At 33.7% G+C, this 273,523-nt stretch overlaps 14 protein-coding genes, 1 long non-coding RNA gene and 1 other non-coding gene across 33 annotated transcripts; 5 read left to right on the top strand and 11 right to left on the bottom strand.

Annotated features, from left to right (window-relative positions):
* Positions 1 to 1,515: 1,515 nt before the first annotated feature.
* Positions 1,516 to 20,319, bottom strand: LOC106667064 (titin homolog). The gene is made up of 7 exons (XM_014394725.2): positions 19,879 to 20,319; positions 18,655 to 18,841; positions 18,459 to 18,602; positions 16,692 to 16,883; positions 2,101 to 2,243; positions 1,820 to 1,984; positions 1,516 to 1,761 (listed from the first exon to the last, which is right to left on the bottom strand). Exons 1-7 carry the CDS (start codon positions 20,160 to 20,162, stop codon positions 1,620 to 1,622), a joined length of 1,257 nt encoding a protein of 418 aa, XP_014250211.1. The 5' UTR covers positions 20,163 to 20,319; the 3' UTR covers positions 1,516 to 1,619.
* Positions 20,320 to 23,697: 3,378 nt separating this feature from the next.
* Positions 23,698 to 35,140, top strand: LOC106667063 (embryonic polarity protein dorsal-like). 7 transcript variants are annotated; one of them, XM_014394717.2, is made up of 11 exons: positions 23,699 to 23,973; positions 26,465 to 26,542; positions 27,241 to 27,318; positions 28,472 to 28,927; positions 29,624 to 29,767; positions 29,828 to 29,926; positions 30,087 to 30,220; positions 30,281 to 30,377; positions 31,392 to 31,445; positions 33,488 to 33,556; positions 34,070 to 35,140. In XM_014394717.2, the coding sequence occupies exons 2-11, from the start codon at positions 26,512 to 26,514 to the stop codon at positions 34,561 to 34,563; spliced, it is 1,656 nt and encodes a 551-aa protein (XP_014250203.1). In that variant the 5' UTR covers positions 23,699 to 23,973; positions 26,465 to 26,511; the 3' UTR covers positions 34,564 to 35,140. The 7 variants fall into 7 exon arrangements, with proteins under 7 accessions (XP_014250205.1, XP_014250203.1, XP_024081108.1 ...); XM_014394719.2 differs by lacking the exon at positions 33,488 to 33,556 and having other exon boundaries at positions 23,698 to 23,973; XM_024225340.1 differs by lacking the exon at positions 27,241 to 27,318.
* Positions 35,141 to 36,168: 1,028 nt separating this feature from the next.
* Positions 36,169 to 62,683, bottom strand: LOC106667126 (protein borderless). The gene is made up of 11 exons (XM_014394846.2): positions 62,584 to 62,683; positions 62,381 to 62,517; positions 50,387 to 50,603; positions 43,195 to 43,476; positions 40,593 to 40,783; positions 40,321 to 40,533; positions 39,996 to 40,246; positions 39,779 to 39,942; positions 39,662 to 39,715; positions 36,876 to 37,061; positions 36,169 to 36,823 (listed from the first exon to the last, which is right to left on the bottom strand). The coding sequence occupies exons 1-11, from the start codon at positions 62,681 to 62,683 to the stop codon at positions 36,576 to 36,578; spliced, it is 2,043 nt and encodes a 680-aa protein (XP_014250332.2). The 3' UTR covers positions 36,169 to 36,575.
* Positions 62,684 to 66,967: 4,284 nt separating this feature from the next.
* On the bottom strand, positions 66,968 to 84,040 carry LOC106667073 (exportin-1). 3 transcript variants are annotated; one of them, XM_014394745.2, is made up of 21 exons: positions 83,933 to 84,040; positions 78,956 to 79,052; positions 76,905 to 77,031; positions 76,669 to 76,843; positions 76,488 to 76,594; positions 76,189 to 76,419; positions 76,009 to 76,128; positions 75,723 to 75,860; positions 75,425 to 75,580; positions 74,920 to 75,363; positions 74,482 to 74,716; positions 74,243 to 74,406; positions 73,598 to 73,732; positions 73,435 to 73,539; positions 73,181 to 73,366; positions 72,875 to 73,123; positions 72,642 to 72,767; positions 72,214 to 72,340; positions 71,895 to 72,148; positions 71,668 to 71,829; positions 66,968 to 68,211 (listed from the first exon to the last, which is right to left on the bottom strand). In XM_014394745.2, the coding sequence occupies exons 3-20, from the start codon at positions 77,013 to 77,015 to the stop codon at positions 71,680 to 71,682; spliced, it is 3,213 nt and encodes a 1,070-aa protein (XP_014250231.1). In that variant the 5' UTR covers positions 77,016 to 77,031; positions 78,956 to 79,052; positions 83,933 to 84,040; the 3' UTR covers positions 66,968 to 68,211; positions 71,668 to 71,679. The 3 variants fall into 3 exon arrangements, with proteins under 3 accessions (XP_014250231.1, XP_014250232.1, XP_014250233.1); XM_014394746.2 differs by lacking the exon at positions 83,933 to 84,040 and adding an exon at positions 83,358 to 83,757; XM_014394747.2 differs by lacking the exon at positions 78,956 to 79,052 and having other exon boundaries at positions 83,933 to 84,039.
* Positions 84,041 to 89,438: 5,398 nt separating this feature from the next.
* Positions 89,439 to 97,385, bottom strand: LOC106667116 (stress-induced-phosphoprotein 1). 2 transcript variants are annotated; one of them, XM_014394827.1, is made up of 12 exons: positions 97,153 to 97,385; positions 93,615 to 93,824; positions 93,250 to 93,400; positions 93,048 to 93,192; positions 92,808 to 92,982; positions 92,625 to 92,751; positions 92,420 to 92,562; positions 90,887 to 91,064; positions 90,646 to 90,807; positions 90,445 to 90,548; positions 90,204 to 90,367; positions 89,439 to 90,131 (listed from the first exon to the last, which is right to left on the bottom strand). In XM_014394827.1, exons 1-12 carry the CDS (start codon positions 97,159 to 97,161, stop codon positions 90,059 to 90,061), a joined length of 1,641 nt encoding a protein of 546 aa, XP_014250313.1. In that variant the 5' UTR covers positions 97,162 to 97,385; the 3' UTR covers positions 89,439 to 90,058. The 2 variants fall into 2 exon arrangements, with proteins under 2 accessions (XP_014250313.1, XP_024081105.1); XM_024225337.1 differs by having other exon boundaries at positions 93,048 to 93,400.
* Positions 97,386 to 102,586: 5,201 nt separating this feature from the next.
* On the bottom strand, positions 102,587 to 147,872 carry LOC106667081 (NF-kappa-B inhibitor cactus). Of its 3 annotated transcripts, none has more exons than XM_014394773.2 (7): positions 147,854 to 147,872; positions 109,481 to 109,829; positions 109,307 to 109,412; positions 106,414 to 106,669; positions 103,466 to 103,554; positions 103,158 to 103,400; positions 102,587 to 103,077 (listed from the first exon to the last, which is right to left on the bottom strand). In XM_014394773.2, the coding sequence occupies exons 2-7, from the start codon at positions 109,639 to 109,641 to the stop codon at positions 103,024 to 103,026; spliced, it is 909 nt and encodes a 302-aa protein (XP_014250259.1). In that variant the 5' UTR covers positions 109,642 to 109,829; positions 147,854 to 147,872; the 3' UTR covers positions 102,587 to 103,023. The 3 variants fall into 3 exon arrangements, with proteins under 3 accessions (XP_014250259.1, XP_014250258.1, XP_014250256.1); XM_014394772.2 differs by lacking the exon at positions 147,854 to 147,872 and adding an exon at positions 118,636 to 118,786; XM_014394770.2 differs by lacking the exon at positions 147,854 to 147,872 and adding an exon at positions 118,173 to 118,317.
* On the top strand, positions 124,044 to 127,631 carry LOC106667083. The gene is made up of 3 exons (XR_001340515.2): positions 124,044 to 124,365; positions 124,474 to 124,578; positions 126,956 to 127,631. It is a non-coding gene; the product is annotated as an uncharacterized LOC106667083 (long non-coding RNA).
* Positions 147,873 to 152,764: 4,892 nt separating the features above from the next.
* Positions 152,765 to 153,877, bottom strand: LOC106667026. Its single transcript, XM_024225336.1, has 5 exons — positions 153,821 to 153,877; positions 153,256 to 153,545; positions 153,111 to 153,179; positions 152,967 to 153,056; positions 152,765 to 152,895 (listed from the first exon to the last, which is right to left on the bottom strand). Exons 2-5 carry the CDS (start codon positions 153,469 to 153,471, stop codon positions 152,836 to 152,838), a joined length of 435 nt encoding a protein of 144 aa, XP_024081104.1. The 5' UTR covers positions 153,472 to 153,545; positions 153,821 to 153,877; the 3' UTR covers positions 152,765 to 152,835.
* A 4,921-nt stretch (positions 153,878 to 158,798) lies between these two features.
* On the bottom strand, positions 158,799 to 164,540 carry LOC106667118 (39S ribosomal protein L4, mitochondrial). The gene is made up of 6 exons (XM_014394829.1): positions 164,326 to 164,540; positions 159,743 to 159,960; positions 159,465 to 159,689; positions 159,217 to 159,326; positions 159,071 to 159,144; positions 158,799 to 159,014 (listed from the first exon to the last, which is right to left on the bottom strand). Exons 1-6 carry the CDS (start codon positions 164,408 to 164,410, stop codon positions 158,872 to 158,874), a joined length of 855 nt encoding a protein of 284 aa, XP_014250315.1. The 5' UTR covers positions 164,411 to 164,540; the 3' UTR covers positions 158,799 to 158,871.
* Positions 164,502 to 166,431, top strand: LOC106667117. Of its 2 annotated transcripts, XM_024225335.1 has the most exons (3): positions 164,502 to 164,802; positions 164,973 to 165,621; positions 165,754 to 166,431. In XM_024225335.1, the coding sequence occupies exons 2-3, from the start codon at positions 164,991 to 164,993 to the stop codon at positions 166,383 to 166,385; spliced, it is 1,263 nt and encodes a 420-aa protein (XP_024081103.1). In that variant the 5' UTR covers positions 164,502 to 164,802; positions 164,973 to 164,990; the 3' UTR covers positions 166,386 to 166,431. The 2 variants fall into 2 exon arrangements, with proteins under 2 accessions (XP_024081103.1, XP_014250314.1); XM_014394828.2 differs by having other exon boundaries at positions 164,973 to 166,431.
* Positions 166,432 to 167,301: 870 nt separating this feature from the next.
* Positions 167,302 to 183,126, bottom strand: LOC106667089 (serine/threonine-protein phosphatase 4 regulatory subunit 4-like). Of its 2 annotated transcripts, XM_014394786.2 has the most exons (20): positions 183,005 to 183,126; positions 182,773 to 182,852; positions 174,457 to 174,562; positions 174,245 to 174,389; positions 174,098 to 174,171; positions 173,919 to 174,025; positions 173,634 to 173,863; positions 173,435 to 173,557; positions 173,260 to 173,372; positions 172,994 to 173,191; positions 172,756 to 172,920; positions 169,923 to 170,102; positions 169,749 to 169,854; positions 169,560 to 169,685; positions 169,295 to 169,491; positions 169,110 to 169,197; positions 168,924 to 169,037; positions 168,761 to 168,854; positions 167,910 to 168,296; positions 167,302 to 167,759 (listed from the first exon to the last, which is right to left on the bottom strand). In XM_014394786.2, the coding sequence occupies exons 1-20, from the start codon at positions 183,053 to 183,055 to the stop codon at positions 167,732 to 167,734; spliced, it is 2,712 nt and encodes a 903-aa protein (XP_014250272.1). In that variant the 5' UTR covers positions 183,056 to 183,126; the 3' UTR covers positions 167,302 to 167,731. The 2 variants fall into 2 exon arrangements, with proteins under 2 accessions (XP_014250272.1, XP_014250273.1); XM_014394787.2 differs by lacking the exons at positions 182,773 to 182,852; positions 183,005 to 183,126 and adding an exon at positions 180,205 to 180,408.
* Positions 183,127 to 183,177: 51 nt separating this feature from the next.
* LOC106667090 (ribosomal RNA processing protein 1 homolog) lies at positions 183,178 to 187,431 on the bottom strand. The gene is made up of 10 exons (XM_014394788.2): positions 187,191 to 187,431; positions 185,498 to 185,577; positions 185,294 to 185,437; positions 185,064 to 185,228; positions 184,731 to 184,913; positions 184,419 to 184,660; positions 183,868 to 184,357; positions 183,702 to 183,806; positions 183,582 to 183,642; positions 183,178 to 183,399 (listed from the first exon to the last, which is right to left on the bottom strand). The coding sequence occupies exons 1-10, from the start codon at positions 187,336 to 187,338 to the stop codon at positions 183,248 to 183,250; spliced, it is 1,770 nt and encodes a 589-aa protein (XP_014250274.1). The 5' UTR covers positions 187,339 to 187,431; the 3' UTR covers positions 183,178 to 183,247.
* Positions 187,432 to 190,063: 2,632 nt separating this feature from the next.
* LOC106667125 lies at positions 190,064 to 194,259 on the top strand. 4 transcript variants are annotated; one of them, XM_014394845.2, is made up of 9 exons: positions 190,064 to 190,198; positions 192,192 to 192,284; positions 192,351 to 192,511; positions 192,570 to 192,660; positions 192,763 to 192,829; positions 192,902 to 193,072; positions 193,639 to 193,757; positions 193,832 to 194,067; positions 194,147 to 194,240. In XM_014394845.2, the coding sequence occupies exons 2-9, from the start codon at positions 192,194 to 192,196 to the stop codon at positions 194,171 to 194,173; spliced, it is 963 nt and encodes a 320-aa protein (XP_014250331.1). In that variant the 5' UTR covers positions 190,064 to 190,198; positions 192,192 to 192,193; the 3' UTR covers positions 194,174 to 194,240. The 4 variants fall into 4 exon arrangements, with proteins under 4 accessions (XP_014250331.1, XP_014250327.1, XP_014250326.1 ...); XM_014394841.2 differs by adding an exon at positions 191,981 to 192,104 and having other exon boundaries at positions 190,065 to 190,198; positions 192,570 to 192,829; positions 194,147 to 194,259; XM_014394840.2 differs by having other exon boundaries at positions 190,065 to 190,198; positions 192,570 to 192,829; positions 194,147 to 194,259.
* LOC106667124 (kinectin-like) lies at positions 194,178 to 196,110 on the top strand. Of its 2 annotated transcripts, none has more exons than XM_014394838.2 (8): positions 194,178 to 194,343; positions 194,403 to 194,525; positions 194,583 to 194,721; positions 194,797 to 195,027; positions 195,105 to 195,322; positions 195,374 to 195,504; positions 195,568 to 195,660; positions 195,718 to 196,110. In XM_014394838.2, exons 1-8 carry the CDS (start codon positions 194,193 to 194,195, stop codon positions 195,877 to 195,879), a joined length of 1,248 nt encoding a protein of 415 aa, XP_014250324.1. In that variant the 5' UTR covers positions 194,178 to 194,192; the 3' UTR covers positions 195,880 to 196,110. The 2 variants fall into 2 exon arrangements, with proteins under 2 accessions (XP_014250324.1, XP_014250325.1); XM_014394839.2 differs by having other exon boundaries at positions 194,800 to 195,027.
* Positions 196,111 to 200,728: 4,618 nt separating this feature from the next.
* Trnar-ccu lies at positions 200,729 to 200,801 on the bottom strand. Its single transcript has one exon. It is a non-coding gene; the product is annotated as a tRNA-Arg (tRNA).
* Positions 200,802 to 212,675: 11,874 nt separating this feature from the next.
* On the bottom strand, positions 212,676 to 215,758 carry LOC106667033. Its single transcript, XM_014394631.1, has 6 exons — positions 215,644 to 215,758; positions 215,077 to 215,193; positions 214,900 to 215,016; positions 214,759 to 214,836; positions 214,587 to 214,700; positions 212,676 to 212,976 (listed from the first exon to the last, which is right to left on the bottom strand). Exons 1-6 carry the CDS (start codon positions 215,737 to 215,739, stop codon positions 212,737 to 212,739), a joined length of 762 nt encoding a protein of 253 aa, XP_014250117.1. The 5' UTR covers positions 215,740 to 215,758; the 3' UTR covers positions 212,676 to 212,736.
* Positions 215,759 to 273,523: the final 57,765 nt, after the last annotated feature.

The raw sequence follows: 273,523 nt of genomic DNA on the forward strand, positions 1-273,523 counted from the left end.
CAGAAACTTTTTTAAATGTTTTATACAGTTTGTAAAATCAATATAAATTGTAATATATTGAAAATTGTTATACAAAGTTTTGAATCACACACTATCGCTTTCTGTATTAACATTTGATTTTGATTTATACAAGCTCAAATCTGCAGATGTTGTTCAAATACAGGGTGTCCTAGTTCCTTCTGACGAAACTTAGAGAATCGATTCTCCTCCTCGTTTGGAGCAAATATGCTTAGGAGAAAATTTTCGGAAAGTTCTCTATTTTGAAGATATTCGTCAATTTAGGTTTTTTCAACTTTTCACTACTTTACCACATAAAAACGCTTACAAATTCCAAAATGTTGAGACTACAATAAATCCAATTACACCATTTGAAGAAGACGAAGAAGTTTCGTCGGAAGGAACTGGGACACCCTGTATACTGTATACACACGTACAGAGTGAGCCTATCATTTCTCGCAGTCCACCGGCAATCCCAGATTTTGTAATTTACAATAAATTACCGGCAGGTCTCAAGTATCACCCCTTTGAGTATTGGGAGTCCGAGGTCAGATATCGGTCTTATAATTCAGCCACTGAGGTTGGGCTTTGGGTGCTGTCAACAGCTAGGTCAATTCAGCACCCAACGCATTACCCCAGTCCCTAAATCCAAATCCGTTCACATTCTCACTCACCCTTAAATGCATTCTTTCCTATTTACAAACAACTTACAAGCACTTAATTAGGGTGGTGGAGTACTTGATATTCCTACATATAACTAACCTAATTGAAGGTCGATGGGGTGCTCAATATTACGCCATCGTCCCTCTCACAATCACGCTAATAAACACATTCACTCTCAATACACACTAAGCTAATACTACACGAATAAATCTATAAGCACTTTATACAATAAAACAACCCTGTTTCCTCCAAGAATCGGAACAGCGGACCCAAATACTTGCTACTAAGCACAAACAAAATTCTCATAACGGCCGCCATTCCTACACGCTCTCTATACGGAGAAAAGGAATCGCACCCTTCAATTAGGTGGGGCACATCGAGCAACCTTTCTCTGCATAAACATACGATGGCTTTGGCAGAAAAGTAAGTGTCTGTGTGTCATTCTCGTGCAGCCGCCTAGCCTTAATTGTGTGAGGAGCTTTCTTCTACGCGTCAGATCCTACGATGGGCATCAATCGGCTCGGCAGGTCGATTTACATCGAAAAAGACAATAAATTTTTTTCGATTTTTTTTGGTTTTTTCCGTTTTAGTTAGTACGTCGGTGCTGACCAGGTAAGCAGAACCACCATCGTCTAGAATCACCATCAGCATGTGCTGAATCGCATTCATACGGACGTGGAAACGCTACAGTGCGACAAGTTGGTGATCTTGTCCGATGCCCCTCTAAGCAATCTAAGTGGACGCACCTTAGCAATATTTGATATATTATTATTTAATATTAATAATATTGAAGAGGGAAACTTTTCAACTCTTTTCATATTATCTGACATGAAATTATTATAAGTGATATTAAAATTGAAATGAAAAATAATAATTTTATTCTTGTGCCTGCTATGCTGTTAACAAATGGTATGTACAAAAAATGTATAAAAATGGCTGGCCAAGATCCACTCCTAAACTTAGAACACGTGGGGGGAGCCGCCCATGGTCAGGGCCCATATGGGCACTTGTAGCATGGTGTTTATCGCCGAGTAAAACTTGGACTTCCACGATAATGCCGTGACTGCTTCCAAGGCGGTGTTCATCTCTATGATTGTGACACTGTGGACAGAAATAAAATAAATGGCAGTTTTTTTATAGCTAAGGAGATTCTACTTACTAGTTTTGCTGTATGGTGCTCTCGAGAATCTCGCAGGTCTGGCTCCTCTCGCTAGAAGTCTTTTCCAGTTCGCTAATCTCTTTGGAAAGCGATTCGTTTCTGAGGATCAAAGAGAGGACTTCGTTTTCCAAGTTGGTGATCTTGTCCGATGCCCCTCTAAACTTTCTGTGAACACATCAATAAAATATTAAACACATGAACAAACTCAATTATAAACGAATTCAAACAAAAATTAGAGCATTTTTTGTTTATTAAACAATATTGTCAAATCTGTAACATACTCGAGATTTTCCGCTGCGTTTTCTTCCGCCTTTGATATTAATTTATTCTTTTCTGTTAATTCAATTTCCTTTCTTTTAACCATGTTAGCCATTTTAATTAATTCTAGCTCTTTCGCGTAACTTTCTTTCTTCGTTTCGACAATCTGTAACGTCCTTTTTATAAATGATCCATTTTTTTGTTGACATTATTGTATTTTACATGTTGTTTACGATAATTATGAGTTATGATAAGTTTATAATTTAACCATTAAGTACAAGAAACGGTTTCGTGTTTTACTTCAGTCCTAATCTTCCGTGGTATGACAATAGTTTGGCGCCGCCATATCGATCAAGCAGTTTTGTCGAAAATGAGAATGAAACATTTCTCTTTTTAACATTAACAAAATATTACCATCGAAAAAGTTGGCGAAATTAATTTCCGGTGACAATAACACTTAAAACATTACTTTTGATGTATGCGTAATATTAAAAAGATAGCTCAATAATTGATTCTTTTGTAATATTTTCAGATCGTTTAATTTAATAAAGTTCTGAAAATCTCCAGTGAGAGAGGGTGCTCGTTTTATGACTCAGCCTCCTGGAGATCAATCCGGAGTGAGTCATACGAAATGGGAAGTTCAGTGGCGACCAGTTTAACTGTACACTAACTTGCGTAAATGACGTCAAAAAGTTTCGTTATTATCTCATGACAATCCAGTCCGATTTATTTTTAATTGTGATTGCGACAAAACAATGTGAAATGAGAAATAAATAAATGCATACCCGTAAAAATATTGTTGAGTCTGTATAGACGATTCGGCAGGATTTATGCTAAACCCTCAACGCACGAATGTACTGCGTTTAAGTATTTTAAGAGCCGCGTTCAGCTGTGCCACTTCCCGCAAAATTTTTGATTCTCATTATAAAAGTTATAAGTAGAGCCCGAATTTATAAGCAATAAAAATTTACAAATATGCCCTGAAAAACCCTTAAATATGCAATTATTATATGGACTAAAAAACCCAAAAATATTAAAATCGCAACATTATATCAGAAACACAGTTTGAACTTTTTTTTAACCTAGACATAGTAATATTTTCTTCTAGTACATATTCATTTTGAAAGAGAACAGGACAGCAAAATATGTCAGTTATACAAAAATCATCTTGTAAACTATATGAAATAAATAATCAAGTGTGTGGTGATTAGTGATCGTTAATTGATAATTATTTAGAAATAGTAAGATGCGGACTGGACCGCAAATCGCGATTTCTAAATAATTAAATAATCAAGTTTAGTTAAGTTCACGATCTGAATTAAAAGTGACAATGACATAAATTTCCAAGTTAATTTCTGTAAAACTACATTTATCGTTCTACTCTACTATTTGTACTTCGAAAACCCCTTTTCAACGTCCATACGTTTTGGAACATACTTAAAGGAACTTAAAATAACAGCTGGATCGTCGATTCATGTATAACAATTTTAGCTTCCGTTTAAGATTTCATTTATTTTCTTCAGTTTTTAAATTTTATTTATTCTATAACATCGCTAGAGATTTTACTAATTGCCGAATTTTCCTAGGTTTTGCGTTGAAAGAATAAAATTAACCTGATATTTTAGAAGAAGTTAATTTCTTATGTCTGTCAGTTTTTTATCTTTACAAGATTAAGAATGTGAACGAGGACTGAGAATGACTATTTTGCTGCTTCAAATGAGTTGTTTTCCATAACCCGATTTCTTGAGAAAAAGAAATTTTTCAGGAAAGACAAAAACTGTACCTAAAATGATACCAATGGTTGAAGAAAATTCTATGATTTATTTCTTTGTTACTGTCAACTGAAATTCGAATAAAATTTTAGTATTTTTTTTTTCCTCTTGTGTTCTTAGTTACCTAATTTATTTTTATTGTTTCCAGTAATCAAAAATGTTTCGAACAAGCAGGCTGGTATTAATTATATTGGAGATAAAAATATTTAACTTACAAATATTATTACATAAGTAGTTTAGAAATTATAAATGAAACTAAATGAAGTTAGTTCCGCACAGTTCTTGCGACAAACAATTTTTTTGTGCGAAACAGACTCACGATTTTACACTTGTTGTATTAATAAAACGTCATTAATACACATTTAATGTGATTTTTTAAATTTATTTTTTAATCGAACTTTATTTTTTAATCGACCTAAGCAGAACAGCATCCCTGGCACTGGAGCAATGACCTCTTTTTTATTTTTACCTCTCAGCCCCCCCTCAAGCTTTTTTTACAGTATTAATAGTTTTACAATATTTACCTAATCAAGTACCAATAATCGAATTATTTTGTATATGCTTATTTTTAAGATGAATCGTCGGAATTTTTTTTAACAACGTGTTAAACAGCACTTTAACTTTGGTTTTAGTATTAAATGCACCACACAACCATGTGTATTATGAAAACAATAAACAGAAATTGAAAAGATTTTTCCTTTTGTTGTTTTACAGTTAATCAATTAAAAATAATTAAATAAAGACGAATTTAAGAGGATTAAGACGTGTTTTTTTTCAATAATTTTCTTCGTTTCGTTTTGCCTACTTATATGTTTCTACTACAAGTAAGATTTACATAAAATAGTAAAGCAAATCGAGACTAAAAAAATTGTGGATATAGATATATTATTACTTAATTACTTATAGTATATATTATCTTTAAAATTTAAAGTCGTTTTTTAATTTGTCATTTTTAAGCTAAATTTTTTTTACATATACACCGAAGGACAAATTTAACGCACCACTCAATTTATCTAGTTTAAAATTAAATGGATTATCCTTCTACATTCTTTGCAGGTAATTAGGAGCTATCATAGTACAGTAAATAATGTTTTGTAAACTTCCATTATTTACTTTTCTTACGATCAATCCTATTTGCACAAAACGTAGCATAAAGTAGCCCTTCGATTTTGCTAAGCCTATAGATCGCTTTCATTTAATTTTTCTCTTCCGTTGATTTTATATGATATTATTCCGTTTTTTTTAAAGGTACAAAAGAGTTTTTTTACATATTTATTTGCTTTTGAATTTTCTGTTTTATTTATTCATTATTTTTGTCCTTTACTCAATAACTGTTTTTGTTTTTTTTAGAATTAGGTAATAAAAATTTTCTTATTAAATGTTTTATCAAACCCATTTTTGATTTGCAAAATATGAATAAACCTAAATGTATTAAAATTTAAGGTTAGTGTGTTAATTTTGTCCATCAATGTAGTATATGTTTTCCTTAAAATTTATAGTTTTTGTCATTTTTAGGCTAAATTGTTAAATTTTGAACAAGATATATTTTTTAGATATAGTAGTAAGAATAAAAGTAATGCAGAAAATATGTTTTTATGGCCTTTACAGATTCCATGTGTCATGTATATGTAACATATTTTTGAGGGAATGGTGATTGACGAAATTGATTTCGCAGTGAAACTAGTAAATGCGTATGGAAGTCTCGTATTTCTGAAGAGAAAAATCACGATTTGGTTATCAAGTAACAAAATACAGATGACAGATTTTCGTAGGATGACGCTTAACACCCAAATAAAACCCTCATTTGGGCTATTCTCCACATTAGTTTGGACGTTGTCCAACTTTGCTACTTTCAGGAGGCAAACACCGCCTGGAAGCAAATCGTATCATTCGAGGGGCGGTAGATTCTGTCTACACCACGACCAATTTCTAAGCTAAAGGCGATTTTCGTTTTTCAGATAAGTGAATGGGGTCGGGACAAAGCAGAATACTTTCACTTCCAGGTGGAACAGTGGATTAATTTTAGTTATATTTAACGCACCTCGGTGCGACTCATGGGTTTTTCCGAAATTTAAATTTCTACTCTTAATTAAGACTGATAAAAGTTGACAGATTAATTTACGAAAGCTGTTACCAGTGAAATTTAAAAAAAAGGTATAAAAATCAGTCTTTAATTTATCTATAGATAACGACAAAGAAAATAAGCGCTAAAGACATAATTTTTTAAAAATATATTTAAAAAAGTTTTATGTGATAATTATCGTGTCCTAAGGTAGGATAGATTTAAAAACAATATACAACATAATTCCATTATATACGCAAAACTTATCAGCTTTGCTATTGCTGTTTGATAGTATCAATGGTTTGATCAACGAATGGATTTAATGGCCCTGACCAAATCAAAGTAATAAAAAAGTAATGTATTAAAAGTGAAACGATGTACTTATCGAAAAATGTATATCTTGATAATATGGTGTGTACTTAATAAATTATCTACTATCAATGATCATATTTGACACAGATGTATGAACTTGTACGCCCTACTTTTAATTATGTTCTCAAACGAATTCAGCAAGTCCGGAGTTTTCAGGCTTTTTCAACTTTCATTATGCAGCACGCTTTCAACACGTCTTTGCATTGAATCTAATTTTAAATGAAATATCCGGAGCTCAAGGCCAGGGAGATGTACTTCCACTAGAAACTTTCTGGCTCCCCTCCAATGCAGGGAGACGTTTTTCCTCGAAATGCCAAGCCCTAGTAATTCAAAGTATGATGTGCACTATGGGAAGTAGTCTGTACGCAGAACTGTTTGCTAAGCCGGTGAAATCGATAAAATAACAAAAGTGGAAAAATTACATTTTTACTAAATTGAGAAGAAAATTAAGAAAATAGAAGACTAAATGGGAGAAGTATAGTTCGAACAATATAAATAAAAGTATAGTAAATTTTTAATTAAGCCAAAATGAAAAAAAAGTAGTGCCAGTTTCAACTCTTACACTAACCTGGCTCCTTTACAATTGGAAAAACTTACAAAGAAGTATTTCTTTAAAACATGGACGACTAGGGATAATGATTAACTATATTTGTTGTAAGATTATCTTTATTGCTTTTTATTAAGCAAAGATCACGAGGAAAAATAAATAACCGTTCATAAACCAAAAATATACAACGACTTATTTTCCGTGTTTTCCTTTCTTTGGAATAATTATTCAGAAATCGTGAAATGCGGTCTGGTGTGATGTAGGTTTCAGAAAAACATTTTCTTTCTCTCAACACGACACGAAAGAATGGCACGATTATACTGAAGACAAACACTTTGAGCCCTGAAGAAGATCTCAATAAAGAGCGAAACGTAAACACCAGACCGCATCTCACGATTTCTGAATAATTATTGACTAACGGTCACTAATCACCACACATTTCTTTAGAATATTTGATAAGAACTATATGAAAATGAAACGGTAATTAAATAATGCCAAATCGAGTTAATTAATTTTTAAAATGAAATAATTGAAATCGACCAGATTTCAAGGGAAATGGTTTCCATTAATAAATAGTAAATAGAGCCGTTTAATCCTCCATGACAAAAGAATGATTTATATTTCTTTGTTTCATAAACCAGTTGAAAGATCATAAATATATTTTAGAAAGATATAAGAACCGTTTCCGTATTATTGTGAATCGGATTTAAAGACAAATCTCAAGAGACAAGAACATTTTTGAAGGTAAGCAGCAGGGATAGAAACTACCTGTAGTCCAATCCTGCCTTTCACTACAATTCGAATTAGACACCTGAGTTTTTTTTATAAAAGAAGAGAAGTTGGGCTAGTTCGTACAATATAAATAAAACTATAGTAAATTTTTAATTGTACCAAAACGAAAAAATTTAGCGCTAGTTTGCAGCTCGTACACTAACCTGGCTCAATTAGCGTATATTGTCAATAGGAAAACTTCTTGAACTGTTAAGTGTGAATTACATATTAACTAATGAATCGAGCACACGAGGTGTTATTATTAGACAGTGTTATCCTTCAATGTTTGCCAGAAAGGATAATTCTGAGAAAATTGTTAATAAAATTTGTCAAAACAATATCAAATTCTTTGTTTTGCCACAACGTCGGTGGCTAATTTTTTAATACCCTGTTTGTTTAACTTTTAATTAACGTATTACCATTTTTCGCATTGATTGAAACGCACTATCTACATGCTAGACAATTTCATCCTTTACAATTGGAAAAACCTACAAAGATGTATTTCTTTAATTAATATGGATTATAAGGACTAGGGATAATGATTAACTATATCTGTTGTAAGATTATCTTTATTGCTGTTTATTAAGCAGAGATCACGAGGAAAAATAAATGAACCTTCATAAACCAACAATCTACAACGACATATCAAGTTTTCCTTTCTTTAGAATCTTTGATTAGAGAACTATAAGAAAAAGAAACGGTAAGTAAATAATGCCAAATCGAGATAACTAATTTTTAAAATGAAATAATTGAAATCGACCGGATTTCAAGGGAAATGGTTTCTATTAATAAATAGTCAATAGAGCCGTTCAATCCTCCATGACAAAGTAATAATTCATATTTCTTTGTCTCCAGACAAAAGATCATAAATTTATTTTAGAAAGGTATAAGACCATTTCCGTATTATTTTGAATCGGATTTAAAGTCAAATCTCAAGACAAGAACATTTTTGAAGGTAAGCAGCAGGGATAGAAACTACCTGTAGTCCAATCCTGCCTTTCACTCCAATTCGAATTAGAGTCCTGATTTTTTTTAAATAAAGGTAGATTCCGTGAAATTTTGAAAAATTCATTTTTTTTATTATTTTTAAATTCCAATTTAGAAAGAAAAATACAAAATGGATCAAATGCCATGAGGTAGATGGCAATTAGAAAATATTAATAGTAATAGCAGTAAATAGTAAAGGCATAATTATCGGACTCATAATAGGCCATACACGATTGACACAAGGACACCTTTTAGTTCTAGTCAGTATGCATTGTGTCAAGCACTCCTTAGGTCCTTACTGAGAGCGAGTATTCATTCCGCCAGTAATAAAAATCGTTTTCACAGCAATGTGTTTTTGGATTTTTGGAGAATGTTAAGTCTTCTAATGTATTTTTAGTAAATAAATTTAATGTATGGACGTGTGAGGGCGTTGTTTGCATACTGACTAACCACTAACCCTTAGGTTTGACTACGTACTTTGTATGAAGTGATGGAAGTCGCCCAAACTTAGTGATTGTAAATAATTCACTTTTTTTGGTTATGAATCGCTGTATTTGCTGATAAACTATGTTATAGGCAGAATAATAACAATAACCTCGGACTTCGGTGGACAGGTCGAACGACCTCTAACTGCCAACCAGTACAGGTGATTCTCGCTGGCTGATTGCAATATAATAAACAATAAATATTGTATTTTATAAATTAAAGTAAACTGATAAATGGTTTCGCCTGAATATGGGTTAACATCAAGAAAACAATCTTTAACTTGCATTATTAGTCCTGTAAATCATGCATTTAGTTTAAATAGAGTCCGGATTTGTATGCAATTGCATATTCTTTTTGTTAACACGACCATGGTGATTAATCTGAATCCTTTCAGGATCTGGTGATTCAAATTTTCAAATCAAATTCTGCACTTTTTTGCATATTTAAATAATATTACAAATTTGAAATATTTTTGATTACGTAAAGAAATAAAAATAAACTAGGTAACTAAGAATATGAAAGGAAAAAGACAAAACCAAATCGTCACAATAGAATTCTTTTAAAATAATCATTATTTGTGGCCCCAATTTCCAAATTTCTGGGTGTAATTTTAGTCTTTCCTAAAAATTTCTTTTTCTGAAAAAATCGGGTTGTGGAAAAGGAGGGCCTCATTTGGAACACAAAAATTATGAGTGTCAGTCCTCTTTCATATTTTCAACCTAATAAACCTAAAAAATGCGAAAAGCCGGAACTTCTAAAATATCAGATCGAATGTTTCCTTTCAACGCACAAGAGAAACTAATTAAATCCATGGTAATGAAGGAATTAATTGTTTAAAAATTTATTTGTACCATATACAGATTAGTATATACTACAAATGTGGTCACTGTTTTTCTTTTCATACGGCCACACTACTAACACTAGTGCCACTGTTGCCCACGGATGAGACATGTTATGAGAAGCCAATCATTGCTGGCACTCAAAGTGCGGGATGAAGAGGCGAGGTCTCGAGCCCATCGTCGATTAATGCGACGTGGCGGGTTCTCGGTATGGAAATGTGTCTCTTTACTAGATAAAACTATTTCCACTTAAAAAAGAGATTTTTCGTCCATTACGCCAATCAAAAATGGCCTTCTACAAGGAAGTATTCTAGGCACAATCTTCTACACCATCTACATTGCTGATATACCCACACATCTAAACACACAACTCACAACCTACGTGGACGACACCGCAATCTTATCAACACACTCCAATCCTCCCAGCAACAGAAGCAATCCAACAATATAACATCATTACTGACTGGTGCAATCACTGGCGTATCAGGTTGAACGAGCAAAAAATCCTACAAGCTCCGTTTACGTTTAAACCAAAACGAGGGAAAATTCAAAAGGTGGGGTTGAGATGGGAATTTAGTGTCTGAGTGGATCGAAGTCACGATAGCTCAAGAGGAAGAGCAGCGGGTATTTAGTCGAAGGTCGTCAGTTCGAATCCCGCTTATGACACTGACTTTTTTATTTCAACCAAAACCTTAATTAAAGATTAATTAATTTAAACCAAAGGTTGAATTAACAAGATAATACCACCATCGAACCAAGTCAAAACCTTGGGCTTTACTTGGATAGCAGACTTAATGGAACTCAAACGCAAGTTTAAAACGACAAGAACTTAACAAAAGTTAACAAAAGATACGGACCATTCATACACCTACTGGGACCAAAATCAACACCAAGCATACATGACAAACTAACCGCTTACAAAACCCTCATCGGACCTATTTTGACTTAAGGAATCGAACAGCCACAGAACAGGGTTCAGCCAAATTATCCAACATCCATCGAATTCAATCTTTTAATCTAAAGTCCTCCGCCGTATATCAATGCTCTCTTCTACGTCACCAATCAAACGATCCATAAAGAGTTGATGATGGGTTTTGGTCTGCGAGTCGGCGAACTAATGTTGAACCGACACTCGCGAGTGGAGACCGACCCAATAAGTCCGGTTCAACATGGATCCACAAAGATCTTAAAATCCCTTTCGTGAAAGATACTCAATTTCCAAACTATACTTCCACCCTAACCCACTAGCCCTAACTCTTTCCTCAACCTCTCACCCTTACACTCCTCCACGCGTTTAAAACGACGATGGCCTCGTGACCATCTACCTTAACCTACCCGTTAAAATAAAAGCGAGTTCCAGCACTCTCTTTACATATATGTATTCTCTCCCCACTTCCTACTGGTCTACTATCGTATATACCTATACAATTTGCTCAATGAATATTTTGTACAGATAGTAATAAATAAAATAAATAAAAAAATAAAAAATCGTTAAATTGCGTTAGTGCATAGTTTTAGGTTTTGTAGAATATTACATATTTGAGGGGTTTTCAGTGCACATTTTATGGCATATTTGAGGATTTTTATTGCATGTAAATCCGGGCTCTAGTTATAAGTTATAGTGTTTGTTTGTTGGGCTTTTTTTGTAAACATATTATCTTTCAGGTGGATTGGTGAGGAGGATTTCTTGTACTTTTTGATTTATTTTGGGTTCAACTCTTCTTGTTTAGCAAACTGACTATTGTTGTTTAAAATGTTGACGTATATCACAAGCATTTCTCAGATGTCTCGTTTACCGGTTGTTTTGTTAATGCTCTATGGTAGTAAGAGCATATTTAATGACTTTTTCACCGGGTCGATTCCATACTGCTTATTATCTTGCGACGACCCCAAGTCTGGTCTGATGGTCTCAGATGCGAACGTTTCGTGCGGGTCGGCGTGGTCTCCGTGGTGTCTGGGTCGCCGTGGTGGCCGTCAGTCTGTCCGCGGTCCGGAATAAACAACAACCCTTCCGTGACTCAACCCGCAACTGAGTCACGCACCACGGAGGCGCCAGGGGTGGCAGCTCTCCACCCGCCGCCTCCGCGCAATGACTCATTCCGCCGAATCAACCCTTGCTATTTTTACATCGAATACGACAGGGATAAAAACGGATCCTACTCGACCAACCTGTTGACTACGGTTTAACCGTTTCCATAGAATGGTATGAATGGTCATTTATTTGTGAGACAGCTGTAATCAAAATCCACGCTTTTCTGTAAGCTTTCGATTATTCGGAACGATATTTGTCCATACAAAAACAAAATCCTATAAACGTCTATTTGGTAATAACTTATTTTTAACATCTAGTTTTAAAATGTTTAGATTTGTTTTCATTTCATAGGCACTGACATAATGGCGGATATCTCTGGACGGGATATACGCCCTTGACAGTTATAATATTAAACAGACCTCCATGTTCAACCAGGTCTCGCGACTACCGACAGTTAAGACGTTTGGTCGTTAACCCACCCCCTCGGAAGGAGCAAGCGGGAGAAGTGACATGTCGGCAGTTTGCTGCAGGGTGATGTCGGCTTCTTCACCGAACCTCACAGAAGAAGCAGATTTTCCGTGCGCGGAGGTAAGTCGCTCTTAACTTGAGTATCTAAAAGTGTGATAAGGCCTAATCGGCTAAGTGCGCACGCTAACCTCAATGTTACATGACATTGCGACCCCAGTGGGAACGTAGTTCAGACGTTTGGTGGTGTTGAGAGGATGTGCAAAAGAATTGTTGATTTATAGTAGGGATTAAAGTAATATTTAGTATTTGGATTTAACAGTTTATATTGGACCGCGACAGCCGATTGGTCAGCGTGATATACATACTCGGCTCGCTGACCCCACGGTCCCGTGTTCGATTCCAACTATCTCCTCTGGCCCTTTTTTTCAAGCAACCCTTCTCCCTGTTACATACATGATTAAACATATATTGGGTTGTTTCAATGAAATATCGTATTTTATAGTTTCAGAAATTCAGAGAGGATATCGCTGTTTTCTGTGGTTTACTTCCAATTGTTTACATATTATAATTAAACAGGTATTAATCCTCTTCTTTTGTTTATAATGATGAGCTCCCCATCCATTACACACTTTTTAGTATACTTCCAAATATGACCATGGAAACACGCGGTTTTCATGTAATATTCCTTTAACCTCGGTCATTCGGCAGCTGAGGCTCAGTAAGGCGTTTGGGGAAGGAAGTGTAAATGGACCATTCACCGTTGGTTTGCTACGTTTTCGGAAGGGAATACCGAATTGGTAAACGAGCGCCGCGGAAGACCCAACTTTAGTTGACAACGATGTCCTTAACCTTCAGGTAGAAGAAAACCACTATCAAACTGTTAGAGGACTCGCGGCACAACTAAATGCAAGTACAGCTACCGTGACCAGGCTCTTAAGGAACATAGGAAAAGCCAAAAAGCTTGATCTATGGGTCCTCATGATCTCACTGAGCGACAGCAGTTAAAGCGCCTTGTTGGCGTTTCGTTGCTTGTCAAGCTAAAATCCGAGCCTTTTCAGGAAAGAATAATCACTTGTGATGAAAAATGGATTGCATATGACAATCAGCATCGGTCAGGGCAGTGGTTAAACATCAACGAAAGACCAGGACACATGCCAAACTAAATTTACACCCCAAAAAATTGATGGTAACCGTATGGTGGTAAATGGCTGGAATTATTCAGTACTCCTTTTTGCCTAGAGATGAGACGGTGGGACCATTACATCGTACTGCAAGGAAATTGACAAAATGCATAAAAAATTACTCAGAAAACAACCTACATTGGTAAATAATACTATACTCCTCCACGAGAACGCCAGGCCTCATGTTTCAAAACATACTGTAAACAAATTGAAAGAGCTTAGCTACGAAGTTCTTCAACATCTACCTTATTCTCCAGACTTGTTTGTAACAGATTTTCACCTGTTTAGGAATTTAGACAAATTCGTCAAAGAAAAGAATGTTTAAAAACGATGTTCAATTCCAAAAAGCGTTTTCTGATTTTGTTTCATTGCAAAGCCCAGAATTCTTCAGTTCCGGCATAAAAAGGTTGGTCACGCGTTGGGAAAAATGTGTAGAAAATGAAGGTAAACACTTCGAATAAAATGATTTTCTTTTTATGTAGTAATTTTATTTTAAAAAACCTTTACCTTGGAAACGGGCATTTCATGTGAAACAACCCAATACATAATATGCTAATATGGGAGTTCATAAGGCCATTATAATATTTTAAACAAATGGGATGGGCAACGCTTTGTTCGAGGTGTGGGTGACTTTCTCGGAACAGTTAGATTGGCCGGGTCTCAGAATTGTAGATCCACATTTCATTAGAGAAGAAAAGAAATGTAATGACTAATGAGCAATGTGTGCAAAAGTAGGTCTTCGAAATAAAGTGGCATGAGCGTCGGTAGCCGCAACAGATTAGGCGTGGTCATGGTGCTTATAACTGTAAGGTCAGGGTTCGAATCCAGCGGCCCTGTATTCAAACCCGTCATACTTACAAATAGGCTTTTTTTTTCAAAAACACCTGCACCCCGAGCATTGATATGACCTCGAAGTTGGAATACGCTCGTAAAAAATATAAAATAATGTAGTCTTCAGATACTGTCTTGAGAGACTCTAGAAATGTAATAGAATGTGACAGTAAGCTGAGTTGTGTGGTCTGAAATAAGAACAAAAACTACAACAATATAATTAACAGGCTAAAAAATGTTATTAGTCCTCTTGTCTGCCTAAACCTGGTCCTCGGCCGACAATAAACAACGGAGTCTGTGCCAACATTTCGCTGAAGCTTGTAGACCGTTGAGGTTTAATTTTGAGCGAAGTCAAATAAATCGAATCCCACACAATAAAAAGTATTTTAAATAAATTTTCTATGTTGGTTAAAATGATAAAAAACACAAGCGTGTCTCGTCAAACTTGATTGGTAAGTTCTTGTTTTGTCTATTGCGAGTTGCTGACATTGGTCATAATTTTAATGAGTGGAGTGGGCGATATGCCCAAATGCATTGGACCGAAACAGCGAAATTAGGCGAGCTTGGATGACTGGCGACGAAAAACTAAACTCGACTGAATGTTTTTTAATTAATTTCTTTTTACTTCATTATATGTGATTCTTGTAAACCTCCTTACGTAAACAATAGCACACTTCACAGAGATCTTCACATACCAACTTTTTTTTCATCCATCCAACAAATTTTTATTTGTTTATTAGTGTGGTCTTACTGTGAAAACATTACTGAAAAAACAGTACAATTTACTGTGAAAACCTTTTTATCATGTTTTGATGGATGAAAAAACAGTGACATGTGAAGATCTCTGTGAAGTGTGCTATTGTTTACGTAAGAAGGTTTACAAGAATCGAACTGTAATCTTTGAGTATTGGAATATTTATCGATAGACTATGTATGTCGAAAGTTTTGATTTTGATTGTAAATTTGGTCGTCGGGTATGTAAAACATTTTCTATTTTTTAAATCGTGCGTGCGGTTTCCATGTTAGTCTTTTATAAAAACAAAATCCTAAATAGTTAACTGTCGGATTGATAACAGGTTCATTGTATAAGCATACTTGGGCAAGTAACACGGCGAAGTGTATAGGTGATGGGTCGAGACGGTTAAGCGTTAAATTTTATTTTTGCTGCTCCATTTTTGAATAGTGAATGAATGTGGTTTTAAATCATAATGGAATGTTGTGTAGAAGAGGGGTGTTAATAGGGCGCGCATCTGAGTATGTGGAGGTAAAAATTATGCACAAGAGCGGAGCAAGTATTGACCCCTGCACGCCTGTAAGCACTTCTTTCACATAGGAGTCTCTGATCTATGTTTAACCGCGAAAAATCTCTCCCTAAGGTTTGATTGTTCATATTATTAGGCGAGAGGTTAAAAACCGTTTCAATTTGTATAACAGCCCGTCATGACATATTAGTCGAAGGCCTGAAAAACATCAAAAAACACTCCACTTGAAGTTGATGATTATTGGAATGATAAGTTAAGAAAACAGAAGACACAATATGATATTGTCAATGACAAAGGTGCTCGAAGAAAGAACGAACAATTGTCCATTTAAACAGGAGAGGATTTGATCTTGTCACCCAATAACTAATACATACCACTCTCGTAAAGATGCAATATGTTCTCAATTTTTTAAAATTTTACTCTTGGTGTTTTTATACATTACATACATTATACTATTTTATATAAATGTTTTTTCAATCTATTTCTGAAGAAACTGGAGCAACCTTTCACTTTAAGGAGGATTTTGCTTCAGCTTAAAGAAAGTTTGCTTCCCTCTTCAATCCGCGTCAAAACATACAATTAAAACTTTTATGGCCGGCCTGAAGTTATTCGAAACTGGAAGGGTACTTGAATTCGACCAACATTGACTATAGGTGAATGATTTACAAGGTCTGAGAAGTAATTGAAATATAATCCGAGGGATAAAAGGCTTTTGAGCCTTAGACCTTTCTATTTTTTATGTACATTTTTTAAAATTTTTATTCTTGTGAAGATTTTGATTCCGCTTAAAGAAAGTTTGCTACCCTGTTCAATCCACATCAAAACATACATAACATATGGCCAGGGTGAACTAATTACAAACTGCAAGGGTACTTAAATTCGTCCATCCAACCAAGATTAGAACCACGGGTTACAAGGATCGTTTTAACGCATAAAATCATTTTTTTACCTTTTCTTAACAATTAAAAAACTTTGTCAGATTATATTAAAATGTATAAACTCACTTTTCCTGATAGCTGAATCGCTTCCAACCGGAGCTCAGCAATTTTCTCCCTTTCCTTCTTTAGCTGCTGTTCGTATGCTTGAGCCTCGGATTGTGCCGTTTGACATACATTTCTCAGGTTCATTATTTCCAATTCGTTGGATGCCGTTTTCTCCGTCATTTTATCAACAGAGGCTTGAAGCAAATTCTTTTCCTGAGAATAAGAAAGACATCATAATCACGAATAATTTTTTATTCTAACTAGTAACAAATTGTCCAGTAGAGTCATCGTATATCGATCATACTTTCTCGCTCGATCCTAGCTGTTTTGGTCTGTTAGGAATGTTTCGGCACTTCAGTCGTGCTTGTTATTTTTCATCTGTCGTGTACCTTGCTAAAGTTGTAAACCCACCCCTAATAAAGTGGTAAACAACCACAGCTAGGAGAGGCGGACCAGGATTATCGTAAACGACCAAACTACAGTTTCATCACAATAAAAGCAATATTTAGACAAAATAAATAAACATATCTCACAATATTAATTTACTTAATACAAGAAACTAAGTTTATTATTATTATTATTATTATTATTATTATTATTATTGATTCAAAATACCTAAGTTAACTAATTAAATTCACTAGTTTCGTGGCCGCTTGACCAGTCAATATCTTACAATCAATTAAGGTTTTCAGTTGAGATAAAAAAGTCAATGCTCGTGCCATTGACTTTTTTATCCCAACTGAAAACCTTAATTGATTGTAAGTTAACTAAATTTGAAATATATCACCTACTTGGAAGTACATAGTTTGATAAATTAGATCAAATAGTTTAAATTAAATTAATGTTTACCATTGTTCATCTGTCTTTACATTACTTTTTTACATAATATGTTATGTCATGGAAAGATTTAATTAAAAGTAAAAATCATACATTCAAATTAAATTAATTTTTAGATGTTTCATCAATTTTTACATTATTTTTTTATATTAATATATTATTAGTCATGGTAAAAAATTATTTAAAAAAATCAAACGTTATTTATTAGAAAAATACCCTTATTTTTTTTAATATATATATTTTATAAATAAAAATATTTAATAATTTGTTGGAGTCGTGAGGAGCGGTCAAGAAAAATTGTTTAATTAATCCATTTATGTTTAGCGGCATAGTTGACTTATTTAATTATTTCATTTAATTATACTTTTTATATAAAGTCTTGGTTGTGATGAAAAAGTTAGTGTCACGTGGGGGATACCCACGACCTTACAAAATATAAGTGGTTACAGGGGAGTAATGAGCAGAAGGTCGTGGGTTCGAATCCCGCTCGTGACACTAACTTTTTCATCTCAACCAACACTTTATATAAAAAACAACTAACTTGCCAACCTCATTTGAAATGTTCACGATATAGCCTGACAAATTTCATATCAACTTCCTCGTTTCAAAAGCTTTCTAGCGGTTTATACTTTTATTTAATCATGTCAAAACAAAAAGCAGAAATTTTATGCTAAATAGGGAAAAGTGGTGATGGAGTGAAAAGAGGGACTGGAGTTATTCTAGTAATTCACCTTTTTGTCCTGGGCAAAATTTATTTCCCGATTTTAACTTAATAAAAAAGGACAGAAAGAAAGGAAAATGAAACAAAACACATAAAAAATAGACAATTAACACAGGGAACTACCTATAACAAATTATGTAAACATGGGCAACATTTAATTTTTATTTATACCTTCTGAATTACTTCAGAATTAATGGAGTGACATTTTAACAACCTTTTGAAATACTCACAGCTTGCAATTTTGAATTGTCCGCCTTCGAGTCGTTTAAGAACTGTTTGATCTGTACCAGTTGGTTAGTCAAGTTTGTAATGATCTCTCGGTCCCCTGTCAAGAAATTTTTGAGGGCACTTATCTGAACATCCATGTTTTCAATCTGAAAAAAAAATCCAGTAATTTTTAACATTTTTTGAAGAAAAAAGATATACCTTTGCTTCAGCTGCGACCAGTTTGTCGTGTTCATCTTTCTGGCGGTCTTTTGCCTTTCTCCACGAGTTCTTCAAGAATCTTGAATAGGATTTTAGCAGCAGGATAGTAGTGCGGTCGTCTTGTGCGTTCATCTTCTGACAGGGATTGCTTATAATCTCAGTCGCCGTGTCTTTACTCCAGTTTTTTCTACATTTTTGATGATGGATGAGTAGTCATTAACGTTTACACTACTATGATGAAAATAATTGAACAAATTCTAACTCTAGAAACGAAATTATTCCAGCATTTTATAAACAAATGATTTTCAATTTTTATTTTTAGATAAATTAGGCCTATAGTTTTTCTTTCTTTTTTAAACAAAATTCATTGTGCAGAAGTAATCAATTTCTTCCCTTCCAACCCCAAATCCCCTCCATGTAGTTACAATTTCGTAGGGGGTGGGAATAGTGAGGTCATGGCAAGGGTGGTCGACATTCACCCCTTCAGTTTACGATCGGACTGGTTCGTGGCAGTACTCTCCTATCTCTTCTAACTACTCTGTCCAAACCGGTAACTGTATCATAGTTTTGTTGACGTCGGACACTAGTTTAGATCTACGGATCGGCGGTTCAATTTTTGGTAAGTATTTTCTACTATTATTGGGTGGTGAAATTTCGGTAAAGTTATTTTTTATGATAGTGGTTTGTGTGAATACTAACTGGCAGGCAACTAATATTTTCGTACGCGTACCTTTAAAACTCTCAATAATAATTATTATTTTAAAAAATGCTTGGTAGTAATATATAAGGTTGAATATTTGAAATTTTGGAATTTTATTTTTGTCCCATGTTTTTTGAAAGTTGGTCTTTATCATTTCAATAAAATGAAATTGCTAGAATTGTTATCTAGTTCACCTGAAACACGGTCGGATTTTATAGTATTCTGGAAAACCGTTTTTTGAAATTTTGTTTAAAAAATACGTACAAGGTTCCCTAGACCTGTTTAGATAAGATCAAAAAAAGTTGAAAGATTCTGTTTTTAAATTTGTACGTGGTTTTCGTCCTCCATTTCGATATTTTGATGGGATGTTAAAGAATCGGCACCAAACGGTTTAAAAGACGATTGAAATTAAAAAGTTCCATTAATCAGAAATGTTAAATTATAAATTGTACTGCATTTCTATGTTAAATTAAAATTATCATAACCATAAAAAAATAAAAGTAAGTGATTCATTAAAAGCAAACCTCCTAAGCGTCAACTTCTTCTGGAAGTCCTGCGAAAGGTTCTGGAGGGAGATGGAACGCTTACATTTGACCTTTTCCTGCCTCCTAGCAATTCTTGGCGAATCGACGAGGGACTTGGCACTGGGAGGTCTTGACGTGATTGAGGGTCTTTGCAAAGCCCTCCTCGCCGTTTGGAACATAGTTTTAGTCTTGGCACCGCCGATGTTATCTCTACGCAGCTCATTCATCTGCCTATGCGACAAAGGCGTGCTTACTTGCCTCCTCATCGGTGTTCTCGTCGACATTTTATTCTCCTTTAATTATTTTCGCTTTTTCAAATGCAAATATTTCAATAACGTAATAAAAGACAAACAATTATAACAGTGTGGCCAGATTGTCTTTTGTTTTTATTTTGTTTTGAGATTTAACGTACCTTCCGGCTTGTTATTTAGTCACATGCACTTTTAATATTTATAAAATCATTATTTTAATTAGTTTTTATTTAGTCTTATAAGAACATACATGTTCTATTGAAGAATTTTTTTTTTAGAATTTTAAAAAAATCGTCAGATTAGACATTATTATCCATTTTAATTATCTTGAAAAAGAAAAGCAAAAATTATACATATATAAGTAGAAAACAATAAATCTATTTTGTTTCTGATAATGGATAAAAATTGACTAAAAAGAAAATTTAACAAAATTACTTTGATTAAAATGTTTGCATAGATTCATAAACATGAGGACTTTACGTCTGATTTTCAGATTGTATGACCGGTTTCCAAAAACTCTCAATGAAATTTTGTAAAAACATATATTTTTATTTTCATAATTCAGTTTTTTTATTATGTAAAAATGTAATATCACAGACTGATAGAAATCGTCTGGCTTGACAAGGCTCTGATGGTGAGGTTGAGAAATCGGGCATCGACGGCGTTTTTTGACAAAAAAATTAATATCATAATCTGTCATTTAGAATTTTTCAGCCTGAAATCACCTACTACGAAGTTTTTCTAAGGAAACAATTTCGTTAAGACGAGATGCGATAAAAAAAAACCCATCAATTTTCTATTTGCATTCATCATTCAATTTCTGTTGCATAATCTGCAATTCAGCACATTACATTTCAATTGATGGAAATCATGCGCAGGCTTAAAATTGGAGTCTTTTTTAGTTGGACCTGAGAGGCAAAGTGGTGTTTTAGTAGAAATTTTATAAAGGGAATTTTTTCAAATAGAATTTAATATCATTATCATTACCGTCGATTAAGCATATCATTGACAGATGATCATGCGCCGGCTTGAAATGGTCTTCATTCGGTGAGGCTGTGACCGAAAACTGGTGTTTTGTTAAGCGAGATTTGATATGAAAAAAAGAAAAATATATTGAAAAACACAAAATCGGATTACCTAGCCCTTCTGTGGTATAGGAATCCACCCTATCAATTCACACTCCAGACAAAAGGATAAAAGGAAATGAGGGAACAATGGAACTCACTCATCGAACACAAAAAAACCTTCTAACAAACTTTGCAAGGAAAGGGGTAACATAATGCAATAAAGGAACAGGAAAAACTGCGAATCCTGATAGGATTCTTAACAGGACACTGCAAACTAAATGGACATCTGAAACTAACTAACCCAACAACACAAGTGCAAATTCTGCTAAGCAGAGGAAAACACCAACACAACAACTAACATTATGGCACTACACTTGCGCGCAGGAGGACGTGTTTTGGGACGTACAATGTGACTATAGAAGAAATTCAACCACTGAAACCGGGCATACCAATCAAGTTCCTTGATGACCTAGGACTCACCGGTGTGCTATAAGTACAGAAGTTGGATACAACATCTCTTAAAGCCTATTAAAGGGCGCAATCTACAAACCCCGACTAATACGTCATCTACATCATAATCATATATTAAGCATATCATAATCTAATTGATAGATCATTCGTAGGCTTGAAATAGGAGTCTTTTTTTTCGGTGACTCTGGATCTGAGAGGCACTGTGGTGTTTTTTAGGAGAAATTTGATAATTTTAAATGGAATTTAGTATCATTATCATTATCGGCTATTAAGCATATCATATCCCAGTTGATGGATGATGATGCGCTGCCTTGAAAAATGCTGAGCCGAATTTTGCCAAAAAATGATCTGTCATTTTTTCTCTCTTCTTTATTTATTTACCCTACGTTAATTGTTGCGCTTATGTAAATTTGATAGCATTTTACAGCGTAATACAAAACAAAGTACACACAAGTATAAATAAAACAGAAAAAAGTGGAATTACTCTTTACTAGATGACTATATAGGAGTGATCACAAATATCAACAGTAATCACATTCAGGAGGATGAAAGGTTTCTGACATGAGGGTTTGTGTAACTGGACAATTGTTGGTGAAATTTCTTGTAGCGGGCTCTCACTTCTTCATTACAAATTGGATGTTAAGGTCATTGTAATTGGTAAGATTGGATATATTGAAAGGAGCATTGACGATGGTTCGAAGGATCTGTGATTGTAGGGATTAGATACGTTGGGGGTTGTAACGTTTTGTTACCCTAATTTCGATGCCGTATGTCCAAATGGGTCCCAAAATAGTTATATAAATGAGACGTTTATTTTGTAAAGTCAGTTTTGACCGTTTATCCAGCAATCTTTCGAGAAGTCTGAATCGTCTGTTTAGCTCTAGTCTTTTGAGTCGTTTGTCGATGTATAGCCCAAGTGTGTGGTGTTTAGTTCAGCCCAAGGTAGCGGACTGCATTAACTGTTGGGAAAGGGATACTATTGTAATAGATGGGAGCAATTGGAGAGCGGTAGAATCAGAGGTGTGACAGGACTATTAACCGGTCACTAGCATCTGAGGAAACATCTACACAACATGGGCATATATAACGATGATCCCATCTGCCGATTTTGTAATGAGGAGGAAGAAACAGCTACTCGTATCATTTTTGAATGGGAAGCAACGGCTCAATTGAGACAACCTAGCATATAGAAAACAACCTAGGGAATGAAATTGTAGCAGTGATCTGGTACTTCTAAGAAGGAATGATTCTATTGCCCTGAACTAGGGATATAGGAAGCAATAAGACAGAAGGCTGCAGAGCCTGGGGAGCACAAACCCCGCTTCCTAGTAGCATCTTTACCATTACCATATTACCAATAGATGGAAACGGTGATTCTCCGAAGAGTGAAAGTGACATGCTCACATTATTGTATGTTTATTGTCATCTGTGAACCACTGCTCAAGGGATGTGGCAAGGCTTTGTAGGTTTCTGGATGAAATGACAATGTCTTTAAGGGACTTTCTTTAAGGTTGGTGGTATCATCCGCATAGGTAATACGGATCGTTTCTAGAAGAGTAGTAGTAGTAGTCTGCGGAATATACGATTATGTCGGTATATACAAAATCTCTTGTAGATGGGTTATAAGAAACTTGTGGTACCCCTGAGTTTTAGGATCAGATAGGAGGTAAAATTGAGAACTTTGTGCGTCCAGAGAAGCCGCGAGTGCCCGACTGAAGGCTCTGTCATTCAAAATTGTAGTTTGCAACCGCAGTCTCGTAGAAACTCTGAAGTTTTGCAAAGTTTTTTTTTGCGATAATATTTTATAGACATCTTTTTTTGTTTCTTGTTCACATTGTTTCTTTTTAACTTGTCGGTACTTAAAGATTTCACAGTCCATTTACTCGACTGGAGAATGTGTTGTTCCTTGAATGCTGAAGTGGCCGAACACGCGAGCGGCTCGTGGGCGAAATTCGAAAAAATGGCGGAACTGCGCAGTGCATGTCGGTCGGCCAATCAACGGCCGGTTTATTTCAGTGGTCTTTTGCAGACCACTTTCCAGAAATAATCTGCCTTTTTCAGTCGTTTAACGGGAGACTGGAGAGTAGGAGTGTGTTGCTTCAGGGATCCGCCTCGGACTCGAAACCGGGCAGAAACTGATTTAAAAAAAAACTTCTACTACATATTTACAAAAAATATTTTTATCGTATTTACGTACAACTGTGTTCTCGAGTGTGATTTTCGAAAGTCCTTGAACATCCAAACGGGACTGGGTTAAAAAAAAAAAAAAAAATTATCCTGTCGTGGTGATCATGGAAAACATAAAGGTGAGTCTGGACAATTTATCCGAGTGTCATCCGCGCTTCTTCGGAAGCGGTGTCGTGTGTGTCTACTTGTTGCTTCTCGTTCCACCGACCGCTCTCGGAAGGGCGAGTCGATCCGACGACTTTCTTTCTGTACCCAAACGGCATTCATTCTACGTTTCGACTTTTTTCACCTTTCGACACGGTCAAATACTTACCCGACCACTTTTTATCGGAAGTCGAAAATTATTCGAAGAGCCCTGGAATTTCAGACTATTTATAGTACATCTGAGGTTTCAGCTACCTCGGTGACATCCCTTTCTATTTATAAGAGATTGTTTCATTACGGCATTTCTAGATTTAAACAAAAACTAGTACTCAAAAAAATAAACATTATAAGACGACGCTTTTTACATACAAACCTAACAGTTTTAATCCATTTTTTATACAATAGAGTTAAGTTTTTGTTGCTGCCAAATTGTTTACTGAAGTCTGAGCTTATATCCCGACAAGGCAAGACAAGAATTTAGCCACATGCGATCGTCTGGTAATCTTGTGTTGCTAATGAATCGAGGCTGAAAACCAACCTAAAATCAAAAATAATAAACCCTCATAAAAAAAGGGCCCATTTGCTGTTTTTTCATGAAAAATTAGCTTTCAGTTGTACCATTTTTTTCTTTAATAGAAAATCGATCAACCTCAACGGTTTACATTGTTCCTTAACACTCATAAATCACCAAATTTTAGTGGCCAGTCGTGGAATCAACTAGGAGGTAAGCCCAGAGTCCCAACACACCCCCGGGCACTCCTCTTTACTCCAAAATTTATCATCTTTGTATTTACTTGCTGTTACACAGATCATCTTAGGGATGTGCTTGCTACTGCCAACATCCTTACTCCTCCAGATCTGGGTGTGTGACCCAAGGCTCCCAGGGAGGTGTGCACCCGCACCCCAAGAAGCTCAATCCACACCATACCCCGCTGGCTAGAGTAATCTAGATGTTGAGCAATAATCCTTACAAGGTTTTTTTTCCCAACCTGGAAGGACCGAGTAAAATAAGGTTTTTGTTAAGTTCATGTATAGGAAATTAATACCTAAAACGGTTAAAAATTAGACAATTAGGGCATTTTTGATGTCGGAATGAAAATATTGGCTTATAAGAAGGGAAACAGATTGTCTATATTGGAGGGTTTGTCCCCAAGAATCTCGTTGTTTTCTGGCCTGGTTGAATTTAACACGATACCTGATTACATGCCTTATTGTCGCCACCAACTTCCCACACGTTTCGCAAAGAGAAAGCGATTCTCCAACCATAAGATACCCATGGGTGAGCCTGCAGTGCCCTATTAGCTGAGTGAATATTGTTTCTTCCTGTTTTGTTGAAACAAACAAAATAGTAAAAACTATAAAGTTGCAAAACTAAAAGTAAAGGTACTCCTAATTATACAAATTAGAGCATATTCCCAGATTGTTTGATTTCTTAAAATTTATTATTATAATAATAAGATGCTTTATTTAAGAAGGATTTTGAATAAAAGAACTTACGGCTTGGATATCCGTCAGCCGGAGAGTGATACATAGTTGTGCTACAATAATAATAATAAATAAAAAGAATACAGAAGAAAACGAACATAAAGATAGCAACCAATTACATTATAATTTTACTTTTAATTAACAATTAAGTTGTGTTGCATTCAAATATTGAAAAAATAGTTAAACCAAAAACATATAGCATAAAATAATGTTTAATATGATCAACAATAATATAACATAAGATAAAAATTAATACTTAAATTCATTAACTAAATAATATCTGTAACGCCAAGCAGAGCAAGCATAATTTAAACTGTCTGCAGTGTTTAGCATTTCTTTTAATTTTGTTTCTGTAAAAGAATGGACACCAAGTTGTCGCATTTTGAATTCTAACATCGGTCATACAGCTAAAAAATGAACCCTACTTTTCAACTCATAGGGTGAAATTTAGGTAAAGTAATTCACCCCTCTTTTTATTTAAATAGCCGACACTGATCCCTCAAGTTAATCGGCAGTTCAGTTCATGAAGCAGTTGTGGCCGAGTGGTTAAACTTATTATACATAAGCAGGAAAGCAGGGATTATTTAGAACAAAGACGATGCAGGGAAGCTTCCATATTTGATCACCTGTTTTCAATGTAGGAATATCGACCAGTTATTAACTCACAAACCCTCTGGATCAAGGTATGGTCTTGAAGAAGAAAGCAGATTTATTTGTTACTGCCAAGCTTTCGACCTATTTTAAGGTCATCATCAGGGCAAAACAACCTTAAATATGTCCACAGGTTGACATATTTAAATTTGTTCTAATGCAGTCTCAAATTTCCTTGAAGACCAACTCATTCCCAACATTACCATGACAAAAAGAAAGCACCGATAGCAAGATATTGAAAAATCATTATTACTAATATAAGATATGTGTATATAAATTTAAATTATTGTTTTATTTGCTTTGTTTGAGAAACTGTTTTTTGTTTCTAAGGACGGGGTAAATAATTAAAAAAAGAAATAAGGCCGAAGATTAAAATCATGTATGGAAGTTATCTAGGAAACAATTTAGGTTTGTATAAGAGGGTTTCGTTTGAGTTTCTTTTGCTTTACATTTAACCCAAAGAGAATATGACCAAATGATCATTGCCTTAGAAGGATTTTTATTAACTTGTTTCTACATAAAATTAAATTAGACTTCTTATTGTTTGCTTTGTGTAATTTGAAAAAAAAATTAATAATTACGGTATTAATGGAAAACAAGCTACTTAGCTCATTTCATATCTGATAATCATAAGAGGGCTAGATTAATACAAGGCCGCAAAAATTTTGTGTTGTGGAATTTCCATCTGATTAATGTTATTAAAATGCTTAACAGCATGTTTGCTTCCTTTGAATTAAGGCTGTGAGTAGAAAAACACAACAGGTGGAAAGAAAATGTTTTTTTCTTACAGTGAGATTATTTTTACAGTGTAAAGTGGTTGATATTGATCAAAATGTCCAATTAATATTTTAACCTAATACTATATGTAATACTACATGTTTATTATAGGAAATTTTATTTGGTTTTTGTTGGGTTTTTTTCAACTTAATGTTTGCACCAATTGTACATGAATAATATGCACAAATAGTTTTGTGTTCTAACATCATCTAGCTTGGGCGTTTCAACTAATAAAAATATCTGTTAGACGTGTTTATTACATATTTCATATATTGCTTTTCTATTATTGTGGCTGTTGGGATTGTGATGTGTTGTATTGGGGTTTACAGAATCGTATGACTATAATCTAAGCAGTATGGAGGGACATTTCGAAGAGAACAACTCTGCAATAAATATTAGTGATGTCAGTAAGTATGAACTGAAATCCTCCATCACAACAGAGCTAGTAAAAAGAATATCTGTTTTTTGGCTTTGCATGCATTTATACATATAAATATATTTTTCATTTGAAAGTTGTTCGGATAAAAACTGTTCCTGAATATTTAGTAACCAACAAACTTTATTCTGTCATTATCTTTTATTTTGTAAACTTCTCACTTCCCATTCACTTTTTTGTTTGGTATTTTATAGATAACCTTTGTAAACTACTGTTTTTGTAACAGAACATACATTGGTATTAATTATTTAGAGATTGTGAGATGCAGTCTAGTGTGATGTAGGTTTAGAAAAACATTTTCTTTATCATGCCAACGTTTCGATCTTCATTGGGATCATCCTCAGGGCATGGGATTTATAAACATTGTTTAAATTATACAGTATAATTTAAAATCCCAGGCCCTGAAGATGATCTCAATAAAGATCGAAATTTTGGCAAGATAAAAAAAATGTTTTTCTTACCGCATCTCACAATCATTATAATAGTAAGTAATTAAGTAATAATAAGTAAGTAATCATAATTAAGTAATCATTACATAATGGTCACTAAATATTAGACAGGTATTGTTTACATTTCACATTTGTTTATAATGCATGTTCCAACATATACTGTTTGGTACACTTCGACCTATCAATACAAAATAGAATGTTACTATGCATTATAAATGAAACATAAATAAATTGCTGATTGCGCTGGCTTTGTAGGCAAGGTCAGAGCTTTGGTAATTGTAGGAGTAGTTAGAAGTATAATGGAATGTCGAATATTTGCATGTGTTATTCAGTATATGCTTATAGTGAGATTAATTATATATACAAAACAGTTGCACTGGTATAGGATCACATAACTCAGCTAACATTGCTATTTTGTCTATAATGTGTATAGTTTAGATAGTTTATTTTCATTACCATTCAGTTTCTACATGCACTGTAATGAAATTTAAAAACATAACTGATTATTTTGCCTATGTATGCCTGCTTCTTTAATGGGGAGATTGAATTTTATATTTATTTTTATCAAATCATAAAAATGTTTATGATGTAAAAATCCATGATTATGGTTGTTATTGCTTTAATTTCATACAATTTTTTCTGTTTCGTTGACTGATTGATTTTATTTATTCACAGTTGAAGTGATTGAAACAGACCCAGCATTTGGGTCAATGGACGGAACAAGAAGAGGTCCAACGGAGGGAGCCACTAGCTTGGCATACATTAACATCATCGAACAGCCTGCTTCCAAGGCCCTCAGATTTCGCTATGAGTGCGAAGGCCGCTCTGCTGGGAGCATCCCTGGTGTCAACTCGACAACGGAGAACAAGACATTCCCCACAGTACAGATTGTCGGTTACAAGGGACGGGCTGTTGTTGTAGTGTCGTGTGTAACAAAGGACCAACCATACAAGCCTCATCCACATAACCTCGTAGGCAAAGAGAGCTGTAAAAAAGGCGTCTGTACTGTCGAAGTTAACAATGACAACATGATCGTTTCTTTTGCAAATCTTGGTATACAGTGTGTAAAGAAGAAGGACATCGAGGAAGCGCTTAAGATCCGAGAGGAAATCAGGGTCGATCCATTTAGAAGTAAGTTTATCAACTTAATTTCTTAAAATTTGAGTTTTTGTTATTTTTTATGAGCGTGTTTTCTAATCTTTTTATATAATGCGTTATGAATATTAAGTATGACCTAAGTTTTTTAGAGTAGCTTTCTTGGTATCCAAAATTCAATTTAATTTAAAATAAAAAACGAGACTATTCAGATAATCTGTACTAGCAGTATAAAGAAGGAAAGTTTATTTGTATGTAACAAGTAATCTCAAAACCTACTGGTCCAATTTTGATGTAATTTTTTTAGACGTGTTCCTTATGAACATAGGAAGGACATAGATGCAGTTTTGCCATGTTATATTTTCATAAATTTTCTTCAAGTTAATAAAAAAATTAACTTAATACTTTTAAGGAGCTAAATATTGATCAAAATATAGGTTGCTGTTTCTATTTATATATTCTCTTAATGTATGATATAAATCCATATACGTTTGGTGGTCATAATTGCTCATATTAATTATTTCAATTAATTTCTGTACAAATAACAGTTTTGGAAATTAATTATTCAAATTTTCATATTACCTGAGCGAAGCTAGTAATAATATGCTTGTTGTTCTTAGAAGGTTTAATTAAATTATTATTTAATTAAATTTAACTTTCAAAAACATGTCTATCAGCCGTGTTCTAGAAATTTTTTGAAATTGCAGTAATGATTTTTATTGTTTTTTATAGCTGGTTTTGGCCACAAAACACAGGCCAGCAGTATCGACTTGAATGCTGTCAGACTGTGTTTCCAAGCATTTATCGAAGGTCCCCAACGAGGAAGATTCACTGTCCCATTAAAACCTGTTGTTTCTGAGCCAATTTATGACAAAAGTGAGTTTTCTGTTTTTTGGTTAATAGAACCGACCACACTAATACAAATCCCTTTTGTAGAAGCCATGGCAGATCTCATCATTTGTAAATTAAGCCATTGTTCTGCTTCAGTAGCTGGAGGAAAAGAAATAATCCTGCTCTGTGAAAAAGTAGCAAAAGGTAATAAATATTCTATCTGTAAGATAATTAGTTTTGATAATAGTATTAATGTTCTTAGCTACTTCATTATTTTAAACATCAATTTAATTTCTAATTTTCTGTCTTTCTAGACTTTACAAAACAAAAATTATTTATGTGAATTGTAAATATTTTGTTTTAGAGGACATAAGTGTGAGGTTTTATGAAGAAAATGATGGGGTGGTTGTGTGGGAAGGGCTAGGTGATTTTACTCCTACTCAAGTTCATAAACAAGTAGCTATAGCTTTTAGAACCCCACGGTACAGAACATTAGAGGTAAGTTATCCTTTAAAACCATTACCGATTTAAATTTAAAAAACAACATTTTGTTCCCAGATTGACCAGCCGGTACAAGCTCTAATTCAACTGAGGAGGCCATCGGATAATGCACTCAGCGACCCTCTTCCATTTTTAATAACACCACTAGACTCAGGTAGGCCTTTCCTATGGTCCTTAAGACGCAGTATCGGCCAAAAAGCTGACTACAATACTTTTTCAAACATTCTCCAAACAAGCTCAAAGTTAAAAAGAGACCAGTTGAAAGAAGATTCAAATAACAATAGACAATCTGATATAGTATCTGAGCCAGTTACAGTGGCTAATGTCCCCCAGCCTAAAGTTGTGCTTGTTAATGAAATTGAAAAAGATGACAATTTAGAAATGGATCAAGATCTAGAACAGTTATTAGTAAAAGATTTGATATGTGATAACAACAATGAAAATGAATTGGGCGTTTACACAAGTATGCAGATGGCGATGAAAAATCCTTGTGATATCATGGAAACAAATCAACGATATGAAGATATCGTCCCTCCAAGGCCGACTGCCGCCAAACCAGTATTGACAAGAAAAGAGAACACAGTCAATCAGTATAATGAGGATACCGTTCCTCCTCTTCCCCCAAAACGTGTCAAAAAGAATGATTCCAAAACTGTAACGCCAGCACCAAAAAAACAGAGCCTCTTTAAAAAATTGTTCTCTACGAACAAGAGGAAAAAAAAATCTGAGGTGAATCTCTCTTCAAGAGGGAGTATCCGATCCCTTCCCGCTAATTTTGTCGAAAAAGAGCCAGAGATTGATGTTACTGAGGCAGAACACTATGCTCTTTATACTTCCGTTGCTCCCCATGCAACTGCATCAGAATTCGATGAAATGTCATTTTATTACAGCTCAGTTGATGCACAAAAAGTTTCAACTTAAACTTATTTATAAATGATTGGATGCATTTCTTGAAATTAACATTATGTAAATAGTTTTAAAAGGAGAGTTAATGTTTGTTTTCATCGGTTGAGTTTTCAAAGGTTTAATGTAAATGTTAAGACTGCAGTTGGTTTTAATTTTGTTTTTTTATTCAGAGTGATTTTTGATTACCTGTTGAAGTTACCATTTCTCTTTTTATTTATTCAATATTTTCATATTTTATTTATACAATTTATTATCATTTTAGACCCAGCAATGTTAAAAAGGAAAAGGCAAAAGTTTAACACCGAATCAGATATGAGTGAGTTATTCTTTTATATTAAAATGTTAACTTGGAAATATTAAGGTGATGGGTCATTGGCATTTATATATACATATTCAAATTGTATAATACAAATTAATTTGTGTTTTGATAAGCATGACAAATGGGCAGCAATTGCATGCTGGTGAAGGAATTATAATGGGTAATTTTTGTAAATGTGCTTTATCAGGCAAATATTTTGTTCTTTCATACTATTTGTATATTTCCAAATGACACTCATCTCTGGTAATTTTTATATGTCGCGTGTGTACATGGAAGTACAAAGCAAATGTGTTTCTATGTCTCATTGTACCGCTTCTGTTTTAGAAACTACTGTATTTTGTGATAAATTTTGTATAAATTTGAACATATTTTATGCAAAGGCATTTTTAGAAATACAACTATTTAACAAAAAAAATTAAAAATATTTGTCTTCTTTATGGTATTCACAAACAAGAATAGCTTCTTGAAAAATACAGACCTCGTATATGTATTGTCTCATAATGCTATCATAAATCTGGGAAAAATTAATATGCCAAATTTTTTATTGGTCTAATGCCAGGTAAACAAAAAAGTTAGTACAGTTGTTCAATTGTTATTGTTTTAATACAGTTAATTAATTTCTATATCATAGTAGGATAGGTGTTTACATCATGTAGTGCAAAGAGGGTATTGCATCAGTTGATTAAGAAAAAGTTCCAGAACAGTTCACTGTAAATTGTGAAATGGCTTCAAAACCATAATTCATGAATGTTCAAAATAATAATAATAATAAAATGCAAAAAATTAAATGTAAGCACATTGCCCAAAAGTGATTCTAAAAGTTTGTTGGATCAATGGATTCAAGGCGAATCAAGGCCTGGTAGACTTTCTATCTTGAATTATGACCAATTGAGAGAAGCTTTCAAATTTTATGTGAGTCAAACAGTCAGGAGCTCAACAGAGTGTCAGTATAAGCGATGAAACCATTCGCTCTACCTTACATTGACTTGGGAAGACATCGAAGCTGAGCAAATGGATTCCTCATAAATTCACACTTGCAAAGCATTGGCTTTTTTGACCGGATTGTCACTTGAAACGAAAAATGGATCCTGTACAGGTAACAGCAGGTCATAATGGCCCTGTCCAATTGAATCAAAAACAGTTGGTGGAGCACATTTCGAAAAACTACTTTTGGGCAGTGTGCTAACTTGTTTGTTCATCGCTGAACTCAGTGCAAAATTTTATGAGCTGCCTCAGCCTTCCTAATGCCTAACAAAAATTAATACAATAAGCATGCATGAATTACGGGTTTTGAAGCCTGGAGAAAGAAAATAGTTTATAATTTACAGTGAACTGTTCAACTTTTTCTTCATGAACTGACACATTTTCTCTCACCTCTTGGTATTATATGATGTAAACTTGGATTACCACCTATATAAATAGCAATATTAATTATCGGTATTAAAATAAAAACAAATAAACAACTGCACTAACTTTTCTGGTTACGTGATAACTTGAAATAAGAAAGTCAAGAAGCTGCTCTTTTCCCTTTTCCTTCCTTTTTTTCTTGAATAGGGATTTCTTAGAGATAGATTAATAATGTAAAGCTAGAAAAAAAGTTTAATTTGGAATTTGAGAAGAAAAATATGATTCAGGTGTTCTCTGAGTGATTCAGAGCAACTGCCCAAAGCTAACTAGTGTATATGTGTAGGTAAGTCATATTAATTGGCACAGAATTGTTTTGCAGTTTTTTTATAGTTGCATTAAAAGAAAGTCAACTAATTAACTTTTTGTTACTCCTTTGTTTCTATTTGTTCAGTTCATTGTTTTACAGTTGTAGTTATATTTTATTTTTGTTATATTATGGTAATGTAAAAAAAATGCATGACAAGTAAAAGGAAAATACTTTTTTATTTCACTTTATGATGATGCTTTATTTCTAAATGTGATATTTTTACTTTTTATCAACATATAATTATTGCATGTGTGTTATTTTTTGCATGTTGTGCACTTGACATGCAGTACAAACGTTTGCAACTTATTTTTTTATTTTATTTTAGCAATTCATGTTCCTGACAACATACCACCGGTCTCTGTGCAAACACTCCCTGTCAAGTGTGAACCCGTCGGTTTGTATTCAATGTTTTTCTTAAATAAATATTGTTTGTCCCTTCTTGAATAAAATCCGATCCATACCATTTTTTTTTTTTTTTTTTAATCACATTATTTATGTGTAAAGATATAAATGTTGTTTATTGTATTTTTATGTGTATGTCCAAGTAAATAAAACCTTATTAATATATCTCATTGGTCTCTCGCAAGTTAATATATGGAGCTTGATGAAATAATCAAACAAGTTTTCAAGATCCATCTCCTCTCATCCTCAGCAATCTATTCAGTGAGAGTTTGGAATGGCGTTCTCAAAAATATAACAATAATAAATATTTTTTGTTCATCAAGCTCCACATTTTTAATAAATAAATAACCAAAAAGAAACAGTAAATAAAATTTTTTCATCGATGTTCGCAATATCTTTTGCTATAAATAACTATTAATCTTAGGTCCTTATTAAAGTTGAAAATAAGCAATTAAATTGACATATGTACTTGGCAAATTTAAAAACAATATTACATTTTGTTTAGATACAAGTCCCAACCCCTACATGAGGTATAGTGCAGTGAACAATTCGCTTTCTCCACTGTACACATCTAGCACACCATCCCCCCTCGAGTACAGCGGAACTGTAAATAGCTCACCTGCCCGACCTACGTCAGTGCCTACCAGGGTCGTGTACCAGCAGAACGTTTTTGTTTCCCCTGCGGGAGGAGTCGGGGGAAGCACATACCAACAATATATGCCAGGGACGTCATCAAATGTGATGCAGGCACCGAATACAACCGAAATACTCGATATGGACACTCAGCAGTACAATGTCGAGTTAAACTTTGAAAGGCTTAACTCTAAGGATCTTGCAGAGTTAAACGTTCTTGATGCTGGAAACCTCTCAGCCAACCTTTCTGCAAACCTGTCTCTTAACGATGCCAATGCTCAATCCGATATGAATATGTCTGATAGCATCACAACAATTGCGAACCAGGCATACAAAGAATTTTTTAGTTCAACTGACAACCCATAATGCTCATTTTTGGTTACCATGCTTATACCATACTTTTTTATGTGCAATTTATTTCTTAGTACAAATGTGCTGTGTGCCAACGACAATAATATGCGTATGAATTATCATAATTGTAGTATATGAATCTCTTGTGTCATTTCAAATATACATCACACAAATTTGCTTAAATATCAGCCCATGTAGTCTAGTTTTTCTAAATTTTATATTTCTTGTTAAATTAAAGGTAAATGTATAAGGTTATGTAATGGTTTGGTTAAATTTTAAGAATTAAAGTGTATATATAACAATATAAACAAAAACGGTATTTGTAAACAGAAATATTGTTTTGTAAATAAGAGTTTATAGCCTTTCCAGTATTTATTCGCTATAGATCTGACAAGATATTCTTGCAAACATTTTTCTTACCAAAAAATACATTGTATATAAATTTCTTTTGAGCATATAATCACATCAATGTTTAAACAATAGCAGTTCATGAAAATTAAGCCACAAACCTATATTAAAATTTCTCTGAAAGAAAGGTAATTGTTATTTTTAATGTAAGAAGAATAAAATCTTGATGAAAATGTTTAATTTATTTCTTGTTTTGGTTTTCAATGCAAATAAACAAACCATTCTGGACAATCAACAACACTGTGCTGCTATCATCATACAATATGGATTAAGAGTAGAAAGTCTTTTCTTTTAAGAAACTTCATTTATTAACCCAAACTTTATTTGTATACAAGAAAATTTTTAAAAGGATTTATTTTATAGTTTTTAACAAAATCTGCAATAATTATGCACATAATACTAATGGTAGTAGCTTGGTCATCTGTGATCATCTTGTCCGTCTCTTTTTCTCTGATTTTGTCTGTCAATTAAAATGTCTAATTGCATCAGCCCAAACAAGTTAGTGATAGACATACAGTACAGGTGATCAAACATAATCAGCACAACGTTTATTTCTATGATCCTCAATTGCTCGATTAAAAATGTGCTTCCTGTTTGCTTTAATCTATGTATCTCTTTGTTTAAACCAAAACAGTAATATTTTTCAGGTCATAACAACTTGTCTTTAAAATTGGCGATTTGTTAGTTGCCCATTTGAAAGCGAATTTAATGAACTATTTTCATTAATAATTTATTTTGCAAATTGACGGCATTTTTCAATCTATTCCATATCATTTTATGACAGGAAATACTTCCTTTTTTAAGAAAAAGTAAAATAATTCATATCGTACACAAGGGTTTAACGTCCAACTAGCCGCTGTGTATATCGGGCAAGGGGTGAAAAGTCGAACCAAAAATACTTTTATTACTCTCAATTAAGAAGCCTTGGGCCACACTGGAATTCGAACCTAGGACTGCTAGAGTGGCAAATAAAAGTCCTAAGCTCTAACCACTTGACTACTGTGATCCACTAATATATAATTATAATAAAATTATTTTAATAAATACATACTTTTATTAAGATCTTTCTCATAATCCAAAATTATTATTATTTTTATTTTATATGATATTAAACAATCATGTGGTGAAGTTAAATTTTATTACTAAAACGTAATTTATAATATATTGAAGTAAATCATTAAAAAAAATATTTTATTAAATAACTTTTATATAGTAATGAAAGAAAATAATTTTAAGATATTTTGAAAGGTTTTGTTAATTTTCTTGATAGGCAAATTTAATGAGATTGATGTAGTTTAATATGCTTTCTTAATTATGTTACAATCAGCATATTTAGTAAGTTGTGTGTTAAGCATATCCTATGAGATCTTATCTTGAACTGTCATTCCATGTAGACAAGGAATATATAATCTCTTTAACATTATTTATATTTAAGTGGTATACAACTTGTAAACAAAACTTATCCAACTCATAATAACACTCAGTAGAAAAATAAAACTAATTTTTACTAATAAATAAATTAATTAATAGTATCTAAATTAATGTACAAATCGAGAAGAATTAAAAATGCGATAACAGTCTGCCTTAAGACAATATGGTTGTTAACGCTAAACCTGACATCAGTGCCTCGGTGAATTAAATTGTTCAATTTTGTTTCTTACATATATTCGGTTCATATATACGCATAAAAATGCAGTGGCAACTAAGAAACCAATTAAAGCGGCAATAAATAAGGAAAACAGTTCAGCTTCAGCCTTCTGAAGAGATAGGACGTGAAGAATTAATTTTTCTTCTGCTGACGTAGCACCATCAGATGAAACAGACTTCATACCAAAGTGGTATACCACGCCATCTTCAAGATATCCAACTGGGAAAAAATCTGTTATTGATTTTAACATTATTTTATAAGGTAGACATACTTAATAGACTGGTCTCTTTAGTGATATATTGGGAGTTTGGGAAAGAATCATCATTACTCATTTTCACAACTTCATAGTGATCCAAGTTCTGCAACCCGTCTAAAGGTGGTTCCCAAACCAAAGTGTAGCCATCAAGCCCCATTGTCACCATCACATTTCTTGGAGGTCCAATTATTTCATGGCCACCTATAATAATTACAAATTGAGAAAATAATAATAAATTTAATTTCAAATTTTTCATCAATCACTAATTAATCCATATAAATATACATAATGCTTTTTAATTGACAATTACATTAGAAATAATCTTGAGCAAAGAATGAGATTACTAATAATTGTATATATACAAGGAAATTATTTGAATTTTAAATTTTGTATTTCTCATTGTGAAAAATTATCTATACTTTCGATGAATCCATTTCTTGGTTGTGTTGAGGTAACCCAACCTTGATCCCATCACATCTAAAAACTTTCACCCATAATTCGTGTGTGCTTATTGCATGAACTTAAGTTTGGTACTAAGGTGGCTGAACCCATAAAATTTATACTGGATTCAATGATGACGGTCAATAATGGTGTGACGTAGGTTTTAGAAAAACATTATCTTTATCATGCCAACATTTTGATCTTTATTGAGATCATCTTCAGGGCCTGGGATTTACAAACATTTTTTAAATTTAACGAATAAGTGGAAAAAAAATGAATTTTTACAATGCAAAAAAAAGAAGATCTGAATAAAGATCGAAACGTTGACACGATAAAGAAAATGTTTTTCTAAAACCTACGTCACACCAGACCGCATCTCACGATCTCCGAATAATCATTGACTAATGGTCACTAACTACCACACATTTCTTTTTTTTAAGTTCATTTAATTAATACATTAAATTCTATCACACATTTTAATTCATATAATTGTATTTGTAGATTAATTTTTCTGTTTTAATTATAATATTACTGGATAGTAGCAATGCTAAGTAGTCAGATAATAAGTGCTACACTTGACTATACAAAGAGCACCTACCCAAGGATGCCACCAAGGATAGGTACTATCACCACTTCTTGATTGCCATTTATGCATACTGACCCCACTATAGCAATAGAAACTCCACCGCCCTTCCACCCATGCATATTTATGTATAAAAGGTGGCTTTTGAGAGTGCCAACAAATTCCTGAGATCAAAAAATATAGCCAGATCTAAGAGGAGCCACCACATAATTCTGGAGAGAATTAAAATAAATGCTTTTTAAAAAGATAGTTTCTTCTCACAGTAAGTTGTTTTGCAACTTAGTTGCAAGTTGCAAAACCACTTACTGTGAGGAGGAACTATCTTTTTAAAAAGGATTGAACACTGCACTCACTCCATCATCCATTATTTCAGTTAAAATAAATGAGTTAGCTATTACTGTATCTAACAAAATGGGAGAAAAACTCAACTTTGATAGACCCTTCCAAGGATCATATATAAAAGAGTCTTTTGGAAGAAAGGTAGCCCCAAGTTTCAGGAAGGGGCTCTAAAATGGTACACATCAAAGATGGAACAAGGAGTAGGTGTAGGGGTAAAAGGGCCTAAATATACCTTAGCAAAGCCCCTTGGACAAATCCCAACAATTTTCCAAGTTGAGGTCTATCCAATACAACTCTGTGCCCAAGAGATAAAGAAAAATATGAAACTTACTTTAAAATTTACTTACTCTCAGACAGTCAGGTACCTAAAAAGACACGCATGAAAGTGTAGAAGAAAAAGAACAGGTTGACCAACTAGCCAAAAAACAGGTAGCCCTCTCACCTAGAGACCAGAATCGCAACTAGGTGCATCAGAGTATGTGTTTAAATTGAAACTGGAAAAATGGCTTGAGAAAGAAAAACTCAAACACTGGACAAAAGCATCAGGCAAGCAATTTATAAATCCCTCAAAAAGTTAGACAAAGGAACTCCTCTCTCAGCAGGCAGGGTTTGAGGAAAATTATAGGCCCCTATACCGGCCACTGCCCTCTTAACTATCGTCTAAAGAAGGGCAGAGCAGAGACAGAAACGGGTTGACACTGTCAGGAAGAGGCTAAGATTAGCGCATATCTTTGTAAATGTGAAGCTTTAGCCTGATTACAGTACAGCCACTTCAGTAAGACAATTCTCACAACAAAAAGGTGCACGAAAAGGCACCAAGGAAATGCTTAGTCTTATAGGAAAAAATATATGTATGTATTTTGTTTATAGTGTAATAGTATTAATTGTAATTATTTAATTTTACTATCCTATTTTCCAATATTTTTGTGCAAAGACTTATAAATATAGAATCTATAATATGAATAACTATGTATTCCATTTTTATTATTCATTTTATATATCAATATTTTAATCAAGTTTTATTTGATTAACACCTAACCGATTACTTAAAATCTAATCATTCTAATAATGACAAGTACATGAGTACATGAAAAATGACATAAGTAATTTTTATTGGAATTTGGTGAACCACATTCTTTGCCCAATAGCTAAATTAGTTAGAAATCTAGGGAAATAAAACAGAATTAATAATTACATTTTTCAATTGTTTAAATGTTTAAAATCGGGTTCGTGCAGTTTTTGTATATATACATTATTATTCATTAATTGTTAGATGTATAGCGTGACACTTTAGTTAATAGATGAAAACAAAAATGCTCCTGTATGGAGAAATTTCAAGCCTAAAGTGACATGTCATACAATAAATTACATGCATTTCAATTCATTAGTAATTTTTTAAAAAGTTTGTTGCATTTCTAAATTGTTTAAAAGCATTTACTGTAAGGTTGTTGATGGCATGGTAGAAGTCTAGTTTGGGTAGATCGACGTGTGCCTGAAACAAATTCTCATTAATTAAAACATTTAATTAGATTTAAATTCAAACTAGAAGACATACCTTTTGTGGCCATTCTAAACGGTTTACTGAACATACGCTCACCATTATGATTTTGGCTAAGCACCATGAATTCATATTCCTTGCCTGGCTTGAGAGATGTGATTTCCACATTTGTCCCGTACGATTTGACAACTTTACATTCTGTGTCATTTGTCGCTTTGACCCTAATAATATTATATTTATTTTCTAATGTATCATTTATTATTAATACACTTACCAGACACTATATTCACCCAATTCGTCTGTAGTGCCTCGATCCCAAGAAAGCATAACTGATGTATTATCGGATAAACCTGTCAAATTATGAGGACCTCTATGTTCAACAAGGAGTTCTGCATATGATGTTACAGATGATGTATCGTTTGAAACAACACACTGATAAATACCGCTGTCAGAGTCTCTAATGTTCTTTATAGTCAGGTTTCCCCCTGATATCACAGCTCTTTCTAATGCTATCATCCCATCTTTCTAAATTAATTTACTTATTTTTCAATAGTTCAATTTATATTATAAACTGTTAGTTGGTTAAACGTCTCATTCACCTTAGTCCAAGCTATATTAGGTGTCAAGTCACCATCCAAAACATCACATATCATACGGACCGTGTCACCTGGATTTCTTATATACAAATTGTATGGTGTACGTGCTAATAGAGGTGGATGTTGTACAATTACAAGTATACTTTCAGATGGCCCAGTAGTCCCTAATTCATTGGATGGCGTACAGGTGTATTCCCCAGCATGGCTGTCCTCCACCTAAAATGCAAAAATTAAAAATATCACTGGTAATATTTAGTTACTTAATAATAACTTACTTTGTCAAAAAATAAAGATCCGTTCCTCCTTGAAAATACCCCTTGTACATTGAATGGATCAAATAAAAAGCCATCCTTTTCCCATCTTACTTTTGTCAGAGTTGGATTTGCTCTATAATGACAATCTAAAGAAGCAGGCTTTCCAATAGGAAATAAAACTTCTTTAGGTGTATAAATAACTCTTGCTTTATCTGAAATTTCAGTATTTTTCTCCCCATTAACTAATACAATAATCATTCTTCTTTAAACTATACAGGGTGAATTGCTACTCGTGCTACAAACTTCTCCAGTAGATTCTTCACCCTAAAATGAACAAAAAAGTTCATATTGTCCATGGTCCGATTCTCAACCATTTCAGAGTAATTTCGCTTTTTATCGATTTTGAAAGATATCACGTCCTGGCGTCGGAAAATCGTGATATCTTTTAATCTAAACATTTCTCTGAAAATCTAATAGCACCGTTGAAATTCCCGTTAATTTTTCAATAAGAAGATGACGGTGGCAAAATGTTTGGGCTAATTTTTTGTGTTTTATTTCAGCCAGAACTACAAAAAGAGTGGAAAATTGTGTAAATCGGAAAGTGTATAAAGTAATCCAGAGTTTCTAATTTTAGTCTCAGAAGGCAGCAAATTTGAGGAAAACTACCTGATTTAATAACGCTTCCAACGCACTCGTCATTTTCTTATTTAGTGGTTGTGAGACCAAGATGTTGATGACAAAAAGAGAAAAAATGGTGGTTCAAGGATTGCTAATGTTTGAGAGTGACTTGCTACTCGTGCTACAAACTTCACCAGTAGATTCTTGACCCTAAAATGAACAAAAAAGTTCATATTGACCATGGTCCGATTCTCAACCATTTCAGAGTAATTTCGCTTTTTATCGATTTTGAAAGATATCACGTCCTGGCGTCGGAAAATCGTGATATCTTTTAATCTAAACATTTCTCTTAAAATCTATAAGCACCGTTGAAATCCCCGTTAATTTTTCAATAAGAAGATGAAGGTGGCAAAACGTTTGGGTCTTTCTTCCTTGACCTTCTAGCTGTTTGTAAACTTCTTAAGCATTACATACTAAATGGGCATTAAATTAAATTAAAAAATTTCAATGGAATTATGATTTTGATTCTCTCTAAAAATTAACGGGGATTTCAACGGTGCTTATAGATTTTAAGAGAAATGTTTAGATTAAAAGATATCACGATTTTCCGACGCCAGGACGTGATATCTTTCAAAATCGATAAAAAGCGAAATTACTCTGAAATGGTTGAGAATCGGACCATGGACAATATGAACTTTTTTGTTCATTTTAGGGTGAAGAATCTACTGGAGAAGTTTGTAGCACGAGTAGCAATTCACCCTGTATATTTATTTTAAAAAAATTGTTCACTTATAGTTAAAGAATACATTTAATGAACAAAGGTCAATTCTATCAAACGTTTTATTCCTTCTGTTCTTCAGTTTTAAATTACTACACTGAAACATTTTTTAATATAAGACAAGGGAACATTACCAGATGACTTTCATCATAGTATTAAAGGTAGTCAAATATTGTTAATTTAATTTCAGTTCCATTCTGTAATTACTAATTTTTTGAACACAAGATTTGAGATCAAAAGTTCAATACCATGGATGGGATTCTGAAAACTGTGTGTTCGGATCCCATACCATTCCCTTTAATTAGTAATTATTGGTAGTACTAAAACAATGTGTATGTTACAAAATAGTTTACACCACAGTACAAGATAGATAAATTATTTCCATACTAGAATTTCATCTCATCACACTTGCTAGACACTCGTGGAATTTAAACAAATTTATAAAAATAGAATTTCTCATTATTGCATCCTTTTAAAAATAAACTTCCTATTTACGTACTAAAATGGAAAAAAATCAATTAGCATTTTTATACTTCCCACTTTTTTAGTTAGTTCAAAGGACAACCTTCATGTTAATTGCTAGTGCACTTAGTTCAATTTCCAATTCAATGAAAACTAACAGTAACAAAGGCAAAATGTTAATTGATGTAAGTTACATTGATGTGTTAATTAAAGCACAAATTAATTGTTCTATTAAAGAGAATGAATAATCTGTTTGTTAAACAAATAGAATTTTTTTTTTTGCATGAGTGCTAAATAATTACATTTCATTACCCTTAACCAAACAAAACATTTTAACTGACAAATCCAAATTAAAATATAAATACAATTATATGCTTTGGGCTTTTTGAATTAATATTCATAATTTTTAATAATGGTATAGTGATATTATCGTGTCATGACATGACAGAAATTTAACTTTTGCTGTGAATGTTGTAATAAAATTATCCATTTTTTTAAATAATTAAATAAAAAGTGAACTCCCTATAGCAAAATGATTCTTGTTTCTGACTAAAGAGTGAAAATAATAAGGACAGGCTGCCTGGAGAAGTTTAAGCTTTAAACTTTCAGGGTCAATAAAAGGAAACAAACTGAAGAAATTTTTCTATTAGAAAAACGGCAAAAATCTGTGATTGTATGATGTGATAGACACAAACAAAAAATATATAATGTATTAATTATGAACCAAGTTCATACCAACCATTTCAAAGTGTTATTTTTACTCACAAAAAACATTGAGGTAAGCTGATGCCGATTGAGTCTCGCCATTCATAGCAACCACTTCGCATTTGTAATACCCGGGGTCTGAAGGCTGCGCATTAGAAATATTCAGAGAGCCTTCAGGTCCGACCCAGGACCTACCGATCAGTTCAGGGAAGTTGGACAGCGGCACATCATCTTTGTACCAGGTGACCCTTGCTGTCGACGTCTTTGATACACATTCCAACTTCACATCTTCACCTTCTAGAACTGTCTGGTTGATCGGTGGCACAGCCAGTAAATCGCTTCCTATAAATTATGTCATTTTAATGTGCATAGTATCCCAATTCAACAATAAATTTTATAAGTTTTTAATTGACAAAATTTTGGTCCTTTCTGTTCAATTGCTCAAAGGCTGTTTTACGTAAGCCTTTTTATTATTATTATTTTAATTTCTCATAAACTTAACTGACAACCAATATCTACAGTTAAAATAATTTGTTAACAATGAAATATGATTAATTTTAGGGAAATCACTAAACCATAAAAAATATATCTAAATGTTGCTAAATGTGTCCCACATAATAAAGAATGGTCTGCTCAATAAGAATTTTTTGTTTTTGTTTTGAGCCAAACAGCAAGATCGATCCTGGGTTTTTCAAGAAATTGTCATCTTCTATTGATTTTAGTTAGTTGTTTGATGATCTTGCATGATGGTCTGGGAGACATTGAATACAAATTGACCACCAGCATTGGGTCTACCCTCACATGTTTCGCTGTCATCACAACATGTGAGCTTTGTACCACTGTTCCTCACTGAAGGTGGTGCAAAGCTGAAAGTTGTTTAAGCGACATCAAAACTCTCATGTGTAGACAGACCCAGGTTGGTTCAATCATTTGGCCAATCCACTTTAGAAAAAAAATGGAAATTTTTTAAACTATTAAACTTTACTAAAATATGAAAAACATAATAAAACTATAAAATTGAACTAGTCAAATTTTTTTGTTTTCTATTTTAGGATGGTAAACAATTGTAAATAAATTCAGTTTAAATATTTCCAATTAAAAAAAATCCTGTGCATACTGTTGGGAAAAAACATTTTATTTATAAACAAATGCAACAAAAAAAAGTTCTCGTCCGATTCTCAACCCTCTCACAGGTATTCAACATTTGTGTTTTTTCAGCTATCTACGGTTTTCATCATAAACCTACTCGCTCTTGAACTATCCACTATCCATTTTTTTTTTGGGGGGGGACATTGAAAAGAATGTTAAATTTCGTTTAAGAAGACACCCTTTTAAAACTTTCAATTTAATTTTTGGGAAATAACACTAAATCTTTTAAAAACTAATAATTTAAAACTTTTTAAAAACTAAATTTGCAACCTCGTTGGAAACACCAAAGTAGAGCTTGGCAAATTTTATAACAACTTCTTCATTTAATATGCTTTCTAACGGTACACCCTTTTCTTTAATTACATGCAGAAATGTTACGCTAAATGGGAAAAAGAGGTGATAGTGTGAAAAATGGGGAGTGGGGTTATTCCTGTAATTCAACTTTTTATCCTGGGCAAAATTTATTTTCCAATTTTATTTTAATGAAAAAGCATAAAATGTAAAAATGAAGCAAAACACGAAATAAAGAGAAAATAAACATAGCGAACAACCAAAGTAGAAAAATTGAATAAAATTTCTACACAAAATACAGACAAAACAAAGAACAATACGGAAATTATAAAACCCAACTTTAACCTAATAAAAAGCACAAAAAAAAGAAAATATCAATGTAAAAATCAGATAAAACACATACAAAGAAAGACAATAAATGTAGTGAACAACTAAAGTAGAAATATTATGTATTTCTACATACATACATCATCAAACATTTCAAAACATCAATGATTTACTTCATTTGGGATGTGATGAAAGTAAGACCCATGTGCATTTTTACTTGTTTTATTTAAGAATCTTTTCAATAATTTAAGAAGAAAATCTTAAATAAAACGTAAAAATCACGTGGGTCTGATTAGTTCCAACACCTACCAAATGAATTAAATTTAAAAAAACTTGAAAGAAGCAAACAAAATTTGATAAACCGTCGAATATCCGCGAAGGATTGAGAATCGGAATATGAACTTTTTGTTGCATTTGAGGTGTAGAAGCACCTAAAGAACTTTCTCGTACAAGTAAGTGAATCACCCTGTTATATTGATGACAAAAAATGAGTTAATTTGCGACGGGAAAAAATAACGGCGGAAACGATATGCTAAACCAACATGACTTACAGGAATTGCGTGTAAGCTTTGATTTTATTGTGATGTACCTATAGTTTAACCGTTTCCTATCATTTTGGAGATCAAAATAACGAAGATAGACAGACCAAAATAATAAGAAACGACCAAACTCCGGTAATTTTATTGTTATGATGGAAGACCCTGAAAGACGAAATACCTCCTTAAATTTTTCTTTACTCTACCTCTAATTATCTTTTGATTGGATGTGTTTATTGTGTAAATAACGCAGGGTAAGTTAGTTTCTTTCCCGTCATTAAGTTTGGACCAACGAAATTCTATTTCAGTGTCTTAATTCTGTTTTATTTCTGGAAAATACAAAATGCTGGACGTAGTTAATCAACGGGCGTGCCAGATGTCATAGGACAAAATTTATGAGAGAGATTTTGTCATTTTTTCGAAAACTGTTCTGAAGATCAATTTAAATGTTATAAACAATTAATATACCACCTCTGAATGGATAATTCATCATTTATTTTCTTAAACGGATGAGGATTATCATCAGGATTATATTTATATATTATTACCAAATAACTACGCACGAACTTATTTTCTAATCTAATTTTCCAAAAATATGTTTGTTCTGAAAATGCATAAAGAAACAATTCGAGTATATAAGGCGTGAGTTGTACAAATTCACAGCTTGTCGGACGTAAATTAATACACAAGGTGGATTAAAAAATCATTGTGCACTTACACATAAAAATATATTATATATTTAATTTCAAATATAACAATAAAATAATACATTTAATTCAGTTTCAATGACTAATGAACACTTCGTTTGGAAAGTTGTTCAAACTAAAATACTGATTTGTTCAATTTTGTACTACAGATAAAACATTATACTTAAAATAATGTTTCGATCAAGGATTGAAGTATAATAATACATTCATTGACTTTTTCGTTTTAACCGTGGAACCTTTTTCGCTTTGCTTGTCTGTTTGTTAAGAGGCTGTCTTTGAAGTCGACTTCATCGGCCCTTTTTAAGTAAATGTCTTCTTTTTGCAGCCTAATGAGTTCCAGTTGTTCCAGAAGGAGGAGCCGGTGAAGTTCGAAGTTGGACAAATTTTTCGTCTCTTCTGCCTCATCCTCGCTGGAGCGGATTTTCTTTTTAGCACGCATTTTTTGAGACTTCTCGACCGGCGGTTGCTGCGTCGAGATCTCTGTTTCAATCTGGCCCACTCCCGAAGAGCAAGGCACTGTTAACAAGCAAAATTAACCGATTACATTCAAGCTCTTGTCGTATTTTTTTTTCTTTAAACCTGACAATCAGACTTTCATCACATGCAATTTCGGATATTTTCAAATGAAATTTTGACCGTCCTATATGAAAGATTTAACCGCCTGGCGATTGCCTTACTAGTTTATCTTTGCGGTAAACGCAATAACGTCAAGTTCTCGTTTTGTACAGAGATTATTTGGCCGATATCTGTACGGCCCAAAAGGGTTTCTGAAAAATATTTGAAGTTTGAAAAATTTTGGATTTTTTTACCAGGTAGCTACTTATTGCATTTTGAAAAGTGATTTCTTCGGACTTTAATTAACTAACTACACCGAATTTACGATCTCAAATTCAGAAAGCAAGGATTCAAAGCAACTAAAGTTAACGTCAACAATGAAAATAAATGTATATTGGTGTTCCACTGATAAAAACGACCAAGAAACGGATAGATTTTGGCAAATGTCCACAGCTACTCTGACAAAAGTGAAAAGTCTGCATTCACAATAAACATTAAATAACGTTAAACCTTAAAACATCGTTAATTGATCATTTCAAATATTGTTGCACATATAACACGAATTAACCCCGGAATCGACATTTTTTAGCATTTCAATTTTTTTTTTTTTTTTTAAATGATGGTATTGTAGCCTATGAGAAAACGGTTTTTGAATGGTGAAGGCTTTCAAAGAACTGTTCAAACGAAATGGGGACAACAACCGGAAATTGAGCCCTGTTTGTTTACATTTTGAACGTTTAGCATCATGTCTTCAACGTACTTTTGTAATGTTAACGTGAAATTAATACGTTTAAATCATTAAAGTTTATCAAGGGAATTCGTTAATGATGATTATAACGTGTTAAGAAAACTATTTATTCTATATTCTATCACTTTCTTTCTTCTACAACTATCTACGTGAAGTAATAGGCGTTTCAACATCGACTGAGATCAAAACTGTTAGGGAGAAATGTTATGACTCTATTCACTCAAATTATACGACATAAAAATCAATTATTATTACTATTGTGTTACTATTAAAATTATAATTATAATTATTTGAGTTAAGAAAAAATTTTTTCCAAAAAATCTCCACAAGTTTTATGCTACCCTTGGGTTAGAACATTAAATTTTATTATTTATTTCGGGCCTCTGCTCCCTAATAGTAAAGAATAGTAATTATCGTTTATATTATAATCACTGCATAAACAATGTTGAACAGCAATAAACACATCAAAGTTTAATAAAGCTCCTCATAAGACATGGCATTAATTGGAAACATCATTCATTTTAGTTATCAGCAGTTGACTTAAACTAACTAAATATTTTACATCTATGTTATTTGTAATTAATAATCAAACTCAACTTACCTGATCCATTGATATAACATTTATATCTATCAAACCTCTTCTCATTTCACGAAAGACAACAACGCGAGTATTTTTGCAACAAAAACAAATGTGTATAAATATGCAAGTGCGTGGTTATATTTACAAAATTAAATTTCAGACATATACATACAAAACCTACATGTGTGAATGTGTAAAACAATTATGTACAAAACCAACTGAATCATAGTTTGTGTAAGATTGGCTTGTTTTATTTAAACCTAAACTACCGTAAAACCTTTTTTCACATATTTACTTTTCAAAAATTATTTAATCCATGATGATGTAATTTTAAAAAAAAACTTTATTCAAAAAAGATTCAGCATTCTACTGGATTACAACACAGGTTTCAACATAAAAAAAAATTCGTGTTCAAGAACTTAATCCTTATATTTAAATCGAACCTGATAGTCCGGGCATGTATCTATCGTGGAAACATCCTTGCAAATCCTTTTTACAACACTGATATCATCATTAATGATGATCTAGCGAAACTCGACGAAAATAAACTCGGTCACTTCCTTTGGACTCTGATGGAATTCCAATACCTATGTCCTTTTATTTTTCTAACCTGAACTTCTTCTGGGCAAGAAACGTGGGAAAATAACAAAAAAACTTCAATATAAGAAACAAACCAAAATATGAATAATAATAAAAATGTAATGCAAACTTGATTGCAATTAAATTCACTAATTTCGTGGTCCGCTTGACCAATAAATGTAGTACAATTAATTAAGGTTTTTAGTCGAGATAAAAAAGTCAATGGCACGAGCGGGATTTGAACCCACGATCTTCGGTTAGATACGCCGCTGCTCTACCACTTGAGCTATCGTGACCTCGATCCGCTCGGACAACTTCCTATCTCAACCGCACCTTTTGAATTTTCCCTCCTTTTTGCCGTTTTTCATTTAATTTATTTTAATGAATTAAATGAAGTATACTTCATTAAAGCTCTCCGTGGCCATTTCATTTGTCGCCGAGAATCCAATCCGATTACACGACATTTGAAAAATGGCAAAAAGGAGGGAAAATTCAAAAGGTGCGGTTGCGATAGGAAGTTAATGTCCGAGCGGATCGAGGTCACGATAGGTCAAGTGGTAGAGCAGCGGCGTATCTAGCCGAAGATCGTGTGTTCGAATCCCGCTCGTGCCATTGAGTTTTTTATCTCAACTAAAAACCTTATTTACTTGATTGCAATGTTTGGGGATCGATCGAACATTCCAACTTCCGATGCTTTCAATCCACCCCTCAAAAAAAATTCTAATGATCCTAATGCACAAAGACCCTCCATACCATTTGTCCTTGGCATAATCCTCTAAAGTCTATACCAATGTAATTCACCCAACGCGATAATCCTGTAAAGATGAAAGTGGCCTTGAGCTTTTTCTAAAATAGTGAATAGGTACAACCTGAAGTACTGTTTCGCTGGACATCTCCCGTAAGTGATTCTATGATTAATTAACTACTTTAAAGAGATTTTCTAGTACACTTGAATTAACTATTAACATAACTCTGTATTAAACCCCTCTATGGCATAAGAACCCACTCTTTTAATAAGTACCTCAGACAGAAGGATAAAAAGAAAATGAGGGAGCAATGTAATTCCCTCATTGGACACAAACAATCCAAGAATCTCCTAAAGTTTGGAAGAAAAGAAGTAACAGAATGTATCAAGGGAAGCAGGAAAAACACTGCGCATCTTAACAGGACACTGCAAACTAAATGGACATTTAAAGAAGGTTGGTATAACCCAAGATGGAACAAGCAGAATCTGCAAAGAAGCAGAGGAGACATCAACACACCTATTAACAAACCATGGTGCTACACTTGCCCGCAGGAGGAAGTGTTTTGGGACATACAATGTGACTATAGAAGAAATAAAACCACTGAAACCGGGCCTACTAATCAAGTTCCTTGGTGACTCACCGGTGTGCTATAGGCACAGAGCGGGGGATACAATTAAAGGGTGCAGTATATTACACCCGACTAATACTACATACATGTTCTAACTCTATTTTAATTAATTATTTAGGGTCGGCCTATAACGTTGTTTGAAAAGATCGAAAAGAGGTCCACAAATCATTATAGTTTCGTCAAGCTTCCAACGTACATTACGCCATTATCAGGGCTGAGTAAGTTACAAATTGTTCCTTGTATTTGTAGTGTACTCTTATTATTTTACGGAAAAAGAACAATAAATAAATGAGTCTTTACAATTTTACTTTGTCGAAACATTGGCAGTTTCAACGTAAAAGAGTTTTGTACTTTTTTTCACTGTCGCGTAAGTTGATCGCAGTTGTATAAAGTATGAAAGACTTACCGTGGACGGCGAGGTGAAACCAAGTGCCGTTGTCTCTGGTGGAAGGTGTCCTGTTGGGAAAGCTGATCCTGCACTCGTACCAGCCGTGGTCGGTTTTTCGGATTGCAGTCAGATTCACCTTGGCTTTTCCATCTGCGATCGTGACAACGATCCGGCCTTTGTAGCCCTCTTTCTCTGAGGTCATGACACCGTCTTGGATCGTAAATACTCGTTCTCCCTATCAAATCGTTTTAACAGTTAAAACCATAAATTTATTTTAAACGGTGAATAGAGAGTCTAATATCTAAAATGTTAGTTTCCTTATATGCAACTTTGTATTTACAATAAATATAAATAATTTATCACAGGCGAAACGCCGGACCGAGTTAGACATACATCAAACGACAATATTCGGACCAGAATAAATAATAAACCATCAAAATGCAGGCAAATATTGTACACAGACATCGCAGAAGCATCTTTTATGTTTTATTTGTCATAAACAACAAAGTATCCTTAAGAAGAAGGTTTAACAATGTTTGTGTTGTTGTCAAAGTTTTTAGAGTTCAAATTTGTAACTCTTTACGTTTTAAAACTGTTTCCTGAGCTTTCCTCCAGTTTGATTTTTATGGTGTGAACTACTTATGATATCAGATTTCAAAAGTACATTCCATCAGGTTTGACATTATAACAGGGTAGTTACTAAATTAGTTAATAATAAATTGTATAAGTATAAATTCAATAGAACACTAAATATAGTGAGTGATGTTTAGTGACCATTACTTGATGATTATTTGGAGGTCGTGAGATGCGGTCTGGTGGGACGTAGGTTTTAGAAAAATATTTTTTTTATCGTGCCAACTTTTCGATCTTTATTGAGATCATCTTCAGGGACTAGAATTTATATACATTGTTTAAACTTTACAAATACATGTAGGATGTGAAAAAAATTAATTTATACAATGCTAGAAGATTTTAGATTAAAAAAATGAATTTATACAATGCCAGAAAATTTTAGAATCAAGCGAAGTATTTGTACTCAATCAAAGTGTTTGTTTTTCGTGTAGATGTGTCATTCTTGTCTGTCGTGTTGAGAGTTGAGAGTTGAAACAACTACTTTGATTGAATCTAAACTTTTCAAGCATTATATAAATACTTTTTATAATCTAAAATTTTATAGCATTGTATAAATTCATTTTTTCTTTTTTTTCCATCTAAAATTTTCAAGCATTGTATAAAAACTTTTTTTAATCTAAAATTTTGTAGCATTGTATAAATTCATTTTTTTCTTCTTTTTTTCATCTAAAATTTTCAAGCATTGTATAAATACTTTTTTTAATCTAAAATTTTATAGCATTGTATAAATTCATTTTTTCTTCTTTTTTTCATCTAAAATTTTCAAGCATTGTATAAAAACTTTTTTTAATCTAAAATTTTGTAGCATTGTATAAATTCATTTTTTTCTTCTTTTTTTCATCTAAAATTTTCAAGCATTGTATAAATACTTTTTTTAATCTAAAATTTTATAGCATTGTATAAATTCATTTTTTCTTCTTTTTTTCATCTAAAATTTTCAAGCATTGTATNAATACCTTCAAATGTCATAAGCTCCCAAACGACCATGAAGTCATTTTTACCACAGATTTCCGTCCAACAATAACCGTATCATTGCTTTCTAATTAAATTATAGATGTACCACTAGTTTTACACTGGTTCCACAAAAAATATTTTAAAAAATCACAGATTACATACTTTAGTGGAATGGTGTACCTAAACAATTCAAATCCTAACGATGTATTTATCGACAAGGTTTTCTCATCGTTACTGGATCGATTCGTCTACATACTGTTTTTAACAATTGTAGAAAAGCGTATGAACCAAAAAGCATAAACATTATAAAATACTGGATTCCACAAATGCTCCCTGATTTTTAAAATATAAATATTTTATTTCCTATAAATTGAAAATGCAAAAAATAAATATCAAAACCACTCATTTGTGTTGTTGATGATGATGATGGTGAAAGGAGATTAGGAAGTGGGAGTTTATGTTCCCCAAATAATGCAACGTTTAGGCTCATTGTACTTTCCTAGTTCTTTAGTTCAGTCCGTAAATTTTATATTTCTTTAGTACAAGCATTATCACCGCATTATCGATAAATGGAATCATCATTATGCCAATGTTGTGTAGATATTTGTTTTTCAAATACCAGTGAACGGTATTCACTCTGTATATACTCTGGGTTTAACCCTCTACTGTTATAGTGGTTTGCCAGCCTTGGTGAGGGTTGTTTTGGCAAAATTTTACTGAGTATATCGCCCCTACAGTTTCCACTTCTCACTTTCGTCTTATTTGGGTACTTTCTGTGATGGAGGATTCTATGTTTGTTTTTGTTATCCCAATGATAGGTTCAGAGCCAATAAACACTGATAGGCAAAAAATTGTACCCATTTTCAATATAACTTGATTTGTATATATTTTATATATTAATCAAAGTTTCAAGTTTTTTAACGGTTAGCCCATTCTTCACGAAGAGTCCTTTCAAGATCGTGGAGTGTGTGAGGAAGTGATGGATGTGCTCTTATTCGTCTTTTGAGGTTATCCCATAAATGTTGGACGGGTTCAAATCTGGAGAACGGGCTGGCCAGGCTATGACCCTGATGTTATGCTGTTGAAGGTTCATCCATTAGAACAGGATTGTCGCTGATTTTATCGAGGATAGGCAATAACGCACATAGCGAGTGGCTGTCAAATACTCTCCACGAACAACAACCAATTCTGTGCGTCTCTCCATTGAAATTCCCGCCCAAAACATCAGTGAGCTAAGTTGAAAAGGTAGACTCAGGGAAAAATTACACGCTTCATCCCTTTTCGCCTTCTTCACACTCATCACATCTACTCTCATCTGTAAAATGCACAGCAGACCAATCGTCTAAAGACCAATGGCTGTGCTCTCGAGCAAATGGGTGTCGTCCAGCTCTGTGTGTTCTGGTCAATTCTGATCCTCTTATGGAGTGAAAAACCATCAGTTAATACTGATTTAATCTTCTTCGAGCGGTGCGTTCAGAAATTTGGACACCTCTAACTTCCTGAAGTTGATGAATCGCTTGAACAACAGTAAGGTGCCGGTTTCGCAAAATTCTCAAAGTAAAAATCCTTCATCCTGTGGTTCTGTAACCCTAGGACGATCAGAACCGGACATTCTTTGGTAGGACCCAGTTTCTCGAAATGGAATGTCCGTCGTCGATAAGTGCCACATCTCGCGCAACATCCTCAGCACTAAGTGGCATTTTGAAGTTTAAAAATTTAAATTAAGAAAACAAAGATGACAACTAATCAGTTTATTGCTTCAGAATTCAAATGAGACTGAATAATCATTTTAAATTCCGTAAAAAGAAAACAGTGAAAAATCCTTTATCCTAGTTTTGGATTAAGGATTAAGTGTGATTACCTCTAATTGATATTCCGAATTTAAAATATAGCATAAACAAATATTTTTGGTAAAAACAATGAGACAAATTAAGGGCAGAATTTTCTTTTATCGAGAAAATGGAAAAGAATCAATTGGGTGGATCTTTTGCCTGTCAGTGTATATTCTTGCAGATCCTCCTCTGACCAGTGTGTCTGCTCTTTCTTTATCCAAAACACTTTGGGTCCTGGAACCAAATATATTATTAGGTTGTTGTGTTTCCCCAGGTTTTGGAAATTTTGGATACATTCACTGACACGAATCAATTGTGCGTGACAATGGAGTATTGTCAAATTGACATTAAATTTATTATAAACGAACATAAAAACTTTGATTATACACGTGGAAAACGATATGAGTTAACTGTTTTGAAATAAATAAACTTTTAACAATTTCTATAAATTGTATATTAAAAATCAGCAACATATAATGTGATTTTTACTGACTTGTTCTTAACTAGTCCGTGGAGCTTGTCTGTAAGCGATTAAACGACTTTCAAGATTGTTTATCTGACGGAAGCGAGTCAATTACCCTTTTCCTAGGCAATTACTTCCTAATGTTTCTCAAATAATAAATCTGGATTGTCGTTTGTCCTTTCTCAAAGTTTCCGGTCGAACGGATTGAACTTTTCGATTTAGGTGGTTGACAGGTCAATTTAAGTGTTGGAGTACAGAAGAAGATATACGGTTGGAGCGTCCAACGTCCCAATTTAAGTTCTACGTAAAATTCTAAAGTTTTAAGACTAAAAGAACAACATTCACAAAAAAGCTTGCTATAAAACTAATATGATTTCAATGGTTTTAACATAAACGAGTTTCTGCACACTGTTGAATCTTACTTCTCGTTTAAAACTGTTCGCCCCTTGACAAGAGTAAAGAATAAAACAATTGGGGCAGTCGGGCGAAGGTCGTTGGGGGACGCACGATCCTAATGATCAGCATAAAAGTTCCCCTTACTCAGCTGATGGTCCTGAATGACCCATTGCTCTTATTTTGGATCGTCGATACCTCTTTGAATTGCACGGTTCTTCATAACGAATAAATATTGAATTTTGTGACTTTCATCTCGACAAAAAAATTGTCCCACGGCTAGTTTTAAATTGGTGAAATATGTGTGGTAATTAGTGACCTTTAGTGTATGATTATTCGGAAATCGTGAGATGGGGTCTGGTGTGACGTAGGTTTCAGAAAAACATTTTCTTTATCGTGCAACGTTTCGATCTTTATTGAAATCATCTTCAGGGCTCAAAGTGTTTGTTTTCTGCGTAATTGTGCCGTTCTTGCGTGTCATGTTGAGAGTGCCCCATTTATATACAAATTTAAACATTACAAATACATGTAGGATGTGAAAAAAATGAATTTATACAATGCCAGAAAATTTTAGATCAAGCAAAGTATTTGTACTCAAAGTGTTTGTTTTCCGTGTACATGTGTCATTCTTGTCTCAACTCTCAACACGACAGGCAAGAATGACACATCTACACAAAAAAAAACACTTTTAATGAGTACAACTACTTTGATTGAATCTAAAATTTTCAAGCATTGTATAAATACTTTTTTAATCTAAAATTTTGTAGCATTGTATAAATTCATTTTTTTCATATCCTACATGTATTTGTAAAATTTAAACAATGTTTATAAATCCCAGGCCCTGAAGATGATCTCAATAAAGATCGAAACGTTGGTACGATAAAGAAAATGTTTTTCTGAAAACTACGTCACACCAGACCGCATCTCACGATTTCCGAATAATCATTGGGGAAATATTTTAAATTATTATGTAAAGTACGGTTGAGTTGAAAAATTTAATGTCACGAGAGGGACTGGAACCCACGACCTCCGGATCGCTACCAGGGAGACTCAACCATACTTTGCAAATAATTTTAAATATTTCCAATTTAAAACAAGTCTTTTACTTTGATTAATAGGACCAACTATTGAAATTGTGAAATATTTTGAGAATCCTTTTTTTATCGAAATTTCGATCAATAATTCTATAACCCTAATTTTGTTCTTCGCACAAAGATAACGAGGCCCTTATTTACTATTTTATACATGAACATTCTATAAAATAATTACATTTTTCCAAATACTTTTAATATTAAATTCAAGTACTAATTTTGTTGTGATTCCTTTTCAGTCTTAAAAGGAGTACAGGAAAAATCGGTATGGTCTGGTTGAAATAACAAATTCAGTTGGTGTCTGCCAAGCTTTCGACCTTTTAAGGTCATCATCAGGCCAAAACAATCCGTCTACAAAGTACAATACAATTTACAATTATTATATACAATAAATACAATTTACACGGTGTCACTTAGATGGCCCGGCTGAATTTCTCTAGAATAGATAAGACTGGGAAGGTGTTGGGTTTTTCAAAGAAGAAGACTAAAGATGTCCTCAGAAAATACAATTTTAAACCATCTTATCTTGTCCAGGGACTCCGGGAGAGTGATGTTGATCCCTTTCAGAGATGTCGATTGGGGATACAGAAAAAATATCCTCCCGTACATCCTGTAGATTGATGAATCCAAAAATGGTGTTCTCAATCGGTGGAATTTTCGAAAAATGGGCATAAGAAAACCACGAATCCATTTCTTCCAGTTGTTCTCCTTCTATGCAGTAATTAATTATATTATTCACTGATCAATTTAAAATCTGATTGCGCCATCGTTTTCAATGTAAAATAGCCTTTAAAACAGTGGGTAAAAAGTATAAGTTTTCATTTAAAATTTCAAAGTTATATTGTAATATTTACTAAAAGGGATAAACATTTAAAACTAGACTAAAATATATTAAATATATATTTCTGGTTGTTCGATATCGTTATCTGTTCGAGTGAAATTCAGCCTAGTCGTCTAAAAACAGCACCCTGAATGCTACAAATTATGTCAATTTGTAGACATCTTTGTTTTGTCTTGATGATAAGTCGCAAGCTTGGAAGATAACAATTGAATTTGTTATTTCATCCAGACCATAACGAGATCCGGTTTATTCGTGAATAAAACATTGATCGATACACCTAGCACTTTAAACAAAAAATCTTGAGAGGAATTGTTAGGCAGTTTTAGTGTCTAATATTAAAATTTTATCTTTTTCTTACGAGATCTCGTACTTTTATGACATACATATGCAAAATTCATATATTGTATATATTAAAGTAAAATTACATTGAAATCATTATTACCACTAATAGTAGTGAAATAATGTAGTTTTGAACATGTAAATATTTTAGATTTTTGGTGTTTAAAACATTGTTTATTTGATAGGGTCTAATAATAAATAATTATTATTAAAAAAAGGCCAATGTCATCAATTTAAACTAAGTACATAAACACAAATCAAACAGTTTTCAAATCAGATCAACGAGGATAGGTGGACCAAATGATTCTGAAACGACCCCCCTGACCTCTTCAGAAATCAAAACAACCCAGTCAGTAGTATTGCAACTTTACTCCAAATGTTAAATTAATTGGATAAAACATGTATGCATACGATCATTATTAGAATGTCGTCAAAAATATCTTTTCAATTAAAATTTTGCTAAATTGCATTAGATAATTTTTTTCCTCACAATTAGTTTATAGATAAATATAGATAGATTTGTAATCTTGGTTTAAATTGTTTTTTGTAAAACACAATTAACTGTACAGTTTAACGAGAAAAAAACAGTTTTAGTCTTGGGTTTTTGAACGGATTTCTTTCATTTTAAACTATTGTTTTTTGTTCAATACTGAACCTAAATTTGTTGAAGTCAGGAGCGGTCAAGAATGAGGTATTTTAGAAAAACACCTTTTTCATTTTTTTGCCGACGTTTCGACCTTTATTCCCGTCATCTGCAGGGCATAAAGTGTGGTGCTTCTCTTGTGGAGTTATATTGGTTTTGTGTGAAAGTATTGTCGCACAACAATTGCACCTAAAATTGTTGGGAACCGTTGTGGTCGAGTAGTTAGGGTGTCCGACTCGTATTTGCCACGTTAGCAGACCTGGGTTCGAATCTCGGCATAACCTATGGATTTTTAAGTGCAAACAATAGAGAAAGTATTGTTAAGTGATTTGTCACATGGTTCGCGACACCCACGGCGTGATGTCAAGCCCTCCTGTAAGACAGGAATTACTTTACTTCACCTATTGTTCTTTAGACTTTACTTTTCCCTTATGAGCTAGCATAATATTTGATTATAAGAAAATATGTACGACCGAATTCATTTTGCGCGATCCAGCGCTCTTCTGATAACTGTCTTTTACTTTCTTTTCCCAAGATTCTTAAAGAGACAAATACAAACGGACGTTGTATACTAGTTTCCTCAATTGAGGCATGTGGTTTTTTGTATCTTCCTGTCTGGAATTACCATCATCCATGGGCCGACAAGAACAATTAACTCCAATTCCCAGAGTTTGAAAAATCTCCTTTGATGAGACACCGGTACCGGCTTTTTAACCCCAATTCTCAGCTGAGGGTTATAAGTGTAGAAATTTAAACGAGATGTAATGGCCAATTTCAAAAATATTTGTCATGTGTTTTCAAAAAACTAAATGTTTCATCAAAGAATAAAAATTAAACAACGGATTTCACATTATTTGAATACAATATCAATATTTCTTGTAAAAAAATTTATTATTTATATTTACTATTTATCTTTTATTAATTTATTTATTGTTCGTCACAGACTAGATCATTATTTAAAGACAATTGTGTTTTAGAATAAATCTCATAAATGAAGAACAGTTAGTCATGGAAGTAAATCAATTTTAACCAAAACTATGGAACTTTCTTGACGAGAAATTAGCATATATTGCTAACGTGCAAGCGTGAATGTGTCTTAAGACATGTGCTACGACAAAGTAAGAATAAAACAACGGTCCAGCACATATTCAATTGTATAAGGCAATATTTTGAAATAGTGTCCTGTGCGTAATTTTGGGACCCGGAGGAGGGCACAAATCGCACAGATGTTCGGGTACCTCTGGTCTATAGGGATTTTGTGTTTGTTTCGTATTTATCTTAATTTACTGGAATGAATATAGTTCATTAACGTGAAAGTAAAAAAATACGAGATCTGGGGTGAGTGTAAGACGTCTATTGAGTACAAGTTAGTAGAGAGAAGGAGTTGAACCCCGCTTAGAGGAATCTCAAGTACTCAGTGTACAAATAACACCGGAGTCGATACCAATAGGGGGACTCAATATTACAATCAAAACGCAGCACAAGTTTTTAGGTTTGCTCATAGACAGTAAACTTCTATGGACACCTCATATTAATCACATAGTCGGAAAATGCGAGGAAGCGCTCAACTTCTTAAGATGCATAGCCAAAATTAATTATGGGGCCACCCTAAAACATGTTTAACATTATACAAGGCACTAGTCCAATCCAACCTCCACTACGGTAGTATATTTTTCTCTAATTCCGCCAAAACACACATGAAAAAACTAGATAGAGTACAATACAGAGCGATCCGTATCACATTGGGCGCAATGAACTCAACACATACATCAGTTTTCCTGGTGGAAGCCGGTACACCTCCCCTCGATATTCGAAGAGACTAACTTACCTGCAACTTCATGCTAACACGAATGTCAAGCTCCAGTGATATTACAAGCCAGTCATTGGAACCTGCCCTAGAACACATTTTACCAATCTCGACTCAACGAACAAGACTGATTCCAAAATATATAGAGTGGTTCTTCAAAGTAAAACAATTGACCTTGGGCCGAGGCTTTCAGGTCCCAAGGAAAATAGGTAAGCTTGAGAATGAAACAAAGGTCCTAAATGTTAGCATATTTGCGGAGGACTCTTTAGATTACCCAGAAAGTAAAACACGTGGTAATGGGCGGTCTTAATTCGTACGTCACAGCGATTTCTAGATGTAATAAGTTGTTAGTAATTCATTTTACATTAATACAAAATTTGTTACCCTTTTTTTAACAAAAGTTGTACTTTTGCTAATTATTGGGCAAGCTAATCTTCTAGACGAATTTTTGTGATGCTTACAAAAGTAAAAGCATTGTTTGAAAAATTTCTGAACAGGGAAACTATTCCATTTTCTTAATTTGAAAAGCAATTTTACAAATAGATTTCAATGACAAATGCCTTTTTTTTAACAATAAACACATTACAAAAAAAATGGTCTGGCTATAATTTATGTATTTAAGATATATACATTATTAAAATTAAGGAATTGAAAAAAAAATGTTCAATCAATCTACACAACCTAATTTTTTTTATGCTTGTTTAAAATAAAAACAAGTGGTTTGAACATTTAAAGGTAAATTTTCAAAGGTTACAGAAACCTTTTTAGCATTTCTAGATGTCAGAAATAATACCTCTAAACTTCTGAAGCTCACTAGGCTATGCTCAATATTTACTGCTCAAAGTAGAGCATTCCGTGAAGCTTTGATGTAAAATTATTGTAATTTTATCTGATAGTCAAAGTGTACTCAGCTCCCTAAAATCAAATAAGCACCCTCGAAACCCTTTAATACAAGATATCCGCCAAGGCGCCTTATTGGCTTAGGAAAGAGGTATATTTTGCAAGGGTGAAGGGACATACAACCAGTTTAATATTAAAGTAGACGAGTTGGCAAATAGGACAAGAACTAGTGGGGAATTATTAAATACCACGACAAACGTAGATTTCATTGCCCATGTTAACAACGGTTAAAAAACCGCTGGCAACGGGAATACGACACGGCAAAAATCGCTAAGGGACGCTACTACACAGGGATCCAACCCAAAATACCTTCCAAATCGTGGTTCGCCCGGATTAACCGTCCCCTGGTTTTCTTTACCGCTATCTGCAGACTATGCTTTAGTCATAACAGGCTCCCATACCACCTATACAAAATTGGGTTGACAGATACATGTCCATGCGACAACAGGTCAGTAGCCGATGCTGACCACATATTATCGTGTCCTGTAACCTCACGATGAAGAGAGGACACGATACAAACTAGAGACCACACAGAAAGAGCCATTACCTACGAAAATCTGGACAGTGGGGATTGCTGAATGTAGAGTAAGTTAGCGTGGCATAGCATCGGGCAGATGTGCACGAGGGTAAAGTAACCTTACGGAAAATCGGAGTTTGGATTTGCGTCGGGTAGCAACGGGTAGCGTCGCACGGCGTAGCATCGGGTAAGTGTGTTCCCACTTCCCGGCTTTATACTCGTCAAAACGACCAACCTACATCTATTGGACGGGATCGTGAAGATGGCTTCTCTAAATGACATCCTGATATAACATAAATAATAAATGAGCAAACAAACTTAAAAATGAACAAAAAAAGATAAAATTAAATTTAAAAAATAAAAATCATGAAAAAATATAAGGAAAATAAGTATAACCTAACTGGAATGGCGGATGCCTACACGGCAAAGCAAAAAAAAAGTACTCTGGGGTGAGTGAATGTGGCCAGACTTCTTGTGGTGGTGCATACATGTTTATTGTATGTTTTATGTTCTGTAGTTAACAACCTGAGGTACAACGGAGGATAATTTTTTAGTTTTTATATGAAAGCAGAGAGTCAGTAGTAAATCGAGACGCTCAAATAGCTCCAGATTGAAAAATACTCGTGAAAGACCAGGAAAAGAGGTACAAACACGTAGAGGGCCGGCGATGTCTTGTTACGTATTGGGTTGTCCGGAAAATAATGCAGGATTTTAAGTTTTCATTAAAAAAAATCTATATAAAATATTCTGTTTACGTTTACAGGATTACTCATTTGTNGAAATTATTTTGATTAAAGAACATTGCTTTAAAGTAACTAGTTTCTTTTTTTTTGTTTAATACCAAAATCCTGCATTATTTTCCGGACAACCCAATATAAATACATAGCTCCGTTCTATGTGAACATGCTGAATGTCGTGTACTGTTTATGATCATTAACTTTCAATGAATGACATCAAACACAGCAAAAATGTTTGACGCACAACTACAAAGCTTTATTTGTGTTTGTGAATTTTGCACGTTGAAATATAATATTGTTCTTCTCTATGTTCCTCGGTTCGGTTACGGAAGTGTGCTTTCTTCCGTGTCCCGTTCGGCGACCGGATTCTATTCCCTGTGTTTTTATTATGCAAAGAGAAAGAACAAAGCTCGGCAGTGCATAGGGCACACCCCTCGTCCCACAACGCAATAAGGGCTTGTGAAATTCTTGCAAAGGAATCGATATTAAAAAAAACCGGCAGATTTGTACGACCGAGACCGATTGGCGATTTCTTCTTAAGCTACGCACTCGTAGCCAGGAAGACGGAGATGACACAGTGATTTATTTAATAGCGAGTATTAGGTGCTGAAAAGTGACAGATTAAAGTGGTTAGGATTGAGGCTGAATTGTTATGCAGTGGAAGAGAATAGAGTGAAGACTGTCCACCCACTCACAATTCAGAGCAATTTGTTACAACTCCGTCCTTCCTGCACAAAAAGTCGTTTTTCCCCTCAAAAAAGGCAAAAAGTGCACGCATAATGTTACATACTCTTAAGGCTCTTTAAAATCCTCCTTTCTAACAACAAACTTATTTACATCGAAAATATTTTTAAGTAAAAACCTCTTTGATCCAACTGAGGGTGTAAGGTACTACGATATCACGAGGGAAGTTCATCGAACAGGAAAACATCACTGATTTTCCGACGGGTGCGGTCAGGAAAGTAGGCTTTTTTTCTTCTTCGTGCATCCAGGAACATCCTAGAAAGAAATTTTTAAAACTTATTATCGCCACTCCCTCATCCGATTCGGAGCGAGTTCACTTACTCGCATAGACGACGATGTTCAGAAGGGCGAAGAGGACGCAGCGCATGATGATGATGACCGTACTAGATGCTGCTGTAAACTGTCTCACAGCACTCTTCATTAGTAAATTGTCGGGGGGCCGCGCAAGGACAGCGACTCCCTGGAGGGGGCTCCGATACTCTAAAGATACTTCTGAGTGCATACCTTTGCAGAATCTTCAGATTGTAGATGCAAAATCGGTTCTTCTTCGTTACCGAGGATATTAAATTGACGACTATTATATCGTACAAACCTCGTTTCATAAAAATATAAAGCGTTCTACAGTGGTTTAATCATAAATCTAATTTACTCTATTTTTAACTTAAATTTTAAGTTTGAAGAGTTTCCAACCAACTTTAATTAACTTACGCCAATTATACAAAGTTTATATTTGTTTGTTTTTTAATATAAACAGAAGGCTTCTGTCTGTTGAAGAAGATAATAATGAAGGATATTAGAAAATGTTTTTTTTTGTTCCCCATGCAGCCTTCTGGCTTACCTAGTTACTTTCCTAGTTCCTTAGTTCAGTGCAATCGACTCGATTCTTCTTCTAAAGAGTACTAGGTCATTGACTAGTATTTACAATTTCATTCTCATTTCTATGTATCCTAGATTATGCTTTCAAAGAGACGTTACTTCATATTTGAAGGTTATATGGGTGGCTGTTTCTTCATTGAATGACATACAAATGAGGTCATTATTGAATGAGTAGATGTTTTCTCAGATGCCAATGGCAGGTTAATAGTCCTCTGAGACTGGCCCTATCCAATTGCAGTAGTGAGTTTGCCAGTATTGGTTGTTTTCGCATAAGTTTACTATGTCTAGTGCCCCTAGAGTTTATCAACTCCTCTTTTTTTTCATTCTGTGATCCATTCTGTTATGGAGGATTCTGTATCTGTTTTTGTTATCTCAAGTATAATTTCAGGGCCTGTATATGGTCTTTCAGATAGATCTTCCTCTGGCCAGTGTGTCTGCTTTTTCGTTACCCAAATTCCTTTGTGTCCTGGTATCCAAGATATCATCATGTTGTGTTTCCCCAGGTTTTAGAGTTTCTGGATGCATTTATCAACTTTGATATGATTTTTTACATGCTAATGCTTTAATAGCTGCTTGGCTATCCGATCTTATGACGATTTTTTTGCCAGGGTAACCTCTTTTAAGATTTTCTATGGTACAACTTCATTTGATTTGGAACCAGATTTATCATTGTATCTGATGCTCTCCTGAGTTCTCCATCTCCTTTATAGTCTGTTGTTACTTTATAGTATGTTGTAAGAATGTTGCCGTGAGTCAGTCCCCGTTTCTAGGAGTAAGTGTCTGATTTTATCAATTATGGTTATGTGCCTCGATCCAATTTGATTGATTTTGGAGCCTAAATGAGATTTTCTTAGCTTCTCCTTGCATGAATGTTTCCACTGAGGTAGGTTTAGCAGAGTTTCCAGTGCACTTGTAGGGTTGTTCTCATTGCCCCTGTGATACACAGGTTTGCTAATCTTTGCATCCCGCTTTGTGTTTGAGTAGCTAGTTTTTGTTGAGCTTTGGTCCACCAGATTAGTGATCCATAGGTTATTTTGGGTCTTTTTACTGCCATATATATACTAGTGGGCCATTTTCGGTTTTAGTCTTTAAGATTTGCCTTTAGTTCTTTTTGTGGTCATATTTTGCTTTCTGTCATGATGTGCTGCTCCAGGTAAATTAAGGTAAGATTAGCCCTAGGTATTTGACCTCGTTTTTTAACTGCAGCAGTACAGAAGCATAGGTCTTGCACAGTTAAATCTTGATATAGGTTCAAGGGGACGAAGAATAAGTACGATATATCGACATGGAGATTATGGTATATCGAAGGTAAAAAATGAAAAATACATTACATCAAAAGTTTTAATTTTGTTAGTGTATTGTACATATGTATGTATTTAAATAAAATTGTTACTTTTTTTTGTATGTACATATATGTTATTTTTACAAACATTATATGTAAATTTGAAAATAATTTGTTGAAGTCGTGAGGAGCGGTCAAAAATGGGGTAGTAATATGACAAAAAAAATGAGAAAGGTGTTTTTCTAAACTACATCATTCTTGACCTCACGACTTCAACAAATTATGAACCAACAGGTCACTAAGAAACACACATTTTTAAAAATATTGACCAATTTTTGTTTGTGTTAAAAAATTATTTAACCGTGTGCTATTTTTTCAGGTTCTTCATCTTCTTCAGCATCCCCATCGTTCAGTGAAAAGTTCGTCGTTAATCATACCAGTAACTGCAGCGTCATCGTCAAAATTAATGAAATACTGAAAAATGATGAGAATTTTTTCATTCTGTGAAAAGAGATGCCATCCGACGGAGGCTTGGATTTCATTTTCCGGTTCCGTATCGATATCTTCCGTTAGGAAATCACAAGTTCTAAAGAAATTTTGTATTGAAGTTGCCGCCTATTTCCATGTTTTGTCAGCAATATTCATTGCTCTAAGCGATGTGGTTTATCTTGAGTTAGCGGCATCGGGTGCTACATACAAAATCCACGAAACACCCACCACTGATCACAATAGACCCTACCACTCTAATCGCGCGTTTAATTGGAATTTCAATGCTAAAATACGAATTATAAGACTTTTGTAGACCTGGAAGGGGAAAAAATACGTTACACAGAGGGGACTGAAATGCAGGGTTTTATACAATTTAACGAGATTTTTTCGAAATATCGCACACGAAATATCGGGATTTAACTGTATATCTATGTTTCTTTTCTTGGTAAATGCAATGAGCGTAGTGTTTGAGGGGTTTGCTTTAAGTCCCGGTGTGAGTTCCATGTTGAGTGCTCTTTGGGTGAGGTCTTTTAATGTTGTGGCGAATTTTCTTCTGACTTGTATAAAATGCCACCTGCATAGCTTTGGGTATAGATTCACTTCCATTTAATTTGTTTATGAGGTCATCTACAACCACATTTCACAGGAGAAGTGAGAATATTCCTCCTTCACATCCTTTCACCACCACTGATTCTACTTTTTTGGAACATGGAAGAGCATTTTTCTGCTTTTTAGCATTGTTTCTATCTATCTTGTGATCATTGCTTCCATAGGAGTATTATCAAATGGCTGTCTCCCTGCTGTCAAAAGTCTGTTCACTCTTCTTTAAAGTATTTGATGATACTTATAAAGTATAGTCAAATATTTCTTTTTTGGTGTGAAAACACGACAAACAAATCCAAAAAGGAACTGTCTGTTCACACGTCTAATATTTAATGAAAACATTAATTAAATTGTTATAATTTAATTTTTGTACATTTTACAAAATGTTTATTTTTATTGCTTTTTGTAATCTTTAGTTATTATGCAATATTTATTGCATTCCCTCTCAACTTGTTAAAAGTTTCATTCGCTGCTACTAATTCACATTCACTAGTTTTTTGTAAACATTGTGCACTAGATTATTAAAGTGCATATGTCTGTATATCTCATGGCAGCTAACACCTTTATTAACCTAAGTGCCATGATTAATACTTAAATATTAATAATATTGATTCTTGAAATACTGTACTCAGAACTACTCTCACATTTTTGTTTACACATACATTATTTTGCCAAATTTCTCCCTTGCAAACTAGTCTCACTCTCTTCATAATAGAATATTGGATATGGTCAATATGCTGCCCATTGGTATGCTTATGTGCCTAAAGACAATTTGAAAAAGAATTTAAGAATTAATCTTTCAGTTGCATTCAATTAAATGGTTCGCATTGTTTTTATTTAAGTCATTATACATACTTATTCTGTTATGAACTACTATAATTGATAAACTGAACGAGCTTTAGCTTCCCACAGTACTTTTCTACTTACTTTTCTGATGAGTATATAGCATCCTGATCCCATCACCACCAATTTATATTTGGTCAGAGGGTTTGTGATTTTAGTCAATGCCAACAATTGTGTACTAGTGTATTGTAATCCCACAAATTGTAAAATTAGTGGATGGGCCATACAGATGGGGCTCCCTTGGTACATCATCTATTTTAACGTAACATTCTTTAGCCTGAAAATATCACAAAAACCACTCACCTATGTTGTCATGAAGTAGCGCACCTAATAATTGGTTTTTCGATTTTGTCCAATTCATTGAGCTCTAAATCATGTCTACCATTATCAATGGTTAAACTTTATTTAACCAAACAATGATTTCATTACTTTTCTAGGAGGAGAAAGGCAAATATTCAATTAATTTTGCACATACCAAAACGATAGATGTCATTTTTCAAATTACAGTCAAAAATCGTTAATTTAAACAGTTTAAAAGTATGCATATAATAACATTTAGGGCCCAAGGTGGCAAGGGAAAAGAGGAGGTTGGATAAGGTAAATAAATAGAACTTATATTTCCTGAAATGGTCATGGCCATTTCTGACATTTATTTTATTGAATGCCATTAATTTTGTTAAAAAGTTACAATAAAACAAATAAAATGAATCATAGGAGGTTAAGCACTCATTCAGTCTATTGACACCATTAGCAACAACATGTCATAAATACACAGAAATTTTTGAATATTTTAATACGATTTCCCGTTCTCACATTATGAAATTTCTCAGCAATTTCCAGTGATTCAAAAGTCTAAACAGAAACTCAATATGCTCAAGAAAATCAAAATTCAATTAAGCAATAGAGGAAGGAAGTAGGATGTAAGCCAAACTAGTCTTCCAAAGTATGGTAGTGTATAACAATAAACGGTACACATTAGAAATCGGGACTACAATTTTAACAACAATAACACTGTTTCCCCAAGATCTAGAGATTATTCTAAAAAGAAACATTTGTTCATTTAACAACAGTTGTTACACTACTCACTCTCACAAATAACCTAACAGCTACATACTAAATTATAAACTGCTTACAGTTTCTGAATAGATTTTACATTATATAAAATTTTCATAAAGACACTAAAGAAAATGTTTATTGCACCTCATGGAGGGCGAATTTAAGGCGACATTGGGCCAAATGAGATAACACTACCACCACTTCAAATCCAACATCTTCTGTTTTAAAGTACTGCTTATCGGAAAATACTACACAAAAAACTTACGCCAGAAAAATAATTATCAGACTGGAAACGAGCAACACTTTTTATTTAAAAATATCGAAAGATTGGCTACACCTTTGATTAGAACAGTAATGCTAAAGTTTGTTGTCAATGTTCAAATATTTCTATACAACTAGACTGAAAAATGGATCAATGTGATTTTGGCTTTTAATCACGAGGGCTTACAATTTCTATTTTTGAAAAAATATTCTATACCATGTAATTTTTAATGTTCTTTCCAAAAAAGATAAGAGGATTTTTGAAAAGACTGTACATTCTTGACTTTTTTTATTACTACTTCTCTTTTATATATAATATCTCTATCCGAATAACTTATAAAATAATAACTGATATTAACAAATAAGTAGGCGAATTCACAGTAACGGTATTGATCTCTTATCCCATTCACTCATTTAAAAAAACAAAAAACATGTCGCTTTGTTTCCCTTTTAACCTTTCATTAAAGCACACTCATACAATGTCGTTCATGCATTTATAGCTTTCAACAATTTCAGTTATGATTCAGCATGTTCACCACCTGCAACAGACAGAACAACCACTTATAGTAAATGTAGTAACATTCCATGAATTTTTTTTCTGTTTAAATTTGAAGCTTTGTGTTATATACTCGTGTTTCTGTAAAAATAATTGTAAGCTTTTAGTTTTGAAAAAATTAAATTGAAAAAAAGCCCTAAATTACAGAAACCATAATTTACAATTGTAAATAGCACTGAAGAAACAAAATGTTAATTATTTATAATAAAAACTGTTGTTTAGAATCTTAAAATATATTAAAATAATGCTTTTGCTTGGTTCACTTCACTTTATTATTCTACTAAAAAAATGAAAGTATACATCAATTTTTATTGTTAAATTCAGTAGTTAGAAATTATGAACTAATCTAATATGTAATAGTAATCTGAATATGTGACTAAAATTGTTTCATTTACAGGAAGATAATCTTAATGATTTATTACGATCATCATAAATATCTTAATGATTTATAAAAGTTGTTTAGTAAGCATTGGGTAAACTAAAATGAAAACTTATTAAATGTTGAAGATAAGTTTTAATTCTTAACATCCTTCAACAAGTAAATCTTTTTTAACCATTGAGCCCACACCATTGAGCAAAAATTGCTTATGGTGAATGGTAGGAGCTATTTGGAGGGTCCAAGTATCCTTTCATACGCTATTTGGATTGTTGTGAACAAGTCACAAATTAATAAAATATTTAGATAATAATAATAAATAAATATTTAATATATATAAAAGGAAATCTTACATTTAGACAAAGAATTAAAATTGTCAAAAGTAATAAATATATAAATGAGAGTTTTTGTGAAAAAAAGATGAACAATCAACGCCAGCACAGCCATAATCAACACGAAGCGCAGGTTAAAGAGTCAAGGATTAAAAACTTACCCTAGTCAATTTAACTGAAAAGTTAATTTAAACAAAACTAACATTTAATCAAACAATATTGTATATTACTTTATTGCTGAGGTTTATCTCATTAGATCATAACAATATATTTTTGTACAAGCCAGCTGCTTATGATCATTCAGACCTAAATATATCATATCATTTTTTAATTAAAAACATTATAAGATAGACGTGAGGTGTCTTGATTGAATGTGAACATTTCATCTTCCTGTTCTCATAGTTTTTGTGAGAGTTGCCAAAAATCAAGAATACATAAACCAATAGACCAGGAACTAATCAAGAATATTTTTCCTGCAAACAAGTCCAGCGATCGCTAAGGTCTTATAAGACTAAAACATCAAATTGCCTGGTCATCGTTATTTTCAGATTGTAGTACATCTCAATGTTGTCTCTTTATAATAAAATGCCCACAATTAAAAAGTTGCGAGATTTCCTCCTGTCTGCAGGATTAATAAATCTATAGTTTGATAGTCACCTATGATCTTGGTCTGCCTATTCTCACTGATTTTTGTCTATCAGGCACGTTTTGGCATTTCACCATCTTGTTTGGGTGATTTCTGTGGAGTGAAGATTTAGTTTCAAGTCGAGGAAGGTCAGGGGTTGTATCGGAATTAGTATTTTGTCAGTGTGTTAAGACCAAAAATCAAGAAGTCTGACTAGAACAATAAAAAAATTTAATTAAAAACCGACTTAATTCATCAAACACACTGACAAACAATACTAATACTGACCGACAGAACTCATCACCACCATCCATGGCTTCACTCCACAGAAATCAGCGAAAGGCTGAAGATGGTGAAATACCAAAACTCAGCTGACTGTCAAAAATCAGTGATGAAAGGCAGGCCAAGATAATAAGTAACTATCAGATTGTAAATTAAATACTTGTTACAACAAACCACCCACAGAGATTCAACACATTAAGAAAAAAGTGTCAACAATCAAAGAACAAAAAACATATTAAATTGTTTAGTAGCTTTTATGTAAATATAAAACAAAACCATCTGCCAGAATTGTCCTGATTGTCAAAAAAAATATTCAAATAAATCTAGGTACAAAATAGGAAAAAGGGTTAATCTCAGTTTTTAGTTTTTTAATAAATGAACAATCCAATTAATCTCTACTTAAAATACTACAAGAGGATAATGTTAAATAATAACCTCTAAATAAAGATCGTGTGAAAAAGGTTTATTTCAGTTATTAAAAAATATTCGGCTCAATAGAAAAAAATAAATAAATTACAATTTTTCCAATTATTTTTCTTTCATACCAGCGTATACTTTAACACGAACCCGTTTTTCAATAAATGAAGGGAATTTTTGTGGATGGTAGAAAATGCAAAAGAACTATTAATTGATTTTTCTTGAGAATTGTACTTTCTTTTTACATTCATAAATTAAACAAAGGTAACAATTCCTTGGACCACTTAAAATGTAACTATTATACGTTTAATTACAAGTAGTCGCTTAATACCACATACTGATATAACAGAAGACAAGCAGTAATAGTAAAAAATAATGTAAAACTATAAAATCAATGTGTAATCAATTTGCAAACGATTCACAATGGAAAAATATCCTGTATAAAGTTCTAAGTCTAAAGCCGTTTATCCTTAGTGATAAAAAAAAACTTAAATTAAATCAAATAATTCAATAAAAAATAATTTCAAGTGTATAATACACTTAAACACAATTATTTTTAAGGTTTGGATATTTTTGTAACTTTTAGATTATTCTTTCAAATTTGGTACGACAAGATTTACAAATCATATCAGCATATTTTCTCATGAAGTTGTAACTTCATCTAATAAATAAATTATTCAATTAAGAATTTTTATATATTTTTCATGAACGTTAAGGTTTATACAACCAACATACTGTTCCAAAGGTTAACAATAGTTAATAAATCAAGAATGCAATTAATTTGTCTGACTACCATCAACAGGTTGTAACATGCTTGTCAGACAAGAAGAGGAACATGTACCTGAATTTTTGTGATGCATTATATATGTATATCAATTCTAACATTCTTGGATTTTTTCCATACAAAAAGTTTAACTTTAAGACTACAAATACCATTAAAATTCCAAGCTAGATAGTCATTTGCTATGATAACAATTAGGATATATTGCCAGCAAAATAAATTGGATGATTAAAAAAATTAATTTGTTTATATAGAACGTTATGGGTAACTGTTTCAAACTAAAACTTTTTTAAATTTAACACTATGTTATTAATAAAATAGTTCAAACAATTAGAAACGCCATTAAAAAAAAGAAAGAAAAAAAATACAAAAACAAAAAGCTGTCAGTCACCTAGACTTTTTTTTTTAAAAGAATAAATACGGCCAACTGTAATCTAAAAACATCAAAAACTAAATTCAAATTTTGTAAAACATATATTCAGACAATGAAAATCCAACATTGTTTTTAACTTCTGAAAACCAAGAAGAACTGGCATCAGAAATGTTCCTTTCTGATAGATTTCTATCAAATTTATTTACATTATTTACAGTGTTATTGTGAAAATGCTTGGAAAAATGAAAATTACTTGAGTCTCAATTTAGCAATCCTGCATTTCTTCCGGCATATCGTGAGGATTGATTATCCCCGGCACTAACAACTGTATGCGCCTCTTGTTCTCTTCTATTTGCCTTAACTCCTGTTCTCTTTCATCCAAAAACAAGTCAGAATCATCTTCACCAGTGTACTCCTATAAACAAAGAAAATAAATTATTTAATTGAATAACAAAAAAAACAAGGTAATTTTATCAATACCCTAATTTGGACAAGGAAGTCTCTTAGATGTTCTTTAAATGCCTTGGTATCGTGGTCTAAATTAAACATTCCCTGGACTGTGATTTTGATTTGATTGTCTGTTAGATGTGAAAAAGCAGTTTTCAAGGTTGATGCGACATATTCCTGAACATAGGTGACATTCCGGGGGCCTGGCGTGCCGAGTGGGACACCCAGTGGGCTTGTCTTGACCAATTTGAACATATGTGCCAAAATTGTGGCATGCATTGATAGACCTACAAAATTACATTATAATTAGTTTTCAAAATAAAATTTCCCTCGTAATTTTTTTTTATCTTACATGCTGTGTGTGATGTATCAGTTACAACGGAAAGTATGTGCTGTAAAATGTCAGTGAAATAAGTAGTGTAGAAACTTTGAGCGACTTCTTTATGTTCATCGATGTTTACTAATAATAAACGAAGAATCTAAAACAAGCAAATAAATTAGTTAATTATGAAAAAATTTAAACTAAATATTAATTAATTATTAAATAATGAGATGTTTTCAAATAAATTAAACACAGCCATACTGGTTTGCTATTAATCAGTTTTGAATAAATGCTCAGACATGTAAATGCAATCTCAATGGACTTTATGTTTAAGTATTAGTTCCAAACATTTTGAGGGCAGGAGTATTTTCAACATTTATTACTACATAAAACTGGATGTGCCTTTTAAATCTAATGGTTTATGTAGAATTTCATGGATCAGTCCTTCTTATATTTACCTGAAGTCCAGTATCTGCTACATTTCTCATAGTGTGTTTGAAAGCCCAAATAATCGAGTCTAGCACAAGTTTAAATTGGGCTGGAGGTATATTTAAAAATGCAGGGAAGCAATATGTATTGACTGCCTACAATTGAAAAATAATATTAATAAAAAAATATGTATATATTATATATATATAAAATGTATATTATATATACACATAATTTAACCAACTTATATGTTAAAACATACATGTAAAAGTAAATAAAAGTTTGTCCTATGTTCAGGATAATCTTCAAAATTTTTGTTTATCATTTCAAGCGTACACTCAAATACTGCATCAAAGATTTTCGGGATTTCCGGAGTTATGTCAATTTGAAGCTGGTTGACTATGGTGGCCATGGCTGAGAGTACTTCGGGCTCCCTGGCTGCAGGTATACTGCAGTGGTTGTAATCAAGAAGCACGGCGTCCAACAAGTGCGGAATAAAATTATCTAATACCTTCAACAAACAATAACCATCAGGTAATATTCACAAGATTTATAACACAACCCATACCATTGTCCGCTCATTCGTTCTACTAATCCAATCTGATATCAATTTAAGAATTTCTTTCTTCACAACCCTCATACTTTTAATCAACAGCTGTTTTGTAATTCCCTCACCGTTAGCAGTTATAGCCGCAGTTATGTTACTACTCATCACTTTATATACATTTAGCATATCTAAGTATATCCTGCCCAACTAAAAAACAAAATAAAGTTTGAAAATAAAAATATTAAGTTTTATCGGTAACAGACAAATCTACTTACTTGCATGACATAAGGATGCCCTAATGATTTACAAGCCCTAACATTTGTTTTTAAAATGCTGACAAGTTGTTTAACAACATCAGGGTCCTTAAGGACATCCACATTCTAAAAATAAACACATTATGAGATAAAATCTTTTGACATATTGCAATACAACACCTACTTTGGAAGCCTTAGATATTATATCATCCCACACTTCGTTTGGAAGAGCCATATATTTTTCAATCAGTGCTTCTAAAGTAGCTTGATCTGCCTCAGAACTTATCATTAACCCAACTGCTTCATAAAATGTATGAACCTGAAAACCAAGCATAGTGATTTATACTATACACTAAAATGTAATTAACTTAAATAATTATTTTCAAATTAAAATATAATTTATAAACAAATAATCGATAATATATCAATGTATATATTATCGATTTAATTTCCTTCCAGTCTGTCCACTGTATGTATCTCTGCATTGTTAAACACTGTTATTGTCTAGCAGGTCAGTTGTGCCTGTTTCTTTTTAGTAGTTTACCTGTATTATTGTTAGTCCTTAGTGCTGTTTTTTAGTCGGAGTTTGCTGAACAATTTTTTTTTAAATACGTAGGTTTTTCCCTGTGTATGTGAATATTGTCTTTTTTTAACATTACACTCCTGACAATACTTTTTTCTGTTTTAATGTTTCATATAATAGATAGTTAACTGAGTTTTTTTTTTAAATATATCTCATATTTCTAGAGAAAAATGCCATGTTGGATATCTCTGTCATATATCCATGTTCTGTCATATATGTTTTTGTAATTTAAACCTTCTTCCTTACCTGTTGTGTTTGCAAATCACAAATAATAGCACTAATCGATGCCAGAATTTCTTCAATAAAAGGCACTGTTTCGCCAACCTGCACCATCACAAAATGTCGTCTGCACTTACTAGCAATTTTAATAAAAGTATCACATGCCATATCCTGAACTCCTTCATGGGTTTCTGAAAAATGAATAAATTTTTAAGTAAATATAATTATTAACATAATTGAGATGAAAACCCCATTTGCCCTCTTACCATGCATAAATTCAAACAGCTTGTTAACAACAGTCTTTAAAAATTTCCAATGTGCCCTTAAAAATCTTGGATACTGGCCAACGACGTACATAATATTAGAGGCAACTACTGCTTTGTTATCCTTCCCTTTCTTTTGTTCACACAGCCCTAACAACTCCTTTATCACTGTAACAAGGAATCTTTTTTCATCGTCTTCGTCCATTGCACCGGATATACTGCCTATGGCCCAACACAGCTGTAAGAGAAGAACTTTTTTACTTCAGACTGCTCTATTAAAGTTAAGAATAAAAAAATCCATAGTTATTCCTTTATCATCACAATGAAATATTTATTTGCAATTGGATGTTTGCAGAGTGATTCTTAAGAAAAAAATGTTGGACCATAAGTACTGAGTAGTCGGAAGAACTATGGACACCATTCTAAGTATTTAAAACATACAGTGTTGAGATTCCTCCAAGACCACTCCACACCAATGACTTGATTACAAAGCTTCTGTGTCATGACTTTCTCTGTATCACTGTAGTCAAGATGTGTAAGATAGACGAGGGTTTCTCTCATCGTCACATAAAGATTTATCGCATCTGTGTCTTTCATAAACTCTCTGACAATTTCACCATTTTCATTTTCCACAATCAGAACCTCTTCAGGTTTGGCCATTCTGGAAATCATGATGTATCGCACTTTGGAGAGGACAACCGAATAAAACTGCCTCCTTGATGACACATCCATGCTAACAGAAAATTTAGGAGAGTATGTTGTGCAAGGTGGGTATGTGTTGACAGATTTGTATAAATCAGCAGCCAAGAAGTTCCAATACTCTAAACAGATCTTGAATATTTCAACATCCTCCACTTCTGAGATCAATACAAGATAGTGAAGAGCCTAGAAAATGTCCCGTCCATATTAGAATGATGTAAAACAAAATAATCAAGATGATATTTACTCCTTGTAAGTGGGCGCTATATTCCTTTTTCTCCACGTAAGACCCCTTCTCTTTAAGAAAAGTGCACAGAAACATTGCTAAGTTTTGAATAAAATTTTGCTCCTGATCTTGACCAACCGCATAAGATTGTCTTATATCGGTGTTCAGAGGCAACATCTTAAAAAAATAAATAAATAAAATAAATATATGTATTATTAAACATTTTAAAATAATTGGTCAAGTGGAACATGAAAACTAGTGATTTTAAAATAATATTATTGTGGATAGTAATATATACAGGAATATAATTAAAACCTACCTGATCAAGTTGTAACAATGTTTGTACAAAAAGATTTGTTACTACTTCTTCATGATTAGGTACACCTTCAACATTGACTCCTGCAATTTCCGTCAGGCAATTCAGTGTTACATTTCTAAACATAGGCACGTTCAGGAACTGCAAAAAAGTTATTAAATCTCTTTATGTGATCATTTTTTAAATTACATTAAGCATAAATAAAATTAAAAAGCAAATGTCTGAAATTGATTGACCGGATTTAAATGTCAAGATATTTAAACCATACATTTAAAAAATGTTACCTTACCTTAAAAATAAGAGTGTTTATTAGCTCCGTTTCAAAAATATACCCAAGTGGAATCCAATTAAGAAATCTTAGTAGAGTTTCCAAAGTAGCACCGACTAAAGGCGCATTTTGAGAATTGTCCTTAAATATAAATTATTAATATCACCTGAAGTATACTGCTTTAAACAGATTTAAACTTACAAGAACAAACTGACAGAGCTGGAAAATTTGAAAAAACTCTTGGCACATTGTGTCCTTCAAGTGTTTTGCCTTTGTTTGGGTAAGTTGACCGCTTGAAAAGTCAAAAACCTCTTCACTCAAAAGCTTCAATATAACCATGTTGTTCTGGCATAAACTTTCATTTGTTTTACTCGCACCGACTATATCAGGGATAAACGATTCCCAATTTTTGGGCCATTCACGTTTAAGCACCTAATAAATTTTTTTCAGTAATTTTTGCATCAATGTAACAGTTTTGATACATTTAGTAATCGACTCACCTGTACGAGGATCATGTTTAATTTATTAAGATACGTTTTTTCTCTTTCCATAACCTCTGGATCTGAAGATGTTTTAATAATTAACCCTACTATGTACTTCTTAATGCCTAAAATGTATAAAGCAATTTAGATGAAAAAATTTAATTGATTTTAATGATTGTAAAATAATCATTAAGTTTACCTTCACATTGGTTTCTTGGAAGAATTTTCCACCTCGTTTTAATCACCTGTTCCAAAATTTGTAGAGCATAATATTTAGTTTGTTGATTCGTAGAGAATTCAAGGATTGCATCTACTCTGGTCCATGCATCAGGGTGTTCCTTGAGACTAGTTAGTACTTCTTGTGCCACTTTTTGCTGAAATTCAAAATGAAAATTAACAAAATAGTCCGATATTAAATAGCGACAAGAAACCAACCTGTTCCCCAATTCCAGTGTACATCCATGATACAATACTGTCCAGAAGATTTATGTCTAACTTCTGGTCGAAATCAAGAAGCTTTGAAGCTTGCTCAGGTAATGTAGCCATTCTTTCACTCAATCACCTGAAAGCAAATAATGACAATAAATAAATTCAACGAAGGAAACTAATGTTCACTATACCCACGTTGGGCACAATAAACTAACTGTTAAAACATAGACTGGACCAAAGGAACCTAACTGAATGAACACATATACATTTGCTCCTTACATAAAAAGAATAATTAATTTAAATAAGAAATTTGGTCAATTGACCACTAAACATAACTGGATTAATATTTAATAAGTAAAGAAAGTATCATTTCACTAACAGCTCCTGTGGCCACTTCATAAGTCGCTGAAAATCGAATCCGGATTATACGAATTTGAAAAATGGCAAAAAGAGGGGAAAATTCGAAATTTTGTAGGTTGAGATGAGGAGTTGGTGTCCCAGTGGATCGAAGTCACAATAGCTCAAGTGGTTAGAGCAGTGGCGTATTGAGCCAAAAGTCTTGGGTTCGAATCCCGCTCATGACACTAGCTTTATCATCTCAACCAAGACCTTACATAAAAAGAATAATTAATTGAAATAAGTAATTTGGTCAATTAGACCAATAATCATAAATGGATTTAAAATTAAATTATAAAACTTATTCTACCTGCAGACGGCTTTTGTCCTAGCATATATAATTAAAGGGGTACATCAGCAACAAAATGACAAAAATTAATATGAAATTTGATCATTACGATTAGTGGAAATGTAGATAACATACGTCTTACAGAACAACCCACCAAGGATAGGCAGGACAAAATAAATGTTATGACCAATTTCAGATTCATTGCCCGCAGACAACACAGAGAAATTTCGAGCATAAATGAGCAAAGTTTAGAGGCAAAGGTAACACGCTTTTTATTAAATTCACTATATATCTATATATCGAGGTCACAATAGCTCAAGTGGTAGAGCAGCGGCGTATCTAGCCGAAGATCGTGGGTTCGAATCCCGTTCGTGCCATTGACTTTTTTATCTCAACTAAAAACCTTAATTAATTTTAACTCTTATTAAAAACTATAATTGTATGAAGAAAAAAATTTTTTATGAAATAATCTTAGTATTCTGTATTAAAAAGTTAATTTTAGTTTAAGTTTAGTAAATAGTTAATATACATTCTATACATAAATATACTTAAAGGCGACTAAAAGCAATCAGTATTTTGCAGATCTGTATAAAACTAGTAACTAACATGATTCGCATTCTTCTTATAACCAAAACCAAAATCAATTTGGTAGTGAATTTGTTAAAAAATGTACTTTTACTAATCTATTTTAAATGTTACTTTCTTTCTGGCTCCTCGCCTACAACCAGTGCACTCAGCTTTTATTGTTAAGAAAAATTAAGACCAATTACTTAATAAGTTGTTATTCATGAAGTTTGTGAATAAGAAACTCTTTATTTACCTACATATAATTCAGAGATTTCATTAGTGTATTATTAGCAACATCACTAAATCAACAAAAGGATAAAATTAATTAAATTATTTATAGTAATTTAATTTGTAGTATGACAAGTAAATTTTATTTTTATATTTTTTTGGCTTATTTTATGTACTGTAATTTGTTGAATTTATTTTGTGTATTGAAAAATGAAGTACAATTTTAACTACAAAACTACACTCACCAGTTAAACATTTATTTATTTTTTTATAGAGTGCATTTAAACTAATAGTCTGATTGTTCAGTGTTTATCAAAACAACATTAATTGTTTTAAATTCCTTATTTTACCAGTAAAATAATTCTAATGTTAATTAATTAATCACAGGTCAATTATAAATACTTTTTTAATAAAGGGAAATATTAACTTTTACTTAATTTATTAACTTAAATAATATACTCTGTAAGCTTTGACATAATATTTTGTATTTTGAATATATTTGTCAAAAGTCACAGCTAATTTATTAATGAGCATTTTTAACTTACAAACAATTGTTTTTACATACTAGAACACTTACTCTTTACAGACACGCAGCACTCACAAAATTCTTTCAGAACGAGCTTGTTCACATATCTCACATTCACACACAGACTAGAAGACGCCTCATGTGTCACCTAAAAAGAAAATCTGAATTAAATTATGAAACCACTTCTTTAAAATTGTTGTAAAAGATCTTTTTGAAACTTGTTTTAGTATAATTATGTCAAATTAAATTATTGTAACTTAAAAATATATTAACTTAATATATTCAACCACAACACATGGTGTTGTGTTCTGTTGCAAAGAAAAAGGTATAAATTGTGAATAAACAGTGCACAAGTTCCTGAAATTACACTGTATTTTAATATGTTTTCTTACATTTGTCAACTGAAAAATAATCCTCTAAAATCCTTTTATTTAAAATCAATAATGAATTTAAAGTACATCAATAGAAATGAAAATAATTTAATTTCCTAATGCTCAATCATGTAACATTAATTTTAGAAAATTTAAAAATCATTAATAGTAAAAAATATTATTTTTCCGACTTATTGAAACTTTACTTAACCGGCTACTATAACTTTCTACAAAGGCATAATTCAATTGCACTGCAAGTAATAGATTACATTTCTTGCATTAATTTTTTTTTCTATACTTCAGTATTTTAGAATACAAATAGATAGAATTTTAGAAAAAAGAAAAAACATTTCCTTTTCCAACTTTGCAAAGTATAATTTGCTTGTAGTAATTGATATTAAATTAATAGTACTAATATCTATTTTATACCTCTTTCCGTAATCAATTTTAATTGTTAAAGCTGTGATAATTGTGAAATGTTATGTTCATTTTAAAAAGTTTTCCAACCAAGCTCAAAAATTTTTCCCACTGCATGTTTGTCAAAATTAAAAGAATAATTAGCTGAGATTGTTTGGAGGCGTTTTTTGCCAGTTAAAATGAAAAATTCTCAGCAGTTATCATATATAGAGCAAAGAACGTGGTTTGAATTAAATACCAACATACATAAATGCTTAAATTAGTATTTTTAAAATTATTTTAAAACCAAAGTTTCTATTGCAAAAATGTACTCACAAAAACCTAAAGTATTCAATTATTGAATGGTGGCCAATTGTAGAAGTGAACAACTAGGTTGAAGACCAACACTAAGAATGCACAACAGACTAAAGCAAAAAAAAATCTAACATGCATTCATTCACATTGCTTTACAAAAGCTTTAATTTTGCTAAAAACCATTAAAATCAAAATAAATGTTATATTTTAATTCACTACAATGGATATTTCTTTACAAATAAACAAAAAACAAAAATTAAAATTAATGGGTAAATGTCCCAGTACAGCCAAGATAAATGAAACATGAGAGCATGTGCTATCCAGCTTAGATTCACATAGCCAACAATATGATAATGCTAGATGTGATAACTGTCTATAAAATTTCAACAACAAATGCTTCCATATTAGTTACAAAAAGACTACACCAAAACTAAAAGGTTGGCGTTTGTTAATAGTAAGGATAGGTTAGTTAGTTTTACTTGTGGAATGTAAATGTAGTACATTATTTTAAAAGGGGAATCGAAACAAAGAGGGGAAAAATTGAAACAAAAAGCAACACTCAAATGTATGGTTTGGAGATTTATGGTTGAATCCAGTATGGGGAAAACTGAAATTAATAGAAGAATGGATTAATATAACATTTGCAACACAATGTTTAAAAACTAGGACTTTGACCAGAAAACCACCTGAATCATCATGCTTTGAAACAAAAAAAAATGACATTTGCAATTTCTTGTATTAAACCAAGAAGAACATCTGTGTCAGGAAGTCAATTAGCAATGGAAAAACCACATTGAATAAAAAAAAAAATAGTAAACTTTCTGAAGAAGCTGTACTGGAGGAATGGAATATTAAATAAAATATTATTAAATAACTATTCTCTTTAATAAAAAAATACTTTTTGAATTAGTAAACAATAAAGTAAATCAATGTCTATTATTTCCAATTTTAAAAAGTTATTACCATTCAATAAATAATAGATTTTTGTTTTTAACTAATACTGGCAGTGTATGGCCCCCTGTAGGCTTTTATAGTTGAAAATTTACCTTGTTGATTTATTGCCATGGCATAACAAACATTAACACTTGTGCAATGCAATCAAATTGTGTCTTTTTTTCTAGATGCTATTTTGTTCATATTGTTAATTATAAAACTACAAATTTTTCCCCACTAATATTAGTAATCACTGAACGATTACAATTCTAAGTTGTCGGCCATTTATACTTTTATAGAATTCAGTTATTTATCACATATAATTCATTATTTACTGTTAGTCGATTTAAAAACACAGAGAAAAAACCATATTGCTATTAAAACTGATATTATTGCCTTATTGCAAAGGTATGTCAGTTAAGAATGCGCCAAATTTTTTAAACAAATCTGTTTTTAGTTTTAAACAACACATTGCTTCTTTGAACTTCAGCCTAACAGAAAAGACTAAAGCACGGTATCACACTCACAGTATTTGAGTGGAGGCAGGGGTGAACGTGATGTCACGTCTCAATACCTCACTACACTCATCCCAATCTCCAAGCTGGTACCGAGAGCACAACATGATACTACTTTTTTCACTTTTAGACTTAACGACATAGTCGCAGTGTGCTGTTTAATTTTTATTTTTAGTGCTAGTGAGAGTGAGAGATTTAGAAATGGCATTGTTTACTGTTTTAAGCAACTCACTGCTACTTTCAACTTTAGCATAATGCCTATAACCACAATTTTTTTAAAAAGATAGTTCCTACTCACAGTTAGTTGTTTTCAACGATTCGGACTTCAAGCTTATAACTCAACAGGTTGAAAGAATTTACAACCTGATGATGAGATTATAAACTTGAAATCTGGATTGTTGAAAACAACTAACTGTGTATAGGAACTATCTTTTTAAAAAAGCTTGAAAAACATGCCCACTCTACCATTTATCATTCCTATAAATACAGTATAAACACACGGAAAAAAGTGGCATTAATGTAGACACAAATTATTGAGGAGAATGTACACTTTAAGATTAATTTGATGTATTATCAGTTGTATGAAGGTAGAACATACAAACAAAATTCAAAATTTGCCATGCTTTCGACCCGGGTCATCATCACTAGAAACCCGGGTCGAAAGCTTGGCAAATTTTGAATTTTATTTTTACAATTATTTGGAGATCGTGAGATGCGGTCTGGTGTGGTCACTAAATACCAGGCATTTTATTTTTGTTCTCCCATGACTGTACTACTGATAATACACCAAATAAGTGACAATTTTACAGGCCTTTTAAGATTAAATAGTTTTTATAAGTATATGAAGCAAAATGTTGAATTAAATGTAAACATGAATTTGACACAAATATTCCTGATGTGTCACAGTAGAGGTCTTTTAGGCTTTCAGATGAGGCAGCTAGTTGATTCAAGGAATGTAACCAGGTAGCAAAATGTTTGGGAATCGCCCCAACTCCTTCACTTGCAATCAATTCGTCCGCCCAGGCGGGTGGCCAGCAGGCACAAGCGCAGCTCACGGTCATCCCCACTGGTTGACTGAACACAAAAGATCCTGCTCGGCATTCATCCTTCACACCAGTTGCCTAGTTGATTCAACTGAGTTCACCATGGAAAGTCTTGCAATTGCATTTCAATGTGTTCATTGAAGAAATTCGTATTAGTCCCGCAATATAGGACATGAGGTGTGAGAAATATAGCGACAAAATTAAAAGCAGCGAAGCTTGGGGTACAACAGTATTTGAGAGAAAGCGCCCGTTTCCCAATTTTATAACAACGGATAAACCAGACTTTCCTTTACTGGGTTTCCTCCTTTTTTGCTTCTCTTTTTGCAGAAGAGCAAGCACAAGAAGTGCTTCCTCGGGTTCTAACGTCATACTGACTTCCCACTGGGAAGAGAAGTTGATTCCGCAAGTGATTCCTGGTGTAAAACCAGCAAATAAAGTATCTTCCCATGGCAGTAAACTAGTTGAGAGCCAACCGGGCAACTTAGTTGAATCAACCAAACCACCTCGCCTGAGAGGCCTTAAGGGTCAGAAAGAAAATAGGCCTATAACCTCAATAATAATATTCAAGTGAATAAAAATAGTGAATATTGTAATTGTTTTATTAGTTGCTGTGTTTAAATAAAAACGTGTATTCTCAAAAGGCTTTGGGAGGTATAAAAATTGTTATAAAAGTCGAGTTTCACGCATCCCAGGATAATATTGTGAGAAATCGTACAAGATCTGGCACGGTAAAAAAATAACGGTGAAAATGGGTAAAAGATCGAGACTGATTTTTCCAAGTTTCGGGGTCGGGGGGCGGGCGAAACGGTCCCGGGAGTATGAGGTTGAAATGAAAGAAAAACCCTAAAACGCGTGGAAAAACCACGGTTGAAACACTTACCAGGTGGCGAGGGTCGCATTTCCTTTTTCAATTCGCGCGGTGAGAAGTGCGAAACTCAAAAAAGAAACGAGAACGCAGAACGGGAAAATAGCGAAACGTCCTGTGTACAAACAAACGAGATGGAGAAAACTCTCCGGTGGTACGGCTCTTTTAAAAGGGGTCTTTTCTAGGCACAACCCGAATCGCCGTCCACGCCGAAAAGTCCTCTACGTTAAAAAAAAATCGTTTTTCTAACGGCGCAGAGCTGAAAAAACAAGAGCTGAAAGGTTATGAAATTTAAATTGGTCAATTAATTTATAAAAATCCGACTGAGGGACGGAAAAAGCAGAGGGCCGAAGCGAGGACGACGTCTACTCCCGGCCGAGGCGTCCGAAACGCAAACAAAAGGCAAACACGAGTAATAAAAAGATTATATAAAAAGTGAAATAGTTATCAACTTCCCGCGCGGTTTTTAACGCGAGACTCTGGGAGAGCACGATGCGAAATAATGTTTTGAGAAATGTGTCTGAGAGTGTGTGAATAAAAGACGGCACGACTGGGCGGATTGGGCTCGTCGGGCCGTCGGTCATACTTACATCAAATCTCCCTTGTAAACTGTCATCCGAACGGAAAATACGGAAAAACGTACAAAACTACCCGAACCTAATGTTTTTGAACACAATAACAAAATGGCTGAAGGTGGAGAGATGGTGGCTCTAAGCGTCCGACGGATTGGCCGAGGGCGTCGTCCCTCGCCCAATCGAAAAACGTCTTACGGTACCCGACAATGACGCACGTTGGTGTCACAGACGGCCGCCAATTACGAACACTCAACAACGCACATATACATTACGCATTCTCAAACTGCTAAGTAGTATTTAGGGTAAAGGTATATTAGGGTAAAACTAAACCACCCAATCTTCACACACACTTAGACAATTTAAATTGACTAAATAAATGTCAATAAGAACCTGGTAATTAGAGTAAAAATAAATTTCTTTACAAGATGACTCAATTAAAACAGGAATATTATCTGAAATTAATTTGTAAATATTTTTTTTAAATTAACATTAACAATGCTTTTAATGTTGAAATGATGAAGATTGGGCGATTTAGGGTAAAATCTGTGAGTAGTACCATCATTAACAAAAAATTGTAAAATGGCTTTAACAGCCTAAATAAACCAATCTTCATACACCCAATTTAAATCAATTAAATAAACTTGGTAATTAGAGAAAAAATATATTATTTCTTTACAAAATAACCCAACTAAAATATGAATACCATCTGAAATGAATTTGTAAATTTTTTTTAATTTTAATTAACGATAACAATGCTTTTAATCCCTTATATTTAATGGTCTATTGACTGAATTACTTCTTTCAATTAATTAATCTTTTTATGTAAAATTTTGGTTGAAATGAAAAAGCTAGTGCCACGTGCGGGATTCGAACCCACGAGCTTCGACTAAATACACCGCTGCTCTACCACTTGAGCTATCGTGACTTCAGCTAGCTTTTTCATTTCAATCAAAACCTTACATAAAAAGATTAATTAACTGAAATGCTTTTAATGTTGAAATGATGAAGATTGGGTGATTTAGGCTATTAAAATCTGTGAGTAGTGCCATCATTTACAAAAAAATGTAAAATGCCGTTAGCAGCCTAAATCAACCAATCTTCGTACACACAATTTAAATTAATTAAATAAACTTGATGATTAGAGAAAAAATAAATTATTTTGTTTCAAAATAACCGAACTAAAATATGAATACGTTCTGAAATGAATTTGCAAATCTTTTTTTATAATGAATGTTAACAATGTTTTTAATATTAATCCATTTATGTTTTAGTGGTCAATTGACCAAGTTACTTCTTTCAATAAATTATTCTTTTTTTATGTAAGGTTTCAGTTGAGTTAAAATAGTCAGTGTCACGAGCGGGATTCGAACCCACAATGTTCGGGTAAATACACCTCTGCTCTACCACTTGAGCTATTGTGACTGATCCTCTCGGAATCCCGTTCGAATCCCACTCGTGACACTGACTTTTTTATCTCAACCAAAATCTTACATACAAAAAAAGAATAATTAATGCTTTTGATGTTGAAATGATGAAGATTGGGTGAGTTAGGCTATTAAAATCTATGAGTAGTACCATCATTTACAAAAAAGTGTAAGAGGCCTTTAATAGCTTAAATAAATCAATGGTCATACACACAATTTTAATTAATCAAATAAATATCAAGAAGAATTTTGTACTTTTTTTTACAAAATAACCCAACTAAAATATGAATACTATCTGAAATGAATTTGTAAATCTTTTTTTTAAATTAACGTTAAGAATGCTTTTAACGTTGAAATGGTGAAGATTGTATGATTTAGGCTATTAAAATCTGTGAATACTACATTTTACATTTACAAAAAGTACAAAATGATTTTAATAGCCTAAATCAACCAATCTTCATACACACATATCTTTCAATAAGAATTCATATCATCAAATGTGAATATCATCTGAAATGATTTTTTTTTTTTTTTTTAATTAATGTTAATAAACAATGCTTTTAATTCATTTAAGTGGTCTAATTGACTACATTAATAATATCATTTAATTAATTTTTTATATGTCTTGGTAAAATTGGTATCTTCATACACACAATTTAAATTAATTAAATATTTATCTATAAGAACCTGGTAATTAGAGAAAAAATAACTTATTTATGTACAAAATAACCCAATTAAAACATGAATACCATCTCAAACGAATTTGTAAAATTTTTTTTTTAATTAGCATTAACAATGCTTTTAATTCAATTAATTATTCTTTTTATATAAAGTTCTTGGTTGAGAAGGAACAGTTAGTGTCACAAGCGGGATTCGAACCCACAACCTTTAAAAAGAATAATTAATTGAAATAAGTAATTTGGTTAATTAGACTGCTAAACATAATGGATTAATACTTTTAATGTTGAAATGATAAAGATTGAGTGATTTAGGCTATTAAAATCTTTGGATATTAAAACCATCATTTACAAAAAAGTGCAAAATGCCTTTTATAGCCTAAATCAACCAATCTTCACACACACACACACACACACACACGCACACACACACAATTTAAATCAATTAAATAAATAATAATAATATATTTTACAGAATTAATCCAATTTACAAAAAATGTTTAAATATAGAAATATACCATTTCATCATTCAATGTTAACAATGCATTTAATATTTTCAATATTGAAATGATAAAGATTGGGTGATTTAAGCTATTAAAGGCATTTTTCACATTTTTGTAAATGATAGTTCTACTCACAGAATTTAACAAATGTAAAAAACGTGTGCAAAAAATAAAAGTAAACTATAATTTAATTAGATCCCCCTTACATGTATACATATAATAAATTTAGTTTTATAAATATACTAAAATTATAATAATAATAAAAATATGCAAAACTGTAAGGACAATAATACATTCTTTACAATATCAATTATTTATAACGAAATTATCAAACAGCATTAAGAAAGAAAAGCAGAAAGAGAAAGGAGGCAAAATGAAATGAGGAAAAGTAAAGGAAATGGAAAGAAAAGGCATGATTCATGTTCTTTTTAAAAACTCAGATGGCATGGACCTGAAACAAGCCGGCAAGGAAGCAGAACTTCTCGGGAAGCAAATTTCATAGTCTTGACCATGTAATTCTGAAGGATAGGGCTAAAGGCTTTATAGAAGTGTTGAAGCTTGGGATATGATTAGTGCGTTTGGATAAGGAGTGTGGGAAAAAGATATTGAGGGCATTGATTTAATTTTAAATATGTATTTAAAACTGTAAGTTTATAAGTAAATTAACAAATACACTTATTTATTGACTCCCATGCCCTTATATCCCCTTTTCATCTGGCTTCCTAAAATTTCATAGTTGTGCGTCATAATTTTGTTATTTGGAAACATGCAACTTTTTGGTTTTTCTTCTACTGCTACTAATCTCATTTCCTCTTACCTGTCTGACAGCACTTAGAGAGTTAAAGCTTCAAATTCTATCTCCTCTTCTCTCTGAATTTCAAGGGTACCCAAGGGTCTATTCTTGGATCTTTACTCTTTTTCATGTTTCTAAATGATCTTCCATTAGTTATTAATTTCTGCCATTTCAACTTTGTACTGATGACACTCAGCTTTACATTGACTGCCTACAAGGTATCTTCCTTCTCAATGTGATCTATTCTCTCAAGCAATGGTCAAGTAATAACGGCTACGGCTGAAGATAATGACGGATACTAGGAAGTGGGGTTTTTGTTTCCCAAGCACTGCAGCTTTTGGCTTATTGAGTTTTTTTGCTTTTTGAATTCAATCTGTGACGGAGGATTCTGTGTTTGTTTTTGTTAACCCAAGTGTAGATTCAGGGCATTACATGGTCTTGCAGATACTCCTCTGGCCATTGTGTCCACTACTACAGTTAGAGAGAGCTAAACTCAAGAGGTAGGACTATATACCAGTCATTGACATCCAAGAAAACACATATACAAAATATGGGTACATCCATCAATCAATTATCTCATTTCATATTCATGCGGTTGCTTCACATTGACAACTCCAATAATTTATTTCCAATTATTAAAAAGCCCATTTTTATGTTGGATTCAAATGAAGGACTGCTGGATTTCATCCCAGAACCTTTGCCTTACAATGATGAGCGCTGTGTCAACACCTTAACTGTTGCGGCCAATGACCCTTATGTTGTTTAAGTTAAGGTTCAGTTTAATCTTAAATTCAGCAATGCATTGCTGTTTAGCAAGTATACCATATTTTGATTGTTATTAATACAAAATGACCTATATTCTTCACATATATATCATATTAAAATATTTGTACAAAATAAGACCTCAAATAGAATTAGAATGTGGTTGGATTGTCTTTCATCCTGGTTTAGCCAAACCATTAAAAAAAAGCTTTGGAGCTTAAAAATCATGTATATGCTATTGTACATCTCAGGGCTATACAGTGTAAATGGATGACTGTTATATTTCTGATTAATGTTGAAATTATTTTAGATAACTTACAATTTTGTAATTAATTAAGTTTTGTGTGCTTTGATGGGCTGTAAGATGCTATTGAGGCCGATTCTATAACAACCCCTTTTCAAAATTCAAACAAACTAGGTTTATTACATTCAAGAGTGTAAGTTATGCAAATTAACAGTAAAAAAAAAAGTTGTTTGCTCCTTTAAAATACACTATTCATTGATGAATTAGACCTTACACAATCTTACAACATTGGAAAAATATTATGCTAAATTTTCCTCTTTTCTAGAGAGCTCTTTCAATTCTGAGCTCTATAGTAATTAATGTCAGGCATTTTTTGTACATTTAATTTTACAAATGATCTTTTGCAGCAGTTACCAAACTTTTTCCGGCATCCTTAATTTATCAGAATTTTTCTGTGGCACCACAAGTCAAAATAATGGTTGATCTCAGCTTGAATTATATGATAACAGTAATAGAGTGCCCTCTCAACATGACATGCAAGAATGGCACACTTACGCAGAAAACAAACACTTTGAGCCCTGAAGATGATCTCAATAAAGATCGAAATGTTGGCACGATAACGAAAATGTTTTTCTGAAATCTACATCACACCAGACCGCATCTCACGATTTCTGAATAATTATAAAATATACAATTGCAGCTGTCTCGTTTACATCCATATATTGGTTGGATAGTCACCAAGGCTTGGTTTTTTTGGGTTTTATAAAGGGGGGGTTTAATTGTTTTTTACGTTCCACATCCAGGGATACAAAACATGTATTTTACAAAATGGGTGATATCAAATACACCCAACCCTATAAAGCTTGGACTTGATCTTACACTTAAAAAATGATTTCATGATAAAAATCTAGCTAAATAATCCAACTCTACCCATCGTTAATATTATTTGTTTGCCCAACATAATGAGAAAATACTCATCTTATTCGAGCATTTAATAATAATACTTATTTAATAAAAATACTTAACTTATGCAAGAAGAAATCATCTTTAAAAATAACAGTAACAAATAAAATTGTTAGGAGAAAACACTATGGAAAAATAACAGTAAACATACAATATTTCATAAATATAACGGTTTATTTTTCATACATCATGCATCTAACTAAATTCTAATCATTCTATATTCAACCGCTGATTAGATTTACATTAGATGGGCGCCATTTGTTTTGAAGCTAAATTGTTTTTTTCTTTTTAACTTATAGCATAAAATATAGTTAACATCTTTGTACGGTTATAAACAAGAGCAAACTTGTTAACAAACACGATTCCCAATCGCGTTGAACAAATAGAGTGCCACCGATCCAATGCAAATAAAAATTCAGTCAGAACTAATTTTCAGAACTTCTAACAAAAATGAAACATGAGTTTCTTTATATGCAAAAATATTCTTGTAATTTATATGAAAAAGAATTAATTCTTTTCTTGTAACATTTTTACATTGAAACTCATGGTTTTTTAAAAATACAAATTGGCATGTAATTTGTGGGTCGTATAATTATAGCCACAAGTATTTTATTAATTAAAGAGTTCCTTAAATTTACTGCCTAAAATATAAAACATTTTTTAGTGGTTAAAAAAAATCTTAAAATTTAACCTATATTTAATAAATTTAAATTCTTCACTTCAGTTCGTGCTCTATTAATAAGAAAATTAGGAATGGAAATGAAAAACAATTAGTTTAATGTATCGCAATAAGTCCAGATTCGAGGAGTTTCTGCATTTTTGCAGCAATATCTGGGTTCTTGAGATGGCTGTAAAATAAAATTGATAAATTAGCGCATGTTATATATGTTTAGTACTTTCTCATGTTGAAAAATACTTACTCCTTTACAGCTTGTGGGTCGTTCTGCATTTGTTCAAGGATTAGACGCATAGCAGGATCTCCCAATATCTGCTGGATTTCAGGGTCTAACATGGCTGATTTTCTAACTTCTTCTGGATTGGAACACAGTGCAATTGAACACTGTTTATACCCTTGTAAAGCTTCCTATTAAAGTGCAATACAAATATAAGAAATAATGATAACGATGAATTATTTAAGATTTAAAACTTAAGAAAACATACACTATTTACTGGATCAATATCAAGTGCCTTTTGGTAAGCAGAGATAGCCTTTGAGTGTTGCCCCATTCCTTGAAGAATTTTGCCCTTCCTGATCCAACCTTTAACTTTAAAAAAATATATATATATTAATTACATGGAAAAAAAAAAAAAAAAAAAAAAAAAAAAAAAAAAAAAAAAAAAAAGACAAAAGTCACTGCTTACTAAATTTGGGATCCAGTGTAAGACACGATTCGCAGTCTTTTAATCCTAAGTCGAAAGCTGCAAGTTTGGTGTAGCAAGCAGCTCGATTGCTGTAATACCTTGAATCATCAGGATTTCTTTTGATTGCTTCTGTATAAAACTTTATTGCCTCCGCATAATTTCCTAAGAACATTTCAACAAATCAACAAATTGATAAAGAAACTAATTCTAATGTTGTAATTAAATAGCTTGGACAGTATACCGTCTTTAAAAAGTTGATTGCCCTGTTCTTTTGCTTCTTCAGCTTTAACAGGGTCAATATATGCTCTTTTTTCAGCCTCTTTAAGTTTCTTTTCAGCATCTGATAGAAGTGCTTTCACCTCTGGTGTTCTATGCTCCGACATAGCCTTTTCGTAGTGGGTCTTTGCTTTTGCCCAGTTCTTTAAAAAAAACCAATTTCATAAAAACTAAATCTATTGGGTTGTCCGGAAAATAATGCAGGATTTTGGTATTAAACAAAAAAAAAGAAACTAGTTACTTTAAAGCAATGTTCTTTAATCAAAATAATTACTCTCAATACATTTCTCCCAACGTGTTGGTAACTTATTAATTCCGTCTGAGTAGAATTCAGAATTTTTAGAATTGATAAAGTCAATAAATGCATTTTCCAGTTCCGTTTGATTTTTGAATATTATGTGTTGTAAGTAGTGGTCCAGGTGTCTAAAAAAATGGTAGTCAGTAGGCGAGAGGTCCGGAGAGTAGGGTGGGTGAGGCAAAGTTTCATAGCCAAGCTCCAATAATTTTTGTGACGTTACACGTGACACATGTGGTCGAGCGTTGTCATGCAACAAAATGGGCCCTTTCCGATTGACCAAAGAGGGCTTCATTACTGCCAATTTCTGATGCATGGTATTAATTTGGTTACAGTATGATTCAGCATTGATGGTTTCGCCAGGATTTAAGAAGCTGTAGTGTATTAAACCAAATGAAGCCCACCATACCGTAACCATTACCTTTTTTTGATGAGTTGGGGGCTTTGGAGCTTCTCCTTTGTCGAGCCACTGTCCAGAACGTCTAGTGTTATCGTAGAGAATCCACTTTTCGTCACATGTAACAATTCTGGCCAGAAATGGGTCATTTTTGTTTCGACAAAGAAGTGATGCACAAACATCAAAGCGCTGATTTTTTTGGCGATCGTTTAATGAGTGTGGAACCCAATTTTCGAGTTTTTTCACTTTTCCAATCGCCTTGAGGTGGTCAGCGACGGTCGTTTTACTGACTTTGAGTTGCTCTGCAAGTTCTCGAACAGTTGTTTTGGGGTTTTCTTCCACCACTGATCGCAGAACATCATCATTAAGAGAGGAAGGCCTTCCACGACCTTCTTCATCTTCAAGGCTGAAATCTCCCTCCCGAAATTTTTTAAACCACCTTTGCACAGTGCACTCATTAACACAACCCTCGCCCCAGACTTGGTTAATGTTTCTAGCCGTTTGGGCTCCGCTTCGGCCGAGTTTAAACTCGTAAAAGAAAATCGTACGAAATTCTCGCTTTGACATTATAAGGATGACTGAATTATTTCCAAGTAGCGGAATGCTACAGAGGTAAACAAACAATATCATTTGGAAGAGGATTAATAAGTGTTGACATTCATACAAATGAGTAATCCTGTAAACGTAAACAGAATATTTTATATAGATTTTTTTTAATGAAAACTTAAAATCCTGCATTATTTTCCGGACAACCCGATATCAGCTATATTTGAGAGGGGAAAGAACAGAGCCAATACTGATCATACCTCCATTTTTTTATAAGCGTTTCCTATCCTGGTAAAGGCTTTGGCAATTAATTTAAAGTCAGCCCTGTTTTCTCTTCCTATTTCAATGCCTTTTTCACATTCTTTTATACATTTATCATACTCCTTCTGTTCAAAATAAACAGCTAAAAAAAGGTAAATTATTATTTTTCTGTTGAGGGGACTATACAAAAAAATACAAATTTACCGGCAATGTTGTTGTAAAATGTAATATCGGTGGGAATAATTTCTCGTGCCTTATTATAATGTTCAAGAGCTTTTTCAAATTCTTTCTTTTTATAAGCTTCATTTCCTAACTCTTTTTCTACTTTGGCCTGAAAAAGTTTAAGTTAAATTTTCTTGTTGTATTTTAGTATCAGCTCATCCTTACAGCTTTTTGTTCAGGACTCAGATCATCATCAGGGTTTGGTTCTGGTTTGGGAGGTTCAGGTTTTGGAGGTGATTGTTGAGGTGGGTTGACATCCATTGGCTCATTGCCCATGTTAAGATCAATACCGAGCAAGACACTCATCGTTGTGACCAATCGTTTGTCAGATAGAAGCAACCTAAACAAATGGCATATTTTTAAGCAACTGCGATTTAATAGCTTTAATTTAAGACTCAAACTTACGAAAAGTCCTGTGGGTTTTTTCTGACTTGCTCAAGCAACTTAAGGTATGATGGGTCATTCAGGAAATCTCTTGTCCTTGGATCAGCCCTCAATTTTGTATAGATATCCGCAGAAGAAAAGGGGTTGTTCATAGGAGGGACCCCTCCTGCAATAAGAAATTTGTCATTTTTCCAGTTCTCAAGTGTTAAAATAAAATAATTACTTTCTGGAGGGACTGCTGAATTCATGACTTCTTCTAAACCTTCCTGAAGCTGTTTGTTGTTTGGGTCACGCTTGATTCCTTCTTTATAAGCATCTATTGCTTCCTTAGACCTTCCAAGGAAAGCAAGTGCACTTCCTTTTCGGGAATAACCCTAGAATAATAAATAAGGGTAATAATAAATATAATATGCACACAGAATGCTTTCCGAAGTTACATGTAAAAAAAATATATATATAAATAAAAGCCAATATATCAAAGAAGACAATATACAAACAATATATAAACAATTCTGAATGAATTACTATTACACAAATTCACTCTTACAAACTTTTTAATGAGAAAGAATAATGAAGAATTTGTTATACTTTTCCCCAATCTGGTTTTAACTTCACAGTCTCCTCAGCATCATCCAAAGCTTTTGCATACATGCCAGCCTTGGCATAAGCGGCTGAACGGTTGCTGTATAAAACATGGTTTTTGTCATCGAGCTTGATGGCTTCGGTGTAGAAGTCAATGGCTTCCTCAAACTGCCCAGACTGAAGAGCAGCATTTCCTTTTTCCTTCAAAGTAACTGCCTACAGAAGAGAAAGAACAAGTTGGTTAAAATAGTTTGAGCTATTATTTCACTACAAAATTTATTGTTTGTAATGATGTACTGAAAAAACAGATCACCTCTTGATAATAATGAACATTAAAACTATCAACACCTATTTCAACATATTATTTTTCTTACTATGATGACCTTATCACTGTATGAGGTATATGTAGTCATTTTAATTTATACTTTTACTAATTACAGTGGAAAGATTATTGAATGAAAATCCAGTCCCTTTTCACTTTTATAGTAGTCTATATTTGCTTTTATCAAATCACACGACCTCAATGCACTCACAGCTCAAATCAGGACATGCACATACATGAGCATATCAATTCTTGCAATCCTCCAGTAATTCCAGCTCTTGTAACTTACAATAATACCAATAATAATGCCTTGAGAATCACCGACCCCGGGTATTGGCAGTCTGGGTCAGAACTTGGTCTTATCCACGTCATTTCAACCCCACACAGTAATCTCCTAAATCCATACCCCTTCACTCTCTATATTCTTACTTATTTATATACTAGTCACTCAGGGTAGGGGAGTACTCGATATACCTCCATTATCATGTTCCCTATTATATTAACTAACCTAATTGAGGGTCATTGTGGTCCTCACACAACACATTCACGCAAATAAATACACTCACTCTCAACACATGCTAAGGACATAAAAATATCATTACAATATACAATACGAAAACCATACTTTCTCCAAAAATAGAACAGGGAACCCAGATACCTACTGCTCAGGCACAATTTTCATATCGAATGCTATTCCTAAGCATTCTCTATATGGAATGCCCTTCAGTGCATGTTACAAATAATTATTTATATTTTAAATTACCAACATTTAGGATTGGTTCTTATAAACTAATTGGGCGTTCTATGTATCTCGAATCATCCTGGACTGCCTAATATTGACGGCTTCGTTCATTTAAGCTTTTTCGTATCTTCTGGTTTGTCAGTCATGGTCTGTTTTATGCTAATTAGTTCATTTACTTTCGGTGAAAACAAAGACATCTTAAGTGGACAAAACCCTGACTTGTTTGAATGAATAAATCCAAAATTGGCAAATAGATACGATCCAACTTTAGGTTCATTATATCACAGACTTCCAAAAGATATCTAGAAGAAATAGTTTTTAATTTAATATCAATACACAAGTCAGAGGGTAGAAGACCCAAATATGATGATAATGAATTTGCTAAATGTGTCTGTTGGCAGAATATAAGGCAAATATAATGGCAGAATATTGAGTACCACCCCATTGACCCTCAAGTAGCTTAGTTATATGACAGGTGTAAAGGGTGATGGAGGTATATCGAGTACCACCAACCTGTCTGAATAGTATATAAATAAGAAAGAATGTATTTAAGAGTGAGAATGGGTTTGGTTTGAACTAATTGTGATAGGAGTTGAAATGATCTAGCTGTTGGTAGCCCCCGGGCCCTGACTGAGGTCTCATCTATTTGGACGACCAACACCGAGGAGTGTGATTCTCAAAGCCTCCTAAATATGGATATTTCACATCATGTAAAATCAAATTACTATTAAAGGTTGCTAAAAAATATTTTCCTTGATAATGATAGCATATTAATTTTTCTGGGCAATAATTTCATCTTCAGTGGCTTATCTGTTTCAACAACAATTTAACAAAAAAACGGTTTTGAGTTTTTAGACATTTGTAAAGTGTTGGTATAAAAGTTTGACAGGTCAAAATAGTGAGTTAAGCATAGCAGGGTGATCAGAAGCAACAAAACTACAGGTACATTATACCACAGACTTCCAAACAATATCTACAAAAAATAATTTTTAATTTAATATTAATGACACGTCAGGCCTCGTCGTAGATGAGGTGCTCAATTGGGTGGGTTGGGATTAGAATATGACCCAAATATAATGATGTTGAATTAGTTAAATTTAGATATTACACAGTATCATGGTAAAATTAATTTTTTACCAAAGGTTGCTGGAAACTGTTTTCCTTGTTAATCAGAGCATTTTACTTTTTCTGGGTGCCAATTTCATCCCAACTGTTCCATATGATTTAAAAAAAAAAAACATTTTTGTCTTTTCAGACATTTGTCAAGTGTTGGTATTCAAGTTTACCAGGTCATCGAGACAGGCAGACCAAAGTGAACAAAACTACAAATTCACCATTTTGCATATTCAATTTCTCACACTTACTGTTCAAATAATCAATACCACTTTACTGGGTCTATCTACTATCGCTGGTTTACGTTTCATGTGCCAAATTTATTGAGCAATTGTGAATACAGTTAAAGATTAAAGACACAAGTTTTTAATGTGATCAGCGTTGAACAGTTCAAGACGTGTTCATAAGAGTTGGCAATGGCGATGAGGATACTAGAAACAGGGTTTGTGCTCCCCAGGCACTGCAGCCTTCTGGTTTATTGTACGTTCCTAGTTCCCTAGTTCAGTGCGATCTACTCAATCTCTCTGAAATATTATGTCATTGACTACTACTGCTGCCATTTCATTCCTTAGGTTTTTTTTTCTATATGCTAAGTTATGTCTCCATTGTTGCTTCACATTCCAAGATGATATGAGTGGCTGTTTCTTCCTCCTCATTACATAATCTGCAAATTTCTCAGATGACAGTGACCGTAGTCCTATCACTTCTCTGTGTCTGATGTGTTCACAGACTCGTAGATCAACAAGCACTAGTAAATTTACGCATTTGGCTTAGGAGGATTTATATAAGTGCAAATCTGCACACACTTGTACAGAATTGAGCCCATCATTTCTCGCAGTCAACTGGCATGCCACGAGAATAACCCACCCTGAGTATAGGCGATTGAGAGTTTTTAATTGTTATTTCAGGCTATGGGATTTTGATGTTTTTAAAAAAATATTTTATGGTTGGTTTTAATGAACTAATTGAGAGTACCAAGAAACTTAAAATACTATTTTAACGAGGGAAATGGACTTAAATCAAAAGCTAAGGAGGTTTTTCTTAAGAGGAAAAAACATGGTGAATTCAACGGTGATTAGGCAAAAATTTATGGACATTAATAATTCAAGGAACAACGCAATAAAACACCGTAGAACATTATTTATAGTTATAGAAATGTCAATTTGATATAAATGACCAGAGTGGGGCTCGGGCGTCGCGTCTTTTATTGCAGAAACGGTGAGAATCGCCTTCGGCCGAGGCTATCCAACATGTGATAAAACTTACAAGACGATTAGAAAGATTTGATTTAATACAATGAAATAAGCGCGGCCTTAAGGTAAAAAAATTACTCGAGGCCCTCGTGAAAATAATCAGTTTCCACTTACGTTATCCATCACGCCGGTAGAACTTTCTAGATTCGTCCGGATTCTAGAACCTTCTGAAGTTCCTGTAGAAGCTCTCGTGTAAAAATGTTATAGCACGAGCACCTAAGCCAACTCTTGAACGCCAAACCTTGTCGGCTAACTTGATAGCGCGAGTCTCGATCCGTTGAGAGCTCACGATTTTCCATATTTCTCTTAAATCTATGAAACCAATTTTAAGGATTTAAAAAAAAAAGATGCTTGTTTTTATTTAGTCCTATTTTATGTCACATTTGCCAATCTATGAAGAAAATGTCTGATCGGTTTTCGCGCTCTTTTTGTTCAAATTTCTTCCACAAATTTGTAAAACTATTATCGTACATTCCCTATGATTTAACAAAATGAAATATATCTTTCATTATCAATCCATCAAATTCAATTTATAGACAAAATAATATACGAAATTTGAAACTTAAAATAAATCCGTACTCTAAAACAATAATATATTCCTAAGTAAAATACCTATCCCTTTCTCATATCAATGGCTCCCCTATTAATTTTTGTCCTAAAGTTAACAATCTTGTTATTTTTAACTTAATCCATATTTTCTTAGAGGTCATAATTGACCATATTAGCTATTCCGAATAATTATTCTTTTTATCTAAAGTTTTTGGTTGAAATGAAAAATTAGTGGCATGAGTGGGATTTAAACCCACGACCTTCAGCTAGGGTGGAAAAGACAAGTTATTTTTAATATCAAGCTTAAATGGCATTATATGGCTTGAGCAAACCTTTTTAATAGTAGATCAACTGGCTTAAAAAAAAAAATAATAATAATAATGGTTGGTCTGACTGTTTGTTAAATAGTTATAAGATTATCTGGAGATTGTGAGATGCGGTTTGGTGTGACATAGCTTTTAGAAAAACATTTTGTTTATCGTGCCAACGTTCCATTCTTTATTGAGATCATCTTCAGGGCCTGGGATTTATAAACATTGTTTAAATTTTACAAATATATGTAGGATATTGAAAAAATGAATTTATACAATGCTAGAAATTTTAGATTCAAAGTATTTGTACTCACTCAAAGTTTTTTCCACATCCTACATGTATTTGTAAAATGTAAACAATGCTTATAAATCCCAGGCCCTAAAGATGATCTGAATAAAGATTGAAACGTTGGCACGATAAAGAAAATGTTTTTCTAAAACCTATGTCACACCAGACCGCATTTCACGATCTCCAAATAATCATTGACTAATGGTCACCACAATACCACACAATAGTTATAAGTTTAAAAGTGGATATATGGACAACTAGGGATGTGGCGTGTAGTTGGTCAACAATGGACTATGACAGGCTGCTCACCACATCCATAGTCGTCCAAATATCGACTTTTAAATTTATAACTATGTAACAAACAGTCAAACTACTTTATTTTAAAAAAGCCACTGAAGATGGTCTATATTAGACTGAAACATGTCTGACAAAATGAATGCCTAGTGTGGGAAAGACAATTTATTTCCCATCCATCAACTTATTACAGAGTTTCAGAAAATTAGGGTGGACACTATCAAAAAATTCTTGCATTAGATACTGTTAGGATCTTAAACCAAGGGATCATATTTCTTCATATTTAGCTTCTTCAGCAACTTTATTCTAAGAACTTATAAATGGGGAGTTTTAATATATATGTACGTAAAATCAGATCCAATAAATACCCTCAATATCTATCAACTGTCATATTAGTATTCTTACATCACTGTCTAAAGTGGAGCTTCCCAAACTGTGGTCCGCCGATCCCACAAATTTAGAGAAAAAGTAATAATTACAAAAATAAACAAAGAATGAATAAATAAAATTAAAAACTAATAACAATGAGTACTGAAAATGAAAGTTTTTATTTTGTAGTAGCAGTCAATGTGTTTTTCATAGACTTGCTTTAGCCATGAAACAAATGCCAACCACTTTTAAGAAAGTTTTGGATGACTCTGTTCAAATTATTAGTTATATCAAGTTGTGGCCATTGAAGTCAAGACTTTCACAATACTATGTGACATATGGGAAGTCTTGATCATTCCCACCTTCATCATACAGAAGTCAGGTGGCAGTCTTGTGCATAAGCACTTTCATGATTTCAGGAATTACATTCTGAAGTCATATCTCTGTTGATGGGCCACAATTTCAAATTGGCCAACGTGTTCAATGATGAGAAATGGCAATGTATATAAATTAGTAGATATTTAGTTTTTAATAGATATTTAGTTTTGGTGGCTTTACAGTTAGAAAATCGGGGTTGACATAGGTAAGTTAAGTCTTACCTTGTCCTTATATAAAATAAATATATACGGTACATTTCATTAAAATAAATTCCTAAATAAAAAAATCCAGTTTTGGGTTGAATCTGTTGAGCATGCAATTGAGCAAATGCACATTTATTAATGAAATATGTGATCACCTTTGAAGTTGGGAAATATCCTTACTTCTAGAACTACTCAAAAGCTTGAGATACAATGTTGCAAGACAATGAATGGGTGGTCAAACTATTTCCAAATTGACAAAGCCAACCAGCCTCCCTCAAGTGAATAAGCAAAACGTGTTCTTGGTTCGTTTGCCACAACATACCTATGTCAATCTGGATTTTCTATCCATACAGCCACCAAAACCCAACCTGTCTAGTTGCTGTACCTGACATCCGTCTCCAGTTATCAAAAATTAAACCCAAAATATCTAAATTGTGCAGGCTAAAACAACCTCACTCTTCTCATTAATTCATTAATCATTAGTGTTCAAATTATTAATTTTGAAATTGGCTAGATTTACATACCTATTGATACATACATATCAATTCTATCCAATTAGATTTTTGTGTTCCGGATTCTTTAAATGAAGTTAAGTAGGTCAATCTGTTTGTTTTCATTGTGATATTCCTCTCCATCACCTAATTAGGAATGGACTGATTTACTCTAATTTATAAAACTTTATCTAATTGTAAATACTTGAATGCGAGGGGGTCCTCCCTGGATTTTGTTCTGTGAAAGGGGACTGCTGGGTAAAGAGTTTGGGAAGTCCTTCCTTATTTACGGACTCCCATGCTCTTACATTCTCTTTTCAATCTAGCTTCCGAAAATTTCATAGTTGTGAGACAGCACTTCTCAAAATCTCAGATGATATTTGCCTAGGCACTGTTGGTAATAAGTGTACTTGTTCTACTTGATTTTTCCAAAGCATTCAGCTCCGTAAATCATAATTTGCGTATTTGGAAACTGATGCATCTTTTGGATTTTTCTTCTACTATTACTAAATTTATCTCCTCTATCTGAAAGAAGCCAACAAGTTAAAGTCATCCAAATTCTATCTCCCCTTTATAACACATGCTGGGTACACAAAATTACCAGTATTATATAGTATGTATAATAAAACAACCCTCCAAAAAATTGGAACAAGGGACGCAGAAAATCTATTATAAATGGATAAAGTTTACTCAGATTGTAATTTAATATGGATTTTATGCTGAATTGACGTAGGGTCTCCTGTTGGGTCCGTCTTCCCTTGCGGGTTCGTTGTTCCTCACTGAAGATGGTGCACTGCTGAATGCAGTTGAGTAGTTCAACAAACCCGTGACCCAATGCTGGTTCAGCTTGAATTCACCTACTCGCTGACCAACAACCAGCAATCAACACTAATATGGATTTATTCATCTGTCAGAACCAAAGCGTATTGTTTAAAATATCCTCCAAAGAACAATTTAGAGTGTAGAATTAGGAATATTTTAACCTTTTTAGATTATTGCAACTTAACTGTAAATATTACCCAATTGGGCCATCTTTATTTTAATAGAACGTACACCAAATGTATTTTATTGTTTATTTCAAACTATATGTATTTTTATCGTTATATGAATTCCAACATATTTATGTTAATGTAAGGCAAATTAAGCGAGATCAAAAATTCACGAGTTTTAATAAAAAATATTTAATTATGAAGGTTTGAAAGAAAATTCACTAAAATCCTGGACAATCATTTAGTGATAGATTAAAATTTAACATGTTTGGTGATTAGTGACCGTTAGTAGATGATTCTTTGGAAATCGTGAAATGTGATCTGGTGTGACGTAGGTTTCAAAACAGCATTTTCTTTATCATGCCAACGTTTCGATCTTTATTGAGATCATCTTCAGGGCTCAAAGTGTTTGTTTCTGCATAATTGTGCCATTCTTGCAAGTGCACACTCAACACAACACGCAAGAATGGCACAATTGTGTAGAAACAAACACTTTGAGCCCTGAAGATGATCTCAATAAAGATCGAAACGTTGGCATGATAAAGAAAATGTTTTTTTGAAACCTACGTCACACCAGATCACATCTCACGATTTCCGAATAATTAAAATTTAACTAACAATTTATTACCTCGTATTGTTTTTAATGTGTTATTTTTTCTGTTATGATACAGAATTATTTGAATAATACAACTGCTAATTTAGTACATAAACATAATTTTGAGAAACCAACGCATGTAAATGTAATAACTTCTTAACTTTATCATCTCATAGACCTCAACGCTCACCTTACAATAAATAAAATCCCTTATCACAAAACTGTCACCCTTCCAAAGCTCACAGACTGCTAGTACACAATTTACCTATAAGTATACTATAAGTATTCAACCTATCAAAATCTATGAGATTTTCTCCTGTGGTCTGGGATTGGTAATCCTTTAGTTTGATAGATACCTATCATCTTGGTCTGCCTATGCTCACTGAATTTTGTCAGTCAGATGCATCACCTTAACACTAAAGACTGACAAAAATGAGCGAGGATAGGCACACCAAGATTATAGGTAATTATCAAATTATTCAATTAAAATAAGTTTGAATTTTTGTTGATTAAAAATGAAATCCTTAGTACCAATAGTTTTCTCACAAATATTTTACTATAAAAGCATAACATCTAACTATTTTACTAAATTTAAAGTATCTAGAAAATCAATCAGCACAACCGAATAAACGAATCATGTACTTATATAACACAATGAGAAGGACTTGCTACATCATGAGATTTTGGATGTAAAGTTTATTAAAATTCAGAAATAAAATCATTTAAACTTAATGTAATTCCATCATTTTCAAGTTTTTAGAGAGTTGAATAAACTGGTACTTAATTGGCAATGAACACTATTAATTACGTAACGTGAATATACACAAAATTGACCTTTAAAAATGCCACTTCTCTAATATTAACACGAAGAGGGGATAATGGTGGCTCAAAATATATTTGGCAAGGAATCGTGGAATTTCTAATCACAAGTACGCTCCTCTTTTGGTTGCTCTTAAATATAGGCATGTGATTCATGCTTTCCTAGACCAAAATAAATTTTAAATGATGCATAAAAAAATAACTTGTTGACTTCCTAGAATCTGAAGCAAAGGGTTTTTGTGTGATAAAAATTCTTAGGGCAGAATTTCTTTTTTATTTCACGTTACATTATACTTTTCATAAAAATATGACACAATATCAAAGTTACAATTTCAATTATTTCCATTAATTAAAAATAACAAATTGGTTAATACACAATTATAGTAATTATATGAGCTGTTTCACTCCAAAAAAATATTTATCCAACTTCATTTGAACATTGACTAGACTCTCTTCTCTGAGCCCTTGACCTGATTCATGTCAAATCAAATTCAAATTTCAGTGTTCTTTCCTCCATCAAAATTGGCCAGCAGAGTGGCATCATACCGATATACATAAAAATATACATTGTATAAATAAATAAAAAGTGATCATTTGGATATAAATCACTATATACATATTATTGTCTTTTATACAATTCCCTATACTGTAATTTAATATTTATTTGTACACTTAGTTTTTTTTTGACAATTAAAAAATTAGGCAGTGGCATCCACAAAAACTCCATTACTTCTATAGCCTGCATCATAAGACTGCAAAACAAACAAAAGGAAAAAATAGAAAACAAGCTGATGAAAATCATTATACAATTATCAACGTTGAAAAAACATACCATCATGTCAGGGTCATCATCATCGCTTTCTTCCGAGGAGAAATATTCATCTTCTTCTGGCGCTCCCGCTGCGACAAGCGCTTGCAAAAATGAAGAGTTCCTTCTTGCTGACTGATACGGGGTTTCTCCGGCATAATTCGACACCTGTGGATCTGCCCGTAAGTCCTGAAGCAACACCGATGCAAGTTTCTCATCCCCGAGTTCGACTGCCAAATGGAGGCAAGTCCTTCCACTTTTATATTCCTATAAAAAGAAAAAGAAATCGAATTATGTCGAGTTCGTTGGCATATTGAATTTTGCATACTTACTCTTGCATCAATATCTGCGCCAAAACCAACAAGGTGTTTCATTATAACTAACTCCCTCGCCAGGAGTGCTATATGAATGCAGGACAGCCCTAAAACAATTGAAAAAAAAAATGAATAAATGATTATTTAAATTATTTAAAAATGTATATTGAAGGTATCTCAAGGGGAGATGAAAGTATAAGAGGAGTGGGGTAGACAATGACCTTTTATTCAAAGCCAATAGGAGGTCAAATCTCAACAAAGCTCTTTGGGTTTACCCCAGTACTATTTTGAAACAAAGACGGGATTTTCCTAATTCTATTGTACGAAAAAGGCATTGAATTTGCCTAATTGCAGGCCTCAAAAGAATTCATTTTCTGTAATAATTATTGTGAAATGGCGAGGTTGGATGATTTTTTTCCCAAGCTTAAGATTTATTTGGAATTTCAGAAATGTAGTCTGTTTTATCAGTGGTGTTTTCAGATAAATATACTTTCTTCAATAAATTTTCGTACGTCTTTCGACAGCAATATATTAGAATTTTTTTAAATATTTCAATCTCCCTTTTCAAAACACCCTATTCCGAAAATATTTTCAAACAATTAGCATTATCTTATTGACGTCTAAACTATCATAAAAAAATATTAAAGGAACTAACGGCAACAACCTTTTTATCTGAAGATAATTTTATTACAGGCGAAACGTTCGTTCGAGTTCTGAGAACAACATTTTAAGTCCGTTACGAAAGGGGACTTTTATTTCCTGTCCAAAAGGACGAGAAACCCCCCGTCGGAGAAAGGACATGCTGACAAAAATGTCCAATCCTCAAACGAACGGGCAGACGCCTAGTCTGGGATCCGTTCGCCAATTATGGTATGCTTCTGAAATAAACCTAGCTAAGAATACCAGGTCAGAAAAGAGTACTAGAATAGTGCAATCTAAAGTTGGAAAGCATTCGGGATTCCCCAGACCTACGAAAGAGAGGAGTCCACGACCCCCACTACGGTTTACAACACAAATTTCTCTCAACCGTTTCCCCTGTCCCGGGGTTCTCTGTTATGGAAAACGAAAAGAGAAAACATTTCCTACTTCCTGGATGAGGAATATCCTATTTAAAGTTTTACATACACCGGGAAAGTAACATCCTACATATCTAAAACAACAGCTATAACGTATGATTCAATGAAATAAGAAATTTTAATTAGTTCCTTGGCTCTAACTGTATGGACCATCAGAAATGATAGAATTTTTAAAGGACCTTAGGATCTACTTTAAAAATATCATACATTTCTTTCTGGTTAAGCTCTGTCAATTCTATGAAATGACCGAATTAAATATAATGAATGGAAGTTAGCAAAGGGGTACTACTACACCGGCGTGTTTAGCAAGTAAATTGCCTACTTCCTTGTATGTGATCGTTTTCTCGACCTTTCGAATATACAACGGACAGAAAAATAAGTTTCAGGGCATAAACATGGTCAAAAAGAAGTTTCCTTAAGACGTGGTTGGCGAGTGAAAAATATTTTCTTGAACGAGGTTCAACTTTTTGCTTTTTTACAAATAAAACGTACAAAAATCCTAAGAGGAAGAGGAAAACTTTCGATAATGAATGGATTTTAAATTGTGAACCGATCTTCTGGTGGCCTCGAATCAACTAGATGATTCAGTTCCTTCCCCTGTCTACTTCATCGTCTAGCGAGTAACAATTTCATTCGTGAAGAAATGCCAGCTTTATTAAAAATATTTACCAATGTAATAAAACCTTATTTAGACCTTAGGCGTACATTCCCTGTTTTATTGGTCGCATCCATCTATCTTTAGGACCAATCTAATCTACTTTTGCGCCAAATTGCGAAGCAATATGGGATTCCCCAGGTTAGAAGCTACGCGACCTTCTGTACATCTTTCAGAGTATGAACAACGTAATTTGAACGAAGGTCGTTAAATATTTTTTTTATGTTTTAGTTTCGAATATTTCTCTGCTGAGTTCTTTCAGGCAGTCTGTGTGGAACTTTTAAATTTTATGTAAAGTGTGGTTGAGATGAAAAGATTAGTTTCACGTGCGGGACACTAATCGTTTCATCTCAACCACATTTTACATAAAATTATAAATCTCTGAATAACTACTCTGGTTCAGCAATAGGATCAATTAACAAAAAAATGAATTACGTTCTACGAAGAATATTACGATATTATAAACATTAAAAATCCTTCTGAAAATTTGTGGGACACGTGTCCAATAATTTATTTGTTTTTTAAAGTTGCCTAAAAAATCACCACATAATGAGCGAGTTATGTTAAATTTCTTTTCACTGATACTTCAGTTCAACCAGCAAGTTAAGAAAACGAAAATGACAATCCATAAAAACAAGCTAATTCTCAAATAGGCTCTACTAGAGAAAGAAGAAAACAAGATATAACGTGAACGTTGAACACAACCCTATTTACACACTGTTAAGAGATTGTAAAGGATTTAAACTATTTACAATTATTTTTACATAAAAAACCCTTGATGCTCTTGTCATTGATTTTAGTGCTTTAAATTAGTTCTTAAACAGATACGGTTTCTTGAATATGATTTACAAATAAACCCTCATTAAGATTAAATTAGTCTTTCGCAAAAATTATTGTTAAGAAATTTAAAGATGTCCTATTGTTAGAAAATTCGAGAAAATAGGGATCGAGGTAAACCTTAAAATAGCTGACCTGACATTATAACCATAGTTTCTCATGGTTCAATTAGTGCTTATATCCAATCTTAAGAACGGTGCAGAGTTCAATAAAAGAAAACAAACTGGACAAGACGATCTTTATCAATCCGAACGGTCTGGTGACTTCCAGACCATTATGACACTTTTAGGGGTGTTAACATGTTTAAAAAGTTCAAATGTAGAAAAGAACAGGAAAACCAAGTGGTGGCAGGAGCTTATCTTTATAAACAAGAAGTGTATGCAGAAATTGTGTTTTACCATCGTAATTGAAGACGTCCAATTCTGGAGGATGAGGCTGCCTCGGTTCCGGGACGTATCGCAGCTGTGCAGCGGAGACCTCGGCCACTGTCACCTGCTCAGTGAGAGCTCGGACGCAGAGAAGATCTCCACATGCAGTGGCCAAGTGGAGTGGCGTGTTGCCGCTCTTATCGACGATCCTCGTGTTGGCACCAGCACAGACTAGCCTCCTCACTATCCTCGGTTGCGAAGTGAGCACTGCGAGATGGAGTGCAGTCTGAAAAAGAGATAACAATTTAACAACTTATCTTGACTACAAGCATTGGGATTTAAAATTCCGATGGTACTTGATAAGATTGTGTATTTTTGTACACGGTAATGGACTATCAAGTACCAAGCAGGGTCAAGGTAAAACATGTCCGAACTGCCTTTTTTCCAGATAGATAAGGATTGTTTGAATGATGCAGTCTATATAGTAAACGTTCGTTAGTTTTATGCATATCAAGAAATTTGCAGTAAAAAAATAAATCCTGTCATACATGAGGGCTTAACGTCTAATTGCCCATATGGACAAACCTTAGACGAGAGGGGACAAACCACAATACTTTATGCGTATTATACACGCTTAAAAATCCATGGGCTATACCGGGATTCGAACCCAGGACCGTTAACGTGGCAATTCGATGTCGAACACCCTAACCACTATGCATACATTAATGAAATTGAAAAAAAAAATCAAGAAATTAGAACGTTTCTTTATACGACTGTCGTAATACCTTCGTCCACGAAGTGGACATTTGGACTAAATGTGTTGTAGTAACCGACAGACATAAAATTTAATTATTTGATTGTGACAGATTTTTAAAAATCTGCGAGGATAGGCAGACCAAGATGATAGGTAAATACAAAACAATAGGTTTATCACCCCGCAAACCACGAGAAATTTTCACGATAAAATTTAATTTGTTGAAGTCGTGAGGAGCGGTCATGAATGAAGTTAGTTTAGAAAAACAACTTTTCATTTTTTTTTACCGACCTTTCGACTGACGATTCATATTGGTTTTGCGTGAAAGTGTTGTGACAAATACCATTATGACACCACAAGAATAGCACCACACTTTATGCCCTGAAGATGACCCGAATTAAGGTCGAAACGTCGGCAAAAAAATGAAAAAGGCGTTATTTTAAACTACCTCATTCCGCTCCTCACGACTTCAACAAATTACGAAACAACAGGTCACTAATCAACACAGAATAAAATTTAATATTTAAACCAAACATTTCGATCGATTTCACTAGGATAAAAATGTTTTTGAAGTTTAAGAGGGAATATAAATGGCATATAAAAGGAAAACTTGATATAAAATTTGGTCCCATTTCAAAACAGGTTTCACTTTTTAATATGCATGCATAAGTAGCCACACAAAAAGAAAGATGCAAAATTTTTTCTCTTTCTTTTAGCAAAAAGACTAGTATAAGAGTCTAGGAAAATTTTGTTTTTATAAACCACGTGGTAAATATTACTCCATTATTATTTATTTAAAAGAAAGTAATACATGCCATAACGACTAAGTTTTTGTTGTTCTTTTTTAATAATTACCTGTAGTACATTTTATTGAAAAAAATTGATAAACAATTTGGTTATTCAAAAATTTATAATAAGCATAAGGTCAACATTTCTATACCATACATTCAATAATTTGTTAAGTGGTGAGGAGCGGTCAGGAATGAAGTATTTAAACAAAAAACAAGTTTTTTTGTGTGGAAAAAATAGAGATATAAAGAATATAAATATTGAACCAAGTATTTGATAAGACATCACGAGAATAACACCACACTTTATGCGAGTTTGAAATATTTAGTTCAAAATTTGTATTTACATATGTACTGTATTTTTTCTAATCAACATAAGTTTTGTAATTCGCCCAGGCCCTGAAGATGACCGGAATAAAGGTCGAAACATCGGCAAATAATGAAAAAGGCGTTTTTCTAAAATACTTCATTCCTGACCGCTCCTCACCACTTCAAATTTTTTTTTCATATTGTTATAGTTTGACGTGCTGCTCAACGATTTCGTGATGTAAACCATACGAATACACATGTCTCTTTTATAAATATAAACATAAACACAAAATGAAATTCAGAGATTTCCTCCAATAGACTGAGATAAATCTATAGTTTGACCCGTCATCTAGCCTACCTTCGCTGATTTTTGTCAATCTACAAGGATAGGCAGACCAAGATGACAGGTAACTATCAAACAGGCCTATCACGTGACCACAAGACGAAATGTCACAATTTTGTATTGTGTTTATGTATATTTTTATTGAAAAATCGTTGGGCAGTTCATGTCCGGGTGGAAAATGGAATCTCAACGATATTCTTTACCACCAATCGATCCAAGGTAACGCTGTTTGAACAGTTTGGGAATCCCAACGAGTTGAGTGTTCAGAGTAGATATTAAAACTGAGTGAAGCGATAATGGGATTTCAAAATTTATAAGAAATCCACGGTTTTTCCCCCTGAAGAGGTGAACAATAGACAATTGACGATCGGTTAGTCGTCACAACCGATAACCTCTCATGCCCTGTGAATATTATTAACTATAAGTTTTAAGTAAAAAAAGAGCTTTCGTTGGAGTAATTCATGTTAACTTAGCGAGCTTTGATAAGCACAATTGCGAGGGCAGATGGGGAAACCCCAGCCAAGTGGTCTGTTTGTAATAAGCCAATAATAAAAATGATGTCAAAAGAAAATGCTAATTAAATTACATAGTTAAAACTGACATCCTGTTATAATTACTTCTACGGAAAACTCGTTGATGAATGAAACTCGTTTTAACTCAGCGACCTTGAATTTTGTAAAAAAAAATAAAAGGATGGAATGCAGAAAGAAAATTGAAAAAGAAGATTACCTGGGTAACATCATTCCTCAAGTCCAAATAGAGTGGGCTCGGTACCATCCTTATTAAGCTAAACGCAACCTCGACAGAGCCTTGAATAATCGCCACATGCAGTTGCCTAAAAGGTTATTACAGAAATTTGTTAAATTTTATGGATTTGTGTTTTTAATGGTTGTGAGTACTTACGTATCGCCTTCGTCGTCTTGCTGGAAGTAGAGCTTCCAGGGCGGAGTGTCATCTTTCCTGCCTCTCGTCGTGGTCGGTTTGTCCAGATCGTTCTGATCTTCTATGTTCAAATCGCTCAATTGGTCGGACAAACCGACGTCTACACCGCTGTCGATCCTCATGTAGGCTTCTTTCTTAAACTCGCATTCTCTATCCAGCTGGGTCTGTTCTGGATTTTGTCTTTCCGCGTTTCCGGGAGGTGTGATCTCGCCAGAAGCGAACGTCTCCGATTGAATGTTGACGCCGGAGAGAAAGCCCGAGTCGTGCAAGTCCTTCGGGTCCGCTTCGGATTTCTGCCTTCCGATCTGATCTGAAACCGTCCCCTTGTTAGAGGTGGAACTCTCTTGTTGCCACATTGTCACTTCTATCTATGCGCCGGACACTGGGAAACACTAGAACATCGTCCGGAAAGGTTCACGTTTTCGGGATCGGACGAAGAAAACTCAATGGAACGCGTCAAGGATAAACTGACCCGTGCTATGGGCTCGCACCGACAAACCCTGAGTTGTGACAGGAGGACGTGGAGTAATACTAGAGAAAGGACGAGAGAGTGGGGAACCCGCACATGCGCCTTATACACTAGGGATTCCCCGGCTCGACGACTCCGTGTACAAATCTACTTATAAATTATTTAGATTTTTCCAAATCCCCCTTCGCCTTATTTTCCTCAAAAGCGATAGTTAGTCGACGTCGAATTTTCTATTCGGAAATTCCGTGGATAATTTACAAATTTAGACCTTTTTCTTTGTGAAACCCGACCTCCCATCAAATTCTCTTTGGTCCGACCTGTCCCATTTCTTGGAAACTGTATTATTTTTCAATGAATGAAACAACATTGACTTGCTGTTGTTATCTACGCCGTACAACAGATAAACAAGACTGCGTATAAATTTCCAAATCGAACCGGTTCAAATTAAATTGTTCAACGTCAAAATCTGCAATCCCACAGGTCATCTTAGGACGTTAAAATTACGGATGATACAGTTCACTTATTTATTAAATTTTCGATCATAAATTAAAAATCTACGAGGATGGACATTTTATAACGCAATTTATCTATATCAATACGTTCTATTATTATAAAAACAATTACATAAGCTTTTTTGGATTGCTACTCTTGCTTCAACCGGTTAATTCTATACACTTCACTTAATGGTTTCAAACACTTCAAAATTGAATAATTACAGCAATTATACTTACGGGCCAATTTTGATTGATTTAAAAAATAATACACATAGATTCTTATTGTTTTAAAATTTTTGATTTTTTTTTAAATTAAAGAGCATTAATTTTAACTCTTTTCAAAGTTACACACCTTCGTTCTGACAAGATGGTACGTGTAAAGAAAAAGTATAACGTAACGATTTTATAAACAGCGAGTAATATAAAAATAGGACTTATTACAATAAATCCCTTTATTTTGGCCTGTTATACTGATATAAATCAAATTAATCCATATATGTACTTAATAGTCATAATTGACCGTATTAATTATTTCAATTAATTATACTTTCTATTTAAGAACTTAGCTGAGATGAAAAACCCGGTGTCACGGGCGGTATTCGAACCCAAGGCCTTTTGCTCAATACACCGCTGCTCTAACCACTTGAAGTCACGATAGCTCAGACAATTAATTAAGGTTTTTAGTTGAGATGAAAAAAAGTTAATGGCAGCTCAGACAGTTACTTTTGAGCCAAAGTCCGCATACCGGCATATAGAGAAAGATAGCTCGATTAATTAAATGACGCAATTCCATGGTTCTATATAGAGAGCGTGTAGGAATGCTACACGAAATGAGAATTGTGCTTGAGCACGGTAATAAGTGCTTGGGTACCCTGTCCAAATTCTTGGAGGAAATGTTTTATTCATATATGTGTTCATAGTTTATATTGTATTTTGTAGTCATAATTGACCACATTAATTATTTTAATTCATTCTTTTAATCTAAGGTTTTGGTTGAGATGAAAAAACGAATGTCACGAGCGCGATTCGAAGTCATGATAGCTCAAATCGTTAGAGCAGCGTATTGAGCCGAAGGTCGTGGGTTCAAAGGTTTACATGTATGTCCATGCAGAGTTGAACTTATCACTTCTCACAGTCAACCGGAAATCCAGTTTTTCTAATTTACAATCAATTACCGGCAGACCTCGAGAATCACCCACTCCGGGTGTTGGCAGACCAGGGTCAGACCGCCGCCGAGGTTGGGCCAGGGGCTATCAACACCTAGGTCACTTCAGCCCCCGATGCAATCAGTTCCTAGATCCAAACCCATTCAAACTCTTACTACAAATACATCCTTTCCAATGGACATACCATTCTCTAAGGATGGTGGATGTTCAATGTTCCGATATCGGCCCTCTTAACACTAAACATTTAGCTGATATATACGTTAACTTTCAACACACGCTAAAGAACACAGAACTATCAGTGCCTACTAAATTCATAAAACGACTCTGTTTCATCCAAAAATTTGAACCGGGGAACCAGTTACTTGCTGCCACGATCAAGCACGACTCATATCGGGACGCATTCCTACACGCTCTCCATAAGTTTGGCATGTTATAGTATTATACTTCGAATATTTTAATTATAGAATTATGTTATCAATAAACAAAACTCAATAGTTCTCCCTCTGTTGCAAACATGTTAACTTATTGAATTAACATTTTAAAAAAATTAATTTATTTGGAAGGAATGGCAAGACACTACTCAATCATTAGTAAATCTCTAATTGGAAAAAATTCTATTATTTCGAAATTTTCACTCTATTGGTCATTTCTTGTCTGAATATGCACATTTTAATAATTACCCTTTAGTTTTAGTGAGTTAATTGTTTTAATTTATATACTAAATTATAATTAAATTATACGAACAGTAGGAGCAGCTGGAACAAAAAAATAAATAAACAAACTATGATTCGTTTTATTGGCGCAAAAGGAAATTGACGATTGACGTGTGACACGACGACCTTGCATGCATAATGTAACGTACGTAGATTATCAATAGATCCCGCATCCTGTTTTAGGAAGTCGTCGCATATTACAATTGAGCTAAGACATCAATAAGCTAAATCAAGAGACGTCAGGGACTGGGAGAAGTGGAAGAGGGCTTTGCCCTACTGCGGGCCTAATTTCTGACGAAGAAGTTGAGGAATACTGAACAATGTCATGAACATTATCCTATTCCATAAGTAACTTGATCTGTTTTTGTCTGTAAGACAATTTTTGACTTCTTCAGTATAATCACTATGATCAGTGATATCACCACTATGATTGGTTGTGCTAGTGACTCTTTTACAGGTTTGTAAAATGTTAAGAGATTTTCTTCGTTACCCACAGATGACAAAATAACAGCCAATAGAGAAGGCAGTGGTCGAAGAGTGTTTAAATCAAGGAAGAATCTTGTGTTTTTAATATTCAAATATCAGATGGATTAACTAAATATCAACCCTTGGCGAACTATGACTGAAAAGTTGGACGGACTAACCACCGAAAGGTCTACCAGATAAAATCAAAGAGACCAGGGTGATCTGAGACAATCAAACTGAATAACTGGATTATTTATTCCAGTTCTTTTTTTAAATTTAATTTGGTGGTAAAATGTTTTACAATCCTGATTGTTAGTTTTTTTTAAACTAAAACACAAATTATTTTTTATGCCATGTAATTCAATAGCTATGCATATCGGGCCACGTCTCTGGTCCCTCTTCAAAGCTGTTATTTGGGCAAAATAGAACTCCCTTCATTCGAGTTCTATTCAGCTCAAATAACAGCTTTGAAGAGAGACCAGGGGCCTGGCCTGAAATACATGTCACATGGAAAAAAATAATTTGTGTTTTAGTTTAAAAAAATCAACAATCTGGTTTATTTATTAATATCTGGTCTATTTTAACGAACCCTATGTCAAATTAAGAAGTTCGACGAACCTGAGAGTACCGATGTTCAAAAGGGGCTTAGTACTTTCTAAACCCAGACAAAATTTAATTATCTAACGGGTTTTCAAGAAATTAACTAAACCTAGAATTCTATGCAGGTCAGACAGAATTTAAATCGTGTAGTCCATTAAAAAACTGACTTTTTCAAAAAATAATTATGAACAGTTTGTGAAGAATCGGTACTATTTGTCAAAAAAAATATTGGTAAAAAATGTTCGTGAAAGAAAAACAAATTTAAAATATGTAAGTTTAAAATTCTGCTTGTACAGAAGTGAATAGTAATTGAATTTAATTATAGTCATTATTGCATGAGTTCAGATAGTTGTTGAAAATTTCAAACCTGGTCTCTTATAGTCAAATTAGAAGATTGGATTGTACTTAATGTAAGAGTAAATTGTATATTTTCCAGCCTTTAGATGTATAATATTAAATCTTTTTAATTTGCCTAAAAGTTTTTTTTTTTTTCAACTAGGATAGAGTTGTTTGTCCATGCCTAAAGCGACAGAAGGTCGAATATACAATGTCACAATTAACTATTGCTTACATGAAATGTTAATTAACAACAAAATTTATACCAAATGTGCTTTCTTAGTACCCTATTGTAAGAATTATTAAAAAGACCTACCGAAAAGTTTTGTCCTGGGCGACGGAACTGTTGCACTACCCAGCACGGAGAGGCACTAACTGACTGACTATGGGGCGTTTCAGAATTTTCCCTTATTGGCAAATGAAAGGGACGAACTGTCGGGGAAATTTGTGGTATCATTTCACCCCTCCCCTCCATCGGCATTTCCCGGCCGTGTAATTAGGGAAAAGGTTGTCTCGAGAAAATATCTTTCTTTTTAATCTTTGGGGATAGGATTGTATACAAATAGGCGATATAAGGGTCTCAATCAAATCATAAAGGAACTAATTTTCCTCCTTGGGCGATAAATTCGTATTATCCATTCTAAATATTTTCTTTCTTCTTTAAGTTTACCCAAGTTAATATCTCATTAGCTTATTTGAATATATATTTGATTAAAAACCTTGTTGACAGACCTTAACTTATGTTTATATGGTATATTGTAATTATATTGTACTAAAAAACAGACATAACTGATTTTCACTTTATATCAACACACGTACAAGCTACACATGAATTCCCGATGAAAATTAACAATGGCTTAATTTTTTCCGTTGTCATAATCATAATGTTTCAAAAGACAAAATTTCTAACCAAACTGCCATTAAAACAAAATGTGCTTGATTGAATAGCAACATCTACAATCAGATGTGCAATTTAAATTTCATATATGTTAAAAATTAAACACAAAAAATATGTAGTTTATGAACATAAACTTGAACATAATATGGTTCAAGATGAGTTTAAAACACTCTAGGTTAATACATTTTTTTTTTAAATTACGCTAGGCCATAAATATAAATGAAATGCTTAATTAAACAACATTATTAACAATCATGGTTATCGGACTCAGGAATTTTGGGACCATTTTTGGAAAATGGGAGGGGACGACTAAAGCCTGATAGAAAAACCCAAGGAATTTCCATGCTCCTATGTTTCCCAAGTAAACACAATCGTTATTCAAATAACCCTTTTCGATAAACTAAACCTAAGTGGAACGAACAAACAAAATTTCCCCAAGAGGGCAAAAATAACGACTTATTTACTCTTCAGGGTGTTTTTGGGTTCCTTTTTTCTAAACAATGAAAATGCTATCTGGTATAATTTTATTTTTGTGATACAAATATCAATAAAATCTGACCAAGCAGTGATATTGAAGAATACCAAATACAGGAATTTGAAATAAAAAAGACATCCTTGTCTTTAAAAAACTGCGTAATAACTCATTAATGTTATAATAAAGCAATATTTTACACGGAGAAAAGGTTGCTCGATGTATCACACATAATTTCTCCTTCCCCCGTTCCGCTTTGGGAGGACGTAGGCTTTTTTTATTGTTTATAGATACATTTTTATGTGTTTTGTTTGAGTGCGTGTATTTATTAGTGCGCGTGGTGAGGGGCTGATGGTGAAATGCAGCGTCACCAATTTCCCTCCAGAAGTGTGTGTGTTTAGGGTCGATAGCGGAATATTTATGAGAGTACCCCATCGACCCTAATTTAGATTAGATTATTAATATTGTGTGTAGGTTGCTGGAATAATACGGAGTACTCCACTGATTGATATGCGAGGGTGCAATATGTAGATGTGAATGTATTTATTTGTGCGACTGTATCATAAAAGTTAGTTTTAGGTTAGATTGTATTTTGCGTGCGTTGAAGGCTGAAATAACCTAGCTGTTGAATAGACTAACCATGTTGGTTGGGAATCGCAAATCTCCTAGGCATCTGGATTAAGGGGAATACCAGCGATAACAGGCGCATAATGGTAGGTGAACTCACCGGAGTTATAGGACTCAAGGGTCAGCACAGGGAAGTAACAACCCTAAGGGTGAAAATCCAATACTATAATATTGTCTTCTATATATTAATAAAATCCTAGTATAAGGTCGTTTACAATGAGATAGTGTGAATGTAATTTATTAGGGTGAATGGAGGGGCATATCCCAAATTGCCCGGAGGAATATCGATTAGTTTTGATGAATTTTTTGATTGAATGCTAACCAGACTATCATGTTTTGATCTTGTTTCGGTGTATTTGTGTTGTTTTATCCCACAACTGATGAGGCCCTGAGATACAGAGAGGCAAGCAGTAAGAAACAGAAAAGAGAGAGTTGGTTACCGCTATCTCATAAAACACCATAACTTCACTGGAGAAACAGTAAAAGAAATTAGTAGGTTTAAAACGCGAAAAAGATAAGAAAAAATAGAACTTCAATTATTTCAATATAAATTTAAGTACAAAGACGAAGGTCGTGGGTTCGAATCTCGCTCGTGACACTAACTTTTTCATCTTAACCAAGACCTTAGATAAAAATAAAATTAATTGAAATAATTAATATGGTCAATTACACCGCTAAGCATATAGGAGTTAAGTACAAAGATTCAAATCTTTATAAAATGCGTACTAACATATTTTGTTATATGAAAAAACACGAAACTCCACAGATTAAAGGTTTAGAATTATCTAATCTATTTAGCGACTGTGCAAAAGATTAAAAAAAGTTGTCGTGAACTGGGTTGTACAACGTCTCAACAAAAGAACTAAAGTAAGAAAACTGTGAGAATTTTAAAATATTAACACAATTAGTAACATGTTAAGATAGGCTATTACCAAGGTGCTGTTAATGTCTGTCAATCGGCCACGTGCGTGGATATACAAATGTCCAATATAGAACCTTCATCTTGAAATCCAAGCGTAAATTTCGATTTTAGTTTTCTAAAGGCGGCTTTCACGTTTGCAGAATGATGCCTCTGCCCGGTCAAATAATGATGGGAGTTGCGTAACGGTGAAAGCACGGGAAAGTTGATAGTAATTTTCAAAACTGACATAGTCGTCAGTGCGTCCTTTGTATCGTCGCTAATTAGGGAAAAAATTGATACGAGATAATCGTTAGAAGGGCCCATTCAACAAGGCCGGCCACACCTTTAATCAATCAGCACGTTTTGTAATTATCCCTACCTACGTTACCTACATTTCAAATATGAACGAAAACTTGTTTGTACATCTTAACATTCAAGCGGTAGTCATTTATTTGAGATATACAAAGAAAAACAGCAATTTTTTATTGATTAGATAATTTATTTTTATTTCAATTAATTAATGTTTTTATGTAATGTCTTGGTTGAGATGAAAAGTTAATGTCACGAACGGGATTCGAACCCACGACCTTCGGCTCAATACGCCGCTGCTCTAACCACTTGAGCTATCGTGACAAATGTTTAGAGCAGCGGCGTGTCGAGCCAAAGGTCGTGGGTTCGAATCCCGCTCGTGACACTAACTTTTTCATCACAAGCAAAACCTTACATAAAAAGAATAATTAATTGAAATAAGTAATTTGGTGGACTAGACCATTAAACTTAAACGGATTTATTTTTATTGTTGCTTATTTCCATTTGTATAATTTTATTATTTACTAGTGTTGCGCACTTTTCTGAAATTTATTCCGCGAAGTATATGTATTTTTTGAACATTGAAGCAGCCAGGTCTTTGTGAGAATTATTTGTAATTTCAAGTCTTTACCTGAGCCCTTTTCACTGCAGGTACTTTATACCAGGTGGTTAACCAAATAGCCTTGCTGTTTCAATGTTCAAGAAATACCTATAGTTCCCGGTATATTTCCATCGATTCAGCATTAGTTTTTAAAAAAACTGCAAAATATGGTATGAAAAAAACGACTGAAAAAAATAATTTCAAAAAAGAATTTCAAATGTTTTCAATTTGCGATGATAGTCCAAGTCTAGTTCGTGATAATTCCTGACTTGTAAAGAAACAATCCGGAAAAAAAACTTTGGCCCTTATTTTCTTGGCTCCTCATTAAAAATATACGATCCACATTAATCAAGTAGTGAATAATAGACAGAAAACACACCAGAAAAAAAGGCCTACAAATAAAAATTGAAAAATCCATAACAATGATACACAAAACCATCATAAAATTATCAATGAAAGTTGTTAATATATTATGTATATTGTCTAATAATAGTCGGGTACTTACTTAATAATAAATTTATTAACCTTAAATTCAAGTTAAAGTCAAATAAGTTTAACCAAAAAATTAAAATAGGAAACTGGAAAAAAATTATGAAACTCACTGTAGCTTGTGGAAATGATCTCTGGGTCAGCGATAGTGTGGTTAATCGTGAACCTCCACAGCTTTCTGTACACATTGGGAACCCCAGGTTTTCGACGGGGGACAGACGATACCAACTGGGTTAAGGACATGTGCAACGTTTATGATGGTTATTTCATTCACGCGGTTTATTAACTTAACAAATCAACGATGACTCGTTAAAATTATAATTTGAATTTTTTTTTCAAAGTTGATTTAAGCGTAACCATTATATTTTGGGATGTTGATCATTCTTTAAGTAGAATTTTTTTAAAGACAGCTTAGTACAAACGTAGTTCACAATATTTTAAATTTTTGACCGAATTATAAAAAAAAAGATAATACGTTATCAATATTGTAGAAACTTTCATCATGCTGTAACATGCTTTGGTAAGAAAAAAATCTGATGGAAGTAAAAGATTAACAAGTAAATAAAGCACACTTACTTAACAGTGGAAGTTGTCAAAAAATAGTTTCAGCAATGCGGAGTTTCTATCTACTGGTCTTGGAAAAAACCGTTTCACTTATGTACAAGTCCATGTGCCTCTGAAGACGAAAACCCCCCAGTGTAATGCCCTTCTCAACCTGAAGAAAGCTGATTTTAAATCTCGCGTTGTTTACAAATATTTAACAACTCTTAAGCCTTACATCAAGAGATAACGATGTAGAATCAATTTCCGAGTAGACTATTCTTTTAAAAAAATCTATTGAAAGAAAATATAATGCACGTTTTTATTCATCCAACGTTATCTTTATTGATCTTAATTGATAGATATTAATTGGTCAAGCGGATCACGAAAACTAATGAATTGAATGGAGTTATCTTTATTTTAATCCGTGAACTTTTCTTATTTATAACTTAGTTTGATTATAACTAGTCACATTCGGCAATTTGGCAGTTTCAAGAAGCATATTTTACATGAAATGTTGCCGGGATGGCTATCAACTATGTTTCTCGTGTAATTTAAGAAAGGCAGAGGAAATGGTCCATAATATAGGGGTCTAAACCGGTTAAAATTCTTTCACCATACTCTACTTTTTGAGCAACTGACAGTGTACAGTCCTTGGCATGTTGGGACAGAGTCGGTCTTCAAAGAAATTTGTAACCATCTATTAAAAACTTAATTATGTTAATTTGTATACATAGATTATGATTGTTTTACCCTGACCTGATGATGACCTTAAAATAGGTCGAAAATTTGGCAGTAACAATTGAAATTGTTTTTCATGCAGACCATACAGAGATCCAGATTATTCGTGTTACATAAATATTAACAAGTAAATTATATAGGTTTATTTAAAGAAGTATTGAGCTACTGAGTTATTATTTATGTTTGTTTATTTTTATTTTGTACCTGCTTTTGTAAAAATAGTACCTTAACAACTTGCTTCAGTAGTTTATACATGTTGGCTTTAAAAAGTTTTTATGTTTGACTTTATGCTACACTAATTTTTTTCGAAAACACGAAATTATTTTTGTTTAAATGAATAATTTTGAATAAATATTCAGGCTAACATAACATATAGTTTTTCCAGGGAATAAAACAAATTGATCTTAATAAGTTACTCGGTTACAATTTAATTTCTTTATGAATTAATGAAGAAAGAACTTTATTATAATAAATAAAAAGTTTTTAATTTACTTGAAAACAAGGGTACATATATAAAAAAAACTCAAGATATAAATAATAATTATAAATAATACTACAATAAGATTTATTAGCGTGAAAGGAAGGGGTTGCTTATAACCCCGCCCCGAGGAATATCGAGTACTCTGGGGGAATGAATGTGACCAGACATCTATGTTTGTGGTGATGTATATATATGTATTGTATGTTTTGTTGTTATTCTGTATTTGACAACCTGAGGTACAAACGAGAGACTAGCATTCTAGAATATCAACGTAGTATATATCTGAAATCAGAGAGTCAGTAACCAGATCGAGATGCTCAAATGGCTGCAGTTTAAAACAAAATATGCGCGAAAGAAAAGAAAAAGATGGAAAACACGTAGAGGGCCGGCGATGACCTCAGCTGTTTGTTGGCCCATAAACTTCCCACTTATGTACAATAAGATTAAAAAGTAAGAAAAATGAATTGTTGGTGACTGCAGTACATGGAACGAAAAAACGATAGCAAATACTCGTAGAGCTTCTCTACTCTCTACAAAACTAAAGTTAAGTAAATTAAAAATTAAATTGTTCCACGAGCTCTCTGCGGTACCCAAGTGCACTCTTAGTAAAGACAGTCAGGTCTGTGCATTTTGGAAAGCTTGAGATGAGAAAAGCTTTCGAATCTCTGTTAGTACCAAAAAAGATAATCCGGAACGGAAGGATGGAACACAGCCAAAAAGTGGAAAATGTCTTCTCTTGCAGAGGAGTTGGACAGTGAATAGTGATCAATAGAGTCATCTCTCAATGGGAAGAAATTATGAGCTCGCACCCAAGTTTGAAGAACCACCGTAGGGACAAGGGAATATTATTTTTATATGTTCAGTATTACTAATGTTCAACAATTTAAAGACAAATTCGATTCTTGTAAAGAAATTTTCATAAAATCAACTATTTAATATCAAAATCTAGGCAAAAATGAAACTTCGTCCCATTAACTCCCTTTCTAATTAGCTGAAATACAAAAAAAAAAAAATAAAATAAAATAAATAAATAAATATAAAAATAAAGAGTGAAAATGCAAAAATATCCATTTGATATTATCTGAGAATTATTCTGACTATAAATTTGAAAATGTAATGAGTTGAAAGTTGATCTTTAGGCCGAAACAAATAGATTGTAACATGCTATCAAATGTCCAAAGTCCGATTTGTTGAGACAGCTATAGTGGCATAGCATATCACATTGAAATAAAATTATGGAAAAAACATTATTTTTGAATTTTTTACGCCTGCTTATTTTATTCTTAAGTCTGCTAAAGTACTCTAACATCAAATCAGGACTTTAAAATTTACATTTTGCCTTTAAATAGATGTGAGCGATTTAAAAGTACCATTTCAAATAATAAAGGTGCCTGAAATTTAGCCGCAACCTACTGGAAGGCCGTACTGTGGATATTAATAACGGATAACTATATATAACTTCATTCTGGGTTAAAAAAAAAAAAAAAGAAACTTCCTATTTGCTATTTTTAAGATTTACCAGCGACGAAATGTCTCTTGACAACTGGTGAGTAAGAAAGCAAGCTGTGTTGGTATTTTTCAACTGCAACGCGGATCTATTAGGAAATTCCTAATTATGGTGAGACCTGAGTCGATATTTCATCATTGGTTTAATCGGAATTATTGTAATCACTTAGATCAAAAATAATCTGACGAATTTCCCGAAAGCTCTGGCAGTTTCAAACAATTTCCTGGGGAGTTCCTTTTTTTCAGCCTCTGTAAAAATTAGAAAAGCAGCGGGATATTTGTCAGGAAGAGTAATGTTCCCTGGAATTTTAAATATACTTTCTTTCTATAAATCTGAAAGATGTAAAGTTAAACGTCTATTACTCAATATGATGGTTGGTCCTCTAAGGGGGTACTGCTAAGATTCTTATAAATTTAACAAAATTTACCAAAAAACTCCTTTAGGGTCTATGTTCGAACAGAGATCGGTTTCCTAACCATTAAAGTCACTATGTTTGACCAAATGTAAAAGTTCTTGGTAAAGCTGTTCTCCAGTCTCCTTCCCTGATGACTCTATCCAGAAACATTGTTATAACAGACTGATCCGACATGTGGAAAACAGTATTATTCCATTTAATTGGGCGCAACTACTAAAAAATCTCTCTAGTTGATTGGTGCCCAACATATCGGGGAATCACAATGTGTGGCTGCAGTACAAAAAGATTATTCAGATTTAATTATAAAATTTGATAATAACTCATTAAGTCTATAGACTAGTCATAGACATAGTGGTACATCAATTCTTTGACGAAGGAATGATAAGGTGATTGTGCATAGTGAGTTTGGGAATAGTAAGGAGTTTGAAGAATTATCCAAAAGTAAGAACTTTTGATTAGAATGCTTAGATTCGTTAGATGATAGATGGTATATACCACAGTTTCACTCTGTATGTCCAAATAGGCATAAAACAATGTTTTGTACAGAGTTAGTTTGTTCTTTACTGTCATGCCTGATTTCTGCCCTATACCTATAGGGCATACGTATTTGTCCAAATCGTGTATTCAGTTCTTGTCGCTTGAGTATTGTATGAGTGTTCCATGTTGTCTACTGTCTAAATATAGCACTTAGTATTTTACTATATATAGATGTCGGGACGTCTTAACTGTAAACGTATAGATGTCGGCAAGCTAATTATCAAACGAAGAGCAAAAAGTAACACCGATTTCATCGCCTAATGACGAACCTCCGACGCCACCTAAAGGACGTCCGATGTTACGGGTTATAAAATGAGATTTAATGATTGAGGGGAGGATTAAAATGCTGCGCGGTAGTATCATACCTTAAACTCTAAGGAAGAAAGAGGTGTGACATATAACAAACCAACCATTTAGTTTTTATGAAGCTTTGAATCAGTTAAAAAAAAATTTAACGTGAAAGTAATTTGGGTGTATTGGTCTTCGTTCTGTTTCACCTTCTACGTTTTGCACCCCTCTTCAATGAACTCAAGATGTTCCTGGATAATGTAGGTGGCTTTGTAGGTTTGAAGCAATTGAAGCTAGGAGATAAAATTGCGTTATCGTCCGCGTAAGTTGTAAGGATGTTGTTGGGATGTATCGGCAGGTCAGTAGTATAAACGTTATACAGGAAAGGACCAAAAAGCTCCCTTACGGTACGCCGACCTGGGCTTGTGTTGCCTCAGAGAACTCATTGCCCTACTCTGCAGCAATCCGTTAGATAGAATTGGTAATAAAGTAGGCACTGCTTTGGTGAAGAAAACACCCGGGTGCCAGACCCTATCAAAATGTGGAGACATTTCTACAAATAACTATCTGCTCTTTAAAGAAGAGGAACAGAGGAGGAAAAAATCCTGAAACATCGTGGAATGTCAGACAGAAACCAAATTGATATGATGAAATGATATTACTTCGTCAGGTACAAACCTTTTCAAAAATATATTATTAATGAAACTTTAATAGTCAAATTTAATGCTTTTCTCCACGAATCTTTATTAAATTTAATTCTCCCCATTTTATTATGTTTTCTGTGGACCTTTTATGACCATGTGATAGTACACTTGAGACCTTTCTACGAAGTGTTTATGGTAATTGATGTTTTGATAAAAAGTTTTGAAATATTTTTAAAGTAAAAACGGTTAGTTCTTGTTATTTTTATAAATATCTTTTAAATTAATTTTTGTCATTCGAAATAAATGCTGTTTTTTGAAAAAAAAAATCATGGCTTTTAAACTATTTTATAACAATAATGGTTGAAAAAATGGATCCAAAAATTATATATAATTATGATATTTATTTTTATTGGTTCAATTTTAAATCAAGACTCTAGACAAAATATTAGTATTTAAAACATACACAATTAACATAATTTTGTTATCTTGGAAAAAGGATCTTCGGTGAAGTCACAACAGAACGACAATTCTTTAAGTTTTTGCCGAGCTTTCGACGATTATATCTATACATCCTATTTATTAAAGGAAAATATAGCAGTTAGTACATATTGTATAATTTAAAAAAAATTAAAAACAATTATATTTTTCTTTCTTTAATTCGATGAGTGTTGAAATTTGTCTTTTGAAAAATGCAGTTTTTTCTGTTAGTTTTTGTCTTGAGAAAAAAAACTCCATTTTTCTCTTTTTTCTCAAGACATATTTCAACACTCATCGAGTTAAAGTAAGAAACATATAATTGTTTTTAAATTATGCAATATGTTCTAACTGCTATATTTTCCTACAATAAATAGGCCTGATGTTGACGATTTAATCGTCGAAAGCTCGGCAAAAACTTAAAGAATTGTCGTTCTGCTGTGACCTCACCGAAGATTCTTTTCTAAGTTGTTTAACATCAGGTCGATCCATCATCTTATCTTTAATAATTTTGTTAATTTCGTAGTGAATTTTCTCTTTAGGCATAGGAACACTCGTTAACTACTTGGGTCAGTCTACTAGCTAATAGAGTCCATCAAGGATTTGTGCTATCCTTTTTATTTTTATCATGCCAGTTGACGTAATACAAATCCTCTTTAACACGTTTAACATTGGTTAGGTAAATTTAATAATATATAAAAATATTTTCTCTAACAAATTAATTTAATTAATAAAAAAAAAAGTTGAGTTCCTCAGTGAAGATGATGCAATACCGAACGTGTTTCAGTAATTCAACCAACCCGAAGACGACCAAACCGAATAAGTGATCCTAGCCGGTTCAGCATGAGTTCACCGACTCGCAGATCAACACCCATCAACCATTATAAAAAAAGTCAGTAATACAAATAAAAGTACGCACACACACATTATGAAATCATCACTCATTTATTCCTTCATTTACTAGCTCCTCAATCACTCCATCTCCAACTCCCTAGACACTTACTCGCTCTCTAACCCAAACACACTAAGTTGTACTAAATTTTTTTTGTATACATCTCGGCTAGCATTATTTTTTGTTTGTTTTTAGAACGTTTCGACACTCTCACCAAGTGATGATATAGATAAAAGGCTGCTTTGAAACAAATCTATTGTGTCAAAGATTATAATATTCAAGTAATCTTTTTTTTTCTACTGCGGCATCTACTATTAAAAATGACAAAATGTTTTCATAAATAAACGAAAATCTATTTTACGGATAGAAATATTGATGAAAATAATATTTGTATATCAATTAATTCATTCATTTTCCAAGACAATATTATCAGAACCAGGAAATCTTAATTCCGAATCTATATTACCTTTCAATGTTTGGCATAAATGTCGTAGTATGCCAAAAAATAAAGTTGCCATTTTTTGACAATATCAAGAATTTAAATCTAATTTAAAAAAATAGATAAAATAAACCTTATTTGTGTGTAACTTTTCCAATATATGCATTAACCAGTAACTATAATTTTAAATAAATTACACTGATATTAATGCATAAGATGAATGATTCTACTGTCAGTGCTGACATAATATCGAAACGTCTCTGACAGACAAACCAGGCAGACCAAAATAATTGGTACCGACCAAAGATTTACTCATTTTTACTGTTTCAGAACCGATAGTTTAAATTCGAGTATTTTACTTGTTCCTTTTTGATTTTGATCAAGGACTTGCCAACCAGTTTGGTTTTAAAAGATTATTTCCTCAAAAGGTGTTTCCCCCTTCATTTCCTTAGCGGCTATTGCTCACAGGCTTATTAATACAAAATAGGTCAAAATACGGGAATAAATTATTTTTTAAAAATATTATAAAAAAACATTTATGCAGACAGTTAGGGACTTGTTGAGTTGTTTATATTTGTTAATAGCTCTTCAAGTTGATAATGTTTGATTATTAAAATTGTTTAATTAAAAAAGTCTGATGCCCTTTGTAGGTTCGCACTATTTATTTTGTAACAAAACACCTAATAAAACGTTTTAAAGTATTAGATTAATAAGAATGGTAAGGATGAAGTACTTCTTTGTAAATTCCAGGCCATTCCGCCGTCGACTGATCCTTCCTTAGACCTCCCGGCATTGCATACCACTGCGAGTCCATCTAACCTTCGGGCTTTCCCAGTCGGAATCCGGAACGGCTCAGCGTTGATAAGAGTTCGCGAAAAGCAATCATGAGAGGAATTTCGAAACTACCCGCATCACGGAAGCAAAAAGTGATAAATCTAAGAAAGGAATGACAGATTCCTTTCTCAGATTCTCAGACACAAGTCAAGATCCCCTCTTGTATTATGTTCCGGTCATTAAGAGTTACGACGGGGTAAATTCCATTACCAATCTAAATTTCAGTTTCAAAGGAAATGAATTTCTGGTTAACAGTGAAAAGCGTTTTAAGCGTTAACTTTTTTTTAACTTAAAGGACTTAATCCATCAAATACACCGACAACTAATAACTAATATCTACACAGCCTCCCCCACACCATACAAGATCTCGTATCAAAAACTTCTCCCAGAAATTACTGTTTGTTAATCTTTTCCAATGTGTGTATACACGATTGAAAAATTGCAAATAAAACTATTTTCTTTCTCTATTATCTAGCACACCATTCACATAAATATGACATTTATTGTTAATTTCTCCTGGGTAATGATTTGATCCTGGTCTATTTAATCTTCCCCAACACAACACCACGCCAAGCATTTCACATATTGATATTTACTTGCGTCTATACTGCACACTTGCTAAGGAGAAAATTCAGAAATAAACTAACTCAGGAAAATGAAGATTGTTAATAAAACCATTCAGGAAAGGTAATCACATTCATGGGGAAATATTAGCAACAACCACCTATCGGTAATAAAAATAAATAGAAATATAAAAAACCCACATCCATGCTACTGCTAATTCCTCTATGCAAAAAGATATATACATTTAATTTTTTCACTTTCCAGTTGTAAGTCTCCAACTCTTTGTGTTATCATACATACATCTAATGGAATGCCCATCACAAAAGAGTGAAATTATAAACTGAAAAATTGTATGACATTAAGACCTTTTTGTATGTCTTAATGTTTAGCCTGACGATGGAGTCAAGTGTTGTGTGGATAAACATTTTCTCTCAATTCAAATGTTTTTTGTAGTTAGGATACCTCTCAGTATTAACTTAATGGTAGGATATAATTTTATAATCATATTTTAAATAATCACAAACTGTCAACTTGCAAAAGTTCACAGATCGAGCTAGCACACGATCTTCAATGCATCTTGCGTTAGGGAGCCATCGATGGATATCATGTTCGACCTTCCACAGAAATGCCTGTCCAAACCATAACATCAGCACCTCCATAGCTTCTTGGGAGTGAAAATGCTCGAACATCTATCTGAGGTGTGACACGTTGGAGACCTGATCCATGCCTTCTTGTTGCCTCCAGTATCTTGTTAGCTATCTGTAGCGCACACAGGGATCCAAGGTAATGAGGAAGCCACAGAAAACGCTGAGCTCGAAACAACAGTCACAGTAGTGCCGAAACGCTACCTCATCTCCATGGCCTCGAAAAATGACATTGGCCCAATGGGAGGAACGTTGGAGGCGTACTACTAAAGGTCTTCAAACTAAAAAGTTCTTCCCAACGGTAGAATCGAGGATGGCAGTAGAACTGAAACACCACCATATGCTTAGCCAACTTGTAAGTGGCCGTGGACAAACTCGAGAATATCTCTGTAGATTCCACATAACACAGGATTCGGAATGCGACTGTTCTGGGAGACCTCAACAAACGTGAGACCACATCTTATTCGACTGCCATGGGGCTAAGAACCACGCCGAAAAGCTGCAATAAGGGATGTTGTATGTAAGGGTGGACAATGGCCACCAGACTATCACATTTTGATTAAAGACCACATTGAAGCCTTAATTAATTTTGTTAGTAAAATTGTATTAAACTAATTGTAAATATTAATTGTATTAAATTATATTAATGTAATTGTATTGTGTTAATTAAATAATTGTAAATGGATATGAGTACCTAAAATCACTATGGGATCAGGTACTTAAAAAAAAATATCTTGGTAGCGATGTAAGACCCTTCAGCAGTTGCTCTGGGAATGTTAAGCTCCTTGGCCACGTTTGACTTCTTCCATTTTCCATTAGTGCTATGATTCTAGCCGAATCTGTATCACTTAAAACTACCACTAAAACAAATTTGAAACGTAAAAATGGTACGAATCAAACCATCGGAACGTTAGAAAGACTTTTTTATATATAAAATATGTATTTTATTTACCACTAATGTTTTAAACCGTACAACATATTGTTTTAAGATAATCAATAGATGGTTGTCGAAGAGATAATTAAAAATATTAAGAGTGGCCACTTTTTTTGCCGCTCAGTGTAGTTCGGTCTGGCAAGTCTGCTTGTGTTTGATCAAGGCTTTCCCTCATCTTCAGTGCATTATTTTTGTTAGTGAAGTTAAAATAACACAAATACCCAATACTGAATATGACGAAATGTCTACACGCTTTAAGACAAACCAAAGCGATAGGCGATAGACTTCGACAAACATATCGCAATCGTGTGTTTAACTTTCAAAATATACAAAACCATATTTCAATTGTTAACATTTTAGATCGTCGTTCTAATAGCACCTATTACGATGCATCTTAAAAAGATAAAATAGGTTGATATTAAAGGAGAGCTTCCGTGTGTCTGGTGCACGTAAACTAATCGAGATGCGAGGAGTTGAAAAAAAAAACAACAAAAAAACAACAACTAGCAGATGTGAATCATCTTGCCACACTGGCTAACGAGCATTTTCAGCAAGTGATGTAACCGGTATAATATATACCGGATCTATAATGGTTTATGTCATCGTTCGAAAATCTTTTAATTTGATGAATTCAGACAAGTTTAATATTTATCATACAGATGGTAATAATTGTAGAGGGATAATTTGAATATATTATGACTCGCGTTAATTTTTACGGTTTTATTCAATCAGAAATGTCTGGTTTGTTTTGAATCATTCAATAGGATAGGGGATGGTCTGAAACAAAACTTACTCGCCTAAGAAAAATCAGAATGACAGACTAAATAATTAAATATCGGATTTTTCCTTACCCTCTAATTTTCCGCTGACGTGATTATTTTCTGTTTAATTTAGTTTGTTTGTAAACAAATTGTTTTCGGTAAACAACTGATTTCAGATTGATTAGTTGTTTTCTCTTTGCTGAGATGGGACTGTGGGCTTGCCTGTTTAGAGAGATTTTTTACCATGGAAAGTCCAAGTCCAACCACTCAGGAGATAACCGAGTCTGCCTTATCACGAGCATATTTAGTTTTCCATTTACAGAACCTTGAGTATGTCTTCTCGATATCTCAGTGCCCAGAGTCGTTAAGAGACATATCTGCTGTCATTGGATTTCAAATAGATATCAATACGCAGATGGGAAAGCCAAATGAACCTCCATTATCTCCTGGGTTAAACCGAAGAACGCAGGGAAGTTTTTTTTCCACGAAATCTATTTAAAAAGGTCATTTCAATTAACGATTTGGACACAAATCGGGTTGCGTAATTGAATATAGTTCAAAAAGTCGTACTCTTTCACGACAATGCAAGTTCGTAGTTCGTTCAAAAATTCCACTAGGAGCGTAATCCCCGGAAACATTAATCTTTGCAGGTTAATTGTTAATACATAGACACATCCGAGGAAAAATGGATTTCTTTAACAAAAATACCTTTCACATTTCTCTGTGGAGACTATTTCTTCAAGTACGATTACCCCTAATGACAGACCGAACGAGCGAAACTAGGCCGACCGGGACCATCGAACACGACCCAACTACAGGTACATCACCCTCGGGGCCTAAACAAGAAATATGGCAATTTTTAATTATAATATTCAGAAAGACTGCCATATTTCGGATTATTATGTTGACTATGTTACTGCAATTTAAACTAATTTATATAATCTAATAGTTTTAGCTACAAACATGATAAGGCAGATTTTCCTGGAAAAACTGTAATTTTTCCATTTATGCAAATGATGGCATGTTACATCGTAGATAAAATCACTATTTTTTAAGTAAGAGTTTTATATAATTTTTGGAAAAGATAGTTCTTCTCATAGAAGTTTCAGGCAGCTGTTCTGCCTAAAACATCTGTGTGTACGTCTACCTTTTCCAAAAAGTGAATTGCCATACTCACCCCACCTCCAATAATTTCTATTGGAGTTTTATTTTACTAAACGACTTTTATTACCCTGACGAATCCTTGATTTACCAATTTGTGTATTAAGAGAAAGTGGAAGTTTCGCTTTTAACATAAAATTCCGACGCGAGCCATTAGACAAGGGACACTAATTATAAATATTTCGTCAATGAATATTGAAACCGGCATTAAATCGCCACGAGCTGCATTAAGTCAAGACAAAAGACGTATTTACATCGAATGTGAAAGTTTTCTAACGAGGAAGTCCCACTGAGTTTAATTCGTTGAAAATTTTGGTTAGGAACACTAACATCAGGGATTTCCGACCGTTTCTCCTGGATTAGGATACTTTCCCTTGTAAACATTAAATAGATATGCCCTAGTAACGGTTTTCGATGGAATATTTATGTATTCCGAAAATTTCTAAGTACGAAAAAATCGTTACTATGCCCGACATCAGTAAAACGACACCGTTCAAAATGAGTACAGTGTCCGATTATTCTGAATTGAATGTTGGCTCAATTTAGAAAATTGGTCGATCGTTTCATTAAGAACGTTTCGAAAGATCGTAGTTAGAACTTTTAAACAAATAACGATTTGTAATAATGACCTCAGCCCGCACAGGTGCCGCTTATCTACAGAAAGGTTGCTTGATGTGCCCCACATAATAGACGTGCCAACCAAACTGAACAATGAAGATGGCAAAATGCTGAAACTGACAAAAATCAGCCAGGCAATTATTCGTACTTTCACCCCCAAGGGTTGTCACTGACCTTACTGCCTGTACATCAGTTCACCCACCCCGTTATGTGGCGGGCCCAGAGATCGTCGTTTCCCGATATGAAAAAAGTAATAAAACTGTAATCACGATATATTATTTCGTATATTTTATAAATATGAACACCTATTAAAAAATAAACAGACATGTTTGAAAAATATATTCCTACAATTTAGTATTTCCTTCTGATGGGTCTCATCCCTGATCTTTTTTTTTACATATAATTTCACACGAATAACATGACAATTTTTGTTCCACATTATTTAAGGCTTGAATTGTAATCAATAAACCAGTTTTCGTTTTTTTTTATCAGTGTTTTAGAAGTAATTGCCGAAAGCCAAAAGATTATCCATTTTCTATTAAACATCTACATTTTATGAGAAATTTGTTTGATCGCGGATATAATATTAATATCAGCGTAATTTTATATTAAAAATCTGGGATAAGCCCAATTTGAAATAAAACATTCAGTTTCTTCGTCGATCTTTCGCGGAATTTACCCTTCTAATCTTCTAAGATCTTTGAAACTTGAAACTCCAACAAAGTTTTTTTTACAATTTTGAAGGCCAACAATTAAGACATATTTTTATTATTTGGAAAGGCTGGTTCTCCTCAAAAACTGGTTTTAACATCTAACCGGATTTCGCGTATTTGTACATTGTAAATGTAACTATTGTTTTTGCATGTGCGTTTAATCCTTCCACAAAGTGAATTGACTCAATTATTTCTAACAATAATGACCATATTTAAAGTAAGAAATGAATTTACAGTGAATGATATCAAACATCCGTCAATTCTTCAACAGAAATCTAAGTGCATTCAGTACGGAATCGACAGAATTTGTTAATTGTAGATGCGGATCTAGGATGTGGTCCAATGAACAAAACTTTTATAAGTTTGCCAAGTTTTGGGGTATAAATTTCGCTTTCCGCAGGGCACTACAATGGGTAACCATTTTTGATTATGTGTGGTGTTTAGTGACGGTTAGTTACGATTATTTGGAGGTCGTGAGATGCGGTCTGGTGTGATGTAGGTTTTAGAAAAACATTTTCTTTATCGTGCCAACGTTTCGATCTTTATTAAGATCATCTTCAGGGCCTGGGATTTATAAACATTGTTTAAGTTATAGAAATACATGTAGGATGTGAAAAAAATGAATTTATTCAATGCTAGAAATTTTAGACTCAATCAAAGTGTTTGTTTTTTGTATAGATCGATAAAGAAACTGTTTTTCTAAATATAAGTCACATCAGACCGCATCTCACGATCTTCAAATAATCATTTTTGATTATTAACAGTATTACTATGTACTTCAATAAAATTAGCAAAATTTACGTACAATTTATGAAAAAAATATATACACATAAAAGAGATCTGGAGTCCACATAGGATTTTTCGTTAAAAATCCTTAGTTATGAAAACTATATACACTGACAGGCAAAAAAATTCCACCCACTTGTAATATAACTTGATTTGTATATAGTTTTATATATTAATCAAAGTTTCGCGTTTTTTAACGTTTAATAATTGAGTTTTTGTCTAAAAATGTAAAAAAAAGGTAAATAGCAGGAAAAAAGACGGAGAGATAAAATTTGTTTTAATTATATTTTTAATTATCATTTCAATATCGCGTAGTTCCTCTCTTGCCTTAATTACACCTCGAAGGGCCTCGTCATACTTTCTACCAGTCTGGAAAAGTCTCTTTGCTAGAAGTTAGCCCATTCTTCACGAAGAGTCCTATGAAGATCGTGAAGTGTAACAGGAAGTGATTGACGTGCTTTTGAGGTTATCCCATAAATGTTCGATGGGGTTCAAGTCTGGCGAACGGGCTGGCTTGGCAAGACACACTGATGTTATGCTGTTGAAGGTACAGGAGGTTATGCTATTCCAGCTACATGTGGACGTGCATTACCATCCATTAGAATAGGATTGTTGCTGATTTCATGGAGGATAGGCAACAACGCATGATGTTCCAAAATTATATCCACATAGCGAGTGACCGTCAAATACCCTCCACGAACAACACCAATTCTGTGCGTCTCCCTATTGAAATACCCGCCCACACCATCCCTGATCTATGTTGAAAAGGCTCTATGAAAAATTACAAGCTTCGTACCTTTCGTTTCGCCTTCTCCACACTCTTTCACGCCCATCTGGAGATCATAGAGCAAAATCTACACTCATCTGTAAAAAGTACTGCCGACCAATCGTCGATAGACCAATGGCTGTGGTCTTGAGCAAATGCGAGCCGTGAAAACTATGTGTGTTCTGGTCAATTCTGATCCTCTTACGGGGCGAAAAGCCATCAGTCAATACTGATTTAATCTTCGAGCACTGCTTTCAGAAATTTGGACACCTCTAACTTCCTGAAGTTGACGAATCGTTTGAACAAAGTAAGGTGCCGGTATCGTAAAATTCTCAACGTCAAAAAAAGTTCATCCTGTGGTTCTGTTACCCTAGGGCGTCCAGAACCGGGCCTTTTATGGTAGGACCCAATTTCTTGAGAACGTCTAACGGCGTCTCGCAGAGTTTTGTAGGGGACTCCGGTGGCAATAGCCGCATACCCGATGAAAGTCCATCATCAAGAAGTGCCACACTACGCGCAACTAAGTGGCATTTCTAACTTTGAAATAGTCTATTTATTCAGAATTCAAATGAGACTGAATAATCATTTTAAATTCCGTATAAAGTAAACTTTGAAAAATCCTTTATCCTTGATTTGGATTAAGTATTAAGTGTTTTTACCCCTAATTGATATTCCCAATTTAAAACATAGCATGAACAAATATTTATTGGTAAAAACAACATGAGACAAATTAAGGGCAGAATTTTCTTTTATCGAAAAAATGAAAAAATCAATTGGGTGGAATTTTTTGCCTGCCAGTGAATAACATTTATAATATAATTTATTATATTATTGTTACTTATATTTTTTATAAATTGTACATAAATTTTGCAAGCTTTATTTTACTTCAGTATGTGTTAATACTGTTAATAATAAAAAATATTATTTACCCATTTTAGTACATTGATCATCTTAACGAGAATATTCGTTGGCAAAAGAATAATTGTTATTTCGAACGGAACGACCCTCTGCGGTTTGTTGACCGGAGGTGTAGCCGAAACTTTTATGTGGGTCGCACGATGGTTTGCAATAAAAGCTGGTTTTTCCCACAGTTAAGTCTGTACAGGCATGGTAAAGCAAATGGTCCAGGGACTTCCCCGCATCAGGAGAGCGCTCATGATAGGGTCATAAAGTGGCAGGTACGGTAAGCCGGGCTTAACGACGAGAGGCCTTGACCGTGCTCTGGAGTTGCATCGGTTTCTTCAAAGGGAGGAGGGGGGGTTTCAGGATAGAAGCTTTTTTCCTTTTTGACGAAACTGGGGCTCGGTAACTTTCACAAAAGTACGAATATTCTGTACGAAGATTTGAAAAATTACGAATAAAATATTTTACAAGGTTACGTTTATGATTACATATGTCTAGATTAGTGTATACTCCAGAAATGCCACTTCTAAAAAGAAACGAGCAAAAAATCAATCGTGTGTCATACTGTTATTTAAAATTAACTTGAAAAAAAAATTTGTGATCGTAGAAGTCAATTATTATACATTTATGGAAATAATTCAATTAAGCCTTTTAACATGAACTTTTTACCTTAATGTCTCTTTTTCCATAATTATTATCGAATATATCCATATAAAACTAAGTTTCTAGTGTGAAAAAATATTTTGTACCTATTATACCTACCAACATTAAAGATATTGAAGTACTAAAACGAACAGGATGATCAGGGGCGATTATGGTATTAATAATTTCTGTTGGATCTTCGTTCTTCAAATTCTTCTGTTTCTGATTTGCTATCTTGTTTTAATTAATAGTCTAATGTCTGACTTGCAAGTTATTATCCAACAAATTAAAATTGGTGGCAAGATCAACGTGGCACACGTTATAAAACTATAATCTAAGTATAACTATAAGCAATTAAAAGGATTAAATTTAAATATTATTGATAGGATGATGTAATTGGAAAAGGAAAAAATGCCGGGGGAAAATCGAAAACCCAACATCCATGGTTAATATGTACAGCCTATATGCAAATTCTTTTTAAATTATTAAGTAATAATTATCTACATGGCAGATTTTATAGTCGTGCTATCCTACTCCAATTCAGATAGGCCTCAAGACCGAAAAGAAAGTTAGGAATTGAAAATAACCCAGTAACACAAAAAAATTGATTTCCTTAATAGTACAGAATTTTATTTTTCTAGTTAAGAAAGAAAAGAAATGACGATTCTAGTTGTTCAAATAAGGCACATTACATTACGTGAACTTAAACATTCAAGCATTTTTTATATTCGCCAAGGAAACCGATATATTTTTTCCGGCGAGGTGAAGAACTACTTTGGTCGTAATCGATTCATTTAGCCCGACGCCTTATCACATGTTGATCAGGTGTGCACAGCACTCTCGACAGTCACGCTGTGTAATTCACAGTTGCCAGTCAGTAATCTTAGGACGAATATAGATATAGAAAAAATGGCAGCAGTGATATGCTTGAATGAAATGGTGAACAGCAAAACAAGGGTTCATGAAGTGATCCTCACTAGAGATATATCTGGCTCATATCGCTAATCAACTTCATCCTTAGCTTTCGATTTTGTCTATTGATCATGACGGTTTTGAGAATACGTGTATTTTCCTTCATGATTTTGGTACAATTTCATGAACAGGCGTCTGTATATTTTTTGATTTTATGGTTTTCGGAAATATTGGATTGAACTACCCGACGTTGCTCGACGGAAAATCTGGACAATGGGGATCTTGTTTGCAACTCGTTGCGTAGAGTGTCGGTGCGTCACGTTAAGCCCGTGTGTAATAGATTATTATGGACAATTGAACATCGGATTGTCGTGGGGTGACGCTGCATCGCGTGGCGTTGCGTGGCGTCAAGCAAGAGTATTCCCTGCTGAACTTTGGGCTGGTTTTTTAAGTTTCAGCATTTCGCCATCCACAATGTTGATTTGTGTGAAGTCAAGTCTGTTCTGTAAAGTAGAAAATAGAACAACTTGATTTATTGAACAAGTTCAAAAGCTATAGTTTCTCAACTTTATTTTCTAAATCACTTCACGTTCTTTATCCCTAGACAATGATTTTCTTGTATTCTTGCTTTTTCCACAATTGACTAGTTTTACGATATGTTTATATTTTTGGAGACAGCTAGTCAATATTTCTCTAGTTAACTTAAGGTGGGTTTCTCGTATTTAAAGGTTTTCCCCATAAAACGAACTCATAATGTAAAAATATTACGCCAATTTAAAAAAAAGTGTAAAGTTCAGCTTTTGTATATTTAAAATATTCGACGCATTCTTCATTGTCGTTTGAAAAAAAAATCATAAACCCCTTACAGGATGATTTTTTCTTTAAGGCAATTTAATCACGAAGTTGACTTAAATTTATTCTATTTATTTAATTTATTTATACCGTAATCTATCCAGCTGCATAGCCATATGTATAGCTGTTAGCTGTAGCTATATCACTAATACAATTCAAGTATTGAATGAACATGTATTCAATATGTATATTTTAAAGAAATTGATGCTTTGTTTATTAGTGAACATCCGGTTTTACCAATTAAAAGCGCAAAAAATCAACAATCTTACTTGAATTACACACAAGATTTTATGATTATTAAACCTTTTTTACAAGAAATACACGCAAGTATGGTTATATATTATTTTCCATGTAGAACACACGTTAAGCTTTCAGAATTGACGTCATACCAGGGGCTGTATATTTACAACAGAATTATCCTTTTGAATTATTGTATTATTCTCAGATAGCTTAGAAGCTTTGGATACAATAGCAAACCTACCCACGAAAGGACTTTTTTGTTTTGTTTTTAAAGCCCTATTGTTTATCTCTGACATACTTCGTCATTGTACAGAGTCTACGATGCCTCCATTGTCAAGTCAGATAAAGAGAAATAGAGAAAGCCAGCACCAAAACAAAAACTGCTGACCTGGTACTTTCAAAATTTGAATAAATTGTACTTTTTTCAAATTCAAATATGCAAAACGTACATAACCCGTCGCTAGAGTGTAGTGGATAGCTTTACGATATTGACGAGGGTTTAGTACTACTGAAGTCCTTTTTTACCATAACAATTATGCTTAGAAACACGACTACTGTTTTGGAGTTTTTACATATACATGAAACCTTATAAAACGTAATTTAACGTGGACAACTTAGGCTACTTTTTTTTGTTGCAAAGTCTATTATTTTCGTATTGTAAAGTTAGCATAAGCGAAACATTTGTTTTCCAATTCTCCGTGTTATATATTGAAGGAATTATATCCACTTTATGCCTGTGCAATATTAACAAGCATGGTGCATAGCTTTCTCTCTCTCTCTCTCTCTCTCTCTCTCTCTCTCTCTCTCTCTCTCTCTCTCTCACTCCCTCACTCCCTCACTCCCTCCCTCACTCACTCACTCACTCCCTCCCTCACTCACTCACTCACTCACTCACTCACTCACTCACTCACTCACTCACTCACTCACTCACTCACTCACTCACTCACTCACTCACTCACTCACTCTATCTATCTATCTATCTACATATATCTTTCTATGTACGTGGTTTTCTCTCTGTCTCTTTGTCTGTCTCTCTCTCTCTATCTACCTACCAATGCTTGACTATGTATCTGTTTCTCTATCTTTCTCTCTCACTCCCTCTCTATCTCTCTTTCTATCTATCTCCATCTCTATCTATCTAGTTATTTCTACAACGTTGACTATTTTTGATTTTTAATAATTTTCTCTTGGCTGTCGTTCATGTTTTATGTATCGTCGTGTGTGTAAATTTGTGTTTTAACCTTCAACTAGATGTTTTAAACGTTCAGTTCTCTATTACGCGGCTTAATGATTGGGAAATACGTCCAAAAAAAAGATAGCTTACATGACCGCGTAGTTGCAATTATTATTATTTTTTTATAAAAGGTATCAAAAACACATTCAAATAAGACAGTGTCAAATTTGATGCGTATGTTTGTGAACATATTTTATGATTCTCATTACCTTTGTTATAAAACAAAATTTGTGCTGTCCGTAATGGTTGTTTTTATTATAACACCATTAAGAGGATATGTTGATTCCCAGCAATATATTGTTGAGTGTTTATCATTATGTGATAAACACTCTATCATCACATCCATGCAGTTTCCTTACTTTGTGATTTTAGAATATTTTTTATGAGATCAAACCTCCTGCCGTCTAAGCTGCACGGAATATTATATTTTTTGACGAAGGACGTTCTGGTGAAAGAACGAATAGGTCATAGGTTTGAACAGTTTTCATCTGGAGAAACGACCTACGAAAGCCACCCCGCGGAAGCGATTCAGCATCAATTGATGATCTTAGGAAGCTGTAAAAGAAAACCTCATCAAACTGCCAGAGACTTTCGGCACATCTTAAATAAAATAGAACGACAGTTTCTAGACACATAATTAATCGAAATAATAAAAAAAGATCTGTGTCTCGCACGAAATCAAACGATTTGTGTTTTTCTGCTTGCCTGTCTGCTGGCATGAGAACCTGCGACAAAATAAGTGTCAATAATTTTTTTTAAAAATATATCTCTTGTTAAAGAAATGATCATCGCCGTATAAGAAAGAACACAATAAACATAACAAACGAGATGACATTACAAAACCAAACAAAAATATTGTCAAAGATTATAATTGATTATAGGCTAACCTTTTGAAATGTTGTATTCCATTATTATTTATTGTTTTATTTAATGTCACGAACATAACTTTATCTAATAATCATAGTAACTAATTAGATATCATAACCAAAAAAATGTTCCATTGTGTCATGTCAAGAGTTGGTAATGCTGTAAGTCATCATATGATTTTGACCAAATTGAAGGACATCTCCTGTTTTTTATGCAAGTGGATTCATGAGTCATAACATGATGGCGAAGCAAGTCAGCACATTTTTTACAAAATTAGAAAATCATGTCAGATTATTAATGCCATTGGATGTCACGTTAGAATACATAGTAATGTAAGACATCTCTTGATTTGAAGCATCTCCTAAAGCATTGAACGACAACTCAGATTATTGACGTCATTGGATGTCACGTTAATGTATACAGCATGTAAGTCATTTCTTGATTTGAAGCATCTCCCAAAGCATTCCATGACATCTCAGGTTATTGATGCCATTGGATGTCACATCAAGGGATGTAGTATGCCAACATATTTTTGAGGTAACCAAAAAGTCAACTCAAGTTATCGATTACATCTAAAGAAAGGAGCCATTTCATATCTTGATGTCATTGAATGCCAACTCAGGGGAACGATTATTTTAGTCATTACAAATCTTTTAATCTCTTGTCATTGGATGTCACGTCAAGGGAATGATAATCTAAGTCATTACATATTTTTAAGCATCATCTCAAGTCATTGAATGTCACTTTTAAGCAGTTCATCTCGCATTGTACGACACCGGATGTCACGCCAAGCAATGTTGTAATGTAAGTGATCAAATATTTTTGAGGTATCTAAAAAGTCAATACATGCTATCGGATTACATCTAGGAGCTATAGAAATGGTGAATGATGGAGTGAGTGCGGTGTTCAATCCCTTTTAAAAAAGATAGTTCCTACTCAGAGTAACTTACTGTGAGTAGGAACTGTCTAGGAGGTATTTCATATTCTTGATGTCATTGAATGTCACGTCAAGGGAATGATAATGTAAGTCATTACATATTTTTTAAGCATCTCATCTCTTGTCATTGGATGTCACGTCAAATGAACGATAATCTAAGTCATTAAAAATATTTTAAGTATTTCATCTCATGTCATTGGATGTCACGTCAGGGAATGATATTCTACGTCATTATATATTTTTAATCACCTCATCGCATGTCATTGGATGTCAATTCAAGGGAGTGATAATCTAAAGCCTAGTACAAACTTTGACTCAAAGTTGCGCGTCATTGTAGCGGGGTTGAATTTTCTTTGAATCCCCTTTATCTGGAGTGTATTGCAGATCTACGTGATACAAGATTTTAAGTCCCATCGAAACGGGATTCAGTACCCACTATCTTCTTTGATATATTTTATTTCTATTTTTAATTAATAATAACAATGACAGAGAAAAACTCATGTCGCCTAACTCCTGAGACATTTTCTAGGAAACTGCCTCTGTAGCGTAGACGTAACATAGGCCTGGGGCACACTTCCAATTTTCAATTGAGCAACTGTTTAATCAAAGTTGCATGTTTTTGGCCATACTACAGCTACTAAAGAGCAACTAAAAAGTTTGGTTGCTACGTGTGGGCACACATGGGGATGGAATTAGTAGTTGCGAGATGGACTTCAGAAAATTGGCTGCGTTTTGTGCCCTTGAAAGAAGAAGGAAAAAATGCAAAAGGCAAAAATTTCTGTCCAGTACTTCTGTATTTGCTGCCTGTTAGTATGTTCGGGCAAACTTTTATTATAAATTGCCGGCCTTTCCTGAATTAATTCAACGAATTTTTCTGTCCAAGAAATGTCATCCTCTAGAATAAAATGTAAATGTACTTCCGTGGAATAGTTTATAATGCAATACATTATAATATTATTAATAAAAAATAATAAAAGTTTACTCATCGTCTGTTTTGTCGTAGGAATATTTGCAAATGTTGTGAATTTAGAACTACACATGTACACCCGCAAATGTTTTATTGCAAGTGAGCCCACCACCATTCAATCCGATATGTCACGAGGAGACTGGATGCAACTACAAAGATTGAGCCAGACCACAAACTGTTTTGCTTCAACAGGTTAATCAGTTGTACTTGCATGTGTGCGCAAGTCCATAGCACTTCATATGACATACACATGGAGTCAAACAGTTGCTCAACTGAAAATTGCAAGTGTGCCCCAGACCTTTTGTTTCAGGGCAGCCCCCTGCAACGCACAATTGAATCGGGCTGTTTTCAACAAAGACGTGCTCTTTGACCCTAGTGTGGCCTAAGCTTAAGTCGGCACAGCTTTTTTTAAGCATCTCATCTCGCGTTGAACTACACCCAGGTTATTGATGACATTGGATATCACGTCAAGCAATGTAGAAATGTAAGTCATCAAATATTTTTAACGATTACATCTGAAGAATAGAGCTTCAAAGGAATTATAATCTAGGTCGTCAAATTTCCTTTACGCATCTCATCTCTTATTGAACGACACCTCAGGATATTGAGGTCATTAAAAGTCATTTCATGTTCTTGATGCCGTTGATGTCATGTCAAGGGAATGATCATCTAGGTTATTACATATTTTTTAGGCATCTCATCTCATGTCATTGGATTTCACGTCAACGGAATGATAATCTAAGTTGTCATATTTTCTTTTAGCATCTCATCTCACATTGCTCGACACCTCAGAATATTGACGTCATTAAAAGTCATTTCAAGTTCTTGATATTATTGATGTCACGTCAACTGAAAGATAAAATCATTACATATTTTTTAAGCATCTCACCTCATGTCATTGGATGCCACGTCAAGGGAATAATAATCTAAGTCATAATACATTTTTTAAGCATCTCATCTCATGTCATTGGATTTCACGTCAAGGGAATGATAATCCAAGTTGTCACATTTTCTTTTAGCATCCCATCTCTCATTGAACGACACCTCAGAATATTGAGGTCATTAAAAGTTCTTGATATTATTGAAGTCACGTCAACTGAACGATAAAGTTATTACATATTTTTTAAGCATCTTATCTCGTGTCATTGGATGTCACGTCAAGAGAATAATAATCTAAGTCATTCCATATTTTTAAGCATCATGTCATGTCATTGGATTTCACGTCAAGGGAATGATAATCTAAGTCATTATATATTTGTTGAAGTATCTCATTTAACACCTATGTCATTGAAAAACATTTAATACCATTGTAGGGAAATAGTAATTATATGTTTTTCGACATTTTTCAGTTTGGATGTCGGGAAAAGCTGTATCTGGTTATTTATGAGAAAGCAAGTTTTTTGAACTTAAGTTTTTAGATAGCCATCATTGTTTTTATTGTCACAGAAAGACATCTAATGTTCTGATGTTAATGGATATCTAAAAAGAGAGAAGTGATATATCAGATCTGATCCGGGCTGTTATAAAATGTATAGTATTGTGACTGTCAGACTCCCGGATCTTGTGACGACCGCACTATCAATCAATGACATTGACAACAGCCAAAATAAAATTATATTAGGTACCATAAAAAAAGTCCATATACAATAAAACACAGCTAATGAAATTTATACGCAGTAAATTTAATCGGCATCACGTTTTATTTCAATCGCATCGACAGTATGAGGAAGGTTTTATTTACCTCAAAAATAATATACCTTCATAATAAAAAGAATTGATTTTCAATTGCAAGAAGAACTTGACAGGTCATTAATTTTGCTTATAATGAAATATCAGGTTTGATTTCAGTGAAAATTATGATCTTTATAAGTTTAATGGAGTTCATTTTTTTTGGGAGTCCATGATTTTGATCTTAATGAAAATCACCAAAATGAATAAATTTCAGGCATACAATGAAATTGTACGACTTCTAATGACTATAATCAAGATAATGGTATATTTAAAATAATAAAAGTTATATCATTGCTGATTAATGACAAAAATAACACATGTTAATTTGTCTTTGCCATTTCATGTTCCTGATTTCATGAATCATGTCTAGCCCTAGCAACATAATTCAATTTTCAAGGTATGGAAGACATCTCAAGAGTTACATGGAAAATTTTTGTCCTTGACAGTCATCTCAACATTTTGATGCCTTTAAAATAATCAAAATAAAGTAATGGAAGTCATCAAAAGTAAATTGGATTGAATCCATCTCATGTATAAGATGTCATTGAAAGTATGTCTTTCAGGATTAAATAAAAGATAACTCAAGCGCTTCGGCGAAGACACAAGTTTTTGATACCCTCAGAACTATTTTGTATCATCTAGTGCTGCAAATTGAACATAACATGTATCATTTTATTAATAACATGGAAGAAACATAAAGCCAATAGTTCAGTTGTAGTTCATTTGTAAAATGCGCAGAAAACATTCTTTTGAATTAAATTCACAGGGAAATGGTAACTTTGTTTTGATTGATGATTAATTTGTGTATATGTTTTAAGATCTTACCAGTTTATAATAAAATGATACGTTGTTGCTTTTTGAATTAAGTGATTGCATTCTAGAAAAAAATAATAATCTGGTTGACATTGTCTTGGGGAAGAACCTGTGTTTAAATTTAATTAAATTGAAATCTACGTTCTGAGCAAACGGGATAGAATAAGTTATTCGGTTTCCTCTGTTACTCAAACCTCTGTTCGACTGACAAAATGCGTGTTTCGATTTGGCTAATACAACGGTAATTTTAATGTTCCAATCAAAATCCAATAAGGTGAGACGTACTGTTAATGATGCGTAAGAAGGTGGACTTGACACCACCCAAGATGTACTCACTCACTAATGAGAGTATTGCCATTCTGGAACGCATCTTGGACTGTATCCTAAGCTCGACTGATCTCTTTTGTGAAGGTTTGATCGGGGGAATCCCAGGCAGAAAGTCTTTGCACTCCAGGCACATCCCCACTCAGATTTTCCAGTCTCTCCCATCATTAAAGCTAAATTGCAGAAGTAAGAAAGAGTATACTTTTGAAAATTACACTCAAACCTCTTAACAACCGTTTTTGTGATTTACTGCTTGATTGGTTGGAAATGAGGACGCTTGAATCCGCAATCCTTTCTTTACAAGATCATCTCGTTAGTGAGCTTTTCTTAGTCAAACGTGTTACGGTTTAAATTATGCTATCAATCTTAAATCCGGACAGTTCACTGATATAAGTTAGTTTATTTCAAAATTTTCGACAATCAGACAGTTACTAATCTACCGTCGTTACTAATCGGTCAGGATAGGATGTAAAAGGGAAAACCCGTAATTCCATTCGGTTTTTCCTTTTAACTTTTAGATGGAGATAAAGTTGTATATAATCCTTTTTATTGTGCTTTTTTAAACTAAAGTACAATTTTGCATTATTATATTTTGTTTAAAAAATAAGCGTGAAAGATCGGAAAAAGAAGTACATACATAACAAAGCGCGGAGGGCCTGGCGATGACCTCAGCTGATTGTGGGCCCCGGAACTTACGACATTATATTATACATAAGTCGTTTAATCACTTGGTGATTCCTTTTAAAACACTTTGTTTTATGTTTATCCTACTAAAATGATATTCCCTCACTGGTAGCTAGGCTAAGAATGAATTCTTTTTGATAATATAACCATTAAATTACTCTGGAGTGGGAGAATGCTGATTGTAATACTTGGAAGAGCACCTGCATCCTAGCATTGCACTCGATACTGTATAATAATAATTATGTTGCGGCTCTAGACTGCTATTCAACACAGTTTTCATTCTATTATACAGTAATACTTTCCATGCTGATTAGCATACAAAAAGAAACATGTTTAAGCAAAGAATTTCGTGTCATAGAACTAGAAGAAACAAAAAAAGAATAAACCCTAACCAAATTAGATATGCTCTAGTGAAACTAATTTTATAGTCATCAACAGCATCAAAAATGCAATTTCATACTTCACTTATAACAATGACAGAAGTATTTATCTTGAAGTAATCAGTATAAATTAAGAAACGTTTCTAATCAGCAATATATATTGAAAACAAACAAAATTATTTATTTGCACAATTTGTAAATTTTTTTTCCAGTTTGATCGACCTTAATTCAAGTTTTTCCTCTTCAGTTTTCAATATAAACATTTCCTAATATCTAGAATCGTTAAATATAATTTTTATTCAGAGTGTGATTGTGAGATGAAAAATTACGCTAATTTTTCATCTCAACCACACTTTATATAAGAATGATTAAAACAATTTAAATAATCGCTTTTGTTAACTAGGACCAACTAAAAATATTTAGATTAATGTCGTCAAATATTTTAATTATTGTAATGATTGTTGATGATGAAGGATACCATACCATAGGTAAGACAGATGTCCTGGTAACTATCATAAAAGTGAAATTCGACGACACTCCATCAAATCAGATACAAAACGCCCTAAATCTTGTAGGAAGATTGTGCGAGAAAATGGGTTTAATAAACCCTAAGAAAACAAATCTCATACCATTTATGTTTAGTGGTCTAATTAACCAAATTACTTATTTCAATTAATTATTCTTTTTATGTAAGGCCTTGGTTGAGATGAAAAAGTTAATGTCATCAGCGGGATTCGAACCCACGAATTTCTGCTCAATACGGCGCTGCTTTAACCACTTGATTATGACTTCGAAGACTACTTCTTTTCCATGTCAACCAAGACCTTACATCAAAATAATAATTAATTGATATCTCATATGTTTTACATGAAGAAAGAACTAAATTTAAAAGCACCCACAATAAAAGATGAATCCTTAATTTTCTCCAAACAAAGTACCTAGGAATAACCCTTGAACACAGGCCCAAAAGTAGAACACACATAGGAAATGCATAAAGCCAAGGCACTACTACAGACATTACGCAGCGAAAACTGGGGAATAAACCCTAGGATGGCGTATTGGTTGTACACCATAAGGGTCAGACGTCTACATGTAGTGCTGTAGTATTTTGGCCAAAGATTAGAGCGTTTTAATATAACAGGAGAAACGCATACCTGCCTCATTACAGCAATGGAAACCGCCCTGGACCTTCCACCGTTATATATTTATGTACAAAAGGTGGCTTTTGAGAGTGCCAGCAGACCCCTGAGATACACGAATTTCTGGATAATGGCAGATCTAAGGAGAAACCACCCCAAAGTTTGTTGAGAATTAAAATAAACGAGCTAGCTACAACTATACTTGACAAAATGGGAAAAACTCAACATTGAGAGATTGTTCAAGTCTTCATAAAAAAGCCTTTTGGAAAAAGGGTAGCGCCAAGTTTCAGGTATGCGGTACACAGATGGATCGAAGATGAAATAGGGTGTAGGTTTAGGGGTAAAAGGGCCGAACCGTTCCCTAGCAAAGTCTCTTGGATTAATCCCAACGAATTTCAAAGCAATACAACACAATGCCAATACAAAGGTCCATGCAATCCAACTTTGTGCCCACGAGTTAATATAGAAAAATATGAAAGGTGCTTAGACAGTCAGGCAGCTAGAAAGGTCCTAAATGCAAATGCTTTCGACTCCAAACTTGTCTGGCAGTGCCTAAATAGCCTAATGGCTCTATGGAAACACAACAAGGGAAATGTACATAAATAACAGGTTGACCAACTAGACAAAAAAGAAGCAGCCCTCTAACCCAGGGGACCAAGAACAGAACAAGGTGAAGGTGCATAAGTTGTTTATGTTCGTAAGTTGGAACTTGACAAAGAAAAGCTCAAGGATTGGGCAAAAGCTGTGGGTGTTAGGCAAAATGAGAGATTTATAAATCCTTCTTCTCCGCAGGTAGGATTTAAGGAAAATATGTACATATTCTTAACTACCACCTAAAAAAGATGGGCAAAACATAAACAGAAACATGCCGACATGACAGATCGTCCTTTATTATGCTGATTTGCTGATTATTCATTATGATATAATTATTACGATGGTGATTAAGAAAACAAAGCTATAACTTGTTGAAAAATTTTTAATAGCTTGGGATTTTTTAAAATAACCAGCAAAAACCCTGCGATAACAGGCGGACCAGGATGATCAAGGATCGAACAACAGGAGCAACTCGGCAACTCACCCCCCCCACCACTTCCATATGGTAATAATATGATTTCATTTTGATTTTGACGGCATTGTTCCACCCTGATAAGTGGTATCTATGGTTAAATTAGCAGTCACCTGTATGATTAATATTGCCAATTAATCAATATTGTACTATGATGTTTAAAGTTTAAATATACAAATATACATGTAAAATAATCACTTTTAACATTTCACTTAGCATAGAAGTTATTCAACATTAGATAACTGTACCTGAAAATTTTTTTATTACATCTATTTGATATTTACAACTATAAATATTGTATGTTAAATTTGTCATATGAGTCTCTTGTCGGAGAAGTTTCCCAGTGGCAACACTCCTTCAATTTTTTTTAAATTTGAGTTAGTTTATAATGATATTTATTTAATGGTAAACTTTGGGAATAATATTAATGCTTTTCAGTGCATACAAAAATATTGGAGCTTTTTATCATATTATCGAAGAGCCAGTTCAAACCTCGGAAAGTGTGACAAACATTAATAAGACACACTATGTAACTAACACTAGCATATACGTGTAAATCATAGATTAATCATGTTCAAGCAGATAGAAAAACCCATACGCCATAAAGTTTTCGGAAAGAAATAAAAGACGGTGAAAAGCTTTTGTTTGCCTACAATAGATAAATTCGGGTAATACCCAACTCACAAGGACACCTTTAATACGTTTTCTCTAGTACGGTTAAAAACATGTTTAAAACTTCTAATCTGAGACAATGTGCACATAAAATAAACATTGACAATTTCGATAACACACAAACTCAGTAAAAGGTTAATTTCTAGATTTTTTTAAATAGCTGGATGAATGTTTTCTTTCACTTCTAGAAGTGTTTTTTTTCTGTCAAAACCAAAATATTTTTTAAAAATTCTGGTCTTTCATTGCTCAAAATCAGCAAGTAAACGGTCACCTAGTAACTTTCTTATTGAATATATATTCAGAATTTATAAAACGAAAAATAAATTGGCATGGGGCTTAAGAAATAAAGAAAGTTATAAGAAATGATCCATTTATGAAATATTTCTAAATTTTTTAAAATTTTATTTCTTCTCATTTTTTATTGATGTACAATGGAGTAAATTGATAAAAACAGCTGATGGAAATTTTTTCGAACTATTTTTTGTATGTTTCTTGTATGCACTACAAAGTAAAACCAAGTACAAAGTACAATGACCGATGGGTTTTTTAGTTATTTGCCTTATTCAAGCTCGATTTTTTTAAAAAGAAAATCACTAATTGCATTATAAACTGATAAAAAAGAAGACGGGTCATCTCTAATTATTTTTATGTCATTGTTCCGGAAAGGCAGGTAGAATGAAATTTTCACTCACCTTCTCCTCAAAGTAAGGACGATGTCAATACAAGTTATGGTTTTTCCAATGATAACAGAACCAAAATTCAACTTAAAAAGCGAAGAGAAAGTTCTGCCAGGGAAACCCTCCACACCTCCGGGTTCAGAGAAGAGCCTACGTGTTTCGTGGCCCGTTCACGGCAGCAGCAATTAGTCGAAACTGACTATCAGCCGACGACTCAGCAAGAGGCAGATCAACCTTTTAACTAAGAATTATCAGAAATTAGTAATTCGGGAGATAATGGGGTCCGGGTGAGTTCTCCGCGCCTAGATTTTTCGAATCAAATTTCATCTCGTTTTTTTCCTCAAAATTTATCATACATTTGTATAAACGTATCATAGAATTTCCAAGTTCTGAGACATAGTGCAGGAATTGCTCGCCGTTAATGTACTTCAAAATACGGACTAAATTGGAACGGCCACAAAGAAATAAATATCATCTAAAAGTAATAATTATAATAATAAAATAAATAAAAGTGTGTGATTAGTGACCGTTAATCGATAATTATTCAGAAATCGTGAGATGCGGTCTGGTGTGATGTAGATTTCAGAAAAACATTTTCTTTATCGTGCCAACGTTTCGATCTTTATTGAGATCATCTTCAGGGCCTGGGATTTACAAACATTGTTTACATTTAACAATACATTTAGGATGTGGAAAAGTGAATTTATACAATGCAAAATATATTTTTTTTATATATTCAATCAAAGTATTTCTACTCACTCAAAGTGTTTGTCTTCTGTGTAATTGTGCCATTCTTGCGTATCGTGTTGAGAGTGTCAGTGCGATTTTTCTGTTTTATGTTTATATACGTTGGATTTTGAAGGGGTGGGGAAGAAAGTCGGTATAGAAAAGACATTTTTGTATAAGGCTATATCATACATAATTTGCATCTCACGATTTCTGAATAATTATAAATAAAAGTAAGAAGAAAAAAGTTCCGTACATACTTACTGTAAAAGTACTGTTTATAAGTCAGGACTTCTCAATTTTTTAGCCAGCGGACGCCTTTACAGAACAAAATTCAATCGTTAGTTAAATTTTAATCTATCAGTAAATGATTGACCGGGTTTTCTGGTGACTGTTTTTTCAAACCTTCATAATTAAATATTTTTTATTACAACTCATGAATTTTTGATCTCGCTTAATTTGGCTTTCATTAACATAAGTATGTTGAAATTCATATAACAATAAAAATACATATATTATTGAAAACGTAAAAGCACAAGTAGGCGACTTCTTAAAAACGTATACGCGTATACGAAACGTGGAAAACAGGAAGGATTTCTCTACCCCATCGAGGAAGGACCGACGCAGAGACATCAGGGAGCACTGATCAACTGAAGCAGTGGACCAACTTTTTGGGCAACGAGGAAGATCAACTTCAGGTTGTAGCAGCTGTGAAACATAGACGTCACCACAGACACATGCTACATAATTATTATAACACTGTAAAATGACGTCAGTATAAAGAATAAGGTGTAAAGTTGATAAAGTTTACAAAAGCGAAAAATCTTTAACTTACAAGACATACTAATTAATGTAACAACATTAAACAGTAGAAAAGAATCCTAATAGAAGAGAAAACTCCTCCTCGAACCTTCAGTCCTTGGAAGGCTCTGTTCTCCTCCACAATTCTGGCCCAGTATCGTTTGTCCTCCGCGTGTCTCCTCCGTCGACCAATCTGCATCATTCTGAGGTCGTCCTCCCGTCTTTTTCTAGGTCTTACTCGCAGCCGTCAACCACCTAGCTTACCCTAGTAAAATTTCTTTGCAGTCCTGTCCTCTGGCGTGCTTTCGATGTGGCCACTTTCAACTCCCAATTTGTACGGATTTGCAAGTGACAATCCATTCAAACTCCGCTAAAGATATTCCGGAACACTTCTTTCGAAACTCCTAAAAAAATATTCATCCATCTTTCAGAGCCTTAAGTAGTTCGATAGACTCTCAATGTCAAATTGCGGCTGAAAAATCGGGACCTGAAGATCTTCCCCAAGGCAAAGGAGCATATAAAAAAATTACCCTACAATTATAAAAGAGACGAGGTCAACAAATCTTGGATTACTGACGAAATAAAATCACTTGTTACAAATAGAGATAAATTATTGAAAAAAATAGTCATATCCTGGGATACTTTCTTAAATCACGATATAATAACTCCAGAAAATTGGTTTAAAATAGCAATAAAAACTAAAAAAGAAAATAATAACATAATATCATTCTCAAAGCCAATAATGGCCCAAAGACTACCTGGAGAGCCATTGACGTTATGTATAAGAATTCAAAAATAGAATCAGCACATCAATTTTGACATATTTCGGAAAAAAATTATACAACTCGCTAATGATTTTGCTCATATGTTTTGCAATCGCAACCAAACCCTCGCTGACGCTATATTGAGAACATTATATGTGACATTGACCCAAAAATATCTTCAAGATTTGATAGCATCGGATCTGTGGATATCAAAACCATGACTCAGCCCTATCTTCAATCAGAGTAGTTAATCAACTCAATAATTAAAACGGGAATTTACGCACGCATTTTAAAAATTTCAATAATAAAACCCACCTATAAGAAAGGACATAGACGACATAAAACAAGTACAGGACAATTTCAATTCATTCTGAAATCATGCTAATACAAATATACACAAAACAAAAAATAACACCAAGCATCATCAATAATTATGTGATCCAGGTCAATGTGGTTTCCATTCATCTCATTTCATCACCATCCCTAAGTTACAGGTACGGGCATTTTACTATTGGAGCTTCTGTGACAACTTAAATAACCACTAGAACAAAACTGCTTTATTATACGTATCTTTGAAAATTATAGTATGGAATTTGATACTATTGACCATTATAAGTTGCTGGGATGCTTAAAAAAGGCTAATTCCTGTGAAAAAACCTTTACCACTTTTCAGAGCTAATTTAACTAGTAGACAAGGTACGGCAAAAATTATCGATCAGTTCATTGATCTCGTTAGAATTAATAGTGGAGTCCTTTAGGGTAGTGTTCTAGGACCTCTTTTGTTCAACATTTATGTAAATGAAATGAATAAAGCAATTAGTGCGGACAAGATATTTCTGTATGCAGATGACTCTGTATTTTTGTCGGTGCATTTTTCTCAGATGCCTGTTATCTCAAAAGCTCAAACATTCTTGAATTAGATTAATTCTTTGATCTCACGACCAAAAGTTTCAAGCAAGTACAAACTCATCTTGACCAGCCCATGTTTGTTTTCCCAGTTCCAACTTAACCTAATGAGGAACACTTATAACTTATGTCTATACTTAGGAAAGTCCAGTTTTTCCACTTTCCTCGGTGCCTCTTCGCACAACTCTTTTGTTGTGAGAATTGCCTTAACAAAGCGGCTATACTTAACTGGGCTAATGCTTCACATTCACAAAGGATATGTGCCGATGTCTCTGGTTCTTCCTGACAAAGTCGGCATGTTTCTGCTTTCTCCATCATGATGGTAGTTAAGTGTATGCACATATTTTCCTCAAATCCTGCCTGCTGAGGGAAAGGAGTTTCTTCGCCTTCCTTCTTGAGAGATGTATAAATCTATTAGCTTGCCTCTTACCTGGTCTTTTTGTCCAGTGCTTGAGTTTTTCTTTCTCAAGCCATTTGTCCAGGCCAACAGATGCACCACTAGTTGTGGATCTGATCTCATGGGTGAGAGGGCTACCCCTTTTTGCTAGTTGGACAGCCTGTTCATTTCCTTCTGTATCTTTCATGTCCCATAACCCCAGGATTAAGGTAATCTTGTGCATAGACCCGTTAGGTATTCCCAGACAAGTTTGGAGTTGAAAGCTTAGGCATTTAGTGACTTTAACGCTGCCAGGCTGTCTGAGCTTATGTAAATGTGCACCTTTCAAATTTTTCTTTATTAACTACCGCTGTACAGAGCTGTATTGCATGGACCTCAGCTTAGAAATTTATTAGGATAGTCAAAGGTTTAGATCGGCCCTTTTACCCATCTTCCTTCTTCAATGCATACCATATGTGACCACTTGAGGGTCTATGAAATTTGAGTTATCTCTCATTTTGTCAGATACCGTTACATCCAACTATTTATTTTAATTCCCTCCAGACTTTTGTGATGGCTTCTCCTTAGATATGCTTTATTTCCTTGTATCTCAGGAGTCTGTTGGCACAAAGCCACTTTTTGTACATAAATATGTAAAGGGGAAAGTCGAGTAAGGTTTCCATTGCTGATCCTAATTTCTTAACCAATAGTTAAAATTATTAAACGAACAATTGTTCATTCGAAATACTTTTTGAATTATTTTTTGAACAATGCACTAAATGAAAAATGAAAAACACCTTCCTATAACCATATTAACATAATTGCATATGAGCATATCTAAACGTAAAATAATAATTTAAACGTTAGGTAACTTTAGATAAAAGTATATTAATTATTTAAAAACTACTGACATTAATAATGACGAAAGGAAAATCTCTGAGCGTCCTGGTTTTACCCTTGAACTTTGACACGTGTTTCGGACGTCTTTGCTTCAGTTATTTCATAAATATTATAGTTCTACATGAAATTCAAATAAATATGTCTACGACGGGAAGTATTGTTAAATTCATTGAATAGCGGATACTTGTGACGTATAATAATAATACTTGAACAAAAATAAGCTTATAGTAGATGATGGGGTTTGGCAACCTAACCATCCCTAAAATAAGCTTATTTATTCCCAAGTAGCCATCTCGAAGATTCTATTACCTAATATCCTTTTCTTCAACAGAAAATATAGGAGGAATGGATATAGTTTTCTTTGGTGTTAGTTCGTCTTGAATAATAAATTTATTTTATTTTAAACTTAACTTTGTTTAATTAATGAGAAGTAATTAGCATGACAAAGGAATTTCGGTGAATCTCGTCGTATGAACAAACTAGTGTAAAACACGACAATAGAATAGTATGTTATTTTGTCCTGTTTAACCTTGTCTGATGATAGAAAACAATATGAAAAGCTGTGTTGTTACTGAAAGAAGCATCTGAAAAATAAATGTAGATTACTGAAAGAACAAATGTTATTATTTTGGCACTTCGTTCGGAAGGTACTGACTGAAGATAGGGTGCTTAGTTCTAAAACGAAAAACCCGCAAGCGGTAAATTTGTAATTATTGTGGTTCATCTTGGCAGAAAACGTCTTGAGCTGAAAATAAAAGCCATTAAGCCGGCCATTTTGTACAGAATCGTAAAATCTTACTTTTTCAGCTATAGACAGGTTGTGATGCTCATGAACGTTGTCCCAGACGATTACGTTCGTTTTTCTAGCCTACAATGTTTTTGTAGGCGTGTTTTATAGTAGATTAGTCGTTAATAGAACGTTAAAAGTATTCTGTTCCGCTCACCTCGATGGTTGTGTCAGTACAGACTTTGAACACAACAACCGCTATTGAGAAGTAGAGAAATAGCCACCAAAAATAGACCAGAAAAAATGTTTGTGCATCGGTTTGTGGGAAGAATATCGATACGAGAAATTTGAAAGGGCTCGTTATGCATTTTATATAGACGTAGGATATGATGAGAAGCAGCTGCAGTCCAAACGCTTCGCCCAATTTTGTCATCGCCTCGCACAAATCCCAATGGGAATTGCTGAGCGTGTCCAAAGTCGATTCTTGTTGATTCGCCGATAATTTATCTAAAATAAACATAAAAAAAGTTATTGTTTGATAAAAAATAAGTTCATTTTAACACCCAAAACGTGTACGTGAACCAATAAAAATCTTAGCGTTTGAATTATAGGAAAACATAGCTAATTATTCCCCTGAAACCCCTTCCTCTTTGATGTTTATGTAAACTTATTTGGCATTGACCCATGTGAATATTTTTTATACTTTCTGGCCGTTTCTGAATCCCCTCCTCCACTTGTCACGGCCCTGGCTTTGACCTACATCTGACTTGTGGTTAGCATACCCCATCGTGCGGAGAAGATGAAGAACAGCAGATGACCTTTCGACGCTTGAAGTACGGTCTCCTCCTCGGGATGACATCGGTAATTCTGTGCGATCTCGTAACAGTCCGAAAGAAGAGGTGGCAGACAGTAAATTCTCTTTACGCGGATCGTATTACTAATAGGTATTTTGAAATATTTGCGCAACGGGCTGATGAAAATAAAAAAACCTTATGATGTCTATATGGAATTTTCTCCACAGTGATTAAATGTTTACTCTTATTTAGAATAAATGAACGGTTTGTCTAACTCTAATGGGTTAAATGATTAACAGACTGGTCTCCTATTGTTCTGATCTATAAACTACATAACATACATTCACTCAAAACACTAAGTTAAGTAAGTACATAAATAAGTAACTAAGTACATTAATAACCGACTGGAACAAAAAAATAAAAAAAAAATAAAAATCCCATACTGTTAAATACGTCAAAACAATGACAACGATACCCACCCCATCACATTTCAACACAAAAGAACAGAACTACCACTGGATGGAAAGCCTAAAAGTGCCTGATAGACCAGACCAGCAGAACAGTCCATACCGTGATGATCGGCTAAGATCATCTACAAGTTCAATAAATGCGTATTATAGAATTAACAACATTAACCGCCTAAGTTTTGATGTAACATCTCATAATATATATGTATTGAACTTGTTTCGGCTGTTAAAAGTCCTGCAAATGTATAATTGTCAAAATAAAATTAAATCATAAATTATTGATTGTGGAGCGGCTTACCTGTTTTCCTTTTGTTATTGCTTTGTTTTAAAATATTATTTAACTTGTTATTCAACGAACGAAATAATGTAAAAATTTGGAGGACCAAGAGTACGAAAGTGAAAGCGCATAAACTCAGGTACATTTGGGCGTATTGCTTGAACAGATGAATAAACAGAAACGTCCCGTACTTCGTAATTCTTATTGAAACTTCGAAGAGTGCCAAAAGTAACCACAGGAAGTGAAAAAGAATCAGAAAAACGGCATGATTTTTCTTCATGATCCCGGGGGTTTTGATTTGAAGGTTTCTTTCCACTTTGTCCAAAATCGCCCTGATTCGGAATAATTTGTTTTGAACGACGACCGTCTTGGACGCGCACACCGTATAGAAGATCGCTGTGGATAAGCTTTCCAGTATGTTGGAGTAAAAGTGCACCACATTCTTTTTAAAAACCGAATTGACGTTCTCGTAGATGGTATCAAAAATGATGACCGCACCAACTGCTGCTATAACGGCCATCGTGCCGAAGACATGGCACGGTTTGTAACCGACTTTTTTCCCGCTCGACCCGCGGTAAAGGAAAAGACCAAAGAATTTGAGCGAGTGTTCAAACAATTCACCGAGCATTTTTGGACGACCAATCGCTTCTATTTTTCACCTCCACTCTTCCAAATTATACCAATACATATAGCCAATAATGAGAATAAAATTGCCCAAGCATTATTGATTTTGCTCTTTGGTCATAAGAAATGATTTGACAATTTGATCTAGCTAAACATCCTTGTTCCTAAAAAATTGATAGTAATTTAAATTAATAGTAATCTATATTTTATACAAAATTATATCCTCTATTACCTATAATCATTCCAGAAGTTTTATACCAGTCCAATCAACTTGTACCAATTTATTATCATTTCAGAATTACATACTTGCTCAATGGATGAACAAATGCAGGTGGATTATGCATACAGACTTTGGTAGTCTGCCATTTAATCCTCCTTTCAAAATTTAAACTGTAAATGGTCTCGATTCTTTTATACTGGCTACCTTGTAGAACTGAAATAGCTAAATGGGCCCTATTTCTGCTACACTTGGGGTTCCACAAGGATACCATATTGGGCCTTTTTTTAATGGTTTAATGGCCTTATGACCTTCATATTACCCAGTGTATATTTCGTTAATTATTTCATTATACATAGTTGAGGGTGTGAAAAAAACGCCAGGGGTGTCGGTGGAAATCGAACCCAAGGACTTGGCATACTGGGCCTTAGCTATTTATGTATATAAATGTTTAATGGTATTCAATTTCTCGGGTTTGTTGATGACCTGAAAATATTTCACAATAACCAGTGTTACGATGAATGTATAATGTATGAATATTACATGAATATAATCTAGATCAACTGCAATCTTCGTATAATTAAAATAAACAATATTTTAGGATAAATAAAATGCACCATCTCTTTCTAAAGAACAGCTAATACTATCATTTTCTCATATAGTCTTTAAAAAAATACCATAGAAAGAACTTCTTTAGTTAGAGTTTTGTGAGTCGTATCTGATAATGAACTATCATTTACCTCACAACATACATTACTAATAAAGCTTCAATTTTTTAATTTATTTTGAAAAATTAAAGACTTCAGGAACATAAATATTTTTCATTTTCTGTATTCTTTGTTTGGCCCATTTGTGTACATTGATCTCCGGTTTATCATTCAATATCATTAAAGCGAATTCAAAATAGTTTCTTGTGAAGGGTTGCTTCATTGATGAGGACACAACCATCCCTAACCATAACTATAAGAACATACGGCAACTGACCACTTTACAGACATTGCCAGTGGGACGACAACAAAATGACCCGGATGAAATAATCCATAATAATGAAGATTCTTCTTATGTTTAGAGAAAAATTCTTAAGAGTTCCTCCTCGATCCTCCTGATTCTACATACCTCAGAAAAAACAAGACAAAAGCTGCCTACATAGCCTAAATTCATTCCCAGACAAAACTTGCACTACAGTCAAATAGTACCAGAGAGTTTTCTACCCTCCTACATACTAGAGAAAACTTATGGACATGAATACCCGTTTAGAGCCAAACTTTAATTCTAACCAAAATATTTTATCTATTAGCATAATTCTGATCTGAACAAAACATGTTCCAGTGGGCCAGATGAATGAATGAATATTTATGTATCTATTTAAACTTAATTAGACCTCTTAAATAAATAAAACCAATGATCATTGTCCTTTTTCTCTTTACTGTCAGCAGTATTGATAGATTTCTTGATATTAGCAATATAACGACATTCAACATGGATTAATTGTTTGATTCTCATGAAGATGGTGGATGATGGAATTGTGTACTACATACCGAATATTTTATCATTCTAAATTTTAAAAAATAAACATCGGGAAGTTAAATTTTTTAATAATAATAGTTGGAGAAACACCAAAAACTGGAGCGTCCCGGCAAAATGACAGTTGTTGTCAGGTTGCCCAGACAATAAGTCTGGAGTGTAACAAAAAAACGGATGAGGCAGATAAGACTGAGATGCCCAACCTCCAGACTTAATCACTTTGGCAAATCCAGCCGTCTGATACTAAAAATCTAATAAAAAATCATGAGGATCTGACCCGTAGTAGAAGTCATCTCATGATTAATGATAGGCCATGCGAGGTTGACACATGGACACTTACATTTGGACCAAAGTCCAAGTACCGGCTTGATGTGTCCCACCTAATTGAAGGTTGTAATATTTTGGCTCCTTATAGAGAGTGTGTAGAAACATGGCAGCACTATTTGAGTCCCCTGTTCTGATTCTTGGAGGAATGGTTGTTTTATGATATTATTTAGTTCATATATGTATTCAGTTGTCATAATTGACCGTATTAATTATTTTGATTAATTATACTTTTAATCTGAGATCTTGGTTGAGATAAAATAGAAAGTGTCAACAGCAGGATTTGAACCTCGACCTTTGGCTATGAACAGAGATGAGGAATTGGTGTCCAAGTAAATCGAAGTCACAATAACGCAAGTGGTTAGAACAATGGTGTGTTAGCCAAAGGTCATGGGTTCGAATCCCGCTCATGGCACTTACTTTTTCATCTCAACCAAGACCTTAGATTAAAAGTATAATTAATTAAAATGATATGTAGTGTTGATATTGTTGTATAACCTAGTGTCTTGAGAGTGAATGTATTTATTAACATGAATGTCTAGTATGAGAGGGTCGATAGTAGAATATTGAGTACCCCATAAACTCAGTTATATAATAAGTGAAAAGGGTGATGGAGTATCAAGTAATCCTCCATTCTGAATGAATGGTATATAAATAAAAAAATAATGTATTTAAGAATGAGTGTAGTGTGAATGAGTTTGTTTTTAGGAACTGATTATGTTAGGGGCTGATAATGAAGTAAATGTTAATAGCCCCTGGAGCCCAACCTCGGTTGCTGGACAGATAATACTTATATCTGACCCTGGACTGCCAAGGGATAATTCTTGAGGCCTACCGGTAATTTTATAAATTACAAAAGCTGGAAGAAGTGATAGGCTCAACTCTGTACACAGACAAAGATTTGAGCTTATATAAATGCTATATAATTAGTTAATAATAATAGTGATAAACGTGAAAATCAAATCAAAAATATTTAAAAACAATATTAGATAAAGAACAATATATAATCAATAAAACAATAAACTTTAAATTTTTGAATATTACATATTTACTATTTTTTTCTTGTGATGAAATAACATAACAATATGTACCAATTTGAAAAACACCACTTGGTTATATACTCAGTAAAATTTTCAATTAGCCAAAGCATGGATTCTATGTTTGTGGATTGTCTAGTGAACCTGAATGCATTTTTGTGCCTTAATAAACTTACCGCCTTACACAAGTACACATTTGGAATTATCAGAATATTTTCCTAGAAGCTCATTCATGTTATAAATTTTCTAATTTTTACTGTAATTAAATGTTATTTAGGCCATATTGGATTAAGCTGAAACAGTAGATTATTACTGAAAAAGTTGAAATGCTGAAACGTGATTGACATATCAAAACAGCAAAAATTTGAAGTCCAGGATCATCAGAAACGTCCAAACTACAGGTAATCACCAATCACTCAACAAGAAATGTCTTGATTCACATGAAAAATTTATCCCCAATCAACTTACTTTTATTTAAGGACCACAATAATACAAATTGTATGTTTATATTTTATTGTAACAACCACTAAAAAGAATCTACAAATAATATATACAAGTGATATTCTTCATTACTGGCCTGAACGGAATTTTTTATTTTTCTCGTTGTAATCTGGCCTGTTTAGTTGATATAATATTCTCTCCTCAATTCTGTTGACGGCATCAAGGGTTAACACAAGAGTTTCATGCTTAAGCATGCTATAAACATTTAAACCTGAAATAAATGTCGTTCAGTTGAGGCAATCTAGGCTGGAGCTTTTTACAACTCACCATAAACAGGCATGATATTCATGTGTTTTATTTTATCTGTTGCTGCTGTAATATTTTTAGGCATGTGATCATTCCTAAAGCAAAATAAATACATTGATTAACTAATTAATTATTGATTATTAATTAACAATTATTTTTGAACTCACTCGTCTACAAAAAGAACAGAAACACCCCAATTCCTAGTTCTGACAAGATCTTCTAAATACTGTGGATCATCGGTCGGCAATTCAATATTTTCAACAACATGCAAGTCATCCTTATGTAAACAAAAATGGTTAAATTATTTGCACAAATATAATAAAGCTGGATATACAATGAACATTAGTAAATTTAAACTAATGGGTGTATTTTTTACTAAAAGTTTTCTGCTTGTTTAAAATTGACTTTAATTTACCTGTGCAAGTTTAATGGATAGTGTAGAAGTAAGACCTAGAATTCTTTTAAAGAAAGGCAGCATGGAGAAATAAGATGTCGGGGATCTCGGTCCATGAATAATCCCTCCTCCTTTAAAGAGGGGTGAACGAATGCTTCCGTGTCTCGCCCGACCGAGGCCTTTCTGAGGCCAAGGCTTCCTACCACCGCCTCGTACTTCATTACGGATTTTTGTATTTGCAATACTCTAAACACAAAATGATTCAACAACAGGACATGGAATGAACAGAAAAAACTTACAACACGCTTATAATTTCTTTGCCATTTGACATTTTCCTGTATCACGTCTATTCTTGGCATTACGCCGAACACATCCGGGTGTAGGTCAATAATTGACTTTTTCACTTCTTCTATCGTATCTAGGTTTTCGACCCACGCTTGTCTTGGAGGCTCATAACGGTTGAGAAACGGCAAGTGCCTTGGAGGTAACTGGTTTACGTGGACAAGATCAGTCGACTCTGAAATAAAAAAAATTGCCTTAAATTAATTAATACATTTTGTACAACATTAAAAAAATAGTCAGTTTTGATTGTTTAGTTTGACCATTGCCTTGTACTAAACAAAAGAATTATGAAAAGTAAAAATAATTAGATTAAATGCCAATGAATAAATATTTCCTTTTCTTGTACTTATTCATTGCCTAAATCAATTTTCACTCTGACAGTTTTTTTCCCAAATTGAAGTTCAATATGAGAGCCACTTCATACATAAATTAAATGGATAAGAGTATCATTCAATAGTTAAAAAGCACCTCACAAACTTGTTTTGATTGTTCCAAATTTTGAGCAGTTAATGCTCAGCATTAGTATCTGCAAATATGTTTCCATGCAGAGTGTATGGAGTGAGTAAAACCATCATTTTCAACTGTCCACTTTATACATGTTAAATACACCACAGATGTATTTATTAGAAAATTGAACAGCATTCATATTATTATTTATTCTATTTTTATTTTTCGACCAGCTAACTACTAGGCTCATTGCCGGCACCTCACGCATATAAGTTTCTCGCATTTTTCTTTGTTTCAACTTTATCTCTATCTCATTCACTATGTCTCTTTTAATTTTGTTTCCTACCAACCAGAGGAGTGTCTTGTTGCTCGTTCCTACCATTCCACAAGTGGTTTGTTAAAAATCTTCAATATTTACAGACTCACTAACAATACCCACTCACGCTAAGAAAATGACTCTGGTCTCCCTTCATAATGAATAAATCTTTCGCCAGTTATTATTGATACATATAGTATTAGTACTCGAACATATTATTAAGTTTGTTGAGAATGACAATGTGTTAATAATTCATCAGAGTGTGACGATGATCAGAAGTATATGTACATAGAGAAAAAAAAACTAAAACAATTCACTTCTTTGCTTTACGTCTGAAGCCTATGTTGACCTCAGCAAATTCTTACAAACATTTTAATGTTATAAAATATAGTCTGAAAGTGAAACCACCATTCAAACAATTTTTTACCTTCAATCTTTTTATATCATATCTATTTATTATCTTGGTAACAAAATAACTGACAACTTGTAAGGGCAGGTGTCGCATTTGTACCCTTCAGACCAGAAGCAAAATTAATCACACGCAAGATACACACACAAAAAATGTGTTGTAAGATAATTTGATGCTTGAATTCTCACATTATCTTCTATTCTAAAAATTTCTTTAATATCTTCTATCATAGACAAAGGTTTGGGTTGTGTCAGCTTGCAAGGTACTTATTAATATGACTTAATTTCCACGTGTGCTAATACCCAGTGGAGGGAGGTGTTTTGTATCATATCCTGTAAGTTTTTTTTTTTGCTTTGCTCACCGGCCAGCCCTCTTAGACCTGGGAAATGGTTCTGGTCCCTCCACCACCACCGGCACCCAACCTAGCACAGGCGTCCAGAGGAGTTTTTGTTTTCAGGCATTTTAGGGAGAATGAGGATAAAAATAAATATTTACATGTAAATGTTGTTCAGATTAAGTTTTATTAGTTTTATGTCCATGTCATTGTTAGTTATATAAAATAAAATTGTCATGCCGAAAGTATCGGGAGGGGGAATCTTTTTTTAAAGAGTGTTCAAAAATTCTTTCCTACCCACAAAACAGAATAAGCATGATAGAACCTTATGGGCTATGAATTCTAATAAACCATGATGTAGTTTGAATACAAGGTTGAATGTTGGTTTTTTTTACCTTTGTTTTGTTTGGAAAGGTGTACTCAATTTGCAACTTTTTTTCAAGAGGGCTCAATTAAGGGCACAAAAGTCCAGTGAGGTTATTACTTTTTCTGTCCTAAAAGTGCTTCGTTTTGCTAACCAACCAACCTCATTAATGTGATGGATTATGTCATGAGCTTTTACCCACATGAGATATATAATTGTATCATGATCAAAGGATATGTATATGTAGTGAAGTAGTTTTACATCTAGGATGATTGGGTCATGGAGAAAGTTAGAACTCTGCAGTGCCATTAAGACACTGAGACTGTCTGAAATGACAAATGCTTGCATTGGAGCCTTACTTTCTATAAATTTGAGTCCTTCTCTTATGGCGGTATCTTATAATGAAAAAATGGAGCATACCACAGGGAGTCTACTGAGTTAATGCCCAAGATCACTGAACCAATACTATTGTGGGATATAGAACCATGGTGTATACCACCAGAGACTCTGAGCTCCCCCTGGTTAAAGACAACCATGAGAAGCATTATTCTCGTCCTCTGGTTTAGAGATTATATTGGGCCTTTGAAACTGTAGAACTGAGTGTTAACCGATCAAACAGTCTTGCCTAAACAGAGTTCATTCATTCGCATGAGTATACATAGTAAAAGCAATATGGTTTTGTATGAACAAATTTAGTTTGATTTTGCAATTCAAAGCCAAACTTGAGCTGATGTTGGTTGATAAATATATCTTTATTTTATATTTTAAATCCTTGATTTAAATTGAATGAACATTTCCCTCAACAGTGTAAACTTCCATTTGAAAAATACTGTACTGTAATTCTTGCGTGCCAAATCTATTTGTATACATACACACTACTTTCTTTGACAAAAGGAAAGTTTTCCTTCATTCCCACTCTTTTTTAATACAAAAACGTAAGCTCAGTACAAAAAAGTTTTCGAAAAACATCAGTGAAATAGAAGCAAACCTTTTGAATTAAAATAATAATGGGCTAAATTAATTAACACCACAATGTAACACCATTTTGTAACTATAAATTTTAACAACAAAATATTTTACATTTGTTTATTTACTGACACTTATATAAATTTTATCTCAGCCCTACTTTCTATTACTGCTAATAAATGGTCTTACATTGAAAGTTTACTGAACTAGTTTTTGTCATGTCCGGGGATGTTCACTTATCTAAAATCTCTTGTTTTAAATATTTTTTAAATTTTTAATCTTCTTTTTTTGCGGCCTTCCACTATGATTAGGGTTTAAATTGTACACTTGGGATGGAATCGAACTGCAGCTGCCTAGCTAAACTGCATAGCCATTCTTGAGTTTTCCAAGCGATGTTTGTGGCTGTTGTTTGGCTGGAAACGGAACGTCCTTTCTATACCAAATTTAACAGTGATTTCCTTTAAATTCTGTTTTAGAACGACGTAGATGTATTGGTCCCTAATCCCATCCCCTATAGCTCATGCAGCCCCAACAACCACCACCACCCACATACCTAAATGTCAGTATCATATTCTTAACTTTCAAGTGTTACCCTGGCTTACGCCACAATTTTTTTTTTCCATCAGACCCTGAGAAATTAAATTTGCTCTCAGAGGTGAAAATAGTTTCCCAAAATGCTTACTTCAATGCTCATTAGGAAACTGGAGGCGCTTTACCCTGTTCTTCTTGCTTATAAAGGGTTTCTTTCTGGGATTATGCCTTGTTTTAACTGGAATGATATAATCCTGATACAAAATACCTGCAATTTCAGGTCACTTGTTTGAGAACGGCACACTTTTGGATGGTGTTTAATTTTTCTGGCTGGCCTAAATGTGGTCTGGCTTTAGCATTACTGACCTCCTTATACCGGGAGATGATGTAATGAATATTCAGGTTTCCCAAGTGGACCGTGGTTTCCATATTACTATAATATTGTACTGTGCAAAACGTAATTGCTGTAAGATAATATTGCACAAAGTAAAAATCAGGCTGTAGAGAGTAAACTTTGAAATATAAAAGTGTGTCTAGGTGTTTGGAACTTTTTACCTTTCAATTAGCTTATTCAAATTATATTTTCTAATATTCAAAAGCCTTTAAATAATATGTTAAAATTTACACAAATAATGTTTTTTTACTTATACATTCAATGGCCCATAATGAGAAATTTGGAGATTATATTTTGAACACACCAGCAAGTAATCGGTAGGGATGTAGTTACAAACGAGCAGTTATTATAGATATGGAACAAGTATGTGGTCCAATAAACAAAACTTTTTTATAAGTTTGCCTAAACTGCCTCAAAGGCAAACTTATAAAAGTTTTGTTCATTGGATCCACATCTAGAAGAAACCAGTGGGTATTCAGAGTTTTTACTGTTTGTAGGTGGGCACGAAAGTTTTGTTCAGATATTTTGCTCATGTTGACCCTAGGTGCTATGAGCGTATTATTTGCCATTCTATTTATGTTTTAATCCTCAAAAATTCTTCCTCGTTTATTATTCTTTTTACAAACCACGTTTTAATTTGGCAAAGAGGGTTTAAACCGAGTATTTCTTCCATTTTAGCTGTCAGACATGCGATTCATGTGATCTCTAAGAACTTAACTTATAAAACAGAACTTAACTCTAATGTAACTTTTTAAAATAAATAATTAAACAAATAATACCTTTCAAAGCGGTGCTTAAATCAGAAGAAAATCTGCTCAACGTCAGCAAAAACGAGTTTCCTCTCGTTAAAATTCTAGATGTCATGTTTTTACACGTTCCGTCTAATTTTTAAAGAACATGGAACTTAAAAGTTAAAATAAACCCAAACAAAACCAACAAAAATTGTAAGGTTACACTTTTGTAGGCAGGAGTGTCGGAGTGTGGGCATACAAATAGAAACAAAATTTAAAATTACCTTCTCACAATAAATTTATGAGATGGTTTTTCATTATTATTATTATATTCATTTTGCGCAGTTGCAGTTGCATCAAGTAATCAAGTTTTCTCAGTCGAAAATTTATTTTTATCCAATTTAATTGCGTAATATAATAATATATGAAAGTTTATCGATATATACCATCTCATATGTCGAGATTTAATTTTTCTCGGTCACATATCGCAATTTCTTTATCAGTAACAGACTACAAACAATGAAGGTACTTTATTCTTTATTATGTTTTAATTATTATAATACTATAGAAATTAAAATAATATGCATAAATCACATAATATATAAATAAATTACTTGTTAAAACGTTTTTTTTTTAACTTAAACGTAGTTGGATATTTTTTTGGTTTGTTTAAAAAAAAGTTTAATTCTTTTTAGTGGCTACAGTAACCGAGGATGGACAGTTTGCCCCCAGAGCTGATACAAGAAGTCGCTCTTTATCTGCCTCCTCGGGACATCATCAATTGTTCGTTGGTATGCAAGCATTGGAGCGAAGCACTGAACATAGACAAAATATGGAAAAGGGTCACTTGTCAAGTTTTTGGCGTGGACTGTTCCAAAGACTGGTCCCGTAAGCATTTGCCAAAAAGTATTTCAGCGGAGTTTTGCAAGTGGCGGCGATTGTTTTTAGTAAATTGCCAACTCTGTCGGAACTGGAGGAAATGGCCCATGAAAGACTCCATAGACCGAGAAACGGGGGTTCTCGATTTATCCTTTATCAATCTGTCTTTCAACGATGAGGACTTAATTATATTGTACAGTAAAGAAAAACACTTAGATTATGTAATGTATATTTGGAATATAAATGGTGAACAGCCTGTTCTTTATCAAAAGATATCAGGTGGATTGATAGATGAAGTGGTCGTTAGTTTTTTCCAATTGAATCATCACACTCTTATTATCCTTCAAGAGGCCATATTTCATGTTTTTAAAAAAGGCTCAGATTCTATGTACAGACTCAGTACAAGATTCATTATCAACCTTAACATTCAATTTGATCATATTTCTGAGTGGGTTTCTTTGATAGGTAAGCATAAAATTCGTTCAGTTGCAAGTTACTGCAATGAAAATTATTTCATAGCTTCTTCAGTAAAGGATAAACAAGAACAATCTATTTTTATATATAATTTTGATAAAGATTGCTCAACTTCTCTTTTAGGTTTTGAAGATTCGGAATTATGCGGTCTGTTTTGGACAAAGGCTTACATTAAAAGAAACGGTAGCAATCCTTTGCTGATATGCATTGATCTTTCAACGCTAAAAACAAAATTTACCTTGCCTTATTCTAAATATAAAGATATTCATTGTAAACATAAGTACATAATTTTTATAGACCCGGATATCGATGTTTTAGAATTATGGGATAGCTTCAATGGCACTTTTGTTAAATGCCTTCCGTATCAGGGTCAAATAATGAACTTTACCAGCTCGGGAGAGTTTTTCTACACTGTCTGTCGTAATGACTTAGGCGAGGTGAGGGTGTACGATGAAAACAATAATCAAGTCAGCTGCTTGAGAGTGAGCTATGGCTTTATCAGCTTTTCTTTCTTATGGTCTCGCTTTGCTGTCGTACGAGGTGTCATTCAAAGCACCGGCTACCAACCATTTTACTCATACTTTGAGCTTTGGGACTTTGGTGCATTGGTTGCTAAAAAAATGCATACTGTTCGTGATACCTCTTTAAAATTGTTTATCAATAAGTCTAAAACAAAAGCAGTTGTTGTAAAATTTAAGGCAGGCTGTGATATTGAATGTATAGAGATTGTTAATTTTTTGTCAAATTTTAATTAATGATAGTCGAATTTTTGCCAAAATTTAATTAATTATAGTTTTGTCAAATTTTAATTAATGATGGTTGAATTTTTGTCAAATTTTAATAAATGACTGTTGAGTTTTGTCAAATTTTAATAAATAATCATTGAGTTTTATCAATTTCTAATAGATAGTTGTTGAATTTTATGAAATTTTAAAAAATGATTGTTGAGTTTTGTCAAATTTTAATAAATAATTGTTGAATTAGATCAAATTTTAATAAATGATTGTTGAGTTGTTAAATTTTCATAAATGATTGTTGAATTTGATCAAATTTTAATAAATGACTGTTGAGTTTTGTTAAATTTTAATTATCGTTATATTTTAATTGTTATAAGATATGTTAAATTGTTGTTAAAATTTGAATTCATTTTAGTTTATTAGTTCATTTTAGTTCTAGTTTAAATTTTATGATTATTGTATGATATTAAAGTAAACTTTTTGAAAAAAAAAATCAAAATATTTTAATACATTACAGCTGTTGGTGACATTTGTTTAGATGATAATTCATGATTCATAATAAAAATATTGTTGTAATTTGTTTGAAATTATAATGGGATTTCAAACATTACTTCAGTCAACAATTTTTAAACTATAATATTTGTTGTGTGAGTTAATTTATAAAAATCTGTCAGATGATGAAACTGATTTTTATAATTATATCAAATGAATATTGTAAAAAAGAACATATTTCTAAACAATAAAATACAAACAAATTTATTAAAGTTAGTACCAATAAATAAATTGTTGTTAATTAATCAACAAACAAATTAACATGACAAAAGTTTAAGTCAGTCATTTTACGTTTTATTATTGGGCTGTTTTGAAATATGCTGTTTTTATTTCTTATTTGACTAAGAATATGTTTAAACAGGAATATGTTTAAAACAAAATATTTTCAGAAATAAATATTTTATTGAATCTATGCAAGTTATGTTATAACAACCTATATATACTTTAATTTGTACAAAAATAAATGCATACAACAAATTGTAATATTACAATCGACAGCACTTAATCCTTTAAACATTGTAACTTGTAAACACTTACACAACTAATTGTCAACTATTAATTTTACAAAACATAACTTGTTAATAAAACATATTAGTCTCAACTCTTCCTAACGAATGAATAGTAATGAATAGTTAATATTTTGATTAATTTTAATAACAATTGCACATTACCCTTCGATGTACAATTATTAACATGCCTTTGGTTTAAGTGTTTTGTACAGGTACATAATACTGAATTTTTTCAGGCTCTCTTTCTCTCTGCTGTTTGTATACTAATTTTTCAATAAATCCATATTTCTGAAGCAAACATCATCAGAGCTGTTTGTTTACATTGTGTGGCCTGGAAATAAAGAATTAAACAAATGGAATGAATGCTTGTTCTTCAGCAATGCTTTAAAAAGTTCAAAAAACTAATTTGTTTATATTAAAAAAGTCGAAATTATTTATGTATTTTCCAGAAAAAAATGTGATATAAGTAAAATGAATTTACCTGTTTGTTGTAAATTTGTTAATCGGGCCAGGACTGACACTCGAAATCTTTGTCGGGAAATTTATGCAAGAAAGGGGTCTCGGTAGTTGTGACTGTTTTCGAACAACTCTGCCCCCTTCGGTTGTTTGATTCCAGTTTCCTTTCTGGATATTCTTGTTGAGGTCGACGACTTCAAGACTGTGCCTCTTGTCTACAGACTTTGTGTTGTTGTTAATGCTGTTCCTGTTTTCAATGTTCTTAGGCACTCGTAGCACAGGGATACTTCTCGATGGTTTTTTAATAGGTGTATGCTGGCCCATGTTGACAGTGGCAGTTTTTGGTTTCGGGATGATCTTGACCCCGGCATCGATTAGAAATTCCATGCTGTCGAGTGATACAGGTGCCTCTCTGAAATGCAAAACAAGCCAATGGTGCTAATATAAATCTCATCGCCCTAACCAGCTTCAATGCCCAGATTTGATGTGTTCTTACACAATTAACTATTCAGAAAGTTTAAGCCAATCAATTTTAAAATCTTCCATGCTGGAATTTTAAATAATCTTAGATATTGTCAGCAGTGATATTTTACTTTTACACTATTTAATCGTATTTTAAAGAAATCTAAATAAAAACTTTTAAATAAACTGAATATTTTTATAATTAGGCCAAATTTTAAAATATTATGCTTGATCATCTCTAATCATTCTGATCATTATATTCACACCACTTGCATATCTTAAGAATTTGATAAAATACGATATGAATTTTATTACACATGATTGGTTGGCTATGAAATCTGCAGTTAAATTAAGACAAAATTACAAATAAAACAAAACAGGTTTTTTTTGTTAATTTATTTTCTTTTGTTCTACCTTCGCCCAGTTGAACTATAACTAGTGACAGACGGAGATCTGCTAGAGGATGGAGACTGAGACTGGCTATTAGCAGCACCTTTTCTTGGTGAAGCTACAAAATATAAAACATTAATGTATTTAAAAAACCCTTGATATATGAAAATAAAAAGGTACAACTCACAATTTGGTTGGCCTTTTGAAGGTGTTCCTGCTGGTGCACGAGCTGCACCAGGAGCCGCAGTAGGTTGTGCTTGCCCTTGCCCTGATTTGGTTTCTACTGCTCGTGTAGCTTGTGCTGACAAAAACATGCAATAGTAAGCAGTGTAAATTTTAAGAATTGTACTTTAATGCTATTGTGCTTTAATACCTCCAAACTGTGGAGTTTTGTCATTGCGCAATTCATTCGACAGCAACTTTTTTTCTTCTTCAAATTTTTTCCCATCATTTGGGAATATCTAGATAATAAAGCATATAAAAATGTATTCAATTAACTAACTTTAGAACAAAAAAATAACTGGTTTGGGTATAAAACAAATTGTTTTCTTGACTTACTTTCATATCTACAGTATCCATTTGTATTTTAACTTTTCCAATCTGACCCTGAATCTCTTTATCCTTGTCTTCAGAAAGTTTTGAGAAAGCACTATCCACAAGCGTTGCCATCTTTTTTTCTGTAGGCTGCTTCACCATCTGCTTTAACCTCGGGAGCATCATGAGCATCGCCCAGCGTATATTGGGAACAGGATCATCTTGAAATAAAATTACGATAAGGAAAAAAACTATTTAAGGTAAAAACACTTGTAAAGTAAAAACTGACCGACTAATTGCAAAGTACGAAAAAAGAAATGCTCCTTAAAGTAAGCCATGGAGAAAAGGTCAAAAATAATGTAACATGATCTGATGTAGAACATTCTGTTGTAAAAACTGTTACTTTGACAAAATTCTGAAATGCAATCATTTCTAAAATAGTATAACAGACCATAAATATATTTTCTGTGATACCAACCGTTAAGAATTCGATTTCTGATTTCGGTTTTCTGTTGAGCCTTTGGAAAATATCGCAGATAAGTTAGAAGTAGTCTCATAACCGCGAGTCTAATAGGAACAACCCTCTGTAATAAGAATGTAATTTATTACGGAAAGTCAATAAAGAAAGAAAATTATAAATAAAACAATTTACAGTTCCGTGGAGTCTTTTGAACAATAATGTCACAAAGTTGTTGAACAGACTGTCTGGTGAGTTTATTTTGTGAAGCATTGTAATTTGATCCATGAATGAAGAGTACAGCCTCCAGTTGTGCCATGATGAAATAAGCCCTTCGCACTTTAACAGGGCTTTCGAGAGATCCATTATAGTTTCCTGAAGACATTACATAAATCATAATGAATGTTTTAAATAGAACATTTTGGAATGATGCAACATCAAAACACTATCAAAAATGGAAAAAAATAAAATAAAAAGATCATAGGTCTATTTCTCAACATATTCAGTGCTGGTATCCTGCATGAAGACCAAACTGGCATCCAATAATTGTAATGTGTTATTAAGTGCAAACCCAGGTAATAAATTGCTAGTTAAATTTTAATATATCATTAAATTATTTTCAGATGTTTCGTTCAATTTTCTTTCAAACCATCATAATTAAATATTTTTATTAAAAATCGTGAATTTCTGGTTTGTTTAATTTGGTTTACATTATAATAAGTACACTGTAATTAATGTAATGATAAAAATTCATACAGTTTGAAATGAACAACAAAACACGTGCGGATTTTTTTTAAGCATATGTATTTAAGGATTGTGGAAAATAGAACAAATAAAAATTTTAAACTTTAATCTTCAAAATTATTTGAATTTTTAATGTGTAGTATTTAGTGAGTATTAGTTAATGATTATTTAGAGATCGTGATATGCGATCTAATGTGATGTAGGTTTAGAAAAACATTTTCTTTATCATGCCATTTCAATCTTTATTATTAGATTATTTTCAGGGCCTCAGATTTACAAACATTGTTTAGATTATACAAATAAATGTAAGATGTGAAAATGAATTTATACAATGATGTACACCATATAGAAATTTTAGGTTTAATCGAAGTATTTCTACTCATCAAACACATACTTTGAACATTAATTGAAAGATATTAATTGATCAAGCGGACCACGAAACCTAGTGAATTTAATAAATAAAGATCGAAACATTGGCATGATGAAGAAAATGTTTTTCTAAACCTACATCACATCAGACCACATCTCACGATCTCCAAATAATCGTGAATTTTTAAATTTTCAAAAGTAAAATGACATCGATCTTTGATTTAACTTTTGGCATTTTATATAAAAATTCAGTTGACTCTTCTTAATTTAGAATTTGATAATTCGACTTTGATGATAATACAAACTCCTTAGCCGGTCTCTGAAAAAATTCTGTGTACTTTGGTACACTCGATAAACTGAAATATTTTTTGTATATTTATTTTTATATAAATCGAAACGAGCCATTTCCCATCTTTTTGCACTTCTTTGTTATATTCCTCTAAATGTTCATATGTTGTTTACTTCCTTACAGCCTATAGTTTCTTTGAATTTTCTATAGTTTGTTATGCTCTGTGGTCAGTGTTTTGTCAATGCGTTCTGAGCACTGGCTACTTTGGAAAATCATTTTCACAAAGAATGCCAGACTGCATTGAAACAAAAACCACTTCAACATTAATAATGCATAAAATAGTTTAATTTTACATTTGATCTATTTTCGCTTTTTCATTATTTTTACTATGTTTTATATATGTACAATTTAAATAATAATATGGAAAAATTTGTTTCTGCCACAAGGGGGGGGGGGTGCTCAAATTTTTAGTGTTAAGTTTACATCTTGAAATTTTTAATTAGCTAAAACCTTACATTTTNAACAACTGTTTAAACTGTCCGGCAACTTACAACTGTACGGCAATGAGTTGTGAGCCTCCAGGAAAATTTAATTCCTAACAGAAAGATGTACATTTGTTTCTGCCACAAGGGGGGGGGCTCAAATTTTTAGTGTTAAATTTACATCTTGAAATTTTTAATTAGCTAAAACCTTACATTTTTGCTAATTTTTAAAAATTTTCAATATTTTTGTTGTTGATTTTATTAAATATAGAAAACAATATGTACATTATGGCAAAATATGAATGATATATAAAATTCTCCAAATATTTACAAATATATAAAATAAAATACAATTTATTTGCAGAATAGAATGGTATGAGGCGGGGTGAGTTAGCGATTCACTTCTTGCAAAAGGTTTATTTGCTTCTAAATAACTTATAAGTAATTATTCAGAAATCGTGAGATGCGGCCGGGTGTGATGTAGGTTTCAGAAAAACATTTTCTTTATTGTGCCAACATTTTGATCTTTATTTAGATCATCTTCAGGGCCTGGGATTTACAAACATTGTTTNTGTTTTTCTGAAACCTAAATCACACCAGACCGCATCTCACGATTTCTGAATAATTATCGATTAACGGTCACTAATCACCACACATAACTTATAAGTTTCAAAAAGTATATGAAGCTCAGAAAAAAAAGTGAATACATAGAAATCCGGCCCCTCAGATTCAATAAAAATAAAAATAGTAGTTTTAGCTCGGAGCATCGGTGGCCACAACGGTTAAGGCATTAACAACTCATCACTGTAAGGTTAAGGTCCCGAGAATTCGGGACTACTGGATTCAAACTGAACATATTTAAAAAAAAAAGTTCATATAACCTAGTAATTGAAATACTGTCATAAAAAATTATAATTATAATAATTAAATAAAAATAGTGGTATCTAAAAGGTAATGTAAGCTTACGACTCAAAAGATTAAATTATGAAGAAAAACTAGTTCGAGAGTGGTAACATACCTTGTTTTATTAGAATAGCGATAAATTAACCTTTTAATTGGTCTAATAAACATTATTCTATTATTTCTTACATACACCAATGGTATTTAAGAAAAAAAAGAAAAATTAAGAACATTGATTACTTACTTTTGTAGTCGCCTCAGTTTTGTACACTCCAGTTTTAATAAAATTATCTATAATGATGTTGATGTTAGGTACAAAAGCTTCAAGGACTTCATCACCTTCATCATACATCAACTGTAGGAAATCATGCTTGAGTAAATAGTTGTATTTACCAAGATTTATACAAATCTATGCACAAAAAAAAGTAAATAAATAAACAAATAGTTTTTTTTTCAATATATGAATTAGAAGTCGTACATACTTCACCCATCCCCTGGGCGATCGTTTTCCTGACCATATAATAAGGATCAGTTGTCAGATCAGACAAGATTACATGAATCATTTCCACAAAGGTAGAACTGTTCTCATCATATGCAAATTTGCACATTGCTGGCAAGTTCATGGCACAGTTCTTCCTGCATATGACAAATTTCTCAGGTGTTAGGCTTGAGAGGTTGAGCTGAAATTATTATTTTCTTTTTTTAATATTAGTTTGGATAAGAATAAAGCGAACGACATTTTTCATACCTGCACAAGACCATCGAGTGGAGATCTTTCAACCTTCTTACTGTGAGACATGCCTATTGCTCCCAAAACTACGAAATATTTAACGAACAACTCCTTATCCTGACCTAAGGCCTCTGAAAACAATCTTGTGGTAATTAATTAATTAAATGAATTCTTATGTTTCCAACCAACATACTGTCAATTCCAAGACACATTTTTCCAAAATATTCTGAAATAGCAGGAATAAGATTATCGTCTATTTTAAAGCCATAATTTACCAGCTGCTTAATAAGAGGAACCATAGTAGATTTAACAACGTCTGAAAAAACACAATTATTCTATTGTATGAGTTTTACTTGCAAATTTTGTACATAATTATTGAAAATGATACATACCGATACCAACTACATTTAAGACTTCAGTGACAGTGATAAATGCCGATTCTCGCACCTTCAGAAGTTCATCCGCTGCGAGTTCAATTAGAGAACTAAGAACTGTTGTTTTGTTTGGTTCGTGTCTCAGTTGAGGGAGGACTTTCTGAAGCTGGCGACATATTGTAGCTCTGACATCACCATCAACGTCTTGACAAAGCGATATTATCGTCGGAAGTAGTTCTTTCTTCAAGCTGCAACACCACATTGTCATAGAAATTTTAATCCACACAAAATGCGAACACATACTTTGATACGTCGTATCTCAGTGCCATTTCTCCCAATAGATGGCAACTAGAAATGCGGACGTTTACAGATCGGCCCATCTGAGATCTGGACACTGCTACGGGGCCAATCTAAAATAAATTCAACTAAGAATTAATTCAGAAAATGCTTAGTTTAAAAAGCTTAGAAAGCATTAAACTTACCTGACGTCGAAGGACATCAAGTGGTAACAGTTTGATAGCTTCTAATAATGTTTCTGTCCATGCGTTTACGACAACTGTATCGAGGAAAATTTTTATATAAATAAGTAAAAAAATTATCAAAATAGTTACAAACAAAAAAGTACTAACTCAAATCTCTGTTGTCCATTGAACTTAGGATAGTTGGCAAAAATGTGTTTACAAAACTGTCCATCGGAATGAGACGGTCCTTCAGTATAGTAAGGACAGTTCGGCTTGCAACTACCTGGTACTCGGTACTTCCACCTACCAAAGACTGGAGAGAGAAAAAATTAACCAGAAGTTTATAAGATAAATGTATCATAAGACACAGTTAAACTCACCTGCTGCATTTTTGGCACTATTGATTGCATACATCCTACTTGATCTTCGACCAATAACTCAGGAATGGATTGTACAATGCTTAGTCTCTGAACTTCTTCCCCAACACTTTAACAAGAAAACGTTGCTCAGAAACTATCCACCAAGCTGTTAAAAGTCTATATTAAGAGTATTATTGTTAAATATGTGATTTTCATTACTGTGCTATATAACCTAGAATTTGAACAATTAAAACAAACTCTTGGGCAAGAAGTTTAGTCATTCAATTACAACATCATCAGTTCATTTGAGAATGAAATGTTGACTTTTGATAAGACAAACTCAACATATTGACAATGGTTATGATGACATTCTAGTGCTTGATTTCATGGCAAATTACATCATACGGTACATCTTGTGTTCATTTAGCACATAAATAAACTTTACATGCCAAGTCCCTCTGAGTATACTTCAAATAGCCCAACTTAACTACAAATGTGCATTGATAAAGCATATAATATAAACTTGGAATTAGCAAAAAATTTGCACACCAAAGGTTTGACCTAAGTTAATCATAGTTGTTATTTCAGGACTGCAGTGACTGAATGGTCAAGGTGTTTGATTCGTATTTGCCATGCTAATGGACCTGGGTTCGAATCCCGGCACAGCCCATAACTTTTTAATGGAGTATGAAAGAAGTATTGTAAAGTGATTTGACCCCATGTCCACGACACAATGGGTTGGACATTACGACAGGAATTACTTTACTCTTTTTATTATTTGTTGCTTTTTATATTAATTATGTATACAAATACTTAGTGGAAATTGTGTGTATGATGATATTTTAGACTGAAATTACTTGACATTTCAGTGCATGACATCATGGCAAATTCCACATGACACATCATCTTGACATGTTGACATACATGACTGGGCATTTTGTGTAATTGTATAATTTTTTCTTCTTCATTGTTAATCATTATAACTATAATTTTTAATGATCCTTTTGATTGAGCCAAGAGGTAAACAATAAAAATTAGGCAAGTTTTTGATAAAGGGAAACAATTTTTTGGAAAACATGGATTTTTACCAAAGGAAGATCCTAAAAATAGCATGTCCCAAATTTTCTTAGATGTCAATGTGAAAATGTAGATAAATTATAACAATATTAGAAAAAGCTTACATTTGTTGAGCATTTCAAATACAAATTACTTATGACACTTCAGTGCTTTACATCATTGCAAATTCCACCACATGACTCAGCATCCTGACACGTTGTTCGACTCCCATTACCATTAACTAGATTTGTAAATATTTCTTTAAACATACTTAAAATATTACAACTCCACTAATGACAAATAAAAACAATAATGCAAACTCAATATTAAGAACAAAAACTTTCAAACCTAACGAGTTATAAGTCTTTGTTTAATATAGATCTTACCATAGTAATTCTGTTTACAATTTTAAATTGGAGAAAAGTAATTGTAGTAAGGAATTCCATTCAGTTTGGAAAAAGCTGACACTTTTAAAGAGAACAATAAACTTATAATGCGGTTGAATTCGTAAGAAGGGGATGTGGGTCAGAAAAACAACTTTTCCCTTATTCCCCGTTTTCACCTTCCTCAACCCATGCCTGGGTTTACAAACATTGTGTTAAGTGATGACGAATATGTATAATGTATGTAAATTCGTGTACAATTTTTTTTTAATATTTAGAATAATGTAGGCATGCAATTTTTTTAAATTTATATCCTGTACATGAATTATACACATTATAAATTGTTAAATTGCATTGTTGTGTGTTGGACGGTTCTTAGGATGGGAAGTAGTGGAGAGGGCTGAACAGGAGGGTTAGGATGGGTTGAAAGATTAGAGTAAAACTTGAAGAAGCAGAAATGGAAATTCTCCGACGAAGGGAATATTAAGGTCATTGTGGATAGTAAGTGGATCTTAACCATCCCAACTAAATAAAAGAGAATTAATTCCAGCACAACTGTTTGAGCACTGAACATTATAAGTACATACATTTTTACCAAATAGCTGAAAAATCATACACAAGGCAACTGAACACTGCTTTAAATTATGAATTATAAAAAGAAAAATTAGACAAAATTATATTGGCATACAAACACAGTTTAGAAAAGCCATTAAATCTCGTTCTTTAGAGAGTACCCCGCTCCCTTGGCACTACAGTATATGCATGGCAGAACGTTTTGTGAAATGGCACACACTTGGGGTGCAGTCATTTCGAGATGATGGAGCTTCTGCCTACCTCGTTTGTACCAACTCCCAGAGCCTGTTACCGGCAATCCAGATTCTTGGTTGGTAACATATGCAGAGTTGGGCATCTCAGAAAACTGATAGTATGTATCTGGGTACTTTAGGATGGATAGTAATGAATTTGTAGGCGAGGCAGAGAAAGCTTGGACATCTCGCTCTTCAGACAGAACTACCACAATCAAATTTATTTTTAAGCATGACAAAGCAAGGCCCCACACAGCTAGGACTTTGAACAGGCTTCAATTTAATGTTTTGAGTAGCTAGCATGTAGTCCCGACTAAAACCCTAGTTGGGGCGTCAGTGGCCGCAACAGTTAAAACATTGACACGGGGCTCATCACTGTAAGGTAAAAGTCCTGGGTTCGAATTTGAACCCAACATACATACAATTTTTATGGTTTCTATGACCTCTGCTGTTATGAACCCTCGTTAAATCAACCTTGAACAAATTAAATTACCTACAATTTAAAAACTTATCAAACACTTTTGGGACAAGTTGTCAACGAGAGGAAAAATCCGCCTGGTGATGTCAGAGAATCAAGAATGGCACAGTTGAAGGAGTATGAAAATATTCCACAGCACTACATTCAAACCCTCATAAAATTAATGCCACATTGATGCAACCGGTGATCAACGCAATTGGTGGAAATACTCCAAATGGAATTGAATATTTTCTCCATTGTTTATTTTCCACATCAAAATTTTTGGTAAAACTGTTTTACTCAGTTTAATTTTTTATTTAACTATATCTTATATTTTTCTTTAAAAATATCCAGTTCCCAAAAATAAAAATTATAACTATTGCAAGTATTTACTTAAAAAAAAAAAGTTGAGGAATTTGTAAATAATTAAAATTATGTGTGATTAATGCAAGGGCTGATGGTTGATGGTGAAGAAAAAAAACTGCTTTATATAGAGGTGTGACATGTAATAGTTGGATATTACACCAATATGAGCTGGCATGCCTCAAGGAAGCATTCTTGGTCCCACACTTTAACCATTTATACTGCTGACTTGTATATACATCCCGATACCATTGTTACCATGTATGCATATGATTTCCAACTCGAATCTATCCAAACAACCTCAACAATGCAAGAACCCTTTGAGCTTATACTGGGGGGGGGGGGCTTACTGGTAGGAACTATCTTTTTAAAAAGAAGAAATGTCATTTCTGCCCATGTCAATGTTCGTTTGTCATTTATCAGCTCATTGTGTACTTCAAAGTCATGAAACCCATTTTAAAGTTAGAATGACTTGTTTACTCGTATTTTACAATTTCTGGTGTTATGGCCAGCCAAATACCAGAAGAGGTACATATCTGGCATTGTGTGGCTTTTTGTGTTTCACTAGGGTAGTCAAACAACAGTTGCTACAAAAAACATTTGCAATTTTTATCCACGAGCATTAGACAATCGTAAATGCCAAAGGTGGTTTTCTAAGTTTAAATCCGGTATTTGGATCTTTTCGACTCATATTGATCAGGAAGACAACTACTTTAGACAATAACATGTTAAGGGCAGAAGTGGAAGTAAATCCATGTCAGACAATTGAGGAACTGTCAAACAATCTTAGCCAACCTTGGTCGACCATCCAAGAACATTTGCAGCGAGATTGGTAAAGTAAGCAGAAGAGAAGTTGTAAAGAAAACAAAGCTAATCAGTCTGTCATATGCAACTTATTCACAAGTGCAGAAGTGTTTTTTGATCGCTTGATCACTGGAGATGAAAAATGGGTTACCTATGATAATCCAAAACGCATAAGGCAGTGGCTCTTTATGAATGAATTGCCACACAGTATAGCTAGGTATTGCCTCACCCTCCATACTCGCACGATACTGCGCCATCTGATTTCTATTTATTACAATTTTCTAAGTGGCAAGAAATTTGAAAATTTGGATGATGTCCAAAATGCCATTTCTTGATATTTTGCTCAAAAACTAATTGATTTTTATCGATCCGGTATTGAAAATGATTGGTTAAAACAAAGGTGATCATTGATTAAAAATAAAAAATTGTTAAAAATTTATCTGCTTGAATTTAATGTAAAAGGAAAAACAAAATTACATTGCGGTCCCCGCCCCCATAAAATAAATTGGAGGGCAAATCCGGAATGAGAACAAAGAGGAAGACATAATAACACTTCCTGCCTACACTGTGCATTAATGACACAGAGCTACAGATTTCTCAAATTAGACACTTACAACTATATGAAGATAGAAGACGAGAATGAGACAACTAGTAACCATCACTTAATTTTAATTACATTAATTAATGCTTAATGTAATTATATTTTTTATGAAAGAACTCCAGGCAGTTAGTTCTTATCTTATATAAATGACAGCATTCCACCATAGGGCACTTCAAGGGGACCAAATGTTTTTGATCATTTCTGAATTTCTAGCAATCAGGCTAATAGTAATGAGGCATAGTTAATGTTAAAAAGAAAAAATATCATTGTTATATCAGACTTTCAGTGGGACCCTAAAAATAGCATGCTTGCTTTTCTGGACATGTTATTTTCAAAAAGTTTTACAAAACATGAGAAATTATGTTCAAAACATTATTAAAATCTAGACTCTTTCATGTATAAGTAATATTATTGTGTCCTACATACCAATGATAAGGAGAGGCTCAAGACCATTTTTTACGGTCATTATCAACAGTCAATTTTTCAGTACTATCCGGCATAATTATCAGACCATCTGATTTCAATTTATTCTTATTGTGACAACATTTTCTAAGTGGCAAAAAATTTGAAAATTTGGATGACGCCCAAAATGCCATCTCTAGATATTTTGCTCAAAAACCGATTGATTTTAATCGATCCGACATTGAAAATTTGCACACTACATGACAAAAGTTGGTTAAAATGAGATCATTTATTAAAAATAAAAACTTGTTAAAAATTTATCTGTTTGAATTTAATTAAAAAGTAAAAAACCCATTACATTCTTTATGGAATGAGAACAAAGAGGAAAACATAACACTTCTTTCATACACTGTGCATTAATGAGTAACAGATTTCTCAAGGCAGATACTTAGAACAATACCTAAACAGAAGACGGAGAATGAGACAACTAATAAATACCAGACTTAATTTAAATTTAATCTTAATGTAATTAATGCTAAATGTAATTAAACAAATATTTTTTATGAAAGAATTCCAGACAGCCAGTTCTTATTCTTGTAAATGACAGCGTTCCACCAAACGGCATTTCATCGTCATGCTGATCTAGCATACAGACCAAACGTTTTTGATCATTTTTGTACTTTTAGCAATCAGGTTATTAGTGATGAGGCATAGTTAATGTTAAAAAGAAAAAATATCACTGTTTTATGAGGCTTTCTGTGAGTCCCTAAAAATAGCATGCTTGCTTTCCTGGTCATGTTATTTTCATAAAGTTTTACAAAAGGTGAGAAATTATGTTCAAGACATTTTTAAAATCTGGAGTTTTTCAGGTATAAATAATATTATTGTCCTACATACCGTTGATAAAGGAGAGGCTCAAGACCATTTTAACAATAGTTATCGACAGTTGACTTTTTATAACTATCCGGCATAATTATCAGAAAGAAACTGGCCTAAAGCCCCAAAAATCGGCAAACTCTCGTTAAAAAGAAAAAAAGGAAAATTGTTTATCTTGCAGGATTTAAGATTAGGACATTTTTCCTCTTAACATGAAGGTTACTAAATAACGGTAGGATGGTGAATCACAGCCCATGACCCGACCTCACACCACCAACTCCAAAATCTGGTGGACTGATGATGGAATGGAAAAACCATCTTTGCCAATTTTTACAAAACAAAGAAAAAAAAACTCTGATTAAATCCTTTAATCATATCCGTTTAAATTCAAACCTACTATGTATCATTTTATTATTTATTTACTTTATTTTATTGAGTATCAACTATGGCTTTAAGCTGCCTTACATGTACATATTTTAGCAATAAATTTAGTTTTATAACGTAAAATAATAATTTATTTACTTATACTTGCAACAGAGTGAATCTACATGAGAAGTAGTCAAAAATAGCACATAACAAAAAGAAAACAATTGAGTAATTAAATAATAATAACAAAAGCAATGGCTTAAGAACACTGACATGTATATATTTTAATTTCATTTTAACTGAATGCAAGGTATCATGAAATACTTGCAATTATAACATATTTCATAGGAATAATGATTCAGCAATATCATTTACACGATCCCTCTTATGATAACTTTTTCGTCTCAACCAAGACTTTAGATAAAAAATATAATTAATTGAACCTATTATATATTATTTACAGATCATGATCTACAGCCACTAAACACCACACATTATTATATATTATTAGCTTATGTTGGTTTAAGATCATAACAGTTTCTAATGTAGGAATGATAAGCAATTTGAAGACAAAATGAGCAGATTGAGAGTCTTAAGATAAGTAAAAAAAAGTAGCACTACAGTAATAGAATAAAGGAATTAATAAGGCTTTAACAAGGAGAACTCAAAGTTTTCTGTGGAGTGAAAAATCTAAAACTTTGAAGAGAATGGAGGCTTGAGCAGTTCTTTTTAATAGTAAAATTCATATGTTATGCCATTGGAGTTAGAAATAACATTGGGATTTTTAACTTTAGGACAAAAATTAATAGGGAAGCTGTTGATATGAGGAGGAGATATGTAATGGGTTGTTTTAGAAATTAATAAGGAATGCTGTTATCACTTGACCGTTTGAGAGAATAAACATCACGGTTGAGCAGAGAGATAGTTTCGGGAATGCTGCTTGTAGGACATTGGATGTAAAGCTGAGTGTCTTCAGCATAGATGAAATTTATAGAAATTAAGAACAAATGGAAGATCATTTAGTTACCCGGAAAAGCGTAAAGGTCCAAAAATTGAGCCTTGGGGTACACCAGATGATACTGAGAGAAAGTAGGAAATATATAGCACACTTTCCAAGTACGGCTATAGTTTAAAAGGAGAATACCGAGAATCCTCCACAATAGAGCACAATTGGTCACAGTGAAGGAAAGAATTATCATAATTATATTTCAATGCCCCCCCACCACCATTACAATTACTAATTAAGTTGCAGAGGATCAAAGGCTCTAGACTATAGTTATGCCAAGTTTTCAACGTATATTATGTCATCATCATGATGGCATGAAAGCTGGTGTTATAGTCTAGTATATCAGTTGACCTCTTTCTAATCATCTTCAATTTAATTAGAGTTTATTGCTTTTTTTATGCCCCAGATAGTGGATCTTAATAGATTTTAAAACTATTTTCATAATAAATAAAGGAACTTGTCTATTTGGCTTTAAAAATCGTACACACGTAAAGTTCAGAACTTGCATAAAATTCAAATTTTACACTAGAAATTTAGTAGCATTTTAAGAAATAAGCTTTATTTATAAAAACAACTATATATATCCAGCAAGTTTGCAAATATCTATTTAATTGCCAGTCTTCAATTGCGCCACACTGTTACCTGGGGGACAAATAAAAATTATTAAGACATGACCAATTTTAAACTACCAACAACGCTATTTTTGAAAAGTGTGATGAAAAGATGAAATAAAAAATGCTACAAAAATCTATGTAAAATTTGAAATTTCAGCACTTACATGCAAACTGCTCAAAAGTTCTTATTTATAACTAATTTTTCCTGTTACTAAAATTCCAGGATTTTTTCATAACACTTTTCATAATCAGAATTGTTTATAAAATTAAGAAATCTATAATAGACATATAATACAATCGACTCAGGTTTTAGTGTCATCAACTGTTTCATTATTTTTAAACAAAATAAGGAAGAAAAAATTAATTATTACTCACTATACTATTAATTTTGATAATTATTTTTCTGCCAAGGCAGAATATTTGTTGGATTGAATTAGACAGTTGTTGATTCTAATAAAAATTGAAAAGAAAAAAAAAATATATACCAAAAATTGTACCGAATTAGTTTGGAGTCAATTTCCAAATTGGTTAAAAAAGTTTGATTAAGGTTATTCATTTTATTTCATTTGCCATAATATTGAAGATTGTATAATTTTTACTTACGCAAAAATGTGTAAGGCCCTATCAATAACCTTTCCTTCTAAGACAGAATCTACAGAGTGCTTCTTCAATTGCTCCGAGCTCTAGAAAGCAAATATGAATACAAATAAATAAATTTCTCTTTACCCAATATATAAATTGGCTTTATTTATTTTTTAGTGTGTGACAAAGTTTTTACTATCAGAAGCACCAAAAATTAAGGGAGTGATCTTACACGATTATTGTATCAACATACCTTTAGCTCCCGATTGGATGACACCTTGTCCATGTTAAAATTACCCTCCATCGTAGTTTTGGGCTTGCTATTATTGAATATAATTGAAAGATAACACCCAAATAAATACAAGACAAAGTCAAAACATATGATTTATTTTTCATATTAGTAGCCTGGGAGAAACAAACAATGAATCATAGAAGTTAAAATAAATTTATTTGTACAGTTGGATACAAATTCATAATATATTATTGCTTTTTGACTTTAACTTTTTGTCTTAGTTTTATAAAATTTGTAGAAAGGGTTCACTGGACTTTGATATGGTGTGGATTTCAAAACACCTTGGGTCGGCTTCTTATTTGCGTCAAAAGGTATTGATGGTTTCTTCTTGATTGTTTTCATGTATTCTCTTTCCTCTGAAATAAAAACAATAAACTGAACACTAAAAACTAAACTCAACTTTCAACACTTATTACTGAAGCACAGATTAGGTTCAGCAATATATTAAATTTCTAGAAGTCTTGGTGACAAAGATATCTTTGATATTTTAATGTAATCACCCTTTGTAACAATAAAAACATATACTAAAATGTATTACCTTGAGATGTATTTTTATTTAGAACAAATTCCACTTTTTTCGCACTTCCAGGAGTCATTTCCTAAAAACAACAACCGAATTGTAAATAACTAGTGGTCTTACAATTTTAATATTCTATACCTTTAAAGAAGTCACGTTTGTAGTCAATATTTTCATAGAATTTGGTGTTTTGGGAGTCTTTGTTTGGGCTTGTTTTTTCCTTTTGGGCTGAATTACTATTTCGGACTGAAAACACAATTTAATTACAAGAGGGATTTTTTAAATGATTTTTACTATGACATCTCACCTCATTCTCAGTTGGAAAATCCCAGGAACAGTCACCCCAATCATTTGTCTTGTCCATTTTATCGTTTGAATTTTGAGAATTTCCTCTCTTTTTCTTTGCTCTTTTACTAGACGATTCTTCATTTTTTAAACCATTTTCAACCACTGCTTGGTCTTTTTTTAATAAGCTAGAATCTTCTGTAACTTTTATGCTTTTTTGTGTTTTTTTAGAAACTTTCCTTTCTTCTTTGTTAAGGGAATCGCTTACCACCCAGCTACCATTCAATGATGGCGGTTCACTAGGCACTTCAATTTCTGTCTCCATCAATGACACCTCCCATTCACTGGCTTTCTGTCTTTTTTTATTCCTCTTGAAACTATCTATACTCTCGTCTTCGAACTGTAGTAGCTTTTCAGCTGCTTCCTCAACTATTTCATCGTCATCATCATTCTCAACAAGTTCATATTTGTGAAGTCCAAGCGGATACTTTCCTGATGAAAACTTTGAATATCTAAAAGCAAGGGCAATAAACAAAAAGTGTATTTAAAAAAAAAAAAAAATGATTGACGTACTTGTTCACAATGTGATTTATCTGCTTTCTAAATTTTGTAGTGATGCCTTTGTTCTGTTTTATACTATTGAGATAATTTGCAATTGACCGGACATCAAAAGCAATTTCTGGCAGTTCTACATCGACATTGCCAGCCCTGGCATCGAGCGCAGTTTGCCTTTCCTCGATATCTTGTTCCATTTCTTGATCAGAATCTTGTTCTACTTCTTCCATCAAGTCGATATCCCCTCCAGGAAAACCGAGCTAAGTTTACTTATTTACTTTAGTATCATATATGTTTAATAAATTTTACTATGTATTTAATATATTTTACCTGCTTCCATGCTTGGAATTTTATGGAGTGTTTTACCCCTTCTTCTGATTGACGTAACAGATATAAAAATATGTTATTTGTTATTTGAAGTAGAAGTCTGCTGTCAGTACTCTTAGACATGACTTCAACAAATGGTTTTATCAATTCTAAGGTAGTTTCTGGTTTCAATTCCCCCCTTCCAACCTTTGAAACAATAAAAATTATTAAATTATAAATTAATCAAAGGTAATTTAGTATAATTTACTATAATGATTAATATGCTTCTATCAACTTAAACTTTGAAAATTAACTTCACCCAAAAAATTCTGAAACTGAATTAAATGATTTACAAACCTTTGCCAATTCTTCCATGTAGATGTCGGTGAGATGAAGTAACAAGCCTAGAGGTGCCATAGAAAAAGAAGTCGACAATTCTTTCGACAGTCTTTCCACTTTTTCTTTCTCCCAGTCTAACTTGTACACACATTCAAATGTCTGTCTTAAAAATCGACGGACCAACTGTAAAATGGCAATGAAAGAAGTAAAAACAAAGTATTCTCTGATGATTTTAACTTGTTATCTACCATTAAATATTTGTCCATTCGGTGGCCATCAAGGCCAAACCAACTGTGCGATACGGACTGGAAAAAGCATCTTATAAACATGAGCGATTCGTCAAATGTTTTAAAACAGTGAACCAAATGGCTTACAGCCTCGACACAATCTTCCTGTCAAAATTAAAAATTGCGTTAGCAAAGTGAATTTAACTTTGTGTCGATAGTCCTTACTTGAGGAAGAGGCTTATCAGACATATAAATGCAGTAAAAGAGACCTTTGCATATTCTCATAAATCCTTCTTCGGTGAATTCTGGGAAAAACATAAATTGTTATAATTATTCAAACATTGTATAAAATATTTATAAACAACAAATATGATTCAAATTAATTTTCCTTTAGTTTACTTGTAGGGTACCATGGTGGCCGACTTGTTAGCATGTCAACTCATTATATTGACCTGAGTGGAGATGAGAAGATCAAAACGAATGAACTTTACCATCAACCACATTCTGCACCCTCAGGGCAAAACTTGATAAGTTGAATTTTGGGCCAAATGAGATCAATGCTTCCAAATGGGACTTCAGTAAGTCTTTACGCCTCACAGACTGTGTATAATTGGTTAAATCAAAACCACTTTCTTTTAAACACAACGTGCCTTTTTATATACCTCAAAACTTTTTGATTCTACTTGTTCAAAAAGTCTGAACTGTCACATAGTATAAAGAAAGTGGAACTGGACCAATATACAAAATAGAATGTCATACTGGACTAAAATGCAAAGTTTAAAACTGGCAGGCTGAAACTGAGTAATTTAACTGAGTAAGTAATAGGCCATAAGCCTAACTTATCATTGCCCATTGAACCATCTTGAAAGAAATAAGCATAGGTTCAGCTTATGCAGATTCTGGTAACAAGTAGGAAGAGATTTGAGGCTGAATCCTTAATTTTGATACTTGTGATACTGCCGATCTGGAGAGAAACAGTGCTTCACACTAGAAGGGTCAACCTAGGTCTACAGATGAGATAGATGATATATTCATCAGTCATCAGGCTCTTCGAAACCACAGCATTAAGGGAAATGAGATAAATCTTATAAGACGTCAGAAATGTTTCAATTTTATCCAAAACTGTAAGAAGAAACCTCAATGAAAATAACCTCAGGACCCGGCCAGTTCGTCAGTTCGTGGACTTCTTACAACAGAAAGTCGACAGGCTTCAATTCGTACGGGACGTGTGAATTGGGCAGCAGGCGATTGGGGAAGAGTTCTCTTTATTGATGAGGTGAGAGTAGACCTTAAATCTTCAGATGGAGATGCTCAGGAGAAAGGTACACCCCATGATGTATGGTTCTTCAAGCGTCATTCCATGGCGGGACATTGATGTTCTGGGGTGGCATTTCCTTGGCCTGCACCGAATTAGATGTTGTGCGAAGCTCCCCAACTTTGAAGAGCATGTAGTGCCATTTGCCCTCCACATTGGTGAGATTATTGCTAATGCAGGATAATGCCAGGCTCCATAGAGCACATATTGTGGATGACTACCTGAATGAGGTTGGAATGAGAGCTTGTTGTGGCCATCAGTGTAGTATTATTGCAAAACTATTCATTTACTGTACTATTAGAGTGCCAAAGGAATAGAAAATATGAAAAAATACTAGCAAAACTTTATTTTGACCATGGGCGTTGGAGAGTTAAAACCTAAACCAATTAACTGGACTAGTTGCCTCTGGAAAGGATCAATTGAACTGATTTTTTTCTTTTTAATCAAAAAGTGTCAAAACACTATAAAGTAAACAAGAAGGTATTGATGTTATATCTTTATAGAAAGTTATTATGGAAAATAAACATATAAATACAAGTGCATGTTTTTGTCTTTGAGTATATAAAATAATACTAAATAAAAGGCGAAATTAATGAAATTTACCCTGTTTTCTTTCCGACCGTGAGGTTAGCCATTTCTTGAGTTTTTTTAGAGCTCTTTCTCTCATGTTCGTGTCGTTGCTGGCCAAAGCCCTGGCGAAGGATATCTCCTGGGCTGCCAGGATAACGATTTCCTTTGGTTTACTTTTCATCTTGCTTATTTTTTTGGCCTGTTAGATTCCAGGTTAGCCGAGAAAACAACCGTCAACAACTCGATAGTCGATACACATGGATTTCACAATGAGGTTAAATGAAGAATGTGGTTAGCCACCAGGTTAAATGGAGTAAACATCAAGAATTCCCTTAACTCAGCCTCTCTGCCCCTTTTGATAACTAAACTTATTTATTCATATTCTTATAATACAATGGAATTATTATTTACATTCTTATTTTTATTTATTTATTTTTTAAGAAATAGTAAAACTTTACCGTTAAATATACCCCAGTTACAAGTTCTATAATAGTATAACTATACATAAGTACTAATGAATAATTGAAATAAATAATAATAAATATAACAATAATTCATATTCAACATAACTGCAATAGCATTGACTTCTTCAATAGTTCTGTGCAGTCTGTGAAAAACCATATCCTACAACCCTACTTTAGTTGCATTTTCTTACCAGTTTATATTCTTTTTAAATGCTTTTGTATTTCATACTGTTAAAAATTTATTACAATTCATTTCAATTACTGGTTCATCTAAATCTTGCATTCTAGCCTTATTGTGTATCTACAATGAGCATTATTTTCATTAAATATGTACTTAAATATTGTAGTTTCAATTGTCTTTCAGCTTTATTTTGTTTTTCTTTGCCTTAATTTGGTTAGTAATTATGTCTTTCATTTTTGTTGTTGTTCAGTTTTTACTCTCTAATTGTATTTTTATATTTATCATTTATATTTACCATTTATAATATTACCATGTATATATGTCCTTATTCTTTTTATATATTATTATTTGTATATTTGCATAGATTTTTTTTATATTATTTCTATTTTTTGTTATTGTAAAATGTCTTTTTATAGTGGATATCGATCTGTAAATAAATAAATAAATAAATAACACAAATAAAATATAAGTATTGTGACATAATACACCTGCCTATAAAAGAAGTGAGAAAGAATATTAAAAATTTAATGAAAACAACAATAATATATAAAAAAGTATAAAGGAAGTGAGAATGAATGATAAAAATTTAATTAAACAATAGAAATATATAAACAAATATAAAGAAGTGAGAAAGAAGAATAAAAATTGAATTAAACAACTAAAACATATAAACCAATATAAAGGAAGTGAGAAAAAAGGATACAAATTTAATTAAACAACTAAAATATATAAACAAATATATATGAAATTAGAAAGAATGATAAAAAATTAATGACACAGAAATGTATAAACAAATATAAAGAAAGTGAGGAAGAATGATAAAAATTTAATGAAAACAATTGAAATATATAAACCAATATAAAGGAAGTGAGAAGGAATGATAAAAATTTAAGTAAACAACAGAAATATATAAACAAATCAAATGCAATTGATGAAATGAACAATATTTTTTAAAAATGTTTAATAGAATTAAAAGATTAAAAAATCACACAGTGTGAAGGAAGTTTATTATTACTCATTTCCATGAGTTGGGGAATTTGAATAAATTTTAAATAATTTGTAATAAAATTGTAAATAATAATTTTTATCTGGAATTGTGGGACTTGGAAATTTAGCAAATTGATTGATTAATCGTGGACAGTATTTAAGAGTTTGTAAGAAAATAGCAAATCATTATTTTGTTGGCTTATGTTCATTCGTTGCATTTTCTGGGGATTCCATAAGTTCATACAGTGTATCCAAGTATGCTCTGGAAATTTAAGCCAGAGAGTGCGAATAAATTGTTGCCTTACATTTTCTATTGAATTACTTGAATATTTTCTTTTGTGGTGACTAAACAAGTGAACACTATTCTAAAACAAGACAAACCCAGTCTTAAACAGTATAATCATAACAATTAGACTATTTAAGACCAAACGCTAGAAAAATTTCTCATTGTGCATCAATTTAGTCCCTTTTAGAAATTGCTCAACAGTTTGGTCTCTTAATTATTCTCAAAAATTCTCTGGAAAAAACTCAACATGAATTCTTTAAATATATATATATTTAAAAGTGGAAATCTGGAAAATTGCAATTCTAAAATAGATTATAAATCAATACATTCCCTTTACAATTTAAAAACCCTAGCTTCTAGAAGAGATAGAAGTGGCATTATTTTCTTATACAATTATTACAGAATTTTATAGAGATTGTCCAGAATTACCATAGAAAATTAATATTAACATTCCATGCAGTTATAATTTTAGAAATCTAAATTTTTTCTTCATGCATTGTCACAGAACTAATTTCACTTATCATAATCGAATAGACAGAATTCAAAGAATATCTAATAACTACCTGGTATTGATATTTTTCATACTTTTTTCAATATTTTAAAACATGTTGTTTAATGCTAAATTTTAAATTTTCTTTAGATTTTTGTCTATAATATTGTTCCTCTCATTTAGCAATTTTGTTTGCACTTTCGTTCATTGTACTATTGTTCAATTTATTATTTGTACTCAACTTATGTTTTGTTTTATATGTTGTTAGTTTGTACTCAACTTATGTTGTTAGTTTGTATTAGAAACCTGACTGATTTTTTCTTTTTTATTTATTTAAAAGGCTTAAGCCGTTAATTTTTTTCATTTTGTCAAATATCACATTGCATAAATTATGGAAATTTTATACAATTTCTTTGTTAAATATGTCTTTTGTTTAAGGGATAGTAAAGTCAAATAGAAATTCTCTTGATTTGTTTCTCAGCCTGTCCACTAGGACAAAGGCTCTTTTGAACAGGAATCAGGAAGGTATCAAACAGAATCCCATGTGGGTACTGTCTCTTGATCTGTTTCCTGAATTAGTGTTGATTTAATTCTTTTGTTAATCGAGGCGCAATTTTATAAATTAATTCAAAGGTTAGACTGCTTTACCTTCCTTTTAATTTTATTATTTGAGAATAATATAAATTTGCATTAAGTGTTCAATCATTACAGTTAGTATCGTAATTATTCTCATTGTTGAATAACTTTCTCCTGTATTGTTTAGAAGTTTAGATCTCTTGTTGAAATCCTGGTGCTATAAAAAGAAAGGTCATTTTAAGAGTTGATGCTTGGTGTTGGTCTGCGAGTCGGTGAACTCATGCTGAACCGACATAGGGTCGTTTTAGCCTCTAAGGGTAATGACATACAGTGGTTTTAGCGGAAGTGTTTATCGAGAGAAAAACCGAGTACATGAGTCATCTGTAATTGTAGCGTTATGCTGAAAAATTTTTGTAATTGTTTACGCCTGTCCGTTTTGATATCCAGCCATGTACACATGTAGGGTTTCTTTGAGCGGTTCATACCACCAGTTTGTAATGGGAGTCGAGTCTACATCCTTTGCCCTTCTATGTATTTTTTAATCAGTTTTCTGCCTAGTCTCTACACAAAATCCAATCATTTTCTATAATCTTTTCTATAAAATTTGGTTGAACAAAAAAGTAATAGAAAATGAAATATGCACTTAAAATACTTTATTTTCTATTTAATTTACAGGTAGTAATAATTAACTTTTATTCATACTTAAGAATTTGTAGCTGTCAAATTTGATTGTTGTGTGTCAAACAATTATTAACTTAATTCCTAAAATTTCTATTTTTTTAATTTTTATTTTTAATGTTCTGTATTCTGTTGTAATAATTAAAAAAAGGTTTAGTTGTCAACGAAGCTCCACATGATATTGTTTGGCTTAGCTTCATAAATTATAAATAGTGGTAATTTCAAAATATTATTATATTAATTCATTAATTTTAAGTGGTCTAATTGACCAAATTACTTATTTCAATTAATTATTCTTTTTATGTAAGGTCTTGATTGAGATGAAAAAGTTAGTGTCACAAGCAGGATTCGAACCCCGTCGTGACACTAACTTTTTCGTCTCGACCAAGACCTTACATAAACAAAAAAAAATAAATAATTGAGACATTATTATATATTAATTATGATGAGCCTATCACTTCTCACAGTCCACCGGCAATTCAAACTTTTATAATTTGCAGTAAATTACCAGCAGGCCTCAAGAATCATCCATTCTGGGTGTTGAGTCCAGGATCAAACCTCAGTCTTATCCGTTCAGCCACCAGTGGCTGCCAACAGCTAGGTCATTTCAGCTCCCAACACAGTTTCCCATTCACACTCACACACTCTTAATTAATTTTTTCCTATTTAGCTACCATTCGCTCAATTATGGTGGAGTAATCAATATTCCTCCATCAACCCCCTCCCATTACACATTCACACTAATAAATAAATACACTCTCAACATCCACTAGAGGGCCACTAAAATATTATTACTATACACAATAAAACAACCCTGTTTCCTCCAATTATGAGAACTCAGATACTTGCTGACATGATCAAGCACAATTTTCATATTAAATTGACTTGAACTAGATGGGACACATTGAGCAACCTTTCTCTACATGCCGAACATGATCTGGATGGTCTTTGGCTCAAAAGTATGAGTCCATGTGCCAACCTCGGCCTATTATTATTAATCAGATGGGGATGACTCTTCTAACAGTCAGGGCCACTTAACGACAGTACTCGTGATACATGAAAGCTACTCTGCTGATCCAACCCAACAACATTGCCTCTTTCTTTTCATTTCAAAATATTAAATTGAATTAAAAGTTGTTTGTTATTTTTGTGTTTTCGTAGCCTGACCATCCTGGTCAGACTATAGTGACTGGATTTGCTTGTCAGGCGTATATCGCAAGAAAAACTGGTCACGGAACATGGCCAAACATTAAATCATGTCTAAATAGACGGAAAGTTAAAGAAGGTAGTTGAGGACGATCAGAAAATTTCAAACTATAGGTTCATCACTTCGTTGGATTAATTTAATATATCCATTTTGTAATTTTTTCAGATATGGATCCAAATTTATTTATTCCTTTTTGGAATAGAAAAGATCTTCCTTCCCCTGAGATGATTTCTGTTAAACTGACTTCTAATGAGCCTTGTAAGTTTCTGTTAACAATTGTGTTAATGCATGAGAAATAATATTTTGTCTATATTCTCTCATCAGATAAAACTAGTGGTGCACTGTCACAATTTCTTTTGAATATTATCTCAACTTTAACAAAGTACAATCTGCAAATTCAAAAACATCGTGCTTATCTAAAAAGGTTGGCTTATAGGATGAAAAAGGTTTTTCGCAATGACAAAGGTTTCAAACTGATGCAGATGGTACAGTATCGAATTAGACTTTGATTTGTTAACATGTTAAATATGATTTGTTTTTTAGTTAAACAAAGCATTGTTGAATTATGACACTCAGGCATTTGTTGAAAACATAAGGCAAGTGCAATTCTGTGCACGGGATGATAAAGGCCCAAGTAAGCAAATGGTCCAGTGGCTTTCAATTAATTTTCAACGGAACTCAGCACTATTGTACAGAATTTACACTCTCATAATAAAATCAGCTTTTTTCTTTAAAGAACGATTCTATTCCGGCTTTCATTGGAATGTTGCTGCAATAGTTGTTGCCATTATGAGTAAATTATGGTTTGTTACTTTCATTTTATCTCTCTGTTTAATCCATTCAAAACTTAATTATCTGTGTGGTTTGGATTTTAGGAAACTTTCAAAACAAATTATTACAAAAATTTCTGAATGGAATAGCGTTTTAATTGATTTTCTCCCTGAATTGAAATTTGTTGGCGATAAATGGTTACCGGTTGGTCATAAAATCCACAAAGATCTGGTCAGGTGGCTTGGTAATCCACAGGAGTTGCAAACTATACAACAGTAAGTTTTGTAGTATCTTCTATGCGATCGACCAGCCTTTTTTTATGATACCAGTCTCATAGATTAGGGTCTACAAATATCACAAATTATTACTTAAAAAAAAAATTATTGAGTTGCCCACAGCCTTAATCCATGAGACTATATTATGTAGTATGTTTTATGGTAAATATGTGTATATGAATAATTTATATTCTTTTTAATGCTTTGTTACTTTATTTGAGGTTATAATGCAAAAAGTAAAATAAGGAATAGTTTTATTTTATATAGAAAACTTATAAGACCCAATTTTATAATCCTTTTTAAAAAAGATGGTTCCTACTCACATTAAGTTGTTTTGCAACAATCCGGATTTCGAGCCCTTTAGCTCATCGTCAGGTTGAAGGGCTCGAAATCCGTATTGTTGCGAAACAACTTAATGTGAGTAGGAACCATCTTTTTTAAAAAGGATTGAACTCCACACTCACCCCATCATTTATAATCTCTACCAATTTTATAATACTCAGTACTCACAACCAGTTACCCCTTTATGCTTTTTCTTGAATTATTTTTGTCTCTTAAACTTCTAGACCTGCTGCTTTAGACATAGCAACTAACCTGACTTCTGAAGAGTCAACAAAGTCTGAACCAGCGAAAACTGAGATTGAAAATGTGACTAGCTGTTTATTTTTCAACGAAGATGTTGGAGGTTTGCAAATTCATTAAATCAATAGCGTTAATATTTTCTATACATCTTTTCATGTTAATTTTTTGTCCTCCAAGAATGCCTAGAAGATAATACCTGTAAGAACACCCAAGACTTTTTGGATTTCCTCCAATCTGAAAAAGAAAAAAGGGTCGCAGACAGAGCGAATGCAAAGTCTAAAAGTCTCACAAATAAACAATGGAAGAAGTTCTGCCAAGATGTGAAGAAGGCAGTGAGTGTGCTGGGCCAGTTAGAGGAATCGTCGGCTCAGTACAAAACAGTTTTAGACAGTACAAATAAAATAATTGATAATGTAATAGGAAAAGAAAATAGATAACCAATTGTAACCAACAATAAAAATGAATTTCTTTATTGATTTATTATTTGTTTAGCAACCCGACTCCCATGGTGTTTTGTAAACAAGTCTGCCTAATTTTAATGGATACTATTCAAGAAATTATCAACTCTGAGAAATCTGATTTAAAAGATGTGTTTGAGTTTTTTATGCGTGACACTATCAAGCTACCTAAATCGTCAAAGACCCCATTGGGAAAATTCCTGGCCAAGAGCAAAGAAGAAAATTTAGAAAGTTAGTGTTTAGTTGAGCTTTTATTTGCATTATTACATCCATCATCCGGTATTTTACAGATTACTCCAAACAAGAATTAGTAAACTTGCTGGACACCCATATCAGAGATTTTATAATTCTTGAATTGGAAAATGAAATATTCGAACACTTCTTGCTTAAAAACTGTCCAAGTTTTAACCCAGGTAATAATGCTATATTTTAACCAACATGTTTGTGAAGGTTTGGTGTCTATTTTTTAGATGAATTTAAAGATGATGAACTATTGCTCAAATTACAACCTTCAAAACCGATTAAATTTTCAAGCAATGAGTTAGCCCATAGGAAAGATAGAAAAAATGCCTCAGGCAAAAATTTATTGAATTTAGAAGCATCGGATGTGTAAGTTAGGACAAGTTTTGAATGGAAAGATTCATAAATTCTACAATCATTTAAATAGAAAGTTTATATTTTTAGAAGCAATTTGCAGTTTTATATAAAAGCAATAGAACAAGAGATTAAAGATATGCACAATGCATATCAAAAGGATACTGAGAAACATGAAAAGAAACTCAATCAGGTGTTAGCAGAGCAGAAGGCACACGAATTGCATTTAGAAAAAATAAATAAGACAAGAGAAACCTTTGAGATGTTCATTGTAAAAACTAAGGACAACAAGACTGTGGTGAATCCATCAAATTTTGCTGAGTAAATATATATATATATTTTTTTTAAATTAAAGGAGTAATTTTAAAGAATTTATTTTCCTATGATCTTATGGCCAGTTTTTTACGACTTGCTATAAAGCAAGATAAAGAGGACATTAGAAGAATGAAAGTTATGCTGTACGAACTTGAAGGCCATTGTAAGCTGCTAAAGCAATTGTATAAAGAAAAACCGAGACACAAAGTTGATCTTGAAATCAAGGGGATTGAGTCTGAACAGATAAAAGCTCAGATTAATGAGAAAGCGAATGAGTTTTTACAAGTGAAGAACCTTCTTGGTATGTATTTATCTTAATTTAGTAGGTTTAAATTATATTCAATCATTTTAGATCAATACAACAAAAAGATTGAGCAATGTTCAAAAGAGTTAAACGAGAGAAAACAGATGTTAGCTGGGTTGCAAAATGAACTGGATAGTTTAAAAAAAAACATTTCCTCGTACAAACATAGAAAATCGATGGTATTGAAAATAATAAATTACAAACACTAATGCATTATTATATACTTATTATATTAATTTTAGCTTGAATCAAGCTTAGAACAAGACATGATCAAGGCAGAAAAGCTTCCAGCTGAAGGCTTTAATGAGCAAGACTTTTGGGCTATAGGACAGGAGGTCAATAAAACAACAAATTTCTTTAAATTCTATTCTCTGTATTTTCATTAATTTCAGGTTCCAGATCTATTTTTTTATACTGCTGGGAAACTAAGTTGTTCACGCACACAAAGGCAGATTAACATGTACAAACGAAAGCTCGCTGTTCAAGAAAATCTGATTGCTATGTATAAAGACAAATTAAATTTGAATGATGATAATAGTGAAAGCTTGGAATAATCTGTAATGCAAGTTATTATTATTATATTTTTAATGAACCATTTTCAAGTTGTAGTTTGGGGGGCATTGGTGGCAGCAACGGTTTAGGTACTCATCACTGTAAGGTTAAGGTCTCTGGTTCAAATCCAGCAGCCTTGCATTTGAACCTGACATACTTACAATTTTTTTTTTCAAAAACACCGGCACCCTGAGGGTTTGTTGCTGTTGCAAATTGTAGTTTGTACCAATGTGTGGTTTTATCATATAAATAAATCATTATTACAAATCTTAATTTGTTATTTTTGAATTAGTAATAGTATTTTATTTTTATTTGCTTTTAAAACTCAAAAATACATTTGAAATATTGTAGTTATATATTCTGTTAGAACATTTCATTAGATGTAATAAACTTGTTAGATTTACTTTTTTAAAGACACTACTAATTTAGATAAACTCACTTCTGCACACGGTTGTACATATACATACAGGTGACGAGCTGAGCTTATATTTCCACCAGCAATTTCAGCTTCTGTAATTTGCAAAAATTACTGGCAGGCCTCGAGAATCACCCACCATAGGTATTTGGAAAGGACGCTACCTTAAATAGAAGTACCCACATCTAGATTTTCATCGGTTGCAAGTGGGCTTACCTGGACCCAGAAGTAATTTTATATAATAAGTCAATGAAATATTGTTAAATTATCTGAAAGAAATGCTGAGAAGAAAGGTTTTTCCATATGTATAATAATAAATTAGTAATCATAAGCTAGAACTAGAACATGAAAGGGATAAATAATATAAATAATTGAAAAAGGAACTAAAATGATCATTTATTACTATCATCAGTATCTTGAAAAGTAAAATGGTAGTGATTTTAATTAAAGCTAAAGAAAATGTTGATAAATTAAACTAACTTAAGTGGATTGCTATAATAACTACATTAATCATAATTAAAAAAAGGTCTTAAGAAACTAACGGGAGCCTTTCTTGACCTGGTACAAGTGTTTGACCATGTTTGGAACAACAACATAGAAATAAATGAGATTAGAAGCAGTTAATAAAAAAAAAAATTTAGACAATATGGAATAGTGTGGGGAACTGCTAAACCTTTCTAAAGATTCAACCTTTCTCAGATGATATTCACCTAGGCATTGATGATAGTAAGTGTACTATTATTGCTACACTTGATTTTTCCAATGCATTTGGAATTGGTTCCTAAATCATAATTTGCTTATTTGGAAATTGACTCATTTCTTTTTTTTTTACTGCTTCTAATCTCATTTATTTCTATATGTATGACAAACTCAGAGAGTTAAGGCTTCAATTTCTATGTCCTCTTCTTTCTCAATTTTAGCTGGTGTATTCCAAAGCTCTATTCTTGGACCTATACTCTTTTCCATGTTTCTAAATGATCTTCCATTAGTTCTTAATTTCTACCAATTTCATTTTTATGCTGATGACACTCAGTTTTACATTCAGTATCCTACAAGCAACCTCTCTGAAACTATCTCTCTGTTCAACCGAGATCTTCATTCTCTCAGCCGAAGGTCAAGTAATAACAACATTCTTTTAAATCCTAACAAATCCCAGTCCTTATTAATTTCCAATTAATACCCAATAATTACCCTTAGTACAGATTGCCTATCCTCTCCTATATCAATGACCCCCTTGTTAATTTTTGTCTTAATTCTCTACGTTATTTTTAACTATACATGGCATGAACATGTGAGCTCTATTATCAAAAAGATCTACTCAAGCCTCCATTCTTTTTGACACCTCAGCTTTTTCACTGCACAGAAAACTAGAGTTCTCCTTATTAAATCTGTAATAATTCCTTTATTCTCTTACTTTAGTGCTATTTTTTTACTTTCCTTAGATTCTTGGTCTGCTCATTGTCTTCAAATTGCTTATTATTTCTGCATTAGATACTGTTATAATCTTAAACCAAGAGATCATATTTCATCTTATATTAATGCCTTCAGCAACCTTAACATTCTAAACACTTACAAATTCAGAGTTTTAATATATATATTTAAAATTAAATCAAATAAACATTCTCAATATCTACCAACTATTTTCCTCATTCCTTATCCAAAAGCACCAATCAAATTCCAAGCCTCCAACACTCTTCTAAATATTTAGCCTTATCCTTCAGAATTGCAGGGTCAAGACTATGGAATTTGCTTTCCCGGGAAGTATGTTCTGCTTCCTCACTGGCTTGTTTCAGGTCCATGGCATCTGAGTTTTTAAAAATGACATGAATCATCTCCTTTTCTTCCCTTTTCCTTTTCTTTTAACCATTTCCTTTTTTTTCTTTCAGCTTTTCATTCATTATCATTATTGCTATTATTATTTTATTATGTTTATCAAATTTAATTTATTTCTAATATAAGTACATGTAAGAAGGTACAAAGCCCTGTACATTAATTGTACATTAAAATAAATAAATAAAGTACTCCTATCTAACCTAGGTTTTTTTTAATAGATAGATTACGTTGGCATGACCATATTTATAATGTATGTAGTAAATTATCATCTATAGATTATTTCACTTATAAATTGATAGAAGAAATTGATATATGGGTTCTCAAAATTCTATAATGTTTAAAGGAATAGCGAATTGTAGTGTTCGATTTTTTTTTTGGGGGGGGGATTGAGACATTTGGTTTAAAAATCTTAAAAATACAGAAAAAAACATTAAAATTAATATTTGGTGTAGAGCAAATAGAAAGCTGCAAACGCTTTTAAAACAGTTTAATGTGATGATGGTACGTGCCTTGAACATTTATTTAAGTCTAAAATATGTATAAGAAAATATAAATAATTTTAAGCAAGTCTGTGATAAAACAAAGTTAAATGCAAGTGCTGCAGAAGACATTGTAATACCGCCATACAAAAAACAAAAACATAGTCCTGTGTCTTTTCGCAGAAACTTTATAACACGTTATCTGGCAAATTAAAAAAAAACTTAATTAAAAATTTATAGCTGAGGAAAAGAAAATAGTGATCCAAAATCCAATATATATCAAGCAAGAATTTATAGATATAATCAAAAGCATATAAAATGACATTGTAAACAATGTAAATTGTGATAATAATAAACTACCTATCAGAAAAAAATTGATTTGAGCATACAATATAGAATTGTGGGAAACGACTGAATCTTCCAATATCAAAAGTCTCCAATTCTTTCAAACTAAAGTCCCTAAATCAACTACAAATGTTCCGTAGTGCATCTCAAATGTTACCCCCCACAATGCTCTTAAAATTTCATTTATCCAACAATTAATTATCCAAAAATATACAAAGTTCCACAACAATCACTCTCATAACCCCAATAGTCTTGACCAAGCCGTATCCAATCCATCCCTACAATCCCATAAGTCGTCTCAAGAGGAAATGGCCTCGTGACCTCCTTTCTGAGGAGTAAGCAGTGAAATTTATCTAGTGAAGTGAAGTGGGAGAAGAATATAATATAATAATATTTATATAATTATTGTAATCTTTAAATTATAATAATTAAATTATTGTAATTTTTAATTATAATAATTAATTTAATTATGGACATGAAGATGTATTATCGTGGTGTATATACTGCACTTTTTAAGAGCTATTGTGTCCCCCTTTCTGCGCCGATAACACACTAGTGAGTCCTATTTCGGTGGTTGAATTTATTCTACAGTCACATTGTACATCCCAAAGCACTTCCTCCTGCGAGGAAATGACGCCACAGATTGTTAATAGATGTGTTGATGTCTCCTCTGCTTCTTTGCAGAATTAGCATGTGCTGTCTTGGGTTATACCAATCTTCTTTAAATGTCCATTTAGTTTTCAGTGTTCTGTTAAGAATCCTGTTAAGATTCACAGTTTTTTCCTGCTTCCTTTGATACATTCCGTCACTTCTTCCCTTCCGAAATTTGTTAGAAGGTTCTTGGTTTGTTTGTGTCTAATGAGTTAAATACTATTGTTCCCTCATTTTCTTTTTATCCTTCTGTCTGAGGTATTTATTGATAGCGTGGGTTCCTATGCCACAGAAGGGTTTGGGTCCTATAGCAATATAGCAGCCCCTTTTCTTGCAAAGGTGTCCAATTTCTCGTTGCCTTCTACTCCCACATGTCCTGGGACCCTGCAGAGGCTGACTTTGTTATGTATACCTAATATATTTAATTTGGTTTTGCAGTTCAACACCGTCTTTGAACTAATGATGTTAGAGCTTAGTGCTTTGATGGCTGCTTGACCATCTGACATGATAGCTATGTTCAATCTTTTTTAAAAAGAAAGAAGAAAGTTCCTACTGACAGTACTGTGAGTAGGAACTATCTTTTTAAAAAGGACTGAACACCGCACTCACTCCACCACTCATCATTTCTATGATAGCTATGTTTTTGCTTTTGCACCCTTTAGTCAAGTTGAATTGAGTACATCTTTCGATTGTGTGGACCTCATTGTATTATCCCATTGGTTCTGAATATTTTGTTCCAGGAGTGAATACTCCTACCCTTGTACCTTATGATTTAATTTATTTCTATAGTATAATAATATTTGTAAATATACATATCTTTGAACCTGCAAATTATGTGTTGTTATTAGAAATAGCAGATTGTAATGAAACGTTGGAAATTTTTTAAAAATTTTTATGAGATGTTTTGACATTTTTATGCAAAACAAATAACTTAATACATTATGGAAAGCAAGAACGAAGAGGGAAATAAACAAATATATCATTTCTATTATTGACCTGATACTACTCTGGAGGAATAAAGTTAATTTATTTTAATGTATCAATTGTAATTATCATAAATAACCTATATTATAACATTATAAATATGTATAATTATTATTTGATTGAAGGGAATAAAAAAAAATTAAGTACCCCTGGTGGGACTCGAACCCACAATCCCCGGTTTAGGAGACCGATGCCTTATCCATTAGGCCACAGGGGCTAGTTGTCAAAGTAATACAGATTTGTATACTTTGGAAACAATTCAGTTCTCACACAGGAAACGGCGTATATACGTCATTTTGAGCATTTGTTGAAATACTTGTCTGTTAAATTACGAAATTTAACTTCGAAGGAGTGTAATATTAAAAATTTTGTAGCCTATAAAAGGAGGATGTCCATATCTATTCAATGCCGGTCGTTCATCAATGATGAACAACGCTGAATGCAAAACACAATTTACAGTTAATGATCAAAAGTCCCTTTCTATTTTATCTAAGAGGCGCAATTTGCCGATTTGTGCATAGGGAAATCCACTGAAAATGCCCTAGAGTCGCACCACTTCAGTGGAAGGTGTTTTTAGTGGGACGAAGAAGGGCCGGTGTTATGGGTCGAGCCGATGGTGGAAGCCATGGACTGATGTCGATGAGTCTGCTGATGCAGCGGGAGTCGGTTGTGAGGGAAGGGTCTTGCTGCAGACAACCACGTCGGCTATTGAGATTGCTAGATACTGCAACTTGCAGTCAGCAAGTACTCTTGTTGCTGTAGCTAGTGCTGACGGATTACTACATTAGAGAGAGTTGTAACCTCGTTGACGTTTTTGAAAAGCCTTTAAGCAGGTTGAGTTGCTTGTATACAAAACTCATCAACACGACACACAACAGTGACACATCTACACAGAAAAGACACACTTTGAATATGTACCAATACTTTGATTAAACCTACAATTTCTATATTATCTACATCATTGTATAAATTCATATTCATATCTTATACATATTTGTATAATTTAAACAATGTTTATAAATCCTAGGCCCTGAAGATGATCTCAATAAAGATCGAAACGTTGGCACAACAAAGAAAATGTTTTTCTAAAACCAACATCACACCAGACTGCATCTCACGATCTCTAAATAATCATTAATTAATGGTCACCAAATATTACACACTTATTAGCTGAGGCAAGCTCATTGGGTGCAGCGTGGGAGACGAGACCTTGTTGAAGCAGTGGTGACAGCTAGCGATAACTTGTAAACCATAAATGGGTCACCTCATAGCTCCCTCCAAGCAGCAAGCCAATGATGAAGAAGTGGCGTGTTCTGAGCAGCGTGTTCTTCCAGTGACTAAAAATGTTATCTGGTACATATGCTTATGAAATTGCTTCAGGCACAACAACCCAGATGAATTATGAAGTGCAACTGTGATTCCATGACCCACAAACTTGGCCCCAAGCCAAAATTTTATTACAAAAAGTTAAAACCAAACAGCGCGCTATGGAAATAAAATTCAAACAATAACAGATATAGATGTAATAAAGAACAAGAGGTAAAACAGGAATGAAAGACGTGGAAGAAAAGCGAAAACAACAAAAATGGATGATGATGATGATGAGGATACTAGGAAGTGTGGTTTGTGTCCCCAGGCCTTCCTAGTTCCCTAGTTCAGTGCAATAGACTCAATACTTCTTCTTAGAAGTATCAGGTCATTGACTGTTGCTGCTACAATTTTATTTCCTTGGTTTTTTTCTGTATGTTAGGTTAAATCTCCATTGAGCCGTTGCTTCGCATTCGAAGATGATATGGGTGGCTGTTTCCTCCTTCTCATTGCATAATATGCAGATGGGATCATCGTTATATATGTCCATGTTGTTTAGATGTGTTCTCAGATACCAGTGACCGGTTAGTAGTCCTATCACTCCTCTGAGTCTAGCCCGCTCCAATTCCAGCAGTGATTTTGACAGTTTTGGTGAGATTTGTTTCATCATAAGTTTACTGTCTCTAGCGCCGCTAGAGTTTATCACTTCACCTTTTACTTTATTTAGATCCAATCTGCGATGGAGGATTTTATATTTGTTTTTGTTATCCCAAGTATAGATTCAGGGCCTATGTATAGTCTTGCGGATCCTCATCTGGCCAGAGTGTCTGCTTTTTCGTTACCCAAAATTCCTCTGTGTCCTCGCACCAAGATATTACCAGGTTGTCGTGTTTCCCCAGGTTTGGGAAATTTTAGATGCATATTTACACTGACTAATTTTGATGTGATTTTTTTTACAAGGTAATGCTTTAATAACTGCTTGGATATTTGATCTTATGTGGATTTTTTTCGACAGTGTAACCTCTTTTAAGATTTTCTAGGGCACAGGCGTTGATGGCATGTATTTCTTCCTGAAAGACCGAGGTGTACTTCCCTAATGAGTTTGACTGCTCATATCTTGGGCTTGTACAAAAAATAACCGATCCGGTTCCTTCGTTTGTTTTGGAGCCGGATGTATACCATATCATTGTATCTGATGCTCCCCTGAGTTCTTCCTCTCCTTTATAGGAATGTTTCCGGGATCATGTAGTCAGTTTCCACTTCTAAGAATGAGTGTCTGATTTTATTAATTATGGTTGTGTGCCCGAATTGTTTTATTCTTATCCAATTTGTTTGTTTTTGGAGCCTAAATGAGCTGTTCCTAGCTTCTCCTTTTATGAATATTTTTAGCAGTTTTTAGTGCATTTGTAGAGGTTGTTCTCATTGCCCCTGCGATAAGTAGGTTTGCTAATCTTTGTATGCTGCCTAATGTTTGGGTAGCTACTTTCTGTTTTTGGTCCACCAGATTAATGTTCCATATGCTATTTTTGGTCTTATTACTGACGTGTATAGCCAATGGGCCATTTTCGGTTTTATTCCCCGTTTGATAAGATGGACCAAACAAAACTAACCAAATTGGTGGCATATCTGTGTCGAAAACAGCAGATAGGGACAAATGTAAAAAAGATGGGCAAGGTCGCCGGTACTGGTACATACAAACAACACCAAATAATAACTATTAAAATATTATTATTATGTCGAAGAATTAACACATTTAAAAAAAATTTATTGAAGACTTGTAATTATGGTCATTTTATTATTCTTCATGTATATTATTATGGTTTAGATTTTTGTTTAGGTATCTCGCGATTCAACTTTAATTGGTTAAAGCGACTTAGTGACTTAGTGAATCAGTTTTATTCACAAGTTTCAATAAAAATTGATCAAATTTTGATTTTCTAATTGAATATTCTTTCTTATACATGGTTTTTTGTTTTTCTAATAAGCAATAGCAACTTGGAAAATTTCTATTTGTTTTCCGATAGAACTCAATGCATTTTCTCTCGCATATTTATTTATACTTATCAAGTCGCGTCGACATTAGGCGGCGGAGTTCATAAATCATAAATGCCGGCAACATTTGTGTCAAATACGCCACATAGCATTGACTGGTAATCCGAGGCAAAAGGCCAACATCTTAATTTTGCATAAGTCCGTGATTCGAAAGGTGGCTATAATTGCGATAAAATTCTTTTAGCAAATGGATTCATTAAAATTATAAAAATGTCATAATGTAAAAGTTGAAAAGTAAACAGTCAACTGAGAGGTTTACACGTTTCAATCCATGTTTCAACTTGAACGGAAGTCTCGACTTGAACGAGTTGCTGCGAAATTTCTCACGACAGATTTCGTTCAAATTTAGTTGAACAAAAGTTGAATTTTTATTAACCAGTAGAAGGTGCTGCTTTGTTTAGCATTAGCAACTTTTCGACAGTCTTATAAAGCTATTGCTATTGTATAACATGATAATTGTAAAAAAAGTAAAATAAAAGCTTACCTTCTACTTAACAAACAAAAAACCTACACAGTAAAGTACATATTATAAAACCAAAATAGCTTTATTGTATTGTTTTGAATTCCTATGGTTTTTTTTAAATATACAGTTTTGATCATTGTCAACCAACCAACTTATTTTTATGATCGATTTTATGGTTCACATCGTCCGTGGATCTCTTGTAATTTAACTAGAGAGCAGAAAGTTTATTAAGACCTCACAGATGATATAATTCAGATAGTTTTGGATAACGATTTGTATCAGCCAGTTTAATTTCTTTTTTCTGTCATGCAACTCTGGCCTAATTTGTAGTAGTTACTACCGGAAAGGCGTTTTTCTCAAAACAGAAGATGATCGTTCGTTCATTAGCAATAATGGTCGCGGTTGACACGATAGCCTAAGAACCAATAAGATCCTCCCTTCTTCCATGGGCCTGGCTGGAATTAGACGAGAAAGATGGTTGGAACAGGTTGGACAACGGAAGCTCTCAGACAAAGATAATTACAGTTATTTGCATGGGGAGCTAATGTTCGCCTCCCGGTCCTACCTAATCACGGCTAATTATTCATGCATGCTGTGCCTCTACGTTGTACGACGTGCCTACCATACTCCGGCTATTATCTCATCACCCCACAAACCTATCATTTCCACAACGAAATTCACCCATAGGTCCGATTCATAATGATTCATTAAATTTTACTCGTTTCCATTGATACTGTTCTTAAGGTCGTCTTCTCGACCGCTTCGACGCAAAAAGGCCAAACGAAGAAAGTGTTTCTTGTCCCATTCGAAAGAACAGTCGCTGCTCGGATGTTTTATTTATGAGAAAATCACGATAGAATGAAACATGAGCACGTAAAGACTGAGCGAGAGTTTTTTAATTTTGTCCTCGTTAAATGTTCCCAGTTTCGTTTTTATGTTTAAACTGCTCAAATATGGTTATGTGGCTCAACATTCTTGGGTGAAAGACTATATAGACACTTCCTTTTGTCTGCCTAACGATTCGTATTGTTATTTCAATATATTTGCTGCAAGTTCAGCCTGTTACTAAACACAAATGTACACAGTAACTAAACTACTTAATAATGAATAGGGTTATTTGTAATTTATTCTTATTCTATTCATTTTAATTAAATTAACCGATATATTCTTGTTACTTGGAAAAAACAAAACAGAAAACAAACCACAACCAAAAACTTTTTTAATCCTTATTTTTAATAACGGATTTATTTATGAATAGTACTCTGGGGAAGTGAATGTGAGACATCTATGTTTGTGATGTATATATATTTTGTATGTTTTGGTTCTATTCTGTATTTGACAACCTGAGGTACAAACGAGAGGCTAACACTTTAGGATATCGGCCTGGTACACATTTAAAAGCAGAGAGTCAGAAACCAGATCGAGACGCTCAAATGGCTGCAGTTAAAAACAAAATAGACGCGAAAGAAGAGAACAAGAAGGAAAACACGTAGAGGGTCGGCGATGATCTAAGCTGTTTGTCAGCCCATAAACTTCCCACTTTACATATATACAAACAAATCAATGATTGAAAAATGAATAAGAGAAGAGGTAGATAAAATTTCTACCCGACTGGCGCCATTTATGAAATTGGCGGGTTGACTGCTTTAATTCATCAGAAGTGCTTAATTCTACTTCCGCCGACTCTGGCCCAGAAATGGAAAAATGGAATGTTAACGCGGAACGTGTCCGAACGTTTAGTTAGAGCTGTCGCGCCCGATTTAGAGAAGGCCCGTCATGTCGATCATTCTCTCCAGAGCGAATTCTTTATCAAATAAGAGGCAGATTATAGGTGGGCAGGAGCAATTTAAAATAGATTAACCGAGAAGCTCGTGTTTGAGGTACATGAATGAAGCGGACGGTGTGATTAGGAGTCGCCGCAAAGTGCACATCATCCGCCTGGCTCCACTTCCTTTACTTTATTATCTAGAAAATGTTTGGAGCGGAGACTAGTTTTTTCCTCTTGGAAAGGCCACTGTCGTTCTCCCCGCGATTTCAACTCGTTTCATACAGACAAATAAGAGGAAATAACTAAAAATCCATTGCATCATCCAAATCGTAAATCCATTGTAGAAAATATAGTGAATGTTCCGTAAAATGTATATGTAAGATGTACTAAAGCAAACCCCACAAAAAATACCATGATAGCTTTCACCAAGAAAAGAAACAGAAATACAAGACCTATGTTTTTATAATGAAATGCTGCAATTAAAAAACGAGGTTAAATTCTTTGGAATAATCTTTGATAAGAAGGTTAACCTGGAACCCTTACCTGCAACATACCATAGCAAAAAGTAAAATATCGCTAATGACTACAAGAACAACCCTAGACAAATCTTGGGAATTAAATCCGAAAATGGCTCATTGGCTAAACACGGCAGTATTAAGACCCAACATAACCTAAGGATCATTAATCTGGTGGACCAAAGCTCAACAAAAACTAGCTGCACCATCACTAGCCAGCAAACAAAGATTAGCTATTTATCACAGGGGCAATGAGAATAACCTCTACAAATGCACTAAAAACTGCACAACCTACGTCCACTAGAAATATTCATACAAGGAGAAGCTAGGAACAGCTTATTTAGGCTCCAAAAATAAACAAATTGGATAGGACTAAAACAATGCGGGCACACAACCATAATTAATAAAATAAGACACCCATTATTAGAAATGGTATACATCCGGCTCCAAAACAAACGAAGAAACCGGATTGGTTATTTTTTGTACAAACCCAAGATATGAGCAATCAAACTCATTTGGGAAGTACACCTCGGTATTTCAAGCAGAAATACAAGCCATCATCGCCTGTGCCCTAGAAAATCTTAAAAGAGGTTACACTGGCAAAAAAATCCACATAAGATCAAGTAGCCACGCAGCTATAACGCATTAGCGTGTAAAAAAATCACATCAAAATTAGTCAGTATAAATGTGAATCTAAAATCTCCAAACCCTGGAGAAACACAACATCTGATAATATCTTGGTATCAGGGCACAGAGGAATTTTGGGTAACGAAAAAGCAGACACTCTGGCCAGATGAGGATCCGCAAGACTATACATAGGCCCTGAATCTATACTTGGGCTAACAAAAACAAATATAGACTCCTCCATCGCAGAATGGATCCAAACAAAACAAAATGTGAAGTGATAAACTCTAACGGCGATAGACACAGTAAACTTATGATGAAACAAATCTCATCAAAACTGTCAAAATCACTGCTGGAATTGGAGCGGGACTCAGAGGAGTGATAGGACTGCTAACCGGCCAGTGGCATCTGAGAACACATCTACACAACATGGGCATATATAACGATGATCCCATCTGCATATTATGCAATGAGGAGGAGGAACAGCCACCCATATCATCTTCGAATGCGAAGCAACGGCTCAATGGAGATTTAACCTAACATACAGAAAAAACCAAGGAAATAAAATTGTAGCAGCGAGAGCCAACGACTTGATACTTCTAAGAAGAAGTCTGTTGCACTGAACTAGGGAACTAGGAAGGTACAATAAGCCAGAAGGCTGCAGTGCCTGGGGAGCCCAAACCTCGCTTCCTACTATCCTCATTACCATTGCCATTACCAAGAAGTATATGTAGTTGTAACATTCGAGGTGTATAATGTACTGCGCCCTTAATTCTATCCTCTGTTATACAGGGTGTCCGTTTTAGATGGCCCGGCTGAATTTCTCTTGAACAAATAACGCTATAAAAAACAAAGAAATACGTATTTTATATTTTTTTTAGTTGTTTCAAATTTTTACCTATTTTTTGGAGAAAAATTATTCAGGGTACCTCAGGCTCAGTTCAACTTCAAAATTTCAAACATCCTGAAACATCATCACATCATTTTGAAGGCTATTTTACGCTGAAAACACGGGTGAAATCGGATTTGAAATTGGTCAAAACCGACAAAGTTATGGCAAAAAGCGGCAGAGCAATTTCGACGAGGAGCTTACTATGTTCGCGAAAATCCGAATTCCTCTCTCCGAAATTGGAAGGGTTTTAGGTTTTTCTACAAATAAAATTAGAAATATATTCCGGACTTACAATTTTAAGCCGATACGGCGGTACGCTCTCAACTTGTCCAGGGACTTTGGGAGTCCGATTATGAGAGGCGTCTAACGTTCGGAAATGTCGATTTGGAAGGCTGCCGAAAACGTTTTTCCATACATCCTATGGATTGATGAATCCAAGTTCACCTCTTATGGCATAGTAACCGTTAAAGGAAAACCCGAGAATTCGTAATCTTGCCATTATCAGGTGGTTCACAGTATCAATGTTTGTTGTGGATTTTTCGGAAATAAATTATTTAGGCCTTATTTCTAGGAAAATAATTTAAATGGTGCCTGCGGCAAAGAATAGAAAATCCATAATCCATATCCCCTGACTCTATCGCTGAGAGCACCGGTGATCAGTGGTTAAAAAGAACAAATCTTTGCATCTTTTCAGAAGGCAGGCAGTTCAAACATGAAATGTGATTGAAAGCGAACCAAAAGACTGTTTTCCAGATTTTTGCCATATCTTTGTCCCTTTTTAGACCCATTTCAAATCCGATTGCGCCATTGTTTTCAGCGTAAACAATCTTTTAAAATAATGTGTTAGGATGTATGTGGTCGTTTTTGAAATTTGGAAATTGAACTGGGCCTGAGGTACCCTACATAATTTTTCTCCAAAAAAGGTAAAAATTTGAAACTAGACAAAAAAATATTAAACACCTATATTTTGTTCTAAGTTTAAGTCCCTAAACTTCCTCCTGAGGGAAATGTGACACTACAGTTAGTAGGTATGTTGGTGTCTCCTCTGTTTCTTTGCAGAATCTTCACTTACCATGTAGTGTTATACCAATTTTCTTCAGATACCCTTTCAGTGTCTTGTTAAGAATCTTGAGAATCGAAGTTTTTACTGCTTCTTTTGATGTATTCTGTTGTTTCTTTCCTTGCAAAATTTGCTAGAAGGGTCTTGGATTTTTTATGTCCAATGAGCGAATACCATTGTTTTTTCATTTTAATTTTGTCCTTTTGTCTGACGTATTGATCGATCGTGTGAATCCCTATGCCACGAAGGACTCAGGACGTATCAGCGGTATGGTTGCTCCTTTCCTTCCAAGGGCGTCCTCTTTCCCGTTGCCCACTACTCCCAGATGACCTGAGCCTCAGCAGAGGTTGACTTAATTTTGCATATCTAATCTATTTCGTTTAGTTATGCACTCCTGACATGGCTGCTTGGCTATCGAAAATACGGCTCTATCTTGTTTTTGAACTCTTTGTTCAGATTGGCCCGGGTATTCCTTTCAATTGCATAGGCTTCAGCTAGTGAATTTTTCCATGGGTTCTGAGTATTTGGTTCCCCTATACGTTAATGCGTTCTAGATCGGTCAGTGTACAAACACATAGTGCCGTCCTCCATGGCGGGGTTCTTCCCAATCTTTTTTGGTACGTAAATGTTTGGGAATTTTGTTTAAACTCAAACATCCTGTTCATGTCGTCTCTTGGGGCCATGAATATCGGATGTTCCTTCATTAGACTATTACTATCTCTCCATTTTAGTTTTAGCCCTGTTGTAGGTTTTTCTTAGATGATGTTAATAATTGTCTTCTACTGTCCTCATTGTCATATCGTGGAGGGGAGGATCTTCCCAATATTTTCCCCATACCAGCTGTGAGACATGTTCTCATCGCTTCCGTTATAAAAACGCAAAACGCGAGCCTCTGTGTTTAGTAAAAAAAGTTAGTTGTTTTGTTTTGGAGGATTAGATGGATCCTAGACCGATAGGTCCTTACGATATTAAGATTACTTGCAATATAACGCCCTCCTCTTTTTGTTACAGTTTTGCGTTTTTTTCATCGTCATTTCCTTTTTTACAAGTTACCGGGTATCGGTGTCGGTAAAGTGGCACCGGCGGCAGGTGGGACGGTCGCAGGTGCCTCTATCGGCTATAAACTTTTGAGAAGACTAGGAAAAAAAAAGCCCGGCGACAAGAAATCTTGGGGAATAAAACACTAAAGCTTTCGACCCGCAGGGTCACGCTCGGCTGTCTTATTGACTGGGCGAACCATAATGGATTCATTGCCTCATCACGATTCGGCACCATGGGCTGTAATCCCATTAAATTAGACTTATCAACTCATTATTCTTTGCATTGCTCTTTAATATCTTAATCATCGCAACTTAACCATCTGAGAATGATGACGGCAGTTCTCGTATTGAAGATGTCTTAAGGTTAAGAGATTTCCAAATGAAAAAGGGCGGGTCAAGATTAACTTTGGGCGGGTTTATTTTCTCCAGTTTCAACAAGATTAGAAGTGTCCTTTTCGCAGCAAGCTTGATGAACGGTGGGAGGAGATTATTCGATATAAAATTCGTACTCTTTAGAATGCTGAATGGATTTTTTTTCGGCGAACCAACATTCTGAGGTTTGCATGATGATGACTCTGTAGTCCTTTCGAATTTTACGGGTTTGATCAATCAACAAAGATGGCGAACCAGGATGATCGAAGTAAACTACGAATTTAATTATAAATTCATTAGTTAAGAACGTTAAAAAATGGCTGTCATTTCCAAATTAGAATGATTACCTTTTACAAACTATACACAGAATGTTACATTTTTATATATTATATTCCTTCAAGTTCCTTGTTCAAAGGACAATTTCAATACACATCTGGCAAGAAGGAGGCGAAGATTGAAGCTCTAAGCAAACTTTTTTCCGGTTGGGTACACGATAAAAAAAGTTTCTTTTCAATCCTTAATTACTTCATCAACGATTTACCTCTAGATTATTCATTATGCTTGTTCAGCAAAGATATTTTTAGACGGTAGTATTGGAGACTTTTGATAAAATTTTTAAGGTGAATAGCCCATTCGTAAAAGTTGGCATGATATAAATTCTTATTGGATGGGATTAGATTCATATAAGCTCATCTGCATATGTGTATATAAACACATGTGTAAAGTTGAGGCTAACATTTCTCGTAGTCCACCGGTAGGACTCGAGAATCACCCACCTCAAGTCTTGGCAGTCGGTCTTATCCGAACAGCTGAGCTCAACAGCTAGGTCAATTCTTTGATCTTTCCATTCAGCCACCCAGATTAGGCTCCGAGTGCTGTCAACAGCTAGGTCAATTCAGCACCCAACGCATGCATTATCGGCATGCCTCGAGAATCACCCACCCCAGGTGTAAGCAGTCCGAGGTCAGACCTAGTCTTTCCATTCAGCCACCTCGATTGGGATCCGAGTGCTGTCAACAGCTAGGTCAATTCAGCACCCAACATTATCGGCATGCTTCGAGAATCACCCACCCCAGGTGTAAGCAGTCCGAGGTCAGACCTAGATCTTTCCATTCATCCACCTCGATTGGGATCCGAGTGCTGTCAACAGTTAGGTCAATTCAACAACTAATGCAAACTCATTCACATTTTAACACTTTCTTAAATACATTCTCTCTTATTTCTCAATTAGAATGGTGGAGGTACTCGATATTCCTCTATCACCCTTCGCACCTATTATATAACTAAACTAATTGGACGACGGCGGAGGAATCAGTTTTCCTGCAACGGGCCCTCTCACACTACACATTCATTTCAATAAATAACACTAGGGACGCAAAAACAATCTAAATATACATATGAAATGAAACAATACTTTCTCCCCGAAGAATCGGAAGAGGGGACCCAGATATTCGCTGCCGTGCTCAAGCATAATTCTCATATCGGTGGCACTTCTACACGCTCTATATAAACATAGAACAAAGGAATTGTACAGTTCAATTAGATGGGACACATCAAGCTATCTTTCCTTACAACCCGACGCATACGCGGGCTTTGGCCCAAAATTTAGTGTTTGTGTGTCAAGCTCGCAAGGGGTACCTATAAATTTTTATTCTAAAAAAAAGATGTATAAGATGTTTATAAGACAAATTAATTTTTGATCAACTCGTAAAAAATAATTTTATGGTTGTAACTATCCTAATTGTTTTATTTTTATATTCCAAGGTTCATCACATTTTGAAAAATGCTTCTTAAATGCCAGGAGATGCCATACTACAAGTTTAAATGTTCCTTCGTTAATTATTTTAGGTTTTGTTAGATATCACTACTCAAAATATGGTTAATTAAAAAAAAATTGGGGTACTTAGTATGAAATGTGTAGAAAAGTAGCTAACAGCCATCAATTTTGTTTATAGATTAACAAAGTCTAATTACTACATTTTATTGTGTTTCTAATAATTTTTTAGGGAAATCCTTTTTCAGTTTAAAAAATTGGCCCTTAGGCAGACCAATTTTCCTTTAAAAGTTTTTTCCATTCCTCACCGCTAAGTCGTTTTCAAAAACTAAAGCGATACGGTTTAACGATAGGTTTTCTTCGGGGACTAAATACTCATCGTTTCCATCATTTTCAAAAACCGAATTTGTTAAATTTTCATTTTGCTGTAAGCCCAGAGTAGTCGAATTGAAACCATTTAAATCGCCGGGGCAATTTTGAAGGGCTTCTCCTTGGATATCCAATCCGTCTTTTGATACCGAAATCTGAAAGCAAAAACAACCAAAATTCTTTTTAAGTGGATACAAAATGAGAATTTAAGTCCATGGATGGGGCGAGTACTAATCGAAAAATTACACAAATCACTTATTAGTTTGTGCCCTTTGAAAGAAACATGTAAAATTTTATATTTCAATATGAACAATATAAAATCGAAATTGTTTCTATCTAAACTATTTGTAAAATCTGCTGATAGTTGTAGTATACAACAAACAATACGGAGAACAGATTGTAAGGGAGGAATCGTTCAACTCATAACCTTTGAGGATCAAGTTAAAAGAAATAACCCAGTCCAAGAGATAGCCTTGACAGGACGTTTGTTAGTTCACATGTTTAGTTATTTATTGTCAAGTTTTGAATATTCGGTTAATACGTGCCAAAGTAGTTTATTTATAATGATATTAACAATATTATTGCCTTAATAAGTAATTTAAGTAATTAAGACGATTATAAAATTCAGCTTAAAATATAAAAAAATGACTTAGTTTAATTACACATAAATAAGGTCATTTAATATTTCCATCTAACTAACGTAATGTTAATTTGGATTATAAATTAGTTTTAAAAACAATACGTGCGTGTGTATGAGCGAGAGAGAGAGAGAGAGAGAGAGAGAGAGAGAGAGAGAGAGAGAGAGAGAGAGAGAGAGAGAGGAATATAATAGGTACATAGAGATAGAGAGAGAGAATAGAGATATAGAGAAAGGTAGATTGGTAGACAGATATTAGGGATAGAAAGAGGAAAAAAGATAGATATAGATAGATAGGTAGGTAGATAGAAAGATAAATATATAGAGATAGAGATATATAGATAGGCTGAGATAGAAAGAAAGATAGAGATAGATTAGAGGAAAGCAAGGTAGTAGGTAGAATGTTTAATAGATAGAAAGAGAGATAGATAGATTGGTAGATTGATTATATAGAGATAGAAAAAGAGAAAAAGAGATAGAGATACATTAGATAGATTAATAGGTAGTTTGAAAGATAGTAAGGTAAATACATAGAGATATACAAAGAGAGATAGAGATATATAGATAGGCAGAGATAGAAAGAATTTTAGACTCAATCCAAGTATTTGTATTCATTTTCAGTCTAAAATTTCTAGCATTGTATAAATTCATTTTTTCACATCCTACATGCATTTGTATAATTTAAACAATGTTTATAAATCCCAGGCCCTGAAGATGATTTCAATAAAGGTCGAAACGTTGGCACGATAAAGAAAATGTTTTTCGAAAACCTACATCACACCAGACCACATCTCACGATCTCCAAATAATCATTAATTAACGGTCACTAAACATTACACATCGATAGAGATAGATTAGATGTAAGAGAGGTAGGTAGAAAGAAAGATTATTAGATAGATAGAGAAATAGATATAGGTAGATAGAGATAGTTAGATAGATAGATAGATAGATAGATAGATAGATAGATAGAGAGAGAGAGAGAGAGAGAGAGAGAGAGAGAGAGAGAGTGAGAGTGTGAGTGAGGGGGAGGAGAGAGGGTTGTTTTGTGTACATTTCCCATATATTAAATTATTTCTTTTACAATTTAAATAAAACAAAATGTTTTTACTGTTTTATTTATTTACTTACAGGCTCCTTGCTTTCGTCTGTTACCGTATTAAAGAGGGATAGCGATTTTTCGGGAACTTTCTGAGAGCAGCAACTCGTTTTTTCTTCAACACACAATGGACAGAAATGCTGATTCTGCAATATAACAAATATGAATTTCAGCAAATGAAGATGATTATTTTGTTAAATTTACGTTTATGTTACTGTTTGCAGATCCTGGTCCGTACTGAGTGTAGTATTTAATCCGACTATTTTCTATATCGGTACTCAGCTAAAATTTATAAAAAAAAAAAAAACTTAAACGCTTTTACTTCTTATACTTTAAAAGACTTACTTTAAAAATTTCGTAACCGTGTGAAATGTAATTGATCGGGTTGGCCTGCACAGTTGAACAAGGAGGCATACAAATTGAATTAATCTCTTCGAAACATAACGTACACACGCACACGTTCTAAAATGGACCGTTAGTTTAAAATTTTGTCAAAAATCGGAATCTTTTTCTTTGTCTCACCATAAAATCTGAGCTCGGGCGAATTCCTATCGGCCCGATATCCTTGTCCGTGCTCTCCTCAACCGCTAAGCCGGGAGATGCTTTGCAGTCCGAGAATAACGCAGCCGCATGCAAATTCTGAAAGTGATTGTAAGGAAAAGTTAAATATTTTTAACGCTTATTTTGATTTATTTTTTTAAAATTTAGGCTCTTTTTATCGCTCAATTTGCCAGATCTACCTGGCAGATAAAAAATAAAGCGACATTCTGCTGATTTGTTATGTTTATTTGTACAATTTTTGTGCAATATACTGTTTCTCCACGTTTTATTCAGTTCCATTTTTTAATTTACAATTAAAGCAATCGAAAATGTAAAACTAAGTGAATGAAGATTAAAAAAATATTTAGTTTAGAAAATATTTTTGGTAATATCAAAGCACCGATGTTTGTTAACTGTTTCATTTCAATAATATTTAATAAATATTTTTTAAAAATTTCAAATATACTGACCATTTAATTTGATACTACAACTACTAAATAATAAATAAAAAAAAGATTTTTAATGACGATTGGAAAATGTAAAACTTACCTCGATTTGCCCTGTGCACCAAGCATTTTCAGGAATGTCAGCAACTTTTCGTTTAAAGTAGCAATCACAGCACGGTTCACGCATGTTGCTCGGCATATCAAAATTGCGACCCAACCTTGAGATGAAAAGAGTTTGGTTTCGATGGCAACCGTTTTATAAAATAAGAAATCAAATTGATTGATAAAAATAAATAACAATAGTAACTATTAACACATGTTATAAAAATTCGGTAAGAATTTCCTAGATGTGGTGCTATCCAGTTTACAGAAAAAATAAAGATATTTTCCTCACATTGTTTTGAAGATTAGGTCGTATTTATATTTATGAATAATCATTATAAAGAAGTCAGCTGAGATGTTACGATATGACTGATAATCTTGCAGTACTGAAGTGTTGAAGAAACCTATATTGCATAAAGCATTAGTCTCCTAGGTATCGTGTAAATAAGAGATCGGATCTCGTCTTGTGAATAGAATTCCATTCTTTATCAAGAGCGGTTTGAAGCTTTATCATGCCCCATAAGTGTTCTAAAAGATTCATGCCAGGAGAAGAACCTGCTGGCTAATTCAATGTGGTAATGCTCTATATCCTCCAAGTGATATGTGCCATGCATTGAGACGAAGTTGTCTCCAATAAATGGAGCAAATGGGACCACAGCTTCCAGAAGAACTTCCTGAATGTACCTTAGTGCACTCAAAGATCCATTCCGTATGATAATCAATTCGAGAGGGTCATGTACGTTGATTCCATATTTCCACCCCATAACTTAACTGACAGTCTTTGCAAAAGCTATGACTCACGCATGGCACATGAAACAAAGCGTTCTCTACTTCTTCTTCACACACGGTCCCGATCATCCGATTGCCACAAGCCAAACCGGCGCACATCTGTGAAGAGGAAAACTCCCCTTTGTTCAAGTGTTCAAGAGAGATGTTGGTTTGCGAATAGTCGCTTTTCTGCTCGATGCCTCTTCAATAGTAAAGAACCCGATGGGGCGTCTGGAGACTAGGTTATTTTCACAAAGCCGTTTTAAAGTTTATCCTTATACGAAGCAGTTAAATGACAGTTCTGTAGTGCGGTAGGGCAATAAAACTTTAGTCTCTAGTCGTCATACATCGCGGTCGGACACTACCTAAGTACCTACCGATTGAGACTTCCCGTGGCCCTAACCGCTGTTTACCATCGAGGATGGTAGAGCACGGCACACCCAGGACTTGAGCTATGTAAAATTTATTGTTTCATCAAAGAAAACATTGAAAAAAATTAACTCACTACAAATTGGCTCTGGAAAGGATGAAATTGAACTGATTTTAATTATTTTTAATCTAAAGAGCTTAAAAGGATTACTAACACTCTATAAAAGTAAACAACAAGTTATTAATGTTGTGTTTACGTTTTAAGTCAACTATTAATCTTTATAACTAGTTATTTTGAAAAATAGACAAATAAATATAAATCTCTGTTTTTTGTTTTTGAGTGTATATTCAAATAGAAAACAAAACAAAAGCAATGAGACTTATTGGTGTTGTCTGCGGGGTGATCAACCTGTAATTTGGTCGTCACCGATCATTTTGGTCTTGGCAGGATCGGCGTCCTCGCTGGGTTAATTTGTCAGGATAGATAATTTTAGTCTGTCAGAACAACACAGCTAGGATGGGCAGTCTAAAACGATCGGAAACGACCGAATTACAAAAATAGTTTATAAACTTTTCTAGTGAATTTTAACCATCAGATAAGGGATGTTGCCAATTAATGATTTCTTTAAGTGAAATATTGCGTTGAGGTCAGCAAGTCAACGAAAAGCTTGATCGAATCTTAGTCGATATCATTATTGTTCAAACAGGATTTTGATTTTCAAGAAGTGAAGGTATTCTAAAGAAGGAATAAGTATAAACAGAGGAAAACAGCAAGGTTGGTAAAATTTAAAAGGATACATATTTTCTGTCTCATCATTAACAAAACCTAGATCTAGAAATATTTGAGGTGGAAAGAGTATGTTAGTTTACTATTGTGAAATAATGGTTTTTCTCACAAACTGGTGTGTCCACCGACTACCCTTTCCAAAAAGTGAAAAACCATAACCCTCATTTAAATTAGTACATTTACATTTAAAATATAGTTTTTAAGGCCTTAAAATTGTTTATTGCCCATAGCCGAATAGTTTACATTTTTAATATTTTCAAAAATTGATAAATATTAATATAAATAATAACATAAATATATAATAAATATGAATAAACAAATAAAAATAAACAAACAATTAAACATCAATACTTATATAAATAAATATTTACACTTCAACAACAGTTAATTCAAATATAACACGACATTATAAATTTAAAAAGGCTCCTGTAAGTGTCAATTTCCTGATGCCAGTAATTTATGTAGGTTGCATAAATGGTTGCTTTATTAAAGACTTAGCGATTGCTTGATATATCCTCTCCTCTGATTTTAAGGCTTAGGACAATGAAATAATCGACTAAAATTACCATTAGAGACGTATTGCACCTTTAATTCGACCACACCATCTTTTAGGAAAAGCAGATCCATTTCATACCTTATGTAAAATTTTGTATGAAGCTTGTATGCTTCGACTGGAACACTCGACATCATCTTTCGCACATCGGTTATTAGGCATACAAGAGACAATCTTCAGATAAAACTTTAAATTTTCTATAAGTAGATACTCGACGATAATAAGTAATGACTTATGGATGGTTTTTCGAACTTGTTAAAGACTTATAGCTTAAGTTGGTGGACGGCTCCTTATAAGGATCCCTTCTGGCCATGCATTAAACAAAAGGGTACGTTAACATGTCGATATTATAATAAGCCAATTGTTGGGCCGTCCTCAAACTCAAATAGAATACAGGATTACAAGGGAGAACGACGTAATTCGTAGGGGATCCGCCCGCCCTCGCTTGTTAGAAATCCCACACGTTCAAATAGATGGTGTTTCTTTTTGTCCATTTCGCCATCTTGGTTTTTTACATACAGAAATACATCCCGTGTTTATTTTTTTGTTCAAAAATCACTTGAATACGTTATTTCCAAATTAGAAGAAACAAATTTTGAAGATCTCAAAACCAAATATAAATTATGAACAATATTATAAATAAAGCTTATCACTGTGATAGGAAATCTATTAAAGCTATAATAGTCATATTATATTTAAAGTTTTTACAAAAAAATAATAATATCTCAATCTTATTTCTAAATATAAATCGTTTTGTTTACTTTTACGCGATTTTCAGCACAGTATTAGTGTCGATACTACTGCTATCGCATTCTCATATTTATACAAAATGAGGCATTGTTGTTGACGCCATACGGCAGGGTTATAAGCACGGAGAGGCGGACGGTGTCGAGTACGAACTGATGTGTTCTAGTTGATCAAAGTACATACACTCTATCGGCTGTTAAGAGTACTGTTCCGACGTTTTTAAAAGGAACATAAATCGAATCAAATCTCGATCGCTTACCATTAATAGAATTGTCAAAACTTTCCAAATTTATCACTTGTAATAATTATTATTCTACAAAACCGCTATATTGTAGTTTGGAAGAAATTTATGCCGATGACGAACACTATCATAGGCTTCATCCTTCATCGTCTAGACACCAATATTTCTATTTGTCTATCGTTTGATTAATATACTCAATTATATAAATATATATAATTTATACTCGACGACGTTCGTAACAACCCACGAAATTTCATTTCAAAAAAATTAATTTTTGGTTTATAGACCTGTCTTCGTATAAAATTTATAGCAGCATATTTTCATGCTAGTTAGTAGATGTGAGTACATGAAAAGTTTTTTATTTGAAATTGATGTTTCACTCTCTAGGGTTGGGAAGTGGGGGAATTGCGGTTTAATAAAAACAACTGTTTGGATACAGAATTTCAGCAGTACTTATATTTTATGTATGCTCCCAAATAGACGTTTCTAATTATACTACATATGATTAATATATAGTAAATACATATACAAGAAGTTCAGGTCCTTTTTTTTCTTCCAATCGATTTATTTGGAGTAGTTTTGTTTAAATAGTCAGGCAGAAAGACATGTTCCAACGTGGAAAGCGCTTCTCATATAACTCAGAATTTTATAGGCGAACGACAGTTTATATCCCGTTTTTGAGGAGTAGTGATGAAATCAAGAAAAAAAATAAGGTTCTGGAGTCGGAGCATGGACGGGAACCATAAAGTGCCAGGATGTCGGACGCGGTCCTGTCCCTCAGGAAATAACTGAATTAATTTAAACCCAGACAATATTGGAGGGCTGACGTTCAAAAAACGGGATTATCCATGGTCCGAGGCCAAACTGGTCCGGGGGTGACAAATGGCCGAGGACCGTGAGATACCCACGATTAAAAAGGGGGAATTCAAGGTGGGTCTTCTCGTCGTCTTCTGCCGTGAAATTGAACTTAAGCCAAAGGAATAGAATATTACCAGTTTCATGATTAAGATGTTTTAATACATTTAAATTTATAATAAATTTTTGAATCGACATTTTAATATTTCAACGAAAAAATTTGCTTTCAGATAGAAAAAAATATTCCTTCCTCGCTCACTTTTTTCCATTTTCTCTTCTTACTATTTATTATGATTTTATATTTCTCAGTCTTTTGCTTTATCTCTCTTGTCACTCTCTTCACGTTCTATATTTGCTATCTCTCACCTCCCTCTCACTATTATTACCCTACACAAAACCTGTTATCACCTTCAGACTAATTAATTCTTTAGTAATGGCTTATATTCATTACAACATAGTCGCCATGAGTGATCTCAACTATCATTACAAAATAAACTTCAAAAAGCACAAAGTACGTGCATCCGTTATATTCTGAAAATAAAATGTGATTCTAGAAAATACGATAAATTTTTAACTATTGCATAGCAACCTTTTTATGCAAAATTCTACGTACTAAAAACCCTTCCTACATGTTTCATAATTTTAAATTTCAATGCAATATCCATTACATTAATAACAGAACAGGAAATTAATTAATTACATTAATAACAGAACAGGAAATTAATTAATTCATCTACCAAAACACAGAACAAAAACACTTAATAATTTATTTAAAATAAAAACTTCAAAAATCTTAAAAATCAACTCAATACAAAACCGTATAGTTCAAATAAAAAGCTTAAAATCATTAAAAGAAAAATTTAAAGAATACTTGTTAAGTAAATATGTTGAATATAATCCTACAAATTAGCATTTACCTTATTTAACATTTACGTAGTTAACATTAGGTTATATACTTACATATTTTTATTTATTATTCTTTTTTTATTATATACTTTTACATTGACTTTTAGAACGTTAATAGTCATTTTATTAGTATTTTATTTCATTTTTAAATCGTAAAATTATGTTCCAATTCTAGAAGTTTTTAATCTAGTTTTTAACAATCTTACGAAAAATCTATATCTACTTTTGTTACTCAACAATAATATGCTCTGTATAAAAATATAACTAATAATTTCAACTTATTCTCACTTTATTCATTTAATTCATTGACGATTTTATAATAATTTGTTAATTCTATTTTATGTATGTTGCGACTATAAACAAATATTATAATTGTAATTATACGTTCTGTGTAAGAAAGGACCTTAGGTGTAAGAAAGAGACCTAACTTTTGTGTGTATTTTAATAAATAAATCGTTAATCAATCAATCAATCAATCTCTCCCTCTCTCCTCTTCATCCCTATCTCTTTATCGTTTTTATGTTTTACAATTAATTAACAATAGAGAAATGTAAGAAATAAATGGTGGACCGAATAAGAGAAACGTGGTATGGTACAACAATCTCAAACTATTCTATGTATGTTCTCAATTTGGGGGGGGGGCAAAATTGGGTAAATAAACCAACTTCTCAGGATACGATGTTAAAATTCAATGTTTGTAGTGACATTTTTTTATTGTGTTCACATTTAACCAAATGCAATGCGGTTGTCCTAATAAATAGGTTTTTAATTATATCTTGACTTTCTCGTACTTATCTCTTTATGCATCGACACTTAACAATTTTTTAACACAAGTTAGGGCACTTGCCATTACCGTTCTTCAGGATGTCTTTAAGTATATTATTATAAGTTATTAAGGTATGCCTTGGATTTGCTAGGCGCGTAAAAAGGAATATCAATTTTTTTTAAACCACTATATTTTACACATGAGATAACAGAACTAGGTTTGAGTCACTTGTTACCAATGATACAAATGTTAATACAAGAAGGAAATTTTTGTTTCTCTTTGTCGCACCTAAAGAAAATGGTTTGGTACTTAAACAATTACACACAATCTATCAGGTCTAAAGACTTACTGGAATATGCCCATCTCATTTGCTCAACTTATCTAGTTTTGCCTCGAGGGTAAGAACTCTTGAAATATAGGCTATCTTTGCCTTTTAGGCTTGTTTGTTAGAAGACCGTAAAAGAGGTTATAATGACAAAAATATCCTCATAGGGTCAGATAGCCATAAAGCAATAGAAAATGAAAATCACATCACAATTAGTCAGTGTATGCATCCAACATCTCTAAAACCCGGGGAACCACAACAACCTGATAATATTTTGGTATCAGGAAACAAAGGAATTTTGGGTAAAGAGAAGTCAGACACACAGGCCAGAGAAGGATCTGCGAGACTATATGCAGGTCATAAATCTATATTTGGGATGACAAAAACAAAACAGAATCCTTCATAACAGATCGGACCACCTCACCCTAGTCTGGCACCGCAATGGAGAATCAAAATTAACGAAAGCAAACGTTCTTTAGTCACTTTCGCACTAAGAAAGTTATTGTGCCTTCCATGACTGAATGACATACTACGATACCTGATAAAAGAAACGTGGAATCCACACACTCATGAATATCACCTATATCTTAAGAACAAACTTACTCTTTAGAAAACTCTCATTCTTCTGTTACGGACCTACGGGGAACCAAACATTCCAATTCATCCCAAATCTAGTCTCTCCAATCCAAAATCCTAAGAACGATCTTTAATTCTCATTCTACGTTCCCATTAAAAACATTCATACTGACCTCCGTTTCCATCCTTTCTGTACACCAAACCCCCTCGTCCACAACTTTCTAGATTAATCCTATATGGAAATCCTCCATGTCACCTGAGAGATAATGACATCAGTGATGTGCATGGTGTGCAGTGTGAGGGTGTTTCACCAGTGGATGGCTTCTTAACATGTTTTATTTATATTAAGCTAAATGAACAAATTTACTTATAGAGACTAAAGTTGCAGGTGTTAATAATAATAATAATAATAAAAAAATTCTACTGTACATATTCATCATCTCCTGGGGACACCCGGTGTATAGTTAATAGCTTTAATGTCGTTAATTGACTTTTAAGTTATCTCTGACTCCTTCATCATCATAACATCACACTTCTGTTTTTCTCTATCTGTTATTTTGGGTTTTAATGTTACTATTATGAAATATTTTTATGGGGCGTCGGTGGCCACAACGGCTCTCATCACTTTAAGGTAGGTCCCAGTTTTTATGTATTTTTTAAAATACTTTATTATACATGCTTCATACAAAATATTACATGTAATACAATAACCAAGGCCACATGGGACAAATTCAAAACTTGACCTATGAACCTTTGACGACGATAATAAATAGAAAACTAATTAAAAACTAAATAAGCAAATAACACAATATTTAAGTAAATCATATTAAAATCAATTGTTTTGATGAATGTGTCAAAATGTTCGTAATATTTATTTAGAAATCGTGAGATGCGGTCTGGTGTGATTTAGGTTTCAGAAAAACATTTTCTTTATCGTGCCAACGACATTTTCTATTTTCTATACCGACATCCTTCCCCACCCCTTCAAAATCCAACGTATATAAACACAAAATAGCAAAATCTCACTGGCACTCTCGACACGACACGCAAGAATGGCACAATTACACAGAAGACAAACACTTTGAGTGAGTAGAAATACTTTGATTGAATATATAAAAAATATATTTTGCATTGTATAAATTCACTTTTCCACATCCAAAATGTAATTGTTATATGTAAACAATGTTTGTAAATCCCAGGCCCTGAAGATGATCTCAATAAAGATCGAAACGTTGGCACGATAAAGAAAATGTTTTTCTGAAACCTACATCACACCAGACCGCATCTCACGATTTCTAAATAAATATCGATTAACGGTCACTTGTCACCACACACGTTCGTAATATTCTTTCTTCATGAGGTCCTTCTCATCAGGTGGCCACTTCTTTTCTTTCAGTAGGCACTTCCGTATCCAAACACTACGCAGTTGTTCTATTAGTGAGCACTGATATATTAGATGTTTTATGCTTTCTTCTACTGGGAAATTTGACTTGCAGGAGCATGATGAGGATTACTTTAAACGAAAGCGGAAAAATAGCTGTTGTTTGGGTCATGTTCAGTTAAGATGTGGGTTAGTGGTGCGGATAGTTGGATGTGCTGCTGAAATCTATCGGCAAATTTGGCAAAGAACTTTTTTGTCTGCCTTCCATTATTTGTACTTGACTATTTTCCCATTCTACTAGACTCTCTTCGAATAGCTTAATTATAATTGATGACTTTGGAAGTTTGGTTTATGCCAAATTTAAACTCTTGTCGTCAGTAGTTGCCAATTTGGCCAGTCTGTCAGCTTCTTCATTTCCCTCTATTCCGCATTGAGCCTACTTGTACATTACCTTTCTGTTTCATTAGAGTTTGGATAGTTTTCCTTATTTGCTAAGGCAAAAAACCATGATTATCATAATTAATAATGGATTCTAAAGACATTTGACTGTCACTTAAAAAGATAAATTTGGTAATATTCCCTTCTGGTTTTTTATTCAAACCCATTGCAAGCTCTTTAGAATTGCCAAACGTTCAGCTTAATTATTAGAACATGCCTGGTGCAATCTGAATTTTGCTTCATAAATTTTCGAACCATTTTGGAAACAGACAAAAGCACTACCTACACCGTTCTCTGTCCAGTGGCCCTGCATTCGAACCCGACTTACTTACAAATGGCCTTATGTTATAAAAATATGTTTATACAAACCATTTAAAATTCACATATGTGAATGACTGGCTATGGAATTAATAATTCGTTAGAGCTGCAAGTTTGCAGTTAGAAGTACATGTAACTATTGCATTTGTAGAAGGTGCGTGCAAAACTAGCCCAAACGTGCTAAGTGGTTGATTGCAATGCTAGCTTATAAAAGGCTGTAATTTTAAAGTTAAAAGGAAGTCCGCAACTGAATTTAGTTAAAGATGCGTGCAAAACTAGCCCAAACGTATTTAAGTGGCCGATTGCAACAGAGCGAGAACCGGGAAAGTGTGTTAACACTTCTTCGGTTCGGCAGTTGCGGTAGCAGGGGCTTATTTCCCGCCGCGGGCATACAAAACATTCCTAAGTATAAATCAAGGGCTCGGGACATCGTGAGATACTCGGCTGAGAATTCCAAAAGGTGCAACAGGGCTCTTCACTCTTAGGGCTCTAATTGGTTACAAGAGGCAAAGCACGGCGGAGAGTTGTTATTGATAACAACGGAATCCAAGAGCTAATACCGGCCTCTTTGTCGGCTCCTATTCTTCCTATAAGATACATTGTTGTATTAAACTAATCAGGTATTAACTCCATCTGATCTTAAATCCTATTAAAAAGAAACATAGGACCTCTATATTTGATGGGAGACATCTGCCACCATTATGAGAATTAATTTAATTGTTATTTCGTATTCATTTTTAAAAAAAGCTGATTAGATTTTTAACAAGTAAAATATCATGCTGATCCGTATCTTCAGAGAGGAACTGTCCTCACAGTTTCTGTCTACACACCCATCATCAACTAAGTAAAATATCATTAGTCACAATGGTTGACCTACTTCAAGGTTCACTCTTTACGTAAAAGCGTACATACATGTTTAAGTATGTAATGCAGGGGTGTCGGTGGCCGCAACGGTTTAAGGCTCAAACACACAGAACGCGTTACTACGCGACGCTACTGGAACGCCCCGTAACGCGGCGTTCGGCGATATTGGCTATGTCACACACGCAGCGTTATCTGGGCGGGCGATCCAGTACTGTGGTTGAGTTTGTACAGCAATCATGAGTAGTTCTGAGGAGGAGGAAGCTTTGGTTCTTCTTGCTTTAATTGAGAGTGATAGGAGGAGGCGGTATTGGGTTCACCCAGTAAATAGAAGGAGGGAAGACCTGGGTGAATACCACCGTCTGTGCAGGGAGCTGCGCTCTCATGAAGATCGCTTTTTTGATTATTTTCGAATGTCAAAACAAAATTGTGAAGAACTGCACGATCTACTGCTACTTTGGTACTTTCTCACTTATTCAATGAGTTTCTCTGTATCGTCACCCGTTTTAGAGAAAAAAGAGTCACCAATAACGCCGGTAACGCGCGTTACTTTTGTAATTTTGTACAACCCGAAAAGTTAACGTCGCGTTCCGAAAGGTAGCGCTGAGTGCTAACGCCAAGTGTGTGGCCGGGATGATGCAATGCAATAAAACTGTATCGCCGTAACGCGACGTTACAGTAACGCCGAACGTCGCGTACTAACGCGTTCTGTGTCTTTAGGCGTTGACACGGCGCTCATCACTGTTAAGGTGAAGGTCCCGGGTTCGAATCCAGCGGCCCTGCATTCGAACCCGACATACTTACAAATGGGCTTTATTTCAAAAACACCAGCACCCTGAGGGTTTATATAACCTTTGCTGTTGCGAACCCTCGTAAAAAAAAACAAAATATAAAAAAAATAAAATGTTTAAGTATGTTTTGTAAAGGTTAAAATTTGGCGTGTAAAAATTCAATCGTTTTTATTTACTTTCCGTTTTCTTCGAGAGCATGAAGCGTACAAAAATTTATGCTCAAACCAGTTTTTTATTTCTTTACCATTTAAAAGCAGGTTAGGCAAAAAACAACTGTTGCTATTACTGAATGGTTTTATGGTTAGTTGCTAAAACGGATGAAAAGCCATTTAATTAGCCAATAAGATAGACACACACGCATAACAGCAAACCTAGCGTTAAAAAATTCGAACTTAAGGCCACATGGACAAATGCAGAACTTGACCTATGAACCTTTCGATAAGAAAGTGTCTAATGTCTTTTATTTTCCTTCCTGGATTAAACAATTTATTTGTTGTAATCAGTTACAGAAAAAAATTAGATTGATAGTTACACAACGGTTGAACGAAGTAACTAGTCTAATACTGCAGAAGGACCAGGCTGATGAAATAACACCGATCGTCCGCTAAGTTCACCTGTGTTCAAATGCCCAGATTGATTTTAACGGCAGCTTAACAATTGTCTGTGACGTGATAAATATAGTTGTTGACAAAAATTAGTTTCAGCCAACACTGAAGACGACGAAATGCAGATCCACGTCTGACAGACGAGACGTGGAACAATAGATATTGGAGACCATCGAGATGCAGGAAGTATTTAAGCTCTATCTTTTCGATACCCTTTGTTTCTCTAAGACAAAAAGCAACACCTGTTATGGAAAAATTATAGTCAATTGACAACCTGGCATCCCATTATCAACAAAAATTCCTGACCTGAAATGTTGACATTTCATTTTACAATTGATTAAATTATATATAAGTATAATTAATTAAAGCAATATATAATTAAAAAATAGTTTTGTCAGAAAGGTGGTCAGGCAATAAAGAAAATGCCAGAATGCATGTGACAGATCAAACCAGCGAGAACAGGCGGACCATGTGAAGAAGATCAAGCTACAAACAGCATCTTGCGAAGTATGGCTTGATCTTAGTTTCTAAATATTTTAACGATGAAAAACAAGGTGATTAACTGTAATACCAATAGTTGTCGATAGGGCAATATTGTTTTAACAAATTTGATAAGACGGGTTCTATTTTCGAATCTTAGCTGTCCTGAATACTAAATCCAAAGTATGAACTTTCACATAGGGTCTTTTTAAAAAACACCGCAACCCCAGGAATTGAAAATGAGTAAGGAAAAAGAAAAATGATTAAACTAAAGGGAGTTTTTAACCATGGACATCAATGCACTTAGTTTCGCTTCAATTTGAAAAACCAGAAGTGGGATAGATTAACCTGAATGCCAATTCTTGACTGTCAAGAGCAATTTGATATTTTTGATGAAAATAGTTTTGTGCGATTCAGAGAAGATTGCCAAGACGAAATGATAAGTATAAATATATTCGTAAATATTTTTTGTTGTTAGTCATTTACCATTAATTGATCTATTAAAGAATAATTTTATTTTTTGGGCTATGCTAGAACCATTTCTATGTCATTTAAAAAAAATAAAAATAAAATATGTACACTCATCATCAGTAATTATATTATTTATAAAAACGTAGTTATGACATTGATATTCATATTTTACAATTTCTGTTAAAAAGCTTACCTTATATTGTACTAAATTTATAATTGAATACTATCCAGATTATATTTTAAAACTGACCTTGCAATTTAAGTTTATTTATATACATTTTAAAATTATTTTAAAGTAATATTTAAAAGAAAAAAGAAAAGAAAATTTTTCTTGCATACAAGGGGCATGGCCCAAGGTGGAGGAGGTCACCTATTTTTAAAAATTTAAATGCGCAGTTTTGTTAAACGATTTTTTTTATTTAGAAATTTAATTTTTGGGGTATTTTTTATATTTGTTTGTATATTTTTATTTTGAAATTAAAGAAAAACCAGGGAAGTTGATGCTGGAACAAATTTTAACAAGTAAAGGTAATCTTCACTTCTTAAAAGACCAAATTAGGACTGAACAAAAAGCGAAACTGTTTCATCAGCCTTTTTCCAGAGAAGAATGCACTTTTCAGTCTGTGAAACAGCATAACCAAAAAGTGCAGTTTGGTCGTTTCCGATCATTTTTGGTCTATTTTCGTTGGTTCGGTCCACCAGATGCCAGGCTTTTCGCTATCTGCGCAATTTTGTCGTGAAATTTTATGAATTTTACATCAACTTGCAGAAATTGGTGAGAAGCCGGACCACGTCTGACAGACCAAAACAGGGAGGATAGGCAGAGTAAAATTAATAGACTGACGAAACTGCAGGTTCATTACCCCGCAGACGACATGAAAAAAAATCTCACAATTTCTGAAAAGCTTAATTCAGCTTGTAAGATGCGATTGTTAGGAAAAATCTTTACTAATCAATTAATAAACTGTGTAAATTGAGATTATCTTTTATCACTATTGTTCAAATAATCAATTCAGGGCGGTTGATCGATCAATTAGTAAAAAAATGTTACATCGAGCCCCTTACAAAGGTTAAAGTGGTGACGCAATGAATTTGAATTTGTCTGGAAAATGGAAGAAGAACGCCGCCCAGAAACTATTGTGAGTGAAAGAACAGGTTTACGTAAGTGAGGCTGCTTTAATGCTCGGGCTTTCACCCTCATTTTCTCATGTTTTGGTTTTATTGCCTGCCGCGAGGAGGGCACGCGATTCATGCGTTGAATATGGATGAGAGAGTATAGGTGATTATTAAGGCACTTAATTTTTTGGAATCTAAAATCTCGGAGCGAATAAAGCGCTCATACTCCGTCATACGAGAGCCGAGTGGAAATTTAAATTCAGCTCTAAGTGCATCTCATTTAATCCGTTCGTCCGACTTGATTTGAAAGTTAATGAATACGCTGGAAGAAGTAGAAAAAGCGAAAAACAGGAAATGATTTAAAAAAAACATGATCCGGACTTCTATGTATTTTTTATTTCTATTGCGATTAATCAATAATCAATTGGGATGAAATGGTTTGATGATTGAGCTTCGCTTTTTTAACCACAGACGAAAAGTTGTTCACGCCTAAATGCAATGGGCTGTAAGAAATCTTTCTCAATGACTCCGGGGGGCTTATGGGAACCGATTTAAACTTGGACGGAAGAGAGAAAATTTATCTGATTTTTTTTAAAGGTGGTACACATCTTTTTAATTTTCGAGTTCGTAAAAACCACAGACAAGGGTTTATTACCTTCTCTCTTAGCAGAAGGGCATAAATATGTTTTTATAAATTAAGATCTCTTTGGCTTAGGGCGTTTAATGGAGATAACCTGCTGGGTTCCGTAGCTTTTTTTAAATCACCATTTAGCTAATATTCCATTTTGGCCTTATTGTGGTCTTTCGTCGATAGATAAATCATTTTTGAATTTTCTAAGCAGTAAAACACCTAAAGGAGTGCAACCTTGTAGAATAACTACATGGCCTATTTAGCCCCGAGATCAGATATAATTAAGCTATTGATTGGCAGGAAATAAATAACAAAGACTGGACAGGTGCTCAATGAAATATTAAAAGTAATTATTATTGGCATTTATACCTGCTGAAGAGTACGCCGTGCGTTTCTCTTAAGAAAATAATAAATTTTCTGGTGTATCATTGGTAACTTACCGGTCGGTTTGGAAATATATCCTACTTTGTTTTATGCTAAAGAATTAAAGTTTTGTTGTACATGACAATATACTCTGTTACAATAACATATATATTATTATTATTTATAGAGGATTTATAGAAATTTGTATTTTTTCCATTAGGTTTATGTTTAGTAATGCAAAACTAACGCACGAAACCTTAAAAAAAATTGCTGCTTAAGCTTATATACGCCTACATCAATAATAACTAAAATCTTTGAATCTTTGTTGAAGCTCAAAACCTACCCTTTTGCAACGAATGTATTCATTATAATCATACAGTTTTTAGGTATGAGCGTGAGAACATGTTGGGCAGTATTTATCCGTCTGGAATTATCAACGGGGTCTTCGGGGACAGCCTTGACTTATGTCAGTCAAATTTAAATACAATGCTGCCTCCCGATGTTGGTGGGGTGGAAGGACAATAGAAAAAACGGTATGTCTTCCTCGGACATACACCCAATTAACCATATAGGACATAAATCGCTGACCGGACGAGAAATGGGTTAAGGGCCATCACAGAATTGTGGAGACAACAGACTTGGAGATTATGCACAAGTTCAAATGAACTAACTTCTCAATCGATCATCATTCAATACTTCACGGAAATTTTAGGATGATTGAAATTCAGATGGTTGTCATAGTGGATTAAAATAGTTGGGATTGAGGATAAGCACCTCTTGACTGACCATTAACTACTAAATTAGCTCCTCCAAAATCAATAAAATTCAGACAGTAACTTACAGACTCTGTCAAGAATTACTTTGGGTAATTCTCCCCCCCCAAAAAAAAAAAAATAAAAAAATAAAAAAATTCCGAAGAAATTACTCAAGTTCCTAAAGGTCCAAATGTCATCTCAAACCAGAGCCGAACTCTCATTTCTCGACCAGCATTAAATTCATTCGTTGGTAGAGTGAAGTGGTCGTCTACCTTTTAAAAAAACGTTAACATCAGCTGGACACCTCTTACCAAGTAGAATTGAGCTCTGGCAGAAAAACAAGATCTCTGGGCCATTTGTAAGACTCCCACTAGCCAGCACTGACCACCTTACTAATATAAGTAATTCCACTTAAATCAGAAGTCTGTTGAACAACTCCTTCTCATCTACTATCATATTTTGTATAAATCCTAAATGTAGTTGCAATAAGCCAATCTCCATACCCACGCTCTATTATCATTTTTTCTTATAGTAACGACGAAATTCTGTCTTGTATTCTGTGTAACGTCGAAAATCTTGACTATTCGAGTAGACAAGTCGGATCCTCGGTCCGGAGGATATCCCCGTTTTTGCCGCCTTGTTGGCACGTATGTTGTTTGTCCAGGTCAGGTCCCTGGGTACCCAGACATATACAACCGTTTTTCAGAGGCGCTCCAACTCACGAGAGGATCCACCGAGAACTTGTCCTTTAGAGCTCCCAACATACGTAGGGTATCGATGACAATGAAATAAGTTCTTCCTGGATGTTATGTAACAAATTGCGGCCGTAATAAACTTCTAAGAGAGAAGAACGAAGAGAACTCTTCCAATTGTAGGAAGGATGGATTACATCAATAGTGTAGAACTAAGATATATTTCCTTCCAGATATTATGTACAATTAGTCTTCCCAACAAGGATGGGGAAATTTCATGAAATGTCGCTTCGTATTTATCTTGTTAGAAGTGATTGTAGAAGAAATCAAAGAAGTGAATGAGTTTAATTAATAAGAAAGTTGTTTAGACGGGTGATAAGCATCTGGAACCGACGTGTATTTCCCACGGTCTCTTTCAATTGGTACGTCGCGTTGTCACTCGAGAGCATTTGAGAACCTCGACCCCTTCTTTCTTCCTTATATTACTTTAGTAGAAATTAACGCCTCAAAACCGGCTTCTAGTTAACACCACTGCTCAATTGCACTACCAAAAACGTCGTCATGAATTGCGAACGCCGTTTTTGTCTCTGGACGTTTACGGCGCCTTTCCAACCGACTTTATCTTCTCTTTATGCTTTTTCGCCTCTTCGCCCTTCGCTCCTCTAATTCACAGGACCTGTCGGTAAAAAACCGGGACGACGAAGCTATTCCTCATTTCACAAGCAATTTAACCTTGTTCGGCGAATGAGAGATAATTTTTTAATTTCGTCCAACTTTGTCTTAATTTGTTTCTTACACCTTTTTATGTACTGTTTTCCAACTACATGAGAAACCTCTCCATTAACAATAATCTTCTTTATGCCTCATCCGTCAGTGCGGCCCAATTTTAATATTCAGCTAAAATAGGTGCACAAAAGGTTAGACATTTCTGGACACTCATAAGAGAAGAAAGGTAGGACTAAAGGACTTTTATGACGTTGATTTACTTTTAATAAATTATAACAATTTCTAAGGCGAAAAGTAAAACATAAACTGGTGAAATTATTTAGGATATCTGTTTGAGGTCTGTGAGGTGGTGAACCTGTAGTTTGGTCTTTTCCGTTCACCCTCGGACACCTATCTTCAATTTGGGTATGTTAAGTGTTTCGGCTTTTCTTAATTTTATCTTCTGACTGAATAAGGCGAAATGGCATTAAACAGGAAGTTGAGGCATACTCAAATATCATCAAATAACAGCCAATGTATGTGCATGTTATTGCATATTATTTATGATTTAAAGTATTTCTTTACACAGTGTTGTATTCAATTTGTTCCAGGGCATTATTGCACCTATTTCACCTAGTCTGCATTAAATATATAAAACATTTTATCTTGAAATATACCTTAAATATAAACGAGTTTAGGGGAAATATATAAAAAGGCATTACCTAAAACAATAAAGGTATTAAACGCAACATTAGGTAGGTACATGAGTTAAATAAATAAGATAATAAGAAAATTCAAGTACATGGTACAGAGAAGAAATCAACAGACAAGGACTTAATATTTACAGCGATTGGTTAAACGAAGTACACATTTCCTTTTAACACGTTCATTATTTTTCAAACGCTTACGTCTTTTATGCTTGTATTTCTGATAGTTAAAGTATTCCCTATTATAAATAAAAAGGGTTTTTGTATGTATATCTATTTATGCATGAATTATACAAATTTACAATTCCTCTAGATGAGGTTTGCAAAGTCCAACCTGGAAACTATCCAATAATTCATAGAGCGGTATTTTGGACTAGCTGGAGTTTAGCAAAATTGTGTTGAGACATATTTCCACAAATGGAGTAAGTTATTAATGGGCGTATGTACAGTTCATGAATGAGTTTTTTATTTTTACTTTTCATACAGAGACCCGGTAAAGGCGCCTTAAGATGGTCCATTATTTTGACCTTTTTTTCTGAATGAAGTAACTAAAATTAATTATGGAATCCAGATAATTCCAAGGTATTTAATATTCTTAACTCATGGTATTGGCGGGTTATTTATTTTGACACAATTGACAATGTGAGATTTGCGTCGAGTAAAAGTATTGCCATTAGGTCTGATTCTCCATTTTTCAAAATATTTTACACGTCTATCTACGCTTACTGATCTGTCTTACGGGAGGCTTTATAAATCCTGTATCTTCAGTACAGAAACCAATCCAGCTGTAGTTTTTAGCTCGCAAAGGTCATTTATAAAGATGTTAAATAGGGTTGGTCCAAGAACAGACCCTTGGGGGACCGCAGATTTTATATTTCTTAAAGATGACCGTATGCCATCAATCTGTACAAAGAGTTTGTTTTTGGTTAGGTAATCGCTAATTAAATATTTTTGGTAGTTGGGCCGACTCGACTGACGCGCTGGTGTCCGTTAAGCCGACGATCAACCGGTGGAGCCCGGAGGGGAAAGCGTTGTCCTGACCCGCCTGCGGATAGGTCACACGCGTGCGACACATGGGTATCTGTTGATCGGCGCTAGTCGACCCCCCCCAAGCATGTTGGTGCCCAGCATGCCAAGGCAACAGACTCACGTTACGATATATAGGAGAATGCTCGAGCATGGCAGCGAGATTAAAGAAAAACTTTTTAGGTTTTTAAGAGATATTGGGGGTTGATAATGGGTTGTATATAGAGGAGTATTTAGGAGGTTAAGTTTATGTTATATATAAGCATATCATCTCAAGGCTCAACCGCTGCTCCGCCAAGCCGGATCGGGGCGGAATATCGAGTACCCTCCGACCTGGATTCTAGATAGAGGAGAGGATATGCATGTGTGATTGGGATTGTATATAGGAGAATGTATGTATTTATTGTACGAGTGAATGTGAGAATGACTAGTTTTAGGGAACGGAAGGGCGCCGAAATGACCAAAGAAGTCGATGGCGCCTGATGAGAGCCCAACCTCGGAATCGCTCAGGCACCAAGGTGGGTGACTCCCTGTAATCCACCAGGGAGAGGCCAGAGACCTCCTAGGAGGTCTCGTAATTCAAATTTTGGTAGTTTGGAAATTGATAGACTTGAGTTTAAAGATGAGACTTCTATACTAAAAACAGTCAAACGATTTCTCCAGCACGATCCTCACAGGATTTTTTACATTAAAATAATGGCGAATCATATCCACCATTCTGGCCAGTCGAACGGAAGTTGAATGCATGGGCCTGAAGCAAAATATATAAGACTAATATAAGAATAATGTGATTTTCATTTAAAACAAGCCTAATTCTTTGCAGTAATATTTTCTCTGCAATTTTTGAGAGGATATTAAGGTGTGATATTGGGCGATGGTTACCACGTAGGATGTGATCTTTATTAGGCTTAGGAATAGGGATTACCTTTGGTAGTTTCTAGGATGATGGGAAATAACCAAACACTAGATGTAATTGATTAGTATGGTGAGGTGAATGAATGCTATTCTCGAGAGATTTTGGCAAAGATGGGCGTTAGGTCTCCAGGAACTTTTTTATTTTTCATGTTTTTTTACTACTGATTTTATCTTTTTAGGTGTTGCTAGTATACAGCCAGAGTATTCCTGTTAGGCGGAAAAAAAGAATTTTTTAATAACTTTGTTGACCTGTTTTAATAAATGAGCAACACCCAGGTTTTTGTACATGAAATTAACTTTCCCAAAATAATCAGCTAGAAATGTAGCCTTCATGACGGTGTCATATTCATAAAAACTAGGGGAGGAAGTGTCATTAAAAATATGAGGTTTTTAGAATTGTTTATAGATTTGATAGCAATAACAACTGATCAAACTCACTGTGATGAATCAACAATATTTAATTATAAGGGAAAGAATTCAAATCAGTGGAGAAAATCAAAATCGACTCCCGAGATGCTTTAGATAGCGGACATATTTTATAAACGGCAATCCGGAGGTTGATTATTCAAAGGAATACTGAATAATCTCAGGATACTTAGGCATAATGGCCGGAGAGCAGGAGAGCCAGTTGTTTCAGTCCGTCATTTGTCCCTTGTCAATTACCCATTCCCATATTCGTTCCAGGTTTAATCCCATTCCGGACCCGGAGAAAAATAAACTACGGAGGAAGAATGTCGCCATTTTAATAGGTAATCTCCGTCTGGTTCCTCTTTCCTGCGCCGCGAAGGGCGTTAGCATGGAATAACGCTTTTCTAATTTTCCTTTCTTTAAATTCACGTATTGTCAATCCTGGTTAGCGGTTAAATGGCAAACATTTCAAATTCGATTGTTTGAATTAAAGGAACAAACATTTAAAAAGTAAATCGAAGATTTTCCTCCAGATCTTATCGATCATTAATCTGTAAAACCAGTATTTCCTCAAATTTGTAATTTCTCAAGTATTTTCTACTAATAAATGAAAAAATTGTCACGCCTTTGTGATTTATTAAAATTGAGCTGAACTTGAATCAAATGATTTTCTTTACTTTACTTTAGAGAAGGAAAACACCATTCAGGTAATTATTCAGAAATCGTGAGATGCATTCCGGTGGATAGGTTTCAGAAAAACATTTTCTTTGACGTGCCAGCATTTCGATCTTTATTGAGATCATCTTCAGGGCTCAAAGTGTTTGTCTTCTGTGTAATTGTGCCATTCTTGCGTGTCGTATTGAGAGTAGGCACTCTCGCAAGAATGGCACAATTACACAGAAGACAAACACTTTGAGCCCTGAAGATGATCTCAATAAAGATCGAAACGTTGGCACGATAAAGAAAATGTTTTTCTGAAACCTATCACACCAGACCGCATCTCACGATTGCTGAATAATTATCGATTAACGGTCACTAATCACCACACATTCAGGTAATATTGAGTTTTGTCAACTTGTCACTTGAAGTATTCAAGGGGAGTAACTACTTCATTGCAACTTTCATAGATCTCAGCAAAGCTTTTGCTATCGTTTCCCATGAAATGCTCTTCAACTAACTATCAGCGGACTATTTTACAAAAATTACAATTTTTGTAAAGGTGCAAAAAAAGTTGATTGTCTTGTGTTGAAAATAGAAGCCAGGTTGTAAACTGAAATGAGCAATTTTCGTCTAAGTGCAATATAACAATATGGATTGCTCATGGTTCTATCCTTGGTACTTTATTGTATATAATTTTTAAAAATGACCTTTAATAACAGTTCCCCAACAGTTTATTTCACTGCGTTTAATGATGACACTATTTCCCTGTTAAAAGAAGCATCTAAAACATAGATTATTGATATAATTTGTTGAAGTTGTGAGGAGCGGTCAAGAATGAGTGTGTTTAGAAAAAAACCTTTTTCATTTTTCTGCCGACGTTTCGACTTTTATTCGGGTCATCTTTAGGTGAAAGTGTGGTGTCATATTGGTATATGAAAGTGTTGTTCACAATATGACACCGCAAGAATAGCACACTTTATGCCCTGAAGATGACTCGAATAAAGATCGAAACTTCGGCAAAAAAATGAAAAAGGTGTTTTTCTATGCTACCTCATTCTTGACCGCTCCTCACGAGTTCAACAAATTATGAAACAACAGGTCACTAAGAAACACACGTTTTAAGATAAATGATACATTTAACGTATAATCTGGAAAATCTGCTCTGTTAAATAAAGAAAAGTAAAAAGTTTAGATAATGAGTACACCTAGAACAAAAAAATAAATAAATAAATAAATAAAAAAAATAAAGAAATTCAGTTCATAAAGCATTTAGTGGTGTATATTGATTCATATATTTTTTTGGGATGAGCACTATAGAGTCTTGTCATCTAAGGTCAGTACATACTTGGGTTTATTAAAAAGTTTGAAAAATGTAAAGTTTCTCCAAATGTATTAGTAAATTTTTCATGTTTTCAATCTTACATTACATACGGATTATTGATCTTGGGTCATTTAATTAATTCAGAGTTTTGTTTTAAACAGATAACAATTAGGATACTAGAAAATTAAAGGTTCAAAGAATGTTGTAAAAAACGTTTTATTAAACTTTTACCTTGTTTATATGTAATAGAATGTGCTATGTTTGTTACTAACAGAGAGAAACTCTTAAAAACGTTTAAAATTGTGCAGTCATTTGACAAAAAATAATACTAAAATTGTACTTTAGAGGATGAATTCTAAAAAGTGTTAAACTGCGTGTAAATATTGGTCTATAAAATTTTATAATGTGATACCAGGACAGAAAAACTAAAAAAAAACATATTCCTCTGGTATATAGATTAATTAAAAATTAAAATTAATTCAATATAAAAAATTGAATATATAACAAATTAACGAAGTGAAAATAATTATTTTAAAGAACTATGCGAGAGATTATATATATTGTGCTTTGTTCGGTGGTTATTTTTTAATTTTACAATTTTTGCTTCGGCTTTTTACAATTTTGGCATTTAACTTCTTCTATTTTCGCCACTCCATTGTCTGACTTAAATTATTAATGTCCAAAGCTCTATTCCGTTAAGGTGGAACGGAAGGAGGTCAACAGATACACTAGTGACTAGACAATAGTTATGCCAAGCGTTCAACGTATAATACGCCATCACCAGGGCATCAGTTTACAACATATTTTTCAAATAACATTATCGATGATTACTTTTTAACAAATAAATTTGAACAAAATATTTAAAATTTTATAAAATAATGTTTTGTTTCTCCTTCCCATCCTCCTTAACTTAATTATTAATTGTAACTAAAGGTAACTAAAGCTCTCTTGTGTTTTATTGCCTTTATATCCATTACTCAATGAATTGTCTAATTTGTATTTTCTAAAAACATTGGAAGCTTTACCATAAGAAACGACAAATTTTTCTGGTCGTGTTAGATCTATTCTTGTAGGATTTTAGTTTTTAATTCCATTTTATTGGAAACTATGGGTCCCAAAATAGTAGATTTTTATGTTTATTACCTCTTTAAATTATCTACTGAAGGTTCTATGTTCTGATTAAGCGTTGATATATTTCTCAAAAGCTCGGCGAAGGAACTGAATGTTTTTATTCTCATTGCCTTCATTCTCCAGTTTTATAATATACAAACATAATTTTGATGGTAGAATGCGGAAAGGAAAATAAACATGAAAATTGACCCTCACAAAAAGCTGAAATTCATATATCATTAATAATGACTATAATGTTTTTCAAATAGGCCCCAACTTTTTTAAGCTCGAAAAACCACCTTTTCAGGATGAAATATGTTTTCTAGTGATGTCAAAATCATAAGGAGTATATATTTAAAATGTTTAAGTCCCCTTCCTACTACTATACCTCAAATTCTTAAAGTTGGTCAAAAGTGTAATTTTATGATTATACAATAAGTGTTTTTAAATAATTTTTATTTTATTGTTTTCTGTACAAAAATGTATACATTTAACCAGTTGTGTTGGTCTCGTTCAATATGGCAGGAATCTGTAGGACCATGGGTATGGGAACGGGGAAGAGGAGACGGCCATCGCTGGTATTTCAGTGCTTGGGAGTATTGGTTGACGTTTAGGGTTGTGTTTGGTGTTCACGAGGACATGTCTTTTTAGACGTCATGGAGGATTAGGGTGGGACAATAAAGGCAGCTTGAACTAGTGTATTGGTGTAGAAGGAGAACTTGGAGTGGAAGTTGTGGAACCGTGTTTGGATCATGTCGTTAAGAATTGGATGTCTAGGTCTGTGTGGATGGTTAGGTTAGTGACTTAGAAGGGAACGTTAGGAATTCGACGGACTTTAAATTAAAAGGATTGGATTCTTTGGACTGGAAGGGTTGGCTGAACCCAAAGCTCGACCCCGTAAGTCCAAATGGGTCTAATTTGTATCTTGTTGGTTTATTGTGTGTACTCATTGTAAATTTGGGTCCAAGTAAGCATCTGAATTGTATTCGGTTTCAGTTTTTGACTTTTTTTAATGTTTGTGTTCCATGTGTAAGACTGCTGTCCAAGTAGAACCCAAGGTAGCAGATTTGGTTAGGCGATTACCTTACTGTACGTGCACTGGTCTGTCTGAACCAAAAGTGGGAACGTCTCGTGCTGGCTCTTTTGTTCATTTAGCTTAGTAACCACCGAATTATGATTTCAAGAATGTTAGAAATAATAAAATACATATTTTTCGGACTTTCAAATATTTAATTGGCAAGAAAATGACTTTAGTTTTGGTTAACACCCTGTATTTCACAAGATATACAATTTTTAAAATCAATTGTGTTAAAAGCTAATAAAGAAGAAAACAAAAAGCAATTATTTCAATTGTTAAAAATAACAATTGATAATATGCACTGGCAGGCAAAAAATTCCACCCACTTGCAATATAACTTGATTTGTATATATGCTTTCATATTCCTCAAAGTTTCACACTTTTTGACTTTTAATAACTGAGGCTTTGTCTAAAAAAGTAAAAAACAAAAACAAAAGTAAATTGCTAAGGAAAATGAAAAAAAAAAAAAAAAAACGGACCGATAAATTTGTTTTAGATTTTTAATTAACATTTCAATATCGCGTATTTCCTCCTCTTGCTTTAATTACATCTCGAAGACGCCTCGACATTCTTTCGACCAGTATGGAAATGTCTATTTGCTGGAGGTTAGCCCATTCTTCACGAAGAATCCTTTCAAGATCGTGAAGTGTATCAGGAAGTGATTGACGTGCTTTTGAGGTTATCCCATAAATGTTCGATGGGGTTCAAGTCTGGCGAACGGGCTGGCTTGGCAAGACACTGATGTTATGCTGTTGAAGGTACGTTTGTACTATTCCAGCTACATGTGGACGGGTATATTGCATTAGAATAGGATTGTCACTTATTTCAAGGAGGGTAGGCAACAACGCATGATGTTCCAAAATTTCATCCACATAGCGAATGAACGTTAAAGACCCTCCACGAACAACAACCAACTCTGTACGACTCTCCGATGAAATTCCCGCCCACACCATCCCTGAACTACGTAAAAGGTTGGCTCTGGGAAAAATTACAAGCTTCGTACTTTTCATTTTACCTTCTCCGCACTCTTTCACGCCATCTGAAGATCGTAGAGCAAATCTACACTCATCTGTAAAAAGTACAGCAGACCAATCGTCTAAGACCATTTGCTGTGTTCTCGAGCAAATGGTGGCCGTGTAATTCTGTGTATCCTGGTCAATTCTGGTCCTTTTATGGGGCGAAAAGCCATCAGTCCGTAGTAATTTAATCTTCTTCCAACAGTGCGTTCAAAAATTTGGACACGTTGAACTTCTTGGGGCTAATAAATCGGTTGAACAACAGTAAGGTGCTGGTTTCGCCAAATTCTCAAAGTCAAAAAACGGTAATCCTGTGGTACTGTTACCCTAGGGTCTCCAGAAACGGGCCTCCTATGGTAGGACCCAGTTTCTCGAAAACGTATAACGGCGCCTCGCAGAGTTTCGTAGGGGACTCCGATAGCCATAGCTGCATACCTGATGGAACGTCCATCATCAATAAGTGCCACACCACGCGCAACATCCTCAGCACTAAGTGGCATTTAAGTTTAAAAATTGAAATTAAGAAAACAAAAATAAAAACTAAACAGTTTATTTCTTTAGTATTGAAATGAGACTGAATAAATGAATTCCGTAAAATGTAAACAGTGAAAAAACCTTTATCCTTGTTTTGGATTAAGTATTAAATTTGATTACCTCTAATTGATATTCCCAATTTACAATAATTATAAACATATATTTGCATAAACAAATATTTATTGGTAAAAACAATGAGACAAATTAAGGGCAGAATAAAAAAAAAAAAAATCAATTGGGTGGAATTTGTTGCCTGTCAGTGTATATCGATATTGATTCTTATTGTTCTTTTTTGTTCATGTATATACCGGTGTTTAATGATGTCTGAGAACCATTTTATTTTTCCTATTTTGGAAATTCATATACGGAATTGTAACGGTGTTGTGCCTCTCATTAGGGAATCCGGGTAGAATAGAAGTGTTAAGACGGTAGCGACTTATTTTCATAGAGATCGTTCTCTGGACCAATGGAATGGACCTCGTCGGAATGTCCCAGTCGGGCGTATAAAACTCATTTTATCCCTCTTCGACTCTTGAGTTCCAACTTATCACCTCGTTTGCCTCCACTCCCGAAGTAGACCACCGCGGCAGTGTGAGCTAATAAGTCCGAGAGACCGGCATAAAATACAGCCGGGATAGGGCTCCCAGGCAATTTAAATTCTTAAGCTCCTCGTGTGGTGGGGAGGGGTAAGAATATTAAAACGCACTTTTTTAAAGGATCTCGATTGGGACCGTTCCAAAGTTCTGCGGACATCACGGCACAACCTTGCTACGGATGTTGAAAGCTGGAATGAATAAAAACTGATTTTAAGCACTTGGCAATAATCCATGTTTTTAGTCCTTTAAATACAACATTGCCAATATCGTAAATTACATAAATATGGTATTAAAAATACAGATAAAAATAAAAATAACATTGACGAACTGCACGTAACTGAATGAATATTACTGAGGTTGGAATAAACCAAAGTACAATAGTAAAGATATTTGTTGTAACCCGTCATGAAATTAATAATATATTAATCTATATAGTAGCCATAATTACCCATATTAATTATTTTAATTAATTAAACTTTTTATTTAAGTTCCTGATTATGATGAAAAACAAAGTGTCACGAGCGGGAAAAATATAATTTATAATTTAAAATAANACCCATCATCAACATCAAATAATAATTAATTAAATTAATAGTATAATTTAAAAATGAGCAATTACCTTGATATCAGTCTTACAATGAAAAAACATTTGCAATTATTAAATTAGGTAAATGTTTTGTGCAAGAAAAAGGTACTTTTAGTTATACAAATAACTTGATAAATATAAATATTGTTCAGACAATTTGGTACTTTTGAGGTGTTCATTCGTTGCTTCTCACAGAATTTTTCAATTTATTAACATTCGATTATATTTGTGTTCACTGTGGTATTATTGCTTGGAAGAAAAAAGAATATAGCCAGAGGGTGATTATTATTTATTAATGTGTAGAGATTAGTGACCGTTAATCGATAGTTATTCAGATATCGTGAGATGCGGTCGGGATATTTAGCCGAACATCGTGGGTTCGAATCCCTCTCGTGCCATTGACTTTTTTTCATCTCAACCAAAAACCTTAATTAATTGTCAGTTATTATTTGGTCAAGCGGACAATCAATCAATTAATTAATCTTTAGGAAAGGTATTGGTTGAGATAAAAACGTCAGCGTCACGAGCGGGATTCGAACCCACGATGTTCGGCTAAATAGGCCGCTGCTCTACCACTTGAGCATGACTTCGATCCACTCGGACACTAACTTCCCACCTCAACCTCACCTCTCGAATTTTCCCTCCTTTTTGCCATTTTTCAACTGTCGTGTAATCAGGATTCGATTCTCGGCGACAAATGAAATGGCCACGGAGAGCTTTCGTGAAGATATACTTCAGTTTAATTATTAAATCCGGCCAAATTTAGCCGAAGATCGTGAGTTCGAATCCCGCTCTTGACGCTGACTTTTTTATCTCAACCAATACCTTTCATAAAGATTAATTAATTGAACTAAGATCGAAGGTTTAAATGTTAGGGCGAATGACCTTAGACGTTAAAACGCGCTTAAAAATTAATAATAACAATAATAATGTTTAAATTATTTCAATTAATTAATTTGAAATGGCTTCTATTTTTTTTTAAAGTTTCATAAACTCCATAATTAAATCGAGTAAGAGGGAACATTATTTTTCGACGTACTCAGTACTGTTTTACCAGCCAGCTACTTCTACATAATCGGATGCTGAATGAGATTCCAAATTATTTTTCCATCATTATTGACAAGCTTCGCACTTTTATTTTCACAGATTTCAAGATACTCCGTTATGAGGCTAATGCCATGTCGATTGTGAGATTCGACGCCGGTTATTTTCTGCTGAGTCATTCCCAGGTGAATGGAGAACTGAGTGAATGAGGAGGAACGGCCCATCAACGTAATAGCATCTAGTTAGGAAATCTTTTTTTAAACTCGACTTCCTTTTAACTCCGACTCGAAAAAGTCTTCAACCCTTCAAATTCATGAAGTATTGCCGTTAATGTAAAAGGGCTAAACGATGAAATTGCATTTTCTATAATAAAACATGTATAAAACGTTGGTATCCAATACAGCGCTAGAACGGGTATGTCTTCGATTGGTCTGTGGCGAAGAAAGTATCACACAATAATGACCTTTATATATATATATATATATATATATATATATATATGACCTTTCAACGGTTACGTTTATAGATAGTAGTCAATAGACAGTAGGTTTTATTTGTTTTAATGCCGAAGATTATACAAGATTATATAAAACATATTTTTTTCATTTGTACAACCATCACATTATCACATTGACAAAAATGTGACAAAGCAGTTTAGTTTAAATTATTACACATACTAATTGTTTAATGCATATTAACTAATGATTTATCTTAATTTGTTCAAAATAAAACTCCTTAGTTTAAGTGCTTCCCTTAAAAAGTTAAATATTTCAAAATGCACTTTTATGGACCAGCTCGTTAGGGAGGTTGAGGCAGAACTTCACAACCAAGATCCAACAGTTTTCCTGTTGTAACATGTGAGACAAGGAGCCGGAGCCGAGCTTTCTCCTGTAATCTGTTACACTTCCCCCCATCCGATTGATCAAATTTTCAATTTGAGAGCAATACATTTCGGCATTGTTCGTCAGGTTTCAAGAAGCTGTAGTAAATCAGCCCAAATGATGCCTACCAAAGAGTCGCCATCACCTTTTTTTTTTGGATGAGTTGGGGCTTTGGAAAATGTGGTACTTTTTTCCCTTTGTCGGTATCGGTTAATTGTCTACTGTTCATCACAAGTAACAATTTACATCTAGAACACGTTCGTTTCTGTTTCGGAAAGAAGTGTTGCTGGAATTTCATAACGATGATTTTTTTCGCGGTCGGTTAATGCCTGTTGAACCCAACTTTCGCACTTTTTCACCTTCCCAATAGCCTTAAGGTGGTCAACATCGGTCGATTTGCTAACTAAAAGATTCTTTGCAAGTTTTCGAACATTTGTTCTAGGATTTTCTTCGACCAAAGCTTGCAGTACCTCTTCAACTAGGGAAGAAACCCTTGCACGACCTTCTTTGCCTTAAAGGCTAAAGTCTCTGTCAAATTTTTTAAGTCGTCTATCATCGTTGCTCTCATTCTCACTTCCCCCCAGTCATTAGTGTTTCTGGCCAATTTGGCACCATTCCGACCGAGTTTAAACTCGTAAAACGATATTACGCGAAAATTATTATAACTGAATTATTACTGACTAACAAAGTACTTGAGGTAAAACCATTTTTGTTTGGAAGTTGATTAAAATGTTTCGACATTCGTACAAAAGAATAATGCTTCTAACGTAAAAAGTGTATTATATAGAGGGGTAATTGAAAGAAAATATGAAAACCTGCATGATTTTCCGGACAACCTAATATTTCAGTAATGCGTTGTTAAATTATTATTCAGGTAATTGTCAATATAAGCGAACAGCTTCAAATTTGTTTATAATTATTCAGATATCGTGAGATGCGGTCGGGTGTGATGTAGGTTTCAGAAAAACATTTTCTTTATCGTGCCAACGTTTCGATCTTTTATTGAGATCATCTTCGGGGCTCAATAAAAGATCGAAACGTTGGCACGTTAAAGAAAATGTTTTTCTGAAACCTACATCACACCCGACCGCATCTCACGATATCTGAATAACTATCGATTAACGGTCACTAATCTCTACACATTTGTTTATAATAGTGACCCCGCATAAAATTACCATAATGCAGTTTTTATGAAATTGTTGTGATGATAAATTAAGCAGTTTATGCTAAAAATCAACTAATGCTCATAAGACTTGAAGGATGTTTTAAAATGCTTCCCGAAGTATAATCAAACGTAATCTAATTTATCAATGATGATATTTAAAATCAAAATTTCATTTTACAAGTTATTTGATCCTTGGATTCACTACAAAAAAGTCTAAGCGTCTTATATTATAAATAAGGAGTAGTTCATTCTGAAAATTGCTGAAGACGAGAAGATGTGGGGTGGGGTTATTCAGTAGATCAGACACGAAGAGCAGTTAAGTTCCATGCAACAATTAATATCCTGAACATCAAGAGTTTCTTTATAAGTTAAACGCCGGAGTGGCCAAAAATAGCCCAATTACTTGGCCCTAGGATTCCCTGGGGCAATAACGAATTGAACTGGTTTCCGTTTCGGTAGAAAATTAAGAAGACAAATAAGTACAAGACGTGGCTCTCACCTGCGATACAGTCGAACATGGTGGTATCATCACTGAATTTGTCTCGACGGCGTTCTCAATTTTTCAACGGCCTTTGGACCGACTGTTCCCGAAAGTGGTCCCTGACATTTCAGGCCTTTCCTAGCCTGAACCAATTAGAGTTATCGATCCGCGTAAACAATTTCGCCCCGGAACGTTCTTCTTCCATTCAGCTGTCACAGATAAAAACTCCCTTTGGATATTATCCGGGTTCCACCCGGCCGACCGACGAAATCCTCGCTTCTTGTTTTAATAAATTGGAATAGAAATTTCAATTAATATCCTCTTAATGGGATAAGACAACAAATACAGCATTATGTTTAAAAGGTTCATCTTTTGTTCTAGTGTGTCGGCTCTTCAAAGACGCCATACATCATTGTCGGACCGTGTTAGCATCGAAGCGAACTAATGATAATGCACCCGACGACAACCTCCTTTAATCCTCTCCGGCTCCCACCTTGTCAAAATTATTAAATAAATACTCTTCACCATCAGAAATACAATTAATTAATCTCCTTGAGAGACCTTCAAGGAAAAAAGTTTTAAAATATCCATATAGGATGGATATTATATTATAAGTATATTAATCCTTATTAATTTATAAAATTATATTATATAAACGACTCAAAAAAGTATAAGGATATTTATAAGTTATTCTTATTCTATTAATTTTAATTAAATTAACGGATATATTCTTGTTAGTTGGATAAAACAAAATAGACATTACAAACTAAAAACAAACAAATGTTAATCCTCGTTTTTTATTTACTTAAGAATAGTAAACACGAAGATTACTTATTTTATTCACTAATTTCGTGGTTCACTAATTAAATATTACAATTAATTAAGGTTTTGAGATGAAGTTGAGATGAAAAAAAGCTAATGGCACGAGCGGGATTCGAACCCACGACCTTCGGCTAGATACGCCGCTGCTCTACCACCTGAGCTATCGTGACCTCGATCCACTCGGACATCAACTCCCCATCTCAACCCCACCTTATGAGTTTTCCCTCCTTTTGCCATTTTTCAAATGTCGTGTAATCGGTTTTGATTCTCGACGACAATTGAAATGGCGACGGAGAGCCTTATTGAAGTGTACTTCAGTTAATTAATTAAATTCACTAGTTTCGTGGTCCGATTGACCAATTAAACATTACAATTAATTAAGATTTTTAGTTGAGATGAAAAAAAGCTAATGGCATCGAGGTCACGATAGCTCATATGGTAGAGTAGCAGCGTATCTAGCCGAAGGTCGTGGGTTCGAATCCCGCTCGTGCCATTAGATTTTTTTCATCTCAACTAAAAACCTTAATTAATTGTAATTATTTATTTTGTAAACAAACACCTCTTATCGTCTTTTCTCCATTTTAATCCAATTGCATTCTTTTTAACCATAGAAAGACATCACCTTGAACTAGAAGTTCACGGTTTTATTGTGAGAAAGAGTCATTGAGGATAACGGCAAGTGGATATCGCAGAGGCAGTTAGCGTTTCTCAGAGCCTCTTGGCCTTTCGGGCTTAAGACCGATTCCGAGAGACTGGAAGTTCCAGCCAACAGGAGGCCTGGTAGTGGTAATGCATTACGACGCTAAGGGAATATATTGTCATTGCTGCAAGAAGGAACACTTTCCATAGTGAACAAGATGTTTTGGCAAGACTTTTATCAACAAAACAATTTATAATCGTTGGTGGGAAGTTGACCTTACATCGTATGCCCCTTGAGACGGCCTGCAGCATCAGCTCGCCACCAGAAACTTAGGAGCATATGGTGCAGCGAGCGCCTAGAAGAGGATGCTGTTAAATCTATTGATGAGTCGCGTTTCTGTCTGTATAGTGATAGCAGGCGCCGAAGAGTATACCGAGAACAGGGGATGGTACAATGCTCCAGGTCGTGCTCCATTTAGAGCAGTTTGGAGGAGTCCGTGTAAAGGTCGGGGCTGGGATTTACACTGGAGGACTTACTGCTGGTCTCCATGTTGTTGAATGCAACCTCACATGTGACCGTAATGTCCAAGAAATTATCGAGAAATACATCTCTAAAACCAGGGATCTCATTGGCATGGATTTTCGATTTCTGGAAGACAATGCCAGCCCTCATAAAGGCTGAGATGTTCATCAGAAAACCTAGGAATTTCCCATCTGCTCTTTCCCCCGTTGCCTCCAGACTTCAATCCCATTGAGCACATGTGGGATGCGTTGCATAGAAGTATTTTCGATCACCATCCGCACCAAGTTGTCCTGTAACAACTGAGTGCAGCGTTGCAACATCTATGGTGTGAAATTCCTTATAAAATCAGTGACAACCTTATTAACCTTGTATACCTAACAAGTGCACAGAGGTTTCAGCTAACAAAGAACATTATACACGGTACTAATTATTTCAAAAAAATTATTGGGTCCAATAATCAAAATTATGGAATTAAAACCTTTTATTTTGTTATTTTTCAAAAACCCTTAATTAAATTTTCCTTCAGTAAAAAACATAATAATTTCTACTAAATTTTAATACAATTTATAATAAAAATACAACAAAAATACTAGGGAAAGTAAATATTACAAAATAGGCAATATTCCTATTCACTTTGAGCAGTTTAGTTAAGATGCTCCTTATGGATGACTCTAGTCTGCCTCGTCAATGATTAGTTAAATTAAAAGATATGCATTACAAGAAACAAAAAACAAAACAGAAAATATAACTAGTTCACTCAAGGGATTAATGTACTGGAGAAAATTAATTGTAGTTCTATCGTACAGACTACCGATTCCGTTAATTTAAAGAAAAAAGACAATAAAACTCTTTCCAAATATAAGGAATATTAAAAATTGATCGATCCGAGTTAATAAATCAAGATATAAGCCTCTTTGTAGATACATTTCTCAACTCAGTGTGTCCAATCCTTTCTTACCATCATATGACCTCAATCTTCCTTACTATGTGTTCAAGGCCTGCATTCAATCAGAGCTTTCAAATGCGCATTAAATCAAAATTTTACATAAAAATTATATTTATATTATTAACCCGCAAGAAATATGTGCCGGCCGTAATTGTAATGTTTTGGAAGGCTTGTCGCCTAATTTTCCTGTGTCCGGTATTCTCTCCTTTGCACAACCACTACATCCCGTTTGTCAATTCTATAACCCTGGTATAACCCTGGATTACATGCTAAATATGTTGTCCTCTAGCAATGAACACCAAATTAAACAGTTCTCACACTGTGTTTTGCATACATTAAATAATTACATGGAATAATTAGTGAAGTAAAAGAATAATTAAGAACTGGTTCACTTAATTATCATAACCTCAGCCCATGAATTACATTTAGTTCATATCTAGTGATTCACACATTAAATTTATTTTTCATAAACAGTAGTGTATTCTTAAAAATTAGTTTATTATGCTTACTTATAATTAGTTTATGTATATATTTTATCCTATATATTTTTTGTTTTTCTCTGTTTTTTAAAAATTGTTTAATATTAATTTGTAATATTTGTTAATGTAAAGGATTAATTTGATCTTATGATCCCATTGATGTGAACAAACAAATTATGTATTTTTATTTTATTTTAATTGTATAAATATGATGAGCTAAACTCCGTATGGGTTTTGCGGGGGGGACGGAATATGATTTATGATTTGGCATGTTCTGTGTTTATATTTTGTTTTAATACGTTTAATACGTTATTATTAGTATTACAAATAATGGCTGAGTCCCCATTTCAATAAAGATTTTACAATAAAACCCTAAAATTGATTCCATTTATTAATTCTGAATTCAAAGACGTGTGTATGAAAAGGAACATGGTGGTTAAGCTTTATCTTAAAAGTGAAACTTTAATCAGGTTCTATAATTTATTAAATTAAAAAGCACGTTGAACTAGGATTCTAGAGAATGAAAACAGCATTTATTTTAAATGTGCAATAGGAGAGGAAAAAAATAAAAAAAACTGAGAGTACCGGTTATAATAAAAATTAATCGGGACTGAGTGGACAGAGAGGTCGGTGGCGTTAAGAAGAAGGGCCATTAAGCTGCCCCCTGAGCTACCTTGCTCTCGCATTAATAAATGCCACGAGTAGAGTCGGAGTGGACTTCTTTCCTCATTTGTTTTAATTAAAAATCCTAGCCTCGGGGCGACGGTCGCTATGGACGGGAGTCGCTACAGTTAAGGGATTAATCATACTTAAAGGGTAAAGCAAATATCGAATTATGAAACCGGACTCTGTTGCATCTTCCTACTCCTGCCTCTTATTTGTTTACTCAGCATTATTGAAACTAACGTCAAATAGAGTCGAGATTTATTAACAACTATGATCTTTTACACAACGTTTCTCTTGTTTGACCTCTTGACCAGACAATTAAGTTATGTATTATATTCTTCTATTAACATTTTTTTTAAATTCATTTGTTTATGAACAGCTGCACTTTATATATGCAACAAGCAAAAATATTGTTATTACATTGTGCGAACGTGCACACAAGGTTGTTTCACGGATACACAAAAGGGCAAGTAAGACATGAACGGCGTCCATCCAGTGATGGGAGCCATTAGTTCACCGTTTTCATATAAACAGGTCATATAAACCCTCAGGGTGTCGGTGTTTTTGAAAAAAGCCCATTCGTAAGTATGTCGGGTTCGAATACAGGGCAGCTGTATTCGAACCCCGGACATTTACCTTACAGTGATGAGCGCCGTGTCAACGCCTAAGCCGTTGCGGCTACCGACGCCTCTGCCGGCAACTATGTTTTCACGGGTCCAACGTCGCTTCAGTCTCCGAAGAGGATTGGCGGGTAATTTTGAGGATGGAAATTCGCGGCTTAAGGGGTTTGAGTAATCGGGTTATTTAGAGTGAAAAGTTTTGTAACGAAATTAGGAAAGGTCGGATACGAATGGGATTTTTAAATCGGTATACAGTTCAACTCCGTTGGTCAATAGTGGGGCTAGCAGTGCTGTATATAATTCTTTTTTGTTTGCTACTGTAAGTTTGGATTGCTTGACTTTTTAGCAGTCTGAATCTTGTATTTAAATTTTTACGTTTGAGTCTCGTATGGGGAGTATTCAATGTAAGTCGTTTGTCGAGGTACAGTCCTAGCTATCGTACGTGGTTCGCAACGGAGATGGGAAGATTATTGAAATATAAAGGAGGGAGAGTTTTGTTGTTAAGAGTGAAAATAGATTCAGACTTGATTAACCTGGCGGAGCCAGAATTCGAGTGTGTTTAAGAGATTTTGTAAATTACGTGAAGCTCTAATGGGCTTTCATCAGAGGTGATCCGTGTAGATTGTGTAGAAGAGGGGAGCGAGAACTTTCCCCTGTGGAACATCATCGATAATTAAATAAAGGGAGGAGAAAGAAGTGTTTTGGACAGTTTGGAAGTGTTGGTTTGTAGGGCATAATTATGAGGAATAGAGTACATGGTAGGATGCCCTTGAGCACTTACAGAAAAGTTATTATGATACATTGTACAAACAAAATCGAAGCCATAACTTATTAACTAATATCAAAGGTGTCGCTTGAATAATATCGATTACATGATATACCATTAAAAGACAACTTTTAAAAAATTAATTAATTATTTAAGGTTTAACATATATTAAACCAACAACCTTATCTGAACCTGCAGGATGGTAGACATACCTGGCAAGCGCCGATCAGTTTAACATTTTAATTTGATCCATAACAATCATCGTGCCTATCCTCGTTGTTGCCTGTCAGACGCGTTTCGGCGTTCAGTGTTGGGTCTGTGCGTTATTTTGTCATTGGGGACCTTTTGTAAGTTTAAGAAAAGATGGTGAAAAGCTCCCGCAGATCACAAGGGGAATCTTTAAAGTTTAACATGTCGCACACCAACTTGTCCATATTATTGTGAGGTCTAACCTCGTCCGTTTTTCTGATTTGTCGTTTTTTCCTGAAAAAGTCGATATGATGAGTGTAATATGTGGTAACATCATTGATTGATTCTTGTTATATTTTTTCCTGTCGGTTTTGCTGTTCGTCAGTTCATTTTTTTAAAAGTATTTTAGTATTGTTATACGTCCATCGGAGTTGTTATTATCTTGTGTAGTCATAAGTTTTTTTCGTTTTGAATGTGTTGCGACTCTGTTTCGAGGGATCAGCCATCATTGAAACAGCCTGGCAATGGAACCTACTAGAATAAGCTATTATATAATAAGCTCTAGCCTGCCTGTTCTCTCATCTAAAAGATAGAAAAAGATTCTTACTCACAGTTTGAAAAAATGGTGAAAATGTGAGTAAACTATCGATTAAATACAGTAGTTAATCTCCCCAACTTAGACACGTGTGAGAGGATGGCCTATTCAGATTCATTTATCTATACTAAGGTAATCTGAATAGTAAATGTTTATTTTATCTGGGATTCTTCTGTTGATTATATAATAAAGAAATATCAAACTGGCAAACCCTCGGAGAGCAGATCCTTCTCCTGGACGGGCCACACTTTGCCTTTGAGGATGACGCCCTCAATCACATTCTTCCTATGTAGTTCCAATCGAGGACAAGCATGCAATATGTGGGCGATGTCCTGATAGACGACGCCGTCACGTGCACTAGGGAGCAGGTTTTCCTTTCGTAACAGTATCCCATGTGTGGTCCATGCTCCGATACGATCATTGTCAAGCTTGACGAAAAGAAGTCCTTGTAATGAGAGTCTTGACTCAACGGTGAGGGTGGATTTCTTCGAATGCTGTCCCTTTATGTCCCTTTTCCATTCCCATTGTGTAACGGATTTAGTTTATTCTTTTTGGCCATATGTTCTATCTTGGTGTAGCTTATTCGTAGTGACTCGTTTGAAACCTCTTTGGCATGGTGATCTGACTGCTCATTTCCAAAAAGTCCAACATTCGCCCTCATTGCAATCTCTGATCCCATCCTTGAAATGCCCTCTATTCTGGATCTGGCTTGTTCTAAAAATTCACCTCTATTAATTGGATCCATGAGAGTATTGATTATGACCTGGCTGTCAGTCATGATAGCAAATGTTAATTTGTCGTTGGCCTGTGCTCATTAGCCAATTCCGACGCTTCAAGGCGGCCAACTGCTCAGCCTGATTGTTAGAACAACTGCTGAATTGTCAACGATGCAGATTCGCAGATTGTTTGGGATGATGTAGCTACAGCACATTTTTGCTTTCCGTTATTTCATTTCGGTTAACTGGTGACAAGATTACATTAAACATTTCCATTCTCAATTATGATTATAGCAGACGACTTATAGAGTTCACCTTTGATATTTTCATCCGACAAAATTAATTTCTTCCAGACGCAGTGCTACAAATTACTTGTTGAAATTTCGAAAAAAAAAAACACATACACAACAAGCAGCTTATTATTTTTTTCTGCCACCTTAGGGGTCCCCTTCAAGCGGTCTCGGACGTTAATAGGGCCGATCCGAGGAGATAAATAAATCAGTCAGTTTCTGCCTACTGTATTATGTTCCGGAGGTGAGTTATCGGTCGGTGGCCTGGCTGGTATGTTTTTGCCTGTCGCACTTTAAGACATTGATCAATGGCCACGACTCAAATCCTCGCTGTTATTTCTTTAGGCCTCTGCCGTCTGATGCACATGGAAAAAGTCACAAAAACAGTGGACGAGTTTATTTCAAATTTAGGAAGGTTGAAGAAAAGTAATTTTCAAGCAAGGATGCAAGGCTCGTTTTTTATGTAGACCTCACTTGGTTAAGAAAACGTTTTGAACCATGTAATTATTCTTAATTGTAACATGAACTTTAGTCTGGAGGCATTATTAGTGCCACAGAAATAGTTCAACCGAACTGAATGTATAGTTTTTACCCGAATGACTTTACATTAAATTTTAGAAACCTATACTTTTGATCAATATTTTGCATATAAAGACTATAAGTAAGTAGTAAAGACTATAAAGTATAGTTGACGGTTTTTGAAAGAACTGTTTCTCGCATCAACATTTCAGTAAATATGGCAAAAACAAGCATACAAAAACAACTTTCAAATAGATCGCCTTTCTGACATTTTGTCATCTTCAGTGGTAGGATTCGAACCCAGGACCTTTACCTTAAAGAGATGAGCGCTGTTGCGACCTCTCCCTCCATTTAGCATAGTTACATTTGATGAGAGATTTTATTTTATGGAAACTGAGCAATTTGCGGATGTTATATTAATATTAACACTCTTTATTAATTTTACTTAATTATAGTTTTTATCTAAGGTCTTTGTTGAGATAATTATTTCAATGCACCATGCGCAATATTCTTAATTGTCAGAATTTGTTGAAATGGCATAAACTTACCTACACATGATCCATCTGAACGTGATATGAATTAGTCATTGAGTCGTAGAAAGTGTGACTTGTGTTGTAAGAGAAAAGGAGGGAGAAGGAGAAAGAAAGAAAAAAATAAAAAGGAAGAGACAGAGAAAGAAAGAAAGGGAGAGAGAGAGAGAGAGAGAGAGAGAGAGAGAGAGAGAGAGAGAGAGATCATAATATTTTACATTTTAATTAATTATACTTTTAATCGAAGGTCTTGGTTGAAATGAAAAAGGAAGTGTCACGAGGGGGAATCGAACCCAAGACCATAAGTTGCTGCTCTAACCACATGAGCTATCGAGACTTCAGAATTCGTGAGGAATTACGATAGCTCAAGTGGTTAGAGCAGCGGCGTATTGAGATGAAGGTCGTGGGTTCGAATCCAGCTCGCGACACTAGCTTTTTGATTTCAAAGAAGACCTTAGGTAAAAAGTAAAATTAATTAAACTAATTAATAGGTCAATTACGACAATAAATACATATATGGATTAATATACTATTTACTAGGTACTACCCAGGCTTCGAATTCAGTGAAACGTAGCCAGAAACAGAATATGTTTAAATAATCTGCGAAAATTAAGGATATAACGGATGGAAGAAAATCAGAGATATCGTTAATGTAGATTTTAAAAAGAAAAGGATCTAAGAAAAGGACCCTCGTAGAAAGAAGAAGACTCTCTATTCAAAAATTACTTACCGATTTTAATTTTACTTTGACATTCCAAATAAGATGCAAATCAACGTCGTATGTTACCATGTATAATTTCTGTAGTAGAGCTGTATGATAACACTATCAAAATCTTTGCAGACATTATAATGCAACCGACTTGACAGACCTCGGTCTTATACTTTCAGACGCCGAGGACTTCACGCCAATAAATGCATTCAACCTCAACACACACTAGTTGAAACAAAACAATGCATATATGTGTGAATACGTATTTGTTTATAAACAGGAATAGAAGACTGATCACATTAGGTTTGATAGCCTACCATAGCACTTCTGTGTACTATGGTCCAACACAAACTACTGTTTTATTAGGTTTCGTGGTCCGCTTGACCAAATAAATTCTTTTCTTTTAATTAAGATTTTTAGTTGAGATAAAAACGTCAGGGCCACGAGCGGGATTCGAACCCACGACATTCGGCTAGATACGCCGCTGCTCTACCACTTGAGCTATCGTGAGGTCAAGGAACTTCAACTACAAACTACTGTTTCAAAGAGCTCAATGTCGTTCGTTTTTCTATATAATAGTGTTTCTTAAATTTTAGTACCTCTACAGAGCTTTTAATTATTAATAAGATTTCTAGAAACATATTTTTTGCCAGTTGTATAACGGCCAATATTCCGCCAATGATAGGTGTTTCGAAACCATCTGTAAGTATAATCGCCATCTTGCTTGTACAGGTATTTTCCTGTTTGTTTTACATCAATACATTCTAACAATAAAAATCAATAATAGTGTAATTAATTGATTGAGGGTAAATATTTTAAACACGCCATTGCTATTTTATTTTAATCGGTGTACATACTGTCCTGGGAAAGCTGAGTTTACTGTTTCTCAAAAGAATGCATTTTCAATTACGCATATCAAGATAAGAACCGCAAGTGTTTCTGATGGGACAAAGAACTAACTACACGGCACTGTCAGTCTTAAGCCGACCTGGAGCAAAGAATGGTCTGACATCCGTTTGTAAAAACGACGAAGGACAATAGCGAGCAGTATTGCTACTGAATTTAGAGTGAAATACTGAATAATTCAACTTCACCAGGTATCTGAGGGCTGTTATTACAGCGGCGAATCCTTTTTTATACAGAGGAGACGTATAAATATCGCCCCTTTTGAAAGTTTCGCTTATCCAACCGTGTTCCGTCAATTTACAAATACTTGGGCAAATATTTTTTATGTTTTAACTTTATTGAAGTGTTTAATGGCAACTGCTTTTGGCAACGATGTTGTATAAACCAAGAAGAATTAACCATTAACATTGAATATTTGATATTTCGCTTGAGTCATACCACACAGCAGGTCCATTGTGTCTTGTCCATCCTGTTTTACCAGTCATCAAGATCAATATGTTTTTCGTGACTAACTTTCTTATAGAAAATTTCAGCATTAAATCACTTCCAAAGCCAAAATTGGTCTGTGTATTAATTCACCAATCCTTCCTTTTTTTAAACGTTTAAGGTACAGGTAAAATTTTGGTTACAATTTTACATAAAACGAAGAGTGTTGCATGTGTGCTAGAAGGAGCAGAGGCTTTTGATAGTGGGTGCCAGTACCAGGCATTTTTTATAAACTTAAACGCTTCCTACTCATTCCTTACTACTGATCCTTATATTGTAATCTTATCTAACCTACCGCTGCTTCAGAGTGAAGTGGTGTAACGAGTTCTTGGAAGTCAGGCAGATTCAAGTCGGCGGCCCACAAGGGGGCTTTCTTGGTTCTTTCCTTTATTTCACTTATACTACTGACGTACCTACACACCCATACCATCACCACCATCTACGCGGACAATCCCGCAATTTTGTCCTCTAACTCGAATCCTATCCAAACTATCTCCTACTTGAAAATGGAATAAAGAAAAATGTACTCAAGGTACTTGCCCTCCACTATACATCAAAATCACAGAGATACCGATTTCCATTCAAGTCAAATCTTTAGGACTATATACAGAAAACAAATTTATGTGGAATCCTCGCACTGGAACGGGGTTCTGTCAAGCCATCCAACATCAAGCAGATCGTCAAAGCTCTTAACTAACCTCACTATCCACAAAGATCTCAACATTCCTTTCGTCAAATAACTGATCCGTTCCCGTTTCCAACAGTTGCACACCAACCTTTCGATCCATCATATTCGAGCCGTTTTCCATTCGGAGAACTCGCCACGTCGCCTCGAGACCTCCTTGCACCTGAATCACATAACACTGTGTACCAGCATTGGCTCGTTATTCATGTCATGTGTCCTCCGGGTGCAGCCCTAGTATTAATGTTAGTGTTGTGACCGTATGGAAAAGCATTTTGTGACCACATTTGTAATGTGGATAGGGTGCTGTCACCCCCGGGAGTGAAGAGGATTGGGGGTTGAAACGCGAGAGGCAGTGGCTCAGCTGGGGGCGGGAGGTACTGAGGGCTTTTAGATGTTCCCAAGATGTTGACTAGTAGAGTCCTAACGCATCTCTTGAGGTCAAATAGATAACTCATATGTGTGTGGTCTTGTAACCTTGGTTTAATTGGTTTTTAACAATATTTAGATTTCATCTGTACATCAGAATGTTTTTTTCGTTTCTTAATAAATTTTGGTGATGGGTAATTCCGGGCTAGCTTGTAAATTCTTAAGGGCTGGGGGTGTTAGTTTAGTTTGGGGGAAAGGTCGATCCACACAAACTCCCTTTGAGCCATACCGGACCGGGCGTCACAGTACAAATAAAAAAAATATTAGCGATCATTTCAAAATTTTATTCTCTAAAAGGTTGTTTCCTTCCAAATTGAGAATGGATAGTAAGATTTCCCTGCAACCGTTTGATTGGAACTTTGAATCAGCCTTGCGCAACTTGCCTAATCTATTCCGGTGGTTGGTAACTTCGTTACTGACTTTTTTTATACCCGCCTTTCTCTGTAATATATGCTCCTAATCCAGTTTTAATTACAAAAATACGGCGCAGAGTACACCCCAGCCTAGTATTACTTAAACGCTTAAACGTCTGATGAGATCAGGTTGAAAAAAAGAAGATATTTTCATATAGCTTGAAGGGCCGGCATAGCAAACAAAAGAGGAGGAGGTAACAGCTCACAGTAGTCCATTAAACAAGAACTCGTTAAAAAACAATCAGTGTTCCAATATCAATCAAGAACGGTGTATTTGGATGTTAGTGTACATTAGACCTCCAATGGCTGTTAATTGTTAATGTTACGGTATATTTCAATATCAACAGTGGGAAAACCACCAAGATGAAACAACATTAATGTGTACCCTCGATGTTTTTATTACAAATAAATTGATGACACATAATGTCATAAAGACATATGAGGATTGATGTAGAAGACCTTAATAGCCATGACCTCCTATTCACTGCTTTTTGGATTTCCCCTATTTCTGGTTGGTCTGTCTTTTCAGACAATTGTCAAGGGTTAGCACTTAAGTTAATCCATCCTACTTAAAATAAAATGCAACAAGACGAAGAGGACAAAAGAAAAATGAATTCCCTGAACATCGGTCATTTTTGATTCTATTCCGTCCGCCTATTCTCGCTGGTTTTGTCAGTCAGGTCCGTTTGGAATATAAATTATTTTTATAATGAAGCTGCAAAATAATAGAACTATTCTTCAATAGATAAAAAACATAAAGTAATACATAGTTGGTGTATAAATGATGGTACTGATGGTAACAAATACTAAGTACTACTGATGTAGCATATGTAATGGGATTTAATTGGAGTGTTCCAATGATACGTCTTAATAATTCAAAAAAGTCAGATAGAAGTTGGAACCACCCACATCTTAATTACAGATCTGTGGCTTGAAACCCGCAAAACCGAACGGTGGCCCACACTTTTTTCCAGTTGTTTTTTGTGCTTATCAGTTGTCCGCCTTCGGAATCCCGACGGCCCGACACAAAAAGCAAACGGCGCTTCTAACAACACGGATTCAAATGTGTTTTAACCTGTAACCAATTATATTCCTAATTAAAGATAGTGTATGGGCCCCGACGATGGAATGGAAAAGATTGTTAACAGACGGAGGCGGTGCTAGACCCGCCTACCGAAGAAAATATATAAATATTTATACCTGGTTTGGAAAAGAGCACCTGTGGCAGTAAACAAACGCATACCGTTATAATAAGCAATTTAAAATATTTATTTTAGCAAAAAAAGGAAAAAAAAGAAAAGAAAAATGGTGTCATAAAACGGCTACTTCATCCACCATGAGACACGGTAATTATATAAATAATAAAAAAAGAAAAACCTAAAATCAAAAAATGAACAATTAAACCAAAATCAAACATGAAATAGAAAAAGTTATTAGAAACATACACCACCCTAATATCATTTAAAGCGTTAATAAACCATAAAATAAAACTTACTAAATCCTGTAGTACTAAATTGACAGATAAAAGTATGAAACAATAAATGATAAAAATGATTAAATGAAGTATAAACTATTTTATGAATACACATAAAAACAATAAATTATTCTAACGAATATAGGAATATCGTCAAGTGGTTATAATTGAAAATAATAATATATATTTCTTAAATGGAAAGGTTACAATTAATTAATTACTTTGGATCATAGATTTTTTCCACTAGATCGGGAAAATGTTTAATGTTTAATTGAATAAAAATTAATCATTAATTAATTAATAAACTTAGCAAACACCGAACAATTTTTTTAAATCCATTTATGTTTAGTGGTCTAACTGACGATATTAATTATCTCAATTAATTATTCTTTTTATGTAAGGAATTGCTTGAGATGAAAAAGCTAGTGTCACGAGCGGGATTCGAACCCAGCTGAAGGTCTGTGGGATCGATTCCCTCTCGTGACAAATATAAAAAGAATAATTAATTGAAATGTTTTTTAAGTTTAACGGCCGTTGTTGTAAAAATCGGATTTTTCATAAAACGAAACATTTAAAGGTTTAACAGAAGCGAATTGTTTTCTTGCAGAAGTTACACCGTTTACATTATCTAGGGCGATAATATCACATTCTTTATTTAACAAATTTCATTCTAAATTAATAAGATACTAAGGTCATTTGACCTTTCATTTGAATATTCCATTTATGTTAATTGACCAAAACACCAATGTCTCACTGACACTCTTAACACGACACCCAAGAATGACACGTCTACACAGAAAACAAACACTTTGAGTGAGTACAAATACTTTGATTGAATCTAAAATTTCTAGCATTGTATAAATTCAGTTTTTTCACACCTACATGTATTTGTAAAATTTAAACATTGTTATTTAATCCCAGGCCCTGAAGACGACCTCAATAAAGATCGAAACGTTGGCACGATAAAGAAAATGTTTTTCTAAAACCTATGTTACACCAGACCGCATCTCACGATCTCCAAATAATAATTAATAGTTACAGATCAAGCTTTATCACTGTGATCATGAAATCTATTAAAGCTATAACACTCATTCTATTTTAAATTTTTACAAAAAACCTCGTAAAATAAACTTTATGCAAATATTAATAATATTTGAATCTTATTTCTAAATCCATTATATTTAGTAGTCTATTGACCAAATTACTTCTTTCAATTAATTATTATTTTTATGTAAGGACTTGGTTGAGATAAAAAAGTCAGTGTCACGAGGGGGATTCGAACCCAGGATCTTTGGCTAAATACGCCGCTAATCTACCGCTTAAGCTATCGTGACTTCGATCCTCTCGTTCGCCGTTAATAATATTATAAAAAGTAAGACACGACTCATAATTGGAAAAGTGGGGAACCAGACTTCTAGATGTTGTGTTTATATTAATTTATAGGAATGTATGTAATTTATTATGGCGAAAAGAAGAGGTTGTTTAACTCTGCCACGAGGAATATGGTGTACTGCTTTGTTTGTATATGGAGGTGATGTACAGTAAGTATTGTGTGTCTAGTGGCTCTCTGACAACGTGAGGTACGAATAAGGTTAGCATTTTAGGATATTGACTTAATTTTTAAGTAAGAACAGAGACCCAGTAACAGATCGAGACGCTCAAATGGCAGCAGGTTGAAAAATACGCGTGCAAGGTCAGAAAAGAAGTAAAAACACGCAGAGGGCCGGAGATGACCTCAGGTGTTTGTCGGCTCCTAAACTTCCCACATTTTATATGTTACTGGAAGTGTCCCGGATTAAACAAAAGCAGCCCTGAATTCTTATGGGCCTACAAATGGGGATTTTTTTCTGTTGTATAGGGATTCACACTACAAACGAGTATCTTAGAGAAGTTAGACAGAACAAAATGCATCAAAGAAAGCAGGAAAAAACTTCTAATCCTGATATGATTCTTAACAGGACACTGCAGACTTATTGGATAGCTGAAGAAGATTGGTATAACCAAACACGTCACGTGCATATTCCGCAAAAAAGGAGAGGAGACACTAACACACCTGCTAGCAAATTGTGGCGCCACATTTACCCGCAGGAGGAAGTATTTTGGGATGTAGAACCGTAGAAGAAATCCAACCACTGAAACCGTGGTTACTATCAGATGGATGAACTAACTAACCGGTGTACAGAACAGGAGATACAATAGCTCTCAAAGGGCGCAGTATATTACCCACCCCGAACATTACCCTTAAAACAAAGAAAAATATAACTTTATAACCCAAAGGGATCAACAATTATTAATGAATTATGTATAAGTAGATAAAAACGAATCGTTTTAATCGTATTGTATCTTCATTTTCTGTCGTCTTGTAGTTTGGCCATTTCGCCCTCTTCATTCAGGAGTCGTTAAGTTCTGACAGATGAAAAAAGCGAAAAGAGGCGGACCAGGATGATCGAAAAAGGTCAAAATGTAAATTCATCACACGCAGGCGGGAAAAATCTCACAGTTTGTGGTTGACATCCAAAAACTACTTGAAATAAAAGTACAAGAGCATTGAAACAGGAAAACTACAACAGCTTACCGATTCATCGGAAGAACAATAACTAATAAAATATTTTTATGTCTTGATCTAAAAGAATAAGAAAAAAACAAAACGGGTTGAGACTTCGTTTGCGGTTCGACCTGAGATTGATACGGGTGAGGGGATCCGGGTTTTAAAATCAGGGTGCATTTTCGAAACCCTACACCTGCCGGCTAACGCAATCATCCTTGAACGACAATGTCTACCTTTCGGGATTAGGTGCAAAAAATGGATAAAATAAACTATTTTCAAGAATAAGAACAAAAAAGTTAAGCATTTTATCAAGATGTTTTAAGAAAAAAAATGCTAGTTTAATTCGCAAAGACGCCATTTTACCACGTAAGGATTACACTTTGAGAATAGAAGGAAAATGGGAGGGATGAGGGATTTGGTGGTATTCGTTGGCCGTTTTGAATAATAATTCTTCGCCGTGTGTCCGATGTTCGATTATTTCACTTGTCAATCTCCCGATGGCAGATAGCATCTCGCCTCGTATGCAAATCCAAACCAGTCTCCCTTCCTCTCCGGCCTCCATCGAAATTATCCGTCATCCCGTCTACAATTAACCACGCTCCTGAGCAATAAAAAGAAAATGTTCTTCCACTTCCACTCCCTCTATTTCATTTCAAACGGTTCTCGACCGGGCTAAGTATTACTTTGAGGCTACCGGATAATAGCGGACGGAGCAATGGGCAGTCCCTTTCAAAATATACGAAACGGGAAATTAATACCAATTTTCAACCCACTTCTTTACCGAAATTTTCCTCTGAATATTCTGAAAAATCAGTTTTAGACTATTTATACAAATTAATTGTTCTGAGAGCAAAATATCTATAATACTTTTGGCCTTAGGGGTTATTTGATTAGAAACTGAACAATATATAATAAACAAAATACTAGACCAATTTGTCAAAAATGAAAAAAATCTTCCTATTAAAATCATCCAACCAAAACTTTTACAACTGAATTTATTTTTGATACTACAAGTAAAATTGTTGATATGTATAAATTTTAAACTAAATTACAACAAAATCTGGCACTATAAAATGAAAAAATTTAGTACTAGGGTGCATTCATTGGTGATACTTCCAGTAGGCTCTACTACGGTCTAAGTCTTGCTGACCAACCGGTCGCGAGGCCACTGCCGCTTTAATATCCTTGGGAGATTATAGGGTTACAATTCGGTACGTTAGGTGTTTAACTAAGTTATTAGGGTGTAATGAAAAGGAATTGTGGAACTTTATGTATCGGGATTTTATGACAGTAAAATGGATTTTAAGGTCATTGTGGTTAGATACGTGGAAGGAAGCATTTACTATTTTTCGGAAAATTTTGGTTTGGGAAGTATGGATGTGATGATAATTGGAAAGTTTATTTGAACCCCACTGTGCAATGCCTTATCTCCAATTGGGTTTAATTATCTTCTCATATATCTGTAAGTTTGTTTACTTTGCTTTAACCTCTATATCGATATATCGGTTTTCCGATATATAGACTTCACCGATAAATCGTGAAAAATATATCGATACTTCGATATATTTAATTTGAGGTACATTACATTTTATAATATCTATATGAGCTATCTCAACTGGCAGAAAATAACGATATTATGATACGAGTAAAAATATACTCATATATATACAGGGTGAATTGCTACTCGTGCTACAAACTTCTCCAGTAGATTCTTCACCCTAAAATGAACAAAAAAGTTCATATTGTCCATGGTCCGATTCTCAACCATTTCAGAGTAATTTCGCTTTTTATCGATTTTGAAAGATATCACGTCCTGGCGTCGGAAAATCGTGATATCTTTTAATCTAAACATTTCTCTTAAAATCTATAAGCACCGTTGAAATCCCCGTTAATTTTTAGAGAGAATCAAAATCATAATTCCATTGAAATTTTTTAATTTAATTTAATGCCCATTTAGTATGTAATGCTTAAGAAGTTTACAAACAGCTAGAAGGTCAAGGAAGAAAGACCCAAACGTTTTGCCACCTTCATCTTCTTATTGAAAAATTAACGGGGATTTCAACGGTGCTTATAGATTTTAAGAGAAATGTTTAGATTAAAAGATATCACGATTTTCCGACGCCAGGACGTGATATCTTTCAAAATCGATAAAAAGCGAAATTACTCTGAAATGGTTGAGAATCGGACCATGGTCAATATGAACTTTTTTGTTCATTTTAGGGTCAAGAATCTACTGGTGAAGTTTGTAGCACGAGTAGCAAGTCACTCTCAAACATTAGCAATCCTTGAACCACCATTTTTTCTCTTTTTGTCATCAACATCTTGGTCTCACAACCACTAAATAAGAAAATGACGAGTGCGTTGGAAGCGTTATTAAATCAGGTAGTTTTCCTCAAATTTGCTGCCTTCTGAGACTAAAATTAGAAACTCTGGATTACTTTATACACTTTCCGATTTACACAATTTTCCACTCTTTTTGTAGTTCTGGCTGAAATAAAACACAAAAAATTAGCCCAAACATTTTGCCACCGTCATCTTCTTATTGAAAAATTAACGGGAATTTCAACGGTGCTATTAGATTTTCAGAGAAATGTTTAGATTAAAAGATATCACGATTTTCCGACGCCAGGACGTGATATCTTTCAAAATCGATAAAAAGCGAAATTACTCTGAAATGGTTGAGAATCGGACCATGGACAATATGAACTTTTTTGTTCATTTTAGGGTGAAGAATCTACTGGAGAAGTTTGTAGCACGAGTAGCAATTCACCCTGTATATATATATATATGTGATATATTTGTTGACTGATTTGATCGTTTGTATAGAAATCGTGAGAATGTTTTGTAATGTCTAATAATTTCGTGCTGTTTTAGTCTTGTATGCGGATTTCAAGTCTTTTGTCGATATATAGCCCGAGGTAGTGGACGTGGTTAACTATAGGAACGGATAGATGATGTAGGTGCAGTGGTGACCACTTTTTTAAAATCGTTTTAGGTGAGCCTTCTAGAGCTTGAAGGGAGCAATGTGCAATGACGGGATAGTCAGCAGTGTACGTAGAATAAAGGAAGGGGCCAACGATATTAACCTTAACAAGATAGTGGTCAGAAAAAGATCTTTCCCTGGTTGACCCGAAAGAATCGGTCATTCATGTATGATCGGAATATGAGGAAGTACATGAAGGGAAGGAAGCTCTTAAGGTTCCATAGCAAACCCGGATGCTTGACTCTATCAAAGGATTGAGCCAAGTGAAGCGGAGCATCCGATCAGTACCGTTTCGGCTCAAGAGAGGAAGAGATACCGTCTACAACTTGATGGTATTGCTGGATTGCGGAGTGGTGTTTATGGAAGCCAAATTGGTGCGATGGGACAATGTTTTGATCTTCTATGCTAGGAAGGATTCATAAGGACCTCGAGGATTTTTCCGAGAATAGGTAAAAGGCCATAGGAATGAGTAAAGTGGTTACGCTTATGAGGCTTTGGGCTAAATTTTACAATGGAAAACTTTCATGGTAATGGAAAGTGAGTAGTTCTGAGGACAGCATTATATTGGTATGTTAGTAAATGGATTACCTTTTTTAGGGTCGGATCGAAGGATTTCAGTGATTAAGAGGTCATATCCAGGAGCTTTGTTTTTGAGAAAGTTTTCAATAATGTACTCGATTTCTGAAGGTTGAAAAGCTTTTGGGCGGAAAGGAAAGACGTAATGGTTGGAATAGTTCCTTCTCTATCGTTTTTGTACGATAAGGATCAATTATGTCAGGATGAAGGCGGAAAATTTTTGAAAGATGTTGAGCGAGGAGTGAAGCTTTTTCTTCGTCTGTCTTGGCCCATGATCCGTGGTCAATGCGAAGTGGAAGGGGTATGATGGTAAGACAGGATGCGTAGGATTACTGTCCAAAGTGATTTAACTTCAGTTGTAAGGTTAGTTGTGTATGTCTGGAATTCGTTCATCTCTTAGATTGCAAAGTTCAATTTTTAATTTAATTTTCAGTTTATTGAATAGTTGGCGTCTCAGGGTTAGCTAGTACGTAGTTGCCATTTGGCTCGAGCTCGTTGCTTAAAAGCTATTATTTGTCTAATATGATGTAGCATATTTATTGGTTGTAGTCTAGTTGTATGTTTGTAAGTTTGTATTTTGCTTTTAAATATACTTTCCTGTATGGTTGTTTGTACTGCTTCGTCTAATTGTTCGCCAATTTTTAATGAAATATTTAAGTTAAGGCTATGGCCAAGTAATTGTCGGAATAACTCCCAGTCAATTGGTCCGTGAATACATTTAGGAGGAGGGGTAGTTTCGATAGGATCAAGAGTTAACAGGATAGGGCTACGGGAAAAATCGTAGAAATTTTGGATTTGGAAATGAAGGGAAGATAACTGGGAGCGAATGAAGAAGTCAAACATATCGGACCGTTTGGACTGGGAAGTAGGCCAATAAGTTGGTACATGAGAAGAATTATACTGATAGGAGGTTTTGGATAGGATATTGATCAGTATACGACCTCGGAGATTCATTGCCCGACAGCCCCCCCCATTGAGTATGTTTCGCGTAGTAGTCGAAGATAAGGAATTGTTATGTGATGACTTTTTGGTTGGACAATATACAACTGCAATGTTAAAGGAATTAAGTTAGGACGAGATTTTTATTACGGTTGATAGAAGTCCGTGTATATGTAGAGAGTAGTGGGATATAGAGTTGCCGATAAGTATGACTGTGCTACCATGAGTTATACTGACAAGATGATCAGTCCGATATGTGCTGTAGTCCGGTATGAGGACGTGTGATCTGCTTGAGAAGTGGGTTTCCGTAATAAATGCAATATCAAATCTTATGTCATGTAGAAGTAAGTTGAGTTCATTGTAGTTAGCATTCCAAAGAAGTAAATAAGGGAAAGAAAGAATTTTTGTTTAGGCGAAGAACTTTGGTACTTTTGAACTCTTCGGATCTCCCACGGACGTTTTCGTACTATTTATAAAAAATAATTATTCTGAAAGCCAGCAATTCAATGTACAGCTTAATAATCAATCCGCAAAACTTAACATTTAACGCCATCTTCAGTGAGGATCTGACTACTGAAATTTCAAATAGTGCTTACTGAAGACGGCGCAATGCCGAAATGAATTTGAGCAGTTATCAAATTCTCGAGTGAAGACGACCCAATAAGCGATATATGATATTTACCCAATATGCCGGTTCAGCATGAGTTGACAGACTCCCCGACCATCATCGACTTAAGTGTTACTTAAGTATTATCAATTAAAAGATTTAGCATAATAAACGACAAACCAGACTTATTTACTAAAATGAATAAAATACGACATTTTTTCGTGTTGAATAAGCAAACGCTGCCCTTGCTATAAACTTGTCTGTGTTAAAAAACTTAATAATTACAAGGACAGTGCTTTACATTCTTTCACCATTGGCGATATTTTACGTTGTATTTTTTCTTGTTTTTATTGATTTCCATAGCCTGTATTCTGTTTTAAAAATGCTTCACATTAATTGTAATTGAGAATGTAATCAATTAATATATTTGAGTGGTTAATCTTTCATCTTTCAGCTAGATAATAAATAAAATAATAACTAAAACTAATTCTATCTTCACTTACACTATTAATAGTACTGATCTTCCTTCTATAATTACTACTAAAAACCTTGGTTTTAATTTTGACCACAAGTTAAATTTTACTGCCCGCATTGATCATATTACATCCTCCAGGTTAAAAATTCTGGATTTCTTATCTCAACCCTGTGCCTTGACCTTCTCAACATATCGCTTGTTAGATTAATTTTTGAATGCTGTTCTCCTGTTTGGAATCCCTTCACTGATAAATTTATTTATAAACTTCAATCTGCACAATTTAAATTTCTCAGACCTCTTGCTTATAAAATAGGAGTAATTATCACTATAGACAATTTGAAAAATAGTGCAATTTATTTCCCCTAGAGACAACTGATTCACTTTCTCTTTTCAAAATAATAAACTACTGTATTGAAAGTCCAATTTTTATCGTTAAATTAACTTTTCTGTACCGACTTACTTGACCAGTTGAAATGGCACTCGCATTTCCTAACGTTCTACTAACTAACAGAATTATGCGTTCTGTCAATAACTTTCTTCTTTTTCTTTTTAAAAATTTTTCTCTTTCTACATTCTACAATCAAGTTAGCAGACACGTTAAATTTTTAATTATTGTTATCTTATATTTTTTAAGTTAAATTATACTTCATAATTTTATAACAATGAAAATGTTTTTCATATAAATTATTTAACTTGCATTTATTGCACACATGCTTATATTTGCACGTTTTAACTTTATATTGTTGCAAGAGTAATATCTTTTATTATTTATTTGGAAATCGATTAACGGTCACTAATCACCACACATCTTTTATTATAATTATCAAATTTGTTATCTGTTTATTATTAATCCATTATATTTAGTGGTCTATTGACCAAATTACTTCTTTTTATTACTTAATCTTTTCAGGTAAAGTTTTGGTTCAAATGAAAAAGTTAGTGTCACGAGCGGTATTCGAACTGTCACTGTTGTCACAAGGTCGTGGGTTCGAATCTCGCTCGTGACACTGTTTTCATTTCAACCAAAACCTTACATAAAAAGATTTATTATTAATTTTTATATCCAAATTTCTTCTCAACCGTCTTTGCATAAAAATTGGAAATAGTAACTTTATATTGTTTCTAATTAAATTTTTTAATTGAATATCATTCATCTAAGTATGGATATGGTCGTTGGATAAAATACTGAACACGGCCAATAAATTCTCGGAACTGATTTTTTTCTTATCATTTAATAATTTTGTTTATTATTGTATTAGTTAAACAACTTCACTTTATTAATTATTTACTTCCGTTCCTGAAATCATTATTTTTGTAATTTCGTTTGATTTTATTTTATATAGAGGGTGGTTTGCTCGTCGTGTTAAAAACATTTCTGTGACGGTATATTCAAAATGTGGCAGAATGCCGCAAACCTTACTGTTTTATCTCAATTCGTTCCAAATTAACATTTTTTTAGTGTTATTTCGGAAAAACCCGTTTCTTTACAAAAAAAAAAAATAAAAAAATAAAAAAATTCTCCAATCTAACGTAACTTTTCCGAACTTTTGACCCCATTTTACAAATTTAGCTCGAATTTAGACAAAATAATGCACAAACATCAAGAAATTTGCAAAATTTAAACCGTAGCTCCCTTACGTTACATAAAAAAAAAAAAAAGGTCCAACGGTCTGTTCGAAACCTAGATCATTTTGATTGTGTTAGACCTGTTTTTTTAAAAATAAAAATTAAAAATCGATACTTTTGAATGGATTGAGACAAAACCAAAAGGTTTACGGCATTTTACTCCTTTTTGAATGTACTATTACGGATTTTTTTTTAACACGACGAGCTGACCACCTTGTACAGTTTATAAGTTTTATATTTATTATTATTATTTACTTATTCAGTATATTTTTGTTATGTAATTATTTCCTAATATTATTAATATAATATTTTAAATATCGTTTAAACACCCATACAATAATAATGAGATTTTTTCATTATTTTCTCATGAATTATTCTTTTTAGCTATTTTCCTACTTTATATACACTAATCGTTGATTACTCATGTAATTTTTCCTTTGCTTTCTTATTTCTGTTTTATATCGTTTCATTTTATATATTGTTACATTTATATATTAAACATTTGTGAAAATTGGATTTATTACGTAAAATTCATATTATTATTATTATTATGATTTGTGTATAAAACATTTTTGTCAATAAGACATAAAATATAGGTTTTGCAGTTTTTGTTATGTCGGAAAGAATTAACCGTATTTCCTCCGGAATCGCAATCAAAAAACATCTTCAGAAATGAGCATTAAGGCAATTAAGATGTTGGATCGAAGGAAGGAAAAAAGGTAAATCAACGATGCTGCTGTTCTCAATAAATTACAGAAAGCAGTGTGGTTTCCTGCCTTTTTTTTAGAAATTAGTATTGGTTTTTTTTTGTAGTTGCCAGGTGGCCAATGTTTGTTTTCTACCTTTCGATCCGGGGGGCACGAAAACGCGTTTCACCCTCTAAGTTTCGGCCAATTGTTTTATTGAACAGATAATGTGGCCAATAAACATATTTCATTTATAAAACTTTATATGGGTTCGGTTTTCAAACAAAAAAGGTCAGAGCAGTGCAGACAGTTCTACGTTTTTTAGAGAAGTCTTTCCGACCGAAGTGTTTACTAAAAAAAATCAGTACGGAATTTGGTATAATCTTTCAAAAATGTAAAATAAAGAAAATATACACACATCTATATAATACTTTATGAATTGTTAAATGTTTCACAAATAAATGCAAGTGTCTGACCAAAATTATGATGATTATATTAAAAATAATTAATAAATTATACATACATTAATTAATAATAAATTAACCTTAACTTAAACAACCTATTAGCCTAACTTAAAACGTGACTACACTTCAATTGTTTATTTTACGAATTATAACATAAACATGCGATTTACTTTGTTGATAGTATCGATGATCTAACGTGATTTTACGGCACCTACAAGCCAAGATTTCATCCTATTTATTTATTGATTTTTTTTCGTTTCCTGCATATATAACTTAAACTAGAAAACAATCTTTTAAAACTGATCCATTTATATTTAATTGTTTACTTGATCGTATGGTATTTTCTACAAGTAAAGTTATATTAATAGATCTATACAACATAAAAATTATATGGGACTATTCCATGCCTTTTATGGGTTTCTTTGTTTAATGCCCTCTCTCTTTCACTCTTTCTTAAAAGTACTGACTTAAATATTTATCTTATTTAGGTCATGTTCATGACTATTTTTCTCTGTCGAAAATGACGAAGGTATAGCTTTTTGTTAACACCTTGTTAACGATACCACCACCTACAGAAACCAAACTTGTCTGATTAGATTTATGTGCAACAACGGTCCATCATACTATCCAAAGGTTGGCACCACGAAAAGGTGTACAGTTAAAAAAAAAGATTTTTACATCTGTAAAACAATAGCAAAGGTAAAAATATTGTAAGAACGAAACAATCGACATGAAAAAACATGTAAGAACTCACCCCGTGGTTAGCCTCCTAATAAATAAGAACAGAACTACTTTCTTCAGTATAATAGAAAAGTGTTTATTATTATTACATTTGAAAAGGTCTTACAAAAAAAAAGTTACATGCAAAATGCACAATAACTTAAAACACAAATAGCATGGGCTTTACCCGTCTGCTGAGTTGGCTTAATATCTAATAAATTATGCTGTTTTACCAATTTAATGATTTGGTTTAGGAGCATATTTACATATAAGTTATTATCGAAAAGATTGAATCAGTCTTCAACAAGGCATACAAACAAAAACCTTTCAACAATGGTGATAACTACAATTAATGAAGGTTTTTAGTTGAGATGAAAAAAAGTTAACGGCACGAGAGGGATTCGAACCCACGACCTTCGGCTAGATAAGCCGCTGCTCTACCACCTGAGCTATCGTGACCTCGATCCACTCGGACATCAACTCCCCATCTCAACCCCACCTTATGAGTTGAGATGGGGAGTTGATGTCCGAGTGGATGGAGGTCTCGATAGCTCAGGTGGTAGAGCAGCGGCGTATCTAGCCGAAGGTCGTGGGTTCGAATCCCTCTCGTGCCGTTAACTTTATTTCATCTCAACTAAAAACCTTCATTAATTGTAATGATTTAATTGGTCAAGCGGACCACGAAATTAGTGAATTTAATGGTGATAATACTAATAAATCTCAAATGAAATTATAACACAGTTTCTAATGCCATACTTCAATCATACTTTAACAATTCTGTATTCTCATATAGGAACATTATTTGGACATAAGTTTTTTCTACAAACATAAATTTAAGTTTTTAACATGGAATATTAAATAACAATTTGAGTAATAATAATTTTAATTGAAGAATATTGAATTAATATTGCCAAGAATGGTGGCAATAAATCTTAACTCAATTTATAACACAGTATAATATCAAATATGCTATCATATTTTAACAATTTTGTAATATCATATAGGAACATTATGTACATATTAATTATTTTTATAAATGTAAATTTAAGTTTTTAACAGGGGAAGTTAAATATATAATTATAATAATAATAATTTTAGTTTAAAAATATTAAACAAACATTATCAACAATAGTGGGAGTAAATGTTAACTAAAATTAAAACAATTATTAATTCAATATTTACTTGGTCAGCAAGCACTCAAAAATTAATTCAGTAATAGTTTAACAATTAATTCAAAATGTTTACTATCTGTTAATAGTTAAATTCATTTATTAATTATTTTCTATAATTACAAACATCAATAATATAATTGACTTGCTCAGACCATTTTTTCTTACCATTCAAATATTCAATGAATGTAATATATGTCCTTGATATTACTATGCATTTCATCCATTTATTTTCCATTATTTTCTTCAGTATGATGTTGACATATGCTTCATTTAATTAATGAGCATTTTTTATTCATGAACGCATATTACGACACTAATCAAAAGCTCGTCAAGAAAACCACCACTTCTGAAAAAACAGAGTTTAACCTCATTTTTTTTTACCTATAACTATGATCTATTTGAAAAGTACAGAAGTTATATAAAGTGGGAGGTTTATGGGTCGATCGCAAGCTCTCTGCGTGTTTTCCTTTTTTTTCTGGTATTTCTCGCATATTTTGTTTTAAACTGCAGCCTTTTGAGCGTCTCTATCTCGTTACTGAATCTCCGCTTTTGTATGTACAGTACGTCGGTATCCTAAAATGCTAGCCTCTCATTTGCATCTCAGGTTGTCAACTACAGAATAGAAAAAAAAATATAATACATATATATATATATATCTCACCATACGATATAAACACGGACTGGTCACATTTCTCCCCCAGAGTATTCGATATGCCTCGGGGCGGCATTAAACAACCCTTTCCTTTTACGCTAATAAATTATATTCTTTCTAATAGGTTAAGACGTTAAAACAACCCAAGACGCAGAGGTCTGACGATATGCCAAAGGTGCAGTAATTTCACAATGGGAACCTCTTACAACATTTAGTGGAAATATAGTTTACATTTAACCTTGTATATTTTAAATTGTTTCAATTGTTCAATTTGATCAGGATTCTTCCTATTCAATGTCAAAGAAATATATTTAGTACACCTGCGGCTATTGATAAGTGTAACGGGCTTTTGGGTTCAAAGTATCATTGATAACATTAAGCACAGTGTCAATATTTTCTTTTTGCAACTATTGCTATATGTCTTTCGTCTCATCGCAAGATTAATACTATTGTGATAAATATAACACAATCTGGTAAAAGTGTAAAATGTTCCACTAACATTTTATATTTGAAAAACCGACATGATTTATTAAGCAAATATACTGATTACTGATTTATACATCTCAAATTTGCCCAAGTATGTATATACATACACGCGTGAACAGGGTTACTTCTGGCAGTCGACCGGCAATTCGGCGTTTGTAATTTACAATAAATAACCTGCAGGCAACGAGAATCGCTCACCCCAGGTGATGGCAGATCAGACCTCGGTCTTATCCATCCAGCCGTCGAGGTTGGACGTACACGCCAAGAAATACATTCATCCTCAACATACACTAGTTCAAAACAAAACATATGTCAGTACTGTATACAATAGAACAAATTTTTTTTTTTTTTTTGACTTTGCCCTACAGACATTCAGTCAATGTCAATTAATTGGTGACAACGCCAACCGACCCGGGCCACCCCCAAAGGGCACTACCCCATACACCCGCTTCTCATTCAGGTTTACATCTAATTTCGGTAGCATTAGGAGGATGTGGATAAAAACCGTACATGGCAACAG

Source organism: Cimex lectularius, unplaced genomic scaffold (genome assembly GCF_000648675.2).
Source record: "Cimex lectularius strain Harlan isolate CLEC.00 unplaced genomic scaffold, Clec_2.1 scaffold97, whole genome shotgun sequence".
Lineage (NCBI taxonomy): Eukaryota > Metazoa > Arthropoda > Insecta > Hemiptera > Cimicidae > Cimex > Cimex lectularius.

Excerpts from the sequence above, each read along its gene's own strand:
- LOC106667064 (XM_014394725.2), bottom strand. The coding sequence starts at position 20,162 with ATGTCGACGAGAACACCGATGAGGAGGCAAGTAAGCACGCCTTTGTCG. Across the intron at positions 18,842-19,878 it reads AAGAAGTTGACGCTTAGGAG|AAAAAACTGGAGTAAAGACA; the intron begins GTTTGCTTTTAA and ends TCAAAAATGTAG. Across the intron at positions 1,985-2,100 it reads AACGCAGCGGAAAATCTCGA|AAAGTTTAGAGGGGCATCGG; the intron begins GTATGTTACAGA and ends ATGTGTTCACAG.
- LOC106667063 (XM_014394717.2), top strand. The coding sequence starts at position 26,512 with ATGTATGGAAGTTATCTAGGAAACAATTTAG. Across the intron at positions 26,543-27,240 it reads TTATCTAGGAAACAATTTAG|AATCGTATGACTATAATCTA; the intron begins GTTTGTATAAGA and ends TGGGGTTTACAG. Across the intron at positions 28,928-29,623 it reads CAGGGTCGATCCATTTAGAA|CTGGTTTTGGCCACAAAACA; the intron begins GTAAGTTTATCA and ends TGTTTTTTATAG.
- LOC106667126 (XM_014394846.2), bottom strand. The coding sequence starts at position 62,683 with ATGAAGAGTGCTGTGAGACAGTTTACAGCAGCATCTAGTACGGTCATC. Across the intron at positions 50,604-62,380 it reads CCCTCAGTTGGATCAAAGAG|GGAGAACGAGTATTTACGAT; the intron begins GTTTTTACTTAA and ends ACGATTTGATAG. Across the intron at positions 40,784-43,194 it reads AGCTTACCTCAATGTTTTTT|ATAAAGCAAGAGTTATTTAT; the intron begins GTGAGTAAAAAT and ends CTGAAATTTCAG.
- LOC106667073 (XM_014394745.2), bottom strand. The coding sequence starts at position 77,015 with ATGGCTACATTACCTGAGCAAGCTTCAAAGCTTCTTGATTTCGACCAG. Across the intron at positions 75,364-75,424 it reads ATAGCGCCCACTTACAAGGA|GCTCTTCACTATCTTGTATT; the intron begins GTAAATATCATC and ends GACATTTTCTAG. Across the intron at positions 73,124-73,180 it reads GAACGAATGAGCGGACAATG|GTATTAGATAATTTTATTCC; the intron begins GTATGGGTTGTG and ends TGTTTGTTGAAG.
- LOC106667116 (XM_024225337.1), bottom strand. Across the intron at positions 93,401-93,614 it reads TAAAACCAGATTGGGGAAAA|GGTTATTCCCGAAAAGGAAG; the intron begins GTATAACAAATT and ends TTATTATTCTAG. Across the intron at positions 90,549-90,645 it reads TACACTGGATCCCAAATTTA|TTAAAGGTTGGATCAGGAAG; the intron begins GTAAGCAGTGAC and ends ATTTTTTTAAAG.
- LOC106667081 (XM_014394770.2), bottom strand. The coding sequence starts at position 118,302 with ATGTCCTTAACCCAGTTGGTATCGTCTGTCCCCCGTCGAAAACCTGGG. Across the intron at positions 109,413-109,480 it reads CAAGACGACGAAGGCGATAC|GCAACTGCATGTGGCGATTA; the intron begins GTAAGTACTCAC and ends ATAACCTTTTAG. Across the intron at positions 103,078-103,157 it reads ATGATGACCCTGACATGATG|TCTTATGATGCAGGCTATAG; the intron begins GTATGTTTTTTC and ends TTTGTTTTGCAG.
- LOC106667026 (XM_024225336.1), bottom strand. The coding sequence starts at position 153,471 with ATGACAAAATTGGGCGAAGCGTTTGGACTGCAGCTGCTTCTCATCATA. Across the intron at positions 153,180-153,255 it reads GTACTGACACAACCATCGAG|GCTAGAAAAACGAACGTAAT; the intron begins GTGAGCGGAACA and ends AAAACATTGTAG. Across the intron at positions 152,896-152,966 it reads AACTAAGCACCCTATCTTCA|ATGCTTCTTTCAGTAACAAC; the intron begins GTCAGTACCTTC and ends TTTATTTTTCAG.
- LOC106667118 (XM_014394829.1), bottom strand. The coding sequence starts at position 164,410 with ATGACATCTAGAATTTTAACGAGAGGAAACTCGTTTTTGCTGACGTTG. Across the intron at positions 159,145-159,216 it reads TCTGTTCTTTTTGTAGACGA|GAATGATCACATGCCTAAAA; the intron begins GTGAGTTCAAAA and ends ATTTTGCTTTAG. Across the intron at positions 159,015-159,070 it reads GAATATCATGCCTGTTTATG|GTTTAAATGTTTATAGCATG; the intron begins GTGAGTTGTAAA and ends CATTTATTTCAG.
- LOC106667117 (XM_014394828.2), top strand. The coding sequence starts at position 164,991 with ATGGACAGTTTGCCCCCAGAGCTGATACAAGAAGTCGCTCTTTATCTG.
- LOC106667089 (XM_014394786.2), bottom strand. The coding sequence starts at position 183,055 with ATGGAGGGTAATTTTAACATGGACAAGGTGTCATCCAATCGGGAGCTA. Across the intron at positions 173,192-173,259 it reads CACTCGATGGTCTTGTGCAG|CTCAACCTCTCAAGCCTAAC; the intron begins GTATGAAAAATG and ends TAATAATTTCAG. Across the intron at positions 172,921-172,993 it reads TCGCCCAGGGGATGGGTGAA|ATTTGTATAAATCTTGGTAA; the intron begins GTATGTACGACT and ends TTTTGTGCATAG.
- LOC106667090 (XM_014394788.2), bottom strand. The coding sequence starts at position 187,338 with ATGAAAAGTAAACCAAAGGAAATCGTTATCCTGGCAGCCCAGGAGATA. Across the intron at positions 185,578-187,190 it reads ACGGTCGGAAAGAAAACAGG|AATTCACCGAAGAAGGATTT; the intron begins GTAAATTTCATT and ends TGTTTTTCCCAG. Across the intron at positions 183,807-183,867 it reads ATTTTCCAACTGAGAATGAG|TCCGAAATAGTAATTCAGCC; the intron begins GTGAGATGTCAT and ends TTGTGTTTTCAG.
- LOC106667125 (XM_014394841.2), top strand. The coding sequence starts at position 192,194 with ATGGATCCAAATTTATTTATTCCTTTTTGGAATAGAAAAGATCTTCCT. Across the intron at positions 192,512-192,569 it reads GTTTCAAACTGATGCAGATG|TTAAACAAAGCATTGTTGAA; the intron begins GTACAGTATCGA and ends TTTGTTTTTTAG. Across the intron at positions 192,830-192,901 it reads GCCATTATGAGTAAATTATG|GAAACTTTCAAAACAAATTA; the intron begins GTTTGTTACTTT and ends TTTGGATTTTAG.
- LOC106667124 (XM_014394838.2), top strand. The coding sequence starts at position 194,193 with ATGGATACTATTCAAGAAATTATCAACTCTGAGAAATCTGATTTAAAA. Across the intron at positions 195,028-195,104 it reads AATCCATCAAATTTTGCTGA|TTTTTTACGACTTGCTATAA; the intron begins GTAAATATATAT and ends TCTTATGGCCAG. Across the intron at positions 195,323-195,373 it reads ACAAGTGAAGAACCTTCTTG|ATCAATACAACAAAAAGATT; the intron begins GTATGTATTTAT and ends CAATCATTTTAG.
- LOC106667033 (XM_014394631.1), bottom strand. The coding sequence starts at position 215,739 with ATGCCGAGCAACATGCGTGAACCGTGCTGTGATTGCTACTTTAAACGA. Across the intron at positions 214,701-214,758 it reads CTGCAAACAGTAACATAAAC|AATCAGCATTTCTGTCCATT; the intron begins GTAAATTTAACA and ends GTTATATTGCAG. Across the intron at positions 212,977-214,586 it reads CAGACGAAAGCAAGGAGCCT|ATTTCGGTATCAAAAGACGG; the intron begins GTAAGTAAATAA and ends TTTTGCTTTCAG.